Raw genomic sequence first — 288358 nt, forward strand, 5'->3', positions numbered from 1 at the left:
TCAAGGTATTTTTTTTTATAATAAAGAGATATTGATTATGCCAGGCAGTGCCACAGTCTGAAAAGGATCAAAACATGGAGTGGAGAAGTCACTTTTACATTTGTAGAAAGGCACCAGCCAGGAGTACAGGAAAAAAAAAAACATAAGGAAAAATACAATGAACTCCAGGGGCCTCATGTATAAACGGTGCGTACGTACAGAAATGTTGCGTACGAACCTTTCCACGCTCAAATCGCGATGTATAAAACCTAAACTTGGCGTAAAGCCACGCACATTTCCACGGTAACTCATACCTTGGCGTACGCAATTTCTCCCCTCGGTTTTGGAGACTGGCGGCACCCAGCGTCAAAGCAGTGCTACTGTTCCTGTGTGATCACCCTTTCTTTCTTAGATCCACATCCACGGCGGCGGCTTTATGAAATACACTGAAATTAACCGCATATAGTTCATAAATTTAATGCATCTGATTGTAATTAACCTGTAATAATATAATGGTTCACAGAATGGTCAAACTACTGTTCCTGTGTGCTCATCCTTTCTTTCTTAGCTCCACATTCCTGACGCGGCTTTATAAATACACTGAAATTAACTGTATATTGTTTATTAGTGTAATGCATCTGATTGTAATTAACCTGCAGCAATATAATGGGCCAGAGAATAGCCATAGTATTCCAAATATCATAACTACTTTAGCGTTGTTACTCTCACTGCATCTTGTTCTTCTTTTTGCTGTTCCCGTTAAGGGTTGCCACTGCGGATCATCTTTTTCCATATTACAGTACTCTCACTCGCGTTTCAGAAACAGTTTCATCCCAATAACTATAAACGCACTCAATCAGTCCATCAAGTGCTCCTTGTAGAACTGTTTGTACTTATAAGTACAATCACCTCACTGTAAACTTGCACTACAGTTATAATATTGCACAACCTGCGCTACTTTATAAAGCGTGTATGATGACAGTATCATTTTTAAGATGAAATGCAGCAAAATATGTTGCTTATAGTATACAGATAAAACTTTAACTTCATTTAAATAATCTGTATTGTTAATAATTAAACATGTGAGGACACGGTGCTGCAGCGTATAGCTAGTTCAAGGATAGCTCCTGCCTTGCACTGTATTCTTGCCGGTGCTGACGCGACACTGGAAGGATAGACGAATAGAATAATTAAACATGTACTACGAAGATATTTCAATGTTCCTTAAAAGTTTTGAAGAATCGGCGTTCTAAGCTTACAAATGGCTTAACGTCTATTACAGAGCTGATTGTGTGGCGATTGGAGAAAGAAAAGTAAGGACAGGAATTGGAGGTTAGTATGTTTGAAAGAGACAGTACTTCTGTAATAAATTATTTCATCGAAGGTCGCACATGGCACAGCAAGCCTCTTGCGTGAGATATGAACAATCACTGCGCCACCGTGTTCCCATGTTTAATAACATGCTTTCATTCCTATCATCATGAAAATGATATCACGTATACATCTCAGTATTTTAATTATTCAGAGAGCTGTAATATCTCGAATGTAATGCATTCTGTGTCCTGTCGGAGAAAGAGAAAGAACGGAAGCACGTAGTGATTCACACACATAGAAGATCAAATACAGAACAAAGACTTTAACATGCTACTTGAGAAACTAGTAAAATAAACGATTTTAAGATGAAGTTTATGATGTTCTACTTTAATGGCAAAATAAACTACGTGATTAAAGTGGAAATTTCAAGATTAAAGTTGACATTTTGTGCTTTTTTCCCACTGTGTGCCTATGTTTTTTGTTTGTACCCTAATAAGCTTTCATATGACACTCAGACGGTGGGCTACGACTCGCCTTTTCACAGCGACTTTGATATGTGATTTCTTTTTTATTTCGGGCACTGTGCGACTTTGTGATCTTGAGCTTTCGAGTTTCTCCGACACTATGTCACTCAATCAACTTTCTTTTGTTGATTATACCACTGTTTACACCAACAAATAGTACGTTTTTCCTTTGCCTCCACTTGGTATTCGCTGAAATTCTTATATTTTCCCCTGTGCTTTTCCCATTGTCTTTTCACAGAAGGCTATTTATATTGATTTGCATATTCAAAGAGGCGTAATTCTGGGAGGAGTTGGGGCGGGACAGAAGGCGCGTGCACGTGCGTTACTTTTCATGCGGATCGAAGTTTTTGGATCTTCGCCAGACTTAGTTAGGTCACAGATAATGATTTGTTTGGAGATGTGTAATAAGAAAATAAGTTTAATGTCACTGTGCTCTGTACAAAAATTATTTTATAAATCCACTCACATGTATAGGCCAGGCCAAAGTTAGCACACAGGGACACTCAGCATTTAGAACTGCTAGGCAAGCATTTGAAGAGAGAAGGTACAACTACGAAAATGGCCATTGTACTATTTCTGTATGTTGAGATGAAATTGAATCCTCTCCTTCCTTTGTTTGGAACCTAAGTAAGGGCCTACACGTGGAGGAACCAGTATATAAGACTTGGGCAGCAGCCAAAAACTTTGAAGCTGACGGACGGATGGGTGACAACATCATCCATCCTTAAAATCCTTCCATTGCAGCAATGAAAAATGGCAGACTGTACAGATCAAGATCCCACCTTGGTATTGTCTTGCTATGGCTTCCAGTCTGTAATGCTGCGTAAATCGTCATTAAAGAAAGCTAAGTTATTTTCTCTTATGTGATTTCTTACCGCCATATCACTATGGGAGAGGTATCGCCTTTTAATATCATATCTATATAGTTTTTGGTTACTTAAAACACTGCAATTACAAAAGAACTTATTCCAACTAGGGAACTACCGCCCCCTAAAGGAACAAGATGTGACCCAGAACTTCTAGAAATGAAGGGCTAAATGATTGAGGGACAGCTCATTTCTCGCTGCCAGGAAGGAAGTCGCTACTTCTAGGAGTGGTGAAAGGCGTGCTTGTGAACTTCTATAAATGTGCCAACCCTTTTAGCTGCGGCAAAGCCTCTTGAAAGCCAACCCTGACAATACCAGTCACAGCTCCTCTCTCTTGAATAAAGAAATTGAGGCTATGATTTAACTCTGCTTAAAGTTTTGCTGCATTTTCTTTATGAATAGACTTTATTAAACACAACCCATTTATTGGAGATGGAAACTTTACTTAAAGAACTTGTGTATTGGTTGGCTAAGCATCCCCAGTGGTCACACCAAGAAGGAAGTGGTGGTGAGGCATAACAGAATTGCAAAAGGGATCCTAATAAAAGCTGATGACACAATAAGAACTTTTGCCTCTTGAACAAGGAGAAAGAACACACCTCTCAATTTCAGCTTTTGTAAAAATTACACTTTTTCAAATCAACAGTGTAGCCTTCATTATTACTACTGTAGACAAGCTCAAGCCAAGCTGATATTCACGAGCCTCAGATTTTACCATGCTGCAAATAAGACACTGAGGAGTGAACATTTGTGGAAAGCTGAGTTTAGGACCAGCCGAAGATAGGAGCTGCAACAGAGTATCACAAAATCGACATGTAGCTGGCAGCAGGATTTTTTTTATCAGATGGGCAAGGTCAAGTGTGTACATCGGTATACAAAGCAGCATCCAAAAGTGAAAGAAACTAGGTGAACATTGGTGCCAGGAGATGTGGTCTTTGTTTTTTCATTTTAATAGCAGCAGAATTAATGAGGGAGAAAAGTACAAGGATGTAAGGATCATGCTGAGCATTGATGGTGAATAGATGTAGACATCTAGGCAGCAGCAACCCCTCTGTGGCTTTTAGGCTATTCATTTGCTTTTTTTTGGCAATTTTTATCTTTTGAATTTCAGTAGTGGCCACATCTTAAATACCCTACATGCAAAAAATCTGTAATCTCGAACAGTTTTAAAAGGAATGAAAAAGTAGAATGTTCAGGCTCAGCAAATGCTCTATGTTGCTTGAGGAAATTGGGGCAGCAATAGTGCGGATAGGGAAGCCATCCTAAGTGCCTAATGATTCACAGTCTCCAATGACTCTGGATGTAGCATCATTTAGTTCAGTGCTTTATGGAATTAAAAGATTAGCTGAGCACTTAATGGCCAATTTTCTCACCATTTCTGGCCTTTTATCCTAGTCAGCTCTATTTTCCTGGCTTTGTTTCATCCATTTATATCTTCTGATGGCTTAATTCTACCCGTTTCCTTTTCCCTTTCTGGTCTCTCCATTTCGTCTCTACTTTTTCTCACTTAGTATCAAACCTAATAGACGCAATCAGTAGAAATATATCTTTTTCTTTCATTTTTATACTTCCGAATTACAAAAAAAAGTTATATTTACCTAACTTAAAGCATAAATAATTGCTGAAAAATCTATTTCAATCACAAGTACTGCATGATGGGTTGGTGAGCATGAGCAATATATATAAATAAAACCCCACCACCATTTCAAAATAAGTCTTGCCTGAGAGAAAGATGCATTGGCATTCGCGCAGGTACACCTGTACACAGCTCTGTCCTCATCACACACTTCTCTGAATACCTAGCTCAGATTTTGCCTTTTTTATCGTGGGACTAACATAATAAGTTTATCCTACACCAAGCACAAACAGTTCAGGAAGTTTTTTTGGCTTTGAGACTATGCACTGCAGCTCACCTTCTCACTTTCTTATCTTGTTCAGATCAAAGGTCAAACACATGTTTTGAATGATTCATATACTGTAATTCATGGTTTGCAACACCCAGGCTTTAAATAGTGCAAGAACAAATAAAAAACACAGAACTCCACAAGTAAACAATGCTCAAATACATTGCATTAACAAACAAATATTATAGAAACATTTTATTTTATTAGAAAAAAAAGCACCAAAAGCAGTGTTAACTTAGCATTCAGGCATGTTAATCCATGGCCCCTGATCATCACTCTCACTGCTGGCCTATTGACAAAACATACCTGACGTCAAATAAAAAAAAAAAGTACTACATAATGAGACACTTCTAAGTGATGCAATTTTGGCTTCTTGTTTTTAACCTTGTAAAACAGATTGACAGACAATGGCCAAACAACAGTGCACACACAATTCATAGTAATTGCAACAGCCTCAGCATATTAAAGCCTTCCATCAAATCTCTCTTACTTTTGGCAACAATCCTTTGTCATCTGACATCTGTCCTCTTGTTTGAAGCTGCAGGCTTAATTCCAAACTAGATAAAGTGGATCGAACACGGAACAGTCATCAAATTACATATTTATATTGAACTTCTGCTTCCACACCAACAGCCTGAGAAGGTGCAGACATGAAACAATCTGGTAAGATTCACCAGGGCTATCATGCCGTAGGTTCAGCTCTCAGTCTTTAGGTTGTGAATTCGGTGTAAATCCTCTTGAAGTCACAGACAAAGGAGCACACCCATCCAAAAAGCTCCTGTGAATCCTGCTCTTGAGGTTCTCCAAATTTTAGCTAAAAGAACAAAGAAGAAAAAAATGATCAAAAATGTAACAGAATTGGCTTCTCAGTTAATAATTGCACTGAGCAGGAGTAATATTAAAAACTATTATGCTAAATCTAATTTGAAGCCCAAAATGATTTCACTAAATACTAACAATGAATTCTGCTCTTAAAACGAAACACCTAAATAATCAGCAGTCCCTTAATTGAGCTTTTAGTTTTATTGCATAACCTACAAGATTTTCCAGGCAGGTGCTCTGCAGGAATACATTTAGTAGAAAATGATCATTACATAAGCTTAATGAACTGCTTAGTGACTTCTAATCAACAATCCTTTAAGTTCCTTTAAGTTTATTAAAATTTACAAAACACGTCTGATAAGAATTACCACATGCAATTTAGCTTAGCAAGCAAGTCGCACCTGTTGGGATTTTAATGGCATTTCAATATATTTTGAAGAGATATTCAGCTTAAATACCTTTTAATCCACTGCTCACTTTGGCACAAAGTTTCACACTTACAACATGATATTTTTTCTTGTAATTGTTGTTTGCTCAACATGAACAGCAAGGAAGAGTGCGTTTTATTAACCTTATAGTGTTGCATTCTGTCTAGAGACCAGCGAATATGTGAAGAAATCAAGTCAAATGGTTTTATTGCCACACTATCCATGCACAGTATTCCAGCACAAAATGGCATGACAAAGTGTTCCCAAGGGCTGCGGTTAAAACATATATACAGACATAGTTGTGCAAAACAGGTAAAAAAACAATCAAAGAATTACTATACCATAAAGAAAGAAAGAAAGAAATAATACATAAGTGAATAGATAGCACCCAGTAAACAAACAGACATCGGGCTTGTGTAGGTCCAGTGTAGGCAAACATCTTTTCTCTAAGTGGGCAGCCAACAATGGCCCAATTGAGATTTGCACATCAGGGCAAAAGTGACCTCAAAACACTGGCCCAGAATGGGCAAACAGACGGGTAGCCCAGTCTGGTGAGCAAAAGGCACAGGCAGGAACAAACCCTGCACAGGACACCAGTCCATCGCAGAGTGAACACAGTCACATACACAGCGTAAGGTTAATATACCATCACCAGTCCACCAAACCTGCAGGATGTTGGATTGTGGGAGGAAAGTAAAATACCCAAAGGAAACCCACATGGACACAGGGAAATCATTCAAACTCCATTCAGGGATGCCCTGGGATGTGAGCCCTGGTGACCTTACTTTAAGGCAGCAGCACTAATACTGCACCCCCTTATTTGTCCTTTCCTTGAAACTCTTCTAAGTGTTTAATTGTTTATGTTATATACATATATACAGGGTGAGTCAAAATTATGTTAAAACTAATGGTACTGCTATGTATATACTTACATACAATTTTTGTGGACAATTTATGTGCCACATATGGTACATGTGTTAACCAGGATGGCAAACAGGTCCTGTAAATCATCTTGCACATATGAAATGTTTTCTGAATAAATGGTTTCCGCCATTCAAATGTTAACATACCATTAACGTACAGTACCAGCCACCGTACCCGACACAGACAGGCAGACACCAATGCTGTCCAGCACACACGTTTATTTTCTTTTCTGCAAGGGCAATGCTTTCCCCCGTTCCCCAGTAAATACAGCACCAATAAGCAAAAATAGTCCTTTCCACTCTCTTTCTCAGTCTGCTGCCCTCACTCCTCTCCCAGCAAGCTTCGTCAACCTCCACCCGACTCCAGCTCCTCGAATGGAGTAAGGCGTCCCCTTTCACAGGCCCCCCCGGAAGTGCTGCAACCCAGGGCTCAGAAACTTCTAAGCTCCAAAACCGTGGCCCCACTGTATGCCAGGTAGGTTGGTCTCTCGGGTTCCAGGGGTGTTATTGCCCTGAGTATGCCCTCTCTCCCGGTCCCTCCATCACAGGGGCATCCCGGCAGACCAAGGGCCCCGGCCATTCATCACTATCTTCTCATATAATACGCTACCATGGCTGTTCATTTGTCTGTCCAGGATTTTAAATCACCTTTAGCTCGCAAACCGTTTGACCTATTGACCTGAAATTTGGTACACATATACTATGTAACGTTTACTATCCACTTTCGGGTGATGATTGGCCTCCAAGGTTATTCCTCTTTTTATTTTTATTTTATTTTATTGTAGAATCAACTCTCGGCAACGGCCAGCAGGGCGGTGCATGCATACAGGTGGCATTCTCATCCCTATTACCTTCACCGTCACTTCCCCTACCTCTTCATATCTTAAATCATTCTTCAGGTAGATTGAAGACTTAAGTGCCAGCTTAAAGAAAGTGTTCTAAGTAATTGCAACACAAATACTGACTTAATCAGTTTTAACTTCAAAAGATGCCGACGAAAGAAGAGAAGAAGCAGGCCACTAGGGAGGAGAAAAGAAGAGCTGCTCAGGAAGCAGTAAGCACATCAACCTCTGAACAAACAAATGCTAAACGTACAGAGAAAGAGGATGAAAACTATGAATGGTCAAGTCAAGTGTATTCACAGCACGTTATCGTGCAATGCGCCATTACTGGTATATATACTGTTGTGATGGATGGCCGGCTAAATAATCCGGCCCACACCTCCATGCCACCAGGTGGAGCTCTCCCAACAGCATGGAGGTTATGGACCTTGTAGTTTGTATGCGCAGCCCTGCTGGATACCATGGGGGCCACCGGAAGCCGCTGTAGGGAGGCTTTCAGACTGCTATGTGCCCTTTAACCTGGAAGTACGTCCTGGTCACATGAACAGGAGAAACGACGTGCTTCCAGGTTGAAGAAAAGGACTTTTACTCTGACCCAGAAGTAATGAGGACTTGTGAATTGTTGGACAGGAACCACTTCTGGGTCAGGGGGTATAAAAGGACTGTAGGAAAGCCCAGACACTGAGCTGAGCTGGGAGGAAGGGTGGCTAAGTGTCTGGGAGAGGAGGATTGGTGATTATAGCGATTATTGTAGTGTATTGTATGAGTAGTGTGGAGTGGAGGGTGCTTAGTGCACAGTATTATTATAAAATAAATAATAATTGTACATTTACCTTGTGTTTGGCATGGTACCTGAGGGTTCGAGAGGTCGATAACTACCTCTACTGCTACACTGTATATACTGTATTTAATAATGAAGATTTACAATGTATTAATTAATAAGAAAAGAAATAAAAAATACATTGCTAATGTGGCTTTAAACCATTTATTTTTACATAATACAAAATGCGTTTGCTTTTGCTGGTGCTAGTCCAGCTTTTTTTGTGGTGTTACAATATAATAGATACAAATTTTGTAATTTTAGCCAATACAAAACTGATACTTTCTGGAATTGTTCAAATTATTATTTATACTTCTAAAATCAAAATCTAAAACCCACTGAAAATATTAATTCACTGTTGTTCCTTACTAAGCTACAACATCAAAAAGTCAGAAACTATGGGAGTAACGGTTACAATGACCAGTGTTACTAAATGGTCACTGGGCAAATTACTGAACTTGTACTGCCAGCAATTAACCCATTTTGGGCCAGTAGGGGAACTTTGTTAAGGGACCCCTTGCAGCATCCCTCACATTGGGCTAGTGAGGTATTTAATTAGGTTATCATTGCTCATGGTCTATCCACAGGGGCCACTGTGTGCATGTTTGCAGGGTATTAATTTGAAATACTGTACATAGTAATACAATAAATAAATAAGAACAGTAGTAATAAGTGTAATAAATCTATTGCATATAAATAAAGTACTAGGAACAAATCTGAGGACAGCACAAAACTCAAAGTCTGGATAGCCAAGGTGCAGAAGCTGTTGCAGAACAGGTTAGGATGCTACAGTCAGATTGAAGTGGAACAAAGAGACCATGGTAGCGGTCCTTTACAGTGCTATAGGTTTTGTGGATGCAACACTTTATAAAGATGTCTTTAATGGAGGACAGAGAAGCCCTAATGATCTTCTCTGCTGTGTGCACTATCCAATGTAGGACCTTATGGTCAGATACACTACAGTTCCCAAACTAGTGATGCAGCTGGTCAGAATGCTCTCAATGGTGTAGAATTGGCTGAGAATGGGAAGAGTTAGTCTTGCTTTCTTCAGCTGCTGAAGTAAGTGGAGATGCTGCTGTACCCCATTGACCATGGAAGTGATGTTAATTGACCAAGTAAAGTCGAATGCCAGGTACATAATCTTGAACAATACCACGACAAAGTACAGTGCAGTGGGAAATGTAGAGGATGGGCCTTCTGGACGTCAACAACCATCTCCTTCATCTTATTCACATTAAGAGTCTTTCACCAGTCAGCAGCTTATCAAAGACACTGCCTCCCCCAAGACGATAGATGGCAGCTTCCCTGGACTGCAGTGGTGCCCCCGGATGTCCACAGAGAACTATGGGACTTGGAATTCGGCAGCACAGCCCTGCTGGGTACCGCGGGTGCCGCCAGGGAAGTTGGTGGGAGAACAAATTCTCACCTAGCCCGGAAGTACTAATGGACTATGACAATGGAAGCCCCAAAGTACTTCCAGGCTGATTAAAACCTGAATTCTCCAGCTGACCCAGAAGTTCTGGCAAGTCACATGGGAGGACGAACAGAAGCACTTCCGGGTCAAGGACTATTTAAAAGACTAGTGGAAACCCAGCAAGAGAGCCAGAGTTGGGAGGTAGTAGGACAGAGCTTGCTGGGAGGTTGGAGGAGAAATTAGGAATTAATATTACTTTACTGTTGTGTTTATTGTGGTTGTAGTGCTATGGAGGACGATGATTTAAAGAAGAAAAAGATTAAATATCTTCTTAGTGCTTTTACCCTGTGTCAGCATGTCTGTTTGTTGGGGAAAAGGTGGGCAATAGTGCCACCAAGCGTTCATTTTATTTACTATATATATATACATGTGAATTTCCCATTGGGATTAATAAAGTATCTATCTATCTATCTATCTATCTATCTATCTATCTATCTATCTATCTATCTATCTATCTATCTATCTATCTATCTATCTATCTATCTATCTATCTATCTATCCATCCATTATCCAACCTGCTATATCCTAACTACAGGGTCATGGGGGTCTGCTGGAGCCAATCCCAGCTAACACAGGGCGCAAAGCAGGAAACAAAACCTGGGCAGGGTGCCAGCCCACCGCAGGGCACACACACACCCACACACCAAGCACACACGGGACAATTTAGGATTGCCAATGCACCTAACCCGCATGTCTTTGGACTGTGGGAGGAAACCGGAGTACCCGGAAGAAACCCATGCAAACATGGGGAGAACCCGGGAAGCGAACCTGGGTCTCCTAACTGCGAGGCAGCAGCGCTACCCACTGCAACACCGTGCCACCCTATATACTGTATATATATATCAGTGGTGGGCCCTCAGGGCCTGCAAGGCCTTCTCTGCTGGCCTAAAAAAATATCTGAATCACAAACTGATGTTAATTATATTTTGTCCATGAATACTTATTAAATAATTCCAAATAGTCTGTCCGCTTCCTTTCATAGCTTTTCCGATGGTTGTACTGCGCCTGCTTCCAGACATGTATTTTTGTATTAAAGCATTTAACCAATCACATTTCAGCCATCATTTGTTGCCAGGCAGGGTCAAAGTCAATGAAGTCTGCCCGGAAGCCTTCACAATCCGTTCTGCAGGCCCTCTAACACAAAATAAATGTCGATTAAACTGTTGCTTCAACCAATCAGATTTTGAGTTGGCGTTACTAGGGCCCTCTAGCAGGCATATGGCAACGTCACCGTATTCAGACCCGTTGATTGGATAGGATGGTGTAAGTATGCCATGGATGATTTTGCAGGAAAATCTCCCACTGATCTCCTTGACTTCCTTCATCAGAAAAATCTGAATGAGAGCATGGGGGCAGCTGTACACATTGGTATGTTTGGCGGTGACCATTCCCGTGTCCACTGCTTCTGTCGAGCGGACATTTTCAGCCCTAAAGCGAATTAAAACTTATGCCAGAAATACGACAGGGCAGGTTTGACTTTCAGCATTAGCTTCGATGGCAACAGAAAGGGACTTCGTGATGGAACTGAAGCGCATGGATAATCTGCTAGTAATTGAACTGTTTTTGAGGAAAGAGAGAAGGATGGATTTTGTTTACAAATAGTCCGAATTTTTGGTGAGTAAGTTTATGAGTTATTATTGATGTTTTTTATGTGTGTCGCGGCTGTAGTTACAGTAGAAAGGAACTTGTTCACCCCTGGTTTGTCTATTCAATAAAGGCATTTATTGTGGCTAAAGGAGTTATCTATCTGTGGCTCTTTATACTGTATTTCTGCATATTAAGATGTTTTTTATAACCATAGATTAGTTTTTGAGGGGCGGGTTGATTCAGACGGAGCACTACTGAAGGCCTAGTTGTGAAATGCACGGTCCGCCACTGATATATATATATATATATATATATATATATATATATATATATATATATATATATATATATATGTATATATATATGTATATAAATATATATATATGTTATCACTTTTTTATATATCTGCACTTAATTTTACACTCTGACTTGCATTGCCTGTTTAATTGTCGATTGGGGGAAAAGACTGTTTGCAAGGGGTATGGCTTGGTGTTGTCTTTAGTTTCCTTAGTTTTAGCCAGGACACAGGTCTTAGTTGTGTAGCTGCCGGTCTGGGTAAGGGGTCAGCTGTTATATGGTTATAAAAACAATACTGTCCTGTCCTCCTGTCTTTTTCACCCCAAACAGGGTCTCAAGGGGCCAGATTGTATCTGTGCCACTTTGGATGCAAGATGGGAATGAGCACTGGATGGAGGACCAGCTCATTACCAGGCACACTTACAACAATGACTCTGGGCCATTTCAGAACTGTCATTTACTTAAGCATGCATATCTTTGGGATGTGGAACAAAAATCTGAGCACCCTGAGAAAAATTCCCACTTTCAACAGGGTGAATGAATGTCCACACACAGGGTTCAGATCCCAGTCTCTGGCAATTGTATGGCAGCTACATTACAAGGGCAGTTTGAATCAGGCATGGAATGCAGTTTGTCTATACTAGTCTCCACTTTGAACTCTTAATGAAGACTCCACTCTGCTGGTGCTGTATCTTGTCAGTCTGCTGTTTGCATCAGATGTTGATACAAAATCCTGAATCCAGTGCACTCTGATACTCCTTGTGATGTTTTTAGACTCTAAAGAACTGCCATGTCTGACCTTCAAAAGTTCCTACCCTTTTGTCAAAAACCTTTCAAATTGAAGCAGGAAATAGAAGTTTGTATGCCACATTGCATAAACAGCCAAGACAGCATGGAATAAAAATACTCAAATTAAACAGAACTGAATATTTTTTCACTTTTAAAAAAGTGATTGCAACAGGATGACATTTTTACCACTTTCATGTCAAAAGTGTGAGAAAAACACATGTGCTTTGCTGGAATATTATCATCTTACAAAGTAGCAACAAGCAAACCTTTTTCTGTTAGTATCATGGTGTATGACAAATGGCACACAGTGACTTTTTAATCTGAGCCAGACCTGCTTGTTCTTTCTCCAGCACTCCCATGTTTTCTTTACCTGTTGTGGTTTCTTATTGCCAGAATATTTGAACACCTTATTTAGGCATGATGCACTTAAAACACCAAAACGTCAATACATATACTGTTTAAATTACTGTCTATTAAATTACTGTCTATTAAATTTACTGTCTATTTATCCTCATCATTTTTGCTAAACTTATTGTGAAAAGTGAAAATATGGACACACAAGCACATCTTATTCTGGTAGCCCACAGCAACTTCCTCCAGTTATCTGGCTTCTTCTTCCTGGGAAATTCCCAGAGGCTCATTGGCAAGTCAAAAGATATAATCCTTCAAGCCTTTCCTGGGTCTGAGCCTTGGTCTTCTCCCAGTTGGCGGTGCCTGATACACCTCCCATTAGAAGCATCCAAGCGACATTCCAGCTGCATGCCTATACCAGCTTAGCTGATATCCAAGATGGCAGCACTGAGTATGTTTGCTATTTTGTTGGCTTTGATCAGACTGTGTGTTTACTTTGTGTTATGTGTTATTTTATTCACTTCTTTTATACCCGATACTTTGGGTTTCATGAGTTATAACAGCCAGACACACTCGTTAACATAGGATTGTGGGTTAATGACTAGCACATCTGATTGCACATTTGCTGATTCAGTTTAGCTGAGTAAAATCCTTCGGAAAAACAGTGAGAACAACAGCAGATGCACCCAAAAGAAACACCAAGAGTGTGCAACAGACTGAGGCCTGAGCACACTAACAACCACTGCCTAGTGTACTACTACCCAATGTCCAGTCCCTGAAAAATAAGTTGAGCAACTTCAGAGCAAGAATGAAATTCCAGAGAGACATTCAGGGCTAAAACATCTTTTGTCTCACAGTACTGGATCATGCAGTTTGGCCTGCTCTGCCTCTCTCTGTTTACCGTATGGACAGAACAGATGAGTCTGGCAAAGCAAAGGGAGGAGGTGTATGTCTCATGGTTAATAACAACTGGCATGACAGCAGCAATAGTTCTGTTTTATCATGCTACTGCCTGTAGAATCTGGAACTCCTAATGATGAAATGTAGACTATGTTATCTTCCATGGGAGTTTATTCATGGCTGCAACTTAAGCTGAAACCGACACTGCCCAGAAGGAACCATATGAGACACTCAGTTGCTACCCACATAATAACCTGGATGCTGCCCTCATTGTAGCTGTCAATCTCATCAAGGCTAATCTCAAAAAGGTAATGCCAAACTTGTCTCGGCACATTACATGTTCTACGAGAGGGGACAGGACTCTGGATCACTGGTATACTCCTTATAAGATGCACTGTCACTTCATCCTTTGGGTAAATACAGCCATGCTGCCAAAAGAAGCTAAAGCAGGAAGCTCTTCTCACATGTGAGGTCATGTGTTGGACAGACCAATTATTGGCTATTCCCCAGGCTGTGTTGGGAACTGGGAAATGTTCAGACACAGCTCTGATTACGACATCAGTGTGTTTATAGACTGTGGTGGGCTGGCGCCCTGCCCAGGGTTTGTTTCCTGCCTTGCCCCCTGTGTTGGCTGAGATTGGCTCCAGCAGACCCCCGTGACCCTGTAGTTAGGATATAGCGGGTTGGATAATGGATGGATGGATGGATGGATATATTTATAGAAGCTGTAATATTCTTTATTGGATATCTCGTGAATGAAATAGTCTCAAAAGTCATCATCAGGGCATACCTAAATCAGAGACCATGGGTGAATAAAACCATTCAGGGCTTGCATCTGAGAATATGGACACTTACAAAGCCAACTGGTACAATCTAAGGGGAGTCATGAAAGCCACTAAGGAATAATATGGGGAGAAAGTGTAAAAGCAGTTTAAGCAGTTTGATCCTTGGCACAAACAAGACTGTAGTGTAACTACCTCCACCACAGTGAGCTCCAATACAAATGTGTTTAAAGATTTCCACACACACTTCAATGTGAATGTAGCTGACACCAGCTAGTGGTACAATACATCTATGGTGGAAGAACCACTCAGTGGGACACAGTCCAATTTGTCAGAACACAATGTAAGGAGATTTTTCAGGGAAGTGAACACCAGGAAGACAGCAGGTCCAGATGGCATTCCAGGATAAGTTTTTAAGGTCTAAGCTGATCAGCTTGTACCAGTGTTCATGGTAATATTTAATGCCTCCTTAACCCAGTCGATCATTCCAACATGTTTTAAAAGATCCATCATTAACCCAGTCCCTAAATAAATCAATTCCAACTTGTCTGAATGACTATCATCCTGTCACATTAACACCTATAGCAATAAAGTATATTGAGAAGCTAGTCAAAAATGACATATGCTCTTCTCTGTCAAAAGAACTGGATCTGTTACAGTTCGCAAATCACTCCTGTAGATCCACAAATGATGCCATAAACTTAATCCTACATAAAGTACTGCCCCACCCAGACAACAAGAGAGGGAATTATATGTGAATACTATTTAAAGACTGTAGCTCTGCATTTAACATAATAAATCCTTCTAAGCTCATCACCAATCTCAGAGACCTGAATCTGAGTACATCACTATGTAACAGGGTTTTTAACTTCTTGACAGGAAGACTGCAGATGCTTCAAATTCATCTCCACACCTCATCATCCCTCACTTTCAACACAGGCACTTGTGTTATAGCGGGTCTGCGGCTCAGAAAAACTGGCAGATTTTAATAAATAAATAATGAACATACTCATGGAGCAGGTGCGAGTGGCCTGCCAAGGCGGTCAGCCATCCATGCACTGCCTTGCTGGTACGTGCGGGCTGTCTGATTGCCTTATTATCAGCCCAGTGTGGCAATCAGGTGATCGTACCTGCAACAGCTCCCCAGCCTATAAATGGATAGCACACATTATAAAGGAAAAAAAAAAGAAACAAACCAACAGACGGTTAGAGCGGAGGGTAAAGAACAGGAGAAGCAGGAGAAAGAGGAAACAAGCTGGTGAACAGAATGGAAGTAGGTGGACGGGAGTAGAGCCCCAAGGAGGAGCAAGTGGCCATTGCTCAGGAGGAGGCTGTGGGTTGCTCCTGTTGAGCATCTTTGGGAGCAGGATCAACCATTATGCTCTGGAGGTTCTCTCGCTGGGAGGAGCCTTTGAGACGGCAGTGGTGGGAGTACAGGGTGCCTGTGCCGGGTGGAGTCTGGATTGGCAGCGGTTCGAGCAGAGCAGGGCTCAGTGGTTGCCCATGGACGCCGTAGGTTTGGCAGCGGGGTACACGGGCCAATTGAGATGGGTGTCTGCCCCTTCTGGTTGACATCTCTCCGGGTTGCGAGGTCCGAATAGTCTAAGCCAGAGAGGCGTCAGTTTTAAGGGAAGGCACCAGTGGTAATGGATTTTAAAATGAGTTTCCTGCACTAAATTGTTTTAACCTCATTTTTAATGGATTTTTCTATTTGTTGATTTTAACCTCCACCTTCACTTCATTTTATGGATTATTTATTCATTGACAGTTTGGAGTACAGCACTTTCTGGAACACTTTGATTTTGATTTATTTTAATAAAAGCATTTGCACTTTTCACCATCCCCTTGCTTGGTGTGTTTTGTCCTCATCTGCTATATTCATCCCGGTCATGACAATTTACAGTGTCGAGTTCAAGAGGCTCCCAAAAACGAAGAAGGAGCAAGGAGCCGATCTGCACAGTCACAGCACTTCACAGGGCCGTGTTAGGAGTCCTCTGTTGTACTCCTTCCATACATACTGCAACACTGGATTTCTGCATGTGACTCTAACATCATTGTCAAGTTTGCTGACGATACAGCTGTGGTAGGCCTGATATCTAACAACAATAAACAGTTTTACCTAGATGAAGTGGAGAGTCTGTCACAGTGGCTGAATGTGAACTTGCTCAGTATTAACATTCAGGTGGAGATGGTGGACAGTTTTAGATACATCATTGTCAACATTACAGAGGACCTGACCTGGTCTAATCACATCAACACCTTGGTGAGGAAAGCATGATAATGTATTTGTCACCTCAGAGGCCTCAGGGATTTCAGGCTGCCCTCCCAATTACTAAGGGACTTCTCTATATCCATCATCGCAAGTATTTGGATAGGAAGATTACTAACTGTTTTTGGAACAACACCCAGAAGGATCACAAGGCTCTGCAGAGAGTGATGTAGTAAGTGAAATGCATCATTGGATATGTATTCCTTAATACTGCAGACATCTACACTAAGCAATGTTGGACCAGGGCAAAGAAAATCCTCAAAGATACTGCTCACCCCAGCAACGGCATCTTTTCTGTGTCACAGTCTAGTAAATGCTACTGCTGCCTAAAGTCCAGTTTCAAAGAGACCGAGGAGGAGCTTTATTCAAAAGTTTCACCCAAATCTTGAATGGGGAAAATTCTGAAACTTACATGATACCCTATTGTTATCTCTCTTTATGTTATTTATTTAGTTATTATTTATTATTTACATATTTTATAATAATTTTTTTTTATTGATTTTGATAAAGTCATGCATTTTTGTTTTTGTCCTTTATATTCCTTTTAAGATAGATAGATAGATAGATAGATAGATAGATAGATAGATAGATAGATAGATAGATAGATAGATAGATAGATAGATAGATACTTTATTAATCCCAATGGGAAATTCACATTCTTCAGCAGCAGCATACTGATACAATAAATAATATTAAATTAAAGAATGATAATAATACAGGTGAAAAACAGACAATAACTATGTATAATGTTAGATGTTAACGTTTACCCCCCCCGGGTGGAATTAAAGAGTCGCATAGTTTGGGGGAGGAACGATCTCCTCAATCTGTCAGTGGAGCAGGACAGTGACAGCAGTCTGTCGCTGAAGCTGCTCTTCTGTCTGGAGATGATACTATTAAGTGGATGCAGTGGATTCTCCATAATTGATAGGAGCCTGCTGAGCGTCCTTCGCTCTGCCACAGATGTTAAACTGTCCAGCTCCATGCCAACAATAGAGCTTGCCTTCCTCACCAGTTTGTCCAGGCGTGAGGCGTCTTTCCTCTTAATGCTGCCTCCCCAGCACACCACTGCGTAGAAGAGGGCGCTCGCCACAACTGTCTGATAGAACATCTGCAGCATCTTATTGCAGATGTTGAAGGACGCCAGCCTTCTAAGGAAGTATAACCGGCTTTGTCCTTTCTTGCACAGCGCATCAGTATTGGCAGTCCAGTCTAATTTATCATCCAGCACTCCCAGATATTTATAGGTTTGCACCATCTGCACACAGTCACCTTTGATGATCACTGGGTCTATGAGGGGTCTGGGCCTCCTAAAATCCACCACCAGCTCCTTGGTTTTGCTGGTGTTCAGGTGTAGGTGGTTTGAGTCGCACCATTTAACAAAGTCATTGATTAGGTCCCTATACTCCTCCTCCAGCCCATTCCTGATGCAGCCCACGATAGCAATGTCATCAGCGAACTTTTGTTTTTTTAAGTGCACGGTCTTGGAGTTTAGCAGCTAAGCATTTCACTATGTATTGAATTGTGTGTATAATTTGTATGTGAGAAACAGACTTGACTTGACACCTCTTCAACCAGCAGTTCTACAGTATTCTGAGGTCCTCCCATATTAACAAGTCCCTCATCCTAGCATAGAGAACATGCCCAGCAAGCCTGTGTAGTAACCTAATTTTGTCCATTTGTACCCTTGTTTAGCATACAAGAATACAGGAATGTGGATTGACTGGTAAATTTAAGGCTTCACATGAAGGCATGGCACCAGCTTCACCACCAAGGTTGAGTATAATGTTGATTAAACAACTGCAACTGCACAATTTCAAGTTCAAGGTTTAGTGTATTATAACATTAAAATAATTTTAATGAGAACAAGCCATTTAGCCCAGAAAAGCTCACTAACCCTCCTCATCTAATTTCATCAAAGTAACACTGAGGCAAGTTTTGAAGTCCCTAAAGTCTTAACGTCTAGCACACTACTTGCTAACTTACTCTAGGTATTTATAGTTGTGTGTGCATGTGTGTGTGTGAAGAAAACCTTTCCTAAATTTTGCATCTCTGTCACATGTAAAACTTGAAATATCATCTGAGGAAAACAAGCTATTCTCTTCTGGGTGACGACTAATATCTTAAAGCTGGAAATGACTACAATTCTAATCCCAACAAAAACTCCGTACAAGCCATTCCAAATTGATGAGACCAAGAGTACATCAGCATCTATAAATGGTAAACACAAAACTCATGGGTTCCCACATTAGACTCTCTTCTAGTCCTGGCTGTGCTTTGATATGTTGTCCAGGAAAATAGTGAAGAGTAGAAGGGACAGACACACCAACAGTAAGGTCCAACATGAAGAATGAACAGAGTCTACACAATACCAAGTATGCATGCAAAACTCTGCCACTACAAATACAGGAAACAAATGGCCCCTGCTAGAAAACACCATTCCTCTATTAGCATCCTCCACAAGTTACCATAGGACACTTGGTCATAAGCTTTTTCAAAGTCTACAAAACACATTTTCACAGGATTGGAAAACTGTTGGAATCATTCAAGTATCTGCTAATGGGTAAAATGTTTTTGCACTGATGGATGGATGGAAAAGAATCCACATTGCTCCTCCTGGAGCAGATGCACAACTACTGAACAGAGTACATCAGAATTCCTGCAGAGGCTTTCCCAGAGAGGATGAGCGGTAACTAATTCAATTACATCCTTGTGTGCCACTTTCTTTATAAAAAAATTGGGACTACCAATCCAGTTTTGAGGTACTGTCCCTGCCTTTCATACCACTCCACAAGGCCATGTTAGTCAAAATGTCTCCACAATAGGCTTTTAGCATTTTCAGTCAGCTCTTCTCAAGCCCTGAGGTTTCCACTTATGGAAATTTTTAAATCACCAGAGTGACTTCAACCACAGAGATGGGCTCAACCTCTACCAATGCATATCAATTAGATTTATGAGGTCTACAAAGTGTTCTTGATAATGTTATGCCTACCAGTACAGGGTCATTGAGTGATTTGTCATAAACAAAAGATCATGTTTTTGGCTCACCAAACTCGTACCACACACAGATCTTCAGTTTAGCCACTACTGCAACTGCCACATTTTTAGCACGCAGGTTCATCTTAGTCAAACCTGGAGATCTTACTACTAACAACACATAGATGTCTGTTTTTTCAGTTTTAACAACTGGTGTACACCATTAAGTCCTAAGTCTGATGCCATGAAATGTATCAACAAATTCATGACCACTGCTTCTTGCAGCTGCCTTCATTACTGAAGTCCCAGACCTGTCACAAAAACACAGAAGAGGCGTTTCTCGACATGAGAGTTGAACTCATTTTGAAGAGATGCACAGCTAGTCATTCACCGCATATCATCACTACTCAATTGGGTTTTCCAGATCTGCCAAAAAGGTGCTAAATCCATCTGAGTTGACAACTAAGCATTCCTCTTTACCAGTGTGTCCAGGTCAGGCTGCCCCTGATCAGATGACACAACTACAGTCAATCACTGACCCATAGCCCAAGGAAGTCTGGTATATTTTTAATGTGGAAAAAATATGTAATATCAATTAGCATTTCAGACATACAGCTAAAAAAGGACATCAAATATCTATCTCACTAAAAACTATTAAGTGTTAAATGGGAAGACTAGATAAAAATGATCATTCATGGAACTTTATTAGGTTGAATGTCAAGGGGCTTAATTACTAACTGAAAGGAAAAAAAATGTATTATCACACATTAGTTAATTGATGTCAGATATTGCCTTGGCACGGGAGACACATTTACATATTAACACTAGAATTCCTGAAGCATACGAAAAAACTCATAACCCCGGCTCACCTTAAATCCTTTCACACCTCTCCATCAGTGTCTTTTGTTTTGTAAATGTGTTGATCAGCACAAGCAGCAAGCACTGAGAACCTTCTTTGTGAATTGAGACTATGCATATGGTGCCTAGCATCATATTAAATAACTACGTCCTACTCCTGTACTATTGACTAATTCCAGTAATTTTTGGGACCCCTCCATGTATATTATACACAATCTACTAACTTGGATGGTGTGGTATTAATAACTAAGCTTCTTTCTTTATTTCCCAACATGTATAATCAATTACAGTGGCTGGAGATTTTTAACTCTTGACTGAACAATACTTTCAATTGCTCATCTTTCACAAACCACCTTATTTAAAGCCACCTTAACAATTTTACTTTTTTATTATAAACTATTGGACTCACCAAGGTTCCTCGACTCATATTCAAGACAATAATTTTCCTTTTTAATCTATTATAGTTATACTTAAGCTTGCTTCTTTTTTCATAGTAATTTGATACTCTCTGTCAAATCTTTAAATTCTAATGCCACTCTTATTTCTGACCACTTAAGGTATACAATACAAAGCATCATTAATTCCAGCAGTAAATAGTGACTAAATAATTTAATGTTAGCTTTTGAGATCTTTGTTAAGTTTATCTCCACAGAAAACAGATATTTTTTTCCAGAGATACGTGTCTGCCAGAAGTCTCTATGAAATAATTTAAGCATACTTGAATGACCAAAAAGTCTTAAAGTTTACATAGAAATAAGTGCCAGAAGGGCAATAGCACTAACTAATCACAGCTCCAAAGTTTATGTTATTTAGCAAAGATTGCTTACTTGAAAAAAACAGACTAGTATTGCTAACAGAAATTAACTGACTGACCACAAGAACAGCAGAGCAATTATAACTTAATTCATACACCTTAATAAAAGGACAAGTGTCTGTGGGTGTGTGTGTCTGTCTGTCTGTGTATCTGTGTGTCAGTCCAGATGCTATGTTTCTCTTATATGCAATTTGGTATGGCATTCGTAAAAATGATGCACTACCTGTTGCAATGAAAAATGCAATGCATTTTATTACTATGTACAGTACATTTCAAAATATATTCCATAGATGGTGCACTGGAAATGTGAACACTAAATATGTCCAACACAGACTAAGTGCTGGAAGGAAAGAAATTAAAGCTTATCCGCTTTAATAGAGGGACAAGTTGCTTGAGTGTTTGTGTCCTTGTATGTGTGTATCCATCTGGTTGCCTGGGGAAAAAGACAATTTAAAAAACTGGCAAAACATGTAGAAGGGTCAACAAAATCCAAAACAATAATAAAAATGTGAAATAAGGGTCTAAGAATGAAAAAATCAGTTTTATTTGCTTATCCTGTTTTCTGACATTATATCCCAGCAACAGCATTGTGGTAGCGACTTTCTTGCTACTGCTCAAATCACGTGAATGGGGTTTATAGTGGTAATGCTGATGACTGACACTTTCACATGGTGTCCAATGGGAGAGTGAAAATAATATTAAATTGATGCATAGATTGGGAAGCCAACACCCCCAACATGACTATGTTAGAGTCGTTAAACCAGGTCAATGTGGTTACTGGCAAATGCCGCACTTTGACTATACGAGTGGTGAGTTCATTAAGTGGTACTGTGAGAGAGAGAGTTGAAAACGGGTGGTACAGCCCAAAAAAAAAAAGCCTCTGTAAGGGAAAGGGATCAGGGACATATTATTACATAAATTTGACCAAATGGACTAAATGCATCAAATAACAAACATGAGGTTTATGTTGATTACTTAGATTTCATTCCATCTTAGATGGGCAGTACAGCTAGTCTCTCTATTATATAAAAAAATCCTTTGATGCGACAAGACTTTTTGGAGACGAGATTTTTTGGAAGAGAAGTCCCATGAGACGAGACTATTGCCTAGAGATTTTTTCAAGTCCTGACCTCCTTTCAACCATTCACGGTTAATGGCCCACGCCCACGGTCCTCTCAACTCTCATTCCTGTAAATGCTTTTGTCAGACACACTTCCTGCTCTCTCAGCTCTTACTTCCTGCGCTCTCAGCTCTTATACATTTTAACGTTTTCCTCACTTTAAGTTCCCAATTAAAGAAGACGTATTATGTCCAAATCTTATTGAAGAATTTCATCACGAAGGGTTATCACCATAAAAAATGAGCACACGGGTAACCCTAGCAATGAGAAACGAGGAAGTCAAATGAATTAATGCCAAAAATGTTGATCGGTTATACATCAAATTGGTTAAATGCATCCAAAAATGTTGAACGGTTACACTGTAAATTGGTTAAATGCATATCAATAGACTATGCTAAAACAGTTGGTGGTGATCGTGAAGAAGATGAAAACAACAACTTACAATATCACAAAGAATATCTATAACCGTTAACACTAGAATTACAAAAGCCTACGAATAAACGTAAATCGCTTCGCAGATCTCTGTCAGCGTCTTTTGTCTTGTTAATGTGCCGATCAAGACAAGCAGCAAGCAGCCTACTATTCTATCCCCCCACCACCGCAGAATGGGCCCAAAGTTCTCCCAGTTCCTTCCTTGATTGAATGTCTGGGAGTGAAGTGCAGGAGTTTTAGAATGGAAATAATAGATCATTATTTGGAACACATGCATTTCATGTGTGTTCCGTTTCCACAATAATCTGTGTAAACACATCGTTAAAACAGAAACATTTTTCATATTTTAGTAATAAATGACAAAATGTAGACATTAACTATATAATATGTAAGACCTGAAGTCCAAAGATCAAAGAAACACTTTCACAAACGGTTCAAGGATGATGCAACAGCTTCTGTGGTGTAGTGGCAAGAACTACTGACTTGTAATTAGGAGTCCCCCGGTTCGATCCTAACTGTCTCATTTACCATTTTGAGTAGTGATCTGCTCTTATTGTTAATATTATACAATAAAAACAGCTGGTGTAAATTGATAATACTTGCAAAAGTTAGCGTTTTTTTTTTCACTTTTATTCTCTCAGTCACGATTATGATACATACTACGTTGTCCTATCTCCCACTTGGGGGGTCTGACGCTGTTAGTTTATATTTGAAACTGGGAATAACTGTAGGTGTGAGTGGTGTTTTGAGACAATGGAACTGGACATTCTCTGATCTGGATGGATACAAGCTGATACAAAAATGCTGGTGAATCTGCCTTCTTCCTATCTCATTGTCTCTTGATTTTTTTTTATTCAGTTTTATTAAGTGTTCCTGCTGAAGCTGAATTAGTATACACCTTATGGTCCATGATGTCAAAGCCGCACTGACAAAAAAAAACCAAAGACATAGGTATATATGATATTTGGAATAACTCATTTTATGACATGTATAGTACATTTCGGAAAACATGGAACTGATGTAACATTATTCATGTTAATCATATTCATTCGCATGCCAAATTGTTTCGTAGGCTCTGGTAATTGTAGTGTTAACAACATCTGGTCTTACAACACACGAATTACTGTAGAAAGAAGGATGTATCCATGAAAGGTAATGTAGTACATCTTCCGCGGATAACATTAGACAACAAAGGAGAACCATGATATGCCATTTGTATTAAAACTTTAACAGTTTCCAGTTAGAATAGCTTTTGCAAAGACAATTAACAAATCTCAGAGCCAAACATTCAAAAAAGTTGTTTTATTTAATAGAGAGCAAGAAATGAAATTAAATCACGGGCAGTTATATGTTGCGTTGATGCATATGTAACAATTCCCATGAAAATAAAAATCTGTTTAAATTGTACATCCGCATCCCCATATGTGAGCAGCAGAACAGCAAAGAGGCTAGCATATAGCGCAGGCCCGGGAGTTGGAGAGTGAACCAAGCAGAGGGTAAAGTCCCCTAATATACTATTATTATTAACATCCAGACAGGCCTATAAGATGCAAGGGCATTACAAACTAGTTTGGAACACTATCATAGAAAAGAACAATGGAGTCATAATTTACACACTGAACCTTATTAACAAGTGAGCGTCCATGAAAGCTTGCTACATTTTAATGCAAAACACCCATGATGGATTTAAATGGGTTTAGTGTTGCTACTATTTGCAAATGTTAGGTTTAGATTCAATGTTATCTACATGAATTAAACTATTATACTCTAGTCTACAAACTTCATTTAAGGTTAAGAAGATAAATTCTAATTTATTTTAATATACAGTGGAACCTCGGTTCACGACCATAATTCGTTCCAAAATTCTGGTCGTAAACCGATTTGGTCGTGAACCGAAGCAATTTCCCCCATAAGATTGTATGTAAATACAATTAATCCATTCCAGACCATACGAACTGTATGTAAATATATTTTTTTTAAGTTTTTAAGCACAAATATAGTTAATTAAACCATAGAATGCACAGTGTAATAGTAAACTAAATGTAAAAACATTGAATAACACTGAGAAAACCTTGAACAACAGAGAAAACTAACACTGCAATAGTTTGCGCTATAGCGCTACCAACCGCTGGCTAAAAACACTTTTTTTTTAAATGAGTTTTAAGCACAGGGAAAAAAATGAACATTTGAAAAAATCCGTAATTTAATAAACCACCAAGACAAGTAACATTGCAACAATGCACACTACGAACCGATCGCTGTAAACAGAAGTGAAAACAAAATCAGGCCCAGTGCATTCTTTAACTGCCTCCCTACCTTAGGCGTCCAACTCTCTCTCTCGCACTGCCTGTGTGTGTGCGCGTCTCTCTCTCTCTCTCGCGCTGCCTCTATGTGTGTGTGTGTGTGTGTCACGCTCTCTCGCTCTCTCTCTTGGTCGCTGCACAGGGAGAGACTGAACATGTACAAACCGAAAGGGAAACTGGCTTGTTCGTATACCGAGTGTGTGGTCGTGAACCGAAGCAAAATTTTGGCGAACTTTTTGGTCATAAACCGATTTGTACGTGTACCGAGACATTCGTGAACCGAGGTTCCACTGTATAGAACTGTACAAAGATGTCATCTGTCACTGATTTTAATTGCCATTGAAGCTTTCAATGTCTATTAACAAAAAAATCTACAAAAATCTAGAAGAAATAAGTAAGTAAGTAAGTTGCTAAAAGTGATTCACCTTCTTGTTTTTCTGGTGGGTACCACCATTTTGAGATTTTTTATTGCCAGTTGTTTTACTGTTGCAGGCTGGGGAACCTAAAATGTGTGTAGCATGATGTCGTCTCTGTGATGGTTTGGGAGCAGGCATAAGGCATTTCCAGGTGGTCCAGGATTTAGTAAGAAAAAAATCTTAGTGTCACTTCTTATGGTCAGCTTTGAATTTACTGGATACAACAAATTGTATGCTATCTGATTGTGAATTACATCTCCATTTTCTTTGTCAATGTTTAGGTGTACCTTTTTTGGATTACAACTTAACTGCTCTGTTCTTTGACCATGATTGTGGCTATACGCCCTAAACCTTGTTTATTTTATATTAGTCTTCAGTTTAACCAGGTTTCTTCAATTGTTTCAAAGCTGGTTACATACCAAGAAGTCTAAATTACTTGTGAATATAAAGTTGTGTTGAAATTAAACTTTATAAACCTGATAAAATACACTAAACAAAACCTTAATGAGTGACATGTCTTGTTCTCACATTAGCTGGGATAACTGATATTGTTAAAATGAATATGCTCTGAATTTTTTTAGTGCATCCCAATATTTAGTGCTGTGAAAAAGTATTTGCCTTCTTCCTGATATACTCCATTTTTGTGTGTTTTATACGGTTAATATAAATGAAGTGTTTTCGCATCCTTTAAACATGTTTCTTGTATATTGAGGGCCAGCTCTACCATTTAGACAAACTAGGCAGTCGACTACAGAGACAAAATTTGAGGGTGGTGGCATTTTTTAAACAGTATAGACTCTGACTTATGAACAGTCAGATCCAATACAAATGTCCAATTACCAATAATCTGATTATATTGCTTTATATTATTTTTGCCTACAAGCAATATTTGCTTTAAACATGTGAAAACCTGCACAAGCCTGTTACAGGTGGACTTCCAAATCCGAAGATGCACCATACTTGGCTTCTCAGATTTCTTGTATTTTTACTTTCTCTTCAAGTGCAGGTTTGCAGTTTTTGAACTTGTTTTCATGGATATTAATGGGAAGGGTGAAAATCATAGGCTACATCATCCTCTTTAATAAAACTCCTGTGTGCGTCCATTGTCTGTGTGTGTGTGTCTTCTGGTGAAGTGTGCATGTGCGGGGCACGGTGCAATGCTTCAAAGGCCGCCTGACTCATCACACAAGACAGAGAGGGCGGGACCTATAAAATATCGCACGGCAGATCCAATCGGATTTCGGTAAATGAGGTAAGACCTAAAACAGAAAACACGAAAAATCCAATCGGGTACTGAGACGCGGAGACCAGCTTCCCCATTGTTGTGCAAGTGTTCACTCTGAGGATGTCAGATTTGCGATTAAGAAGCTTGGCCCGGTAAAGTGTAAAGTACAAGTAGATTTATTTTCGCGCACATTACATCAGTTGCTGGGGAGAATCTGCTGATTGCCCACTGTTGTGACAGAAAATTAAACGCATATTACGGACAGCAAAGCCAGTATTACTGTCAGAGAAAATTACAGGCATTTTACGGAAAAAATTTAATGAGGTAAAAGGTCCCTTGCCATTTAATATGGACTGTTCCTACTAATGTTTATGGACTGCTGTTCTAGCGCCCGTTATTGAAACGGGCTTAATGTCTAGTAGTTAGTAATATCTAAATGTGTTAGTTAGTAATATTTAATGTCCAGTAATATCAAGAAGAACAACAATTACGATAATGATTGAATTCTGTTTGGTTAGGTTTTGCCTCATTTTGTTTCTGCTTTCTTTTTTTAAACTTTCTGATTGTTTATTTCGTCTTCTTTTTTTTGAGTTTGACTATGAAGTCATTTTTGTATATGTTTGGCTTAATTATATGCAATATTATTTTCTTCAAATAAAAAAATGATAATAATAATAATTATAATAATAATAATCCTCACACTGGCATAGTATATGACACACAAAAGCAGCAAAATACAATTAAGCTATCAAAAAGGCAACAGGACTGCAACTACTAAACAAATTGCTTTAGGCTTGTTTAATTTAAACTAGAATTATTTCCGAAACTGGCTTACATTAAAACGTGTTAAAACTTGATGATCATTGTTCTCCATTATGTGCAATTATCTATGACAGGGGTCCTCAATCATGGTCCTGGAGGGCTGCAGTGGCTACGGGTTTTCATTCCAGCCAGTGTCCTAATTAGAACTCAGTCCTTGCTGATAATGATAATAAGTTGGTGTTTAAGTCTATGCCTTGTAAGTCTCTTTATTCATCAAAGACAAATTTTAATTACTTTGTAGATCAGCGGTCCTCAATTACAGTCCTGGAGGTCTGCTATGGCTGCAGGTTTTCTCTTTAACCAATTTCTTAATTAGAACCCTTTTATTTACTACTAAAGCAATACGTTTTTTTGGGCTTAATTTTAGTTCTCTTGCCTGTCACCATTCAGAACCCTTAATTGCCTATTTTAGATTTTAGCAGCTGTATTTAAGTTTTAATTGTTGCCTGTTTTCTTAATCAGACATTAGTTAATAATGAACTGCAGATAACCAATAAACCAGCAGCTCTCCAGCTAACATGCTTACCTTGAAGTATCTGTGATGAAAATGTTTAGAAATGAATGAGAGGGGAATTGGAAGGACCATTAAGTTTAAATCTATTCTGGTCCAAAAAACACATGGATAATGTTCTCATAGAAGGAAACTCTACAGTGCAATTAAAATTGCTCTTGGATGAATGCAAGCATTAACAAGCCAAAGAGTTCAATACCAAGTTTCATTATCAGCATGGACTGTCTTCTAATTAGGAAATAGTTGGAATAAAACCTGCAGCCACTTCGGCCCTCCAGGACCATGATTGAAGACCCCTGATCTATGACATTCACTATTGGCATAATAAAAAGTTCTCCATACTCATTGGAAAAACTCTCTGAGGTTGTTCATTGATTGCATATATCAGCGAGGACAAAGTAAATAGGAATCATCGATATATGTTTAAAAAAAATTATTTTACTTCTATTATATTGAATTTTGTGATTATATTAAGCTTGCCAATTTATTTCAGTAACTTAAATGAAATGTATATGTTTATAGAGCTGCCTTGTTATGATTATAACTAGACTGTCACTGTCATTATAAACTACCTGTTCAGCTGGGAGTTTAAATACAGAACTACAGGACATAGCTATAGTTTAAAAGGTAATTTGATTATGTGATCAATTTTTTTTTGCTTCAGGGGAATATTACATGTAAAAGAAATAAAAAAAATAAAATAAAACCTGCTACTACAGCTCAATTACTATGTGATTTTTCAAATTGTATCCCTAAAGTGCATATCTTTCTGAGACAGTCTTTTAAACAGACATTGCTATAAGTAATCAAACACCCACCTCAGCATTCTCAAACTGTTAATTGTTTTGTATTAAATCCACCATATGTCACTGTCCCCAGTTCTGGCTCCGCACTTGTGTCTCCAGAATTCTACAGTATGTACAGGTCTGGTTCAGTGATGATTTCACTCAAAGGAAATGGGATGGTGGGGTGACATTTATTACTCTGCAACATTTACTGCTCAGCTCTGTAGGGCAGCAAACATTTTAGAGCTGGCCCTGTGTATTACATTCATTCTGACAAAACAGTCTATTGTGATAACTTACATCTGCCATGACATGATGGGGTCAAGAGTGTCCTGCTTAACTTAGAAGAAATTAATTCACTTTGTGAAGAGCAGTTTAAAAATTCTTTAGGCTCTGTCAGGTAATTATCAATGCTTAATGAATTGATGATCCATTGCTAATTTTTTGGATTTATATGTCAGAGTCTTTGACTTATTACTTTATAATAAATATTTTTCTTTCCTTTTTCCACTGACAGCAAGTTGAAGTATCTGATCAGACCAATTACCAAAACCAAAACTAAAAATAGGCACTTGCATTTCTGTAGGAGGGTACTTGCTAATATCAATTTTCAGTACAAAATCAAACTAACCTTAATTAAGTTACAAGAACTATTTTAATAAGGTATTGATGGTAAAATAATTTAAATAAACAGCTGCAGTGCTGCACTAGTCAATCAAGCACTAGATTGAAGAGATGGTATGTAATAAGAAGTCAGTGTCACTATGTGTAGAAATCTTACACTCCAGCTGACAAGCTAAAATTAGTAGAATCAGCCCTTCACTCAGAAGCCAGTCCATGTGGAGCTCCCTCAGTATTTGCTCAGTATAATCTGTTTAGAATTGTCTAATTCAACCAAAGGGTAAAAATCTTGGCATATTTGACTTCAGGTGCTTTCTTTGCAGCTTATACTGGGGTGCGACCCTTCTTTTTGCATCTTGTTAACTGCATAAATGTAGGGTTTTTTGCTACAATATCAGATTGTAAGGCAGAGTCATATATGAATAGTTAGGCATTAGCACTTAGGGTTAACTTTCAGGGATCTAATAAGAGAAGGATATACAGTGGAACCTCGGTTCACGAACGTCTCTGTACACGTACAAATCGGGTTACGACCAAAAAGTTTGCCAAACTTTTGCATCTGTTCACGACCACACACTTGGTATACGAACAAGCCAGTTTCCCTTTCGGTTTGTGTGTGCCGATAATTTCCGCACGTGTTCAGTCTCTTCCTGTGCATTCCCTGTGAGAGAGAGAGCACAAGCAAGCGAGCGAGCAAGAGAGAGCAGGAGAGAGACATACACGCACAAGAGAGACACACAAACACGCGCGAGAGAGAGACGCGCAAGAGAGATGTGGTGCGAGAGAGACACACATGTGAGAGAGACACACACGTGCGATATAGAGATAGACACACACACACACACGTGCGGGTGTGCGAACGAGAGAGAGAGAGGTCTGGCATAAGGCCAAGAAGGCAGTTAAAGAATGCACCAGGCTTGTTTTTAAAGAGACTGATTCGAGTATTGTTTTAACCTCGTTGTATTTAATGAAGACTTTTTCTATTGGATTTTAACCTCCACTTCACTTCTGTTTACAGCGATCGGTTCATAGCGTGCATTGTTGCAATGTTACTTTTCTTGGTTGTTTATTAAATTATGGATTTTTCAAATGTTCATTTTTTTCCCTGTGTTTAAAACTCATTAAAAAAAGTGTTTTTAGCGAGCGGTTTGTGGCACTATAGCTCTTGCAATGTTAGTTTTCTCTGTTGTTCAAGGTTTTCTCAGTGTTATTCAATGTTTTTACATTTAGTTTACTATTATGCTGTGCATTCTATGGTATAATTAACTATATTTGTGCTTAAAAATCTTACAAAAATATATTTATTTATATTTACATAAAGTTCGTACAGCTGGGGGGTTTGTATGGGGGGTTAAACAGTAACATTATACAAAGTTATTGACTGTTATACCTCTCCACCTCACACTCTCCACCTTGCACTTTTTAACTTGAACTGTGTTTTTATCACTCTTTAATTAATATTGTTTTTATCAGTATGTGGCTGCTGGAGTATGTGAGTTTTCCCTTGAGGATTAATAAAGTATCTATCTATCTATCTATCTATCTATCTATCTATCTATCTATCTATCTATCTATCTATCTATCTATCTATCTATCTATCTATCTATCTATCTATCTATCTATCTATCTATCTATCTATCTATCTATCTATCTATCTATCTATCTATCCTATTATTTTTTAAATACAAAAATGACTTTTTTCTCATAAACAAATCACTGATGAATGGGTGAAGGAGTCTGATAGGGTGGGCATAGCCCCCTGAGGTCACCTAGAAAGACGGGTGTGAATCTGATGTAATCTGAAAAATACGTAGTGCATCTGATTGGCAATTTATTAATTGTAATGAAACCCTTAAAGTCATTAACAGAAATTAAGCATGACCACAATCGTGACAAATTAAAAGACATGGATGTGGCTGTTTACATACTGTATGTGCATAAATCTTGCCTTTAAATAAGCTAAAATACCACTCTCAGCAGATGGCGAGCAACTTTTCATTCAGTTTACTACTGCAGGTTACTTAAATGCATAGTTTCAGTTCACTTTTTTTTTATAAAGAGCTTTTACTAACCACTAACTGAAAACAGTTATGCAGATTGACATTATGGTAACAGTAAGGTACATAAAATACAAAATGAACACACTTGAACACACTAAACACTAGGGGAACATTACAGCACCCCAAACACAACCTCAGAGACATAGTCCCAGGTTCAAAATATGAATGTTTGTTGAATAGACTGCCTTTAATGGGTTTCTTACAGCAGTGTAATTCTTTCGCTTTTCTCTCTTCTCTCCTCCAATTCTCCCCAGCAAGTGTTGTCCAGCTCCTCTCTCGACTCCAATTCCTCCAAGAGGTGAGATGTCCCCCTTTTCAGGCCGGACACGGGAGCACTTCCTGTACTACAATATTGCATTGTGGAAGCACTTTTGGGTCATGTAGAAGTCCTTCAAAGTGGGGCCAATTTTTCCCACCAGCTCCCCATGGCGGCACCCATGATACCCTGCAGGATTGTCCAATGAGACTACAATTCCCAACATAACCTACAGATGTCTGCATGGGTGTACCAGCCCAGGAGCACTACCACCTAGCATATAGGGAGAGTGTACAATCTATGACATTTCCCCTGACCCATCCATTTTATAGCTCCGTCCAGAAATAGGGACAACCTCCATCCTGGCCAGAACCTCAGTCCAGTGCCATCTCCTATTACAACACATATATTTGTTAAATAAAATACAAATAACATTTAAATATAGTTATAAGTTTCATCTAACAAAAGAAAAGGACAGTTAAGAGCAGACTACAGGTAAACAAAAACTCAAACATTTCTAGAACCAGTAAACTTTTGAGAACAAGCTGAGTTCTGCCGACCCAGAGAAACAACTGCTATGACACATACTGAAGTGCCCAATTGTATAATAATGCAGTAGTCTGGTACTGTAAAAGTGAGGTCTGCGATTCCCAGCCACTATGGCCATAAATAATTGCTTGGTCAAATTAGCAGTGGCACAGAAGTATTCTGAGAACTGAAGTAAAACACAGCCGATTCAGTAAGAGTTGGTCTTAAGAAGTTATTCTACTTACCCCCAGTCTACTAATGTTTGCCACAACACCCTTGTATGTTAACAGGTCTCTTAAAAATATGAATTCAAGATGCACTCTGCCAAGAAGTCATTTTAAAAAATAAGTTCAAAATACCCTCAAAATATATGAAGACGTATGTTTGGTTCAGAAATTGAATATTAAAATTGTTTGAGAGTTTTAAATTCCCAATTTTAAAATTTAGTTCTATTCTGTCTAACATTGTAACTAGCTTTCATGCTTGAGAAAAAATTTTTTGAAAAAAAAACAAAAAACAATAGCTGTCATCTAACATCTTTCCCATGTAATGAAAGGAGTCCTCATTATCAACTTCCAGACAGTGATCAGAAGCCATTAAGAGGGCTAAGAGAATGTTAGGTTATATAGCATCCTGATGTGTAGAGTACAAGTCCAAGGAAGCTTAATAATGCACTGGAGGCCTCATCTTGAGTGCGGTTTGCAGGTTTGGTCTCCGGGCTACAAAAAAACAACATAGTAGCACTAGAAAAGGTCCAGAAAAGAGTGACTAGGCTGATTCCAGGGCTATAGGGTCATATAATATATGACTGAAGCATTTAAAATTATGAATGGGATTAGTACAGTGGATTGAGGCTGTCATTTTAAAATGAGTTCATCAAGAACACGGGGACACAAGTTGGAAATATGTCAAGGGTAAATTTCTTAAAAACGTTAGAAAGGTTTTCTACATGCAGAGAACTATAGACACATGGAATACATTACCAAGTAGTATTTTGTAGGACATTGGGCACCTTGAAAACTCAATATTACTTTGGAGGAATTCGGAGGATAGGATTGGCAAGCTTTATTGGGCTGAAAGGCCTGTGCTCACAAAATTGTTCTAATATTCAAATTTTTCTAATGGTCTAATCTTAAAGTCCAAAGTTTATATTGTTGCTTGTAAACATGTTCAGACACAAAACATTAATAATTTATTTTGGTTAAGATACACTTTGAAGAATAAAATCTTTAAAGTCTTTTGAATGATGGCTAGTAAGCTTAATCTTAGTCTCATCTGACCATGAGAGCTTTTCCCAAACTTTAGCAGGTTCACTCCTGCCTTTCAGGTCCAAAGGGCACTAAGAAGATCCTTGTTGAATAACAGTTTTTCTTTTTATGCAAGCTAGTATTTTGCAGAGCTTGGGACACGGCTGACCTAGGTCACTTTACTCCAGAGTTGATCTGTGAATTCTGATGATCATTCTAGGATTTGCTGTAAAATTACTAGGCCGTGCTAAATACCTTCTCACTTATAAACTGGTTAGCACACAGACACAGCAAACAGCATGGTTGTTGCCTAGTACTTGAGCTGGGCCTGCCGTGATTGTCAAGTGTTCCTTTTCTTATAGTATTAATGTGCTGTTCCATTAAAGGAATGTGATTTACACACATACAGTAGGTTAAACACATCTATGAGGCTGACTGACAGTTGTAAATTGCTAAGTGTGGGGGCGACTGTGTGCTGCTCGTATAGACTTTGATATCATGTGACCTTGAAAAATAAAAGAAGTTGACTGTAAAGATAAATTTGCTAATTGATATGTTCTCATGTACTGTATTTCTACTTGCTTTATTAACACCTAAATCTATTTTTGTCTTTGTCAGATTTATTGTTTGGTATGGCATTTCCAAGATACCTACACTTACTTAATTTTTAAAACTGTTTCTAAAAATATTATATTGCTTAGATCTTCCTTTTATGATATCGCCTATAGTATTTCCAAAATTATTATGTGCCAATGCTAACTTATAAAGGTTGTTATTTAATATCATCTCACAATTAAAGTAAGCAGGGCACAGAAGAACTAATGCAGTCATGTCATTTTTTTAAACTGTTTAATCCAGACCAGGTCATGGGGTGGGCTGGACCCTAACGCAGCTAGCATAGGGCAAAAAGGCAGGAACAAACACCGGATAGGGTGCCACACAAACACAGGTAAATCAATGCACTACACGACCTTATGCTCAGCTAAATAATTTAAGTGAAAATTGACTTTGTAATGTTATAATGATTCCTTTTAATCTTGACACTTAATTCAAAAGTGGGAATAATCATGCAAAGAACTAAATAGTATGATTATATTATATGTAATCTGTTCATGAACAACCAAGGAAGACTTAAACCAGTCCTTCTTCTGAATTCTAAAATTACAAACTCTTTAGCCACCCTTTATCATGCTAAACATTTTACTTCCCATATACCATGCCACCAGACCACCCAGGCTTTCTTATAATTACTAACATAAATAAGATTTTCATAGGTGGTCCAACATTTACTTACATGGCCCTTGAATGTTGAAATGACTTCCAAAGCAAACTGGATGGATGTCAAATCAGCAATACTTTTTAATGCCTAGATGAAAATTCCTTATTTTAGAAAACATCTAATTGCTGCCTGAGCTGGTTCTGCGATCATGCAATTAACACTTTACTGATGCTTCATAAGTGTTATGAAGACCAAAAGAAGCCTTTGTTAAGGTCTTGTTGAATAAAGGAAAATGAGTAATAGATGCATCTTTGCGGTACCTAAACTCTGTTCTCTCTGATCAAACATTGTGGGTTTTTTTATTTTGTGTTCTTTCAAAGTTTGTATATGCTGAAGGTGTTTATTACATGGTAGGTGTATTTACGCTTCTGTGGCTGCATGATTTTCAGTCAGGAAGGGCATCTGGTGTAAAATTTTGCCAAATCAATATGTGGACAACAATTTTGGATGATCCGCTGTGGCAACCCCGAACGGGAGCAGCTGAAAGAAGAAGAAGAAGATTTGGTCATTAATCCAGTATCCTTGATAAATGGTAGACTGTAAACACTGCTGTTATGATGGATGCCATTCCATCATCCAATACCAGTCCAATCGACATAATATTTAGAACTAGGCATTAAAACTCTCCTTGGAACTAAAGGAAGCAACATGCTGGGTCACTAAAGGCATCAGCCCAGCACTTGTATCTTCTCCTATAAGGCTGTCCATTTGTCTGTCCAGGATTTTAAATCCATCCATCCATCCATCCATTTACCAACCCGCTGAATCCGAACACAGGGTCACGGGGGTCTGCTGGAGCCAATCCCAGCCAACACAGGGCAGGAACCAATCCCGGGCAGGGTGCCAACCCACCACAGGACACACACAAACACACCCACACACCAAGCACACACTAGGCCCAATTGAGAATCGCCAATCCACCTAACCTGCATGTCTTTGGACTGTGGGAGGAAACCGGAGCGCCCAGAGGAAACCCACGCAGACACGGGGAGAACATGCAAACTCCACGCAGGGAGGACCCGGGAAGCGAACCCAGGTCCCCAGATCACCCAACTGCGAGGCAGCAGCGCTACCCACTGCGCCACCGTGCCGCCCCGGATTTTAAATCACCTGTAACATTGCAAACCGTTTGACCTACTGACCTGAAATTTGGTACACATATACTAAGTGACGCCTACTATCCGCTTTGTAGAATCAACTCTCAGCAGCGGCTAGCAGGGCGGCTGTGCGGTGCATGCGTACAGGCGGAATTTCTCATTCCTTACCACATTCGCCGTCACATCCCCTACCTGTTCATATCATAAATTATTCTTGAGGCAGACTGAAGACTTAAGTGCCAGCTTAAGTGAAAAATTAAGGAAAACGTACTAAGTACAGTAATTGCAGCACAAACACTGACTTAATCAGTTTTAACACGAAAAGATGCAGACGAAAGAAGAGAAGAAGTGGGTCGCTAGGGTGGGGAAAAGAAGAGCTGCTCAGGAATCAGCAAGCGCATCAACCTGAGCAAATGTATGCTAAACGTACAGAGAAAGAAAGAGGATGAAAACTAGGAATGCTCAAGTCAAGTGTTTTCACTGTGCGCTGTTACTGATTGTGATTTAAAGGGTGCAGATGTGTAATTTTAAGTATACAAATTGATAAATGGAGACATTTCTCCCTAAAGAATAGCAGTCTTGAAGTTAAGGAATGGCTTACCAGTATATCAGCATACAGTTTCTTCATTTCATCACATTTCTTAGTCAGCTGTGAAAGGTCTGCCTCATACTTCTGGATTATGGTCTACAACAAAGACAATTGTTTAAACTTGTAAATAACAGAAAATGTGTGTTTGGTAAACTGTGACAGGATTAAAAACCAGCTATGAATTTGCAGCTGCTGCATAACAAGATTTAAAGCAAGCATGCATTTAGAATTACTGATTTACCTTTAAGTCTTTGTAAAACTGTGAGTCCTGGTTTGTTTTATTTTTAGATTTGAAAATCTTCTTACTCTGAATAATTTTCTGCAGTTCATTCTTCAAAACTGTGAGAGAGATGAAACACAAGGAGTCAGGAATTGGTTCTCACCAAATATACAGTACTGTAAATAAATATAAACTATGGCACTGTTAATTTCACTCCATTATTTGTCCAAGGCAAGTTGCTGAGTGCTAGTCTCAGAAATGCATTATATACAATTCATTTGATCAATGTACACTCTTGTGGCAGGTGAGGCAAAGAGAACTGGCCATGCTGGTGTAGCTCCATGTGGCCTGTACATGATGACGCTCTATGAAATGTTGAGGTGAAGGCACTCAGTTAAAGACTGACGCGTGCTTGAAGGTGTAATGAAAATTACAGATTGAGCTTCAATAATTTTTCCTGCATTATGGCAGCAGCTGTTTCAGCAGACCAGATGCACTACTAGCTGGAGGAATAACACATTGTTTCCTTTTCTTGAGTGTGAAAGTCCATGTAGAATATATCTTAAAATAATGAAGAGAATTTTCACATGGCAATTCTGACACCTTAGTGCATTCATTATCAGTATGTCAGCAACTGCTGCAATGGACTTCAGTGACATCTTTAATTATGCAAATATGACAGAAAAAAAAAAAGCTTGAACATACCATCCACCTCTGCAGTAAGGCCCTTAATTGAAGCTGGAGGAAATGGAAAAGAGAACAAGTTGAACAAAAGCAATGCTTTCAACACAATCTGTTCCACTGGCAACTGAAATGAAAATTTCATCAGCTTACCCCCCGGAACGGCTTCAATTTCTGTCAACTCTTGAAAAAAAAGCGCTAAGTTCGGTTGATGTAACATTATCTGCTCCACAAGGGCATGCAGCAAGGTGAACTTCCTTTCCTTTCCTCGCATCTGTGAGAGCTGCAGACAGAAAACAATGTTACAGAGAAAGTCATCTGGTGCAAAAACCTCAAAAGTCACCCCTCCAACAACTAGACCCAAAGAAAGTCCTGGGCTGAACACTGTAGAGCTTTTTTAGTAGGAATATTGCCTCGCTACAGGCATCTTTAAGTTTCATCTCAACTATTCAAGCCATTAAACACATGCAGAAAGGACTATGTCTGTCGGGAGCTCCCCCCAGTGTGTAAACAAATTTCTCCCCTTCCTCACCCCCCATGTGGAGCACTGCGGAGATATACACAAGAGTGATCCCAATCTGCATACATCCATAATAGTTAAACAAGTGTTAACTTTCTAAAACCAAGAAAGCAGAATACCCGGTAGAGAATATGAATGGCTCCAGGGCCTAGTTGTGCCTTATTTAACTGTCAGAGTCACAGCCACATTTCGCAACCATTTTAAAAATAATCACTAACAGAACTCTGAGAGAGTTATTAGTATTCCTGTCCCCAACTCACTTTCACATTAAAAATGTATTAATATGAGAAAGACTCTGTGTTAAAGGAAAGGGTTATAGTTCAGGGCTTTGAAATACAGATACAAGTCAGATAGGAGAATGCAGAGTCCTTTGGAGAAAAGGAAATAAATAATATTGGTAAGCATATGCATATGCTGCTGTCACTAGTGTTCAGTATTACAAATTCTGCCTTGTACAGTTGTTTATTTTCACAAGCCTGCATTTGTCCTTTTTAGTTATTCTATTACTGTAGCTTTATAATGTTAAATATATTTACCCCAGTTTGTCTGCTGATCTTCAATATGCTATTCTGTTCCTTCTGTAACCTTATAGTGCAGTATGTTGCATTACAAAAGGCACTGTGTGAAATGGGCTGTCTGTGATGTTCCAACGGTTGTGGTACAGCCAATCAGTATTTTTCTATTGACACTTTTTATAAGCAGTCCTGTCATTTAGATTCCAGTGCATATCCTTCCAATATATGCTGGACAACACACAACTCCATAACTGGTCACTTTCATACAGACATGTATTACAGAACAATTAAGGTTGTTAATCAACCAAAAACAAACATTTAGGCTACGTGAGTGAGAGTTGGAGTACCTTGAGGTAACTCATATGAAGACGATGAGTATAAGGAAAATCCTTATTGAAGAACTGAACCAGAGTGCACCATTACAGAAATGCAACACACAGCATTACATACACTATATGACCAAAATTATGTGTACACTCCATTAAATTATTGGGTTCAGGTGTTTCAGCTGCACCTCTTGCTATTAAGTACATAAAATCAAGTATATGCCCATGCAATCTCCATTGACAGACATTGTCAGTATAATGAGTCATATTGAAGAGTTCAGTAACTTTAAAGCTGTCACTGTCATAGGATGTCACCATTGGCATAAGTCGGTACCTGAAATTTTTGCTCTGCTAGATCTGCACCAGTTAACTGTAAGTGCTATTATTGTGAAGTGAAAAGGTAAAAAGCTTAGGGGTAACTGCTGACTGTAATCTGAATTTTAAATCGCATATTCATCAGACCACTAGGACAGCATTTTTTCACTTAAGAAACATAGCAAAAGTTAGACCTCTTATATCATTGACAGATGCTGAGAAATTAGTTCACGCATTTGTTTTCAGTCGACTAGATTACTGTAACACACTCCTCTCAGGACTACCCAAAAAAGACATAAATCATTTGCAACTAGTGCAGAATGCAGCTGCTAGAATCCTAACTAGGAAAAGAAAATCCGAGCACATTTCTCCAGTTTTGATGTCACTACACTGGTTACCTGTGTCATTCAGGACTGACTTTAAAATTCTGCTTATGGTTTATAAAGCCTTAAATAATCTCGCCCCATCTTATATATCGGAATGTCTGACATCTTATATTCCAAATCGTAACATCAGATCCCCAAATGAGTGTTTCCTTAGAATTCCAAGAGCAAAACTTAAAAGAAGTGGTGAGGCGGCCTTCTGCCGTTATGCACCTAAAATCTGGAATAGCCTGCCAATAGGAATTCGCCAGGCTAATACAGTGGAGCATTTTAAAAAATTGCTAAAAACACATTATTTTAACATGGCTTTCTCATAACTTCACTTTAATTTAATCCTGATACTCTGTATATCCAGTTCATTATAATAACTATTCATGGTGGCTCTAAAATCCGTACTAACCCCTACTCTCTCTTCTGTTTCTTTTTCCGGTTTCTTTGTGGTGGCGGCTTGCGCCACCACCATCTACTCAAAGCACCGTGATGTTCCAACATTGATGGATTAAAAGCCAGAAGTCTGCATGACCATCATCATCAAGTCCTTCCGTGAGAACCTTAAATACAAAGAGGACTGTTTCATTTTTGTTAGGTAGAATGCCCAGAGGGGACTGGGCGGTCTCGTGGCCTGGAACCCCTGCAGATTTAATTTTTTTCTCCAGCCGTCTGGAGTTTTTTTTTTGTTTTTTCTGTCCTCCCTGGCCATCAGACCTTACTCTTATTCTATGTTAACTAATGTTGTCTTATTTTAATTTCTTACTTTGTCTTTTATTTTTCTTTTCTTTATTATGTAAAGCACTTTGAGCTACTTTTTTGTATGAAAATGTGCTATATAAATAAATGTTGTTGTTGTTGTGAAAACATCTGGGAGCAACAATGGCTCAGCTATAGCTATGTAAACATTGCCTATCCTCTGTTGTATCACTCACAGCAGAGTTATAAGCTGTTTCTGCAAGCAACATCAGCACAAGACCTGTGTGTCAGGAGCATCATGAAATGGGTTTCCATAGCTGAGCAGCTGCACCCATTGCCAAGTATCAGCTAGAGTGGTGTAAAGCATGCTGCTATTGGACCCTGGAGCAGAGGAGTCATGTCCTCTGGAGTGATGAATAACATTTTACTACCTAGCAGTCTCATGGATGAATCTAGGTTTGGTGGATGCCAAGACAATGTTACCTTCCGGACTGCACTTTTTTGAAAAAAGGGATAATAATCTGAGCTGTTTTTTAGGAACTGAGCTAGGCCCTTTGGTTTCAGTAAAAGGAACTGTTAATAAAGCAACATACATAGACATTTTAAACAATTATACACTTTTAACTTTGTTGATACAGTTTGTGGAAGACCCTTTTCCCAGCATGACTGTGACCATGTGCATAAAGCTACTGTACATTAATAAAGACAAAGGAACTCGAGTGGACTGCACAGTGCTTAGACCTCAACCCTAATGAAACACCTTTGTGATGAATTGGAATGCTGATTACAAGCCAGATCTTCTTGTCCAACAGCAGTACCTGATTTCACACAGGCTCTGCTGACTGAATGAATAAAGACACACTCCAAAATCTTGAGAGAAGCCATCCCAGGTGTGTGGGAGCTTTTAAAGCTGAAACGAGGTCCATCCAGAAAATGTCCAGCCATTGTTAATATGAGAATGGTTTGTGCAGCATCACTGTAACCTGGCAGCCAAGGAGAGTGGACTGGAATGTGCATGTGTGAACAATGACAACTTCACTGGACTAGTCAGTGGGGGGGCTAGACACCGTTGAGTTAGCATGCGTACTGTGTGGTCATCGCATTCAAAATGATTGAGTGAATAGAGCAACAAATCTACATTAAATTTTGCGTTAAGCTTGAATATTTGTCCATGGAAACAATTCAGATGATTCAGAAGGCTTTCAGGGAAGTACAACCTCAATGTTCTTCGTCAGTTGAGAGATACAATATGACGAAAATAGCTGCAGCTTTGGGCAGCTGGTGATTGGCAGCTTCATCACAACAATGGCTCAGCCCCACTACATCCCAGATTTGGAACCCTGTGACTTCTGGCTTTTCCCAAAACTAAAATCACCTTTGAAAGGGAAGGTATTTCAGACTGTCAATAAGATTCAGGAAAATACGTATGATGAGGCAGCTGATGACGATTTCAACATAGAATTTTGCACAGTGTTTTAAACAGTGGAAGAGACGCCAACTTTGAAGGGGACTGAGGCATCATTGTTCTATGTACAATGTTTCTTATATCTTCTTCAATTAATGTATCTATTTTTCATATTACATGAATGGATATTTTCCGGACAGACTTCGTATGTCCAATATGCTGAAAAAGGAGTGACGTTAGGTGTGCACAAGTATCTGGCTAAATAGTGTACATCTTTATGTTAGAAGGGTTTCGAGGAGCCACTTGCGGTGGTCTGGGTCAGCTGCAGCTGCTCATTTCCTTGAACCCAAGACCGTCCATAGTCATAGTCATAACCATGTAATGAGGACACATGCTTATCTTAGTGGGTGATTTTAATCACGCCAACCTTAAAACTGTGCTCTCCAAATTTTATCAGTTTGTTGAATTCCCAACAAGAGGGCACATAATGCTGGATCACATATACTGCAATATACCGAATGCTTATACAGTGTCGCCCTTCCCCCACCTTGGCCAATTAGATCACATTTCTTTGTTCTTGACTCTTGTATACAAACCCCTTATTGCCTGGACAAAGCCTAATGTGCAAACAGTAAGAGTCTGGCCTGAAGGAGTCATAAATTAATTACAGAACTGCTCTGATGATACTGAATGGAAACTGTTAAAACAGGCAGCTACAAAGGGCAATCATGTGGACTTACATGCCTGTGCCTCCTCTGTCTTATCATACATAAACTTCTGTATGGACAATGTCACTGTAACTAAGACCATCTGTACTTCCCTAATAGGAAACCCTGGATGAACAGAGTGGTCCAAAACCTATTGAAGGCACATGGCATTGCTTTCTGTATGGGAGACCCAGAGGTCTACAAAACAGATAGGTCCATTTTGAGGAAAGACATTAAGAAGGCAAAGTTCTGCTAAAAAGCAAAAACAGAGGAGCATTTTAACAGCTCTGACTCCCAATGCATTAGGCCTATCACAGACTACAATGGTAACACCTGCTCAAACAACATTGGAAACTCATTTCTTTCTAATGACCTCAAACACTCCTTCACTCAGTTTGACAGGGACAGCAACCGACCTATCACCAAACTAACCCAGCAAGACACCCCATTATGCACTCTGGCACTGAATGCACAAGAGGTGAGAACGGCTCTATGCCACATTAACCCTAATAAGGTAGCTGGACCTGATTAGGTTCTGGGATGGATCCTGAAGCATTATGCGGAACAGCTGACAGCTTTGTTCACCAGCTTTTTTAATATCTCTTTATAACAGGCCAAGGTCCCCACTTGCCTCAAGTCGGTTACAATCATCCCTATTCCAAAACAGGAAGTGATGAGGTCCCTGAACAATTTCGCTCGGTGGCCCTGACCCTTGTTGTTATTGTAAGCCATTCCATGCTTTGACTGGCTTATCCTCAGACACATTAAGAGCAACATCCCCACCGCCATGGACCAATATCAGTTTGCTTACAGGGCAACAGGCCAACTGAGGACTCTGCCTCACTCGCCCTTCACACTGCCCTGTCACACCTGGACCAGAGTGTAAGTAATGTGCAGATATTGTTCATCAAAACATGCCTTCAAAACACTCCCTCCCCACTCCCCACCAAACAAACTGGCTATCAAACTAAACAACTTGGGTCTCAACTCACACCTGTGCAAGTGGATTTTAGATTTTCTTTCTAATAGACCACAAACTGTGTGCATGAGTAGGCGCTTCTCTTCATCAGTAACACTGAACACTGGGATACCACAGGGCTGTGGACTGAGCCCTCTCCTTTACACCCTCTTCACAAGCGACTGCAAACCTACCCATGATACTAACATGATAATACAATTTGCAGATGACACCACAGTAATAGGCCTGATCTCCAATAATGACAAATCAGCCTATACAGAAGAGGTTGGGAATCTGGAAAGTTTTTTTTGTTCTTTATTTCACCTTATACAATTTCTTGCATTACGAATTTGTTAGTTTTCGGATACCCCTTGGGGTCTGAGCGCAGGGTCAGCCATTGTACAGCGCCCCTGGAGCAATTACAGGTTAAGGGTCTTGCTCAAGGGCCCAGCAGAGTAGAATCTCTTTTAGCAGTGATGGGGATTCGAACCGGCAACCTTCTGGATACCAGCACAGATCCTTAGCCTCAGAGCCACCACTCCACCCAAGTTGGAGGCAGAGCAACAACCTTATACTCAATTCCAAGAAAACAAAGGAACTGATTCTGGGCTTCAGGCGAATGAACTACAGTGGTCACCATCCCTTAAGCATTAATGGCTAGAGGGTGGAGACAGTCCAGAGTTTCAGATTCTTGGGAGTCCATATCAGCCAGAACCTGTCACGACAACAAACACAACAGTAATGGCCAAGAAAGGCGTTCACAGGCTTCACTTTCTGAAGAAGGCACAACTGCCACAAAAGCTGCTGGTTAACTTCTACAGGTGCACCACAGAATCTGTCATCACGTATTGCATTACAGCATGGTACTCTGGCTGCACCTCTGAGAACAGGAAGACCCTCCAGCGAATCATCAAAAGTGCTCAGAGAATTACTGGCACTCAGCTACCATCACTGGAAGATTTCTTCACCGCCTGCTGCAGCAGAAAAGCAAAGAACATTTTGTAAAGATCCAACCCACCCTGTCCATAGCATTATTACTCTTCTGCTCTCTGGCAGGTGCTTCAGAGCCCTGAATGCCCACACTAACAGGCAGAAGAACAGCTCTTACCCAAAGCAATCAGCTTATGAAATGCATAACAATTTCTGCCCCTTCATATATCAGAAACCACCACTGACTGAACTCAACCTCTGCATCAACCACATTTAGTCACGCACTTATACATGACCCATGTGGAACACATGACCATTACATTAACTGTAATTTTTACTGTGACTTTATTTATTTGTGACTTCATTTATTATTTATCTATTTATGCTTACATATTTACCTTTACTCTGTCTATATTTGGAACTATTACTAGTAACTTTGCTTCTCATAGTATAATGTTTACTTAATTTATTATCTACTCTTATACACTTTTATCTATGGCATCTATAGGTTTACTCCAAATGATTTTCATTGTATTGTACACTGACAATAAAGGTATCTTGCATCTTACAATGCAGAGGCTGATACAAAAATGCATAGGGTTTTTAGCTACTCACTGCTCTGCAAAGAACAGATAAAGTGCAGCACATAATCCCTTAAAATAAGTCAATAAATGATTCTATAATAAAAACAGTGTTCCCGTGCAGGTTAACAACCATCCATACATAATTTAAAATCCAAATAGGGAACCAGGTTTTAGGAGGCAATCACGAGCCAGGTCAAAGTGTTTCTTTCATTCTGTCTCTTCAGCTCACCCAGGAGGGTCTTCCCAGCTGGCAGAGACACTGCCAGCTACAGTCACATTCTTCCGACTCCTGTCCTGTCTGTCTCCACATGCATCAGGCCTGACACACAAAGCTCCATCATCCCTCACGCTTCCTCAGGTCTTCATGGATCCCTCTACCACCATTGCTTAGTGGGAGCACTCTTCCGAAAGCTCTTAACATGTATCACCATATCACCCAGCAAATCCATCAGCGCAACATTACAAAATCACAAGGATACAGTCTATTCTGGAATCATCAAGTCCCAGGCAGAACCCAACCCTACTCAGAATATGGCCAAGAATTCACGCACCATCAATCACACTGGGTCAGTTCAGATTTGCCAGTCAAACTAATTTGTTTGTCTTTGGAATTTATGCAGAAGAAAAGCCATGTGTGTGCACCATGGTGTTGGAAAGGTGATGTCACATTTCAAGGGGATCCTGTAAGTTATATACATTATATACATAGCAAGTTGTGAAAATAATAAACAGAGACATCATGTAGAACACAGAAAACTTATTTAAACTACAGGACCAACTATGTTTGACTTCTTGAAAGACTAAGGAATCTGAGTCCAAATTGAATGTAGTCTAGTCATGTGTGGACTTTTGGCATGTGGCTGTGTTGCTGTGTAGGTGTGTGTAGGATTATGTCCCAAAATATTAATTATTTAGGAGGCAGGGACAGGAGGTCAAAATAAAAGAGAATTAAGTTGAATACAATAAGAACATACTCTGGAGAAGTTCAAAATATGATCTGTGGGCTGTATGTAGGGAAGAAATGGCTGAGATGTGTGTGTTTTGTCAAAAATATTTACAATGTACATGAATTTCTGATCAAATACAATTTAATATACAGCATTTCACATGAACTTATCAGTCTTTCTATGTTCACAGCATAAACCACTTGGCTCACAATTATAATGCTTTTGGAATGAATTGAGGGAAAACAAGTAGAAGTGCAATGCACACCTTTAAAAAACAAATGTAATAAAGTTAATCAAGTATTCATGCTTATCTACCTGGCATCACTGGCAAAGGCAAAACATAGTGTGCAAAGGCTGAGATTTAGATTAGCTAAATGACTTTTGAGATGAGCTACTATGTTTCAAGCACAAATTAAATGCAGAACACATTCCTCCATTAATTGTTAATGTACAGTAGTACCTTATACTTTAAATGATTCTAACTTTGAATCTTCCAGACTTTGAATGCTAAATTCGAGAGAAATTTGATCCGGAGTTTGAACGATGCGTCTACGTTCAAACTGCACGTGCAGTGAAAAAATGCAGCAATAGATGGAGCTTATGCAGAGAGCGCAAACAGATGCCGTTTACCTGCACCCAAGCAGACTGTTACTTTCTCTGTGAGAACATCTCTTGCGTTACACTCGTGTGTTTTCAGTGCTTTTTTCACTTTATTTTTGGTATGTTTGATTATATATACAGTATATAAACCCCTTTCTATTAACCATGGCATTCAAGAAGAGTGTGGAAGCAACAAAGCCTAAGAGGAAGGTTGTAGTATTGATGACTGAGGTGAAAAAGGAACTAATCATGAAAGTGGTACATGTGTGGCAGATCTGGCAGCCCTCAACCAGTAATGTTAAGAGGCAGAACGGAGAGAGAGAACACTAGAAGTAGTTATTTGGTAATTTATGGAAGGTGACTCTCCTTCCAAAACAGTAACCTTTCACTTTCTCTCCACCAGCTGCACCACTCCTCACTAAGGTATATTTTATTATACAGTGTTCATGTATTATATTTATTGTTTTCATGTTTTCATTTATTATGTAGGGAATTTAATTGTGTTACGTTTACCTCAAATTATGTGTATTTGCTGTTCAAGTTTACTGAAATGGATATTGTTTAGGGTCTGGAAATGGATTAATTCACTTTGCATTATTTCTAATGGGGAAAATTGATTTAGACTTCAAACAATTCAGAGTTCGAACGGCCTCCTAAAAAAATCAAATTTGAAATATGAGGTCCCACTATATTTTGTTAATTTGCCGGAAAACAACATACCACACTTTTCCCTATCAGTCCAGCAGCTTTTTTAATTTTTAAAATAAATCCCCCCACCCCCCCAAGCTGCGCTATTCACCATTGTGAAGAGGGGGGCTGAATGCACCCCAAGGAGACATGGTCGCTCCTCCAAAACCCCTCTTAAACGATGATACAATGGGAAACAAATACATTTTTTTAACCTCCTCTTTGCTCGATCAGCTGCTGGCTTACTGCTGCTGCTTCCGTGCCGCATGACCTGCATCTCGTGCAGCTCTTCGAACGTTTAAAAGCCTGTACAGCAGCTATCATTTTGTCTCACTGCCTTGTCTCTCTTTTCCCCCAGACATCCTCAAACACTATTCAATCTCTTTTCGCTGTTCCATTATTTCACCGAATAATATTTCCATTTGTTTGTGCTAATGCGATCTTTACTTTCATTTGTTTGTGACTTTCGAATTTTCCGACTTCCATTGTCTCTAACCTGCTCTAAATGTGTATCGCGCCAACGTTTTTGAATTCTTTACAACGTTCTACTTTGTCATATACTGTACTCTGTCTTTTATTTCTGGCTCTGGGGCTGGTTAAATCTCTTGGCAAAAAGTCTAGTCTCACGGGACTTGAATGTGTCTTTCTGAGAAAATCACGTCTTGTCTCTCTGAACAGGTCTTGTCTCATCCCATTTTTTTATATAATAGAGAGACTTACATTTACTTATTTTTCCACCAAGTGGAGCTCAGACACAGGTGAAGTGACTTATTCATGGTCACACAGTGTTAGTAGTGGGATTTAAAATCCCATGTCATAGCCTGAAGTCTAAAGCCTTAATCACTATGCTGCACTATTCTTAGTCACATTTGCTTTTAATTTCACTCACACTTTAGTATTGTTAAAACTTTACTATAAGTGAGAAAGCACCATCTGGTGACCCTATAAGTACTGTATATAACAGAGGCTTTTGTGCAAGTCTATTCTAGTTGTAAATTGGAGTGGGCCAGTGTGTGAGTTTCCTCCGGTTGCTCCGGTTTCCTCACACAATCCAAAGACATGCAGGTTAGGTGCATTGGCGTTCCTAAATTGTCCCTAGTGTGTGCTTGGTGTGTGTGTGCGCGTGTGTGTGTGTGTGCGTGTGCCCTGCGGTGGGCTGGCACCCTGCCCGGGGATTTGTTCCTGCCTTGCGCCCTGTGTTGGCTGGGATTGGCTCCAGCAGACCTCCGTGACCCTGTGTTAGTATATAGCAGGTTGGATAATGACTGACATGACAGTGAACAGACTTGAAGATCATAAAATTAGACATAACCCATTGCCAAGGAGGAATCTGTAACTCCATACTGATCTGTCAGATTTAGGCTAAACATTTCAGCCCAGTATTTGGCTAGACTGCTGCAAGACAACAATGCCAAATGATGCTCTCCTCTCCTAAAAATAGTAAATAGAGCCAAAAGCTGGATTTTTATAAGGTCAAAATGCTATTTACTTCAATTTTATGGCAGAGACGGTGCTTACTTTTGTCAATGAAGAAAGCCTGAAACCTTTAGTTGTTCCTTTTCCTGCATTCTCATTCAGGTAATTGCCAATGACAAGGAGGTGCTCCAGTACACAGACAAATGACTTGCTGTCCCGTAGTTGAGTGCACATTTTAATCTTCTGGCTTATGAGCTAAAAAAAAAGAAAGAAAGAGAAACACAGAGATATTTCCCAGTTGCATTTGTGTCATTCTTATTACAGCTAAATAAACCAAAAAAAATCATAGTAGGAAAGCACATTTGAATCTTGAAAAGGAGAAAAAATAAGTTATTGTGAAAGGACACACATTTCATAAGATGCACTAATTTAGACATAAAAACAACATATAAATTAAAAGTCTGCTCTGCTACTTAAAGTCCACCTGGCTCACGTCACTAAAATCAATTTACTGTTTTTCAGTCAACGGCACCCTGAAATAACAAAGAATATTTTGTAGTGATATTATATAAAAAAGCAAAAAAAAAAAACAAAAAAAAACTGTATAAACTCAGAGAATATAATAAGTGTCTTAATGAAAAGGCTTAATTCTGAACTTACTCCCAGGACTTCTGTTAATTCCAATTAGTAGAAAAAATATCTTAGTTCAGTTATCCAGTTAATTCTTCTTTTATAATAAGATGCTACAGGCTGTAGGCTAATTATATCAGTATTGAGGCTTTACTTTATATTTGGAAAATGAGTGAAAATTAGGCTGATATTATCAGCAAACACACAGGCACAGTTTATAGGAAAAGCTTGCTTAGTTAGAAAACATTTTACAAAACAGCATTTTGAGAAAAAGGTAAAAAGAAAACATACTGCCTGTGGGCCAGAATCTTTTCGTATTTACAGAGTTAGCTGGCTCATGTCACTTCCAATGACTTGGATGTTGTTTGATTTTGGCTTGGCTTTTGTGCCAGTTAGCAGCTGAAACCAGCGCCTAAGGCATAAACTAATGGGGCAGCTTCACCAGCCGCATAAATATCTCATTTTCTTTTCCACTTACAAGCACTTCTTTTAACAAATGGGCTTCCCCAGCAGTTAGGGCAATCCAGATTTAGGCTAAAATACGGCTACTACTGCATGTGGTTCTGCAATGGAAATGGAGATATTAGATGTGTACATTGTATAATACTTTAGGAATTAAGTGTTCAGTCTTCATTTGTTGAATATCTACTTTTGGCTCTTTGCAATTTCAACATTCAAAAGCATGCCTCTTCCTGCCTACTCTCTATAAAACTGCTATTTCTTTGTATACAACTCAGCTCAAGTATGGACTCAGTCTCGGAAGATTACTCATTTTGTTATATCAGTTGTCTAATTTTCAAGAATATGAGGTGGATCACCAAACCTTTTTCTTGTTTTTTTGTCATCTTACACCACTTTACTGTGTTTATTAAGTGGTATTATGCAATGCTGGATAACATAATTGTCTTAAGCAATACTGAATAAAAACAGGGCCAACTAGATGCATACTGTCAAATGCTGTACCAAACATTCGACCTAATGGACCCTACTTAATAAACAGTGTCACACAACTCTTATTCATATTTGGCTTTAGCTAATAAAATGTTTATATTGTAACACATTGTGCCTGCACTCTGTCCTGGCAGTATAGGCAGGGGTTGGTTTAAAGGGTTAAAAACATCTCCAAATCAGTCTTCACAGACTTGGGATGAAACATCAAATCCCTCCATCTAACTTTACTTCTAACAGATATCTACATTGCTCAGAAATTGCTCATAACTGCAACTGGAGTGAAAAAAAAATACACAAAGCTGTACATCAAGTAAAATTACAAAGTTGACCCCCAAGTCTACCTTACCTGACACAACCCAAACAAATGATAAATTGTATCTGTGATTCCACCCTAAGCCAACTCACGTTAATGAAGAATGAAAACCCGCAGAGTTTGCTTTGCAGTGAGTTTGGTGAAATCACAGAAATGTTAAGAAACTTTGCCACGCTTGGCAATGGGGTGGACAGTCAATGGGGAAGAAGAAACTGAACTAGTTTTAAGTGGATTATAATGATGTAATGGCCTTTAAAGTGTCCCTGGAGGGAAGCATCTGCTGACTATGCTGGACTGATAATTGTGGTCGAAAATGTGACTTAAGCTATGAGGCAGCAGTGCTAATCACCGCACCACCATACCTTAAGCCCAAATAATGCAGATGGAACAATAGCTACCAACAAAATAAAACAAATGGCTACAAACTAGCAATATATAAAAAACTAAGGGGCTTTGTCCCCTGCTCGCTTTACTCGGCAACCCCTGTCTCTACGCTACGTGCTAGCCTCTTTGCGGTTCTTTCGCTCGCGTATGGGGATGTGGTTGTACAATTTAAACAGATTTTTATTTTCATGGGAATTGTTGCATATGCATAATAGAACTGTTTTACATTACAGCGAGTAATTAACCATATTAAAAAAGAGTAAAACATAATAATTTGAAAGTAACTTATTTTTCATTTTGCGTTAAAGTTATTCGTTGCGTAATACGATTTCATTCTGTTTCGCTTTGAAATTAACACACAAATACTTTTTAAACTTATACTTCTACTGTAAAACTTCAGTAAGAACATTTTTTTAATTAAATTTTCGTCAATATCACATTGAATTTTGATTCTGTGTTTGGACTTTCATCATGACAACGCAACGTATAACTGCCCGTGATTGAATTTCGTTTCTTTCTCTCTATTAGATAAAACAAATTTTTAGAATGTTTGGCTCTAAGATTTGTTAATTGTCTTTGCAAAAGCTATTCTAACGGGAAACTGTTAATGTTTTAATACGAATGGCATATCAAGATCTCCCTTGTTGTGTAATGTTATTCGCAGAAGATGTACTACATTACGTTTCTTGGATACATCCTTTTTTCTACAGTAATTTATGCGGTGGAAGACTGAACGGTGTTAACTGTTGTAGATATTCTTCGGGATATTGTAAGTTGATGTTTTCATCTTCTGCATGATCACCACCAACTGTTTCAGTGTGGTCTATTGATACGTATTTTACCAATTTGATGTGTAACCGATCGTCATTTTTGGTGTTAATTCATTTGACTTCATCATTTCTTACTGCTAGGATTGCCCGTGTACTCAATTTTTCTGTTGATAACCTTTTGTGAGGAAAATGTTAAAATTTATAAGAGCTGAGAGAGCAAAAACTGTGTCTGTCAAAAGCATTCACACAAATGAGAGGTGAGAGGACCGTGTTTGTTGCAAATGATTAAGAGGAGGGCGTGACTTGAAAAAATCTCATTGCCAAGGTCTTAACTCACGGGACTTGAAAAAATCTTCCAAAAAGTCTTGTCTAGGTGGAGGATATATATATATATATATTTGGACAGAGACATCTTTTTTCTAATTTTGGTTCTGTACATTACCACAATGAATTTTAAATGAAACAACTCAGATGCAGTTGAAGTGCAGACTTTCAGCTTTAATTCAGTGGGGTGAACAAAACGATTGCATAAAAATGTGTGAGGCAACTAAAGCATTTTTTTAACACAATCCCTTCATTTCAGGACCTCAAAAGTAATTGGACAATTGACTCAAAGGCTATTTCATGGGCAGGTGTGGGCAAGTTCGTCATTATGTCATTATCAATTAAGCAGATAAAAGGCCTGGAGTTGATTTGAGGTGTAGTGCTTGCATGTGGAAGATTTTGCTGTGAACAGACAACATGCAGTCAGAGGAGCTCTCCATGCAGGTGAAAGAAGCCATCCTTAAGCTGCGAAAGCAGAAAAAACCCATCCGAGAAATTGCTACAATATTACGAGTGGCAAAATCTACAGTTTGGTACATCCTGAGAAAGAAAGCAAGCACTGGTGAACTCAGCAACGCAAAAAGACCTGGACATCCACGGAAGACAACAGTGGTGGATGATCGCAGAATCATTTCCAAGGTGAAGAGAAACCCCTTCACAGCAGCCAACCAAGTGAACAACACTCTCCAGGGGGTAGGCGTATCGATATCCAAGTCTACCATACAGAGAAGACTGCATGAAAGTAAATACAGAGGGTGCACTGCAAGGTGCAAGCCACTCATAAGCCTCAAAAATAGAAAGGCTAGATTGGAGTTTGCTAAAGAACATCTAAAAAAGCCAGCACAGTTCTGGAAAAAACATTCTTTGGACAGATGGAACCAAGATCAACCTCTACCAGAATGATGGCAAGAAAAAAGTATGGAGAAGGCGTGGAACAGCTCATTATCCAAAGCATACCACATCATCTGTAAACCACGGTGGAGGCAGTGTGATGGCTTGGGCGTGCATGGCTGCCAGTGGCACTGGGACACTAGTGTTTATTGATGATGTCACACAGGACAGAAGCAGCCGAATGAATTCGAAGGTGTTCAGAGACATACTGTCTGCTCAAATCCAGCTAAATGCAGTCAAACTGATTGGGCGGCGTTTCATGATACAGATGGACAATGACCCAAAACATACAGCCAAAGCAACTCAGGAGTTTATTAAAGCAAAGAAGTGGAAAATTCTTGAATGGCCAAGTCAGTCACCTGATCTTAACCCAATTGAGCAGGCATTTCACTTGTTGAAGACTAAACTTCAAACAGAAAGGCCCACAAACAAACAGCAACGGAAAGCCGCTGCAGTAAAGGCCTGGCAGAGCATTAAAAAGGAGGAAACCCAGCATCTGGTGACGTCCATGAGTTCAAGACTTCAGGCTGTCATTGCCAGCAAAGGGTTTTCAACCAAGTATTAGAAATGAACATTTTATTTCCAGTTATTTAATTTGTTCAATTACTTTTGAGCCCCTGAAATGAAGGGATTGTGTTAAAAAAATGCTTTAGTTGCCTCACATTTTTATGCAATCGTTTTGTTCACCCCACTGAATTAAAGCTGAAAGTCTGCACTTCAACTGAATCTGAGTTGTTTCATTTAAAATTCATTGTGGCAATGTACAGAACCAAATTAGAAAAAAAGTTGTCTCTGTCCAAATATTTATGGACCTTACTGTATATATATAGAAGAAGATAGAAATGCCCTGCAAATAGTAATACATTTGATTATTTTGTTATTATTTCCCAGAGTCTCGTGTTTTCTGACTCTGGGAACAGGAGGGCTCTTTTAAGATTTATTTTGACTCATCACTGGTCACATGGCTAATGATATATATATATTCAGCTGGAATACGAAATTACCTACGTGACACAGCAGGATCAGTATTATATATTCATAGCAGTACTCATAATATTCCTTTTTTGGTCAGCTAATGGAGTAGTACACAGGTAGTGACATACAGTAAAGCATGTCTGCAAATGGCTGCTACAACTCTATGATACAATGCTAGCCTCGTAAAGCATCATTGGTGCATGGAAAAAATGTTCAACTAAGCTGGTTAAACAGGAAAATATTCAGTGAACAAGTCATAGCATATTTGCTGAAAAAAGTGCTTTGGCAAATTTTGTTGATGAAAACTAATCAAAATCAAATGTAAATAAAATGACTGTTTTTTTAGTGTATGCCGCTTCAAAAATTATACAGTTCCATCGTAAAAAACATCTAGCATAATAAGCAAGTCAACAGAAATATAAATGAGCTCTGTAACACTTGTGATATTGGTGACCAAGTGGGCTACTGGGGGGATAAATGTATTACAACCTAATTTGAATTACTTTTACTAAGTAAGTATTAATAAAGTCCCATGAATAGCAAGGGAACATAACTAAGGCATTTGGGTTCAATTCTCTTTGATGTTCTTTCTCTGGTTAACTTGGTGTTTAATTCACTACTTAACTAAATGTTCTCCCATATCACAAATTATATATATATATATTATGTTATCTTAACTGGCTCCTCTTAACTGATCCAGTGTGGGTTTGCATTTGGGTGCGGCAGTGGACTGGTGCCCTATCCAAAGTGGTTTCCTGCCTTTCAGCCCAAGTTGCCAAGGCTAAGTCTATCACCATGAACCAGATTAGGCGGGTTTGAGAATGTTATATTATTTAGCTTAATGGCATGACTTAGTAACATGGCCTACAGAAGCATCTGCTAGAGCTTTAAAGCCAACTGCACTTCTGCAATTACTGTGTAAAAACTAAAGTGCCCTCCCTTAGTTAGTTCACCACTTCATTTAAAAGTGTTTTTCTTCTAAATTGTATTAAAGGAGACAACAGTGTCCGTTAAACTGGCAATCGCAACATTACTTTTAACTTCAGTTCCTCGGTTAATTTATTTCATTGCAGAGACAAGCAATACTTGCTTGAGAACAGCTTCATTTATCACACAGTTGCTTTGAGCACACTTACTCCAGTGCTGGCAATAGATGACAGAGCCTTTCTCTGTTCACTTCCAAACACCTGGAGCTTTGGACCAAGAAGTAGGGATATTAACAAAGCACAAATGCTTCATTGTATTTTCTACTGCAGTATCCTCAGAACAGGTACTTAAAATGAAGATACTACATAAATGTTCACTGTGACAATTAATTAAAACACAAACAAAACAGTTCACAAATGTGCTATAAATGTTCTCCTCTTGCTGTCTTCTACTTTTAACATCTGTAGTGCATACATTAACTGTGCTGTCCCCTAATACTAGTGTGAGGAAAATATGTATAATCCATCACATGAGGTTATTATTATTTCTTTGCCTCAGTTCTTACAGTAATCTTCACAAATGAGTATCTAACAAGTACTCCCAGGCTGTGACACTATCCTACAGCACAAATGTAAGACACTGAGTCACAGTTCATCAACATGCCACACAGCAAGGCATGGCAGTGAAGTAAGGTGAGTTTTTACTGATAAATAACAAAACCAGCTACAGAAAGAATTATTTTCCTGTTAAGATTGAAGGTGTCGATAATAATTCATGCATGGGGTATGTCACATGCATAATAAGGTTGCAGCTTATTTTTGGTCCACAAGTTGACATGTGTGGTTGCATTGGCATAGCTGGTGTGCAGTACACTGAACATCATCTCCAATATTTAAACTAAGCCCAAAATCCTCCAGGAAATTCAGTTCAATGGTTTCATCCAAGATCTATCTCACTTGACGTTATTTCAAAAATCTTCAATTTATGTCTTTGGTCTTAACAAAAACAGTAATAAATTCAGAGAACTCAAAACAGATGAAGTTGTCCTCAGACAGGCACAAGTAGTTCAGGTGACAAGACAGATTGGGCTGCTTGCAGATGGAGTGATTATGAAAAATAATTTATCAGTGAGCAGCAACAAGTACACCAATGAAACTGAGCAGCACAAGAGTTACTTGTCTCTGTAGGAGGGACACAAGCAATTGGAGTATAAGGGATGTCTGCATACATTGCTGCTTATTATAGCAGAAGAATTCAAGATTCAGCACCACAAATATCTGAAATCATGTATTTCTCTGCCTTTACAGGTGTTGGACGCCATGACCAATGGGGCAGGTATCATTTTATTAGGCATTCTCACTGTTCACCTTTTAAGTTGATTTTCTCACTACAACCCTTGAAAACTCTTCCCCCAGCTTATTTATTTTAACATGGTATAAAACTTATAAACATTCACTTTTATCTCAGCAACACATCTGAAATCTGTTTTATGTTACAAAGAGTATTTAAATTTGCCAAAGCACCCAGTTACTCACATTTATGGATATAAGGGTCAGTAATCTGGGAAGACGTATGTATTATTAGACTTGGGAGATGGACGCCTGTAATGTGCCTGTACATAAACATCATAGCAGCATTACCGATTGGCTCATCCTCCAATTCTGGTGTTATATATTCCACAAAGTAATTATTTCCAGAGTAAGAAACCAGCAAAACAATGGGAAGGCATATCTGTCTATATTAAACAAAGGCAGAGCTCATGTTTTCAAGTGAGCAAATATAGAACATAAATCTTTCAATGCTTTAAAAGAAATGACAGGGGAGAGAAGAAGGGAAAATTTTAATAGTATGTATCACAACAAAAGTCCCATGGCTTTGCTGTAGTAATATTAGAAAAATGATTGCTAAGCTTTATTGCTAAATGTATGCCATTCTGTCTCCATGTACTGTAACTGCTTAGGGAAAACAGGTTTATAGTAATTTAAAGAACATAAACACTCCTACCAAGGGATATGAAAAATCATATTATCGAAGGATTAAAACAAAGAAAATAATGTAATAAAGTCTTAATATTTTATCAATCATTCTCAATTCAAAATATCTAGGAGTTCAGTACTTTGAAATTAATAAACAAATGTCATCTGTAAGTGTCTTTGAACAGAAACATTGTAGGAGCTTATGTATAGTCAGGAAAATATCATGTTAATAAAGACAGAGAAAAATAAAAAGTATCAATGAGACACTGTGGCCAATGACAGAGAAAGAAATAAGAGAAAAACTAAAGAGAAGACAGAGCAAGAGGAATTGCTGTCTGCTGAGATATAATGCACTCCTTGGCCCGCATGCCTCGTGTTATAAATCAGTATTTCTTAAATGTTTTTCTCGTGACCTAATCTTGCCATTCTTAGTGTCTTTGGGACACACTCCATGATGACCATCCGATCTTTTCCCCCTTGATGAACCGCCATTGACAGTTATAGCGGACCAATGTCGATTTCTGCCATGGTGACCTATTGCCATATTGCATCCCTTTCCTGTTGAATACTATGTGAGTCACCGCTCTGCATGACCCAATAGTCAGCAACCCAATTTGGGTCATGACCCATAATTTAAGACACTATGTTCTAAATGCTTTGACTTTGACTAAAATATAGTGTCTTTGTATCTCATGCATTGACTGCACTAGATAGAAAAAGCTTTGAATGGAACTAGAATAAGGAGCTGTCGCCAAGTCAAAAATTTCAGTCCAATGGTCAAAACCAGAAAGATAAAAAATTAAGCAAATGACAACATGTATCAAGACTTGTAGTCAGGAAATGGTGTGGGAAGGTTCAATAACCAAAAATAACACATAACCAGAGTTAAACAACACCTGGCGTAATTTCCAAATTAAAAAAAAACTAAAATCTATCAGGGATTTGACCCTAATTGTGAACAGTGCCAGGTATTTCCAGCCTCCCTCAGAGATATGTTTAGCAGAAGTAAGTAAGTTGAAATAAACACTTTCTGAATGCGTTTATTAGTCTCTTACATTATTTTGAAGATATTCTAGCCAACAAAACTTAATTGAGGATTCAATGACTGCAAGGTATTCATGTCCTGTAAAACAATCATAAACCAGCAGCCCTTCACGACTACGTTTGGTACAAGGCAATGCTATGACAGAAACAACCCTGGACAGGGTGCCATGTGGATTAGCTAGAGAAATGCAAATATGTGCAAACTCCACACAAACAATGGCTGGTCATAGAATTCTAATCAAGACTGCAGGATTTGTGAAGTGGCAGCATTAAAGGATTTAGGAGGCCCAGGCCCCTCATGGACCCCGTGATCGTCAGAGGTGACTGTGTGATGAGGGTACAAACCTATAGATATACCTGGGAGTGCAGCTGGATGATAAATTGGACTGGACTGCCAATACTGATTCTTTGTGCAAGAGAGGACAGAGCCGGCTATACTTCCTTAGAAGACTGGCATTCTTCAACATCTGCAATTAAGATGCTGCAGATGGTCTATCAGACAGTTGTGGCGAGCGCCCTCTTCTATGCGGTGGTGTGCTGGGAAGGCAACATTAAGAAGAAGGACGCCTCGCGCTTGGACAAACTTGTGAGGAAGGCAGGCTCTATTGTTGGCATGGAGCTGGACAGTTTGACATCTGTGGTGGAGCAACGGGCGCTCAGCAGGCTCCTATCAATTATGGAGAGTCGACTGCATCCACTAAACAGTGTCATCTCCAGACAGAGGAGCAGCTTCAGCGACAGACTACTGTCACTGTCCTGCTCCACTGACAGACTGAGGAGATTGTTCCTCCCCCAAACTATGTGACTCTTCAATTCCACCCGTGGGGGTAAACGTTAACATTATTCAAAGTTATTGTCTGGTGTGGTGGATGGCCGACTAAATATTCCAGCCCTCACCCCCAGGCCGCCAGGTGGAGCTCTCCCGACAGCATGGATGTTCCCCGAATTCCAGCAGGGCCTCATGGACTTTGTAGTTTGTATGCACAGCCCTGCTGGATACCATGGGGGCCACCAGGAGTCGCTGTAGGGAGGCTGTCGGACTGTTATGTGCCCTATAACCTGGAAGTATGTCCTGGTCACATGAACAGGAGAAACAACGTGTTTCCAGGTTGAAGAGAAGGCCTTTCACTCTGAACCGGAAGTAATGAGGACTTGTGGATGATTGGACAGGAACCACTTCCGGGTCAGGGGGTATAAAAGGATGCTGGGAAAGCCCAGACACTGAGCTGAGCTGGGAGGAAGGGTGGCGAAGTGTCTGGGAGAGGAGGATTGGTATCTGTAGAGTGATTATTGATTATTATATGTGTAGTGTGGAGTGGAGGGTACTTTGTGCATGTTATTATTATAAAATAAAGAAGTCTTGGACTTTTACCTGGTGTTTGGTGTGGTACCTGAGGGTTCAAGAGGTCAATAAAAGCCTGTACTGCTACACTGGTTTTACCTGCATTTTTATTACTCTTTAATTTAATATTGTTTTTTGTATCAGTATGCTGCTGCTGGATTATGTGAATTTCCCCTTGGGATTAATAAAGTATCTATCTATCTATCTATCTATCTATCTATCTATCTATCTATCTATCTATCTATCTATCTATCTATCTATCTATCTATCTATCTATCTATCTATCTATCTATCTATCTATCTATAGACTCTGGCACACTGCCCTCCAGAATTAGGAGATGCTAAATTAAATTTTATGATGGAATGAAACCTTTAATTATTTAGTACACATTAAACTTTGGCTCAGTTTTAATGTACATGATGCAATGAACAATTACACTTTTTTTCATATTTTAGTACAACACAACTCCCTTTTCCATAAAAAATGCAAGTATTTTAGAAAATAAAAGGCACCCAGCAGAACAATTCTCCAACCACAATCTTCTCATCTGCATGATTATATTCACTGATGAGCCAAAACATTATGACTACCTAAAACAGCTCTGACCTGCCATTCCGTGGACTCTATAAGACCTCTAAAGGTGTCCTGAGGTATCTGGCACTCAGACATTAGCAGCAGATCCTCTAACACCCGTAAATTGTGAGGTGGAGCCACAGCGGATAGATCTTATTGTGCCAACACATTCTACATAAATGCTCGACTGGATTGAGATCTAGAGAATTTGGAGGTCAGGGCCAACACTTTGAACTTTTCATCATGTTCCTCAAACCAATTCCAAAGTATTTCTTTAGGGTTCTTTGTCCTGCTGAAAGTTGCCACTTCCATTGGGGAATAATATCATACCCATGAATTGACGTACCTGCTCTGCAACAATGTTTAGGTAAGTGGTATAAATCAAATGAATGTCCACACGAGTGCTGGGACTCATGTTTTCCCAGTAATAAATTAGCAAAAGTATCACGCTCCCCCATCAGCTTGTCTTATTACTACAGTGCATCCTAGTGCCATTATCATTTCCCTTGGTAAACAACACACATGTACCCAGTTGTACACATGGTGCAACAGAAAACAAGATGCATCTAACCCAGCAACCTAGAAATGTTGATCCAGTGTTCAGGTGTGGCACTTGTGTGTGAATTAAAGGCGCATTAGATTGGGGACAGAAGTTAGCATGAGCATTTGGACCGACTTGCTGTAGCAGGGTTTGATGCATTATTTGTTGTTAAACAATACTGCTTCAATCATCTTCAAAATTACCTGTGCCACAGTAGCCCTCCTAGTAGCTAGTTCAGTAGCTAGTTCATACTAGACAGGATAGGCTTCTTTGACCTCTCGCATTGATGAGAATTGGCAACCCAATTCCCTAATGGTGGTTCAGGATTTTTCACTCCTTAAATTACTGTTGGTAGGTGTTCATCACAATTCTTGTGATGTTCAAAAATTCTCTGACCTAGTTATCTGGCCATAATAATTTAGCCCTTACCAAAGTCAACCAGGTCTTTACACCTGCCCATATGTTCTGCATTCTACATTTATATTTACAAAAGTGGTAAACATAATCGAATTACATTAGGCTAGAGCGTATTTGTTTAGCAAGTGTAATAGGAAAGGTAAAAAAGTTGATTGCCACAAGTGAAAAGATGTAATAACTAATGAATTTACAATCATAAATTAACAATAGATAAAGCAATTACTTAATGTAACAACCAATTAACCAACAATATGAAAGAGTATGAGTACCTAATGTCACCTTACCAGCTAATATATTCCTGACCTTGATATGCACGGTTGTTACAAGACAGTAGACAACATTAATTGCATATGGTAGTGATCATAATATTTTGGCTCATCAGTAGAGGCAGAAATAATCATTGTGGGTGCTTCAAACTACATGGGAGCCAAAAAAGGAACAGACAGAATTTCACAAAGGGTTCTGGGAATCTTTGGGAAAAAAAGATCTTCTTTTGGCTGCTCCCGTTAGGGGTTGCTACAGCGGATCATCTTCTTCCATATCTTTCTGTCCTCTGCATCTTGTTCTGTTACACCCATCACCTGCATGTCTTCTCTTACCACATCCATAAACCTTCGCTTAGGCCTTCCTCTTTTCATCTTCCCTGTCAGCTCTATCCTTAGCATCCTTCTCCCAATATACTCAGCATTTTTCCTCTGCAACTGTCCAAACCAACGCAATCTCGCCTCTCTGCCTTTGTCTCAAAACCGTCCAACTTGAGCTGACCATCTAATGTACTCATTTCTAATCCTATTCATCCTCGTCACACAGTGCAAATATTAGCATCTTTAACTCTGCCACCTCCAGCTCTGTCTCCTGTTTCTGGTCAGTGCCACCCATATAACATAGCTGGTCTCACTACTGTCCTGTAGACCTTCCCTTTCACTCTTGTTGATACCCATCTGTCACAAATTACTCCTAACACTCTTCTCCACCCATTCCACCCTGCCTGCACTCTCTTTTTCACCTCTCTTCCACAATCCCCATTACTCTGTACTATTAATCCCAAGTATTTAAACTCATCCGCATTCGCCAACTCTACTCCCTGCATCCTCACCATTCCACTGACCTCCCTCTCATTTATACACATGTATTCTGTCTTGTTCCTACTGACCTTTATTCCTCTTCTCTCTAGAGCATATCTCCACCTCTCCAGGGTCTCCTCAGCCTTCTCCCTACTATCGCTACAGATCACAATGTCATCAGCAAACATCATAGTCCACGGGGACTCCTGTCTAATCTCATCTGTCAACCTGGCCATCACCATTACAAATAAGAAAGGGCTCAGAGCAGATCCCTGATGTAATCCCACCTCCACATTGAACGCATTCGTCACTCCTACCACAGACCTCACCACTGTCACACTTCCCTTGCACATATCCTGTACAATTCTTATGTACTTCTCTGCCACTCCCGACTTCCTCATACAATACCATAGCTCCTCTAGATGCACCCTATCATATGCCTTCTCCAGGTCCAGAAAGAAGCAATGCAACTCCTTCTGGCCTTCTCTAAACTTCTCCATCAACATCCTCAGAGCAAACATTGCATCTGTGGTGCACTTTCTTGGCATGAAACCATACTGCTGCTCGCTAATCATCACCTCACTTCTTAACCTAGCTTCCACTACTCTTTCCCATAACTTCATGCTGTGGCTCATCAATTTTATCCCCCTGTAGTTAGTACAGCTCTGCACCAGTACACTTCTTCTCCACTCCTCGGGCATCCTCTCACTTTCCAAGATTCCAATCTGGTTAAAAACTCCACTGCCAACTCTTCTAAACACCTCCATGCTTCCACAGGTATGTCATCTGGACCAACGACTTTTCCATTTTTCATCCTCTTCATAACTGTCCAAATTTCCTCCTTGCTAATTCGTTGCACTTTCAGATTCACTTTCTCCACATCATCCAACCTCTTCTCTCTCTCGTTCTCTTCATTCATCAACCTCTCAAAGTTCTGCTTCCATCTGCTCAATACACTCTCCTCGCTTGTGAGTACGTTTCCATCTTTATCCTTTATCACCCTAACCTGCTGCACATCTTTCCCAGCTCAGTCCCTCTGTCTAGCCAATCGATACAGGTCCTTTTCACCCTTCTTAGTGTCCAGCCTCTCATACAGCTCATCATACGTCTTTTCTTTAGCCTTCGCTACCTCTCTCTTCACCTTGCGCCTTATCTCCCTGTACTCTTGTCTACTTTCTGTCTCTCTCTGACTATCCAACTTCTTTGCCATCCTCTTCCTCTGTATACTATCCTGTACTTCCCCATTCCACCACCAGGTTTCCTTTTCCTCCTTCCTCTGTCCAGATGTCAAGCCAAGCACCCTTCTTGCTGTCACCCTTACTACATCTACTGTAGTTTCCCAACTGTTTGGTAACTTTTTACTACCACCCAGTGCCTGTCTCACCTCCTCCCTAAACTCAAACTTTTGGGAAAAAAAGATAGTGGATATATAATAGACAGCCTAGTGACAGTTAAAAAGTCATATTAGAACCTTACATTCATTTGCAAAGGGCATTTATTTTGTTAAAGGAATTAAAAAGCTTTGTTCTACTTTGATAGTTTACTTTTCCTAAGCTAACAAGATTGTGCTGAATTGGATGAATGGATAGTCGGTCAAGTTTAGACTTAAAACACATTTCTGGACCATTTTCAGGACATTTGCCAATCATAGACATGCACGACGGTGGACAAGAGTTAGCACAGGCACTCTGACCAACCTGCTGCATCAGGGTTTCGATTCATTATGTGTTGTCACAAATTACTACTTCAACCATCTTCAAAATTATCACAAACTGTGGTATGTACTATGCACAAAACCCTTATGTATTTTTCCCATGAAACCAATTTAATCCTATTACCAATACAGTGGAACTTCAGTTTGCGAGCATAATTCGTTTTGGAAACGTAATCCAAAGCACTCGTATATCATTGTGAATTTCCCCATAAGAAATAATGGAAACTCACATAATTCGTTTCACAACTCACAAATATTTATATAAAAATGATTGATACACTCTAACTAACGGAATCACTGCTATCTGTTGGCTCACTGGAATCTTTTTCTTTTTTTGCGACTTTAACAAGGAAACCTATCCAATGACAGTTGCTTTGCCTGAAGAGTCACTACACTTAGGACACAAAATAAAAAAAATGCTTTATGCACTGTAAGGTTTCTAAACTCTTTTGGGATTCCCCCACAATGGGACAACACACAAGCATCCTGAAGTAAGCAATCGTAGGCTCCCAGCGCTGTAGCAGTTTGCCATAAAAGAGAATCAGAAAAGATTACAGTCAAGCTATAAGCACCTGCTGTCAATGGGTGATGCAAGGAACATCATAAATGCAAGAGCACAGTATTACTTAGCCAATAACCTGGTCACGACCCTGCCTGATTGCTGTGTCTCTGTATAGGAGAGCGGTAGATCCCGCTAAAATAAATAACCGTGCTGTTCCTGTTTCACACTGAATAAAGCTGGTTTTGCTAAAGTGCTGAGACTCAGCCTTGTGTTTTTGGGTGCATGACAGGGACTCGCACGTTACAGCACACACACATATGGTCACCATGCTATAGTAAACAGTATACGCTCATATGGATGTTGACTATATGAGTGAGGCACGCTGACTGAGAACGAGCATGGGAGACGATTACTCACAATCCCCACATGACGCATGGCAGACAAAGCATATGCATACTACTTGTATTGCAAGACCTTGCTCGTTTATCAAGGTAAAATTTATTAAAAATTTTAGCTCGTCTTGCAAAACACTCACAAACCAAGTTACTCGCAATCCAAGGTTTCACTGTATATATTAACTTTCTATCTGTCCATTTACCTTTTTGAGAAAATTACCCAATTTTACTCTAAGAAGGACAGGAATGATGTAACTGCACAAAATACCTTTTTCTTGAAATGGAGGACTGAATGAGCAACTCTTGTCAAAACACAAAACATTTCCCTTCGTATGCACAAGCAATCCTTTTTCATCATTGTGGCTTCATTTTTTTCCCTTTTGCTAACGCATAGACAGGAGTAGCATATGTCACAATATGATAAACTATATAAAACCTATCATATTTCAAGACTGGTACTAAAGGATTGCCCCAGCTGCGACTACATAACAGCAAAAGGTAGATAGATGATAGATAGATAGATAGATAGATAGATAGATAGATAGATAGATAGATAGATGGATACTTTATTAATCCCAAGGGGAAATTCACTAATTTGATTCACTAATGAGACCCCTCAACCACCATGTTTTTTTAAACTACACAGAGCCAATCAAAACACTATACTAGAATCTCAAGTTTAACACAACTAAGCTACAGTGAACAAAACTACAGAAAAATCTCTGGCACGTTAAAGTTTGTAAAAATAATGTATTAACTATAGGCCTTGGCACTCCACAACACCAAACTGCATAAGAAGATAGTAAAGTGGTATATGGATGTAAAAAATACAGTACTGTTTACAAGAAGCTGGATGTCTTTAAATTTGTTCCATCATGAATGTGTACATGAACCACAATGAACACAATGACGCCGCCAGTGCATATTGATGCTCCACACACTCACAAGTACACTAGCACAAATACACACTGAGCAAATTATTAGACATACCTATACACCTGCACAACACATAAAATCATGCAGGTAGAAGTCAGGGCTTTCAGTTAATGTTCACATCTAACGCCACAATGGGGAAAAAATGTGAACTCAGTGATTTTGACTGTGGCAAACCAGACAGGCTGATCTGAATATTTCTGTAATGGTGTCTCTTCTGGGATTTTCATGCACACTAGTCTCTAGAGTTTACTCAGGATAAATAAAAAAACATCTAGTGTGTGGCACTTCTGTGCATGGAAATGTCCTGTTGATGAGAGAGGTCAGAGGTGAATGGGCAGACTAGTTCATGCTGACAGAAAGGCTACTGTAAGTCAGACAAACACTCTGTACAGCTGTGCTGAGTAAAAAAAACATCTGAGAATGCACAACACATCAAACCTTGAGACAGACGGGCCACAACAATAGAAGACCATGTCAGGTTCCACTTCTGTGAACTAAGAATAGAAAGCTGAGGCCATAGTAGACACAGGATCACTAAAACTGGACAGATGAAGATGGGAAAAATGTAACCTGGTCTGATGAATATTGATTTCTGTTGAGGGACACACCAGGGCCAGAATTTAATCCATGCAATATAACCTGACGTGTGCTAATAGTCCAGGCTTCAGGTAGTGGTGTAATGGTGTAGACAATGTTTTCTTGGCACAATTTAAGCCTGTTAATATCAAACAATCATCACTTGAAAGCCACTGCCTATTTTGTGTATATCGTTACTGACCATGTGGTTGCCTTCATGGCCACAATTAACTCACCTTCTGATGGCTGCTTTTTAGCATAATAATGCGCCATGTCACAAAGCAAAAGTCATCTCAAACTGGTCTCATGGACATGACAATGAGTTCAGTGTTCTTCACTGGCCTTCTCAATCAGCAGGATCTGAATCCAATAAAACACCTTTAGGATGTGGTAGAACTGCACCTGACAAACTGAGTGATGCAAACCTGTCAACATGGACCAGAATCTCAAAGGAATGTTTCCAACATTGTGTGGAGCACATGCCAGAGGGACGTGGGTCTGTTTTGAGAGCAAAAGGAGGCCCTAATCAGTATTAGTGTAGTGGTCCTAAGAATTTGCTCAGTGAGTGGATTTAGTCCCTTGTACACACAAAACTTGTGTTTAATGACCATGATGTTCAGTCTCTATAAAGGTTCAGCTGAAAGAATATTTTTTTTTGCTTGGGCTGTACCTCTAAATTGCTCCTGTGTCACAGCTTGCTTTTTCAGCAAGCCAAAAGTGTCGAGACCTAAACATGATGGATTTTCATGCTCTCTCCTCCTTAGACACTGAGCATTTCTATTTTGTGCTTTTATGTTTAGTATATTTGCTTCTAAAATACATTTTACCTGAATATAGGAAAACATTGTAAAATGAAAGGTATGTATATAAAATGGTATACTGAGACAAAATGTTAATTCTGTAAATAAATCGCAAGGGGACACAGTTAATTTTATTTGCTTGGTAGCCATGGAAACTCAAACTTTCACGGTCTATGAACGCATGCAAAATGACAGAGTGGCAGGTAAGTGCTTCAGGTCACTTCTCGCTTGTCTTAGAAAGCAACAAATGAAAGTAAACATGCAATTCCTGCCAGACAGTCTTGAAAACGAATGGACTGCATGCAGATATATCCATTCTCAGTGCCAGCATAATGTAGAACTTTAAATAAACCATACCATATATTAAATATAATAAAAAATCAACCAGCAAAACAAAGAAGGTGGCAACAGTCAAACAAAGCAGCTGAAAGCTTCCTACATCTGGCACAGTGCAACCAAACAAAAAAACACCACTTATTTTAGTTTGGAATTAAAAAAACAATTCAGAAGTGGATTCTGATTTAAGAAAAGCTCTTTCTGTATTTGCTTCTTTGCAATTTCAATCTTAGTAAAAGGTGACACATTTAAGATCAAGTGACTAGAAAGTGTTCTGCAAACATCCCTTTGTCTTCCAGTTAAATCTCAAAAGCTGGAGTCTGAGGCACACTTTAAGATTTGTAGAGTCACAAATTCTTTTTTTTAACAGCTCTAATCAAACTGAAACAATAACAGTTAAAAAATTACAATTTTACCTAAGTACCCATAATAATCCTTGGTAAAGGGTCTGATGAATCAGTTCTGGCAGTTGGATATGTTTATTGTCTTCACACATTACAATTGAGCAAACTTTGCTAAACCATGCAAGCTTTCACGGTAATGGACAGCAGTGTTGAGGTTAGGATTCTGAATGGGTCATTCTGTTTTCTATAACATTAGAAAGAATATAACGAGGACAGGCCATTCAGCCCAACAAGCTCGTCCATCCCATCCACCCAGATTGTCCAAAATAACTTAAAGTCAGGATTGAATATTTCTAAAAGTCCTGCTGCCTACCACACTACTTGATCATTTAGTCCTTGTATCTGTAGTTGTTTGCATGATGAAAAACTTTCTAACATTCAAACCTGCCCTTAACAAGTTTCTAATCATACAACTGGTATCTACTGTACTAAATCCTTCCATAATTTTAAATATATCAATCATGTTCTCTCTTAATTTTCATTTTCTTCAGCTGAAACTGCTCTTGTTGCTATATTAGTGAACCACAACTTTCCTCTCATTTGAGCTAGTGTTGAGTAATTGCTAATGTTCCTTAATAATTGCTTCCATTAAATTGTCTGTGATGCATGTTAAGCTTACTAGCCTATAGTTACTTGGATTAGCCCGATAACAGGATAAAATTTACTAGTCTCCACTCTTTAGGAATTTTCGCAATATGCAGAGATTTTCAAAAACTATGTGTTAAGGGTTTATATAGGTCCTCACTAACTGCCTTATAAGCGCTCGAGGATAGATATTATCTGGTTCCGGTGATTTGTTAGATTTCAGCCTATTTAATCCTAGCAGTACTTCTTCTCCACAATTTCTACGTCACTAAGTACTTCCTTTGTAGTCCATTTTACTTGTGGGAGGTTAGCAACTTCTTCACATGTATAAACTTCAAAAAAGTGCATTTTCACAGCTTTTGCTATTTCACTATCAGTATATTCTAACTCATTTTTACTGTTTCTATTACCTTCACCTTCACCTTCTCCTTGACTTTTCTTTTCTCTCTATTATAAAAAAAAATCTTAGAAGGTAGGAAGGAGATGACACGTAGTGGAATTTCTGACCACTCTTCTTTTGCAAACTGTTCAAGGTCTCTCAGATTTGAAGGGCGCCTTCTCCCAACAGCAATTTTAAGATCTCTCCATAAGTGTTCAATTGGAATTAGATCCAGTCTTATTGCTGGCCACTTCAGAACTCTCCAGCACTTTGTCTTCAACAGTTTCTGGGTGCTTTCAGAGGTATGTTTGGGGTCATTGTCCTGCTGGAACACCCATGACCTCTGACACAGACCCAGCTTTCTGACACTGGGCCCTACATTGCGCCCCAATATCTTTTGGTAGTCTTCAGATTTCATGATGCCTTGCACACAGTCAAGGCATCCAGTGCCAGAGGCAGCAAAACATCCCCAAAACATCTTAGAACCTCCACCATGTTTGATTGTAGGTACTGTGTTCTTTTCTTTGTAGGCCTCATTCTGTTTTCTGTAAACAGTAGAATGATGAGCTTTACCAAAAAGCTCTACCTTGGTCTCATCTGTCCACAAGACGTTCGCCCAGAAGGATTTTGACTTCCTCAAGTACATTTTGGCAAACTCTAGTCTGGCTTTTTTATGTTTCTGTGTCAGCAGTGGGGTCCTCCTGGCTCTAATACCATAGCGTTTCATTTTGTTCAGATGTCGTTGGATAGTTTGAGCTGACACTGTTGCACCCTGAGTCTGCAGAACAGATTGAATATGTTTTGAAGTTGATTGGGGCTGTTCATCCACCATTCGGACTATCCTTTGTTGCAGTCTTTTATCAATTTTTCTCTTCCATCCACGTCCAGGGAGATTAGCTACAGTGCCATGTGTTGTGAACTTCTTGATTATGTTGCGCACAGTGGACAAAGGAATATGAAGATCTCTGGAGATGGACTTGTAGCCTTGAGATTGTTGATATTTTTCCACAATTTTTGTTCTCAAGTGCTCAGACGATTCTCTGCTCTTCTTTCTGTTCTCCATGCTTAGTGAGGCACACTCAGACACACAACAGGAACGTTGAGTCAACTTTTCTCCATTTTAACTGGATTCAGGTGTGATTGCTATATTGCTAGCACCTGTTTCTTGCCACAGATGAGTTCAAACGAGCATCATACGCTTGAAATAAAACGATTTACCCAGAATTTTGAAACGGTGCCAATAATTTTGTCCGGCCCATTTTTTGAGTTCTGTGTGACATGATGTCAGATTTGGCTTTTTTTTCTCTGTTTTTTGTGTTGTTCCATTGCACATAAAGGAAATAAACATGTATATACCAAAACACTTGTAATTGCAACAATTTTCTGGGAGAAATGGTGCATTCTCTGGGAAAATTCCAGGGGTGCCGATAATTTCGGCCATGACTGTAGGTAATATGACAGAAGTGTGCTGCGTGAGATGCAGGGCCCCCCCGGTTGGCGAGTGAAGAAAGCAGGGGGTGAGGCCCCTTAGTACTAATAAAATACTGAAAGAATCTGTTCGGTCCTTCTTTTGCCTTTTCTGCAATATTTCTCTCCCAATGTCTTTTATCCTACCTAATATCCTATTTAACTGCTGCTCTGGAGTTACTAGCCTAATATGCCTTACACAGCTTTTTTTTTACCTTTGTCACTTTTTATAGCACCTTATTTATCCTCCTCATAGTTTTCTTTAATGTCTTACTGCTTGAACATTTTGGGGCAAACTTGTTCACTTTAAGCTACTTGCAGTGTTGCTTTCCTTGTGAATTCTGGTACTCTGTCCTGTTAAAACCCAAACACTCTCCATAGCTTCAAACCTCCTCCAAGCCACCCTCCCAGCTTTACAAAATTGAATTACAATAAGTGCAATACAAAAGAAATGAACAGTTAGTAATGCCATATTCTGCATAAAACTGAACTTAAACACCATCCCCAACCTTTCTGGAGTGTTGTGAAATCATATAACCCATAAGTAGTTGTCACACAGAGGTCAACAGATGCCCAGCATGCTTACTAAAGATGACCTTAATACATTTTTAACAAGCTTTGGGCTGTTCCTCAGAACAGAATAGGACCTTCTTTTCACACTGTATTATAGTAGGTGAGTTACGATTTTTTCCAGTTAAGCAAGACAAGGCAACAAGTGAGCAATTTAGCATGTAATACTCCATTACAAAAGATTTTTAGCTACACAATATTATCCCATCCAGTAAGCCTCCAAATACTGGTGAAAACAGATTGGGATTAATCAGAGCTCAGTGCTCTAACAGGTAGACAAATATTATTTCCCAGTATGGTCTGCATGTGGGAAAATCCCAAAACATATGAAAAAGTGAAGCAGGTACCTGCCATCGCTCATATGCATCATCTTGTCCTGGGTACATTTTTGATAACCTCTTGAGTTGAGATAAGTGTGGTATATAATACTTAGTTGAAATACACCATGTTTTGCATAGATTAATAAGGAATTTATCTTGCCGATGCCTAAGATCCATTCTTTATCTGAAATTTTGATTGAAAGGTCTTTTCTAGGCTGCCTCAAGTTATCAGAGGCGAATGGTCTGAAAGAGAATTGTAGATTGTAGAAATACTGCATATACCTTCAATCATCACCGACACTGAAGGAAGATTAGGAAAACCTGGCAGATTTTGTACCTTTTAATAAAATTTCCGACTTGCATATGATAAAAGAAATAGGTTGCTGGAAGATTAAATCTGAGATGTAAATGTTCCAAGCAGACAAAGAAATTGGCTACTGGAAGATTAAATCTGAGACATAAATGTTCCAAGGATGCAAACGTATTATTACTACAGAAATTCCTAAAGGACCACTACTGAGAAACTGCCACGATTTGAATGCTTTTAAACTTTAGAATAGTTAGAAAACATTGCAGTCCTCCTGCATGTGTGTAACTGAGAGACTTAAAGTGTCTTCCACCCTGGTGTCATATTATGTGGGAATGCTGAACGAATTGATTCCTTCTTAATTTAATGGAGTGTAATTAATAGTAGTAACCATACTAAGCAAAAGTGGTAACCAGCTAAGCCAACACAGATAACCAAGTTTCACTTTTTCTTTTGCCCCCTTCCAAAGTCTCAGAAACCCAGTTGTAGAAATGGAAGTTAGGTGGTGCCATGCCACCTTCTTTGCAGTATTGACTGAATTATAAATAAACATAGCCACAATTTCTTTTCACTTTTATAGGACTCATAAATAATTACAATAAAGCAATGTTCCTTTTTCAGAGTTGCATAGCTGTCCTGGCTCACTGGTGAGGAGAGTTTGATCTGTTTTAGGGCAAAACTTTTTACTTCAATCTAATCATTCCATACGATTTTCTGCTATATTGTATATATGTACTGCCTACTCAACGAAGGTTCTAGAAATTGTTCACAATTGGCAGTGACAGTGCCCTTGTTGTGTAGCAAATACATATTTCTTTCATAAGAAATTTTGAACAATGCACAATACCAGGGATGTTGAATATCTTTGAGATAATTTTGTTCACTTTCCCCAGACATGAGCTTCTTTGTAAAAAGATCTCAAAAAAAGTCCTCAAGCTTACTTTGAGTGATTCTTGTCTTCGTTTTGAAGCATGACAAAAAATGGAATACTGCTACACTGCTACAAGTACTTGGCGGTCCACAACAGTGATAGATTGGACTGGTCTTGTAAACATAGATGAACTATAAAAGAAAGGGCAGATCAGGCTCTTTTTTCTTTGGATACTGCACCCCTTTGAAGCTCAGGGTATCAGAAGAAACACAGATCATCACGGAGACAAATTAAGGATGATGAAACCATGAGGCAGCAGCACTACCCACTTTATGACATTTTCTTCAGAAATTCTCTATCATAGTGTGGGATGATGGGATCTCATAGACAGAAAGGGTATAAATCCTCACAGGTTAATATAAAGAAGATGATGCACTACTTCTACATATAGCACAAGCATTAATTGGGAAGGTTGTTAAGATAATTTAGTACATTTAGATAATTTAATCTACAGATCAAAACGGGGATGCATTTTTTTATTTAATGAATTCAATTTTTCATTTTGTCTAAGGATTTTCACAATTTCATTTTGATTTGATAAGGTGTGAAAAGTTTTATAGATCAATGAGTTCTCAAGCTAGGCTATTTCAAGTCCAAAGTCAGGAAAATCAAAATGTAAAAAAAAGTGTTAGGTGCTGAAACACTTTCAAGGCAGGGGATGTTTCAATTAATTAGAAAGTCTATTTGATGAGGGAGAGCAATGGTGGCTTTGTACAGATGCTTCTGTTTTTTTTTTTTGCTTGAGGTAGTCACTTACTTGCTTATAATGTGACCTGCTGCATGCAAGTCTAGAGAAATGTGTTGAAGAAAGGGAAATCAAAAACCCGAAGATTACTCATTTGGTGAGATGAGAAAAAGCCTGGATTTCAGGCAGCTTGGAGGTATGCCCTGAAAGCTCCAGAGTATCAGTCTGTACTCATTAATTTGGCAAAATCTAAAATTTACTGAAACTGACCCTTTGATTGATCTGGGGACCTGGGTTCGCTTCCCGGGTCCTCCCTGCATGGAGTTTGCATGTTCTCCCCGTGTCTGCGTGGGTTTCCTCTGGGTGCTCCGGTTTCCTCCCACAGTCCAAAGACGTGCAGGTTAGGTGGATTGGTGACTCTAAATTGGCCCTAGTGTGTGCTTGGTGTGTGGGTGTGTTTGTGTGTGTCCTGCGGTGGGTTGGCGCCCTGCCTGGGATTCGTTCCTGCCTTGTGCCCTGTGTTGGCTGGGATTGGCTCCGGCAGACCCCCGTGACCCTGTGTTCGGATTCAGCGGGTTGGAAAATGGATGGATGGATGGACCTTTTAATTTTTCCAATATCTCGATGTGTTTATATTAGTGAACTAGCTGCGCTACCTGTCTAAGAAGGGTTGAAATCTGAGTAATCAATGTAAACCTCAGTGTTAAAGTTTGGAATGTGCCATCTATTGGAATATATTTTATAATGCATGTAAGTAATAAAATACATTGCATTTGTCATTCCAACAGATTGTGCATCACAAATGCGGTAATAAAAATCATTATGTTTCTGATGCACCATCTGTTGGAATGAATAATGCATATGTGCCTATTATATGCCATTTGGTGTGTGATTTATAAAAGCAGTGTTAATATTTGTGATGAAGTTTGTGATATGCCATGTGTTGAAGTGACAACTTGACGGACACACAAATACAAAGACACATTGTTAAAGTGGTTGCTTATACAGATTTAGGGTAAGTACTCTCTCTAATCTAGTTGGTCAAGCCCTTTGCTGCCAATCTTTATTTTCTAATAAACAGTACTCGAAAGCCGAGGATAGACTGTGCAATTCTGGTACAAGTTTGAGCCGATTTGCAGTTGCTGACTTATTTTCTGGGTTAGCCTGAATTTTAGCATGAGTGGTTGTGATGTCCAATTGCATCTTATGATTGGACAGTCATACGATTGGAAGAATTTCTGTAACATCAGCAATTTGAAAAGCTAATTATCATATAGCACCACACATATAACTAAATGTCCAATGACAAAATATCTTAGGAAATTTTTACTAGAAGAACCTAAAATAAATACACAAATGAAAAATTACATGGATTAAGTACCACCAATTTTTTCTGTAAAAAAGACAGACCCATGCATTTGCAACAATGTCAAAATTACGTCTTTTTATTTTGTTTGTAGTTTTGGAGTAAGCAACATAGCAATTTTTTGGCAACATTTTGAGAAGCCTATGACCAAATTTCTTTTTTGAACTGGTAGAACATTATTACAAAATATCAATAGGTCAAACTGTCTATTGGCACCATGTACACATATAATCAGGCAGAATGTGCTCTTGCAGTTGAGCACATATACTGGCGTCTGTCTCTATTGTACAGTGTGATTAGTCACTTAACCAAGAATTCTAAAAATTACCTGGCATAACATGAATAAAATGTATGGCCACCAGTGGTCTGCCCTGAAGCCTGAACACCATACACAACTCAGCCCATCACAATTTCAGGTAAAATAAAATGATATTTAATACATAATAATTCTCTTACATGGTTAAATCAGTCCAGTAAAATAAAAACACACGATTGGTCACCAACTGTCTCCTTCCATCAATCCTTCAACTATTGCAGGGACCAAAAAATTGCACATCGGAAACTGGTAGAAGTTCCCCAAAATGGGGATGGTGTTCCCTTGCAACTCCCCCAGCGGCACCCAAGTACCCCAAAAGGGCTGCCTCTCAGGACTACAGCTTCCAACATGCCCTGCTAGTATACAAATGAGAGTTACACCAGAGGGATGCCTGTGTATAAGGGGAATACATGGCTCCGGGAAGCAGCCACCCGAACAGGAAAGGTTCCAGCAACCAACCTGGCCAGGATGCTTGTCCATTCACATCTTCCTGTTATGGCCTCCCAATGGGGTAGGGAATTAACTTTGATGCCCGTCAGGAAGCCAGTCCATCCACTTCAATACTTACAACTTATTTGGTGTTTTATCTCTGATATTAATTTGGTTAGCAAATCTGTTTCTTGTTTTACTAAGGTTATACTCCATAAACATTCTGTTTTGCCTGTTTTGTGTAGTCCAGGGCTTATTTTGTCCAATATTGTAATGTTACTAATGACTTTGCAAAGTGCATTTGTGCTGAAAAACAAAGACTGGCATTGCAAAGGGAAACACAGTGTTCTTTAGGTGTTGCACCTACCACTTGTGTGAGTCACAGATTCAGATCAGAAGGCACTGGTGAGTACTGAACAGAAGTTCCACTTCTTCAAACACTAGATCACACATTGGGCCTAAAGATATTTTCAACTCAGACCTGGCATCTCAAACCAAATCCCACAGATGCAATAAATATATAGCAGTATAAATTTCCTCACAAACCTTCACACACTCTGTTACCTTTGTGCAAAACTATCACTCACAAATATAAACGTTTGAGACTGAAAGCTCTGTTCTGCAATAATGTTAGTCTCTTAGCCAGTGGGACTTATTAGAAAAACAGACTCCAACCTCAGAGTGCAGCAAAGCACAGCACTGGAGTTTTCTGGCACTACAGGTAATCTATTAACCTGAAGAGACTTTTAATAGTACAGACAGTGTAAGCCACTTAAGCAGCTTCTACTAAATCATACTTTTCATCTCGCCAAAATGATGAGACGAGGCCTGTTTTGACAGAAACCTTTAGGGTTATACAAGGTCTTTCTAACTGGTCCAAGTGGTTTGTCAGTATTAACAGAGAAATAAGTGGATACAGATAATTCTTACTAAAGGTTTGAAATAAAATTGAAGGGAAACACTGAATTATTCAGTCGATGCTAAAAAAAAGGAAAGGCCTTTACTGCCCATGTAGAACCTGCCCCGTCTGAAACACTTCTCATAAAAGGAAAATCTCCGTTTAGGCGTAAAGATGGATTGGAAGGATTGAGGCTTTGAAGAGACGACCTGTTGACTTTCACTATTGCTGTAACACACAGTGTGTGCATCTGCCCAGGATGAAGAATGGCTGGAAACAAATTAACAAAGCATGGTTCACACAAAATTATAAGCTTTAACAACATGGTGTTAGAAACTGAAATAACCAGAAGACCAGGAATTAATCCTTTAGCAATCAATACTAACATGTCTCTACAGCACTTGTTTCTTTGGCAGGACCTAATTGCTCAGCCTAATAAACACTTTTCCTTTTCTGCTAAAATGGCATTTAAAAATGGAGTCTCCAATCAATTTACAGAATAACATTACACTGTAGCAATGTCACACTTTCTCAAGTCCTTTGAAAACACTGCCAAATTAACAAGCTGCCTTCTGGTCCTGTGGCATGGAGGGCACCTCATATTCTATGCTCTTTTCCAACTAAAGTAAATTTAGGCTGAAATGTTTCAGATAAATCACTTCAGCAAAAAAGGCTATTTCTCAAAAGGGTAGCTTTGGTCTACTCATATGAATTCCGTATGCTTTAGTGGCTAAAGACATGGAGCACAAAGCACCACAGACATATTGTGCAACCCTGGACAACTTCCTTAATCTAATGAAATGTGAAAAGTGTACCGGCATAGGACTCACTGTGAAATATTTGTCTTCTTGGTGTAAAAAAACAACAAGCTGATGATCTGATCAACTGGTGAGAAAGAAGACTGGTCATACTGTTTGAACACAGACAGTGATTCTCAAACTTAGTTCTGGGAACCCCATGTGGCTACAGGTTTTTGTTCCAAACAACTTCTTTATTGAAATAGAAGAAAGTGAAGTAACTGTAGAGTCCAGAATTGTAATAAACACCATGCTATTCTATTATTCTGTATGGGAACTTAAAATGTGTAGGCATTCTCGAAATCTCATTATATGTGCCCAGGTCCACAAGCACATTCCCTAAACCCTGTTATGATTCTCTTTGCCCCTTAGTGTAATTATTCCAAGCACTGATGTAAACATATTGTGGTAGAAATTTAACATCTTATTAAAGAAAGAAATGTCCTCTAACAGGACAAATCAATTATCAGGCAGGAGAAAAGCTGTTCATTGTATCTTTTAATTACTCCTCAGCAAAATGCCTTGGAGGGAGCATTCTTCAAAAGCAGCCTGTTACAGCCTGGTCAGAATGATCAGAGAAACAAAGGATAGAGGTTCATTTTATAAACTATTGAATTTACATACAGTGTCAATCAATGCATACATTTTACTCTGGTTGGTTCATTGGTTTACACCCAAATCCATCCATCCATCCATTTTCCAACCCGCTGAATCCGAACACAGGGTCACGGGGGTCTGCTGGAGCCAATCCCAGCCAACACAGGGCACAAGGCAGGGAACCAATCCTGAGCAGGGTGCCAACCCACCGCAGGACACACACAAACACACCCACACACCAAGCACACACTAGGGCCAATTTAGAATCGCCAATCCACCTAACCTGCATGTCTTTGGACTGTGGGAGGAAACCGGAGCGCCCGGAGGAAACCCACGCAGACACGGGGAGAACATGCAAACTCCACGCAGGGAGGACCCGGGAATCGAACCCAGGTCCCCAGGTGTCCCAACTGCGAGGCAGCAGCGCTACCCACTGCGCCACCCTACACCCAAATGTTTTATAGAAAATAAAAGTCTATTATATTATATTCTGGTTCTTCTTATACCTTTGAGTTGCGCCACCACCCTTGTCTTTGTCATCTCTCAGTCATCCTTCAGTACATTTTGTATATTACATCAACCTTTCTTCTTGTATATTCTCTATTTACTTGACCATCTCAATATTTTTCCTAAACAACATCTTATATCAGTGTACATTTTGTTGTTCACTTAATATTTATCAGATTTACAACCTTTATTAACCCTTAATGCTATTTCTTTAAGATAAATGCTATATTGACCTAAAATTATTCTTCCACAATATTAATAATTATGAATTAATGGTGTCTGATAATGTATTATAATGTTGTGTTGGAGCTCGCCAGCTCTGAGCGCCAATGGATATTTGTTGCATGCGTCACTACTGTAATGGCAGTGACAAGATGTGTCAGCCTGGGGATAAGTCACCTACAGAATGAGCTGGCATCTCATCATGCAAAACAGCAGCTTCAGTGCCCTCTGCAGGGAAGCCTAGAAAAGCGTTGCATAGTAATTTCAACTAGTGAAGCCGTGTAAGTGGTCCTTCAAAGGCCTGTATGCTACCTAAAAGAGTGATGGAAAGAGGGGGAAACCAGTGGCACCCAGCACAGGTGAGCACCAGTGTGGTGCAACAATATTCATAATGGTTGCTGTAATGGCAACAAATGACACCTTTAGGACTACACATTTAAATATTATTTTATTGTAAAAACTTGCCACAATACAATGTACCTTGCTAGCATGTACATTTATTGCAGCATTTTAATGACAGCGTGATTATCAAAAGATCAAAATGAATAGATGGAGCATTCTGAGGCTTTTAGTGCACCTGTCTGACTGAAACTATGCATCCAGCAAGGGTTTGGGTGTGTGCTTCCTACTCTGTGTTGAGCTCAGGGCTGTTATGATTTCTTTAAACCAACAGATGTCACTATTTTAGAAGCTCTAATCTTTTTATGGCACAATTAGGAAGAAGTCTCAGACGCTTCACAGGGCCTTGTTCACCTATCACTGTTAATTGGACTCCCAGCCTAATTAAACAAGCTGTTACTTTCCTGTTTCTGTTTTTAGGTCAGTGCAGAAATTACAAATTTAAGTTTGGTTCATTTTTATTAGAATGTACCAAGTATTTATGTATGGTACAAGGGGATAATTTAGTGTTTTTTGTTTACTTGGTTTTTAGGATTTTCAACATCATTATCATTATCATGATTTTCATTCTGCTTTTCTAGGTGTTCTGGTTATTTCATATATTATTTACTAATCTGCATATTAGCGGGTCTGACTGTGAAGCAATTGCATCCTTTCATCATTCAATGTTGTTTGCTGAGTGTCTGCCCTGCTCCTTGTTAAGCAAGCAAATTACATTAACATAGAGCAAATTAATAGGAAAACAACAAATCAGACTTGGAAATTTAAAGCTATAGCAAAATGCCAATATGTCTATATATCTGCTTAAATCTAAAAATCACACTGCTGTGCTTTTCTGAATATAGAATAAGAGAAGAGAGAAAAAAAGAGCAGCTAAAGAAATTAGAAATAAAATGACTCACTGATTGTGAATCTGGCTGAAACAGACACTTGCAGGGGGTCTCCAGGACTGAATGTGAGATCCACTGGTATAAGAGCATAAGTAGAGACAGTCAGTCAGTCATTATCCAACCCGCTATATCCTAACACAGGGTCACGGGGGTCTGCCAGAGCCAATCCCAGCCAGCACAGGGCACAAGGCAGGAACAAACCCCGGGGAGGGTGCCAACCCACCACAGGGCTCACACACACACCAAGCACACACTAGGGACAATTTAGGATCGCCAATGCACCTAACCTGCATATCTTTGGACTGTGGGAGGAAACCCACGCAGACACGGGGAGAACATGCAAACTCCATGCAGCGAGGACCCAGGAAGCGAACCCAGGTCTCCTAACTGCGAGGCAGCAGCACTACCACTGCGCCACTCCATAAGTAGAGACAGACATTTCAAAACCACTGTGCTCTTTATGGAAAAAAAAAAACTCAAGATAAACGCATGCATATTACTTAATGACATTATTATTAAAATGCCATATGGCATTAAAATGTATACAATAACACTATTAATAAACCAATACTCTTATTGGAAGAATGTATCACTTCATGTAATTTTTGCCTCAAAAAGCCTGTTCTTGCTTCTGTTCACATGCATCACTATTTCAAGCAATTGACCATACAGGAATCAATATTAATAGAGTAGCAGTCCTAATGTATTGTAAATATCCTCTCAATCACGAACTTCTTCATGGAGCAGAGATCATTAATCTGTAGGCGTTACGGACACATTTGTTTGCCAGTTTGCAAAGCACAGGAAAAGCCCCTACCAGTGTGGTAACATTAGGGTACAGGTTTAAATGGTGTGAAGAGAACTTAAAGTAACACACTATCTCAGGTATGTAAAAGTTGTTTTGATAATACGCTACTGTGGCTGTCCGTTTATCTGTCCAGGATTTCAAATCACCTGTAGCTCGCAAACCGTTTGAACTATTGACCTGACATTTGGTACACATATACTACGTGATGTCTACTATTCACTTTCATGGGTGATGATAGACCTCCAAGGTTATTCCTATTTTTATTTTTATTTTATTGTAAAATCAACTCTCAGCAGCGGCTAGCAGGGCAGCCATGCATCGCATGCGTACAGACGCCATCCTCATCCCTACCACCTTCGTCGTCACTTCACCTACCTCTTCATATCTTAAATCATTCTTGAGGCAGATTGAAGACTTAAGTGCCAGCTTAAGTGAAAAATTAAGGAAAACGTACTAAGTAATTGCCACACAAACACTGACTTAATCAGTTTCAACACGACAAGATGCAGACGAAAGAAGAGAAGAAGCGGGCCGAAAAGGTGGAGAAAAGAAGAGCTGCACAGGAAGCAGCAAGTGCATTAACCGCTGAGCAAATGAATGCTAAATGTACAGAGAAACAGGATGAAAACTAGGAATGCTCAAGTCAAGTGTATTCACTGCACATTATCGTGCAGTGCGCCGTTACTGGTACTGTATATTGCAAATTACAAATAATGTATATACTCGTGGATAAGTTCTCCCGCGGAAAAGTCGGGACTTGATTTTACAGTATAATTTCTGGTATTTTATAATGTCGGTCGTATAAGTTGAATGCGGAAAACTCACGTTGTTTGTACAAGGGATTATGATATGCTAACGCCCACCTGAGAAAGTAATCACGGAGCACATGCCATTTTTTTTCTATGTGGGTGCGGCAATGTGCTGTATCAGTGTGTGCTCCTAACCTCTCTCTCTATTGTGCCTACGTGACCACACGGTAATACCCAAACTATTCTGAAGCAACGTTTGCACTGATTTGTGTTTTTTGTATCTCACACCCTCATACACCTTTATTGTAAGAGCATCCCTTATCTACAATGGAGCGTTCAATCAGAGCTGGTTTTAAATTAAACGTCATTGAAGTAGCGAAAGAAAATGGTAACTGCACTGTTGCAACAAAATTTGATGCGTCTGAGAAACTGGTGTGAGATTGGAGGAGGAAAGAAGAGGTAAAAAAAAAATTAAGTGTCGCATTTCTGAACGGGCATATAAGTCGGGGTCTCATTTTATGATTGATTTTTCGGTTTCAAGACCCGACTTATACATGAGTATATGCTGTAAATGTTGAAAAGAGGAGCATGGATCCCAAACTTTCACACACTTTCATAACTGAAAATATTAGCTTGGATAAATGCATACTTTTTAGACAAGGAGGAATAATTACAGAAAACAGAAACAGAAAAAATTATTAGGATAATATAAAATAGTGTTTTATTCAAGCTATTGTTAACTGTAACACTTCCCTTCAATGTAGAGATTTACAAAAGCACAAATATTATTCAAAAAAGCAACACTTTTAATGTGTATATCTAAAAATACATGTAGAATGGCCTCCATATTCAATGAAACAGAAAAAAATCTGCTACTATACAGGATACAGTGCAGTATTTCAGTAATCTGGATTTGAGATGAAAAGCTGAGGAAAGCATACAGAATTTTGCTTTTCCTTTTTGGGTACAGTTGCATTATATGGGAGAATGATACGAGAATCAAACAAGCTTTAGCATTTTATCGCTCCAACACCAGTATGCTTCACCATTTTAAACAACTGGTTGCCATATGTTAGAGATCCCCGTGAATGTTTAGTGTTGAATTTTGCATTTTAACTTCCATTTGGCAACTATATTAAAAGTAATTAAGCTTAAAGCAACATGATGAACAGACAACTGTCTATCAAAGAAATGTCAGCAAGTTAGATACTCAATTCAATCCGAACCAATGTAAAGAAAAGTGGTCATATTTCAAATTGAAGATTTGCTATGTAAATCACTTCTTTGTGGATGACAAAACAAAGGTTAATTGAAGAAAATACTGGAAGCTACTAGAAAAATTGATCAGAAATGTGAAAACAAATCATCTCTGGAATCACCAACAACTCCCACAGTGCAGGGTTAGAAGAGTTCAAATGAACAATTACAAAGAGCCTCATCTGAAGACACAAACCTTCAGCAGCAGCAAAATTAGAAATCATGTACATCTTGACTGAAGAAGGGGCCTGAGTTGCCTCGAAAGCTTGCATATTGTAATCTTTTTCGTTAGCCAATACAAGGTGTAATTTTGTTTGACTTCTCGATACATTAATAACTGGGATGATTTTTGGGAAAAGCCTAGATGTTTCAAGAGAGATGGACTTCATCCTAACTGGAGAGGATAGCTTATATCCTCCATCTATCCAATCCGCTATATCCTAACTACAGGGTCACGGTGGTCTGCTGGAGTCAATCCCAGGGCACAAGGCAGGAAACAAACCCCGGGCAGGGCGCCAATGCACCTAACCTGCATGTCTTTGGACTATGGGAGGAAACCCAAGCAGATATGGGGAGAACATGCAAACTCCACGCAGGGAGGACCCAGGAAGTGAACCCAGGTCTCCTAAATGCGAGGCAGCAGCGCTACCACTGCGCCACCATGCCGCCCTAGCCTAAATTATTTTCTCCCAAACTAAGGCAGAAAAATTGCCAGGTTTACTAACCAGAGATCCATCCAGGACACAGCCTTGTGATCTTAAATTCTGTAGCTGCTACCCAGAATGCCTGTTGTGGGGCTACTTAGATATTTAACCCTGAAGGAAAATCTAAATCAATAAATAACCAGAGGATAAAGAGTATAAGTAGACCAAGAATTAAAATCAGGTCCTCCACTACATATACATGTGTTAGTAACTTAATTCAAATAAAAACAAAAAGTATGATACCTTTTCAAAAACATTTGTAATTTAAAATGAAGTTTGCTAAGCTTTTGTTGTCTGGGAAAAGTCAAGCAAAATGACACATTTTATTGGCAAACTAAGAAGGGGCCTGAGTTGCCTCGAAAGCTTGAATATTGTAATCTTTTTAGTCAGCCAATAAAAGGTGTCATTTTGCTTGACTTCTCACTCGTTCATAATGACTAACATGGTACAGCACCCTTGTCTGGGAAATAAAGCTAGGTTGTTGGCCATTTGATTGAGGTCTCCAGGACTTGGAGCATGCCTGACTTTGTCATTAACTGTCTATTATACTTGACTAAGGACCATTTAGAGCTTTATTTTCCCCAGGGGTGCTGCCAACTGGAGTTTTTGTTTTCCTCATATCCAATATCAACTAGCCATAATTCAACTATTAATTAACCTCCTTAGCATTATGTTTACCCCTGGGAAAGAAGAACAAAAAAACAATTGAATAGTTTTTAACAAGAAAAAATGTTATTATGTGCAACAAAAACATGCAAATACCAATATGTAAATATAAATACAGTAGGATAGGTAAATCTAGTCTACTGTTGTACTGATGCAGATTACACATTCTTTGTGTGACGTGTTTTGAAACAGTTATCAATGCACTGCCAAATATTGCAATAGGGATAGTAGAAGTGTATTTTATGTGCACTTTTCTCATATTTTTTCTGTTGCTAGTGCATAAGAGGATAGAATGTCAGTGCCTGACCTGCATGATTGTGTTATTTTAGGCTGCCATAGTGCAGGGCTTACAGACTCACAGAATTCTTGTGCATCTGAATTGGGAAACCACGTTTACCCAAAAGATATCCAAACTAAGGTTCTTCTGTTGTTCTTTAAGCACAACTGATTTGTAATTTTCTAAGACCTTTAGTGAAAAGTCAAGCAAAATGACACCTTTTATTGGCTAACTAAAAAGATTACAATATGCAAGCTTTCGAGGCAACTCAGGCCCCTTCTTCAGGCTGAGTTGCCTCGAAAGCTTGCATTTTGTAATCTTTTTAGTTAGCCAATAAAAGGTGTCATTTTGCTTGACTTTTCACTACATTCATAATGGCTAACACAGTACAACACCCTAGTACTAAGACCTTTAGTTTAAGAGATTCTTCATTCAAAGTTGGAAGCAAGCTTTTGACCTCAGCAGATGACTAGCCATACTGTATACCAAAATGGAGAATGACTGTAATAACAGGTTTTCACTTGAAAGGCCAAAGCTTTCAAACTGCTCTTTGAAATTCTCAAGAAGTCTTGTCAGGACTGTGCACATCAGGGAATACTTTTGCATTTTGTTTTTCTTGCAATGCAGATTTTCTTGCCTGTAGATCTTGTTCATAAAAGAGCAGCTTTATGTGAAAAGCTTCAGTGACTAAATATATTTTTGTAAGACTGTGGTTCTTGCCTTATAATTCTAAATGAAACTGATTCAAACATGACTTACCATTATTCAGAAAACTCAGAAAGGTGTGGACCTTTTGGCTGTGTAAGCTTATGAAAGAAGCACAAAATTCATCTTGCAGCTCGTATACTCTCACCAGCACTCTTTCTGTTATTGCTAAGACGGCATAGATTGTTCTCAATGGTCTGCTGACATTTCCTCCACCAATGCTGTGAAGAGGAGATGTGGTAGCCTGGGAACTTTCACAATATCATTTATAATCCTCCTTCCTGCATCCACTGTGAAGTTCATTTCCCACAGTATTTGAAACACAAGACTGTCCTTTGAATGATGCAGTAAGCTACCACTAGCAGAAGGCTAATTCCTGTTAGTCTACCTACTAGGCCTTTGTGTCACCTAGCCATGGACAGAGCTCTATTGATGACAGACACGATTTTGCCCTTGACCAAGGAGTTTTTGTTTGGCAAAGAACTGTCTCATTTTATTAAAAATGATTTTTTCAGTTGTGCATCGGAGTATGGGGACCCTACTTGGGAATCCATTCCCGGACATTTTTCATTCCCACATTCCCAGGAATGAAACTGCTGGAATTCCCGGGTGAACGGGAACGGCCAAGCTCACATATATAGCGTGTAAAAGTGTAAAAATCGATCAAGAAATAACAGAGTTATAGTTGAAAATAATTAAGGTGGCTCCATTGCTGCAGCTTGCACTTCAGCAGACAACAGCTTTGAACAGCAATTTGAAATTGCAATGCGTCAGTCTGTTACATTCGCATTATCTGTGCCAAGAAACTTGCCATCACAGAATGATGACAATAAACTGGATGCATCAATAAAAACTGAAATGGCAGTGTTTCAGAGCAACGGCAAGCGTGGGCATTGTTTAGAACAAGTATGTCAGTATCTGATGACTGTGCCGCCTACTTCAGTGGAGACAGAGCGTGCTTTCATACTTGGCACGAAGGTGCACTCTCTCCTGGATGACCGCACGCTGGACACATTGTGCTTTCTACGCTCTTACCGCAACTAACTAGATACATGTACTTATATGACAGCATGAACTGCTTGTAGTTAAGGTTAGTCTTTCATTTGTGTCAACATATTGCAGTAGTTTTATTAAAAATAAGTGTTGGTCGTTCTAAAACCATTCACATGTGAGATGCCCGTGCACTGTGTCATCCCCGGGAGCCCGGGATTCCCGGGAATGACATGCAGGATTCCAGAATTCCCAGGAATGGATAAACCCGTCCGGGAATGGATTCCCTAGACCCTACTATCCTTTTGGTTGAGTTAATTTGTCCTAACACCTACAACAGGAAATGGGCACTGATTTGGAAAGAGCAACAAATAAAAAGTGATATTCTCTACCTTTGTATCCTTATCACATTTTAATCTAAAATCAAAAAATAGAAACAAATGGTGATTCTGACTTTATTGATAACATTGTGTGTGTATTGTAAAGGGCTTTGCAAATGTATTCATTCAAATGTCCGAAAAAAGTGACAAGTCAGCATTTTTAAGAATGCATTCATTTATCAAAATTGCTGCAACTGTGCTGAATTAGTTATTGAAAAATAAAAGGAAGCCATTTTGTGGTTTTGTGACAGAGTTAAGTTTGGGACTTTGAATGAGTTACTGAAGTTATTGTTGACCCCTGAAGTTCTTTCTTAGTAGCAGCTAATCAGCAAGACACTGTGGGTTAGAATTAAAATTCATCTTGCAGCTGTTAGCTTCCATAAGCTTGTCCACAAACAATGTTCAGAAATGCAGCTACTTAGGCAGTATGATTGTTATATAGAAGTAGAAAATAAACAAAACAAAGTTAACTGAACTCTCAAGAACAGTTAATGTCTCAAAATGGTATGTTTGCCATTTTGCTATATTCAGACATATGAATTTTTTAAAAATACTCTCATCTTCATTTGAAAGTTTTTTTTTTTAAAATGTGTAGAATCTCACAGAGGATAATGATATTTATCCTCACAGACTGCCACATGATCCAATAATCTGCCCTTACAGGTACATGAAGCCTACCAATAATTTGTGCAAATTGTTCAGATAGTATTGTTATTTTCTAACCTGCTTAATCCAGACCATGGGGCCTATCCCAGGTAGCATAGGGGGCAAGGCAGGAACAAACCCTGGACAGGGCACCAATCTATCGCAGAATGACCCCCCCCACACACACACACACACTACACACTGGGCCCATGAGGAAGCCGATGCAGATACGGAGAGAACATGTAAAGTCCATGCATGGAGGACCTGGGACACGAATCTTGGTCTCCTCACTGCGAGGCAGCAGTGCTACAACAGCATCACCATTCCCCCCAGACAGTATTGTTCATTTTATTATTCCAGTTTCTAACAATCTTTCAAATTACTTTTATTAGAATGAACATGGTGTGTAAAGCTCACAGTGTCACTGAGGAAGAAAATCCTAAGGATTTCAAATTCTAGAATAGGAAATGTGAGTAATTTTAGTGAAAGATGGACTTTTTCAAGGCAATATTTTAAATAAAGCTATATGAAAAGGCGCATCAGGATTTTACAACTCATAAAAATGATGCAATAAATACATTTTACTACAAAATATCCAAAATGTAGAAGGTGGGGGGATGACTGAGGATAAACCAATTCCCCATATGAACATTTTAGTAAAACTTCTTTAGATGGTTGGTGCATTAGAGAATAGCAAAGCAAAGAGTGTAAGACCAATTTCCACTCAAGTTGTACTGTAAGTAATGCAATCGGTGATTAATCAGTTAAAATTAATTAAAAGTCATTAAACCAGCCAATGGATCACCTTAACTGAAGCTGTGATAAAAATGTAAACTAAATAAAGTAATTTAAATATCACATTAAACATATTGCACATTAGGCAAATGGGGCCTGTTGAATTCATAATGATAAATTTGAACATAAAAGTCAGCTTATCAAACTCTGTTTAACTAACTCTTTATTCTCTATCAAGTTCAGATTTGGAGATTTCCAAACTACACCGCATAGTGGTTTATCTATCAGTCTTTGCATGAAGTAGTACTTTTGACATTTATGCAAAATTTTCACCTAACCAGCTTCTATTTATGCTTCTGTCATCATATTTAAGAACTTATTTTAAGGTAACAGCATGCATTCACCATAATAACCTTTTTCATAATGTTACTTCCACAGTATCATGTTTTTTATCATTTCTACAGCATCATGTTAGAGTACACATAAGATGTGGAGAACTTTGTCTTATGATGTAGGAAAACCACCTGCAACTCGACATCAGGAAGACAAAAGTGCTGGTGGTGGACTTGTAGCATGCCAAGGAGCCTCTGAGACCTGTCACCCTTCAGAGGGAGGACATGGAAGTGGTTCAGAGTTACAAGTACCTGGGGGTTCACATAAACAGCAAACTGGATGGGTCTGTGGTTCTGTACAAGAAGGGCTAGAGCAGACTGCACTTCCTAAGGTGACTCTGGTCTTTGGATGTGTGAAGCAAGCTGCTGGAAATGTGCTATTAGTCCATAGTAGCCTGTGTGGTATTCTGTGCCGCAGTCCCAGGAGAAAGTAAATTGAGCTCAAAAGATGCACAGTGCCTGAACAAACTTGTCAGGAAAACCTGCTCCATCACAGGGAGAACCTTGGACACACTGGAAGCTGTTGTGGAAAAGAAGATGGTGGCAAAACAAGATGCCATCATGAAGAACCCCCTCCATCCCCTTCTAGGAGTTGTACTCTAGTAGCACTTTTGGCCACAGGCTCATTCCACCACGGTGTGCTAAGAAGTACTTCTGGGCGTCTTTACTGCCCACTGTCATAGAATTCAATGCTTCCTTCTGACATACTCTTTAAACTCTCTTTTGAAATTCCTGCACAATATATACTCATTTATTTACTTATTGGTTGATTGTTGGATTTATTGGAGGCATTATCTGTTCTGTGAGTCTGTATCCTTGTGTTTTACGTTTCTGCTGCTGTATGTATCTGAATTTCCCCTTGGGATTAATAAAGTTTATCTAATATAATCTAATCTAATGTCAACTCTTAATCTTCATTGCAAAGGCTGATACGGTTTAACTCCATCAAAAGTGCTAGGCAGTCTCAGAATCAGTGTAATGACTTGTTCCTTGTACTTTCACTAGAATCTGACATGTCTTTTTTATAACATGGAAACTGAAACTGAAGATAATTTTCCAGATGTGATGTCACAAATGTTTTTCATAATTTAAGTATAAGGTCTCTTGATGTGTACTTAACATGGTACAGTAGGTAACCTAAAATCCTGTTATCCTTTCTAATCTCATCAATACACTATCTGAATCAGGACAATGAAGAGTTCACTGTATCTTCCAAGTACTTTTCATAGGATAAACTTTCAAATTTCTTGTGTAATTATGTCGAGTGCTTCTTACTTAACACTCAGGAAACACAATATTTATTTACAATGAATTTTATCTGCCACAGATCAAGTCTGACTTTTATCAAGGTTCACCTGTAAGATGACCAAGTCTTATATTCAACTACCTTACAGTTCATCTCACCACTTAATGTTTGAGCATTTAATATCAGTATTTAAAATTATAACTGGTTGAATTAAAACTTTTAATTAAACTTTTCATGGCTGTATGCTAGACACAGTAACAGTGACCACGACTTTTCAAAAGGACTACATATATTGTCTATAGAGCTTATTCTAGTACGAGAAATTGCAGTTCTGTAAATTAAATATGACCTACACTGCAAAAAATGCATATACAAAAACTACACAAAAAAAAATTAAAATGGGAGTTGTTTTGCTTTTATGTAACAAAAATATCTGTCAGTGGGATGAGCAAAATTTACTTGACAAGATTTCTTAAAGTAAGCTAAAAAATCATAAGTGCAATTTTTTTGATAAGTCAATAATTCTTACAATAAGGAATACAAGATATAATGTCATGATATAAATACTTTTCACTTGTGTAGATTTCATTTTTTGCAGCATAGAATGGAGGACACTAGAAAAAAAAGTAAAACACAAATTGGATGATATCATTGTGAGCTATGTAATCAACACATGGAAGCCATCCAAAAATTTTTGATCACGCTGTTCATAAAGGCTATTATGCCATTATGACTCAAATTCAAAGCCAAGCTCCCTTATATTTTCCAAGTTAAGATAACTTAAATTTCAAAGTCTGCTTCATGTCCAAAACGGAAGTTCTACATGCTTACAAACTTGAGCTGAAACACTTAACAGAAGACAGGAGGCTTTGTCCAGGAGTTGAAATGTTTCCATTAATTCAGCAGAGCCCTGTATATAAGCCATGAGGTAACTGAAGAAAAGTTTTAGTGATATTAAATGGATGAAAGAACCAAATCTTGATGCCTTTGAGAAGCAGTCATAAGGGAATCAGAGAGGCTCCAATGAGACTTACTGTCAGGGTTACACTAGGTAAACAAGGCATGAAGGGTAAAAGCCCAATGGAATAAGAGCAATTCCAAAAGAGAAACACTGACTTGCGTACTGCAATGCATGAGGAAAGAATATTTACGACAGAGTTTTATGTCACTCTAAACATATTTCAGATGACAGCCTTGACTTTTTGACATTAAGTGGCCTGAACAGAATAATCACTATAAAATAACACATTAAACTAGGTTTAAGAACAGGTAGAAGTTGACGGGATTTTAGTTTTAATTATATTTCAAGAACCAGACCAAGTATATATAGATAGTCATTTATTAACAGCATCTGAACTAACATATAAATATTTACTGGACTTTTTAATTTTGTCTAAAATATTTAAACATGGAAGTGTTTTGGTATAGCCAGGGTCTTTTCCCTGACTGTAATGCCCTTTCTTTTTATGTTTTTATTTTATTATTCATTTCAGCATTCCTTTATTTTTATTTTTTTTAATTTTTTTTTGTTTGTCAAAAACATTTTTGTTTTTCCTATTTTGGTATTTTCCTATTCTTTATAAATGATTTTGTATACCTATGTTTACGTATACTGTGACCCTCACAAGGGACATGAGATGAGAGGATATATTTATGTATAGTATATTTTAGTATATACTGTATATATCCATTTAGTTAATATTATTTGTAATATTTATTGTCTTTTGGGCGTTGAGCCTAGAGGGGTGGAACCTTCTTATACTACAACTGTGGGAGTGTCCCCAGCCCTTCATAAGCAATGCTAGTGTAAAAATTAACCTCATTTTATATGTGTATTTAGGCTCACATTATAGTTTTCACTACGGGGAATTTGTTTTTGGAGCTTATCATTTTCATATAATCTATAAAGTCTGATTTTGTTACCATTTTGTTTTTTTTGTTTACACTATTTTGTGAGTGTCTCACGTGACTGCATTCAGCACATTAGTTATATCAGGGCTCCTGCTGGTATAAATATTATAATGCTCGTTTCACATGTTATCCTTTGGATAAAACTCTTGTGTTTGGATTTCTAATGCAGTTAGATTATAAAACTAGTAGGCTCTAGCATCAGGTTCTGTTTTTGGTTTTGAACCTATTTTTGCTTTATGCCCTCCCTCGCCATAACCTATAATCTATCTTTGGGGGAGGCTTTAGATTCGACAAAAATTATAATCTCTGGTTTTCATTAGTTCCCTGATACTGAAAACATCGTTATCTCAATAATGGGCGTGTGTGTGTCTGTTTGTGTGTGTATGTGTCTTTCTGTGTCACAGTGGACGTTCTAGAGCTAAAACGGCGGGAAGGAAAAATACCAAAAATTAAACTTAAACCTGTTATGAGATGACGATGTGCTAATTAGTTTTGGAGCCAAATCATGTAAGAGAAAGAGGCACTCTAGAGCAGGGGTGGGCAAAGTCACTCCTGGAGGGCCACAGGGGCTGCAGGTTTTTGTTCCAACCCAGTTGCTTAATAAGAAGCACTTATTGCTCAAGTAACACTTCTGCTTCATTTTAGTTGTCTCAGTCATTAAGATTTTGAGCACTTATTGCTTATTTTGGTCTTAAACAGCTGTTTTCTTGGTTTTTAATGGCTCCTTTTATTAGCAATAAGATGCAAAATGACAAAATAAACCAGCAGTTCTTCATTTAGCTTGTTACCATTTACACCTGTGTGTATTTATTGTGCACTATTTGGTTTAATTAAATACGTGGAAGGAAAGTGAAGAGAAAAAAGTGAAAGATTGAGTATTACTCTTCCATTTTAGACTTAGATGATATCCCTAGAAAGGAAAAAAAATCTAGGATATGAGAATGGCCTGACATGGCAGAGTTAATGCACTAACAAGCCATGAAATTGAATTGTTGGGAAGGATTGTTTTCTAATTAAGCAACTGGGTTGGAACAAAATCCTGCAGCCACTGTGGCCCTCCAGGACTGACTTTGCCCACCCCTGCTTTAGAGGAACCCTCAAATACTGTAATTATTCAATTAATTATAAATTCTCGTCAATTGCTATTGTAATTACCTATTTTATGATCAGAAAGATCAACATCAGAGAGGTAAATAATTACTGAAATGTTACAGAATAGGTAACCTGGTTCCTAGGGCACAAATCCTACTGATGCTCACGTCTGAATTTTTTGTCTTTGATTCGGATTCCCATTTTGGCCATATGTTTTGGTTGCCTTTTCATCTGTCTCTATGTCTCTGACCAAGTTTTCTCTTTTGACCACAAGTTCTTGCCATCTCCTGGTTATATTTGTGCTTGCAAGTATCTTTCAACACTTGAGTGTCAAAACAGCTGGCACCAAGTCACTGAGGTTCTCTCATGTTTGTTTAGCTCTACTTTGGACTTGCATTTGGGTTTTTGGAAATTCTCAGGTATTATTTTCTCTTATTCTCTGATTTTTACTTTGTTACAGTTGTTGAATTTTGATTATTAAATTGTGGACTTGATTTTTGCTAACTTTTGACTTTCTTTTTTGGCTAACCTTTTTGAGTCTTTTCAGTTGCGTGACTAGGGTTGGTGTCACCCAGTGTGGTAACCAAGGCTGCATTAAGACCCCCACAGGCCTTTAAATGACTTGATGAACAGAGATGCTTAACAGAGAGTTGATCACAATTTAAACAATTCAGAACACGAATACCTGGATGTTTAATGCAGCATGGTAATTGCCACTATTAATGGTGTGTGAACTTCGATTATTTCCATGAGCTTTCTCTTGGTGATCTCAGCCCGAAACACTGCACAAAAATTTTATAGACTGTTATTTAGGTGTCTCCCCATCTGATGGTGTTGTTGCAGTCCACCCCCCCCCCCCCCCCCACAGTGACGGCATGGTGTACTTTAATTCTTGTTTGCTTTTGACTATTTTTGATTAAAACCATTAAAAATATTAAGGAACATTTTTTTGGGGTGAGAGGTTTCAATTAGGTTCAATTAAGGCCTGTAATGGTCGTGAAGCCTGCTTATTTATTTTTGGGGTCAGGCTAATTCTTGTTTCTAGGTCTCACAAAATACTTCAAATCAAATTTTATTTGTCACACACAAATTATACATACAGCACAATAGGTAGTGAAATTCTTAGACGCTCAACTCCAATGACTGTGCCTTAAGAAGAATAACATGACTATAAATATTCAAAAATCATTAATATGATTAAAAATGTGATAAATAATTAATAATAACTAAACAAATAAATTAACACTAGAATCCCTGAAGCCTATGAAAAAACTTGTAATCCTGGGCCACCTTCAATTCCTTCGACTTCCTTTGACTCAAATCAAACGTATGTTTTTATTGTACAATAGTAACAAAAACAGCAGCTCTCTACTCAAAATGGCAATCCTGGAGAGCACCCAGATTCAATCCCATGACCTCTTGATTATGAGTCAGCAGTTCTTACCACTGCGCCACCAAAGAAGTCATATCAGTGTTGTACCCTTCGGTTATATTCTTGAATAAAAGCACACTTGTTTTGTTTTGTGTACCTTTTGTGAAAGTGTTTATTTGATATTTGGACTTCAGTCTTCACACATTATACTCTCCATGTCAAAATTTTGTCGTTAGAACTATAACATGAAAAAAGTTTCTATTTTAGGTATTTGTTCAACATTTCATGCGTTTCTTGCATTTCCTGTCATCCTACATTTGCACAGACACAGAACATAAATGAAATGCACGTGTTCCAAATAACGATATATCATTTACCCTATGCAGCTCCAGACACCTCACATGCAGATAAACAAGACTTGAGCTGGTAGAACTTTTTGCCCGAGTTGAGCTCCGTCGAGAAGGGGAGATGGGACAGCAGGCTGCTTTGTGCTTGTGCTGATCGACACATTTACAAAACAAAAGACTCTGATGGACAGGTGTGAAGGAATTTAAGGTGGCCCGGGATTACGAGTTTTTTTGTAGGCTTCAGGGATTCTAGTGTTAATTACAAATAATTTAATGTGGGAGAGTTTACAAGAGGATATCATGTATTTCTAGACACATTCCTTACTCAACATGCAGATGAATTGTGCGAAAAAGCTCCTCAGTCTGTCTGAAGTAGACTTCAGGCATTGGTAGTGTTTACCTGACCACAGCACAGAAAAAAGGCAATCTTTGGGATGCCTGGTTTCATGAATAATTTTCTTTGCCCTGGTCCGAATTTGCTTGATACAGATGTCCTGGAAGTTAGGGAGTGCACACCCAGTGACGTGTTCAGGCAAACCACACCACTGTTTGTGGAGCATTGCAGTCTTGCTGTGTGTTATTTCCAAATCAGGTGTTGACACTCCTGTCAGAGTATTTTTGGTGGTGGATGTGTAAAAATTCTTTAGTATCTGGGAGGGCAGCCTGAAATCCCTGAGGTGTCTGAGGTGGTAAAGACATTGCCAGTTTTTGTACTAAAGCCCATTATGAGTCTTGTGAGCCAGACAAATCAAAACATACTGTATGGCAGTTAGCATTCATTTGCATGCTGAATATTCATTTTCCAGATTGACCCTTATGTCCATGTTATTGAAGTAAACACACATGCAACATTACTGTACTTGCTAAGAACTGCACAGCTGCTAGAGTGCATATAGATTCAAAATACACAACTAAGGCATTTAATACAACTATCCAACGCATGATGTATGCAACTGCACCACTGCTTTTTTTGTCTGTTTGATACCTCATGAAGTTTAAAAAAAAATCTGTGATAATGACTTAACTGCAAAACACATGAAAAAAAACTTGAAACCTTTAACTAGGTGATAAATGCTTTACTTGAAATGTAAGCCGCTACTAAAATTCTTTGATGGAAAATATCATTAAGCGACATTCACACCACCAACAATCAACAGGAAGTGTGTTTTTGGACTCTAGAACATTGCTCAGAGATATATTTTGCACAAACATCTAAAGCGAGAAAAAGCAAAAAGCCTTCTCTTTAAAACTCACAATGGTTTCTACTGAATCTTTATTACTATTTCATCTACATCTAGTATAAAAAGAGGGGAAATAAAATAGTTAAAAAGCATGCTGAAAGAACCAGACTTTAGGTGCTGAACCTGAAATTAGGAAGAATCTTTGTATCCTCACCATTAAGAGGACATGGACATTGTTCCTCTCCACCTGAATCCAACCCCAGCAAAGATCATGTGAAAATAGCAAGTGACATCAAACAATAAGTCTCTACATTAGCTTATAGTTTATATTTATGACTGATTTCAAAATCCTGTTTTTATCATATCAATGGCTTCACTCCTCCAACCTTAACAAAATTTAGCAATGCATACATTCTAGAGCATACATTGTAAGCACAAGCAACTGGCCTTCTTCAAATTTCAGGGATAAAAACGATTGAGGTCTTGCTGACCCTGAATTATAATATATACGTCTGGAGAGAACAGAGAGTAAATTTTTGTTAGAACTGGGTGGGGACAATTAGATGGCTCACCATGTGTCACATTTCTAACCCATTCTAATGCCTAGTGAAGACAGCGCTCAAAGTATGAGTTATTTTGAACTGCAAAGAGCATAGGTGCTCTTGTTAACCCGGTCTGACATAAAGCAAGCATCTGATTTTAATGAACTACAGTCAATAAGAGCTCTATAAAAACCCTGTCTGTAACATAAGATTATACTTTGTGATTTAAAGACATCAATAAACTAGTGGTAAAAGTGGACAATACATTGTCACAGGTGCTGCTCTACGTTGTACAGTTACACCAATAGTGATGGATGCAAGGTTAAAAGAGTTGGAAGCTATGTTTGTGAAAATGTGAATTACAAAATATGCATCCAAAGTAAATAGTGTGTCACACTCTGTTAAAAGGAAGTGGAAAAAACTGCTGTTGAGAGAGTCGATAATGAAGAGCTGCAGGAGATGCAGATTGTAGTACTCAAAACACCGGAATCAGTAAAGTTTTTTTTTTTTTGTTCTTTATTTCACCTTATACAATTTCTTGTATTAGGAATTTGTTAGTTTTTGCATACCCCTTGGGGTCAGAACGCAGGGTCAGCCATTGTACAGCGCCCCTGGAGCAATTGCAGGTTAAGGGTCTTGCTCAAGGGCCCAGCCGAGTAGGATCTCTTTTGGCAGTGATGAGGATTCGAACTGGCAACCTTCTGGATACCAGTACAGATCCTTAGCCTCACAGCCTAAATGTACGTAACACCACCAGTAGAAGTACGGATGAAGCCGCACAGCATCCACCTTCTGATTGCATGTCTAAATGAATAACTAAAGGATGTTAACATAAATTAATTGGAAATGCAAACATGTCATGACAGAATAGAGCTGCAGCATTTTAAGTTGTAGTATATCCATACACCACAATGCTAGTATAAACTCTATTCGCTGTTGTTATGCCATATAATGATACAACAGCCAAAATGGCAGGAAGATATCAAAGCAGACAGAAGCATTTCTCAAACACAAGTTGCTGCAGTGGTCCTCACATCTGTCATATTAATCACTAATCTTCAGTTACTTTGTGGTACCGAGATCCTGAACTGATATCAAAAATCTCAGCTACAGTATATACTCGCATTTAAGTTCTCCCGCGGATAAGTCAGGGCTTAATTTTACTGTATAATTTCTGGTATTTTATAATGTCAGTCATATAAGTCGAATGCTATTGATCCAAGAGATTACGATATGCTAACACCCACCTGAGAGAGTAACCACGGAGCACACAGCCTTTTTTTCTATGTATTATGCCTACGTGACCACACAGTAATACCTGAACTATTCTGAAGCGATGTTTGCACTGATTTGTTTTTTTTGTATCTCACACCCTCATACATCTTTATTGTAAGAGCATCCCTTATCTACGATGGAGCATTCGATCAGAAGATATTATGAAGCTGGTTTTAAATTAAAAGTCATTGAAGTGGCGAAAAAAATTGGTAACTGCGCTGCTGCAACAGAATTTGATGAGTCTGAGAAACTGGTACGAGATTGGAGGAGGCAAGAAGATGTAAAAAAAAAAATGTAAGTGTTGTATTTTTGAACGGGCGTATAAGTCGGTGTCTGATTTTATGATCGATTTTTTGGGTTTCAAGACATGACTTACACGCGAGTACTGTATATACAGTATTTATTTAATCTCAGAGTCAAGTTATTTGTTCAATTCTTTTGCTCTCTCTCTCTTGAAATCTTGGCTATTTAAAATGCACAGACTGGAGGATTTGGTGGTGGGTGTTTTAGAACGAAGTCCCGTGGAATTGCCTTTTCAAAATTCCCAGTTAATCATTACAAACTTTATATCACGTCTGACCCTGTGAAACTAAGGAGGTAGTGCCCACAGATTCCCTTAAAAGGTCTGGCATAGCATCCACCACAGTTATTTCCTGCTCAGTGCTGCTGGGATAATAATGGCTCCTTTTGATCCTAACCTGTGTGCATTAAATTTACTTGCTCCATTTAAGAATAGATATATACTGGTCTGAACCTAACAAGCATTTATCACTGCAACAATCTGTTCAGCATCTTAACAATTTTGACCAGTGTGAAGCCCGGGGTGCGTACAGCTACCCTAATCAGACAAAGACAGGCAGGACACAAGTTTCATAGCTCAGCACACGTTTTATTTACAGTCGGGAAAGCATTTCTTCTTCACTTCCACAAAGTACAGCACAGTCCATAAAGCACCACAATCCCTTCCCTTTGCTAGTCTTTCTGCTTCCACTCCTCCTCATGAACTTCGTCCACTTCCTCCCGCCTCAGGCCATTAAGTGGTGGTGACTGGCTGCTTCTATAGGACCTGGAAGTGTTCCAGGTGGCTCATTAACATTACCTGGAATCACTCCTAGGTGTCCATTATAGGGCTCTGCAGCTCCCTCTGGCGGCCCCCACGGAACCCAGCAGGGCTGTACCAAACATCAGCTCTCAGCGTGCCCTGCGGAAATTTGTGGTGTCACAGCCACCCAGCAGGGCTGCCCTCTAGCATCCCGGGGGGGTATTACCTCTTCGATGTTCTCTTCCCTGGTTCTTCCATTCTGTTGGTGTCCCATCCAGGTAATGGCTGTGGCTGCCTGTCACAACAGATACTTCTGGAATACGGCCAGAGGTTTCACCACAGTAATTTGGTGCTGGTTTTAGCAATTAAGAAGGTACGAGTGAATCCACCTGACTGTGGAAGATTACCAGTTTTTGGATTGAATATTAGAAATGTTTGAGTCATTTCCTCTCAATTAACAAAATATGTCTGGTCCTTCATGCACTGTGCTGCATCCAACTCAGTAACAGAAACCTCTGCATAAACTACTGGTTTAGTTTTAATCCAGTTATTGGCTATTGTGAAACAGGGTGATCTGATGGTGCACAGCTCGTGTTTGGACCTCAAATCTTTGGTGGGCTGAGGTTTAATTCTTAGCCTTGTAATAGCTGGTAACAGAAACAGACTTGCAGGAGTGCATTATGAATATGACACAAATTCTTTGATATTTCTCTTATTAATACAGTTCAAGTTGTAGCCCTGCCACATGTTATGTGTTTTCTGCTGTCTTTCAGGTTTGCTCGAGCGGGTATCAGGATAGCCCATACAGCCTGTGATTAACAGCGGCGCCCAGGATGGCGTAACATCTGGTTTCTTATTTCTGATAGAATCTGCATAAATTGTGTTGTTTTTCAAAAGGAGAGGGGATGATAGCCATCGAGGAAAAAATAAAGAAAAGACCTAACTAGACAGATCAGTAAGGCTCAGACTGAATGTGAAATATTTTACAGTCTTGAGTCGGCTGGCATTCAACAATTCATTTACTTGTCTTTAACAGTTAACTTTGGACTTGGGTATGAACCTTGGAAGGGAGTTGGGGGTGTGGTTTTCCACTATACACATAGGGATATATAGAAAAGGAATTGTTGTTGTTTTTCAATCTTTTTGACTCTTTTTTTTGCACAATATATTTCTCCCTGTTTATTGTTGTTGTCTTGTTGTTGTTGTTTTTTTTGATATACTGTATATATTCATTCATTTGCTCGAGGGGTACTATGGTGAGGCACTTCGGGGAGTGAAATTGGCCTCTCCTTTTTATCAGCTGCCTTACTGGTAGGAAAGTGAGTGGTAATGAGAAGCCTGTTTCAGAGTGTCGGGTCCTATTCATTACAAAATAATGTCAATATGTGAAAGAAATAATCAAAGTAAGAATTTCCTGAAAAAAAAATAACTTCAACCTTTGGAAAATGGATGGATATATTATACTGTCAGCATCAGAAAATAAGGAGGAACAGGTTTTATGAGAAACCGCTCGAGAGAGGAAGCTCTGGTGAAGAGATTTTCATACACATGCGAATACAGAGGAAAGGCACTGAAGGTACACTTAGAACAAGAGATAAAAAATATTTTTTAATTATTTTATTGTCTGGCTTCAACAGATACAGTAGCTAGTACATATAAAATTACAAAACACCTCACGTCCATGCCTGGACATAATATCGTCCAGCGTCAACAAGATGGCTGGAATCTCCAATGAAGAAAGGCGACAAAAACCACAACGAAGGACAGATGTAAGAGCTAGAAAGTCTGAAGAATAAAAGGAACAAGATGCAGAAGCAAAGAGAGACAGAAGGGCTAAAATATCTGGTGAACAGACGTTCCTAAATGAACAATGTGATCAAAACAGGCAAACTTATCATTATACCATTGTGCCAGTTTTACTAAACAGGCATTTTGCTGTGTTTTAACATTATATTCTCCATGTGCATTAAATATATAGTCACAGTACATAACCAGAACTAAAGCTCAAATTTATTTTCACATATGTGTGAACATAACTGCAAGAATGAAAGACCAATAACCAACCGACGCAGTGTGGCATGTGCAGAGGTCAGAGCTATTATCTCACTCTTCCAGACACCCAACTTCTCAAATCCTTGCCCCTTCACCATTTGTGTGAAATCTGCATGTTCACCCTGTGTTTACATGACTTTTAATAGATTTACTCCACTGTCACATATATGTCAAAAGTACATATATAAACCCTTGGTGCATATTTTTAGGAAGTCACTGTGCACTGGGGAAATTCTAAATGGCAACTATTACATATACTGTTATATAAAGATAGTGATCAGACAGATCCAAGCAACTATAGGCCACTAAGTTTAACGTGCATCACAGGAAAATTATTGGAAGGAATTATTAAGGATACGACTGAGCAACACATGGAAAGTTTTACTGAACAGTCAGCATAGGATCAGAAGAAGGAGGTCATGTTTTACTAACATGCTAGAATTCTAAGAGGAAGCAAGAAGAATATAATCAAAGTGGAACACATGATATTATTTATCTTGACTTTCAGAAAGCATTGGATAAGGTGCTGCAAGAGAGGTTGGACATCAAACTAAAAGAAGCGGGAGGGAATTAATACAGTGGATTGATAAGAGTTCATCAAGAACACAGGGACATAGTTGGATATTTGTTAAGGGTAAATTTCACACAAACATTAGGATGTTTTCCTTTATGCAGAGAACTACAGAAACTTGGAATAAGCTAACAAGTAGTGAGGTAGACAGTAGGACTTTAGGGACTTTAAAAATAGATTTGATGTTATTTTAGAAGAATTGAGTTAAGAGGATGGGCGAGATTTGTTGGGCTGAATGGCCTGTTCTCATCCAGATTGTTCTAATGTTCTAAAAAATGCAGCGCATGCTGAGTGTCAAGGCTGAATTTGATACACAATCGATATACATGTGAGTGTGTTCCTGCTTGGAATAACAAAGTGGAGGGATATGCACCTTTGAAAAATGGGTTTATAAAATCAAATAATACATTTCCATGCACTAAAATGCTCTGCAGAAGAAAGCTAGCAATAGGAAATTACATTAAGACTGCTGGTTATCATTTTAAAGAATGTGCAAAATATGCAATGGTTAACAAAAGATATGAGAAAATAAAAAAAAGACTTTGTGATGTAATTACATATAAAAGCCTTAAGATACCATGTAACAGGAATTCTAAATGCATAACAGGCAGTGCATTCAGTAGGAAAAAGGATGGATGTAATTTACTTCACAGCATGTAAAGAACTAGACATATTTCGGTAATTGATAGGTATTACACACAGGTTTCCAGTATTCAGTCTTAAAACTGGTAATCTTTCACCGTTAAGTGTACTCATTGGTGAAAAATCAATCCATGAATACATGAGGAGATTGTGCAAACGCCATGCAGATCCCAACCATGGGAAGCAATCAAGCCTGCGCTCCTGGAATTGGGAAGCAGGAATGTTACCTTTGCACCTCTGCTCTGTCTACATTAAAACATCTGTACTAAACTTACTAAACTTTAGCCTGGATTAAAACTAAATTTATATTATGCCAATATCATCCAATCAGTTCTTGTAATTTGATTGCACACTATACATATGTTGAAATCTCTCTCTCACTAGCTGTTACTAGGTGACTAAAGCATGCGTATGTATGATCATACTAGCAGCAAGCAGGTAATTCCTTTGTGAAATAAAGCAATGCTTTAGCAAAACAACAGCATAAATATTGCAAAATAACACAATGCTTCAACATTTTTTTTTTGGCTGGCAGGAATGACCATTCGTACTAAAGAAGGCTGTACTAGAGACAGTTACTTGTGTACTTATTCACATTGAACATACAGAGGAACTAAATACCACGCAAACAATTATTTCTGGCACTTTCTGAGCTTTCATTGTCTTCTCAACACCTGTTTTACACTGTGCTAAATGCATGATACATATATACTGCATTTTATTATGAACTGTGTGGCTGACAGAGATCCTGACGGCAGGGATCCTTATCTGGCCAGGATGCCTCTACATTGGAAGGACCGGGGTAAGGAGTGTTTCCGAAGCATTGCCTCCCCCAAAGCACTAGAGGGCAGTCCCCCTAGAGTGCGGTGGTACCATGGGTTTGGAGCATGGAAGCTCAAGCCTGTTGGGGCCCATAGCCACCACCAGGGGGTGCCTGGAGAACTGTTGAGCCCTGTGATGGAGCACTGCTGTCACACCCGGAAGTAGGTCAACGAAAACCTGGAGAGCTTCCGAGTGTCTTATAAAAGGAGCCATCAGCCACTGTTCTGGGAGCCAGAGTCGGGTGGCAAAAGACGAAGCTCACCAGGAGGAGTGGACTCAAAGAAGAAAAGGAAAGAAGAAGAAGATGAAGAAGAATAAGAAGAAGTTTTGATGACCTGTGCTTGTGCTTAGGACTGTGCTGTACTGGCGGGAAACGGACGACGGCATTTCCCATGGGAAAGAAAGAAGAATAAGTTTGTGTGTGCTTGCACTTGTGTCTAACGCGTGTCTGTTTTGGGTTGAGTTGGGGGTATGCCCCCTGGTGGTCCACAACTGCTTTCTACACTACGTTGAACTTGTCAAACAAGTGTTTGCAGTTCATCTTAAGCCCAAGTACACTTAAGTATCAGCTTTCCAAAAAAAGTGTAATTTTACACAAAATAAAATAAATCAAAAGAAGTGTCTAAAATCTGCAGGTATAGATTTGTCTTTGGAAAGGGAAGACAAACTGATATTAATCAGTGACAGCAATGTCACCTAAGCTTTGATAAGGAGTTCCCAGGTAAGCTCAGGTTAAAAGAGGAAATGGCAAATGAAACCAGCTGAGCTTTCTTCACTTTGGTTTCTAGTAGTAGAAAAGTAGCAGAAACATTTCTCATGCCATTGATGAGCACAGTCTAGAGACAATTTAAACTAGAGCAAGAGTGCCCTCCAAAGGCACTGATCACCGTCAAGGCTAAGGCTAAGAAAATACAAAATGCTTTGTCCTCATTAAAAAACACCAATTAAAGGTGTCTTTTACGAATCACCTGAGGCAATTCTCCTTTAAGTTTTATTTACTGTTTTTTTTTATTAACTCCTTAAATTGAAAAATTTGGTCAGCAAAAGCCTCTTTCGAGTTAATGTTATATTGCTTTTGATTCAAGAAAGAAAAGGAACAATGTTTTTCAAATAAGGATTTTGCAGTCTTATTCAGAGATTTAAAGTCCTAATTCAGTTCATTCCATGATTAATAAGTATGATTTAGATCTTTAACAAGGTTATCAACAATAACAGTAAATGCATCAGCCACAAATATCTATTTGTGAGAAATATATATCTGACAATACTAAGATATCCTGTCATAAAGTATCTATCTATCTATCTATCTATCTATCTATCTATCTATCTATCTATCTATCTATCTATCTATCTATCTATCTATCTATCTATCTATCTATCTATCTATCTATCTATCTATCTATCTATCTATCTATCTATCTATCTTCTGAATTTGTTTTTAAAAAATTGACACTTAACATGCACTAGCGGAAGTACGCAGAATCACCAGGCTACATTTGTACAACAAGTTAAGGTAAGAAAACAAATATTTGAATTTTTTTGAAATTTTGACCTTTTTGTCATTGCTGACTGAACTGCAAGTGTCCATTCTGTTATCTACATTATTTCTCTATCAATTTCTCTGCTCTCATGAGTTGAGAATTTGTTCTTTTTGTGTAAAGACTGGATTTCATAATTGTGGTAACTACTTGCTGGGTTAGAATCATGAATGCCACTTTTTTGTATTTCCTAGTTTAGTGTGGTTTCATGTATAGGTTTTTAATCACACTTAATAAACTGGATGGATCATTGTGTAGTTGAACCCATGGACTATGGAAAATCGTATTTCATTCCGTTTCATTGTGTTTTAACTCTAGTAGTAACGATATTCAAGTATACAACAGCATTGGACTTTAAAAAATATAAGGTTTTGCCTTTTGGAAATTCAGCATGGCTGAAAGAACACAGGTGGCACGGTGGCGCAGTGGGTAGCGCTGCTGCCTCGCAGTTGGGAGATCTGGGGACCTGGGTTCGCTTCCTGGGTCCTCCCTGCGTGGAGTTTGCATGTTCTCCCTGTGTCAGCGTGGGTTTCCTCCGGGCGCTCCGGTTTCCTCCCACAGTCCAAAGACATGCAGGTTAGGTGGATTGGTGATTCTAAATTGTGCTTGGTGTGTTTGTGTGTGTGTCCTGCGGTGGGTTGGCACCCTGCCCGGGATTGGTTCATTCTAACACTATTTTTAATTAGTGACCAGTTTTTGTTTCTAATTAACTTCTTTTGAATTAATTTTATCTGACTTGCTCTTGAAGACTCAGACTTTCACTGCACAAACACCAGTCTCTATGTCTGGTCACTATTCAAGAAGTGGATGCAGAGGTGGTCCATTCCTACAAGTACTTGTGGTTTCACATCAATAACGGTTTGGACTGGCCTCAAAACAAAGAGGGACTATATAAGAAAGGGCAGAGCAGGCTCTTCTTTCATAGGAGACTGCATTCTTTTATTGTGGAAAGTGACATCCTTTTCACCTTCTATAATTCTGTAATGGCCAGTGCAATTTTCTATGCTGTATTGTGTTGAGCTTGGTAACATCACTTCAAGAGAAGCCCACCGAAATAACAAGATAAAAAATGGACAAGTTCAGTTATAGGACAAACTCTGGGACCCCTAGATGTCATAGCTAAGGAGAGAATGAAAACAAAAATGAGTGCCATTATGAACAATGCTGCACATCCTCTCTCTGATGTACTAACACTGCGGACTTTCAGCCAATCAATTATGCAGAAGATATACCAACAGCAATATGCCTGCATAATGCCACATTGCCAAATCAGAAGTTGTTTTTTACTTTATGGACTTTTTAGTCATTTTGTTGTGTATTAAGACCATAGTGTGTGTCTATATACACACATGTATATATCTATCTATATTTAATTATAGTCTATCTGTCTATCTATCTATCTATCTATCTATCTATCTATCTATCTATCTATCTATCTATCTATCTATCTATCTATCTATAGTCATATGAAAAAGTTTGGAAACCCCTCTTAATTCTTTGGATTTTTGTTTATCATTGGCTGAGCTTTCAAAGTAGCAACTTCCTTTTAATTTAGGACATGCCTTATGGAAACAGTAGTATTTCAGCAGTGACATTAAGTTTATTGGATTAGCAGAAAATATACAATATGCATCATAACAAAATTAGACAGGTGCAGAAATTTGGGCACCCCCAACAGAGATATTACATCAATACTTAGTTGAGCCTCCTTTTGCAAATATAACAGCCTCTAGATGCCTCCTATAGCCTTTGATGAGTGTCTGGATTCTGGATGGAGGTATTTTTGACCATTCTTCCATACAAAATCTCTCCAGTTCAGTTCAATTTGATAGCTGCCGAGCATGGACAGCCTGCTTCAAATCATCATCATAGATTTTCAAAGATATTCAAGTCAAGGGACTGTGATGGCCATTCCAGAATATTGTACTTCCCCCTCTGCATGAATGCCTTTGTAGATTTCGAACTGTGTTTTAGGTCATTGTCTTGTTGGAATATCCAACCCCTGCAAAACTTCAACTTTGTGACTGATGCTTGGACATTATCCTGAAGAATTTGTTGATATTGGGTTGAATTCATCTGACCCTCGACTTTAACTAGGGCCCCAGTCCCTGAACTAGCCACACAGCATGATAGAACCTCCACCATATTTGACAGCACGTAGCAGGTGTTTTTCTTGGAATGTGGTGTTCTTCTTCTGCCATGCAAAGCGCCTTTTGTTATGACCAATTAACTCAATTTTTTGTCTCATCAGTCCAAAGCACTTTGTTCCAAAATGAATCTGGCTTGTCTAAATGAGCATTTGCATACAACAAGCGACTCTGTTTGTGGTGTGAGTGCAGAAAGGGCTTCTTTTTTAATCCCTGCCATACAGTTGTTCTTTGTGCAAATTTTGCTGAATTGTAGAACGATGTACAGATACACCATCTGCAGCAAGATGTTCTTGCAGGTCTTTGGAGGTGATCTGAGGGTTGTCTAACCATTCTCACAATCCGGTGCATATGCCACTCCTGTATTTTTCTTGGCCTGTCAGACCTGCTGGTTTTAACAGCAGCTGTGCCTGTGGCCTTCGATTTCCTGATTCCATTCCTTACAGTTGAAACTGACAGTTTAAACCTCTGAGATAGCTTTTTGTAGCCTTCCCCTAAACCATGATACTGAACAATCCTTGTTTTCAGATCTTTTGAGAGTTGCTTTGAGGATCCCATGCTGTCACTCTTCAGAGGAGAGTCAAAAGGAAGCACAACTTGCAATTGACCACCTTAAATACCTTTTCTGATGATTGGACACACCTGTCTATGAAGTTCAAGGCTTAACGAGCTAATCCAACCAATTTGGTGTTGCAAGTTATCAGAATTGAGCAGTTACATGCATTCAAATCAGCAAATTTACTAGGGGACCCACATTTTTGCATAGCCATCTATCTATCTATCTATCTATCTATCTATCTATCTATCTATCTATCTATCTATCTATCTATCTATCTATCTATCTATCTATCTATTTTATATTTCCTGAACATTTTTTATTTCTGGAATGATCAAAAACTTGTTAGCTATAGCAATAATATTCAAAATTGTTAATTTTAAGGAAACTCCTACTAGAGTGACACCATCTGTCAGTTATTCAGGGTATTTCAAAAGATGGAGCTGGAAAATATGTTCTTCCACAACACCTAAGGACAGATCAGATTTCTGATCTCTGTGCTACTGTTTATTTAAAAAGAGAAAGTAATTGTACTTATGTATGTAAATGTTCCAGAGCAAAACATACTGCATTGTAAGTTGACTGTTGCTGTTATGCATTTGCAGATCTCTTAATGAGATGTCAGTCTTCCAGGACCCAATGCAAAGAAGCATTCCTTGGCATCATGTTGTCAACAATTAACTTCACAGTTGGGATTATGTTCTGAGGAGGATGCGCTTTGCTACTCCTAAAGGGTGGTTAAGGTCTCTTGGTGGTCTCCATGACTAGCTTTTTATATGATTCTCAGCTTTATACTAAAAACTCTCCTTCAAAATTTCATATATTTTCTCAATTTTATTTTAATAAGTGTTTCCAATATTCAGGCATCTTCAGAATCTCAGAAAATAAATAGAGTACTACTGGTTTGTGAGCAATGCACTGAAGCCATGAAAGCCTCCTGTCTGTAGCCCAGAGGCAGTGGCTGACATTGTAGATAGAAAAAAAAGTCCTCATAAATCAACACAGCGATGACCACTATAGATTGGAGTGTCACAAAAGTCAAGTCATTGTTTACTCCATGATTTGTAGGTTACTTTGTGTGCTACTGGGTACTTACCAAATGTGCGGGTTTTTAAAAAATAAGGGCATTTGACCAGTACACAAAGACAACACATTAACAGGTGAAACAAGAAATTGTAAAAGTCACTAACTCTAAAAGTCCAATGTTAAAATTTTATGCAACTAAACATCATTAAGATTGCAGAAAGAATTTTATATGATCCTTAATATACAAGCCAATTGCTTATTTTAGGAGCAGAGGCAATCAAATACGGTATTTTACGGTCTTCTTTCGTTTTCATCATTTATACATCTTGGAAGAACATGTCTAATCATTCTGGAAACAATTTTCATGTATTGCAGAGGGCTCAGTCCATCCTCAGTCAAGGAAGGTTATAGTTAGTGATGAGTGAAACAGGCAAGTTTCAAGTCAAATACAGCTTTGCGAAACTGACTCTGAAATCTGCAATTTTGCAATTGTGAACCATAAAACTCAGTAAAGAGTTTTTGAGGGTTTTAAAGATTTTTTTTTGTGGTGTGAAAGCAAGGAAAACTTCTGCTAAAGCCTTATTCACGCTTTTTTGTTAACCTGTGTTCTGTTCTGCAGCTGCATAAAGCATGTAATCCATATTGCATCAGTAAAATCAATTCTTTCTATACTTGTTGTTCACACCACTGTGGATTCTTTCTTTTTAAATGTGACATGCTGCATATTTTCCACAAGAAAACATACAAAAACACCATTGTGCATATCACTGTTTTTTCTTCACAGAAACTCTCAGCACATGGAAAGTTGCCACTGCCAAACCCCTCAACCCCCTTTCTGCCTAATTCAGTTCCTGTCTTATCTTAGTTGGTGATATGCCCACTTCATGTAATATTTTTTTTAGTTTCTTTTACACAAGAATATCTTTATTTAAATACTAAATGATAGGCAGTCGCATGCGGAATTAATGCAAGAAAACATTTTCAGACAGGAAGTAAATGTCTTTCTTATTGTGTGAATGGCACAAGTGTGAATTTGTGGAGTTGCTTAACTGCAAACAACTACCTGATTTAACACTAAATACTGTAAATGTTTCAGCAATACTTCTCAATTAAGACAAAATATTTAGTCCTGTGAAGTAAATTTAAATGCATCACCATCTCAAACTCCTAGGCATGAACATTGGCAGATGCATCACAAAATCACACATTTTCAAAATATCTGTATCAAATAACTGAATTAAAACTAAGCAGGTATTTTGGTAATAGGTTTCTGTTACTGGATTGCATGCAGCACCCTGTCTGCTGCTTGACTGTGTGTTTGTTCTTCTTCCCTTACACCCACTGCTGCTGGGATAATCACTGGCTCCCTGTGGCCCTAAACTCGGAGTAGGAGTAACTGCATATAAATGTAAAGTCTTTTCAGTTCATTTCTCTTGATTACATGCTATACATGTGCTTAAGCTGTTCTTCCTAGCTGTCTCTAGACAACCAGATCATACATTTGCATAATTTTGCATGTATAGGAACAGAGTGTTTTTTTTTTGTTTTTTTTTTTTCAAAGTGGTTTTTTTTTTGAGTGATGGGAATAATCTTCTGTAAATATCATAAAGATACTATCACATATCACTTGTTTATCAATACTTGTTTATAATCTTGGAATTGTGTAGAGTGCTGTTTGAATTCATAGAGAGTCCAGAATTGTCCTAGCACTAAAGTCATAGAAAACATTCTGAAGAAATAACAGTCACCTCACAACACCAGAATACCTCACAACTCTCAAAATGGTAAGAGGAAATGTCAATCATATTTTCTCTGAAAACACTTTTTTAAAGCACATGAAAAATATTTGAAACACACTGGAAATTTCCTAAAAACATCTGAAGAAAACAACATTAAAAATATTGAAAAACAGCAAATAACTGCTGGAAATTTACAACGTTCAAGTGTGAATTGGCCCATAGACTTTCTGGCCAGTCGATGAGAGTGCAAACTGATATCAATCACAACCCAATGAAATGCTTTTTAATACTCCGATTCAAAGAGACAGCTTCTAGACTGCACGGAATCAAGTTTAGTTCAGTCTATATTTACAATATATAACACCTTTCACATCTTAATAAGATGTTTTATACATGCACTTTAGTCACTGTATGGTTTTTACTTGAAGTTTCTATTTTTGAGGCATTCTAGATGTTTGGGTTTTATGTTAAGAAACTTTATTTGTATTCTCATCTTGTTCATTGCCTACAGGGCTCGTAGGATGTGTCAAGTAACCACAATTATGGGATCAATTCCACATTTGGATGTGGCAATATAAATGTGGAGGAAACTCAATGTTACTTTTTCCCTCGGTTGGATAAACAAAACTTTGATTTCTTTAGTGATAGTTAAAAACTACTGAATTGTCTTACCTTCATCTTTTGGTTACCTGTGTGTTTGTATTTTTTAGTTACAGTACGCTCCCAGCTATGTCTCACTATGAGTCTTGTCTCACAATAATTCTCAGACTCTGTCCATCATAACCACATCAGACTGGCTGGTAGGGCAGCATGGTTTGTCAAACACAAATCAGAAATTTGCAAAGAGAAAGAGTGGCAGGCTGCAGGAACTTTTGCCCAGTCGGGATGTCCAGAGTGTGGAAGGACTTGGGGAGGGGGAGAGTATTTTTGGGACAGTTTCTACCCTGGGCAGACAGAGGGCAGCCCACCTGGTTTCCAACAGGGCACATGGACCTTTCCAGGGCCTTATTTGGCCACACTTCCGCCACACCCAGAAGTGTAGCTGGAAGAAGCTCGTTAGGCACCTGGAGTCCTTCCGGGTGCTCTATAAAAAGGGGCCAGTCTCACCATTCGATGGCCAGAGTTGGGAGGAAGAGGACAAAGCCTGAGGAGGAGTGGAGGGAGAAGGACTGGTGGCAAGAAGGGACTGTTGTGTTGGTGATTTGTACATAGTGTGTTTTATTGTAAATAAACCGGGTGTTGTGTTGAACTTGTGTCCTGCCTGTGTGTGTCTGGGTTAGTACATGCCCTGGTGACTCACAAAATAAAAACCACACACTACATAAATTGTGTAATACATACATTGCATAGTTAATTACCATGTATATTGCAAAAATGTCAAAGGAAAAGGCAAAACACAAAATTTGTGAAGTCAGCTTATTGTGTTTGTTTACAAGAAGACCATTAACAACTGAGAACATTAAACATTCAATAGTCTGCCAGTCACACATCCAAGTGCTTTGCTACCAGAATCAATTCTAATTTAATTTACTTTCAAATCATTACGGATTCTCCATTTTCCCCCTTTTTTAATTTTAACTTTTCTTTTACTATTTCTAAAGTACCTTAAGGTACATGTTTATGTGAAAATGTGCTATATACACGTTGTTGTTGCTCTTTAGTGAGTAATGACATACGAAGACAAGAATTTGCTTGTCTTCAGTCAAAAAGATAAGCTGAGAAAAATAATGTTTGGGCCTGAGAGAAAAACTGTGTGATCAATAGCTCTTTACAAGCAAATACAATATGCCGAAAGACTTGCCAAAAGAAAAAAATGTGCCTTTAAAGGGATAAATTCTACTAGAGACTCGAAAGTTGTATCTATCACCCAGGAAATGTGCAGCAAAGACCTGTGGCAGCAAAAACCTTTGGTATTACCATAATCAGTTTAATTAAGTAGTGATAATTCTTGTGACTTGAGGCTTAGAATATAATAAATTGTTAACATTTTGTTTGTAAACGCTGTGAAATTTATTGAACTATCTTAGCAAGAGGATAAATCACTCTACTTGTTAATCCTGTAATCTTCTTAGTTGTGGCTTAACACAAGAGTTATTTAGCCAGAAGACAAAAGCTCCACACTAAAACACAATTTAAAATCACACATATTTAAAGTGTAAGTAAATCTAAGAAGAGCTGAAAGGCAGCAAGCTAAATTATAATTCTTTATGGAGAACTTGATATTTCTTTAAAATCATTCATATTTCATCCTGTAATATGACTGAGGTTCTGACTGAGTGAATTTGGAAAGTATAGTTTTCGAACCCCTTTATTTTCTGCACATTTTATGGTGCTGTAGATTTAATTTGAAATGGATAAATGTGCCATTTTTGTCCAACAATCTACACTCAATAACCCCTAATGACAAAGTGAAAACATGTTTTCAGAAAGGTTTGTAAATTCGTGAAAAATCAAAAACTGAAATCTCTCATTCATTGAAAAATTCAGTAGATGACTCTTTGGCAGAAATTACAGCTTTGACTCTTCTTTGGAAAGTCTATACAAGCTTTGTACACCTGGATTTGACCAGTTTATCCCATTCTTCACAGCAGATCCTCCCCAGCTCTGTTGAATTGGAAGGGAAGTATCTGTAAACTGACATCTTCAGGTCTCTCCACACATGTTCTATGCGGTTTATGTCTGTGCTTTGGCTGGGCCACTATAGGATAGTCATAGACTTGTCCCAAAGGCAATCCAGTGTTAACTTGGTGCTATGGTTTGAGTCACTGCCATGCTGAAAGATGAACCATCACCTCAGGCTGAGGTCACATGCACTCTGGAGCAGGTATTCTCTAAGAACCTCTCAGTATCTGGCTTCATTCATCCTTCCCCTCAACTCTGACTAGTTTCCTGTCCCTGTCACTAAGATCACCCTCATAACATGGCACTTCCATCACCATCCAAGATGAGAGATGTACACTATAAGAAGCATAGTTGCAAATTACTAATACATAGTTTTACATGGATCATGTATAAGTGTGTGACTATATGTGGTTGATGGAGAAGTTCAGTTCAATCAGTGGTGATTTCTATTATAGGAAGGGACAGTAATCGCTGTGCATTTAATAGGCTGACTGCTTTGGAGTAAACTACTGAGGGCAGAGGAGTGAAAATGTTAAGGCCAGGGCGGGTTGGATCTTTACAAATATTCTTTGCTTTTCTTCTGCAACAGGTAGTGAATATATCTTCCAGTTATGGTAGCTGAGTGCCATCAATTCTCTGAACCATTTTGATAATACACTGGAGGGTCTTCCTGTTCTTAGAGGTGCTGCCAGAGTACTACGCTATAATGCAGTACTTGATGACGGACTCTATGGTGAACCTGTAAAAGCTAACCAGCAGCTGCTGTGAGAGTTGTGCCTTCTTCAGGATCATCAGAAAGTGAAGCAGCTGAAGACCTTTCTTGGCCATTGTTGTCATGTTTGTTGTCCATGACAGGTCCTGGCTGATGTGGACTCCCAAGAATCTAAAACTCTGGACTGTCTCCACCCTCTCGTTGTTAATGCTTTTGGGATGATGACCATTGTAGTTCAGTCTCCTGATGTCCAGAATTAGTTCCTTTGTTTCCTTGGAATTGAGTGCAAGGTTGTTGTTCTGGCTCCAACTCTCCAATTTCTTAACTTCTCTATATGGTGCTTCGTCATTATTGGAGATCATGCCTATCGCAGTGATGTCATTTGCAAACTTAATTATGATGTTACTGTAGTATCATGGGTAGATTTGCAGTTGTTTGTGAAGAGAGAGTAAAGGAGAGGGCTCAGCACACAGCCCTGCGGTACCCCAGTATTCAATATTATGGATGATATACTTTGTGGTTTGCTATTGGGAAAATCCAAAATCCAGTTGCACAGGTGTGAGTTGAGACCCAAGTTGTTTAGTTTAATAGTTGTTGGGGGGATGCTGTTGAAGGCGGAGCTGTAGTCGATAGACAGCATCTGCACATAGCTGTCCCTCTGCTTTAGGTGTAACAGGACAGTGTGATGGGCAAGTGAGACAGTGTCTGTTTGCCCTGTAAGTGAACTGGTATTACTCCAGGGAGGAGGGGAAGTTGAGGACATGTTGCTCAAAACACTTCATAACAATATGGGTTCAAGGCCACCGGGCGATAATCGCTAAGGGACAGGCAATGGTGAGGATGATTGTAGCCCACTTGAGGCAAGTGGGGACAGGGGCCTATCCTGGATAGATATTAAACAGGCTGGTGAACACTGCTTTCAGCTGTTTCAGACAATGCTTTGGGACCCATCCAGGAACCCCATCAGGGCCAGCTGCCTTATTAGGATTGATGTGGCTTAGAGCCCGTCTCACCTGCATTCAGCACCAGAGTGCATAATGGGGCATCTTACTGGGTTAGTTTGGTGGTAGGTTGGTTGCCGTCCTTGTCAAACCATGCAAAGAAATGATTGAGGTTATCAGGAAGAAATGAGTTTACAATGTTTTTTGAACAGGTGTTACCCTTGTAGTCTGTGGTGGACCTAATGCCCTGCCTCATGCATCTGGAGTGAGCGCTCTTGAAATGCTCCTCTATGTTTGCTTTGTAGTAGTGCTTTTCCTCCTTAACGCCTTTCCTCAGATTGGACCTAGTTGTCTTTTATGCCTCTGGGTCTCCCATATGGAAAGCAATGCCACGTGCCTTCAATAGATCTTGGATCTCCTTGTTCATCCAGGTTTCCTATTAGGGAAAGTATGAATGTTCTTAGAAATGGTGACATTGTCCATACAGAAGTTAATGTAAGATGAAAGAGAGGAGGCATAGGCATTGTCTGTGTGATTGTCCTTTGTAGCTGCCTGTCTGAACAGTTCCCAATCCGTATCATCAAAATAGTCTTATAATTCAGTTATGGCTCCCTCAGGCCATATTCAGACTGTCTACACAATAGGTTTTGTCCTGGCAATAATGATATTAGGCAGGTGATGAGCAGTTCCTGGTCTTTGCCAGACATAATAATGGAGTTCTGCCAAAACAATTCAATTTTTGTCCCATCAGACCACAGAATTATTCTCCTCATACTCTCAGAAACCTTTAAAATGTCATATGCATTTTACTCAAGAGTGGCTTCAGACTAGCCTCTCTAACATCAATGCCTAATTGATGGAGTGCTGTTAAGATGGTAGTCTTTCCACAGGTTAACCCATATCATGCATAGGGCTTCTAAAGATCTGCTAGAGTATTCATTGTGTCCTTGGTTTTTTTCCCCGACCATGGCCCTTCTTGCCTGGTTACTCAGTTTGGCTGGATAGACAACTCTCGGTAGAGCCCTGGAGGTTCCAGTTCACAAATATTGACTCCACTGAGCTCATGGGAACACTTAAAGCTTTAGGTTTTATAGCATTGCCCTTATCTATGTCTCATCATAATTTCATCCCAAGAGTCTTCAGGGAGTTCCTTGGACTTCATGGCTTGTTTTTGACTGGATGTGTAGTGTGAGTTGTGGACCTTATATACACAGGTGTGTGTCTTTCCAATCTTTTCAATTTGTCACAAGAAGACTCCAGTCAAGCTCTAAACACATCTCAAGGAGAATTATAGCAAAAACGATGTACCTGATCACAATTTGCGGGGCCTCAGCAAAGGTTATGAATGAAAGATTTCAGTTTTTGATAGGTATTAAATTTGCTCACTTTTCTGTTTTTACTTTGCCATGATGAGTTGCTGATTGATGGGCAAAAAAAAAACAAATTTACGCATTTAAAATTAAATCTACTACACACTAAAGTGTGCAAAAACTATAGTTTGAATATGTTCTGAATCCAGTGTATACTTAAAACATAACTGCAATCAAGAAATAAAAGATATATTTTTTTTAGCCCATGCTCAGTTAGTGTTTTTGTTGTTAGTGATATTCATAGAAGTTAACATAGACATGTGTGGGAATGACATATTCATATATTTCAGTACTAAAGGTCTAGAACTTACCAAACATGTGAGTATAGTGGGACTTATGGAATCTGATTTTAGGGGTACAAGGCAAATGAATTAGGTGTGACACAGCCACCTATGTGTTTCTCTTCCACACTCAGTTCAGAAGCAAATTGGCCTGGAAGAAGAATGATGACCTTGTCAAGGACTTTTACTCTAGCTCTGCCTCTTCTGGTCAAATCATACAAAGCTTCAGCACACCTGGAAAATGGTGTCAGGAATATTCAAAGCACCAAAGAAAGTGTGCTGGTGTGGCCAAGCTCAATGATTTAAACTTTTTTGTTTTTGTTTCTAGGCCAAACGCAAGTACCCCAACCTTTCTCTGATGCATTGCTGTCATTTTACAACCTCTGGTGAAAATATTTGGTAAAGCCTGATTTGACTTATTAAGCTGCAACTCAGGTTTGCATAAAATGACATTCCATCTAAATTTGATAATTTTTCACTCTAACTTTGAATCTAAGTACCTTCCAACTGCTTGTTATTTACAGAAATTAAATTAGTACACAGCAGAACTGCAGATTAAACCTTTTCCTACTGTTTTCTGTTGCGGCGGTATGTACTATAAAAGTTTCTCCTCAACATTTTTTACAGCCAGAACTGCAAGAAGAGTTCTGGTGCCACATTCAATTATGGATATAATTGGAAAAATTGCCTTTGTTTGAAAAATATTAGGAGGCAGGGAGTCAAGCTATGAGAATCAGTGGATGAATATCTTTATGTGATCTCAAATGCAGAAATAATTGAAGTTATCATAAAAGGAACAGACATAGAATATTATTCAACAATAAGTGTTTAAACAACATCAGCGATTTAGGGAGATGTTTATTTGATCTGGACTAGCTTTGCCCCTTAATAGTTTTAACTGTTCGTGGTGAAAGAAAAATGTATGGAGCAAATAATTCACTACAAGAGGAGAAATGATACTGCAGTGATACAAAGTTTGCATAAGTGGTGGACTTACTGAAATTCAGTACAGATAATGAATATGATACACTGTAATTAACAGAACTGGTGGATTCAGTGTTATGCTTTGTATTATATTGTGACAGTGATTTAAGTTGGCAGCACCTTATGTTTTGATCCACCATTACCGTTTTATTTTGTCTCATATTAGGTCTTATACATTTGTTATGTCATTTTTTTTTGTTGAAAGGCCATCTTCAACAGGTTCTAGTGCTACAAAAAGAATTGTCAAAGACCAATTTAATTACAGGACACTGCAGGGGAAAAGAGTTTTGTATATTGCCATGTTCTGAATTTCAATATAAATGAATACACCTTCAGACCTCAAACTGCAAATAGAATATAAGCCCAGTAGTGGCTTTCAAACTAAATGGATGATGCATCCATTTTTAATTCAAGAGCACATTTGAACTGTCTCCTGAGCGCTTTGAGTAGTGAGAAAAGCGCTATATAAATGCAAAGAATTATTATTATTATACTCACTCATACCAGGGTAGTTTATAGTTCCCCAATTAATCTAATAAGAAAATATTTCATACATGGGTGGAAAGCCTGAAGTACCAGGAAGAAAAACCTACATGGATGGACAAGGGAAGAAGTTACACATTTCACTCACCAGGCCAAGATGGTGAAGCAACACCACCACTCCACCTCACCTCATCATGGAAAGGCTACAAGGGACAACCTTCTCAAAACATATACATTTTCTTACCCATACAGATTGTGTCTGATATAATTCTGTTTTGCTCCGACATTTAACAGCACTCGAGATATACACTTTCTTCTATACTGTACTACTGTCGCATTTCTTATTGATAGCCACCCTTACCCACTGACTAATACATATGGTCTCCAGTAGAGGAATGAATCCAATTCTCTTTTACTCTGACCTTCATCAGCACTAGAGGTATACAGCCCATACTTTATTTTAAATCATGGACTGTATCATTTCTCTACAATTTGCACTTTATTCTATAAGATATTACCATATCAATTTTAAATAGTCAGAATTTTATTCTCTATGTAATGCTATTGTTTAGAAATCTTTACACTCCTGACATCAGGAAGGGATAGTGAAGCATTTGTCAGAGATGGACAGGGTCCTTGTACGGACAGGTCACCTCTTTACTGAGGGGACCGGGAGAGCAAGCATGAACAGAACAGTATACTACATGGCAGCCCCCATGGGAGGCAGTGATGTCTCGGATTCCTGCAGGGATCCATGGGAGATGGAGTTCTCTACAACCCTGTTGGGATTCGGGGGTGTTCCTGAGCCATGTGGGCAGTTCTTCTGCCACAGCTGGAAGTACAGCTGGAAATAGGTCATCACACACCTGGAGCACTTCCAGGTGGGCTATAAAAGGAGCCAGCAGCCTCCACTCTGGATGCCGGAGTCGGGAAGAGAGGGATTAAGCTTGCCGGAGAGGAGTGGAGGAGAAAGAAGGGGAAAGTAAAGTATTGTCTACAGGTGATTTGTGCTTTGGCCTGTGTTGTGGGCTCATGGGGATGGGGAAGACATTCCACATGAGTGAAGAAAAATAAAAAGCATCTTTGTTTTTAGAGGTGTGCTTCCCGTGTCTGTCTGTGTCGGGTTAAGCGCTGGTATAGCGGCATTGTCACACCTGCTTTTGCATAACAAATGATTGCTGCCTGATACACCCTAAAATGACAATGATTCCATCGTGTGATTAGTTGTTTAAATTTCTGCACTGACTCAAACAGATATTAAGGTGTTTTTAGAAAGAGGGCCAGGAGAGAAAATCGTTAACCAGTAATCACAGCCTATTTTTTGTCAAACCAAGGAAAGATAGATAGATAGATAGATAGATAGATAGATAGATAGATAGATAGATAGATAGATAGATAGATAGATAGATAGATAGATAGATAGATAGATAGATAGATAGATAGATAGATAGAAAATCTCAATAAATACATAAATTTACATACACATACACACACTATAATATGAACGCACACCAGAATGACTAAAAAGCTTCTGACTTGTTAGTTACAGTCCCAGTGAGGTATTATAAAGACACATTGCAGCTGATTGCCAATAATACATACTTTTAAATTCAGTCTTGGATAGTGCAGACATCTCCACACTGACCTTTATACAGTTGTGTCAATGGCATCATGTGCCACAAAATCCTGTGGAATGCTGGGGAACATCACCATGGAAACGAGCAACACAAAAACTCATGAAAAATACCAAACTATCTCAGGACATCTTAAATCAAAAAGTTAATGTCAGAACTGAAATTTTTAATTGAAAAAAAAAAGAAAGATAAATACTAATTGTAGCAGTTTCTAACTCTCATAGTGACTTTCCACAGTCTATAAGATGATTAATTTCTCTCATCCATCCATCCACCCTCCAACCCGCTGAATCCGAACACAGGGTCACGGGGGTCTGCTGGAGCCAATCCAAGCCAACACAGGGCACAAGGCAGGAACCAATCCCGGGCAGGGTGCCAACCCACCGCAGGACACACACAAACACACCCACACAACAAGCACACACTAGGGCCAATTTAGAATCACCAATCCACCTAACCTGCATGTCTTTGGACTGTGGGAGGAAACCGGAGCGCCCGGAGGAAACCCACGCAGACACGGGGAGATCATGCAAACTCCATGCAGGGAGGACTCGGGAAGCGAACCCAGGTCCCCAGGTCTCCCAACTGCGAGGCAGCAGCGCTAATTTCTCTCATAGCAACATGAATTAACAACTGCAGAGTCTTCCTTTAAAATATTTGAGTATTGTTAGAAAACTCATATTGGGTACAAGAAGTATACAAAAACAGCAGTGCCAGAGTATTTGCATACAAAAATATTAGGTTTGGGACTGGGAGGTACATGACGACCCACTACACCCCATACCCACCAATCCTCCCAAAACACCCCAACCACTAAGCTCCCATTACAGGGTCTTTAAAGTGAAATCCAGTTTATAGATGGTACTCAGAATTGGTCAGAATCCTATCATGAAATTTGAAAACTAGTAGAAAATCAAATGAATACTGGTGAAATTGCATCTTGTAGTTTAAAAGTGATGAGTGTCCAGGATTATGAGATTATGAGACCTACAAAATTAACCTCTTCAAAGCCCTCATCCCAACACAATAAAAATAAAAATAAACAAAATAGCATAATTGCTTGTACAGCCAATGAAATCCCTATCTGTGTACAGTAGCTATTCCACCACCATCAGGTTTAAGATATGCATACAAAAAGGCAAACAGTTTATTAACATGATTAATTACAAGCGTGTTGTATAGAGGTTTTTGGTTTTATCTATCTTATATGACAATGCTGTGGCCATGACCTAAAAAGCCTAATTATGTCCACATTGCTTTCTACTTATTTACTGGAATGCCCTGTGAAGGAGAAAAAATTGAGGAGATGTTTCACTTACAGGATGAAGGTCATCCATACTAACTGGAAGTTCTCTGATAGTGAGCAATAAATCAAGTCGATGAGTTAAGTGTGGAATATTACACATCTAAAAGGAAGAGGAAAAAAACAGCTATTAGAAAATTCTTAGAAACTTTAGGGTTTGTACTGTTACAAAATATTTCATTAAGAATTATTAAAAGTGATTGCAAACATAATGCATATGAAAATAAAAATATCATCGAATGGAATGATAATTATCCTTCTAAGGTTGACATTAAGCATACTGTTGCAATTAACTGTGGTAAATCACCTTTGACATACATAGCTAATAACAAAATGAAATAACATCCTTTAAATGAGAATTTTACTGTAGTCCTGGGTCAGATTCTGAATTTTCTCCCCATGTCTGTTGGCTTTTCTTCACAAATCTTAAAGATGTCTATGTGACTGCCAAATCCAAAACTAACTAACCGCATGGGCCCTGCTGGCTCCTTACCCAGTGCAGTGCTGCTGGGTATGCTCTGACCCTCCATGACCTGAATTAAGTGGGTTTAAGAATGTTAACAACAAGTCAAACAAAATCTCAGTCAAATACGATAACTGTAGAACTAGAGTTATACCAGGTACAGAATAGGTTAGTGTGCTGCTGCATAAAAATCTGTTTACAACTAATATCTGTTACTTTACTAAAGTGTAGATTTTTCCTTCTGCATCAAACTAATAACATATATAAATATTTTATATGGCATATGAAAATTTTCTATAAGACTTGAAGAGTTTCTGCAGGTTATACTGTTGGTTATATTTTTTAAAACAGTTTTTCATTGCTTAAAAACTGACTGCTTAATCAACAGCATACTAGACATATTTAACTGCTCAACTGATTCTATTATTTTTCCAAATCCTTTAAACAGATGGTAGTCAAACCTCCAAGATAGATAATAACCTTAAATGGTCTTTGGAGGTACATTTTAGAGTCTAATCTACCTTTTTTAATACAATTCTTATTTTTTTTTAATTAATATTCTATTTTTGAAAAATACAAGTACGAGACCTGGTCATACTGTAGTAACTGTTTTGGTCAAAGTAGTTAAAGACTAATGGCTTGATGTGGGGGCAGATCACATATCAGGCACTGTTTACACTAATATGTTTTTATTTATAAAGGCAGACATTTGTCTCCATTTTTGCCTTTTGTCCAATGAAAACAAATATTTTTGAAATGCTGCCAGAACCGGAGACATTTGAAATGAAAATGCACACTCTACTGCACACAAGAAAAACGTATTTCAACAAAGCAAGCACTGAAAAGATTGCTTTTTCCACTGAGCTTGTTATGTTGCTTACATGTATGCATCTAACTTGCATTTTGTGTGATTGTTAGATATCATGGTCAAGTGACTACTCACACTGCATGAAAGAGTTACTAGTAATAGATTATATGTGCTCGGTGCTCGGACTATACACATATGATACACACTCACTGAGGTTACTGCTCAATGAATTTTGGGAAATTCAAAAGTGACATCAGAATATCCTCAAGACACTTCCTGTGACCTTCTGTAGTGTGTTTTCTTTGCAGTGTTTCAAATCCCCCACAGAAAAGTGAGAACACACTCTAAGGCATATGACTGCATGAGAAAATTCACTTTACAAAACAGCCGACTGAAATTTCTGACAAGACAGAAATTCTTCTGATTGTGTGGATGCCCAGTTCTGAGTGGCAACAGGGCACCACAACCCCTCTCACAATGATATAAAACCACAGTCGATGAAGTTTATGTTTTGAGCTTATTCGGAAAATCAGTCGACAACGGCAAATTGGAGTTAAAACCTTGCTGTAATCACAGTGTATTGCCCAGTACTGTATCTATTCTGCGCCCATGCTCAGTATAGGCACTATATTTTCAGTTGTTTTAGTATGGGTGAAAATGTCATAGTGTTGATGTTGCCTCAAAGATCTGAATACAATCAACACATTCTTTTCAAAATGTTGTACTATTTTTGACCTAAACACATTTTGCATATCTTGTCTCAATTGCTGATATATAATTGCATCTTTGGATATTCTGAGCTGTAAATGATAAGTCAAAATTGATTTCCTTATTTAAATAATTTGATTTCCAACAGAGAGGTATGAAGACTATCCTTTTCTTGAGGCTGAAAGTGCCAATAAAAAATGATTGCAGTCAGAAAAACCTATTCATTGTAAGCATAAATAAATTACTAGGAATACTAGCAACCTGCTTTCAATATACCCTTTTTTAAAATGGTTGCAGTCACCATTATATGAGGCATAAGTCAGGTGTATAGGGAACGCCATCAAAAAGAAAGAACTCCAGATGTCTTAAAGCGTGTTCTTCTCACTTTTCTGGAGAGGACATGAAATACTGCAATGAAGACACACCCTAGATGGTCACAGGAAGTGTCTGGAGGAGTGCCCATCCCAGTAAGGTCAAAGGACAACCTCTTACAGTCTTGAGAAGCAGAACTGAAATAACTAAGCCCTCAAGTAGCAAAGCTTCAGTTCAGTTCGGCTTGTGTCCAGTCCAGGAGTTATTTGGGAAGCCAACTTTGAAAGAGATTTAATTCTACAAAACATTTTGGAGTCTAGTTCAATTGCCTAAAATTTAAAATTAGAACGAATTAACAGTCTAGGACTCCTGGAAATCATGGAATGTGGTGCTATTTTGTTTCGAACTGTTCTTTTGTCAGTCTAAGGATGGAACATATCTTAACACATTCTGGTTGACTGAATGCCTCCATATAGGCACATAATATTTGAAAATTAGGGTACATGACTCTATATATGAAGCTAATGTCTCAGTGTGTTCTTAACATGTGGATGGACGGCTGGGGCCCTTGCCCAGCCGGAACACCTCGATGGTGGAAGGACCAGGAGAAAGATGATACCTCCCCCAGGACAGGAGAGAGCAGCCCCCCTGGGTTGCATCGGAGCCACAGGCTTAGAGATTGGAAGCTCAACCCTGCTGGGGGCCATGGCTACCACCTGGACAGTCTTGGAGGCCTGGACTGCAGCACTTCCGCCACACCCAGAAGTGCTGCCAGAAAAGAATCCGCTACACCTGGAGGACTTCCGGGTGCCTATGCAGCACTTCTGCCACACTTGGGAGTGCTGCTGGGAGTGCACCTGGGATAATTACGGGTGCAGTATAAAAGAGGCCGACTCACTCTGTTCAAGGAGCCTGAGTTGGGAGGAGGAGGACACAGCTTGCAGGAGAGGAGTGGAGGCAGAAGAAAAGAGAAAGAAAGAGAGAGGAAAAGGACTGAGCAATAATTGTGGCCATTTGGTGCAGTATAAAGACAAAAGGAAAGAAATAACAACATGCGTGCTTAGCACTTGTGTCACTATGCCTGTCGGTGTCTGGGCTGACTTCCACACGTCACATAAAAGATTTTTTGTTATTAAGGAGATTTATTGCAGAGAAAGTAGTTTCCATGAATTTGTTACTTTACCCACTTATTTAGGATGGCAGTGTTATCCATTTTTTAATTTATAAGTTGCTTAATGGAAACCTTACCTCTTTCATGTACTGGTCAACAACATGGAGCTCAGAATCTGAGCTCTTACAAGACCTGTACATTTCTATGTCATCAGGAGTAGGCAAATATCTGTAAAAAAAACAAAAGGGGAGATGGTTAAAATCTATGACATCCATTCATTCAGGTCATTCAACGGATTACAAGCTAAAGTTTCAATGAATCACATTCACAGTTCATGTTTTCTGTGCCCACTATAAGCACACTAGCAAAGTTGTTCCCATGCAAAATCATTCAGTACCACTTGATTCAACCCTTTGCTTCTGTGGAACACATGAGGACGATTTTCAGACGAGTCAACTGGCCCAAATTAGAGTGTGTGCTAAAAACACTGAAAGACTAAATAGCTAGCATTTTTATTGATGTTGTAATATCTCACTGAGAGAATCTAAGGTCCCTGCTTATAGCAAAAAGACATTATCTGTCCCTATGAAAAGGAAAATAAAAGTGGCCACTTTAAAATATTACCAACTGGCACACTCATTCACATTGTGAGTACGAATTACTAGTGTAGCACATATAAACATAATATTTTAGCTAGCATGGACCAATTCCACTACGCTTATTACCACAACTGGTCCACAGGACATACATTTCATACCATCCTGGCACACCTAGATAACAAAACTTTTATGCTACAGTACAGTTCATAGATTACATCTTAGCATTTATCTACAACTACTTTTTGGACTTTCCAATTTGCAGACCCAAGCATATGCAGACATCACATCCTCAATATTAACCCTCAAAACAGGGACAGCCAAGGTTAGTTTGCTGAACACTCTGATATACAGTACATCAAACTCACCTATGAACATGTGGGAAAGTGCAGCTCCAACTCCACTGGCAAATTTGTTTAAGACACCACCATTGTAGGCCTAATCACTAATGATGAGATGCTTACAAGGAACAGATCTACATATTGACAGTGTTTTTAGATCAACAACCTCTCTGTAGCCTGCTTAGCGTTATATTTACCCCCACAAAATCAAGTCAAAAATGCTGAATTTTTTTCAACAAGAAAAAACATTATTATGTGTAACAGAAAGATGTAAATATCAAAACTTCAACATAAACATTGGGAAATGTATGTGTAATGATCACTACTGTACTAAAGCAGTTTTAGTAGATAGATAGATAGATAGATAGATAGATAGATAGATAGATAGATAGATAGATAGATAGATAGATAGATAGATAGATAGATAGATAGATAGATAGATAGATACCTTATTAATTCCAAGAGGAAAATCACATACTCCAGCAGCATAAAAAACTGATGAAAAACAATATTAAATTAAAGAGTGATAAAAATGCAGGTAAAACAGACAATAATTTTGTATAATGTTAACGTTTACCCCAACCGGGTGGAATTGAAGAGTCGCATAGTGTGGGGGAGGAATGATCTCCTCAGTCTGTCAGTGGAGCAGGACAGTGACAGCAGTCTGTTGCTGAAGCTGCTCCTCTGTCTGGAGATGACACTGTTCAGTGGATGCAGTGGATTCTCCATGATTGACAGGAGCCTGCTCAGTGCCCGTCACTCTGCCACAGATGTTAAACTGTCCAGCTCCATGCCTACAATAGAGCCTGCCTTCCTCACCAGTTTGTCCAGGCGTGAGGTGTCCTACTTCTTTATGCTGCCTCCCCAGCACACCACTGCGTAGAAGAGGGCGCTCGCAACAACCGTCTGATAGAACATCTGCAGCATCTTATTGCAGATGTTGAAGGACGCCGCCTTCTAAGGAAGTATAGTCGGCTCTGTCCTCTCTTGCAAGTCCTTTATGTGATATATTTTTGAAACAGTCACCAATGCACAACCTGACATCACAATCGGGACAGAAAAGGTGTGTTTCTTTACACAAATTTCTTTTTTTTTTTTTGATGCTTGAGCATGAGGAGGTAGAATGTCAGTTCCTGATCTGCACAACTGACAAGCTCATTGTGTTAATGTAAGCTACTACAGCTCAAGGCTTATTGACTTCCACAGTTCCCCTCATATGAACATTGACAGTTGCTCTATCATGAACAGTGCTTAGCAGGCTAAATCTTTTTTGCACTTCCACTTGATTGCAGTTCTTTGGCCTTTTTGCTATGCACAATGGTGAACCTTCAGGTGGCCAAATTAACCAAGCACATCATGGTGGTACAGTTGTACAGTGCCATAGGCATATGTTTCACTCTACATGTAAACGCCTGATGACCAGTTCACATTGTCACCATTATCACTTGATTCAACTAATGGTTCAGTTTTAAAACTGGCTTTATAGCTTTTCATTTACATGCCATTGTGTATTGTTTGAAAGCTCTGCCCTACTCATATATATTGATGAGTTACCTTAGACTGGCAAAACATATAAAAATATTTCTAACCTTTTTTTGCAACATAATGTTATTTTATCAACTGGATGGCAGGAGAATACTGTTCCGAGAGTAATTCATGCTTTACACTGTAGAGGAGATCATTAAGCGTCACGTAGGACTTGGGCTTAACCATAATTACACAGAATTCCCAACCACCAAGGAGGTTAATGACCATAAAAAAAAAGTTGGTTATAGACTTTGGGAAACAGGAGGCGGACTACATTCATAGTCTACATTAGTGGGAATGCTGTAAGGAGAGTTAGTAAAATGAAACTTAGTTCAAAACTGATCACAGTGTCCTTGACAGCCTGCTTGCTGCAAACAAGCTAGGAATTCTTAATTCAGTTGTATTTATTTTTGCTCAGTTTTCAGTTAATTACTTCAGAATTCATAATTATAAAGATGTTTGCAGCATATGAGAAGAGAACATTACCAACGTAATAAATCCTTTCTGACCTTGGAGCTTTTCCTTGTATTTGTTTTTCCTGATTATTTCAGAATAACAATGTAAAAACGGCTGTAATGGCATTTGTATAGACATGAACACAGGCAGTCTGGACTGAGCAGACACTACGCAGCATGTACAAACAAATGCGTTTCTTTTTTTAATTTTACTCACAGATATCGCCATATCACCATTAACAAAACCAAAGTATTTGCCACTAGATAAAGTTACTTTATTTTCCTTAAAATAATACTTACAAATTATGGATGGTGCCTCAAATATTATAACACTTGAAACACTAGAAAAATTACAAATTCATTCTGGACGTTTGTTTCACATATAAAGATACAAATGACTTGCAATGAAATATCATTGTATTTCAACATATTTTATCATTTAAATGTTTTCACGGTTACAGTATAATTGTATTGTGCATTGGTGATCATTACAATGTAAGTACACCTGCAATAGACTCTCTAATATTAATTAAAGATTACAATGTTCCAAAAATTAAGCAAAGCACACTCTGAATTTTATGGAAAAATAAAACTATTACAAAAGACTGCAGTGTTCCAATTATAATAAACTAACCTTCGAAGAGACGTTATTTGTTCATCAGTTAGTCCTCCATCCTCTTCATTAATAATAAGGAGCTTGTCCTTTAGCTCACATGGTCGTACATGAAAGCTTTTGAGAAAAATGTCTAAGGAAAAGGACAAAAAGATGATATAGGTGTATACTTGGACAGGTAAGATTAAGACTTTTATTAAGATGTTACAATCGTCAGCCACTTTCTTAACAAAACTATAAAATAAAACCAAAACGGATAGCAGAACCAAGCTGTTGTTATTCAGACGTGAATAAATTTGTTGATACACTTAGAGCTCATTGAAAAAATGTTGTATACCTCCTGAAAAGTGATTAAATTAAAAGTAATTGTTCAATGTATACCTGTATGCCATTGATATGTCACAGAGTAACGCACAATAAGTGTGAAAAGAGATAAATTACTGTATATTCCACAAAGATCTTCTAAAATGGCCTGGACACATTTGTTAGTACCCCTAGAAAAGATCATAAATAAGTGGATTAGAGTGCTTTTTTAAACTAGCTGCTTTGTTCATTTTGTATCTAACAAGTCTCCAATCATGAAATCAATTATTCAGCCTTTTTAAACGCCGTTACTGTTTGGTATCATCATTTTTCTCACACTGAACATGGACCAAAGAAAGCAGAGAGTTGTCTGAGGAGATCAGAAAGAAAATTATAGACAAGCATGTTAAAGGCAAAGGCTAGAAGACCATCTCTAAGCAGCTTGATGTTCCTGTGACAACAGCTGCAAATTAGAAGTTTAATGTCCATGGGACTGTAGTCAACCTCCCAGGACGTGGCCACAAGAGGAAAATTGACCCCAGAATGGGCAGGAGGCTAGTGAGAATGGTAGACAAAAAGCCAAGGACAACTTCCAAAGAGATACAAGCTGAACTCCAATGTCAAAGGCCAGCAGTGTCTGATTGCACTATCTCTCACTTTTTCAGTGACAGTGGGTTCAATGGAAGAAAACCTGGGAGGACTCCACTGTTGAAATAAAAACATAAAAAAGCAAGACTGGAATTTGCTAAAATGCATATTGACAAGCGCCAAGAGAGATGACGCAAAACTGGAGCTTTAATGCAAGTGACATCAACTGTATGTCAACAACTGAAAAATGAAACATTCAAAGAAAAGAACACCATACCTACTGTAAAACATGGAGGAGACTCAGTTATGTTTTGTGGCTGCTTTGCTGCATCTAGCACGGGTTGCCTTGTGTCTGCACAGGGCACAATGAAATTTCAAGACATTCTGACATACTGCCCAGAGTCAGAAAGCTCTTTCTCAATAATGGGTCATAGATCTTCCAACAGGTTAATAATTCAAAACACACAGCTAAAATAAGGTGACCAGAATTTTTTGGGCCAATCCGGGGACATGGGGGGGGAGGGGGGGTGGCTAGAATGTACAGATCACAGGTAGGGACTCTAAACACTACAGAGTACAAAGCGAAAGCTTATCACGTGATTTCTCACCAAAGTTGCAGGATGTGGTAAAGCATAACCTCGTTATAACCACCATCAATTATCGTGGTGATGAGATAGATTCAAAAAAGTGAACCAGCTGAAAAAGGGGACGAAATCTTAAACTGGGGACAAAACGGGGACATGTTTCTGAGTGGGGACAGTTGTCCGAAAAAGGGAACTGTCCCCGGAAAACGGGGACAGATGGTCACCTTAGCTAAAAGCACCCAAGAATGGCTAAAAACAAAACACTGGACTGTTGTGAAGTGACCTTCCATGAGCTCTGATGTGAATCCTATCAGACATCTAAGACAAGAACTGAAACATGCAGTCTGGAGAAGGTAATCTTCAAAGCTGACAGAGATGGAGCAGTTTGCTCAGGAAGAGTGGGCCAAACTACCTGTGGACAGGTGCAAAAGTCTCATGGAGAGCTACAGGAATCGCTTGTTTGCAGTGATTGCCTGTAAAGGTTGTGCAACAAAATATTAGGTTAATGGTTCCAACATCTTTCCCCCTGTCGTTTCCATTTGTATTACTATTTGAAATATTCTGTTGAATCAAAACTCTAAAACAAAGTTTAGCTTTTTTTAAATTCGGACTATACAGTAATGGGTGCCAGTTACTTTTGTCGATTTCAAGTTATTTCAGAGACAATTGTGGGTTCTTCTGTTTTTCGTGTCCAGCAGGATGCCTGTAATTGCCTCCTCTGCTGGGCTTGTCTTGACAGGACTACCAGTTTTTTAGTTCCTTGTATCATGTGGGCATTTATCACACAGCGACTAATAAGTAGGTCAGGCTTGAAGATCTGATCTCTCTGAAGCAATTGATGTAACTGAACAGACCTAATTTTGTGCAGACGAACAACAACTCGTCCAGCTGTTGAGTTGAAAGAAACCCTGCAGGTGTAATTGTTACTTTACACTTTTCACACAGTAACAGCAAAACATCAGCTGCCTGCCAATATATCTTCCAATATGGACCCCTCTGGTTTTTGTCAAGCAACATTATTACAGGTTTTATAAGGAATAGTTTTCAAGTACATTAGTTTAGAAACATGAATGAACTTGCTCTGGATTCACTTTAGCACAGTGATATAGGAACACCTTTATATGAAGCTTGTCCAGTGACTCTCTTTTGATTCATTAGGTGGGAAATAACCCAAATGAAAAAAAAAAAACACGTGGGAAAGTCAATACATTCTTACAAGGCATCTGTTAGTTGTTTATGCCAACATAAGAGCTAGGAAAAAAAAAACTAGTTACAGTAAAAACGAGTAGTAACAGAGTGTCTTTACATGTGCTACAACTTAGCCTGATCACAATGTTTCATTCACAGTGTCATATTGCAGTATAGAACAATGCTGAGCTTTTCTCCCTGTATATTTTATACACAACAAAACTACTTCCACCCACTTTGCAATGCATTTTTTCCTTTCATCTCTGTATCTTTTGTTACTGTAAAAGGAACAATAAACAGGTAGTGATCAATTCCCAATTCTGAAATAAGTCTTGTTTTGCATTTTGGTATTATGTGGCTGTCAAACCCCATACTACATTTTCACTTTTCATTTTACATCTTAGTAAATATTTCCAAATATTTCCCTCTAAACTTCATAAATCAGACATCTGTCATGGAATGTAAAGTTGAACAGGAAAAATTTAAATCCCACTCAGTTTAATTCACCTAACTCAGCTGTTTAATTTTACTCTCTAACAGAATACAGTTATGAAGTGCAGTGGAGTGGTGGCTCTCTGGCTAAAGGATCTGTGCTAGGAACAGGAAGGATTGATGGTCTGTTGGGCCCTTAACTTGCAATTGCTCTGGAGTGCTGTACAAACAGCTGATTCCAAGCTCCTCTCTGCGTGTCTCTGGAGAGTAAGTTGGGTTATGTAAAAAAATGACAAATTCCTAATGCAAGACATTTTATATGGCAAATAAAGTGAATTGTCATTATCTGCATGTTAGCCGAGTTCAGTATTCTCTTTACATTGTAGCAACAGTGCAAAAACACAATAAATACTTTCAAATTACTTATGATATATTTAAGTGATCTACTGATAACCAGACATGTATGAATAAATTTCAAAAACTAGCAAGATTCCAACTCAATGATTTACTGTGGATATTTTTTTACTTAAAAATTAACTTTATTGAATCCATCAGGAAATGCAGAGAGGAATTAACAAAGTACTAAAGTGTTGTTATTGTTAAATATAAACCATCAATTATAAAAAAGCAATGGAGGGGATGTAAACTAAGGAATTTTATTACAACAACTTGCTTTTACTTAAACAAGCTGTTTTGGCATACACACAACAAATGTAGGACACTTCACTGGCTCCATTCGCAAGTACAATAACCTGAAAAAGTGCTCAAAATGAACTGTCAGTACTGTTAGTGTGTCACGAATGCTGTTATGGTGGCTCTCAATCTACTTGTTGTTGTGTGCACAGCTACAATCGTGATCTGGCCTGGAACTCTACTCCAGCCATATGCATTAAAGTTGACGTTCCTCCACTAAACCAGTATAAAGGTGAGACTGTTTTCATTTGCTCTAAAACACCAACCAGGCATATGGACCATAAATTTCTACATCATTTCTTTTCTAGTTGCATTTTAAAATATTATACATGCATTGTGTCACATTGAAACCTTTCTGTTACTTAAGGGATGAAGATGGATTGAACACTCAAAGGAATGGTTGCCCTTTATTGTATGACTGGAGTCAGGTACACATAACTTATATACAGAATTTTTAGAATTTTTATTCAGACCCCCTCAAGAATTACACATTTTTTTTATGTTTCAGTGTTGTGCTAAAATCATTTTAATTCATCTATCAACATTCATTACCCACAGAATCACAAAGGAAAAACAAGATTTTAGAAATATTTGCAAAAACAAAAAACAAAACTGAAATGTTTCATTGATTAAAGCATTCTGACCCTTCTCTTAGTACTTTGTTAAAGCACCTTTGACCTGGAGATTTCTTGGGTATGATAATGCAAGCCTCACAAACCTGGGTTTGGGGATTTTCTGCCAAACTTCTCTGTAGTTTCTCTTATGCTCTGTCAGTTTGGATGGAGATCTTCAGTGAACAATTATATTGAAGTTGATGTTTCATTGGGGTCAAGTCTGGCTCTTGTTTTGCCACTCAACGACATTCACAGAGTTGTTCCTAAGCCATTTCTGGGTTGCTATTACTTTGTGCTTAGTATTGTTGCCCTGCTTGAAGGTGAACCTTCAGCTTAACCCGAGGTCAAGAGAACACTGGAGAAAGGATATCTCTGTACTTTGCACCCTTCAGCTTTTCCTCAACCCTGTCTAGTCTCCCAGTCCTTGCCATGATACTGCCACCATGATGCTTCAGTACTGGAATGGTATTGTGCTGATGTTGCAGTGCCTGGTTTCCTCCAGATTAAGGCCAGACAGTCGAATTCTGGTTTCAGCAGACCAGATAATCTTGTTTCCATTAGGTGCCTTTTTTTGCAAATTCCATACAGGCTTTTAACTCTGCCATAAAGCCCAGATTAGTGGAGTGTTGCAGTGGTGATTGTCCTTCTGGAAGTTTTTCCCATCTCCCAGATCATTGGGTTCTATGCCTTAATAAAATGCAGTCTCTAATTTCTTCACGTGTTCCTTTTGATCTCATTACTTGTTTTTTGCACACTGTGACCTACTATAGGTCGATGTGTGCTATTTCTAATCATGTCCTATTACTTGAATTGACCACAGATGGACTCCTAACCAGGCATAGAAGCATCTCAGTGGTGATCAACAGAATAAGCTGCAACTGAGCCAGATTTCAAGTGTAATAGCAAAGGGCTTGAACATTTGTGTCAATGTGATATTTTAGCTTTTTATTTTGAATAAATTTACAAAACATTCTAAAACCCTCTTTTTGCCTTGTCATTGTGTGGTATTGAGTGTTGCTTGATGACTCAAAAAAAACAAAGTAAACTGTTTTAGCACATCATAACAAAATGAGAAAAAGGTGAAGGGGTCGGACAGAACTTCAATATTACAGATGACAAACTACACCAGTCACTACTAAAGGGACCAGCATTGGTAAATAAAGAATCTTAGAAAGGTACATTTAGACAAACTGCACATTAGTTAAAATCAATCAAAACATCTCCCAGTCTGCTGCCTTTTATATGTCTTTTGAAGTCTTGTCTCTTGTAACTTGCTCAGGTTTATAACCATTTTGGTCTGCTTCAAATTCATAAAAGCCTCTCACAATGATGTAATTTTAATGTGCCGTGCATATTAACAGGTTGCTCTATTGCATTTTATTCCTTGTACTAATTGCAATACTATACTGTTTATAATCCACCAAAGACTGCTATTTGACTGTGTAGGCTGACACCAGAATGGTACAGGACAGAGTCACACTGGCTCCCTCCCCTCAGTAAGGCAAAACATTACATGACAGTGCAGAAAGATGAGCACCACCAGGGAATGTTAAGTTCTGTAACTATAGTGGGTGCTCCAAAAGTAATTTACATGGGAGATCCATAAACAGGATGAAACAGGGAGAAAAATATGACAGAACTCAGGACACCTTCAGGCCAAGAGGTGACAGGGCATCATTTCTAGATGGAAAAGGTGCAACCATATTGTCTTTAGGATAATAAGGCTCAGGAGGACTGCCAGTAGGCCAGTCATTACCCACCAAACCATTAAGATGTAGCATGCTGTACCTGCTTTGAGGCAAGCACTTCCAAAAGATTATCATAGAAAGGGATATATATGGGTCAAAACTATGATGGGGAAGATCTTGTCTGGTGTAGATGGGTCAATAATGTCACAAATACATACTTACAGTGAAATGTGCTAATCAATATGCAAAATGTCACCACTATCTGGTGCTATGAAAATGAGTATTACTACTTTAGCTCAAGACATATGTAATCCTTACCTCAATGTATATTATATACTGTGTATTATATACAATATATATACACACACACAAATATAAAGAGTGATGGACAATGTCAAAACACGATCAATAGCAGGCCTGCAGAAAAAATTCATTGCTTCCTACAAAACCCTGAACTTATTTTTATAACTACATAAGAATAAATATCTTCTAGGAGATTGACCTCTTATGTCATTTAAGCCTAAGACAACCAAATTTTATAGTAGTATATACAAATAAGCCTTAAAATGCATACGTTTAACTGTCTTGACCATAAAGTCTTGTGCACTACGTTGATGTGTAAGTTTTTGTTAAATATTCTATTTGTGGGTTGTTGGGGAATTAATCAGAGGACACTGAGAATGATTACAGATATCCTTACTGTATACTGCATGCACTCTGCATATGGTTAGAGTTTACTTTTGGTGTGGGCTTTAATAAAACAAACATTGCGTAGCTGGACATATTTTGACTATAACATGTATGAAATACATACAAAACATTCAAAAACCAGGGGAGAAAAATTACTAGACAAAGACTAAAATTGTAACAAAGGTCTGAAAATACAATTAAACAGAAACTAGAATAGAGCAAACAATACTAGAGATTCAAGTAATGACTTAAATAAAGAGGTACACTAAATAAATCTAATTGGAGATGTAGAGAAACAAAAAGTAGATGTGGCTTGAGACAAACTGCACCTGAGGAGAATGGCCTAAAGGGTGTGAATGGGCAGATCTGAGGGTATTATATGACAGCCCTGTGTCCCATGGATTAAATCTATCCAAAATAATTAATCCATTCATTTTCTAAACCCACTTATCCAGACAGAGATACAGGGAAGCTGGAACCTGTCCCAGCAAACATCAGATGCACGGTAAGAACAACAGAAAGAGTATCATAACTTTATATTAGAGATCCAGACAAATAAGCCTGACAAAAAAATAATAATAGTAATAATAATATGCACCAAGCTAAATTGACCAAATCCCCCCCCCCCCCCAAAAAAAAATCACTAGCTAAAAGTCTATGAATAAAAGTGAATTTAGTTACTTAAGATTGCCTATAGATATGGTGACCCTTGAGTTCATGATGAATGACACACTACATTAACAATAATAATAACCTTTTAACTTGTTGGGTCTGCTAGGCTACAATACTTCCCTATGAAACTGGACTTCCAGACTGATAGACTGCAGACAATCCAGGTCAGAAACACTATCTGCAGTACGATCATGCTGAGCACTGGTGAACCCAAGGGCTGTCTATGCAGCCAACTTCTGTTCACTTTGCTGACTCTTAATTGTACAGCTGCATACATCTATAAAACCATCATTAAATCTGCAGATGACCCTATAGTGGTGGATCTTATGAGCAATAGGGATGCGTCAGCTTACAGAAAGTATATACGACAATTGGTAGACTGGACTAATTAAAACCACCTCCATAACCAAGAAAGCACAGCATTAACCCCACTTCCTTTGCTTGGCTGAAAAATAAAGCCTACTTCCCTCTTCTCACCACATTCTACAGGGACACCATCAAGAATCTGCCCTCCTCTAAAGACATCTTTTTTAGGCATTGCATCCACAAAGCCTGTAGCATTGTGAAGGAACACTCCCACCCCTCTCACAGTCTATTTGTCCTACTTCTATTAGAAGGTACTGTAGCATCCAAACCAGTTCTGCAACAGCACCTACCAGTTGTTGGTCTGGACTCTGAACCCTGTGCTGTCCACCTGCCCTCAGATTTGCTCCTAGTAGCTTATTTGTATGTAGTACATTTGTACAACTTGTTACTACTCTTGTTTTTATTATGATTTATTCATCACTATTTATTTCAGTTTATTATTATCTATTACTCATTTATTTTTTATTTATTTTATAGTATACTTCATTACTTGTCTTGCACTTGTCTTGTGCTTATGTATATGTTGCATCAAGGTCCTAGGGAATGTGAGGGAAATTAAATTAACAAAAACAAATCAAGACTCTGTTGACTTCTAGGACTGTCTACAGATTGCATTTATTAACTGCCAGTAAATCATTTCTCCAACTTACTGTACATCCTGAATTTTGGGCGCTTTTTGTACCATGGGATGAATTCACTTCCAGGTATCTACAGTTTTACTTGCAAGGTCAGCCACTACACCATAAGTCTTGCATTAAACAGGTCACAACACCCTTAGGAAGCACCTGTTTCCCATAGACCTCTTGCTTGCAACACAGTCATTAAAGGTGAAAGACTCAAGGCTAATTTTGTTATGTAGAGAGTTCCAGTCACTACCTCTAGGAGCTCCCAAGTGCACTCATTTGAGGTAACATTTTTCAACAGTGGTTAAGCATCCAGCTGCATTACAACGGACCCTCAGCTTTTGGCAGCAGTTTCTGGTTCCCACTTGTCAACAGAGATGTTCTCGACTGGTAAGTCATACAGAATAGTAGTCTGCCTCGTTTTTAATTTTAGACTCAGAAATTTTACATTCACTTAGAAAGCTCCTGTCAACAGACAGACCTAATGCAATAGGTTAATTTTTAAATCTAGTACTCTATATATATAATTCAGTAAGTCCATGACAAGCAAGACGCACACAAGACAGAGCCCCGCCCACCAACAATTCACTAAGCAGCCAACCATGGCACACAAGACAGAGACCATGGGATACGCACGACAGAGACACGCCCGCCAACTCACAGAGCCCCGCCCACCAACAATTCACTAAGCAGCCAACCATGGCACACAAGACAGAGACCATGGGATACGCACGACAGAGACACGCCCGCCAACTCAAAGAGACCCGCCCACCATCTCTAAGACCATGGGATACGCACGACAGAGCCCCCCCCACCAACTCTAACCCTCCTCCCAAGTCCACCCTCGCTCTCGAGGCACGCAGCACCTCACCAAACACCGCCTCAGTCGCTTTCGTCTCTGCTACAGTCCACATGCACCTGTGAGCCACGTTGACTTTTCATTGTTCTTTTCGGTTCCGGCTGCTTTGTCTATATATAATCCACCAAGTTGCCCAACCATGGGATACGCACACACGCAAGACAGAGCCCCACCCGCCAACTCTAACCCTCCTTCTGCGTCATGGGGTACACACGCCAGAGCCCCGCCCGCCAACTCTAACCCTCCTCCAGCGTCATGGGATATGCACGACAGAGCCGCATGTGCCAGCATGCAATACCTCATCAAACACCGCCTCAGTCGCTTTCATCTCTACTACAGTCCACATGCACCTCTGAGCCACGTTGACTTTTCATTGTTCTTTTCGGTACCGGCTGCTTTTCTATATATAATCCACCAAGTCGCCCGACCATGGGATACGCAAGCACGCAAGACAGAGCCCCGCCCGCCAACTCTAACCCTCCTTCCGCGTCATGGGGTACGCACGACAGAGCCCTGCCCGCCAACTCTAGCACTTACTGTCACCGGTTGCATTAACAAGCAACCTTTGTGGCGTCACATGCATGTACTTACACTGACGACAAATATGACAGCTCTTCCTCACGAACAAGATTTCGCAAGACGGGAAAAACGGAACACCTGCAACATTACCTTCACATTGTTTTCCTTTTATTTCTGATCCCGTTCAACAATTATGTGGCAACATCAACTTCTCAACTGTGACTCCGGAACAACTCAGTACGCGAGCTATATTAAGCATCACCAACGAAGACTCGCTACACCTTAATGAACAGATACTGAAACTTATCCCTACCGACGAAGTAACTTTCACCAGCGTTGACTCCATCGTCACAGACGATCCCGCACATCAACTTCCATTTCCCGAAGAATTTCTTAGCAGTCTAACTCCCACTGGCATGCCTCCGCATAAACTCAAACTTAAAATTGGTTCAGTCGTCATGCTTCTCAGAAACCTCATGCCAGCAAGAAGTCTCTGTAAAGGCACTAGACTAACTGTTACCAGCATTCACCGCAATGTACTGGAGTGTAAAACTATCGCAGCTGCTACCTCACAATCTGTCCATATTCCCCGGATTTCCCTGACCCCATCAGATTCAAATTTGCCTTTTATGTTTACACGCAGACAATTTCCTGTTAGATTGGCCTTTGCAATGACAATTAATAAGGCGCAGGGACAAACTTTCAAAAAGATATGCCTGTAATTGCCAAAACCAGTTTTCAGTCACGGACGATTGTGTGTTGCTCTCTCAGAGTTCCATCTTTTGATTCACTCACAGTCGTATCTTCAAACCCACCCCATTTGGACAACTGTGTCTTTCAGGAAGTATTCACCCATCAATAAATTATTATGTGGCGTATGCTACACCGTGGGTTGGCTAGTTTTATAATATTAAATAGAAACCACAAGTCAGCCTACACAATGTACTCCTTACCCCTGTTACCATGCTGCCATGTCCTGAAGCCTTATGGAAAAACCCTTAAGAAAAATTCCAGCAGAGTTAGCACCCCTTACTCCTGTTTCTAAGTTGCAATGTTGTGTACTACAGTATATCGCAACTGAATGTGTTTTCAGTTTATTTTACTGTATTTAAATAATTATGCCATTAAAAATTAACAACTACTAGAATTTATTTCAAACATTCTCAATGTCCAAGATAAAGTTAAGGAGATGCTTTTTATGTACCTCGTGAAATGTAAAGACAGGTACTCTTCTTTTCTTGAGATCCCTCAAAGTCAATTATTACAGAGGTATTAATCCATGTAAGACATCTGAACTTGTTTTTTTTATAATACCGACTCTGACATTCAGGTTTCCAGTCACATAAGTTTACAACAAAGGGAAACCATTTGGAATTTGAAAGGAATGAACAGAAGCTACAATATGAAAATATTTCTTATCTCTACTGAAAAGTGACAGCATTTTGGTGCAGATGAGCACAAGGAACAGAAAATATCCAATGGTGTTGAAAACCCAGCCTGGACATCCCCTTTACCAGTTAATGAAAAAAAGAATGGATTATGGATATTGATTCATGTATTCCACTTGTATAGGCCCATGATTAATGTCAGACAAATATCGGATAAAAGCAGACAAGCAGGAAGGCGTATGAAGTTGGTCCCAACAAAAGTTCATAAATGATATATCTTTAGAATCACATGGAACAATCTGGGGTGATAAGACCTGCTGAAAAATAACTTCTGGAAAACAGCATGATCTTCTGTCTATCTCATTAGATGTGTTGCTACACCAGTAGGGTCTGCAAACCTCTTTAGTGAATGAAAATTACTAGAATTTATTAGAGATTCAAAAGTGGCATAAATTATTTACAGAAATGGCTAAAATGAGACCACTCAAGGGCTTTGTTTCTTAGTAACCAGAGAGCCTAATAGCACAAAAATAAAAATTGTGGTTCATCACCTTAGGTAAGGTAACTCTGATGCCACACTCATTTTAGATGCTTCTTGCTGCCATCCACTGGATGAGTCACTTGCAGGATACATAACAAATAACTTAATGATGATACAGAATGCCTTGTTAAAAGCTCTCTAATTAATACACCTCATATTAGTCATTTTCAACAACTACCAATTTTAAGGTCTTGCCTTTTTAAAAAGTGAGAAATATACAGGCAAATGAAAAGGACACAAGAAAAAGATCAATAAACTCCACATAATTAGGAGCATCTCTGATTTTTACAATTACAGTACTTTGCTTTGAATGATTCTTTAAAACTGTATATGTAGTCAAAAAGTACGAGGAGGATCACCAGCAGATAACTTGAGGGATGCAAAGGATAAGGCGATGCCCCAGTCTTCTGCTGTAAGTAACCCTCTAATGCTAAAACCTGGAGTTTAAAATAGTAAGCACTCCCACCAGGATACACCTCCACCCAGCACAATGTGGCATTTGTATGCAGAGCAAATAAACTTGATAGAATTCTTTTTAATTTATTTGAAGAAAATAAAATAACAGTCTAACTTATACAGGTAGCTTTTAATTTGTACAAGGAACTCAAAATGGAAAATTCAGGCTGTGATCAAAATCTGACTTTATCCTGGAGTGCCACCTTCTGGATTTTGGTGAGAATGCAGCATATAGTCTTAATGCAAAGACAGATTTGCTGAGCAACCTAGAAATTTAAAAGGCTTTCAGTTTATGTGAGAATTTCACAGCTGCTACATTTCATCCATCCATCTTCATAACCTGCTTGTCCAGGGCAGGGCTGTGGGGATTGTACATTTCATTAATTTAGAGTGTAAATGTTCCTTTGAGGTTTAATTAGCTTAAAAATGAATCTACAGTAAGTATTATTATGATGGCTATGAACTATGGTCACATAACTCAAATCTTTTGAGTTTTTATGTTAGCATGTGGCAAAGTTTTTCTTTTTTTATAAAGGCAGTCGTTGGATTCATGCCTATTTATCTTGAATAGGTCATTATTGTCAGCAGTCCATAGGAATAAAGGTGGTCAACAAGGTGTAGGAAAAAGATACACCCGGAATCAATTGCCTGCTTTACATCAGAACTGGCATACAAAACAGTAGAGTAACTTAAAGAGCAAGAAAATAGAAGCAGTTTAGTGGATTAGAATGAGGTTACATTGGAGCAAGAGATATTTATTATGCCGGTATCTTTCATTAAATATTCTGGTGTAGTTTTTAGCTTTGGTTTCATTTAAGAGTAAACTAGATCAGGAAGGAGTAAAGGATGAAACCTCTTTGTGTAGAGAAAACCTGAGCTGTGCGGTTTCTTGTGAATGCTGATCAGTGAACCCAAACACACAGAGATCAGAATATTCCTGCTTCACAAACAACTGATGTTTTGTGCCAGGGGTGGGCAGTTTAACTATAAACTTAGGTTAATAAAATCTTCTGAAGTATCCATTGTATGCTACGCTCAAAAGGTATTCTGACAAGTAATACCTTTTACATTTTTTTCAATCAAGTATGTGCTTAAGGTAAGATATTTTCATGTATGTGAAATCCACGGATTAAAGATGACTTTCTCCAGGGACTGAATTCTCTCATAATCTCATGCCTGGCAAGTAAAGGACAGTAAATGTTCTGTGCATGTATTAGTCCTTTCTCATGCTAACACAGGAGATCACACACTTAATCAGTAGTGTATTTGTATGTACTTTGGGGGCAACTTAATTATAAAAAGAGTTAAACAACAGTTATTTGTGAAGCAGCAATATTCTGATCATTCCGCATCCCTGATCACTGATTGGCATTTAGAAGAAACTGTGCAACTCCAGTGTTTCCATCCATAAAAAGGATCGTCCTTTTAGCAAACGGGACTCTTAACCTGGGCGGCACGGTGGCGCAGTGGGTAGCGCTGCTGCCTCGCAGTTGGGAGACCTGGGGACCCGGGTTCGCTTCCCGGGTCCTTCCTGCGTGGAGTTTGCATGTTCTCCCCGTGTCTGCGTGGGTTTCCTCCGGGCACTCCGGTTTCCTCCCACAGTCCAAAGACATGCAGGTTAGGTGGATTGGTGATTCTAAATTGTCCCTAGTGTGTGCTTGGTGTGTGGGTGTGTTTGTGTGTGTCCTGCGGTGGGTTGGCACCCTGCCCGGGATTGGTTCCTGCCTTGTGCCCTGTGTTGGCTGGGATTGGCTCCAGCAGACCCCCGTGACCCTGTGTTCGGATTCAGCGGGTTGGAAAATGGATGGATGGATGGACTCTTAACCTTTCAGACACAGATTGTACTTAAATGAAACCAAGAATACCATAAATCACCATGCTGCTTTCAGTCAATGATAAACTAACGTTTCATGGGGTGAAAAAAACGGGACATTAAGCAGCTCAAATCAAAGCTTTCTAATAACTCGACTTTTGAGAAGAATGTATCATGGCGGGGACAGAAGGTGAGGGAGAGGTGGGTGAGCCTAAGCGGGATGAGGAGGCGAGTGTTTTAAATAATGAAAGAAAAAAAGTGCTTTGGAATCGAGAAACCCCAACCTAGATGGCTTGCAAAACAAAAGGTGCCCAAAAGGCATTTGCTTCTTGTATAAAATATGTACAATAATGACAACAATGTTGAAGCAATGATGAAGTCGAACAGATATTCTAAACTTGTATGACTGTGCTGTGCCTGCCTGTAAATCCCAACCATTCTTTTCAAACCAATGTATATATTGTAATTGACGGCTGGGACTATTACCCAGCATGAAGGAGCTTGCATGGGGCAGTACCTCCTCCGGGACAACAGTGAGCAATCACCCTGCCTTGCTACGGTGCCATGGGTTTGGAGCATGGAAGCTCAACCTTGCTGGAACCTATGGCCACCACCAGGGAGTGCATGGTGAATGGGTGAGCCCTCCTCTGCAGGGCTGCCCCCACACCCGGAAGTACACCTGGGTGCAATATAACAGGAGCTGCCTCTCTCCAATTGGACAGCCAGAATCGGGAGGGAGTGGACAATGCTTGCGAGAGGAGTGGTGGTGGAAGAGGGAGAGAGAAGAGAAGAGATATATATATTGTGACATGTGACGTGTGAGTCTCTGTCTTGCACCCCAAAACACGAGGCTGAGTCTCAGTACTTTAGCAAAACTAGCGTTATTCACCTTGAAACAGGAACAGCACTTTTTTATTGTAGCGGGATCTACCACTCTCCTATATACAGACACAGCAATCAGGCAGGGTTTAGGCCAGGTTAGTGGCCAAGTAATACTGTTATTTAAATTTATAATGTTCCTTGCATCACCCATTGACGACAGTGTTTATAGCGTGAACACAGTTGGCTCGGATTTGCTTTTGCGGCAAGCCGCTGCAGTGCTGGGAGCCTGTGGTTGCCCTGGCAACAGATAAGCTCGCTAGTGCTTTGGGGCACTCTTTGGCATGTCTTCCTGTTGGGGGGAGTCCAAAAAAAGGTTAGAAACCTTACATCTCCCCACTCAGCTTTGTCCATACCGGTGTGCGCAAAGCGACCGTCCAAGCCGGGCTCAGCCAGGCGGGGAGAGAATGTCAGCATTGGTGTGTGCAGGATGGTGGTGAACATCAAAAGCAAAAGCCTGCAAACTGATAAACCACCGAGTGAGCTGGGCGTTCGTACCTGAACTGCCTGTAATACCCTGCGAGCCTGAGGAAGGCACAAACCTGCCTCTGTGTTTCAGGACAGGGATATGCAAGCACCTGCCCTACCTTGTCCATTTTAGGCTTCAGTAGTACCCTTCCCTATGGAATATCCCAGATAGTGGGTTTCCGACATACCTAGCTTGCACTTCTTAGGTTTGGCCGTCAACCCTACCAGCCATAAACTGTCAAGCACCACCTGAAGGTGGAAAAGATGAGACTCCCAGTCATTACTAAAAACAACCACATCATAAAGATACGCACCCACATACATGGAATGGGGACGCAGGATCTGGTCCATCATTCGCTGAAACTTCAGCGGTGAACCATGGAGACCAAAACGGAGAGCCATAAATTGCCGTAAAACCTGTCCGGAATGGCGAACGCAGTCTTCTCACAACTAGACTCCTCCAAGAGAACCTGTCCAATAACCCTTCTTGAGGTCAAGGGTGGAGATATATGAAGTCTGCCCAAGCTTTTCCAACAGCTCATCCACACGTGGCATCAGGTATGCATTAAAGTTGGATACCTTATTCAAACGCCTAAACTCAATACAGAACCGAACAGTTGGACTTTGAGACAAGTACAATAGACTTGCTATTCACTTTTGCTTGGCTGAATAACGCCTAATTGGAGTATCTATTGGACTTCCACTTGTATCACTTTCCTTGTTGCCTCTGGTAGGCAATACAGGGGGACCTGTATAGTAACACCGGGTGGAGTGACAATCTTGTGTTCAGTAATCGTGATCCAGCCAGATGTTGAGTTCCCCTCAATCAGTAATAGCAATTCCGCTTTCTGGGTGTCAGTTACAGTAAATCATCCCTAATAGCAACCTTAGTCTGGGGGATCGCTACAGCTGTGACCAGGACTTTGCGACGGTCGTGCCACTCCTTTAAAAGATTAACATGCAAAATCTCTATGGGTTTTCACTGGGGACATACACTGTTCTATCACTGCAGGCCCTTGCCATTTGGCCTGAACTTTATATGGATCGGATGGGATCAACTCCACCATGAGATCCCCCTTCTTAAACTCGCAGAGTTTACTTGTCTTGTCATAATTACGTTTTTGTGTCTCCTGCTTGTGCTGCTGATGTTCCACAGCAATAGAGGGCAATCTGCTCTTGCAGCGAAATGACTTGGTCGACAAACCTCTCCCCAGGGGGTGTCTCACAAGTCCTGAAAAATGTTCAACGCCCCACACAGTCGTCGGCCAAATAATAGTTTGAAAGGGCTCATCCCAATGGATGCTTGTGGGGCTTCCCGGACAGCAAACAGGAGGAAAGGTACAACTGTATCCTAGGAAGCTGGATCATCATGGGCTATCCGCCGAATCATCTGTTTTAGGGTTTTATTAAATCGTTCAGTCAGGCCATTCGTCTGCAGATAATAATAATAATAATAATAATAATAATAATAATACATTTTATTTATATAGCGCCTTTTCCATGCTCAAAGTGCTGACGAACTGTGGAGTGTAACTGCTTAATTCCAAAACTTTCGCATAGTTGCATAGATGCAAGATGTAAAGGGTGTGCCCTGATCAGTGAGAATCTCACAAGAGATACCAATAAGTATGAACATATCCGAGAGTGCTTTTGCAGTCCGCCCGTTGCAACACCGGTACCTCTGGGTATCTTGTGGCATAATCAATTAACATGAGCATATACTGAAAGCCACTTTTACTCCTGGGAAGTAGGCCAACAATATCGAATCCCACCCTCTCACAGGGGAAAGTTAAAATAGGCATCAGTACATGTGTGCCCTGGTGGGTCTGTGTGCAGAAACTATTTGACAGTCGGGACAGGATTTACAAAATCACTCCACATCTCAGCCCATATTCACCCAATAAAAGCATTTGAAAATGCGTTCCTTTGTCTTTTCCATGCCGAGGTGACCCACCAAAATGTGACTGTGAGAAATTTTTAAAACCTTCTCCCTACGCTCACTTGGTACTACCAACTGCTAGATACATCCATCATCCATGCAATCAGAAATCACCCGATACAGAACACCATCCTTAAGTAAAAAATGTGGTGTTTTAAAATTCGGATCCTCTCTCTCCAGATAGTAAGAGTGATTTGTGATGTGGGCTTGTCTGAATGCAAAATCCAAGTTTTTATCGGCTCATTGTAGGCGAGCAAACTCCACCTGGATGGCAGTCTCTGCTTCCTCCGTATTCGATGCAGCATTACACTCACCTCTCACTGCTACTTCGTTTTCGTCTAGGTCCATATTGAGTGTCCGGTCTGTGGATGCTGTTGGTGTATGCGATGGAGTGGAAAAGTTTGCCAGGTGTCCTGGGTCTTCACTTAAGGATTCATCCCCCAGCTCGCTGGATAACTCCGGTTCAATTTCAAACACGTTTCTTTGACTGACATTGACTGCGGTGAGCCCCTGTCTATCCATTATGGTGGTAGGAGCTCTGCAGGTGGCCAAGTAGAGGGCACTACTTTTTCCTATTAAGAGGGGCCAAAATGAGGTGACTGATATAGCAGTCCAAACCTTAAAGTTCTTCCCTTTAAATTTCAGAGGGAGTACTATAGTCTCGTATGTTTTAATGTCCCAATGGACGCAGCGGATGTTTACTTTGTCTGTGGTCTTATAAGAGGTCAGTCACGGCAGACTACACAGAGGTCGCTACCAGAGTCCAACAGTGCCAAGAATTCCCGTCCAGCCAACAGAATAGAGACCTTAAAATTGTCCTCATTAACATCTTGGGGGAAACTTGTGAGCCGCATATCTGGTCATTGTTTGCGCATGTGGGATGTGACGCTCCTGAGCCAGATGTTCCAGTTGATCACTGTGAAAGCAGCTGCGTTTAGTCCACAATATAGCGTACACACTCTGGCGTCTTCTGCCCGTGGTGTTGGCAACCCTGAAGGTCTGTGCCAGTTGGATCGAAATTGGGGTCAAGCCTGGATAGCCCCATTGTTTCCAGGTGGCTTGTGCACCCTCTAGTGTGCGGATTAGATCCAGCAGCGAGTGGATGTCGTTCCGTGGCATTTCATCACAAAGGCTCTCGTCTATCTCGGACAGGACTGTATCAATAGTGAGCTTCTTCACAATGTGCTTGAAAGGATCTCTGTGGATCCAGCTTTGAATCAGGTCTGCTAAGCCCTGGATCAATCCTCGTACAGGGCGATCCGGATCAATATGCCACAGCCAAAACTGGTGCCCCTTGACCAGCGAGCTAACAGTCGTGTGGAGGAGGATCTGTTACTTCAGGCAGTCATAATCATCAAGCCTTTTGGGAGGGAGATTCCGATATATATATATATATATATATATATATATATTGTGGCACCTGGCTGGGGTTCATGCCCGGCCGGGATGCCCAGGAGGACCGACTGCCCTGGTTGCTTTGGGGGCCACGGGTACAGAGCTTGGAAGCTCTACCCTGTAGGGGCCCGTGGCCACAGCCAGGGGGCGCCCCAATGCTTTGGGGACCCTGGACCTCAACGCTTCCGCCACACCGGAAGTGCTGGGGGGAAGAAAAGAGGGGACACCCGGAATGCTTCCAGGTATGCAGCTGGCACTTCCGCCACACTGGGGTGTGCCGGTGGAAGACTGCCAGGGAGCACCTGGAGCACATCCGGGTGTGTATAAAAGGGGCCGCCTCCCTTCAGACGGAGACAAGAGTCGGGTGGAAGTTGGATGATGTCGGGAGGAAGGCAAGGAGGCGGCCTGAAGAGAGAAAAGGCATTGTTGTGTGGCCAGGACTTTGGGGTCTGTGGGGTTTGTGAGCATAATAACTTTGTAAATATATATAATAAACGTGTGTTGGGTGACATGAGCATGTCTGCCTGTCTGTGTCCGGGCCTGTCTCCACAATATATATATATTTACTGTGGCGAACTTCCTCTTCTATATATGGTTCTGAAGAACAAGTATGGACTGAACAGTACCTCCCCCGGGACGCTAGATAGCAGAGTGGTGCCTCGGATTCCCGCAGGGCTCCATGGGAGATGGAGTTCTCTACAACCCTGTTGGGCTCAGAGGGTGCCGCCAGAAGGCGCTGCAGTGGTTCCTAAGCCCATGTGGGTGGTTCTTCTGCCATACCTCGAAGTGCAGCCGGAAATAGGTCATCAAACACCTGGAGCACTTCCGGTAGGATTATAAAAGGAGCCAGCAGCCACCATTCTGGGAGGAGGGAGACAAAGCTTGCCAGAGAGGAGTGGAGGAGAAGAAGAGAAAATTTATTATAAGTAGTGTGTGCTATTGTGCTTATTGGGACTGTGTTGTACCTGTGGGAATGGGGAAGGCGTTGCCCACAGGCGAAGAAAAGAATAAAAAACTTGTGTTTTTATAAGCGTGCCTCTAGTATCTGTCTGTGTCGGGTTGGGTGGCTGGCACACCCCCTAGTGGTCTTGTTACAACACAAACACACATGTTATATATATACTAGGGGGCTTACCCTCTGCTCGCTTCGCTCGCCAACCCCCCTTGCCTGCACTACGCACTTCGTGTCTCTGCTGCTCATGTTGTGAAGAATGGGGCTGAACGCACCCCAATGAGATGTGGTCGCTCCTCCAAAACCCCCTCTTGCCATTTTAATAAACAGTCAACAAACTTAATTCAGATGGACAGTGCTTTCTTCCTCTGATTTTATGGAAAATTTAGTTAATGTTTAATCTTTTACAATGTATTACTAGCATATACTTAAATGAAGTTGTAGCATTGAATTAATAAAACATATGAAAGGACAATCTGATTTATTAATTCACTTAGTATTATAGATAATTTAGTGTAAGACTAGAAAAGTACCTTCACATGGTACTTTAAACAGATGAGTGAAAAAAAAAGAAATGCCTTTTGGATTGATTAAATCACCAACCCTCCCTTCAATTCCTTGAATTTCTTAATACTGTACTTGCAGTGAAAATTTTCCAGCAACCTTTGAGCTTTGAACCCTCTGGCATATCATGTTTAGCCACTAAGAACTCAGAGTTCACAGAGTCGGGTATTTGCTTCACTTGCATTTCTCCTGTCAGCCAGAAAATGTAATCGATGCAAGTTTCAGTTCAAGCTAATAAGAAAAATGAAATTCATGACAGTGGCAAAGCGGTAATCACTGCTTCCTAAAATGTTTACCACAAGGGATCTGCATTATTTTCAAGTCTTCTAGAGGAATGTTTAGTAGACAGATGAGACAATAAAAAATAAAATAAATTATTTAATGCTTCATGAACCCCTGTAATGTCTAGTACAAAAAAAAAAAAAAAACAACAACAATAAAAAAAAACACAATATTCTATTCTTGTTGCAACTTTTAAGGATAGTAGTGTTAAGATTTGGGAATGCTTTGCTGTTATCACCTAAAGAAACAACTTCAGGTTTTTATTACAGAATACAAAACTAATTGCCCATCAGTTGAAGCTCATGCACAATTGTAGATAAAAGAGCAAGCATGTAACATGATAGCTCAAAAAGACATTCAAAGGTTTGGATGAAAAAGTCAAAGACTACACCGAAATCTGTAGAAAACATATGAAAGATGTCAATGTTGTTAACATTCACACATATAACAGTGTTAAAACTCAGCAGAACATAACAATCAATAAAATCAACAGAATAAAACTAACATGCAAAAAGCATAAAATTCAATTGTTAACGTGTGGAGTGGAAGGCCAATCTAATTTAATGTACATCTTTGTGGTATTAGAATCCAGCATTTCCCTAATAACAGAGCTGCCACACGGATCATGCATACTATATTTGTGCCTCTGTTCGGGTTTGTGAATGTTATGTTATTTTCCTAACAAGCGCATGTGGCTGGTTATATAATGTATTATCTTTAGATGAATGAAGTATAGAATTAGGCTTTACTTTTACCGTGTAATAGAATGAAATAATGGTGTCTGCAGGACTCATACTTGCCTATTAGCAGGACTTGTGTAATAATCTTAAATGTTAAATGACATTTTCTTAACTCCACAGAAGTTTGAAGGGTACTTACTGAAGTTATGTGCAATCTTGGGGTTAAGCAAAATGTTTATATTTGCCGCTGATTCCATTCCAACGTTGACTCCTGTATCTTGAATACAGAACTGCTCATATACTTTGGACTCATTTATTTTTATTTTAGAGGTGTCACTTTGTGTCCAAAATGTTTTAACAAGCTGCAAAGGGAATTAGAAAAATTGCTTTAGCTAAAATTAATAATTTTTGTTATTTTTTTTATTTTAATACGTTTATTTATTAATGAAATGAAAAGGTATACAATCTCTTTCAATTACTGAGTTATGTTACCATGTTATAATCTGAAATAGATCATTTCTATATGCTCAAATGATTTTCACTCAAGGAAAAGGCTTGGAAACAACTATGTACCAGGAGACCTGCAGATAGGCACAATATGGCCAAAGGTACTATATGTGGACACCCCTTCACATTACTAAATTCAACAGTTTCAGCCTCACCCATTGTTAACATGTACATAAAATCAAGCACATAGCCATACCATCTAATTGGAAAAAAACTGACTGTAGACTGACTGAAGACTTCAACAACTTTGTAGTACACTACTTTTTCCACAAGTCAATATGCAAAACTTCTGTACTGCAAGATCTGCCCTGGTCAACTGTAAGTGCTGTTTTTGTGAAGTGGAAGTGCTGAGGAGCAGCAACATCTCAGCCATGAAATGGTGGACCACATACACTCAGAGAGCAGGGCCGGTGAGTGCTGAAGCCTATAGCCTATTAAATTCACCTATTCTCTGTGAAGTCACTGACAACAAAGTTCCGAACTGCCTCTGGAAGAAACATCAGCACAAGAACTGTTCATCAGGAGCTTTATGAAATGGGCTTACGTGCCTGAGCTACTGTACACATGTCTAAGATCACTATTCAGAAGCATTAGCTGGAGTGGTACAGAGTAGTGTTTCTCAACCATCTTGGTGTCATAACCCACTTTTTCCCATTTAAGTGGCTTTGAAACCCACTGAGGGGAAGGGTCTCAATTGATCAATCAGGCATGATCATCAGAGCAGAGACCCACTGCACAATCTACTTGCAACCCACTTCCATTATATGAACAACAGCAACTCGCACCCCACCAACACCAGCCCACTCCACTCAGTGATTAATAAACACTGGTGTAGACTATGCCGCCATTGGAAACTAGAGCAGTGGAAGTGATTTCTCTGGAGTGATGAATCACACGTCACTATATGATTGCTTGATGGATGAAACTGGGTTTGGTGGATGCAGGGAGAATGCTGCCTACTGTACTGCATAGTGCTAGCTGTAAAATTTGGTTGAGGATGGATAATGGTCTGAGGGTGTTTGTAATGTTTAGGCTAGGCCCCCTAGTTCCAGTGAAGGGTGTGATTAATGGTATAGCATACAAAGACATTTTAGACAATTGTGCGCTTCTAACTTTGTTGCAACAATTTTGGGAAGTTTCTTTCCCGTGCTAGTATGACCATGCCCCCGTGCATAAAGCCAGGTCCATAAAGACATGAAGGAACTCAAGTGCCCTGCACAGAGCCCTGACCGCAACCCTACTGAACACCTTTGGGATTATCTGGAGTACAGATTGCGAGCCTGGTCTTCTTGTCTAACATCAGTACTTGACTCCACAAATGCTCTTTATGCTTCTTGAGCACAACTTCCCACAGACTTGCTTCAATGTCTTGTGGAAAGCCTTCCCAGAAGAGTGGAGGATGTTATACCTGCAAAGGAGGTGCCATCTCCATATTAATGCCCATGCTTTTGGAAAAGAATGTACAACAAGATCATATACAGTAGGTGTGATGGCCAGGTGTTCACAAACATTTGGCCATGTAGTTTACAAACAGGCATTAACTCAACATTTGCTTCAATAGTTAAAACTCCATTGTCACTAAAGAAGCAAAGATTTAACCGAGAATGTGAGGATCACTCCACAATGTGTCGTAATAATGACAAAATTCATTGTAATTTTTAACTACTTAAATAATGTCTGATATTACAATTAAATCCAACCTAAACAATAACTATTAGTTTTTACTCAGCTACAGCTTACTGCAAGAAAATTCATTCATGATATGCATGTTCCCTTCAAATACTGAGCTGTGGATTTCTGCCTTGGTTTCATTATTTGGCTTGATAGGATTTCACTTGCATTGGAATAGTACCGAGAGTGATCAGTGTGCACTGTGAATGGCTCTCAGTATAAAATGAGAGAATAACAAAAGTCATAATATTCTAAATGTATTTGTTACTCATGTACACAAACAGAGAGTAGAAAACAAGAGATTGATAAATGCACAGTGTGACAGGTAATGCCATTCTAGATAAAACTCAAAAAGAACCTCCTCTGTGGCATAGCCATTCCAGTGTGTAAGCAATAACCATTTTATATTTTATTTTGCCTATAATACTTAGTCTTAGTTCACGTTAACATGAATAAATCTGAAAATCCTGCTTTTTTTAAGTTTTCTGCTGTTACTACTGTAGCTATTTTCAGATAATTTTCTAAAATTTTATCATCAGCATTAAATTAGATTGAAATGTCAAAAACATACAAAATCTTTCTTATTGGCCAATACATGTTTCATCAGCCAAAAGCACCATATGTTTTTAGGGCAAAACCGAAGTAAATCAAATTGAAAAAACAAATTGAAATAAAGGACTTCATTGTGGCAGGGAAAGTGTAATTAGGCAATATAGAATGGTGGTCTGTAGGATGAAGTTGGAGATCAAGAAGAGGAGGAGAGTGAGGGCAGAGACAAGGATCAAATGGTGGAAGTTGAAAAAGGAAGACTGCAAGGTTGAGCTCAGAGAGATGGTGAGACAGGCACTGGGTGGCAGTGAAGAGTTACTAGACAGCTGGGCAACTACAGAAGAAGTAGCAAGGATGACAGCAAGAAGGGTGCTTGGCATATGGACATATGGACAGAGGAAAGAGGAAAAGGAAACTTAGTGGTGGAATGGGGAAATACAGGAGAGTATACAGAGGAAGAGGATGGCGAAGAAGAAGTGGGATAGTCAGAGAGATGCAGAAAGTAGACAAGAGTACAAGGAGATAAAGCGCAAGGTGAAGAGAGAGGTGGCGAAGGCTAACGAAGAGCGTATGATGAGTTGTATGAGTGGTTGGACACTAAGCAGGGAGAAAAGGACCTGTACCAATTGGCTAGAAAGAGGGACCAAGCTGGGAAAGATGTGCAGCCAGTTAGGGTGATAAAGGATAAAGATAGACTCGCAAGCGAGGAGAGTGTGTTGAGCAAAAGGAAAGAGTACTTTGAAAGGCTGATGAATGAAGAGAATCAGAGAGACAGAAGGTTGGATGATGTGGAGATAGTGAATCAGGAAGTGCAATGGATTAGCAAGGAGGAAGTAAGGACAGCTATGAAGAGGATGAAGAATGGAAAGGCTGTTCGTCCAGATGACATACCTGTGGAAGAATGGAGATGTTTAGGAGAGATGGCAGTGAAGTTTTTAACCAGATTGTTTAATTGAATCTTGGAATGTGAGAGGATGCCTGAGGAGTGGAGAAGAAGTGTACTGGTACAGATTTTTAAGAATAAGGGGGAAGCTGTAGTAACTACAGGGGGATATAATTGATGAGCCACAGCACAAAGTTATGGGAAAGAGTAGTGTAATCTAGATTAAGAAGGGAGGTGATGATTAGTGAGCAGCAGTATGGTTTTATGCCAGGTAAGAGCACCACAGATTCGATGTTTACTCTGAGGGTGTTGATGGAGAAGTATAGAGAAAGCCAGAAGGAATTGCATTGCGTCTTTGTGGACCTAGAGAAGCATATGACAGGGTGCCTCCAGAGGAGCTGTGGTATTGTATGAGGAAGTCGGGAGTGACAGAGAAGTACGTAAGAGTTGTACAGGATATGTACGAGAGAAGTGTGAACGTGGTGAGGTCTGCGGCAGGAGTGATGGTTGCATTTAATGTGGAGATGGGATTGCATCAGGGATTAGCTCTGAGCCCTTTCTTATTTGCAATGGTGGTGGACAGGTTGACAGATGAGATTAGATAGGAGTCCCCATGGTATTTGCTGATGCCATTGTGATATATAGTGAGAGTAGAAAGCAAGTCAAGTAGACCCTGAACAGGTGAAAATGTGCTCTAGAGAGGAGAGGAATGAAGGCCAGTAGGAACAAGACAGAATACATGTGTGTGAATGAGAGGGAGATCAGTGGAATGGTGAGGATGAAAGGAGTAGAGTTGGCGAAGGTGGATGAGTTTAAATACTTGGGATCAACAGTACAGAGTAATGGGGATTGTGGAAGAGAATTTTAAAAAGAGAGTGCAGGCAGGGTGGAATAGGTTGTGAGTGTCAGGAGTAATTTGTGACAAGACGGTTATCAGCAAGAGTGAAAGGGAAGATCTATAGGACGGTAGTGTGACCAGCAATGAGATGGAGGTGGCAGAGTTAAAGATGATAAGATTTGGACTGAGTGTGATGAGGATGGACAGGATTAGAAATGAATACATTAGAAAGTCAACTCAGGTTGGATGTTAGAGAGACAAAGTCAGAGAGGCGAGATTGCATTGGTTTGGACATGTGCAAATGAGAGATGCAGGGTACATTGGGAGAAGGATGTTAAGGATAGAGCTGCCAGGCAAGAGGAAAAGAGGAAGGCTTAAGAGAAGGTTTATGGATGTGGCGAGATAGGACATGCAGGTGATGGGTGTAACAGAGCAAGATGTAGAGTACAGGAAGATATGGAAGAAGATGATCCGCTGTGGTAACCCCTAACAGGAGCAGCCGAAAGAGGAAGAAAAAGAAGAAGAATTGTGTAGACTGATGGTAAAGTGCAAATGCGTTCAAAGTTACAAAAGACTATAGGCCTGACAAAGTTTAAGAAAATGATTATAATAATTGCATTTATGTAACGCTTTTCTAGCTATTTGATGTGCTTTACATAGACAGTGGGAAGCCACTTGAACCACCACTAATGTACAACATCCACCTGGACGATGTGACAGCTGCCATTATTGTGCCAGTACATTCACCACACATTAGCTAAAGTGTGAGAGAGATAGCCCATTAGAGAAAGGGGTGATTAGGGGGCCGGAATGGACATGGCTGTGATGGGCTACTTAGCCAGGACATCTTTTTGAAAGATGCCCAGTTATCTTTTATGCCCACAGAGTGTCAGGACCTCAGTTTTACACCTCATTCAAAGGACTGATAAAGTGGATAAATTAAATAAAGAGAAGTATTTGAGAGCACAGAAGCTGTCAGCTGAGGCAGGGAAGTTAGGAAAAGATCTATGCATACAGTAAAGAAGAAATCACAAAGGAAAAACTGACAAGTCAGTGTCTGATCAAATGACAATCATGTCTGCCTTTTCAAAAAGCTTCATTCTTACCAGCCACATTGCTGATATCAAATTTATACACTTCTGTGAACATTTTCATTGCTAATAATAAAAAAAATAAAATGCTCTTTAAATGTGGATGGAAGGCAAAAAGGAAAAAGAATGCATTTTCAATGTTATCCATGTTAGTTTGGGCTAGGACTGAGTAGGCCCATTTTCATACCTTTGCTTATTTAACAGCCCAACACTGGGCCATTGCATAGTAAATTATTTGTAGTATTTTAAGAAGTCCTGATGCCTTATGTTGCTGTTTTGCGGTGGCATCCATAAGCAGCTTTTGCAGCCTTCATTCTGTTTTTCAAGTTTATATGCTTTTCTCCAATGGGTCTGTGTGAAGAATTATGCAAGATGCTATAATGTTTATAAAACTGTGCTATAACAAATCATCAAGACTACAAAGTTCCTGCTTTCTACGCAAAGTACTTGCACAGACTCGGCATGAAAACTTCACTTCAAATCCCAAGTAGCCTACTTATCTTAATGGTTAAATGTGCTTTACTCCAGAAGACTGACCACACCAAGTAAGATCATCTTCAGTTTTGAGGCACTTTACATTAACATGTACGGTAACCTGGTCAGTTGCCGTGGTTCTAGGGGCTTAATTTGAAGACTTCTTGGCGCATGTGTTTAAAACACCATATGATGTCAGAGCTGCTTTGTGTGAGGACGTAACAAAAACCTCTTTGGGAACTATGAGTAATTTGGTAACCAGGTAAGTGCTTAAATACAGTAAAGCAAGAGTACACCCTGCACACAGACAGCAAGTTTTGTACTTGAAAAGATGTCCATGTCCTCCATTCAAAATGTAATTCTCAAAGTGGAACAAGTTAGACTATGTTAACTGATATGAAAGGTGGACTATTTCACATTTTTTTATTTACTTCGTCTAAGAGTCAGTTATTACATTTTTGTTCATTAAATAGTTTTATAACAATGAGTCATATTCAAAAGTAATAGCGATAACAGAACGCAATTCCATATGTTAATAGACTACATTAAATGCGTGCTTTTTAACAGTACTTTACAACGGAGCACAAATAGGTTTGTGCTGGCTCAATGCCTTTCATACACAGCAGACTGCAATTCAAATGATGTGAAAATGCCATCAATTGATGTGTTAGCAGACGCGGGTCTGTGATTAACTGTGGTCAAATTTCTTAAATATAACATTTCTTGGAAGTATATCTAATAGAGTAGAATCCATTAATTAGTAATTGAAAAATATCAAATATAACACGACCAATGCTAGCATAAAATCAGCATCAATGTTACCCTAGGAAAGGAGAAAAGGAACTGAAATATGTTCCTCATCTAGCGGTTAATATTAAACACAATAATTTGTTAAAATTGCAGAAATAAGTAAAAACTTGGAAAGGAACTGATTTTTTGCATAATGGAATTTGAAAGGTACACACTGGGAAAGACAATCAGGGGCTTGCTGCAATAGTTCATGTATATTTGGAACTGAACGATCAAGGCAAGGGTTGGGCATCAGAGATCAGGGTCTTAAGCAACTGAAGTCTCCCATCTCTCAACACCACTGTTCATTCTTAAACCACTCCTATGTTAATATCAATTAGAACAGCTCCATGTTTCCTGTGTTATTAATTGATTCAAACACCATTTAGCTGCAGGTTGATAATGTGGGTTCTTTAGAATAATAACCTACAGACAATATTGTTCAATGCCATCTGTTTTGTTCCTACATAATTGCTACCCCTTTCATTTATTTCTAGAGATGTGACTTTTTTGTGCTCTATTAATTAATTTACCTAAAGCAGCAGGAGAAGGGTGCTGCTGTGTAAACTGTTTTCACATGCACTCTCTTCCCAGAGTTTGATTCACTTGCATTTAGCATCTGAGCAGCTGTCAGATGAGTAGAAGAGGAAGATGTACAAAATATACAAATACAAGCAACTGCAATTGAAGCAGTAAATTCCTATTTCAATCACACACAATGTTTCTCCATTTTAAGATGGACGAGTTCACAAATTTGCCATGCTTTTCAATGTGAAATTTTGAAATTGTAAAACTTCGCACAGGGCAATCTGTTTGAGATATCTAAGTGAAAACTGAACTGTCTCAACCAAGTTATTTGAAGAATATGTGCACCACATCTAAACAAAATTAGTCCTCATTTGGCAGTGTTGTTTAATGTAGACAGACGTGGGCTTTTGCAATAGTTGCATCATGCATTATATGCTAACACACCTAAAAAATAACTGTGAGCTGCTCTTAGAGACTATCCAAAGATGCCAGTAAAATATTCCATAGCAATGTCTGAATCAAACCATGTGAAGACAGTATGACATAAGTGAAAGTATTTTACAAAATAGGCATTAGGCAGATGCATTGAGAAACAGGAGAGAACACAGGTATGTTGAATTAGCTCACCTTGTCTTGTGACAGAAGGTCCCAGTGAAATGGCTTTGTTCTTTTTGATACTGGCTGGAAGGCCCTTTTCCCTGGAGGAGGAGGAGGAGGAGGTGGTGCTGCTGTAGTAACGGACAGAGGTACTGGTTTCATAGCCTCTGAAGAGTTACTCCCACTTACAATAAAACATTGAGAGGGTAACGGAAAAAGTATTGAAGATACTTGGTTAGGGAGAGACTGTGAATTGCGTAAAGCCTGGGTGTGCTTTGTGGGATGCCCTGAGGGAGACACTGGAGGTGATACTTCAGAATTTATGTCCTTTGAGAAGATCATCTTCTTTCGTTCCACCTGATTCTCACGCCTATTTTCCAGTGATGGTGCGTTCTCTATGGTAGAATACACAGCCTTACATTCAGATGTCAACTGATCCTGGGACTTGAGCTTCCAGTGAAGGCACTGCTTGTCAATGACTGCCACCCATTGATCCCTGTCCTTTTTGATGTCTTCAGTACTTTTGAATGCATTGGTAACTGGCACTCGAAACCTGAGACAGGAAAACTTGAGTTTAGGAAAACAACACTGCGAGTGGGGTAGAGCTAGGAAGTGGCTCATGTGCTGTGCTGTAGTCTACATGGACAAACTGAGTCTATATTATTGATATGTAAGGCTGCCTGAGCAACACATTTAAGTTGCCACTGTTACAAATGAAAGGTTGCATTTATTTAACAAAGTACCAGTAAAATTAAAGTCAATGTACCAAACACAACAGAAACAGGATTAAACATTGACTAACTAACCTCAAAACTGTTAATACCACCTATGTGGATTAACTACCTCCTGAAAAAAAAATCTTTACTGTTTCTAATAATAGTTCCAATAATGCCACCATTGCTTTTCATTTTTCTTCATGCAGGGGCACACAGCATGTTATTGATTGCCACTTACATGAAATACTATCAAGCTTTCATGCTGTCATGTTTAAATTTTGCTCAACACTGAAATAACTCACTCTTTTTTTTTTTAGACAGAACTTCAGCAAATTGGTAACATTTTCAAAGATAAGAACCATTCCAGAGCTCACCGATACTCATTCTTTTTTGTGTGCACAGAAAAAGTGTCACATCCATGTAACTTTTCAGCACTAGCATTTCCATCAGAGAAGTGGATCACAGTAGATATATATCTCTGATTACAGTCATTATCCTTGGAGAGCTGGTCAGTCTGACACAAAACAAGTTCTCCTTCATGCAACTCAGCACGATACCTGGAGCAAGAGACAAATAACAAAGAATTAGTCGCATGGTACAAGAAAGGAGGAATGATACAAAAGAACAGACAGCCTAATGAAAAGTGCTATTGTATGACTACCTAGTGTCACTGCCTGTTTTGTATCACAGCTCCTCTGTTACCTTTAATCCAGGTCTCTTCTTTGGTGACCTTATACAATTTGGTCAATGAATGAAAAAAATGAATATATTTGTAGGGGAGTTTGTATGGATAGGATTTCCATATTTATAAAGGTGTGTGTGCAAAGATGATGAAGACAATGATGTTTATATGCCATGCATATACTTCACTGTGCATAAATAAAGAATCAGGTATAGAAGTCTGCATTAATGTGTATGCATAAACTGTTTTACAACATGAATGATGGAGCTGTGAATAAATGTGTGTGCACAACCAGTATGCAGGATTTCACAGCCTCATTGCTAAAGCAGGGAAATGTATTTGTAAACAACTTGTTTTCCAGAGGCAGACTGTATTAACTTTATTATAGTTGGATGTCTGTTTTGAAATTCATGAGACTGACATTACTATGTACAACAAATGAATCTTTCTTACATATTTGGTGTGGGTCCCTCCACCTTTGGAGGCATTCTTGTAAATTGTTCTTGCTCTGAGGCTAAGGATCTATGCTGGTATCCCGAAGGTTGCTGGTTCGAATCCCCATCACTGCCAAAAGAGATCCTACTCTGCTAGGCCCTTGAGCAAGGCCCTTAACCTTCAATTGCTCCAGGGGCACTGTACAATGGCTGACCCTGTGCTCTGACCCCAAGGGGTATGTGAAAACTAACAAAATCCTAATACAAGAAAATGTATAAGGTGAAATAAAGAACAAAAAAATAATGTCTTCTGTGAGGTCCTTCAGTATGTCAGTTACAAGTCTTTAGAAATTTTTAATCAGTCACAATAATTTCAGTGAGTTTTATTAATTTCATGTCTGACCTTGTATGGTGCTTTACAGTATATGTTCTCAAAGTGCTTTCATGGGTATTCCTCTGCAAATTTCTTCCATTTTTAAAAGACATGCTTTCTGATTCACTGGTCACAAGGAATCCTGCCTTGCCCCTCTGGTAAATGCCTTGGTTGATGTGCTGTATATCAGTTTAGCACCTGGCTTACAACCAATATTAGCAAAGCAGGATTTGGCTCTCACACAACAGAGCATGGTGCCTGCTGGCACCAAAATTCTGTTCTCAATCCTGTCATCTTTCCTTGGTTCTCTCCTCTAGGCCTACAGGTGGAACACACTCCTCCTCATGGCTTTCTAAAACTCTATGTAGTCTATGCTTGGGACAGATAAAATTAAATCTACAAAGTCAAATGCTCGGGCTGACCTAGATAAGTATTCATCTCTTCTATCTTCCTTCTTTTCTGCTACTATCAACACTAAGATAAGTTTACTCCATCCTCCATGACTGTTGATGACTTTGCAACCTATTTGTCCTACCTCTTGGGCAGATCCTACCTTGTGTCCTGGGGAGGAAAGAAGTCAAGTGTGCACCGGGCAAGCACAGGGGTGGCTCAAGGAGCAGTGCTGGTTCCTCTCATCTTCTGTCTATACACCTGGTCACTAGGCCCCATCATCTAGTCCCAAAGTTCCTCTTTTCAGTGCTATGGTGATAATATGCAGCTGTACTCATCAATCACTTCATTCACAGTGTATCAGCTAGAATTTCTGCATGTCTCACTGATATTGTAACCTACATGAAGGCACATCATCTCCAGCTCAACCTGGCAATGATAGACTTTCTTGTTATCCCAATTCAACCATCTATTCAGCATCCCATTTCTGTTCAGCTCGGCAAACTATTGTTGACACCAACGAAATCTATATGCAAAATTAATGTGGTAATTGACAACCAATAGTCCTTCACTGACCATAATGCAACTGACTGACTCTACGGATTCACTCCGTACAATATGTGCAAGATCAAACCATAGCAGATGGAGAACGCAGCACAACATCTGGTCCAGGCTTTGGTCTCGTCATGTCTGGACTATTGCAACTCTCTGCTGGCAAGAGTGCTGGCATGTGTTAGCAAGCTGCTATAGATGATTCAAAATGCATGGGCATGTCGGGTGTGCAACCAACCAAGGTGGACACATGTCACTCCTCTTTTCAGGTCATTACATTAGCTACCTATGGAAGCATGCATTAATTTCAGATCCTTGATGCTTGCCTACAGTGTAGTCAGTGGGTCAGCATCTATGTATATGGAGACACTTCACATCCAATAAAGTCTGGTGATGAATGGCATCTGGTGGTGGCACTTCTGCATGGAATCAAATCTCAATCCAGACTCACCACATGTAGCTTCTAGCTGATGGAATTAGCTGCCCAGAATATCTGACCCAGTATATATGCTTAAGAAACATTTAAGGACTATCTTGTTCAGTAACTTTCTTTGTAAATGATAATGACTTTGTTAGGTTTTTGTAACCAAGAAGGTGTACCTAACTTGTATTTTTGTTCTGAGCTGTTCACATGTTGTGGTCAATTTTTTAAACTTGTCCTGTACCACATGTTCCTAGATAGTCTCCCCACTGATGTTTACTCAGTTATGTTGATCTCTTTTGTAATTTACTTTGGATAAAAGTATCTACCAAGTAAGTAAATGAAAATGTAAACAATGCCAAGGTGATGCATTACTTCAACACATACTTATACTATATAAAAATAAAAGAAACTGAAGAATCCCATACCTCGCCCATCTGATAGATGCCAGTCCACCTTTTTCTAGATCAAGCAGTCCATCACATATAAATCCTGTTCTGGTTGGCACCTCATAAATGGGCTCATTTTCTTTCTCAGGCATGGAGTATATATTATCAAATATGATTTTATTTATGAGTTCTATGATCTAAATAAATAAGAAATAAAATAAAGAAATTGAGATGCATCATATTTCAATGCAACAATTCCAAAACTAAGCACACTGAGGTTTTATAGTTACACCAAAAAATCTGTGGATCAAGTAAGTACAGCTTACATAGGCAGCAATGTTATAGATCTTCATAGCAGGCACAACTGAACAGTTAGTGGAACAAGTGCAATTCACAAAAATTTCAGCAAAGTACAATACAGGGATTAGCAGCTCAGTGGTTCAGTGTGAACAGGCTGCTCTGCCTCAAAGCTTTAGAAGTCTGGCCAGTCCCATCGCTGTCAGTAAATAATAACAATAATGTTTTATTTATGTAGTGCCTTTCATACACTCAAGGACACTTTACAATTCAATAAACACATTAACAAGACAATAGAAATTACATACAAATAAATTAATAATACTCATTGAAGAGATGTGTTTTTAACAGGATTTTGAAATGAGTAATAGATTTTTCCTCATGAATGTTGAGAGGACAAGCATTCCAAATTTTAGCGTCTATCACACTGAAAGCTCTGCCATCCATAGTTACTAACCTGTACTTAGGTACAGTGAGTAAGTTAGCGTCCAATGATCTTAATGCATGGGCAGGAGTGTAAGGAAGCAGAAGCTCAGACAGATAATGAGGGGCTAAACCATGAAGGGCTTTAAAGGTGAGAAGAATAATTTTATATTTGATTCTTGAAAAGACTGGTAACCAATGCAAATCATAAAGGACAGGAGTGATGTGAGCAGATTTTTTAGTGTGTATAAGTAAATGAGCAACAGAATTCTGAACATATTGTAATCTATTGATACTAGGGGGCTCCGCCCCCTGCTCGCTTCGCTCGCCAACCCCTGGTGTTGGGAATGACAAAGAGCGTGATGTATGAATGAGATATAGAATAGTGTGAAGGTGTAGATGATGCAAATAGAAAGCAAACAATAAAGTGTGTGGCACAGTGTAAAGGTTTATTGTAAAATTTCTTTGTACACGCCGTTTAAGTGTAAAAGGTAATTCCAGGTCAGAACTTGTAATGTCAATGAAGATGGTTATTGTTGTGATCAGAGTCAAGTTTGTCAGAGCTTAGAAAGAGTTGTGTCTCTCCAGGAAGTAATGGAATGACTTGGGTATTTATGTTTTCCACATTAATATTTTTTGGATATAATATAGTGCGTTGTGTTAAAAGGGGCATTTGGTCTAATGAGATTGCTGTTCCAAATCTGTCTGTAACTAAGTCGTCGCAGATAAAGGCTTGAGGAATTGTAATAATATGTGGGTGAAGTCCATCTGTATTGGTGAGTGTACCATCTCCCAGTTGTAATAAGCAATTGTTATGATCTGGTTCTGGACATCGTATGTTTTGTACTAACTGTATCTTTTGAAAGCAATGCCAATTGTCTGCGTATTTTAAGGTGCACTGAACAATAGCTGAGCGCATGGCATGTGGAAGAATAGCTAAGCACTGTCTAAAATCTCCTCCTAATAAAAGTACCTTTCCTCCAAAGCGAATATTATTATTCATAAACGTTTGTAGAAGTTTATGAATGGTGTTGAGTAAGTGACTGGATGCCATTGTACATTCATCAATAATTAACATTTTTGCAAGACGGATGTCACGTGCAGTGCCACCGTTAATGTTCATAGTGGATACCGATTTGTAGGATCTAATGCAGTTGATAAAGATTTCACTTTCAGGTACATCGTTAGTTAGAAGCTTCTGTAGATATTCAGGATATGAATGTAAAGGAGGCAGTCTAATTTGACCCTTTTGACAACAACGTGTAAATGTATTACTTGTATTGCCAGTTGTTTCTTCAGGGAAGTGAACTGAATGACAATGATTGCAAATGACATTCATTAATCCGAATGAATATTCCTGGTGTATGTTTTGCTTGTGCCGTTTGAGAGGCGCGTTGTTGCATGTGTAGTATTTGGGACGTGTTGTTTTGGAGCTGTAATCGATTTGCCTGTGCTGTGTGAGAAGCCCGTTGTAGCCTTCCTTGCCGTTAACGTATGTCTGAGACGGGAGGTGTTTCGTTTTGAATCCGTGCCTGTTGCGATGCAGCACTTTGATTGATAGATTGCGTCATGTGGATCTAGGATGTAGATTTGTGCATATTTGCGTTGTTGATTTGTTTCAGGGTGCACTGTTCCAATGCGATGCAGTATTTGTGCACATATGCGAAAGCAGTATGGGCCATTGCCTTTTGGTGGCCTGATATTTACTCCGGTAGATGCAAAAGCAAATGAACTATTGTAGGATCTAATGCAGTTCATAAAGTTTTTACTTTTAGGTACATCATTAGTTAGAAGCTTTAGTTGAGCTTTGCGTTTTTGGAGCCGAGACATTTTTTCTTCTAGAAATATGGATAAGTAATAAGGAGTATTGCACTCACTGTTAATATGGAGCCTTTTCTGCGGTTGAACGGTTAATAGTGCCTTATTGTAATGAGATCCACCTATGCTGCATAGTGTGAATTGTGTTTGGTCCCGTTATCCGAGCGGTATCGTTTTGTACCTGTGATCGTGAATTCATGACTTGTTTGTTCTTGAGCGTGAGAAATATGGATAAGTAATAAGGAGGATCGCACTCACTGTTAATATGGAGCCTTTTCTGCGGTTGAACGGTTAATAGTGCCTCATTGTAATGAGATCTACCTATGCTGCATATTGTGAACGTGTTGAGATGACGTATGTTTAACACGGACGGTTCATTTAGAAATGGGGCTTTGTGTGTCATTTGTTATTTATGTTACTGTGGTCGTGGGTCTGAATCGTCGTTTTTGTGTACGTTTCGTGTGCTATGTCCGTAGTCTGTCCCGTTTCGTGTCCAATGGGCTTTGTGTGGTGCTCGCGGCTTCTTTTTTTTTGTGTGCTTGTGGCTTGTTGAATCCTCCTCTTTGTGTGCGTCCCGTTTCGTGTGCAATGGGATTCAATCCTCCTCTTTGTGTGTGTCCCGTCCGTTGCTTGTGTGTGTGTGTGTGGGGCGGGGGGGGGTTTGCGTGCTCTTTTTTTTTGTGTGCCAGGGGCTTGTTGAATCGTCCTCTTTGTGTGTGTCCCGTCAGTTGCTTGTGTGTGTGTGTGTGTGGGGGGGGGGGGGGGGGGGGGGGGTGGTGGGTGTTGCTCGTGCGGCGCTGTGTGCGTCGCCTGCGTTTGACTCCTTTTTTCTGTGCTCACTCCTTTTTTCTGTGGTCTTGGCCGCCTCTCGTGGCGCCTCATTTCTTGGGGCGCCTGCGCAGTACGTCTTTTTGCGGCTACGGCCCATGGCCGGATGTCCCTGCGTCCATCCGGTTTAGCATTCTCGGTTAGTAATATGGATACTTAGTTGGTAGGCCATAAAACAATGGATTGCAATAGTCCAGATGAGCAGTGATGTAAGCATGAATGATTGTTTCAGTATTGTTCACACTGAGGTAAAAATGCAGATGAGCAATGTTGCAAAGATGAAAAAAGCTGTCTGTACTATTGAGATAATGTGTGGTTGAGAAGTAAGAAGCTAATCAAGGATGACACGCAAATTATGGCCTGGTGCTGAGGGTTCATCCAGGATCCCATCGACGTCAATTTTTAGTCCACGAAGGGTAGAAGGACAGATTTGATAGAAACTAATAAGACTTCTGTTTTATCAGAACTGAGTTGTAAAAAATTATCTGTCATCCAATGATTGATTTCCTGAATGCAGTCAGTCAGTTGAAGATGTTGCAGTTGCATCAACACTTACATAAAGTTGTGTGTCATTGGCATAGCAGTGGAAGCTTAAACCATATCGACGAATAATCTCACCTAATGGGAGCATATAGATGTTAAAGAGGATTGGACCCTGAACTGACCCTTGAGGGATACCTTGTGTGAGTGAGTAGTGGCAGATTTGTATTCCATAATGAAGACGTAATACTGGCGATCACTGAGGTATGGTGTGAACCAAGAAAGAGCAGCACCAGAGATACCAATAGCTGAAAGTCGGGACAGTAAAATGTCATGGTTATGTGCATCAAATGCTGGACTTAAGTCAAGCAGAACTAGAATAGTGGCCATCCCAGAATCTGTGGTTATAAGTAAGTCATTGCTTACCTTAAGTAAAGCAGTTTCAGTGCTATGTACTGTAGGGCTCTGAATCCAGATTGAAAAGGCTCAAGGCAGTAAGAAATTAAAGTTTTCCCTAGGTCTGCATGGACTGATCTCAGGGCACTCCTGTTTTCTTAAACCAATATAAAGACATTCAGGTTAGGCATATTGCCATCTCTAACCTGGCCTTGTGAGAGTGAATGCAGTTGTGCAGCCAGTGATGGAACAGTGTTCCATCCATGATCGATTTACATCATTTAGTTAATTTGGCTGAAACAAGTTTTGGCCCCCTGCAACCTTGTAAATTGTCACAGGTAAAGAAAATGGATTAATAGAATTAAAGGGATCTTTGAATGCCTAATTAGCTTTCCCTTCAATACTCTGCGAAAGCATGTTGCTTTTCATTTTAACCATATGTCTCAATCAGGGATGAAAATAATTGATGCTAGCTGAACCAACAGATGGAAAGGAAGCAAAAACACATCTGCTGGTGCCAGGCTCATGTAAAAATATAAATATTCAGATTTTCTGTAGCATGCATACCAGGTCTTTAAGAATCTGCTACAATCACAAAGAAGAAAAATGGTGGGATATGTCTGCTTCTAACTGAGATGAAAACCTAGGTTCATATGATACAATTTACTTTGCAAATTAAAAATCCAAAGCTAGGTGGATCATTTGAAATTTCAAACACATCTGATGTTTAATGTGTCCAAAGATTATACAATGCAATGTCCTTTTCAAATTAAGTCTAAGTTAAATTAAACACTTTTGCTTTGCTTTCTAGGTTGGCCTTGGGTCAGATGTACTCAGTCATTGAAGCTAATTTAATTTTTTTTTTATTTTAAATATCAAACCCTACAGAGACATGCTGCTTTATATTATTTTCTTTATACATCTTTTCCTAGGATGCTGATCTAGGAAATAAAGAGCCATGATTATTTGGTAGAATAAATAATGACTAAGGGAATCCGTTATATGTTGTTGCCCAACCAAGGTTAGATTTATCTAAACTTAAGACATGACGAAGACAAAGTAACTATTCACATGACCATACATCCAAACATTTAAAGTTCAATATCTAGTCCTTCAAATAGGTGCTATTACATGAACTTGAACAAACGTTGTTATCATTTAATTTCTGCTCACAGGGGAGCGCACGTCTGCATGTCTAGCATGCATTAACCCGAAATTTGTTTGTGAAGCTTAATGACTAAAACAACTGGCTATGATGTAATGTTCTCTCCTGCTTCACACTCCGCATTATCATTGTCTGTCTAGCTGTGTACTTCCTAGTCACTTTTCTTAATAAACACTCTATGTATTACTTAGTATATCATCACACTGCAGATAATGTCTTCCAAATGGCATTAGATGTGCTTTTCTAAAACAATGAATCAAGTATGTGGTTCGAATATTTACATTAAAGCAATTCAACCAGTTATCCGTCTGTGTCATAAAATGCTAATGTCTGTGTGTGTGTGCATGTGTGTCCAGTCCCTAACAGCAATCTAATTGGTCTGTTTCACTGTGGTTACTCAGTCAAATGTGATCCATATAGGAAGTGCCAGAGAAGGAAAGACACAGGTGGATCATTTAGCCTTCAAACACGGGAAGTATTTGCAAAAATACAAATGATGTTTTCACAGATAGATAATCAGGGCCTGTCCACTATTAGTGGCAGTCAAAAAGCAGACAGGAAGCAAGCAAGTAGCAAGACATTTTAAGATACATGAGGATACCAAAGAAAGGTGTAGGGTGAACTCAGAGGGTACACATGTAAGGCAAGAGATATCAAATGTCAGATATTTTTAAATGTATTCTATTATCCGTCTTTTACAGTTAACATAGCTACAGTGGTGTGAAAAACTATTTGCCCCCTTCCTGATTTCTTATTCTTTTGCATGTTTGTCACACAAAATGTTTCTGATCATCAAACACATTTAACCATTAGTCAAATATAACACAAGTAAACACAAAATGCAGTTTTTAAATGATGGTTTTTATTATTTAGGGAGAAAAAAAATCCAAACCTACATGGCCATGTGTGAAAAAGTAATTGCCCCCTTGTTAAAAAATAACCTAACTGTGGTGTATCACACCTGAGTTCAATTTCCGTAGCCACCCCCAGGCCTGATTACTGCCACACCTGTTTCAATCAAGAAATCACTTAAATAGGAGCTGCCTGACACAGAGAAGTAGACCAAAAGCACCTCAAAAGCTAGACATCATGCCAAGATCCAAAGAAATTCAGGAACAAATGAGAACAGAAGTAATTGAGATCTATCAGTCTGGTAAAGGTTATAAAGCCATTTCTAAAGCTTTGGGACTCCAGCGAACCACAGTGAGAGCCATTATCCACAAATGGCAAAAACATGGAACAGCGGTGAACCTTCCCAGGAGTGGCCGGCCGACCAAAATTACCCCAAGAGCGCAGAGACGACTCATCCGAGAGGTCACAAAAGACCCCAGGACAACGTCTAAAGAACTGCAGGCCTCACTTGCCTCAATTAAGGTCAGTGTTCACGACTCCACCATAAGAAAGAGACTGGGCAAAAATGGCCTGCATGGCAGATTTCCAAGACGCAAACCACTGTTAAGCAAAAAGAACATTAGGGCTTGTCTCAATTTTGCTAAGAAACATCTCAATGATTGCCAAGACTTTTGGGAAAATACCTTGTGGACTGATGAGACAAAAGTTGAACTTTTTGGAAGGCAAATGTCCCATTACATCTGGCGTAAAAGGAACACAGCATTTCAGAAAAAGAACATCATACCAACAGTAAAATATGGTGGTGGTAGTGTGATGGTCTGGGGTTGTTTTGCTGCTTCAGGACCTGGAAGGCTTGCTGTGATAGATGGAACCATGAATTCTACTGTCTACCAAAAAATCCTGAAGGAGAATGTCTGGCCATCTGTTCGTCAACTCAAGCTGAAGCGATCTTGGGTGCTGCAACAGGACAATGACCCAAAACACACCAGCAAATCCACCTCTGAATGGCTGAAGAAAAACAAAATGAAGACTTTGGAGTGGCCTAGTCAAAGTCCTGACCTGAATCCAATTGAGATGCTATGGCATGACCTTAAAAAGGCAGTTCATGCTAGAAAACCCTCAAATAAAGCTGAATTACAACAATTTTGCAAAGATGAGTGGGCCAAAATTCCTCCAGAATGCTGTATAAGACTCATTACAAGTTATCGCAAACGCTTGATTGCAGTTATTGCTGCTAAAGGTGGCCCAACCAGTTATTAGGTTCAGGGGGCAATTACTTTTTCACACAGGGCCATGTAGGTTTGGATTTTTTTTTCTCCCTAAATAATAAAAACCACCATTTACAAACTGCATTTTGTGTTTACTTGTGTTATATTTGACTAATGGTTAAATGTGTTTGATGATCAGAAACATTTTGTGTGACAAACATGCAAAAGAATAAGAAATCAGGAAGGGGGCAAATAGTTTTTCACACCACTGTAGTTACTTCATAATTAACCACAGATCGCCACAACAAGTTGCTCTGCACAGCACTCAAGAATACTGGTCAATGCAACACAGATAACAAGGTGTCATATAGCATAATTCAGTTTTACTTTCAAAGTCTTGATGTGAGAGGAGGACACTTCAAGTATATCTTTTGAGAGTGATGTGTGCCACTGTGAAAGTCAAACTTAAAAAAAAATCAAGGCACTACTAACATTATTTTTTGCAAACTGCTGATTATATTTTGGGAAGTATGGTGGCGCAATTTTTTAAATTCAGTCTTTTTTGAACCATGAATGAAATTGCTAATTTTTTGAAGAAGACCAGTCATGTCCACATGGCATTACTACATCTCTATTCCTGCAGTTAATAGATGCTGTCAAACATGAGTATCCCCAGACAAGCTCAACTGAGGCAAGCAATAGCATTCTGGCATGAGGTGGGCTACTGTCACTAATGGTATCCTGTCCTTTGTCTACAGCCCAGAGAAGATACCCATTGGGGACACTCCCCCCATCTGTTCGTTAAAAGCCAGAGAAGCCTAATAGAGAGACAGAGCAGAGAGTGTGAAAGCCGTCAAGACTGACCTTTTTAGTTGTGCACTTAATCCCCTGTTTTTGCATGTTTAGTTTAGTATATGTAAAACTTGGTTAGCGGGATGATACCCCAACATTTCTCCCTGCTCCTGACTGCTTCCTCGCCTCTGGTCACATTATTTATGAGATGTTTATTTCTTCTGTCAAATGAGCACTGATATCAGTGTTGTTATTTAGAAAATCTGCACTATGGCGCTTAGAAGTGCTGCCCACAAGAATAATCACAGAACATGGAGAACATTGTGCAGCTCCCTGGGCCAGAGATTTATGGATTTACAGTAGATTAAGAAAGTATTTACTTTATGTACTTTCTGTGTTGTGTTGTAGATTTAATTTTAAATGGATAAATTTGACATTTTTGCCCATCAAGCTTCCCTCAATAACCTGTAATGACCAAGTGAAAACATGTTTTCAGAAAGGTTTGCAAATTTAGTGCACTGTAAATGCATTAATATATAATTAATTGTGTTAATACTATTATCAACTAGATTTATCATGGGAAAATGGGCTATTAGAAAGCATATCAATGATCCAATTGAACAAAATTCAAACAATGAAATGTTTGGCAGAAATAGAAACAGCACTCCAAAAATAAAGCAAATGTGGAGCTCTGAGAGACCATAACAGTAAGAACGTGATTGGAGGACTATTGTCAGATTTTATCATGGTTGGTTGATCTGTTGATGAATTATTCAAGACAGTCACACATAAACACACAGTGAGCCAAACATCATGTTGGAAATGTTCAAATAAAATTCTGAGGTACTTAAAATGCATAATTTCTTTGAAAACTCAAAGCAGAATTTTCCACCCAAAACTTCATAATGAGAAAGAAAAAAAGCATCTGGTGTTTTTTGGCAGATACTGTTATGATGTTTCCAGAAAAGAAAACATCAAAAAGAGATTAGGGCTGAGCAACATGAACACATTTATAGATTCTATGTCATTCGATATGTATAATAATTATTATTATATTCATTCCTGATGTTCAGTTTTAAGTATGAATGCTATAGTATTTTGAACCAAGGAGAAATCAAAACGGCTTATTATTGTGCTGAAATATACATTGTCAAATAACATTATCAGAATTGAATATTACTAAGTATAAATAAGTAAATGGTGGCGCAGTGGTAGTGCTGCTGCCTTGCAGTTAGGAGACCCAGGTTCACTTCCCAGGTCCTCCCTGCGTGGAGTTTGCATGTTCTCCCCGTGTCTGCGTGGGTTTCCTCCGGGTGCTCCAGTTTCCTCCCACAGTCCAAAGACATGCAGGTTAGGTGGATTGGCGATTCCAAATTGGCCCTAGTGTGTGGTTTGTGTGTGTCCTGCGGTGGGTTGGCACCCTGCCCAGGATTGGTTCCTGCCTTGTGCCCTGTGTTGGATGGGATTGGCTCCAGCAGATCCCCGTGACCCTGTGTTTGGATTCAGCGGGTTGGACAATGGATGGATAAATAAAAAGTTAGATTTTTGAAGACCTTTTGGCAATTGCTGTAACATCCAGCATTTGAATAAATGCAAATATGTTACAACGCATGAATCAAACTTCAAGGCAACACTTCCTTTCTCATCTTAAACAGGAATAAAACAAAATCATTTAAATTATGTCTCTTTTCAAAAGTTTAAACGTGCTCCTCCATGACAATTCAGAGATGACAGTTTGAGAGAGGGATAAGGAGAAGCAAGAAATCAGTTTATCAACCGAGAGAAGCCCGTGCAGGCTTTTTGAGAAGGCGGAGCACCGCGCAAGAGGCAGATTATGCGACAGAGCCGGCCAGAAGGGAAAGGAGAAATGTTGTGAAGGTAGTCTGTCTATGTTTCCTAGGGGTTTTCCCAGGGGTGTCTGTATCTTTTGGGGGTACGATTAGCTTCGCAGCTCACAATATAAATTATAATAGAGCATGTTAGCCTCATACTTTATAGTGAACAGCAAAGTTATTTTTCATTGACAGGTTTTTAGCTAGAGTGATGTAGTACTGTGCAAGACATCAGCATTACACTCTGCATTACAGTGCTCAGAAGCAGTATCTGCATGGCTAAGGCCAGGCACCTCCATTGGCTCAGGCTGATAAGATACAGCTTCTTAGAGCCGCTGTCTTCCAGACATTGCAGGTTCGTGCCTGGCCATTGCTAGTTACCACAGTGCAAATCTGTGAACTGAAATGGCTTATTGTGTGAATCTATGGCAATATACTTGGCATAGTCTATAGCCTTTGGACTGTGGTGGGAGTGGAGAGTGGTGCAGTGCTGTGCTGCACAGTGGGGGCTGAGTAGATAGCTCCAAAAATGTCACCAGAAAGTGCTCAGCTCACAGTGTTCAGAAACAGTAACTACCTGGCCAAGACTGGGAGTCTTCTTTAGCTCAGGCTGACAAGAAACTGCTTCTGAGAGCTGTTGTAATCCAGACGTTGTGGGGATACCAGCTGGCTACCAACAATTACTACAGCACAAATCTGTGAGCTGAGATGGCTTGTTGTGTGAGTCCACAGCATTTCACTTGGCGTAGTCGGCAGCCTTTGCACTGTGGTGGGGATGGAGTGTGTTGCTGTGCTGCGCTGGACAGTGAGAGCGGAGTATACAGCTCAGCTGATGTCACCAGAAGTGCTCTGCTCAGTTTTTAGAAAAAGTGGTGCTCGGCCAAGGCTGGGAGTCTCCTTTAGCTCAGGCTGATAAGAAACGGTTTCTGAGAGCTATTGTAATCCAGACATTGTGGGGTTGAGGGCTGGCTACCTCCATTAACAACACAAATCTGAAAACTGAGATGGTTTCTGGTGTGAATCTAGGAAATGCACTTGACATAGTTGGCAGCCTTTGCACTCAAGGTGCGAGTCTACAGCAATACAGCTAGAAATCCTAGCCTGCCTACTGTCTCTGGCTTTGTAATGCTCTGTGCCAGGATACAGTGCTGCCACCTGCTTTGAAATAATGATCTGTGGGATCCAGTAGCAGGGAGGAACAGGCACTGTTTGCCCAGAAAGATCATCTGTAAATCTTACACTGGGTTTGGCAATATAGACAAAAATAGTTTACATGAGAAAAATAAATATTTTTTGGAAGATAGTCGTATTTATCTCAATATATAATAAACAAAAGGCTGAAGTAGTCTACAATAGAAAAATGAGTTTTCAATTAAAACAAACCAAAAATTAATGCACAAAGAATCAAAAGAATTCACAAAGCAAAAAAAATGAAAATGACTGAATAAAAAATTAACATGATATTCATGTGCTTTCTTATTTAGCCATAATATTTACACTTACCTAAAATTGCCTGTAAACAAATTGATTTCAATGTAGTGAAACATTTTTTTAAAAATGCATTACCAAAATATATAATATATACTACTAGATGTGTAAGCCCGTGCTGTAAAAAGCCTGGGCTCCTAGAAACTTGAAATTCGTTTTGCGAATGTGCTCACCGCCCTTGTCTATCAGCAGCTAAGCGAGTGTCTCTCTCCTCAATGGTTTTGTTTGGCTGATATGCTTGCCTCACTTCTTTATTAGCTGCTAAGTGAGTTTGTCCTTCATCGGCGGTTTCACTTTGGTAACCTTCTTTTTGTCACTTTCTTTCAGCTTCATGCTGTAGCCTCGCACTTCCGGGCCGGACAGACAGACACACACATTTCCACGTGTAGATGTTTTATATAAGATTTTCAACGCTGTACTGTTTTTTTCACTGTTCCTCATGACAAAAACCCAGAACGTGAATTTGCATGGCAATTACTTACCTGATACACTAAATCACTTACATTATCCTTAGGTGAAAGAGACTAAATGTTTTCAAAAGGGGGACACCTTGTGCAACACAGTATAACTTTGCAGTGCTATGGGATATGACATCTAAACCCGGCAAAAAAGAAACTTGATTCCAGGGTTGTGCATTTTAAAATGTCTTGGTTAAGTAGTGTAAAATTGAGTATTTTGGAGAAAAATCCCTAAAGCATCAAAGTATTTTTTTGTGTTTTATTAGTTGACATTTCTGTAAACAAATATTTTTTTTTATCAATAAAACACTTTCTTTTAAAAATGTGAAGTGTTGTATGTACTACTGTTCAGCCATTTGCAGCTACTTTATTACAATAAAGGTGTAATAACCATTTAGATTTGGTTATGTCATTTAGGCACAATAATGGCAAAAACGTCTTAGTGCAGGGGTGGGCAAATTCATTCCTGGAGGGCCGCAGTGGCTGCGGGTTTTTGTTCCAACCCAGTTGCTTAATTAGAAAACAATCCTTGCCAATAATTACATTTCATGGCTTGTTAGTGCTTTAACTCTGCTATGTCAAGTCATTCTCATATTCTAGATTTTTTTTTCCATTCTAAGGATATCATCCAAATACTTTGAAGTGTAAAACGGATGGGTAATTCTCAGTCCTTCACTTTTTTCTCTTCTCTTTCCTTCCAAGTATTTAATTAAACCAAATAGTGCACGATAAATACACACAGGTGTAAAGGGTAACAAGCAAAATGGATAACTGCTGGTTTCTTTTGTCATTTGCATCTTATTGCTAATAAGGAGCAATTAAAAACCGAGAATGCAGCTGTTTAAGACTTAAATAAGCAATAAGGGTTCATAATCTTAATGAGGGAGATAACTAAAATGAAGCAGAAGTGTTTCTAGAGCAATAAGTGCTTCTTATTAAGCAATTGGGTTGGAACAAAAACCTGCAGCCACTGAGGCCCTCCAGGAATGAATTTGCCCACCCCTGTCTTAGTGCATAAAGGGTTAAGAGGACACCGCTGTAAAAGTACAAACTAAAATGACATTTACGATTAATTCACCCGTCAATTTTTTAACATAATAAACGAAAAATGTATGGATTTAATGTCAGGATATGTGATCACATGACATTTTTCTGAATTTCCGCAGCTCCTGATTGACATTTAAATGCATCATAGAGTGAGACACGAAGACAGTACTCAAGTGGTCTAGCAGGCAGGATGAATTTCTCCCAACACAAGCAGAAGTGGGTTTAAAAAAGCTTTACTTGCATGCAGCTCTTGCTGTCAATGAGTTGTACAGTATTTGGTAATTATCATTATCATATTATCACACTTCACTGTGCTAAAGTATGTTGATATCAGAAAGCATGTATTCTCTACTTTCTTATAATATCATTAAAGGAATGAAAAGGAATATATTTCCCCCCATATGCTGGATCTGTTATATATTTTAAATAATTTTTGTATTTAATTTTTATATTTTTGTGCCAAATATACAGCAGCTTTCAGCTTCTTTTCCCTCTGTAATTATTTTAAATGTGGCCCAAGGACGAACACTTTAACATTCTGGAATGCAGACAACCAGGTTTATAACAGGGTGGACTGAGTTCATCTCAGTACTTTCACATTTCAGAACATCAAAACAAGAGCAATTTGCATTCATCTCAGATGTGAAATTATTAAACTCTAGAAAAAACAAATTCACCACAGTATCACATGTGAATCTAAAAGATACAGGATGATTTGATTACTTATCCTTTGCTTTTTTTATTCCCATCATTTTCCTATCAACTAAGGCAATAATCAGCTTGCATCTTAAATAAAATAAAGACCACCACACACAGTCTGTCAATTTTAAGTAAATGTTCATTATTCTTAATCAAGAATTAAAAAGATAAAAAAGTGGATTAGACAGAATAAAACAAAGCAATAACACATAAATAGAAGTGTCCTCCATGCCAGTGCTAACTATTCAAAAAATATTGTCTAGTGCCAAGCCACAAATCATTTACTTAATCCTCATCACTGTACCAATCTAAAGAGCAGAATTTGGAAATAAAAAGGCCAGCTCACTGCAGCCATAAAAGAGACACCCCAGATGGACTAGTATTTCAGAGTCTAGCTCATTTGTGAGGGTAGGGTGATCTTGAATCTTTAACAGAAGTTATAGGAAGTTATTGGAAGCAAAGGCCTCACACAATGGTTTACAATAAACCTACATTAATCTGTACCTCTGCCCTCAGCTTAGTCACAAGCTGTATTTCTTGCATTTACCTTTTAATTGGTGTCTAATGTTTGAAATTCATTTGTATTCGCCGTTGTTTATTTGATCATCTGGGTTTTTCCTTCTATTGTACTCTTTTGAATATCTCAGTAGTGCTTTGAACATGGGAAACATGCTATTTAAACAAGGTGGATTATTAACAATAAACTCTGGGTAATGGCTAAGAAAGCTGGTACAAGTGACAGAAGAGAGAACTCTGTACAAGTTGTTGATCTCCCTGGCCACATTAGAGCAAATAGGCTGATGATCTAGGAGGATCTCAAACCATCTTCTTCAGAGAGTAGTCAGTTAAGGAATCACTGAATGCCTCCCACAAGAAGGGTACCTGGCACATTTAATTAGGAGGGGACTCACATCACTGATGTCTTAGTTTTTCAAGGGCGCCTAAGAATACACCAGGCGAATGCTATTGCCTGGAAGATACTCTGTCATCCTAGGTAAGGACAAGAAAATGAAGAATGGGAAAGGTCAACAAAAGCATTTTTTAAGTCAAGCTTACCTTTGCTTTGTCTTCCAACGAAGAAGCTTCCAGCTCGTAATCTTGACGGCCTTGGAAACAAATGGTAAACTTTGTTCCGTGCCCATCCTCTGCAGATTTGATCTGAGAGAAGGGTAACTGTCTCTTTACAGTTCCCTTCTCAATGCTGCAAACCACTTTCTGTTTAAAATCAATCTAAAAGAGAAGCCATTATTTTAGAGAGGGAAAAGAGAACATTATCGATAAATGGAATCAGGAAAGGCTTCTGTTGCACAGCCTCTCGGACTCCACCTGTTATTTGCTTATAAATTGTAGAGATGCTATACAAGAAATGTTAGGCACTTGTCAACAACGATACAAAGAGATATGGTTCAGAGAACCATATCTTGGCCATGAATTAATGCAGAGGTCATTTTCAATATCCACATACTTCTAGATGATCACTGAACTAAAAAGCCTGAGGAGGCAGTACAACAACAGCACTCTTACATGGATTGGCATCTCTGTTTTCAACTGTAAGATGTCCGCTGGAAATTGTAATTATAACATGGGGGAAAAACGTACAGCGGCCCTGAATGGCAAAATGCAAAAAAAAGTTAAATCAGTGTATAGAGTTAAAACAAAGACAATTTGGTAGAGCCAGTTTTTGAAGTTTCATCCACTACTTTTTTGAATGATCATTTCATGCACCCACATTTTGATGTTTATTTTATGCAGTCATTTTTTTGATAATATAATGCAGTCACATTTTACATGTTGATTTCAGGTGCAACTTTTTTTTTATTTTAAATACTTTTGATGTTCCACATCCTCACTATTTGGCATTAGTCTTAGGTAGAATGATGTACAGCACAAAAAGCTGCAGCATTTTAGGCACTAGTCAAGTCAATAAACAAAGCAAATAAAATAACTTTTAATTAAATGAATAGACATAGAGCATATAGTATGTTTCATTGTTAAAGGTGCCTCAAGGAATGTATACTAAAGGAAGCCAATAAATTTAATTTAGTGGAGATCTGGGCAAGTGAAGTGATTTATTGACAGACTAGGATCTGATCCTGCATTCATTCTTGGGCCTTGAATTAACCCGGCCACACTACTTGCCAATAGCAATTAAACTACTGTAAACTACTAAGTTTATTGCTTTTCTAAACTATCTATTTTTAGAAAGGCACGACAATAGAGCATATATAGATCTTTTTTTGTAAATCTAACAGAGCCTAGAGTCTTCTTTCAGTGCACATGTATGAATATTTTCTCTACAGTGTCATCAACACACATTTAACTTACCTGCAATATGCGTTTCTGCCATATGTATCTGTTGTACTTGTAGATGCTGAAATTATACTGAGACACGTTCCCACCCTGCAATGGAAATAAAATTAGACAAAGTTATAGAATAGATGGCATATATAAGAGGGCCGTCTGCTCAATCAGATCCAAATGGCATCCTCTACCGCTCAACTTGCCAGGATGTACTGAGGAGACTGAAGTTTGAATTATAGTGTACATAAAGTCTTGCACATTAAAAAGAGTCTATAAGATTCAAGATACAATTCACAAACAAAAACACAAACATTTTACTCTGAGATACACATGCACTAACATGGATTCTACAATAAAATAAAGGGAAAGCCAGAAAAACAAAATAAACACCACACAAGCAATAAAAATGCAAAGGACCAGTAGAAATCCACTCAAGTTAACTGTGCAGAAAATGATTAATTATGTGTTGTGGCATGAACTCTACAGAGATGAGAATTCAACAGAAGTATTAACATTCTTCCACAAAAAGGATCAGTTCAAACCTCACTGATGGAGACAGACAATGCTATCACAGATGTCATTTCAGATCCTGCCATAAATCTTCATATTGGTTCAATTATTGAGCCTTAGACATGTCATTCGGTTAAGTTCTCTGTCATGTTCATCCAGCTACTGGCATCAGATCATTGTGACACCCTCTGACATCATTATCATCTGACAAAAGGCAGCACTATTCATTTATTCATTTATTTTCCACTTCTGGCAGTAATATTAATTTAAATGTTAGGTAAACTGAGAGCCTTGAAACAACCCACTACCAAGAAGACATATATTGGCCGTGCACAGCCTAAACTGAAATAGCAACATTTCATTTTTTATAACAAAACACCTTTGAGATGAAAGAGAGCAAGCAGTGTTACAGAAAGAACATCCAGACTACACACACTGAAAGACTTGAACACAATATTTTGAGTCTGTCCACTTTATTGTTAGATTTTGCTGGCTAGCCAACAACAGAAAAACTATTTTTGACATACCAGCTCCTCACACCAAGATACTGTGCTTTGAAACAGGGGCTTCTATCCCACAAAGTAGAACGTGCACAGGTAATGATTCCTTTTTTACATTTAGCAGTGTCAGACGCTAACTGTTGGGTGAAGATAAAACTGACAAGCAGTCCTGTTCTGATCAGCACAGTGTTTTGTGTTCAGAGCAGTTCTGGTATTGATCTGCCTTCTTTTTTTCAAAGTTACTGTGGTTACCTTTAAGGGAGCAAATAGTACAGGATTCTCCATATATCTTTGCAGACTTGCACTACACAGCGTTGACTGGGAAAAGCACAAGCCAGAACTGCAAACATGCAATAAAAAATAAAAAATGGCAGCCCTCATTTGATTTACAAGATAAAGGGGTTTAGCCTTCAGCTGGAAAGCTCAGGTTCAACACATGCACACATACCCAAGGTTAAACCTAAACCACTGCAGAACTAATACTGCTAGACTCATTCAGCTGGCAATTGGCATGCTGCTCCCAGAGTAAAGGCACTTTCACATACTACACAAAATTATTTTCCCTCTATAAGAAAAAATGGAAAACAATGCTAATTCATTAAATGAACTACTAATTTACTAAAGTAAAGCTTATTAGTTATTTTGATCAGCATCTGTGGAGCTGTGTTCAACACTTTAAACATATAAAAAAGCTTTGAATTAAAATCTATCAAATCAAGAACTGGCAAGAGGGAGGCCTAATTCGTGCAGTTGAAAGATTTACCACATCAAGTGGGAGAAAGACATGCTTTAGGATGGTTTAGGGTTGACATATTTTGACAACAAAATAAAATCAGGGGAGGGTGGTGTGTACTATCTGCAGTGGTACTGGATCAAATAAAAATGGCATCAATTTTTCAATAATGGATTGCAGGCACCAACATGTAACTTTGCCAGGTGGCTTGGTATCAGAATTGATTTGGAAAATCAGGCAATAGTCTATACAATAAGATAGTTGCCTCCCCTCTTTTATAATAAGTGCTATCATGACCAAATTAATTGAGACATTCACTTTTCTAGGAGACAGAGCAGCATTTAACATCTAAAACAGGGATTGAGACAAATATAGGATAATTCTTAGAGGGAGACGAGCAGTGCCCATTTACCTTCCCATGCCTACAGAATTAATTTAAAGCCTACTTAAATTTGGCAACTGAAAATGGGGACTACACTGTCTAGAATGTCTAGAAAAGAAACACAAGCAGGAGGAGAAGTATTAGTCAGTCAGTCAGTCATTCTCTAACCCACTACATCCTAACACAGGGGTATGCTGGAGCCAATCATAGCCAGCACAGGGCACAAGGCAGGAACAAACCCCAGACAGGGTACCAGCTCACCACAGGACACACACACACACCCACCAAGCACAATTTAAGATTGCCAATGCACCTAACCTGCAGCACTACCATGGACCCACCGTACCACCCAAGAAGTATTAATATTTTAGAAAATATTTCAGAATAAAATTTTAAAAAAAGCAAGATGCATGGAAAAGAGCATGCAACATATTTTGTGCACACAATTTGTTCAACTGCCACCCATTTACACTGATAACTCATTTTTGTTGCACAAATTACAATAGAAGCAGGTGTTTGAAAGCAAAGTCAAACTATAAACTAATTAACAATTGTGACAGATAGGGGGCGCTATCGCTCCCTTGAACCCTCGGACCAGACGCCAGACACCAGATAAAAGTCCAAAATGAATTTATCATAATAATAAATGTGTACAAAGCACCCGCCACCTCCACTATACTTAATAAACAATCAACAATCAATAATACAATCCTCCAATCCTCCCAGCAGCTCAGTCACCCTTCCTGCCAACTCGGCTCGATCTGCTGGGGTTACCCATAGTCCTTTTATACTTCTTGACCCAGAAGTGTTTCTGTCCCTCAGTCCATGTGACTTTATAACACTTCCGGGTCGGGTAAAAACTCCTTTTCTTCAGCCCGGAAGCACGCCATTGTCTCTGTCCCCTCAACTGGGAAGTACTTCCAGGATCCCCTGGTGGCCCCCATGGTATCCACCAGGGCTGTGCATTAAAACTCCAATGTCCATGAGGCCCTGCTGGAATTCGGGGCATCTCCATGTTGCAGGGAGGGCTCCATCTGGCGGCCTGGGGGTATTGGCCGGGATAAACTGCCGGCCATATATCACACAATGTCTTTTGTTTACTCATAACTTGCAACTTGTTAGCGCTGCCATTGAGGATTTGTTGGAACCAAATTTCTCAGCAAAAAGAAGTAAAAGTCAAAACAGGACAACCCCTTTCAAATTCAAAAAGAGGGCTGCAAAACTTGTTCAAAACTGATATGCCACATAAGCCCATTAAACAAATTAATTCTGGTAGACATGTATGTATATAACTTATATAAGTATGAAAAAGTCATGAAATTTGCACCATGAACCACTACGTGAAAACCTATTATGAATAAGTTTCAAGGAGACTTTAGGGGTGAATAGAAATAGGACCAACTGAAATGCTAATATAGTAATCCCTCGCTACTTCGCGGTTCACTTTTCGCAGATTCACGACTTCGCGGATTTTATATATAAGCATATCTAAATATATAACGCGGATTTTTCGCTGCTTCGCGGGCTTCTGAGGACAATGGGTCTTTTTACTTCTGGTACTTGCTTCCTCAGTTGGTTTGCCCAGTTGATTTCATACAAGAGATGTTATTGGCGGATGGCTGAGAAGCTACCCAATCAGAGCACGCAGTTAAGTTCCTGTGTGCTGCTGATTGGCTCAGCGACGGAGTGCTGCATTAACCAGGAAGTCTCATCTCACTCATTCAGCATTAACGTGCTACTGCTTCAGGGGCCGTGTCCAAGCGCCAACAGAAGATGCAAATGATTGCAGAAAAGGTAAAAGTTTTGGATATGTTGAAGGAAGGGAACAGCTACACCGCTGCAGGACACCATTACAGCATCAATGAGTCCATGATTCTTTTTATTTAAAAAGGAGGAAAAGCATATAAGATCTACAACCGCAGTGTCCTTTAACCAGGGCGCAAAACGAGTTGCAAGTGGACGTGATAAGGCAGTAGTCTGGATGGAATCTGCTTTAGGAATCTTTGCAATAAGGTCAACGACGTCATTACTGCCTACAAGCTGCTACGTGTACTTCGCTATACAGTAAGTGTAAACTTATCTACCGATTTCATATTGCTTAGCAGTTGTCCCTGTTATTAATAGAGTAAAGGGTGGGTTGTAAACAATACAGGGAGGGTTTAAAAACGTCCAAATACACGTTAAATAATTAAATAAATATGGTGTCCCTACTTCGCGGAAATTCAGTTATCGCGGTCGGCCTTGGAACCTATCTCCCGCGATAAGTGAGGGATTACTGTATGTCACACAATCATCGGGGAGAAATAAGATCACTATTAAAAGAAGGAAAGAAAGTTAAAAAAAAAGTGACATTATCAGACAAAAAGACTCACTGATTTCAGCCTTCTTGCAATAAAATTATATTTGTCAGTGTCGTCAGTAAAGGAGAGCCATAGTTATATTGCTTAATTTGTTCAAATTCCAGAAAACTGGAGAAGCTAAAATTGGATATTGGAAATTGTTGAATGCATAAACATGGTATGGAAACAGAACATTTTAATAATTCATTAAGGTTACTATTCCATACTCTTGATATCTAAAGAAAATATTGATATCTTTGCCTTTTCGCCATATTAGGCTTATAGGGATTCTTAAACTGATGATGTGCAGCAATGAAGCTAACATACAGAAATTAAAGAGTTTACCTAGACAACAACCTAGACTAAAGCAAAATGGTAAGATTCACATTTGACAAATGCTTCTATTACACTACAAAAATGCAGTGTTGTGGCTGCCATCCTGTGTCAATCTATTTCACATTTCGTTAAGCAGCATCAAGCATAGATTAACATTTCTTTAATGAAAAACACTGAAAATCTAGTACAAACATTTTATACAAATTGCAGTAGTTCTTCTTTTAAGAAGTCTAATTCTCTTGAAATTTGACCAGTTCGCAGAATGTGAGCCTGTTTCATTCCAAACATTGAAAGAAGTAACATGACTTTTCAGACATTTTTCAGTAAAAGCTTTTAAGTGGAACTATGCCTTTTTGACTCAGCACTGAAGGGAACAAGCTGAAGATGACAATGATCCTATTCTCAAATGTGGTATAAACTGAACAAACCAGAATATCATGTTCCTAATGCTATTATGAATATATGTATTAAAAGAATTGACAGAGCTGTGTTGATTTCTTCTGTGAAGTGCATCAATCACAGTCAAATGTTTCCAATTCACTAAAGCCAAAATAACGAAACTCCAATCAAAGTGAAATTATTTATTTTTCAACAGAACTGCAAGAAATAATGTCATCATTTCAATGCCCCACTATTAATTTTGCAGAAAAAGGACAAGATCACTGTAACAGCTGGTTTCCTGAGGATGATTAGAAAAGGTGGTCTTTTTTGAACAGACACCAGGACTACTTCAGAAAATGTACATTTACAAAACTTCTCATTTGGCAAACACAACTAGAAATATTGCCAGTAAACAAATAACACCTTCAACATGCAAGTGTCACACCACAGCATTATTCTTAGTGAATATGCCTGAAATGTAGTCATTCATTGCACAACTGGTAAGCGTTTGGTGATTAGACATTCAATGTGCAGCACTTGAACTCATAGTAAGGGGCTTTGGAAAAGTTTTGTTCACCTTTGTTGCCAAGTTTCGGTCAGAAAGAAAATTCAACAGTCAGCTAAAGACCACTTGAAATCCTCATCTATCAGTTCATCATAAGCATTAGGCGGGACAAGGGTGGTAATATATTCAATACAGAAGAACCAGACGTATTTGCCAGGTTAATCAACACTGCACCAGATAATTTGAAGCCCTATGTGTTTCAGTGATTTGTGCTCACTTATGGGTCTAAGTGCACATTACACGGTAAGATAGTCTGAGTGACTCAATGCCTTAATTACGACAGATGGCTTAATGACTACAGTCTGGTTGTCTTGACAACACAAAATGGATGTCTTCACAACAGGAACTACAGTAGCCATCCTAATCTGTGACTTTTGCATGCTTAAGTTAAAAAAAATCATAAAAATATAAGCAAACTATAGCATCCTGGAAACAAACTTGGCCCAAGATGCAATTTTGTTGTTCTGTTTGCCAAGAAGCCATCTTACATCTATTTTTGAATAAAAGACAATAGCTGTAGACACTCCTCTTCTTGTCTGAGCACACTCTATGGCTGCTGCAGGCAGTTTTATTCATTAGACGTTTAGTAAATTGGTTTACTTTGTCTGCAATCAAGTGGTCATCAGCAGGCGCAGTGGCCTTCACCTTGCAATCATTGATTAACTGAAGGCCTTTTCCAACACTGCAGCTTCTTATCTTGTATCATTTTGCTTCAACAGTCATATATGGCTCTTATTACTGCATATTGGAATTCAGACTTTAGCTGCAGCTCTCTTCACACAGGACAGCCATAATACCCACCAGACACTTTGAACTGCTGTGTCACTTGTAAAAAGTATCATAAACTATACCCTTGCATCTGGTCCCTTTGGTAAATTCAATTTTAAACAATAAGCCTCTTGCCAGTCTAAAAATCATGTTTACTGCTTTTGTAGGAAATGTCCAGCCACCTATGGTATGTAGGTGAAGCAGGGAGTTGGCTAGCAGACCATTTCAGGGAACATGCTTGCACCATTTTAAATCAAAGATCTTACAAAGCCTATTGTAGAACACTTGATCAAAGCCAGACTTGTCTCTCTGTGTTCTTTCACAGGGCTTCACAGACACTACTGAAAGAAAAACAGAAGTAGTAAAGCTCAATTCTCCGCCTGGGATCACATATTTCTCTAGGTCTCAATAACCAACTAACCTTTAAATCTCTCCTTTCACCTTCTCTAATGGCAGCTTTTCTTACCTACTCTCACCTTTTCTCCTCTCTTCTCCCCTGCTTTGTTCCCTCTGTCCCTCCTATGTATGTTACCTCCTCTTCCCTTTTCAGTTGCAAATCTGATGAAAGCTATACAGCCAAAATGTTATGTTTTTTACTTTCATTTCTTTCCAGTGTGAAAATAACCTTTAACATTTTTTTTAATTAGCTGAATCTGTTTCTTTTGATGTATATCTTTTCTTCACCCCCACACCATTCATTTTGTTGAACCAGAACTTGCTGTTTTATATAAGAACTCATTTTGGTGGGATACACATTCTTTTACAAACATTAATATAAAAAGTCATCAATAAGGTCACAGTTGGTATCTTCATCAGGTGTCACACATCAAGCCAGCAGGGATCAATCCACTTGTGATTTACAGCTTAGCAACTCAACCACATTACTTGCTTAATATTCTGTCTGCCCATAATTATTTAATAAAAAAGCATGAAATTCATTTCCCAGCTTAATTCTATTCTTAGGAACATAATATATTTAACAACTCATTGAGCAATCTTTTATGACATTACCTACCACTTTGAACTGACTGAAGGTTGAAATGGTTAATATTTTACACATAAAGAGGAACTTTGGTAATGGACAAAACTGACTTCTTGTCAGCATGACATGTTTCTACCACACAAATGAAAACAAGTTTAAATTTCATTTCCTCATTGCATGTCACAATGCTTTGTGTTAGTAATTGTTTATGAAAATGCACACAAATGTCAGTTATGATTTTTTTTAATGACTGCACTGTAGTACCACCCCAAAATACTGCAGCTGTGAAGTCAAAATGGCTGTAATTGCCATACGGATCTACATTTTATCCAACCTGACTAATCCAGTGCAGAGTCACAGTGGCTAGAGCCCATTCTCGAACCACTGAGTACAAGATGGGAACTAACCTTGTATGGGGTGCACAGCCATTACAGGTCACCAATTAATCTAAAGTGCATATTTGAGATGTGGGGGGACATGTGGAGTATCCTGAGCAAAACCTCATGCAGACATAGGGTGAACACATAAACTTTACAGAGTTACAAGCCGGGACTCCAGAGCTGTGAAGGAGGCAGCAATATTAATCGATGTGCCACCATGCCCATTGTGAAAGGTGGTCCTTAGAGCTTAAGCTTAGGCAAATTGTAACATGACATGGAAAACAAAATGAGCATGGCAAAGAGTTACATTTTTTTATTTCTGTGTATATACTGTACATTTTAATCTTTTAGAGAAATAAAACTTTTTCTTCCATAAGATAATTTCATACTTCACACAGTGACTATGAAAAGAGTTCACCCCCTTGGAAGTTTTCACATTTTACTTTTATAGAACACTGAACCCCAGTGCATTTCATTTGGCTTCTTTTACACTCCACAACAGAAAAAGACTCACTAACATCACAGTGAAAACAATATCTTTGCAAGTTGCCTAAATGAATTGCACATATAAAATACAAACTAACTGTGTGGGTATTAACTCCTTCTAGTCAGTATTTAGTAGATGCAACTTTGGTAGCCATGACAGGTTTCTGTCAGCTTTACAAATCTGGACACTGACATTTTTTTCCCTTTCTTCCATGCAAAACTGCTCAGGCTTTATCAGACTGCATGGGAATCAAGTTCAAGTCCACAAACTCTCAACTGAATTGAGATCTGAACTGTGACTTGGCCACTCCAGGACGCTAACCTTGGCATTTTGAATCTATTCCCTTGTAGCTTTGGCTTTATGCTTTGGATTGTTGTCCTGCTGGAAAACACATTTTCTCCCAAGGCGCAGGTTTGTTGCAAGCTGTATCTGGTTTTTCCCCCAGGATTTCCCCATTTTTTGGTGCCTTCATTTACCTCTTTACCCTCGCTAGACTTTCAGGGCCTGCTACAGAGAAACATCTCCACAGCATGCTGCTGCCACAACCATGCCTCACTGTGGGGATGGTGTTCAGAGTTCAAACAGGGTGTTTAGTCTTATGGATAAAATGCTCAATTCGGGTCTCCTGAAACCAGTGCACCTTCTTCCTCCTGACTTCTCCCACATGCCTTCTAGCACTTTTTGTTTAAACAGTGACTTCCTCTTTGAGAATTTCCCATAAAATTGTGACTGGTGAAGCAGCTGGGTAGCAGTTGTTCTTGGCACAATCTCAACTCAGAGTCCTCCTAGGTCTCTTGGTGACCTCGCTTCTTGCACAATCACCCAGTTTTTGTGGCTGGGGTGTCATACAGCTGTGCCATACTCTTTCCATTTCTTAATGACTGATTTAACTGATTCCAATAGACGGTCAGCCACTTGATTCATTCCTGCTTCATCCCCTGACATGTGCTTTTTAATCACATTTTCACACAGCTGCTTTGAGTGTTCCTTTCTCTTCATTGTGTAGGTTAGAACAGCAGTTCTCAAACTTGGTCCTGAGGACCCACAGTGGCTGCAGGTTTTTGGTCCAACCAATCTGTCATAATAATTGATGCTAACATTTTTCTCTTCTTTAATTCTGCATTTAGGACAACACATTAACATGATTTCTCCATTTATAAGACAATTAGAAATATTTCAGTTTTAGTTATAGCTTCTCAAGTGTTTAACTCTTTTTCATACTATTTTCCCCTTTTATTATGTCATTTTCTCCCTTCATTGTATTCTAATAATGACAATTAACAAGCAGAGCAGATGCCAAGCCAAACCACACTGAATGATGAAAGGCAGCAAAGACTTCAGCGCTAAACTCACTCATTAGTATGTGTGGCACCCGGCTGGGGTTCATGCCCGGCTGGGATGCCCAGGAGGACTGGAGGAGGGCTTGTGCCTCCTCCAGAACACGAGGGGGCACCCGCCCTGGTTGCTTTGGGGCGCCCCGATGCCTTGGGAGCCCTGGACCTCAGCACTTCTGCCACACCCAGAAGTGCTGGGTGGAAGAGGATTGGGGACACCCGGAGGACTTCCAGATACACCGCCAGAGCTTCCGCCACACAGGGGTGTGGCTACAGAAGCTCCTCAGGATGCACCTGGAGTCCATCCGGGGTGTATAAAAGGGGCCGCCTCCCTCCATTCATTGGCAAGAGTCGGGTGGAAGAAGGACGGAGCTCAGAGGAGAGGAGTGGAGGCGGACCAGAGACTAGAAGGCATTGTGTTGTGTGGCCAAGGACTTAACGGGTGATTGGTGCTGCGGCACTGGGTTTGTGCACTGTAAATATGAATAATAAACGTGTGTGTGGTGAAACGAACATGTCTACCTGTCTGTGTCCGGGCTGTTCCTCACATATGTAATGGATTAAACAGCCAGAAAAGCAGAATGAAAATCAGGATCCTCATATAACTGCTTAGCACATTATAGTAAAAATGTATTATGCTTAGTACATTTTAATAAAAAATTACCATACATAGTTTTTTAATTGGGCGGCACGGTGGCACAGTGGTAGCGCTGCTGCCTCGCAGTAAGGAGATGTGGGTTCGCTTCCCAGGTCCTCCCTGCGTGGGTTTCCTCCGGTTGCTCTGGTTTTCTCCCACAGTCTAAGGACATGCAGGTTAGGTGGATTGGCGATTCTAAATTGTCCCTAGTGTGTGTGTGTGTGTGTGTGCCCTGCGGTGGGCTGGCACCCTGCCTGGGATTGCTTCCTGCCTTGTGCCCTTTGTTGGCTGGGATTGGCTCCAGCATACCCCCATGACCCTGTGTTTGGATTCAGTGGGTTGGAAAATGGATGGATGGAGTTTTTTAATTTCTACATTGACCCCAAAACACAGAAACTGGGAAATAAAAGCTCACTTCATTAGGCTAGGAATCCAAATTAAAAAAGAATTTGGTTGGGACAAAAACCTGCAGCTACAATGGGTCCGCAGGACTGAGTTTTGGAATCACTGGGCTAGACCATGATACAGCCTGGACCTTCTTGACAGCATTCATTTAAAAGGCAAATTAAATTCACTGTGATTCAATGGTGTATATAAAGCAAATGTGAAAACTTCCTAGGGGTGAATATTTTTTGGCAGATACCATATTCAAATGTTAAATGAGACCACTGCATTTTACTTTATACAGATAATATTCATCTACCAAATGTAGTTAATTCAAGATGCTACTGCCCCATTGGGAGATACTTGAACCTGTGATTTTATGATTTCAGAATTCTTACTGCTGGGCTTTTGGAGTTATCTGAGAAACGTTAGACACTGAATGGCTATAGGTGTGGGGGCGTTAGCGTAGGTGCAGAATAAAGGCATAATGCTGTGAACACCTGAACCTATAATCAATAAAAAAGAAAAGAGAAAACACTATTGCAAGCTGCACTTCTGGTCATTAGTAATAGTGTGGGAGCAAAACATGACAAACACATCAAATAAACCTTTTAGCAAAATAAATAATTTATTTATTATAGTGTTTAAAAAATGCTTCTTTAGTATAAAAAACACTTTGATTATTATGTTTACCTTAGAAAAACATTTGAATAAAAACCTACATGCAAGCTGAAGAAGAGGGAAGCTCAGGGACAAAGACACATACGAGTTTGCTTCACCATCAAACCCGTTCCCATGACCATTCAAGTGCTGGTCCTCACCTTGCTGCGATCTGCGAGGTCACATTGGCTTTTCTTTGCAAACTCTAGAGCCTCCTGGATGGACAACTCTCCCCTCTTTACTTTCTTAAGAATAGAGAGCTGTTCTTCATTGCTTAACTAAAAAGAAAAAAAAAGTATTAGGCACTAAAGGGTTCAGAGCACCAAACAGTTTTGTGTTATTAAGCCCTACACCAGAAAAGGACCTATAATCAAATAGATCTCTGGAAACAACATTTGGGAACAGGACAAAGCAGAAACAATGCCCAAATGAAGCCATATGCATGTGTCCTTAGCTGAAAGGTGACTGTCCTTTGCACGGAAATGGTTTTGTTTAAGTTCTGGAAGGAAATGTAAATCCACTCAGAGCAAGATAAGCCTTTAGTGCCTAATAAGTAAACTCTTCACAAAAAAAATCATTTGATTCATTCTGCTTATTTTCTTCCTTTATGCTCTTACCTGTACAAGATGGCCTATGATAATTTGTACGGTTTAATTAACTTCAGCAAAAGAGGCAGTTTTCAGTCTTTCTTGAATGTGCTTATTAAGGGACCGTCATGTAAAAATACTTTCTATGACTATTACACTCTAAACACCAATCATTGTCCATTAGTCACTTTCCTGTTTTTTTTTTCAAAACTAAATAGAAGCAGACTCTAATCAAGAGAACAAATCATTAAAAAAAGAGCCCGTTTCTAGGAAATTCAACATGTGCCATGAATATTTAGACCTACAAATATGATAGAAAACTCAGACTCTTAAATGAGAAAGAAATTCTGATTAAAAGCATAACTACCAATGCGAGTGTGGTTCAAATGAATAAACCAGCTTTCTGGACATTCATACTGTTGGCCGTATAGCAAGCAAGCTTAAAAAGGTATAGATTTGTGTCGTTTTCCTCAATTAGAAGGCTAGCACATTGGCAGAAAACAATGAAAAAAATGTTAGTGGAGTAGAATTTATACATTTACAAGGCAGACACTTTTATGCAAAGTGGCTTACAAAAAAGGTCAACATAATTCAGTAGACATCATTCTTCGGGACTGTTTGGGAACAAGTGCTACAGGACATGGTTACAAAACTGATCAATTAATGAAGGGTACAGAACAAAAACACAAGCGAAAATATATGTCTCCTTAGTTACAAGAGCCTGTCAAAGCTATTATCATGACAGTGTGGCTTTATAAAACAAAAAGCAGGTATGCTGTGACAGACACAACTCTTTTGAGTAGATGTCAGGTTGAACAGCCTTAGTATTCTCAGAGATTATTAAAGTACACGCTTACAAATAAAGGTGCCAGAGTGATTATGAAGAGCGATGCCATAGTGGAACCATTTTTGGTTTTCAAAAGACCCATCCACATGAAGGTTCCAGAAAGAATCTTTATTTATATAGATTCATACAGTGGCATAGCTAGGGGCGGGCAGAGGGGGCGGTCTGCAACAGGTGGCACATTTTTAGGGGCGGCATTATTAGCCAAAAGGTTCAGTATAATTCGTGTGTAAGCAGCTGGGTTCGGAAAGATATCACTCATGAATGAAAAAAGTAAAATTCTCAGATTTTTATCCACAAATGCTTCAAAAATCATTTTCAGACTGTCCTTCTGTGACGGCATCAGGCACAGCAGTTGAAATTTATGAGGCAATAACAAAAATAAACAAACATTACATTGATAATAATTTCTAGGAAGATAAACAACTAATTTACAATTTATAATTTCATTTCGTTATCAATCCGAATGCGTTCTTGCTCTGCGCAGAAAAAATCCCCACCTACCACTTGTACACTTCACTGCTTCTAAACTAATAATTAGAACACGGCTTATCAGTGCATCTATACTACTGTATATTCTTGTCTAGTTGATGCTTATAAATAATTATATGTGAAAAATTATTGCTGTTTCTCTATATATGAATAAATCTATTTAAAATGTATCTTAATTTTTCTCTATACGTCATTTTAATTTTATATTTAAATAGGTTAACATATTCAAATATGTTGGAGGCTGGCTAATTAAAGCACCGATCTGCCCTGATCACTGGATCCACAACAGGCTCCACATAGTAAATACTCATGAACAGATGGTAACAGATTTATGAAATACCAGTAAGTCATGATTTTAAAAGGATTCTTGTTGCATACAATAACACAGTCCAAGTCCAAGTTTTCTAAGTAGCCTACCGTTCATCAAAGCACAAAGAACCAACTTCATATCCCAAGAGCCCTTCCCAAGATGAAATGGTGCTTTGTCAAGCAATAGTTCTACAAGGAACCATATAACCCAGAAAAGAACCGTAAAATGACATTAAAGAACAGTTATGTTTAACAGCGTAAAATAGGCAATTGGAATATATTTCATTCAAATTATTAGCAAAACAATCAGACACCATGGCTGTTTCAGTTTTTAATAAACTAATATCTCTGAAGGCTTCGGAATACAACACTGCTGAATTTTAATAAAAGAGAAAAACCAAAACCTCTCTAGGTGAATTGCAACACATATCAACCAACCAATCTATAGAAATCTATCTATCTATCTATCTATCTATCTATCTATCTATCTATCTATCTATCTATCTATCTATCTATCTATCTATCTATCTATCTATCTATCTATCTATCTATCTATCTATCTGACAAAATCATTCTTTCAATTCTTTTCATTATAGACTCTATTAAGCTCTGGGTACAAGACAGAGACAACCTTTGGATAGGATGCCAATCTATCAGTGGGCACATTCATTCATACATATGGCGCAGTTTAACTAGTTTCTGTAACTAGGCCCAAACATACAGTAGATGTGTTAACGGTGTGAGAGGAGACCTAGGTACCCATATAAATGTAGTTACTAATTATTAATTCTCATGCATAAATCTAACTTAGAAACTTGAATACTCATCTCAGAAACTGTGACACAGCTGCACTAAGTACTGAAAGGTCCCATGGCAAAACAGCTACATTTAAAAGCCACTCTCTTCTTAACAAGCAATACAAAAGAGACAGGAACTGCAATAATCAGACAAGCAAACCTATTATTTAAATGCTTGCTATCTGTTAGTCAAGGACAAACATGTACTGAATGGAAAACATAAAAAATATCAACACACACCGACTTTGCTACAAAATTTGACATCTTAACACTTGCTTGACTATTTCTAAAGGAGATGATCTCTTGTTGGCTTTGGCCTCACCTTAGACTGAAGGGCTACACTGGGGCATTCAGACTTGCCCTTTTGCGCACACCACAATGCATCCTGGACAGTTAGCTCTCCACGTTTCACCTTGTTCAGAATAGAGAGTTGCTCTTCATTGGTCAGCTAAGGATAAAATTGCAAATTTATGAGACATGGGGTACTTCATACTTTAGAATATAATACTACTTATTGTTCCTGGAACAAAGAATCATTTTCCAATGCAGAAAAAAACAAAATAAACAAAAATAAGGCAGGTTTTGTGCAAACCAAACCAAATTTATTTGTCACATACAAATATACATACAGTACAAAATGTAGCAAAATGTTTAGCTGCTAAACTCTAAATCTGTGCATTAGAAGAAGAATATAAAAGGAAAATAAAAAATAATCAAATGATTTTATAAATGTCAATAAAAGTCATTATATTAAATGACAGCAAAAGTATGTGTTATAATAAAATTATGAAGATATGTGAAATATAAGTAAACAATACATACAGCACATACATACATACATACATACATACAAACATACATACATAAATATTTATAGCTAGGGATCCACAAAGGGAGAAAATGTGTCACATAGCTTAAAAGAGTTTTTTTATTCCTAAGCTTTCAACAACCTACCAGGTGTCATCATCAGAGGAAAATGATTAAACATTCAGGAATCAAAGGCAATATATAGCAGTTGAAGGGTAAGGGTGGGGGGGGCGGTTGTAAGGGGGTTACAGGTGGATTAGTAAGTTGGGGTTCGGAAGGTGTTGGTCATAAAGTCTTTTTTATTATTTAGATGTTCTTCTTTTTAAGCTTGCATATGCTGAGTTCAAGTCCAAAGATCTATTACTGTAATGGCATTTTCATTAGAGAGCCAAGACTCAGCCAGCTCTCCAGCACTCTTGCCATTGGCCCAGAATTTTACTTTCACAGTGTCCCAGTTAAACAGGTGTCCGGTGAAACTTGTATGTGCATAAATTGGAGACTGTGAGTCTTTAGTTCTGAGAACATTGCCATGTTCCTGTATATGAGTTGTGAGTCTTTTAGACGTTTGTCCCATGCATACCACTGGGCATGCACTGCACGGAATGCTGTAAACTGCATTTCTTGTCTCTGTGGTCGATTTTTTGGTTTTGGCATTGAAAAGAACAGTCATTTTCTCCCTTTGTGGATCTCTAGCTACAAAAATGCAAACTGTATCACAGACCTTTGCTTCCATACATAAATAATTAAATAAATAGTGTAATAACTCAAATAATTTAATATGAGAGAATTAACAATAGGGTATCATTTGTAGAGCCCTCATTTAGGATGTGAATGAACTGTGGAAAGAAACTCCTCCTCGGTCTCTCTGACCAGGGGCCTCATGTATAACGCCGTGCGTAGAACTCACACTATAACATGGCGTAAGCACAAAAGCGGGATTGTGCGTACGCACAGAAAAATCCAGATGCAGGAATCTGTGCGCACGCATACTTTCACGTTCTTCTACTACATAAATCCCGATTTGCGTGAAAAGTAACGCACGTGCACGCGCCTTCTGTCCCGCCCCAACTCCTCCCAGAATTACGCCTCTTTGAATATGCAAATCAATATAAATAGCCTTCTGTGAAAAGACAATGGGAAAAGCACGGAAGAAAATATAAGAATTTCAGCAAATACCAAGTGGAGGCAAAGGAAAAAACGTACTATTTGTTGGTTTAAACAGTGGTATAATCAACAAAAGGAAGCTGATCGAGTGACAGAGTGTCGGAGAAACTCGAAGGCTCAACTTCACAAAGTCGCACAGTGCCCGAAATAAAAAAGAAATCACATATCAAAGTCGCCGTGAAAAGGCAAGTCGTAGCCCACCGTCTGAATGTCATATGAAAGCTTATTAGGGTACAGACAAAAAAAAGGCACACAGTGGGGAAAAAAGCACGAAATGTCAACTTTAATCTCGAAATTTCCACTTTAATCACGTAGTTTATTTTGCCATTAAAGTAGAACATCATAAACTTCATCTTAAAATCGTTTAATTTACTAGTTTCTCAAATCCCATTGTAACTAAAGTGGCATGTTAAATGCTTTGTTCTGTATTTGATCTTCTATGTGCTCTATGTGTATGAATCACTACCTGCTTTTTTAAACGGGCTTTCTCTTTCTCCGACAGGACACATAATCCATTACATTCGTGATATTACAGCTCTCTGAATAATTAAAATACTGAGATGTATACGTGATATCTTTTTCATGATGATAGGAATGAAAGCATGTTATTAAACATGGGAACACGGTGGCGCAGTGCTTGTTCATGTCTCACGCAAGAGGCTTGCTGCGCCATGCGCAACCTTCAATGAAATAATTTATCACAGCAGTACTGTCTCTTTCAAACGCACTAACCTCCAATTCCTGTCCTTACTTTTCTTTCTCCCAAAAACTCAATCGCCACACAATAAGCTATGTAATAGACGTGAAGCCATCTGTAAGCTTAGAACTTCGATTCTTCAAAACTTTTAAGGAACATTGAAATATCTTAGTAGTACGTGTTTAATTATTATATCCGTCTATCTTTCCAGTGTCGCGTCAGCACCAGCAAGAATACAGCGCAAGGCAGGAACAATCCCTGAACTAGCTAGTGCTGCGGCACCGTGTCCTCACATGTTTAATTATTAACAATACAGATTATTTAAATGAAGTTAAAGTTTTTATCTGTATAATATAATCAACATGTTTTGCTGCATTTCGTCTTAGAAATGAATACCGTCATCACATGTAAATACGCGCTTTATAAAGTGGCGCAGGTTGTGCAATATTATAACTGTAGTGCAAGTTTACAGTGGGGTAATTGTACTTATAAGTACAAACAGTTCTACAAGGAGCACTTGATGGACTGATTTAGTGCCTTTAGAGTTCTTGGGATGAAACTGTTTCTAAACCGCGAAGTCCGTACAGGGACTAAAGCGTTTGCTGTGGCTCAGACAGCATCTGCTTCATGCTGTGTACCGATAATTCTCTTTCCAATCAGCTGCTGCTGTGATTTCCCACTCAGATACAGTGATATAAATACTCCGAGTGGTGCAGTGAGAGTAATATGGAAAAAGATGATCTGCTGTGGCAACCCTTAACGGGATCAGCTGAAAGAAGATGCAGTGAGAGTTACAACGCTAAAGCAGTTATGGTATTTGGAATACTATGGCTATTCCCTGGACCATTATATTGCTACAGGTTAATTACAATCAGATGCATTACACTAATAAACAATATGCAGTTAATTTCAGTGTATTTATAAAGCCGCGCCAGGAATGTGGATTTAAGAAAGAAAGGGTGACCACACAGGAACAGTAGCACTGCTTTGACACTGGGTGCCGCCAGTCTGCAAAACCGGGCGGATAAATTGCGTACGCCAAGGAATGAGTTACCGTGGAAATGTGCGTGGCTTTACGCCAAGTTTAGGTTTTATACATCGTGATTTGAGCGTGGAAAGGTTCGTACGCAACATTTCTGTGCGTACGCACCATTTATACATGAGGCCCCTGGTCTTCAGGCAGCATTGCCATTTCTCTGACCACAGTACAAAGAAGAGGTCATTGCTGGGATGGCTGGTGTCATGCAGAATTTTCTTTGTCCTGGTCTGACATTGCTTGGTATAGATGTCCTAGAAGTTTGGGAGTGCACACCCAGTGACGTTTTCAGCTGACTGTACTACTCTTTGCAGAGTCTTGTGGTCCTGCTGTGTTCTGTTTACAAACCAGGCAGTCACACTTTTCATCAAGATACTTTGCTGGTGGAGGTGTAGAAGTTCTTTTCTAACTGGGAAAGCAGCTTAAAATCCCTGAGGCATCTGATGCGATTAAGATGTTGTCATGTCTTCTTCACCTAGGTGTCGATGTGTGTTTGGGCTAGGTCAGGTCCTCTGTGATGTTGACACTGAGGTACCAAAAACTGCCCATCCTCTACACCTGAGTGTTGTTAATACAGTGGGGTTGATAGTGCATCTGCTGTTTTCTCCCAAAGTCCACAGTCAGCACCTCTGTCTTGCTGACATTCAGGTTAGATTGTTGTTCTGACATCAGTGTGATGGACTCCCAATTTATCCTGCTCACTGCTGTTAGAGATCAGGGCTACCACAACTGTGTCATCATCAGACTTGACCATGATGTTAGAGTCATCTGCAGCCATACAGTCATATGTGTAGAGGGAATACAGTTGAGGCCTCATAACCCAGCATTTTGGAGCCGTTCTGTTGAGGGTAAGGGATGATGAAGTGCGGCCACCCACTCAAACCATCTGAGATCTGCTTGTCAAAAAGTTAAAAACAAATGTGCATATTAAAGTGACTAGGTGCCGATCCCTGGGCTTGGTGATGAGGTTAGAGAAGTTTATTGTGTTCAATGCTGAAGTATAATCAATAAACCGCATTTGTACATTATTCCCCCTTCTTTTTTCCAGGTGGGCCAGTACTGTATGAAAGATCAAGGTGACGACATCCACTGTGGAGCTACTGTAGCGATATGTAAACTGTAATGGATCCAGGTCTTTTGGCAGTGAAGAGCACATGTAATTCTTGGCTAGCCTCTCGAAACACTTCATTGCTATAGGTGTTAGCACAATGGGATGGTAGTCTTTCAGGCAGGTTGAATTTGACTTTTTAGGTATTAATACCAATGTACACAACAAAATAATTTACTTTTCTGCCTTTAATTAAATTCTATGATACACATATTTTAAACAAAAACATATCCCCCTCCATTAATGAAGTTGCTTGATCTAGTGCAGAGGATTAAGGTATTCAAGAAAAAAAAAATTGTAGGAGGATTAAAGAAGCATGGAGAGCAAATGCAACACTCAGGACACCAATAACACTGCACAACAATTTTTTTGAAAAGTCTTGCTGAAAAGATTTTGCTGTTTGTGACAGGTACCTATTGGTTATGCACAAATATATTGGGTTTACTGCATCACGTAGGAACTCTGAGAAACAGACATTTATATGTTTACTGACAATAACGTATTTAGTCACGTTAATGTTTCGCATAAGCTATTAAATTCAACAGAATTACAATTTCCTGATTTTCTTTTGTATTCAATGTCTAGTGCATCACGTTGCAGTGTCCAACAGTAGTCAGCAAGCATTGACGGATTCCAGTTGTCCTGAAATCGTTTCTCCATTGTAGTAATGTCCTGGTGAAACCTTTCACCGTGTTCGTCACTGACAGCACCAAGTTTTGTGGGGAAGAAGTCCAAGTGTGAGTTGAGGAAATGAATCTTGAGTAACATGTTGCACTTCATTGTCTTGTATGCTTTGAGAAGTTTGTCTACCAGCTGAATGTAGTTTGGGGTTTTGTAAGTGCCCATAAAAATTATCAACACCGTCTTTGAAGGCTTTCCAGGCAATTTTTTCCAGCCCAACTAACAGATCTTCAAACTGCTTGTCACTCATAACATGTCTGATCTGAAGGCCAACAAAAATGCCCTCTTTGATCTTGGTGTCAGTTATTCTTGGGAACATCTGTCTTAAATAACGAAAACCTTCGCCTTCCTTGTTCAGTGCTTTCACAAAATTCTTCATGAGTCCTAGTTTTATATGAAGAGCAGGCAAAAATATCTTTGCCGGGTTGACAAGCGATTCATGTGCCACATTTTTCTGTCCTGGAACTAACTTTTTACGGAGTGGCCAGTTCTGTCGAGAATAGTGCGACTATTGGCACGGCTGTCCCATTCACAGATGAAACAACAGTACTTTGTATAGCCGAGCTGCAGTCCTAGTAACAGAGCAACAACTTTAAGATCTCCACAGATATTCCAGTTGTACCTGCTATACTGGACGTGCTTCAGCAACAGTTCTGTATTCTCATACGTTTCTTTCATGTGTGCTGCATAGCCAACAGGTACTGAAGGAAAAATATTGCCATTGTGTAGCAGAACAGCTTTCATGCTTAACATTGACGAATCAATGAAGAAACGCCACCCTTCCGGGTTGTGATCACAACCCAAGGCCGTTTCTTCATTGATTCGTCAATGCTTAACATTGACGAATCAATGAAGAAACGCCACCCTTCCGGGTTGTGATCACAACCCAAGGCCGAGAACAATCCTTCAATGTTGCAACAGAAACAGAGACTGACGACTTGTGCAAAAAATGTGGTTATATCATGATGTCGGCCTTGAAACACAGAAATTTTCGTGACAGCAAACACCATTCCTGCAGTCTCAAACCCAGCAGCTCGGCTTTTGCTTTTGAGTGATCCAAATCTCTGACCAAATCGTTCAATTAGGACTGTGTTATGAGATGTGGATCGCCTGATGAGCACTGTTCAAAATCCAGGTCAAAGTCACTGTCAGTACCCTGCATTGCAGTTTCTTCATCTGGTTCGTCTAAGGTCCAATCCTCTAGTGGTTTTGGAATTGGAAGACTGTTGTCATGTGGCACGGGTCTCATTGCTGAAGGCAGATTAGGACATTCAATTGACTTCTTGTTTTTGGCAGAGAAACCAGACACATTAGTCAAACAGAAGTAACAGTCCATCACATGGTCTTTCTGTTCTCGCCATATCATCGGAACAGCAAACGGCATCGTCTTTCGAGTGCCTCTGAGCCAGGCTCTCAGACTGACAGCACATGTTGCACAGCAAATGTGAGGCGCCCATTCCTTGTCTTGATCACCAATTTTGTAGCTGAAATACAGATGATAAGGTTTCTTCACAAGAGCAGTCATCCAACGTCTCTGAGGTGCAAGTGTATATTCGCCACAGATATAGCAGAATGTATTGCGGCTGTTACGACATTGACGAGAGATATCACCCAAAACTAAAAAATCTATAGCATCAAGCTTACTTACTGTTATATTGCTACAGATACTATACTTTACTATACTGATACTATACATACACACTGACTATCTACAGTACATTAACCAAATGAGCAGGATTGGTGTATGAAAGCCACCTTTATAGCATGCTGAGACAGCGCCTAGCTCATTCAGACCCGCCCAGGCATGCCCAGGATGTCAACTTCCACAGAACAGTTTCCAACCGGGCCTGATCCCATGCCTAGACATGCCCAGGCTGCACAAACCATTGTTGATAAGTCACTTACGGGAGCGAAAAGGTTTGGATACAAATATAAGAAAAGATCATGACAAAACTGAAACAGTACGTGATGGGTAAATCTTGATGTGATATTCGTGATCAGCACCCAAAAATCTATAAGAAGCACCCAACAGTGTTCAAGAAGCAAAAACTATGAAGCTGGATCAAGACAACATGCCACCCACAGAATCACTATAGTGGATTCCTCTTTCGTAGTCAGCTAAATAAAGAACTTAAGTAACATGGAAAAAACATCAATTGAATGATATTTATATTTTCAATTACCCAAATTTTCCCATACTTGTTTAGTGTGAAAATGAGCTGGAACTTATTTGGACATTAAGGCAAAGCCTTATCCTGAAGGAATATCAATGTATCTCAATGTGAAAACTCTGACAAGTGTGGACGATGGCTTGCTCAGAAGATGATTGTGCCAAACCAGCTAAAGTAAACTAACACACACTAAGGCATGAATGTGACACTAATCACCAAGAACATGTGGACATAGTTGGAAACTTGTTGATTTTGCACTAATGTTAGAAAGCTTTTCTTCATGATAAGACACATGGACTAAGTAACCAAGTAGTGTGGTAGAGTGTAGGTTGCTGAGAACCTTCAAACCTAAACTTGATGTTATTTTGGATAATCTAAAGGAAAAGGATGGATGAGCTTATTGGGCTGAATGGCCTGTTCTCTTCACAATTTTTCTAATGTTCTAATGTTCTAACCACCTCCAGAGCTGGAATCGCTTGTCATTATCCTGACAAGAAAAAAATAGTAAGACAAAAGCACTATTGTGGACATGAAATAGCAGTAACTGTAGATGATGGACCCACAGAGATGTTCAGGACAAGGAATAACTGTGAGTAAAATTAGCAACTAACAGAGCAAGTGTCAGTAGAAATTGTAGTGTACAAATGAAGGCAACAGAAACGTGCAAAATGAAGGCAAAGAATCATAGTTTAGAGTTTGATGAACTAGAAATTTGGAGTTTGAACTACTGTCAAGAGATGACATAAATGCAAGGGCTATTTAAAAAAAAACGAGCCATTGACAACAGATGAATAATAAACTGAAAGTTTCAAAAGTAGCTTAGAAACAAGGAAACAAAATAAAATGATGCTTTTACTTCAGCAATATATTAATTTAAGAAAATCTTTGTAACATCATGGCCTAGGCCTTGACCTGAAAATTTCAGGGATAGTGCTTTGATCAAACACAGCTTGATTAAATCAGTTAACAAGAGTTCTAATTATAGAAATATACAAAAAAAATGATACAATGTATGTGTGATTAGTAATTAGCTTTAGATAAAAATGTCAGCAAAATGTTTTAAGTTTAACTAATAAATAACAACAAAAATAACCATTAGAAATAATTGCTGTAATTTGTACAGGTCAAAAATCCTAGACACCATAGTTAATTGCCATTAATTAGGTTGCTGTTTCATCTCACTAATAACTACTAAAGATAGTACCAAATCCAGCATCATCAATTAGTGTACAAGTATTCTTTGGCCCCAAACCAAATGTGCATATTGTGCAGCCTTTAACAGGTGAAGAGAAAATAAAACCAAAGACAAACCATAATTAAATTGCCAACATAGTTGTCCCCTTCATATTTTACATGTTTATGTCTGATATAACCAAGGTGTGTTTGCAATGGAAAAACTCTTGAACCTAAGCTATCAGCATGGTGTTGGTTCTGCTGCTGGTGAAAAAGAGGCATTGTCAACCTATAAGCATGAGTATAGCAGGCAGTGCTTGATTATTACATACAAAGCCACCTTGTTTTTGCCAGGTGCTTCATGGGATTTCTACTCCCACTTCTGGCCCAGACAGAACACTGACACAAGCTAATTGATGCCCATACGATATACTGATGACAGACCCTTTAAAATGACATCTCTCCAGATACAAAAAGCAAAGATATTTAAAGGCTAATATCAGCAGCACCATATTTTCTGAAGTTGACTGGACTGAATCCATAATTAAGTTTTTGGCTAAAGTCTTACAGCTGGATGCCCTTCCTGACACTCAAGTCAGGTCAGGTTTAGGAGCATTCATACAGCACATTGCTGCATCCACCCACCCTAGGCAGACACACGGCCCAGTCCTACTGTCCGGAAATGACTATCTATCTACTGCAGCCAGGTGTTACGTGGGTGTCCCCTTGGCCTGGTCCTGCTGCTCGGGTTCTCAATAAAGATAATCCTGTGAGTCAGATCACCCTCATTTGTGATTCCATGAGGAACTGCTCATTTGACACAAAGTCAAACCAGTGGTACCCAAGGATTCTCCAAAGAAACACAGTACCGAAGGAGTCTAGTTTTCATCTCGGGTCACAGCATAGCATCCAGGACTTGCAACCATATAGCAAAGCAGGAAGCACTAGGACTCTAAAGACTTGGACCTTTGTCCTTTTGAAAAGATATTGGGAGTGCCACACACCCTTTCCAGCAACCTCATGACCCCCAATGCTCTTCCAATCCATCTAGTGACTTCATAGGAAGTGTCACCTGAGAGATGAATGTCGCTGCCGAGGTAAGTAAATCTCTCAACGAGGTCGACACTTTTTCCTCAGACAGACACACTGCCTATGGTTGTGTTCAAGATGTCATTAAAGGCTAGGATGTTGTTTTTTATCCAGGACACTCAAAACACAAACACTGAGTCTCTTCACTCAGTCTCTCAAGAACCCCTATCAGAGCCTCCATTGACTCAGTGAAGATCAGAGCATCGTTGGCAAAGTCAAGATCATTGAATCTTTCTTCACTAACAGATGCCCCAAAGCCACTAGTCCCCACGACTCTCCCCAACACTCAGTCCATGCAAGCATTGAACAGAGTAGGAGCAAGAACACACCCCCAGTGAACTCCAAATCAACTGGGAAAAATCTAAAATTCTGCCTCCACTCTGCACAACATTCACTGTATCAGTGTACAGGCTGTCCATAACATCCAGCAACTTCAGGGAGATCCCGTGAAGTCTCAGGATGTCCCACAGGACAGCTCAATCAAATGAGTCTAATGCCTTACAAAAATCAACAAATGCTGCAATGAAATTCTGCCAATATTTGTGTTTGTGCTGAACAAGAACCTTCAGTGCCAGGATGCAGTCAACAGTAGACTTCTTAGCCGTAAAACCAGACTGGTACAGTTGCTGATAGGTGAGCAAATGATCATGGATCATACTGAGGATGACCCTAGCAAGGACCTTACCTATAACTGGGAGCAGTGTTATCCCCCTGTAGTCACAGTAATCCAAGTGATCACCCTTCCATTTCCAGATAGGGATGACAAGTCCCAGTCAGTTGGGATGAGGCTCATCTCCTAAATGGAAGAAGATTGCTTACCACCATCCTGAAGAAGTTCACCCCAGATAGCACAGATCCCTGCAGCCTTCCCTATCCTCAGCTAGTTCACACTGGTGCAATCTCAGTGAGATTGGGTGGTTAACAGCTAACTAGAGCATCAGCCACAAGAACCATGGACCAAGAGAGGTCCAGCGTCGTAGCTGGAGGATCAGCTTTAAACAGCTGCTCAAAGTGTATCACAGCTGCAGTATCATCTGTAAGGACCGTTCCATCATCCACCCTTACTTCAACTCTCCAAGGAACAGATTCGGATGTACGTAATACTTTGATTCCTCTATAAGCGGGACGTGGGTCAATAGACCATAGATGGTGTGACACTTGCTCACAGATTCCTCTAACAAACGCCAATTTATCTGACCTCAGAGCCCTCGCAGCTGTCCTTCTCAGTTCCCGGTATAGACTGGAGTTGCCATCAAGCTGTGTACCCTGCAAGAGAAATATCTCCTTCTGGGAAAATTGGCAGTACCATCACAACCCTCAGCAACCTTCAGGGTCTTGCCATGGAAGGTCTCCCACATGACATTAGGATCAGTAGTTGCACCCAGGTTTGCAAGGTCCTCACACAAACTATGTACAAACTCATTAGAAACAGACTGATCCTGGAGTCTGGCCAAGTCCAGCCTCATTCTCCCAGTAAGTGGTAGCCTATTGGACCTAAGCTGGATCTTCAGAGTAGCAACAACAAGTTACCCATGACCAAAGGAGTGTCACCTCCTGGACAACCATCAATCACTAAAGTTGCAAATACAATGTCTCCCGCACCGAGACATCACTCACTGTGGTTGAAGCATATGTACACTGAGACAACAGACAAGGCACATAGAAAGGGCCTTAACACTAGAATCCCTGAAGCCTATGAAAAAACTTGTAATCCGGGCCACCTTAAATTCCTTCGCACCTCTCCATTAATGTCTTTTGTTTTGCAAATGTGTCGATCAGCACAAGCAGCAAGCAAGCAAGCAGTAGGCAAAAGAGTGATGGGAATGGAAATACAGGGGAAGAGAAAGCAAGGGAGGCCAACGCAGAGGTGAATAGACAAAGCAAAAGAAAATCTGATGGAAAAGGGTTTGAGTGGCATGGAGGTACAGGACCAAGCTATATGGAGAAGGTTGATCAAACACATCGACCCCACATAGAAGTGGGAAAAGATGAAAAGGAAAAAGAAAATGATCTCAGCAGCTTCATATTTCAATAAGTGGAGAGGACTGTACCTACAAAATACTGCTTTTTTCTAAGCCTTGTGCTTCACAGAAAATATCAAATATTTCCCAAGGAAAAGGATATCACCTTAATCTCTCTAATTTATAAGTGTTTTTTGGTAAGATTATTTCTAAGAGTAATCTACTTTTAGGTTGTCTGATTGTTGCATGTAAATTATTCTGAAAATATTTCTTATAATCCAATTTCAGTCATAGTTGTTAAGTACATAGCAGTTTGATAATCCCAGTGCAGCAAGCTAGGACTGACACTCAGTAATATTCTAAAAGTAACCAATTTCAAAAACATTACTGCATGTTAGCATCCCCAGATTGCACCGTTGATTATGGTGCAGCATGAGACACAAACTACTTCTGCCTGGATGTAAATGTCTATATATATAAAAAAAAATCATTGCAGAGATACAATAACCTCTTCTGTGAAACAAATTACAAAAGTAACAGACAGTTCTGCATTCTGGAAGCATTTCAAATAATGAGGATGATAACCAAGACACATTCTATCAGCCTTTATTCAGTATTTCTTTTAGGAAGAACACAATCCAAAAGCAATTCACTTGCTACAACTCATCACAGTATGCAGTGTCTTTTAGTATTAGGTGAGGTGACTGGAGCAGAGTTATATACAAGGAGTTATATAGGAGGAGAGGGGAAGGTTAACCCATCACACCCACTGCCATAACACATTTTACCTTTTTTATTCAAATTCTTTTTTCTGGGTGTCATCTTTTATCTTATCAAAGACTTCATTGAGAACACCTTTCACAATTAAGGCCTCCTTTACTAAGTAAAGAGCCAACAAAGTATGTTAATATATGACCAAGTTCAGTCTTCTGTGGTATTCATCTGCAATCTCTGTCAGAGTACGCTTCTTTCAGTTGAGATATGATAGTTTTATTTTTTGCAGTTATGTATCATTATGAGACGTAAATGCTAAGTTCTGGAACTATTAAGCCATTCCAAAGTCAACATAATGTGAAATAACTGCAGATACAAGGTTAAATGTGTATGTGTTGTACAGTAGCCAAGCACATCAACTTGTAAATGTGAGGCTATCATTATGCCTGTGCATATTTTATCTTTGTTATAATTGAACGGAGATTTCTTTAGTATAGCCTATTAAATAAAAGTTAACAAGAGAAACAGAAAGACCTATGCCTATGAACTGAAAAACTAATTTCACTTCAAGGTCATCTGCTTGGAAGGTTACTGTAGGAAAACGCATTGCAGATCCATCATTACTGTAATAAACTGGTAGCTTCCAGTAAATCAAACTAGAATACATTATACTGTATGCTTACTAGTCTGGCAATGCTAAATATATTTGCTACGTAAGTGCACTGCATTTAAGCATAGAGCATTATATACAGTAAGTTGTCATGCTTGCACACTAGAGGAACACCTTCCTGACTCACTTAAGGCATTCAGTACCACCCTGGGAGGAGTGGGGGCACAGTTGCTAACAGTCTTGTCTCCTTTTTCCCCTGCAGCCTCAAGAAACCACCCCTTGAGGGTAATGGAGCCAAAGAAGCCCTGCCCCTTTCCAGTTTGTCTGATATAAAAGGGAGACGCTCCAAGAAGGTGACGCCTCATTTGGACCTGACCTTGTTGAAGTGAGAGTCTCTGTGAACACCAATTTAAAAGGCAACTGCTTTTGTCAGTATAGCTCCATCGTGTGTGTGCTTTATTTGAAGTTTTTCCTTTTGTTTCAATTAAACTGGGTTTTGCCTGGTTGGTTCAGCCCACAACATGGGAAGTCAAACTATTAAGCTTAAGTCTCCATCTTTCTTTAATCAGCTCTTACTCAGTCATTGTGCACAAGCAGGTGTTAATTTTTCATATAAGAAACAAAACAAGAAAAGGAAAGTATTTTATCAATACAGTAACAGCAAGTGTGAAATTTATATTTGCTATGCACATTAACTCTATTTAAAAGCAGCACAGAAAAAGTAATGGCACACTATACAATACACTACAAAAAAATGTATTTATTTGAAAACATTTAAAGAATTCACTTTTCCCATTTCAATGTCATAGGAAACTGGAGTCTATCCCAGCAGCACCAGGCACAAAGCAAGGCAGGCAGGCAGGCACGACACATACATTAACCACTGGGAAAATACAAAACTGACAATTAATCCATCTGGTACTTTTCTGGAAAATGTGAAGAAATGCATGTTACGTGAGGAAATCCCATGGGCAGAGAGAATATTTAAACTTCAAATGGACCATCAGTGTGCCAGCAATCAAATCCTGATCTATAAAGCTAATTTCTTTTAAAATTTTAGTGCGATGGCATGGAATCATAATTCTTCATCAACATTTATTCTCTGGTAACTAATCAAATGTGAAATCTTCTTATATAATATGCTACCGTGGCTGTCAGTTTGTCTGTCCAGGATTTTAAATCACCTGTAGCTCGCAAACCGTTTGAACTATTGACCTGAAATACACATATACTACGTGATGTCTACTATCTGCTTTCAGGGTGATGATTGACCTCCAAGGTTACTTCTCTTTTTATTTTAGTGTAGAATTAGCTCTCTGCAGCGGCCAGCAGGGTGGCTGTGCGGCGCATGTGCACGGGTGCTCTTTTCATCCCTACCACCTACGCCATCACTTCCCCTACCTCTTCATATTTTAAATCATTCTTGAGGAAAACTGAAGACTTAAATGCCAGCTTAAGTGAAAAATTAAGGAAAACGTACTAAGTAATTGCAACACAAACACTTACTTAATCAGTTTTAACGCGAAAAGATGCTGACGAAAGAAGAGAAGAAGCGGGCTGCTAGGGTGGAGAAAAGAAGAGCTGCTCAGGAAGCATTAAACGCATCAACCTCTGAGCAAATGAATGGTAAATGTACAGAGAAAGAGGATGAAAACTAGGAATGCTCAAGTCAAGTGTATTCACTGCACTTTATCGTGTAGTGCGGCGTTACTGGTAAATGAATAATTTTTTAAAAATTTTTGAAAAGGCTGGAGTACCTAATAGTAGAGTCCTATGCCCAACTATTGACTTTGTAACATTAAGCCTCGCATGAGACAATTTACTCAACATACTTCATTGCTTATGAGTACATCTTGTGAAATTAGTATTTAAGTATTCATTATTTGATGAACAAAATTTCCCAATAACATTTAAATTCCAATTAGACAATCAGTGCTCCAGCAATCAAACCTTGGTCTTTGTAATCAAACCATGCTAATCAATCAGCAAATTCAGAGTGAAATAAAAAGTGTAATTCAGACAGTGGTAATCGCTATGTTACCCTATACTGAATACATTATTTTAAGAAAGTGAAATAATTTTCAAAACACTTGTATGGTTAAACAATTTTCAAAAGACTTCTCCCAATAGGCAATATGTTTATGTGTAAAAATTAAAAAGGCAAATGTTACACTGTAATTGTGAACAGGGCTATCGACTTGGTACACAAAACCTTCAACTCCAGCTCCTCAATTTATGGCACCACTGACTCCAACTCAGACTCTTCAATTTATGGTACCACCAACTCTGAATTAGACTCCTCAATTTATGGTAGCACTGATTACAAATCAGATTCCTTAATTTATTTTACCTCCAACTACAACTCTGACTCCTCAATTTATAGTACCACCAGTGATTATGACTCCAACTCAAACTCTTCAATTTATTGCACCACCGATTACAACCCCGACTTCTCAATTTATAGTGCCACTGACTATGACTCAGCTTTTCAATTTATGGTACCACCAACTCCAGCCTGCCTTGACTCCTCAATTTATGGTACCACCAGCTACGACTCTGACTCCTTAATCTATAGTACCACTGACTGTAATTAGACAAATGCATTTACTATGTTGACTGAAAGCACACAACATACAAGGTACAAGTCATGTCATCACTGCCAAGTACATCTTTTAAGTGTTTTGCATGAAAACCCTGCAAGTGGTAGGTGCATCGTTTTCGGAACAAGTTCAGCTCCTGATTTTTGCATCACATTCCTTTTCACCATCATCTTCTACAACACACTGACACAGACAACATTTCCCATCTGTTGTGACTGTAAAGTGCTCAAAAACAGATGATTTTGTTAAAACTCTTTTTGCCTTTGTGAATTTCAGTATAGGAATAAACTACGTTAAATATGTAATATTTTGAAATTTGCAAAAAACTAAAAATCAGTCTTCCATGTAAATTAAACTGTATCCTGGAAAGAAAAAATGTTTAGTTTATGTGAAAATTTAAAACATTACATTATAATGAAGTCGATCTATTTTTTTTATCAACTTCAACTCCAACTCCAGTAACTCAATCATTACTTCCAAATCCAACTACACAACTCCGGCTGCACAGCCCTGATTGTGAAGCACCTTTAATATACTGTCACACAGCCATAAATTGGGGGCATTCATCTGTACCACAGGTTATTTAAAGAGCAGAAGTCCCAGACGTCAGCATTCAGTAGTGATCAACCTACACAGGAAGAAAAAGCATTGGACAAGCAATGTCTGCAATTACTTTTTGTTAATGGGCCATTTTATTTTTATATACTCTGCCATATTAAATAGAGTTATATACTCTGCCATATTAAATAGAGTACCAGCAGGCCCACAACCCTTTATCATTTACCCCTTTTTTCTTATTATTACAATACAAACGTCAAACATTTACTGTACTACAGACTATTTTTAGAGTTTACCACAGTTCAAACCGGCATTTCTTTACTTTTAAACACAGTACAAGTTGTAACTACATTTAAATTTTTTGCGGCAAGATAACATTTGCACTTCTATAGGTAATTAGTTATGCTATTCTTTTACACTTACTGAATGCCCAAAGTAGCCAGGTTATCACATAAAAGGAAGGAACAAATTTCTGTAATTTGCACCATCAAATGTCTTGAAATACTAATTGTACAATTCTTTTTTGCTGTATAGTTCAAATTGTATTAGACAGGTTTCCATAGCAGCCTAGAGGTTTCCAAGCCCGATTATCAACACACTATGTGCGTCCCCTTCACAACACGGGGCCACCGTTCAGATTAGATTGTTAACACAATGATCCTGTTTGACAGGCTAATGATCCATACTGTGCTTCAAAAGGTCCCTCTTGAATGAGCAGTATATTTAAACTAATTTGTGAAAATGAGCTATTCAAAGTCTTTCACCCTATTTTAATAACTCTTTAATTTAAAGAAAAAGTGACGATGGAATATAGAAATCTGCACATGGCCCTTCTTTATTTAAATATGGTGCAGTGAAAAATCAGTTAATTGAATCAGATATAGACACTTTAGGGGCAAACAGTTACTTATCACAGACATGAACCACTCTCATCTGTTTCTCTGTCATTTTACTCAGTAATACACACCCCTGGCATTTTTGAACAAAGGAAACTGTTACTGAAAAGTTGCAGAGGAAGACATTGAAAACTAATATGAAAATATTAAGATAACAAACACTATTCAGTTAAATTCGATTTAGCTTATTTTTGTGTAGTGCTATTCACAGAGTGTTGTAAGATGTTCACAGGTGAAATACAATCACAAATTTTACAAATTACTAACTACATAATGTAGGCATATGAAGGTACAGATACAGTTAAAATATTTAGTAAAACTTAGCAATTTAAAACTGATTAGCTTAAAGAGATCCTATCAATATTTTTCCATCTATAATATCGTTGATCAGTTGATAATGGAAAACAAAAAAACACTCCAGTAAGCAGCATCACTACAGAAAACAAATCTCTGGGAGGGCCACAGTTAGTTATAACAGTGTAAGTCAAAGATGAAGTCAGAGACAATCACAGTGGTCCAGATGAAGAAATTATATGTGACAAAAATGATGCAAAGCAGCAATATGGGGGAAAAAGTAAAAAGACAGTCTGAGCAGTTCAATCCCAGGCAGATTTGGAAAAGTGACTGCCCCCCCAACAGTGAGTGCTGACACCTCTCTGGCAGATGAGCAAAATAATCTCTAGGTGTATTTTGATGTGATTGCCGCTGATGCCAGTCAGGAGTAGAACACATACAAGCCAGGAGAACTGCCCAGCAAGGAAAGAGCGCTCACTTCCTCAGAATATGATACAAGGGGAGCTTTCAGGAAAGTGAACATCAAGAAGACAGCAGGCCCACACAGCATTCCAGGACATGATTTTTAAGATCTGTGTTGATTGACTTGCACAAGTGCTTGTGGTAATGTTTAATATCTCCTTAACCCAGGGTGTTTTAACAATATGCTTTAAAAGATCCACCATTGTCCCCGTACCAAAGAAATCCAATCTAACCGGTCTGAAAGACGACTGTCCCAACGCCTAAAGAAATGAAGTGCTTTGAGAAGTTAGCAAGGAAAACATATGAACTTCACCATCAAAACAACTTGATCCATTACAGTTTGCACATGGCTCCCATAGATCCACAACAGCTGAAAGAAGGTTCTTTAGTCTAATGGACTCAAAAGTGAACTTTTTGGCCATAGCAATTAACACAATGCTTGAACAATGCACATTATTAAAAGCACACCATCCCCACCGTGACAGTAGTGGTGGTGGCAGTGTCATGCTGTGGAAATGTGGCTGGATATGAAAAAGGCTATTCAGCCATAATCCCCATGCAAACTAACGGGGTTTTTCTAGAGAAGAATGGGGAGACATTACATTGCCTAGATGTGCAAAGATAATAAAAACCTGTGCACACAGACTCAAGGCTATCAAATGTAACTACCAAAGGTGCACCCACAACTGGAATATTTGTAATTTATGTTGACCACGTTGCAGCACTCTGTTTTCATTTTGACATTAAACAGTGTTTTCCTGTTGATCAATTTCAAAAAAGCCAAATTAAATCCACTGAGATTCAATGTTGTGTAAAATAAAATGTTAAAACGTCTAAAGGGTGAATGTTTTTTAGAGGCATTGTACACAGTGATCCATTTGCTTTTTAATTAAATATTGTCAGTTATATGTATCAGGATGGGTTTTATGCCACATCTAACCTTTAATTTTCCAAGCATTTTGCCCAATGTTTGGAGGGGCAAGGGAAATGACGGATTTCGCCTGACTGAAGTGCTTTACTGTAATATAACGCATTTTCTTATTTAAAGTCTTTACATGTAGCAGCCAAACTTGAGAAGTGTTTGACATTTAGCATTTTCTTAAGATTTTATTTCTGTGTTTCTGGATACATTTGCCTCTGCCTTTACACGTGCTTGTGTTCTGCTTGTCTTTGGATTTACCTATGTTTTGATTTTTCATGAACTTTAACAACATTGTTCATTTTTACTTCATATCTCTGCCTTATGTCTGCGCCATTTCTTATTTTTCCAGATCTTCACCCCAACTTGGATTGGCTTTACCAACCACATTTAATAAGATGACATGTTGTATTGCAGTCCGACAGCTTGTTATTCAAAAGCCAGTGCTAAATGGCAACACAGAGGGTTTTTCCTCCTCTGTGAATGTTGCGAGCCACAGCGTGACTCACACACCGTCTTTTTAAAGGTCAAAAAGGACCACCATAATTTGTCCTGATTTCAGCCTTTACATCCAACAAAAGCTGAAATTTCACTAAGGATTTTAAGGCTACTGCATGAATACCACTTCTCTTTAAAGGGAAAGGTCGATTTAAAAGTAATTACTGGATAGAGCCTTGTGTAGTTACCTGCAGGTTGTTAACTTTTAAATTTGTTTTCCATTGTTGAAATAAGTACAATGCATTAAAAAATATATGCATGAATTACTTTTGTGATTTCTGTTTCAAATATCCATTTAGATCTGCTTAAACTCACAAACCTAAATGAATGAACATCATTCTTAGACACATATAATACAGAATATTTATTTTGTCTCAATAGTTAAACCTATAAAATACGAATTTTACATCAAAGTCTCTGTAAATATTGTAACGCAACAAACAGATGAGCAGACATAATAAAATTTACAATCAATTCATGCAGCGTGGGGTTGTGGGACCTGAGAATATCCCAGAAGCATTGGCACAAGATAGGACGCAACTCTGGGTGGGCTGACATTCCATGCCAGAGTATCCCCACAAATACACCTTGACTCCTCACTCACTCCTTGTGGTCCAGGTTCAGAGGTGAAAGTTTTTCAAAAGCTCAGTGTCCCTCAATGCATCTCTAAACACCTCAAGGCTCACATAAATCACATTGCATATATAATCTAATATACAGTATATAATATATTATATAACACTAATATATATAACACTGATCACTTTTATTTCTTTAATGTGTTTTCCAAGCCAAATTCCAAAATGTGAATCTAGAATTACAAATGGGTAGCCATCCCAGGAATGGACAGATCTGACTTAATATGGCAAAGGTTCCAAAATGTCATCTTGTTTTCTTATTTGTGCTTTAATCCCTACTCCCCTCCATTTTCTCACTTTCTTTCCTTGTTACACTTTTTCAAAAAGGTGAGCATTGGGGTTAATGAATGCATTTTATGGCTATGTATAACTTTTGCTTTGATAACCAGCAACACCACTGGTTATTAACTGTTAACATTTATAATTGAAGGTCACTATTTGACTGCATGCGCCGATCCACTATTTGCTTATTATAATTAAAAGACAAAATCTATCACATACTTCAAAAAGCACTCTGAATATAGGAGATGCAACACACTCGGAGCAAGGTTACAGCATGTAATTTCTCTACATTATGACAAACGCATGCATACAGAATAAAACTAACTGCTAAAAACATGCACCTAACAATCATGTTTATGAACTTGCATGGCCGCAGGCAGCATAAGGTGCAAACTGGGCACAATGGTCACAAGCCAGACCTTTCCTAGGCTGCTAAGTGGAGATGTGCATTTTATTAATAAAATTATTTGAATTTTAAACCCAGATTTATTCAAACTGAAACCAGTTACAATAGCTAATTAAGTAAACTCATGTGTCTCATTTAAATTGTAAGAAGAAACACAAACACTTGGAGAAAACCCATGTGGACAAATTCAGTGACAAATCCAATGTTCAATGCTAGGCACTGTGTCTGTGAGGTAGCAGAAGTACTATGTCATGTTACCACTAGGGTACCTCCAATGGCTGGGGTTCAAAGTCTTGTTTCATGTCCTTTTTGCTCATTGTTGTGTCATTTACTTATGTTAATGTTGCTTTTGTTTGAGCACGTGCAATATTCCTTGTATTTGATCTTGAATATATGCTGCCTCAGTTATGTTCCATGTGTTTTGTGGGTAATCCCCTAGGAGGTGGGGCCACCTGCCAATCACCACCAGAAACTGCCCTATTCCACCCTACATATTTGGAGGGTCTTCCACAGTTCCTCGCAGTTTATCTCATTTTGAATTCACTCTGAGAGTTTTTGAATTATTATGATGTTAGAACCTTTGTGCTCTGTTTTTATGCTTCATTTCTGGATTATTCTTTGGGACTCTGTTTGCCTGGATTGCCTTGTGTTTTTAGGCAATTCCATTTTGACTATTGTGCTCCATGGAGCTTTCGTTTCTCTAAGAGCATTTTGTGAAAATAAACTTCTTATTCTATAAAGATTCTTCAAAGCACTTTTTGTTACAAGCCAAGGTTGTTGATGGTGTCCCCATTCTCCCAAGTGGGCATTACTGGAAGAAGTTTTTTGGAATATTTTTTGAGACTTATGTGCTTTGGCACTGCTGTTTCATTACCGTATACACTCGCGTTTAAATTCTCCTGTGGATAGGTTGTGGCTTGATTTTACCGTATTATTTCTGGTATTTTATAATGTCAGTCGTATAAGTCAAATGCAGAAAACTCACGCTATTGGTACAAGGGATTATGACATTCTAATGTCCACCTGAGAGAGTAACCACGGAGCACACTGCCTTTTTCTCCTATGTATTGTGCCTACGTGACCACAAATTAATACCCGAACTATTCTGAAGCGACGTTTGCACTGTTTTGTGTTTTTTTGTATCTCACACACTCATACACACTTATCAAAAGAGCATCCCTTATCTACGATGGAGCATTCGATCAGAAGAAAATTTGACACTGGTTTTAAATTAAACGTCGTTGAAGTGGCGAAAGAAACTGGTAATTGCACTTGTGCAACAAAATTTAAAGTGTCTGAGAAACTGGTGCGAGATTGGAGGAGGCAAGAAGATGTACAAAAAATGTATTTTTGGACGGGCGTATTGGTCGGGGTCTGATTTTATGATCTGTTTTTCAGGTTTTAAGACCTGACTTATACGCAAGTATACACGGTGCATACTCACTGTGACACACTATTTAAATGTCTAAATGAATTATATAGTGTGCCCAGTCGAGACGCCCTGTGGATGGAAGGACCAAGGGAGAACACATCTTCACAGCAATACCTCCCCAGGAACACGAGAGGGCAACCCCCCTGGATTGCATCGGGACCACAGGCTTGGAGCTTGGAAGCTCAACCCTACTGGGACCCGTGGTCACTGCCAGGGGGTACCTGGACAGTCCCGGAGCCCTGGACTGTAGCACTTCTGCCACACCCGGAAGTGCTGCCAGAAAAGGATCCGGGTGCATCTGGGATACTTCCAGATGCAGTATAAAAGAGGCCGCCTCACTCCGTTCAGGAGCCAGAGTCAGGAGGAGGTGGACAAAGCTTGCGGAGTGAAGTAGAGGTGGCAGGAGAAAGAGAGAAGAAAAAGGACTGAGCAGTAATTGTGGTTGATTATGTACAGTGCTGTAGAGGCAACTTAAAGTAAAGAGTGTGTTGCTTAAGAACTTGTGACTCTGTGTCATCCTGTGTTCAGGTTATATGCAGTAATAGTTAAATCAAATTAATTTAGGAACATCTGAGGCATCAACTTGGAGGACTGTGTACAGTTTTGGTTTCCATTTTACAAAAAAGACGTAGAACAGCTAGAGAAAGTCCAGAGAAGAGGGACTAGACTGATTCCGGGACTAAAGAGATTGAATGAGATGAAGCCTTCAGTGTGAGCAAAAGAGGATTAAAAGATGACATAACTGAAGTGTTTAAAATTATGAAGGGAATTAGTAGAGTGGATCCCTGCTCATATTTTAAAATAAATTCTTCCACAAGAATACAGAACCACGGTTGGAAACTTTTCACACAAATGATAGAATATTTTTGTTCACATAGAGAACTACAGAAACATGGAATAAATGAAAAAGTTGTGCGGCAGAGAGTAAGACTTTAGGGATCTTCAGTTTCAACTTGATATTATTTTCAAGAATAAAGAATGAATAGAATGGGACAAGCATTTTGGGCAGAATGGCCCATTTTTGTTACAATTGTTCTAATTCTTTTGTATAAATTAAATACAGTGAGGGAGTAAGAGAATTATATGTGTTGCCTTACTCCTTCTATTTGGAAGTTGCATGTTGTACTGCTTTAATTCTGGGGACGTGAACTTCCTTCAGTAATAAATTAAACAATATCACTTTTATGGCAACAGTAAATTAATGGCCAGAGTGTGCCAAAACCTATCACTGCACCAGAATCCTGTTTGGGGTATAATTCTACCTCATATTCACTGTCCCCTGAAATGAGATCAAAACATATACAGTAATTTCTAAACTGTAAAATCAAAGTAAATATACTGTAGGTCAAAGTACAAACAATGTTGATTTCATGTGCATTATACGCCACTCTTAAAGCAGTACTCCAAGAAAATAAAAAAAAATCATATTCACATTGCTGTATGCTGCTATGGTAAAGTGAGGTCTGTGGTTGATTGGTATCTTTCTCTGCACTTTCGTCTTTGTGTGGGGTGTATGGTAGCATGGCGACAGGGGTTCCCGTGTGCAATGTTAGGAGTGGACAGCCCTTCACTTAGTGCACAGGTGCAGGAACGCCCGCGACCCTAATTGGCACCAGGACCTGCTGATTGCCACAGTTAAGAAGTGAAGCACGAGTGCGAGATTAAAAAAAAAGGAAAGACCAAAAAAAGAAAAGAAAAGGAGAATGGAGATTAAAGGAAAGAAGAAGAGAAATAGGAGCGTGAAAGAGTGAGCAGGTGTAATGAGAGGAAACAGGCGGATGGGAGTGGAGCCCCAGGAAGGAGCGTGGGCCAGCACTCAGAAGAGGGCTCAGGAGTCGTTCATAGCAGGAGCAACCATTAGGCTCAGAAGTGTGCGCTCGCCACGAGGAGACAACAGATCAGCGGCGGTGAGAGGACAGAGCATTCTTTTGCCCAGTGAAGCCTGGAAAGGCAGCGGTGGGCGCGGAGCACATCACGGCAACTCCCTGCAGACTCTGTAGAATTGGCAATGGGGACACAGGCCAGGAGAAGAAGATTGACTGCTCTTGCTGGGGGAGTTCTCCTTGGGCTGCAACATCCAAAAACAGCAAGCCAGAGAGCAGTCAGATTAGTAGTCAGATTTTTAAAGGGACACCAAAGGTCACTGGATTTAAAGACAGTTTCCTGCCTGAGTTTTAACCTCATTTTAATGGATTTATTTATTTGCATTCTTAACCTCCAATTGCACTTGTTTTTATGGATTTATTTATTTATGGAACATTTTAAGCACTGCACGTTTTGAACACTATTTTGATTTGCTTCTTTTAATAAAAGCATGGAGCTTGGTGGGTTTGTCCTTATCTGCTCAGCTCATCCAGGTCATGACTATCGAAACTGTCAGGTTCAAGAGGCTCCCAAAATGGAAGGGAGAGCATGGAGCCAACCCACATCATCACAGTAACGTAAATTGGTTAGCGAATCTAACCTGTATATCCTTCAGATAGAAGAAGAAAACTGGAGTACCCAGGAAAAAACATACACAGACACACAAATTCCACATAAATAGTGACCAGGTGTAGGATTCAAAACCAGGCTATATAAGTAAGGTACCAGCACCAGCAGGTGCTACAAATATATTATATGCAATCTTTACAAGCTTATTTGAGGTTAAACTAGACTAAGACAGAGCAAATCTGATGTTAGAGTATAATGAAAGCTGAAGGTTGAGACATATATGTTGTCAATAATCCTCTTCGATGATCTGTTCATTTTCATTATTATCTTTTGTACATGGTTCTTAGTGTAACAGTATTTTTCTTGGCTGCTCAACTTGTCTCTATTGCGTTAAGATATCCTTAGAGGCTTCCTTCACTAGCCTTGGACTGGTCAGAATGTGCAGGAACAATTTAGCCTTTCACCCTGAATTGTGAAAAATACTCTCTATTAGTGTATCTTGTATTGTTGCTACTATTTTCCACGTTATAAACACATTTATCTCTCTCTATATATTTTTCTTTCCATTCTCTGCTCCTCTGGGACATACTATGACTCACACTTCTGAATTAAAGATCTCCATGGACTCATGGTTTTCGTTCACAGCTATGTTCTGATTTAGACTATTGAGATTCTGGTATTAATCATAGTCTTGCACTTATTAAATTCAAGTAACAAAAACTGCTTCAACTGCTTGACCTTCTAAAAGTCTCCTCTGTCACATTCATTGTTTACCTCCTTGTACAATATTGAAATTTTGCTCCTTCGGACATCCATGTTTATTTGGATCTAAAACCAGACATACATACTAAAGCAGCAAATGATAGAAACTTGAAAATTGAATATTTTAGTATATAAAAGCTAATCGTTGTCCTCTTACAAAACTGTGCAATACTCATTTAGGTTCAAGTTCAAAATTTTTGATCATCCGTCTTTTAGTTTATTCTATTACACACACACTCGCACATTGACTACATGCTTTCTCACTCAGAATTTTAAATCCACTCCAACCAGCAAGTAGTCAATTTATAATTTACATAGCACATTATCACTTGGCCCTTTATTGAATAATTCAAGGTAAATAACTAGATAAATCTTTATATTAAACTTATAAGCCTCATAATTATGCTAAAATGAAAGTTATGACCAATGTATTCTGAGACTTTTTTAAGGTAATGAAGACAGATGTTCTAAGTTAAGGTAGTTATATTCAACTTACTGGTGATATCTTGCCAGTTAATTAGCACAAGAATTTCACTGTACTTTGTACATGCAACAATAAGAACCCCAATAATCAACTGTATATATATATATATATATATATATATATATATATATATATAGTATAGTATTATATAGTATATAGTATAGTATATAGTATAGTATACAGTTTAAGTGTCGTTACACAGCTACCCATGTCCTTTAGAGCTAACTTTCTAAATACTTCTAATGGTATATAAAGTGTGATAATAGGTGCTATATTGCGCCCGACCCGGCACAGATTCACACTGAGGCACGTATATAAAGACTCTGTTTGCCTGGATTGCCTTGTGTTTTTAGGCAATTCCATTTTGAGTATTGTGCTCCATGGAGCTTTCGTTTCTCTAAGAGCATTTTGTGAAAATTAACTTTTTATTCTATAAAGATTCTTCAAAGCACTTTTTGTTACAAGCCAAGGATGTTGATGGTGTCCTCATTCTCCCAAGTGGGCATTACTGGAAGAGGTTTTTTGGAACATTTTTTGAGACGTATGTGCTTTGGCACTGCTGTTTCATTACTATATATACTCGCATTTAAATTCTCCCGTGGATAAGTCGTGGCTTGATTTTACAGTATAATTTCCGGTATTTTATAATGTTTAATAATAAGTCAAATGCGGAAAACTCACACTATTGGTACAAGGGATTTGATAAAATACTTTATTTTTCTTCAGCTGGAGGGCATGTCTTCCCTGTGAACCCCCCAGCCACAACACAGTCCCAAAAGCACTTAAAGTAAATCACAAAATCCTTTATTCTGGCACCATCACTCCTCCCTGGTAACCTCGTCCTCTTCCTCCCAATTCTGGTTCCAGAGTGGTGGTTGCTGGCCCTTTTTATAGCCCACCCGGAAGTGCTCCAGGTGCTTGATCACCTGTTTCTGATTGCACTTCCGGGCAGGGCTGTAGAGTTGTCCAGGCCGGCTCAGGGACCCATGCAACACCCCCTGGCGGCCACCCCAGATCCCAACAGGGCTCTGGAGAACTCCATCTCCCATGGAGCCCTGCGGGAAACTGAGACACCATCATCAGCCAGGGAGGTTGCCACCAAGCGTCCCGGTGGAGGTACTGAGACGCCCATGGTTGCTCCCCCGGAACATATGTAGAAGGGGCATCCCGGCCGAGCATGGAACCCGGCCTCCTGCCACAAAAGTTTTAAATAATTTAAAAACCTTTCTGTATTTTGGAATGCCTGTCCCCCATACTCCAATTCATAATCTTAGATCCTCTAATGGTTGTTTGCTTACTATTTCAAGAACTAAGCTCACAAGAAGTGATGAGGCAGCCTTTTGCTGCTATGTATCAATAATGCGGAATACTTTACCAACAGAGATATGCCAGGTTGATACTGTGGAACATTTTCAAAACTCCTAAAATCTTACTTTTTAAATTTGGCTTTTTCATACCTACAGTACATTTTAGTACTCTTTAAAGACATGCATAGAATTATCACATTCTTCTGAGGTGTGCAATTATTACTAATCTTTACTTTTCTCTGATTTCTTTTCTGTTTTTACTTTACTTTACTTTTACTATAGGGGAAGTATTGTAATCGTACAAAAATTCAATGTCGAGATTTTGATGAATCTCAACGTTTAGACCCCCCTGACATTCTCATATACAGTGATCCCTCGCTATATCGCGCTTCGCCTTTCGCAGCTTCACTCCATCGCGGATTTTATATGTAAGCATATTTAAATATATATCGCGGATTTTTCGCTGCTTCGCGGGTTTCTGCAGACAATGGGTCTTTTAATTTCTGGTACATGCTTCCTCAGTTGGTTTGCCCAGTTGATTTCATACAAGGGACGCTATTGGCAGATGGCTGAGAAGCTACCCAGCTTACTTTCTCTCTCTCTCTCTCTCTCTTGCGCTGACGTAGGGGGGTGTGAGCAGGGGGGCTGTGTGCAGCTGCTTCCTGAAGGACATGCTGTACGGTGCTTCGCATACTTAAAAGCTCAAAGGGCACGTATTGATTTTTGACTTTGGCTTTTAAGTATGCGAAGCACCGCCGGTACAAAGCTGTTGAAGGCGGCAGCTCACACCCCCTCTGTCAGGAGCAGGAAGAGAGAGAGAGAGAGCCACAGAAAAACAAAAAGCCCTATTGATTTTTTTTTTTTGACTGCTTGCTTTGCACTCCTTTGAAAAGGAAGATATGTTTGCATTCTTTTAATTGTGAGACTGAACTGTCATCTCTGCCTTGTCATGGAGCACAGTTTAAACTTTTGAAAAAGAGACAAATGTTTGTTTGCAGTGTTTGAATAACGTTCCTGTCTCTCTACAACCTCCTGTGTTTCTGCGCAAATCTGTGACCCAAGCATGACATTCTAAAAATAACCATATAAACATATGGTTTCTACTTCGCGGATTTTCCTATTTCGCGGGTGGCTCTGGAACGCAACCCCCGCGATGGAGGAGGGATTACTGTACTTAGTTTAGGGAAAATATTGGAATCCTCCAAAAATTCCATTTCGAGATTTTGATGAATCTTTACGTTTTAGACCTCCCAGAGTCCATAAATACCATTTTTGGAATTATATCTGTTTGTGTTTGTGTGTGTGTGTGTGTGTGTGTGTGCGTGTGTGTGTCTGTGCGTGCATGTGTGTGTGTGTATGTACAGTAAACATGATAACTTCAGAACACTTTCACTTAGGTCAACCAAATATTGCATAAAAAAATTAGGTACAAAACATAGATTTCTATCAACTTTTGGGCAATTTCTGCTAACCAGAAGTGGTACTTTACCTTTTATTCATGCAACTGCAGAGTATGATTTATTCAAATTTACTTTTATAATAATTGCTCAATATATTATTAATTTTATTTGATTTGTTGTTGACGGTTCTTTAATGTACACAATATAAAAATAAAATCATTGTCTTGCGGTTCACTCCTCAAATATCCATCTCCATATCTGAGTATACAAGAAAGTCTAGGGGAGACCACTCCTGATTTTTCTGGGGTTGTGTCTTGTGCCACCACCATCTGATCGAGGCAGTGTGCAGCCATCTGTGATGCTCGATTGAAGGAAAGTCACCAGCTGTTCATGAGACCCACTGTGTTGAATTTTCTGGGATGAAGCCTAGTCAAAATGAGGAACGACTTAAGAACATTTACGAATGTAGAATGCTCAGTTGGGGGCTGGGTGGTCTTTTGGCCTTGAAACCCCTGCAGATTTTGCTTTTTTCTCCTGCCTAACTGGAGTGTTTTTCTTTTTTTCTTTTTTGTTTTCCCAGCTGCCTGACCTTATCACCGGACACATCTTTAGAAGCTTAGAACACAATATATAAGGATTCTAATTTTCTACTGATTATATGTCTATTTTATATAAGGCCATATGGATTTATTTCTTGTTACTTCATTATCATTCTTTCCTAATTTAACTTGGCTTTTGTTTCTTGTAACTATTTCTTTGACATTTCATAAAGCACTTTGAGCTACATTCTATGTATGCAAATGTGCTATAGAAATAAATATTGTTGTTCACAGACATACAAGAGCAAAGAAATCTGTTTATATTTCTCAGCAGTCATCATTTGATCGATTTTAACCAAATGTCCTACAGTCATGGCTGAAAAGCAAACCCAGACACTGACAGCAATGCATTTTTCAACAACTTTTCCAGTAACATACTGCATCTTTATGAACCAAAATTTCACGTTTGGGCTCATTAGTCCATAAGGCCTTTTTAGCCACTGGCTGTCATTCCATGTTTTATGATCTTTCACATGCTGCAGACTCTCTTGCTTGGTGCCTTTCCTCAAGAATTCTTAGCTGCTACACATCCTAGAAGCCCATGTCTTTTAAGAATTCCTCAGATGGACACAGCATGTACTTACGTGACAGCTGACAGTGCTTGACGCTGAGCAAGAACTTTGCTGGAGCTGGATTTAACTCCCTGATGTTTCAAGTACTCAACATCAGATGAACACTGTTATTATGTCTTTGGCTTGGCCAGTTTCTTCAAATGTCTTTATGAACAATTAAATACCACATCCTGAAAATTCACTTTGGTGTTCTGTTGCTCATGAACTATAACCTTGTAGATACAAAACGATGACTTTATGTCTGTCAAAGTGTGCTAGTGTAGTCATTTCCAAATTTCTTCTTGGAATGATTAGAGTTCCATGCAGAGAGGTCTGGGAATGTAACTTGTGCTGTTCTACCCATCTCACAAGCTATCAAGACGTTTTTGAAAAAATACAAATTCTTGCAACTCTTCATCGTTTCAATGTTTATGTATATGCTGTATATTCAATCATTATATAGTGTTCACAAACCAATACATGCATTCCGCCAAGATAACTAGCAACCGATTCCTTTTTTTGTGGCCTAAGACTTTTGCCCAGTTCTGTATTTTTTTTTTTCAAAATATAAATCTCCTCCCTGAACACTTTCTGTCAATGGAAGGAAAGACTGTCTTGTCATTACAACAACAACAACAACTTTGACTCACCTATGGATCAAACTCTGCTTCTACTGAAACTCCCTGACAGTCCAATATCACATACTTTCCACTAGCAGGACTGTTGTGATGTAAGATTTTGCATATAACTTGATATTTTGTATGTCTTTATTTGTAATTTAGGCAAAGCAATGTAATTCAGTATTACATTAGTGAGTGTTTACCCCCCCCCCCCCCCACTTTAGGAATGGGTTTCTTTGAATTTTATGACAGAGTTGGGGGAGGATGTGCTTTAAACCAGTTTGGTGAGTGTTTCTCTGCTAAAGTCTTTCAACCCCGGCAAGGAAGCCAAGCTGCCATATGGTTTTGGGGGTTGGCAGGTGTTAAGATTGTCTTTGCCCCATTGGTCTGAAGCATGGCTGTTTGGAATTGGCTTCTATCAGAAGCTTTTAAGTACGATGATGTCCTATTGGCTGTAGGGGTTGGACAGAGAATCTATAAATCTGCTTGTTCAATCACATTCTCTCTCTCTTACTAACCTCTGATCATGAAGAAGTATATCTCTCTTACCAAACTGATGAAGACCATCACACCATGAACTGAAGGAGACAACACAATGGAGAGCACAACTCAGCAGCCTTATTGAGGCAGGCAATGCAGCCTGTTCTGAAGAAAGCTGAATGATGCTTTAACTAGAGACATTTTTAAATAACTACAAGTTTGTGTACCGCCTGAAACTACACATCACCATTTAATCAGGTTGTATGGTTGCCAATATTCAAATGTACTTTGCATATTGTTGTTATTTATGAATATTATCAATAATACATTATTTTATGTGTAACTTAACTCCTGCTTGTCTGTTTACTACACCTAATTGCCTGAGGTTATAGATATAGAAGGGAAGGTGGGGATAAGTTATCTATATGTATAAAATCCCTATGTGCGTCCAGGTGTCCGTGTGTGGGTGTCTTCTGATGAAGTGCGCATGCGTGGGGCACGGTGTGATGCGCGATATTACTGTCAGAGAAAGTTAGAGGCGTTTTACGGAAATACAAACCAGTATTACTGCGAGAGGAAATTAAAGGTACACAATACAGTGACGCATATTACAGCCACATACAAGCCAGTATTACTGTCAGAGGAGATTAAAGGCATATTACCGACGCGCACGCCTGTATTACCGCCAGAGAAAATTAAAGGTATATTACGGACGTACAAGCCAGCGGACGTACAAGACGGTATCCTTCAATAAGGGCACGCACAAAAAGGCGAGCCTCAAAAGGGCGACCTCAATTGGGCGCAGTTGTGGCGTAGCTACAATGGGGCAAGGGGTGCAATGCACCCGGGCCCCGGGCCTCGGGAGGGCCCATCAGGCCTCTTTTTTTTTTTTTGCGAGCGCACGAAGCGCGCAGGTTTGGGGGCCCATTCAATGATGATTGCACCCGGGCCCCTGTGAACCTTGCTACGCCGTTGGGGCGCAGCGAATATAGGCACGCGTAAATAAAGATCTGCACCATTGTTGCTCTTCACATATTCCAGAGCCATTTGAACTAAATTATCTACGATCGCCTTTATTTGCCGCGCTCAATTGAGGTCGCCCTTTTGAAGCTCGCCTTTTTTTACGAGCCCTTATTGAATAGAGCCATACAAGACAGTATTACTGTCACAGAAAATTAAAGACACACAATACACGGTGGCAGCCCACGAAGAACGGTCAGCTCAGCAAGTAAACAACAACAAAAGAAAGGCTGAAAGAAAGAAAAATACGACCAACAAAAAAAATGAGGTCAAAGTCCCTTGCTATTTAATAATATAGACTATTCCTACTAATGTTTATGCACTACTGTTCTAGCGCCCGTTATTGTAACGGGCTAAATGACTAGTATACTATAATACCTTATAAACAGTGGTAAGTCTGTGAGATTAGGCATTCTGACAAAGGCTACTTATTAATAATACAACAGGGGAAAGCAGAGCAACATATTACTCTACTAAGATAAAACACAGGACTAAATACTGCAATTGCTTATTTTGAACACCATTAAATCAAAGTGACAGCAGAACTGAAAAAGAGGACATGGGATGTGGTTAAAAACTCTCTGTACCCACAGCTCCCAGAAACAGACAGCTGAATGGTTACATTTCTCCAAAACTCAATAAGTAACTTAACTAAATTCTACTAGAATTTTGCTACAAAAAAAGATCATTTAAACAGCTTCTTTTAGCAAAATGATATTTTGTGAATAGCTGTGATGATGGTAATGTGCTGCTCATTTTAACAACAGTCCATGTAAGTGAGAAATAAACACACAAGGGACACAAATTACATTGAAAGCAGGTCTGTACAGATGTGGTCCTTGAGATAATTAAGCTCTAAATATCCCATCATGCTGTACACATATTCAAGTAACCCCAGTTGCTAATCACCATTGGTTCCATTGCTCGAACTACAGATCTCATTTTGACAAAGTGCTGTAATTTACTGCACATTGGCAGGAGCTTCAGTGACAAGGACCTGTCAGCTTTCTGATATTTCTAAAGGAACAGTGCATAGAGAGATGCTGGCATGAATGTCTGACAGAGAAATGTCATTATCTAGCTACAAGAACAGATGCTTGAACATTGATTTCAAAGAAAAATGGAACAGCAACTCAGTTGCTTCTACAAACATCTGTGTCAGAAACTCAGAGTGAACAATCCACTAAGAAACTCCCACAGAGGCATACAATGGCCAGTCTGTGGTACATATACCTTGTATTACAGTAATCCCTCGCTCTATCGCGCTTCGACTTTCGCGGCTTCACTCTATCGTGGATTTTATATGTAAGCATATTTAAATATATATGGCAGATTTTTTGCTGGTTCGCGGATTTCTGCGGACAATGGGTCTTTTAATTTCTGGTATATGCTTCCTCAGTTGGTTTGCCCAGTTGATTTCATACAAGGGACGCTATTGGCAGATGGCTGAGAAGCTACCCAACCAGAGCGCGTATTACGTATTAAATAAAACTCCTCAAATATATTGTGAGCATGGGGGCTGTTTGCACCCATAGAGGATACAGCCGCTCCTCAAAAAACGCTGAAACATTACCTTCATATTGCTCTCTTCCTTGCTGGGCTTATATATGGCTGATTTGTCAAGCGATATGCTTCCCGCACTGTGCTTCGCATACTTAAAAGATCAAACAGCACATATTGATTTTTGATTGTTTGCTTTTCTCTCTCTCTCTCTCTCTTGCTCTGACATTCTCTGCTCCTGACGGAGGGGATGTGAGCAGAGGGGCTGTTCGCACCCCTAGACGATACGGACGCTCATCTAACAATGCTGAAAGATTACCTTCACGTTGCTCTCTTCTGTGCAGCTGCTTTGTCAAGCGACATGCTTCCCGCACGGTGCTTCGCATACTTAAAAGCTCGAACGGCACGTATTGATTTTTGATTGTTTGTTTTTCTCTGTCTCTCTCACTCTCTCTCTCTGACATTCTCTGCTCCTGATGGAGGGGGTGTGAGCAGAGGGGCTGTTTGCACACTGGCCTAGAGGATACGGACGCTCCTCTAAAAAATGCTGAAAGACTACCTTCACATTGCTGCCTTCCTTGCAGCTGCTTTGTCCGGCGGTGCTTCGCATACTTAAAAGCCAATCAGCCGTATTGATTTGTTTGCTTTTCTCTCTCTCTCTGACATTCTCTGCTCCTGACGCGCACTCCTTTGAAGAGGAAGACATGTTTGCATTCTTTTAATTGTGAGACGGAACTGTCATCTCTGTATTGTCATGGAGCACAGTTTAAACTTTTGAAAAAGAGACAAATGTTTGTTTGCAGTGTTTGAATAAAATTCCTGTCTCTCTACAACCTCCTGAGTTTCTGTGCAAATCTGTGACCCAAGCATGACAATATAAAAATAACCATATAAACATATGGTTTCTACTTCGCGGATTTTCACCTTTCACGTGGGGTTCTAGAACGCAACCCCCGCGATCGAGGAGGGATTACTGTACACCTAAAAATGCACTTTTGTGTGTAAACTACTTATGAAGGACAGGGAGAACGTTTCTGATCAGAGAAGACTTTGTTCACCTGTTTCTGAATAAAACACTGGAGATTTTGAGGCAGAAGCCTTGACATCTTCCAGTTTTAAAAAATGATCCACACAAGATCTTGGGTAAACTTATCTGCCATGTAACCTAATGATACAAATGGACTGAGTTGTAACCTCTCATTTATATAATTCTTTAAGTTTGTCCTTAGGTGTGGAGCTCGTAAAAGGACATCTATTAAAACAAATATAAGTGGTTTGGGGTACATTCTTTGAACATGGATTCGATTCACTGATCTTCTAAAGAAGTACAATAAAAGACTAACCAAAAAATTGAACCTTTCAAACGATAACTTTCATTGTATGATGGAGCATTTTTGTTTCAATAATAGTGCAACCTTCCTGGATAACAACTTCTCCAATCCCAGAGTCACATGGATGGTAGCCCTCCTAGTCATCAGATCTTAAATCAACTGAGCACTTACTACATATCCTAGTGGTTAAAGTGGTTAAAATGACACAAAATATCATTGGAACAGCATACCCTGCACTAGAGGACATCTATAACATCAGAGTTCTCAGGAGGGCTCATAACATTATTAAGGACACAACCTACCCACAACATGAACTATTCATACTGCTACTGTCAAGGAGACACTATAAGAGAACAGCAGCTAGAACATCAAGGCTAAAAGACAGTTTTTTTCCATTATGCCATCAGGCTTGTAAATAAAATCCATCACTGTCCCTACCCTCTGCACTGCAGGCCCGCTCGTATATGGAGGATGAAAGGCCTTCCTTCTGGAGACCACATACCTGCAGACATTACACTGAATCATTTATTTATTTATTCAAACATACACTCTTACTTCTGTTTGCTTTTGCATTTCTTTTTCGTTTATTGCTGTGTATTCTTGTTTAATGCTAGAGGACTCATAGAATAAGATTTTCATTGTACTGAGCACATATGACAATAAAGGTGAAATTGATAGACTGCACTGGATACAAATATCCAAATGGAATCACTCATGGGCAAATGGTGTCACATCCCTTCGGTACAGTTGCAGACACCCTAGATTCTAAGAATTCACTTAAGTTAATCTGGGGCTTGTGGTGACCCAGTGCCCAGTGTGAGTATGCATTTCCATTATCTGTAGCTTGAGTCTGTCATTGTCATTTACTTCACAGCACATCAACATGGGCATTAAATAGATTTTCAATCAAATGTTCAATTATAAAAGAATGTTTAGAAAACTTTTTTGGCCTTCCTTTTCGGAAAATGTGACAAGCACTTTTTCATGGAAAATGCCTAACTCTTTGATTCTTAGCTGGAGTGCCATTTGTGTGGAGGTAGAATACACTGCAACTGCTGAGCTGCCAGGAATGTATGAATCTTCACATATTAACACAGCATAATAACATATTGCTATACAATTCTTCTGAGACATGAAAAGCAGGGAATAAGTGTGGTGTGGAGACATGTCCTCATTGAAACTTGCAGCTGAAACCAGCACAACGACGTATTGAAACAGCACAGTTATTGTAACAGGGAAAAGCTGAGAACGAAGGCATTTAAATAAGAGGACTTATCATCAGTTGTTAGCGCAAGAAGGGAGGGGGTTACTGTAGCTCCTTATTCTCCAGCTGTCTCCTTGTAAATAAAGACACATGCGCCAGTCCACATATCATTTTAAACATGGCGCTTTTGTTGGGTGCATGCACTGTGCTCAGGAATCTGGAAAAAGACAGCCAGGAAGGGAAAGGTCTTTTAAAGTTATTGAGTTTATGTTTATGTCCTCACAGGTGGCGCAATGGTAGTGCTGCTGCTTTGCAGTAAGGAGACTGTGGAATATTGTGGGTTCAATTCCCGGTTCCTCCCTGTGTGGATAGCGCTTTGAGTACTGAGAAAAGTGCTATATAAATGTAATGAATTATTATTATGTTGGCTTAATGATTTTTTTTTAGTTTGCTATTACTGAGATCGCAGACGTACAAAGCTGATATTGATTTTGGTGTTATTGTTTCGATTGGGTGGGGTTAGGTCTAGTTTGGTTGTGAGCCGTGTAGATCATTTTCCCTTTAAATGAGTACAGTTAGTTTTGTCCAGCGGCAGTGTAGTCTGAGAGAGAAATGACATTAGCTTTATAAGGTGTGGGGCATTGTCCACTAGGGGGTCAGTTAATTGACTTAGGATTAGAGAGGTGTTCATGAGCCATCAGTAACGCGTGAGTGGCTCTGTGTCTGGCTGCTTCCATGGACAGTAACAGTCTCCTATTAGTCAGTTAAGGCTCCTGCTAGTTCTGCAGTTTGAGGAGCTAAAGTATTTAAGACTGCTTCAGAGTCTTATTTCTAAAGTTTTTTTTCAGAGTGGGAAAACTGCTTTTGAGAATAAAGCCATATTTGTGTTTTTATTTTCTCTTTATTTTTCTTTGAACAACGTGTGTCCTTGCAGAAGTGTATGGATATTTCTTTTTCCTTTCTAAAAATTTTGGTGTGTGAGTGTGTGCACTGTATATATTCCTGCACCACTGATGCAATAAACATCTATTTTACTTTTATCCTTTCATCCTGCTGTAATGTTTTATTTGTCTCTGCCAGCAACAACTTCTGTGTCCTGGTTGGTCCTGAACTACTAGCAGACTACCTACTCCCATAGGCAGCGGGTGACAACAAGAAATATTAAAGGCTCTTAAAATTAAATAGCAAAAAATGTATTGGGATCTGGGCAGCACATTGGCATAGCGGTAGCACTGCTGCCTTGCAGTAGGGAGACAAGGTTTTCTCCCACTGTCTAAAGGCATACAGGTTAGGTGAACTGGTGACAATAAATTGGCCCTGGTGTATGTTTGGTGTATGAATGTGTATGCGTTCACCCTAAGATGGACTGGTGCATTATGCTAGCTGGGACAGGCTCCAGCATCCCTCATCTGGATTAAGCAGGTTTGAAAATGATATGATATGCTGGGATCAACTGGTAGTCGAGTGCAAGCAAATGGCAAGGCCAAATGACTTTTTATTGTAATTAAACTTTACATATATCTGCTAATAAGGAGACCCGGGTTCGCTTTCCAGGTCCTCCCTGTGTGGAGTTTGCATGTTCTCCCCATGTCTGCGTGGGTTTCCTCCGGGTGCTCCGGTTTCCTCCCACAGTCCAAAGACATGCAGGTTAGGTGCGTTGGTGATCCTAAATTGTCCGGGTGTTTGTGTGCGTGTGTGTGTGTGTGTGTGTGTCCTGCTCAGGATTTGTTCATGCCTTGCGCCCTGTGCTGGCTGGGATTGGCTCCAGCAGGCCCCCGTGACCCTGTGTTAGGATATAGTGGGTTGGACAATGACTAACTGACTGACTATATCTGCTAGCTATAAAGCATGAATGATGTCTATTGATTTAATTCCTATTACATCATATTTTAAATAAAATCTACACGTTTTTCACTAGACTCATGACTATAAGACTCATCACTATATTCTTTAGCTATTTTTCATTACGTTTTCAAAATATGTTTCATGTTTGCTATCATTTATATACATTTGATCATCATCCTTGACAATGTAGTAGCTCTGAGAAGGTGCATTAGCCTGAAGTTGAGTCATCAAGACATTGAGCTGGAATTCCAAAATGCAAACGAGCTGCTTCAGAGCTAGCTGCAGGGGAACCTATAAAAACAGAAAGGTTGCAAAGTCGCAAACAAAATTCTAACTGCAGTAATAGCTTTTCATCCTTTTAAGGATAGTAAGCCACTTACAAGAGCTATGTAAAGAGCAAAGAATCGATTTGGCACTCAGCACTGGTGCTACATTACATTGAGGTTTCCTGTTATTTCAATGAAGAACTGCTCTGCTTAAATTAAGAACTTGAAACCCCCATGTTATTTCTGTACTAACTGAGTAAATAGTGGCATGAAGAAAAAAGAGACTTAGTGCTGGCTTGTCACAGCCCCAGGAACCTGGATTTAATTCCAGGTCTGGTCATTGCTAGAGAGGAGTCTGCATACTTCTCACATACAGCATCTTCATAGGTCTTCTCCAGTTTCCTCCCACATTTGGACAGGTAGTTGTTTAGTGAGTAGCACATTGCTGTTTTTTGGAGAATGCATGTGCATAAATTGAGTATATTGAATTAATTAGTTTATGAGTAAGCATCACAGTGTACCTGTTCTTGTCGTACACCAGATGTTAAAAGAATGGCTTTTGGCTTCTTATGGACTTCTGGAGGAAGAAATATTTTCCATAAAAGGAAGGTTGTGCTCAGTCTGTTTGTTTCATATTATTAGGTAATTAACCAGACATCATCAGAAGACCTGATCTTCATTATTAACATTTAGTCTGCATGGGCAAGAGAGTGGCATTACATTTAATTTTTGAGGGGCATGGGATTAATGGATTATAATAAACATTTAATTTATTTCTTTTCAATGTTTCATTATTTGAAAAAGACGTTTTGTTTAATTTTGCTTCAAAGCTGTAAAACAGTATCATTTTGAATATTTTGAAGTTTTAACAATCCTAATATAATTAACTTATCAAGCCTAAATATACTGAGGATATTGACTAAGCTGATGGTCAGGACAAAGTTACTTTATATCAGTACCAGTCAAAGCTCTACGCAGGATGGATGGACATCGCCTCTCGTTGCCCATAGAGTTGGTTGAGACGTGTCACTCAGTTTCTGGAACGTGTGCCCCTTCAGTAGCACAGTGTTCCTTTGTGTTCATACCACAAATTTTAAGGAGCCTGTAACTCTAACAGTGCCCAAGCGGGTAATAGTGCCCAATCATTATCATCAGAGTTTGAGGACCGGCATTCCCATTTGTTGTCTGGAGTGTGTACCCCTTAACATTCATAAATGGTGCCCCTCAGATGACAATGCTCTAGGCAGCCTATAGGATTGACCAGCTCTGCTTATACGGCTCTTTAAAAAGTGAGCCATATATGTTTTGTATAATTCCACACCAGAATAACAGAACAAAAGGGAAGACTCCCCAAAATGATTAGAACTGCTTCTGAGCAGGTGTTCAAGTGTGCTCAGAAATGGCCCAAAGTTAGAATCTGCTCACTATCACCAGTAAATGGTGGGGCATTCTGTTATCTTGACATTTCACAAAATGGATGAATAGAAAGGCTTTAGAATAGCCCCAAGGAGCACACAAAAATAACTGATATCGACAGTGCAACTACAGTACATGGAATGTAAATAAAAGAAAATAATAACTTCCATCATTGCCAATTACATCGAGAAACATCTTTACCTTTAAGTACATTTATCTGTAAGTGATCCTTCTGCAAAATAACAGAGGAGAGTATAAACAAAATAAATAAGATGTATGTGATATCCATCCCAGATAGCAGCCGCAAGTGGGCCACATCTGGTTTAAAACTGGCACCTCTGGTTCACTTCTGGCAGCGGCATGATGGATATGGGCCACATGTGGCGCACAGTTGATGAATCCGCCAAATCAGCTTCCGGTACGGCATATGTGGGCCAGTACTGGGCCATTAGCATAGTTCTGCGATTGGATGCATGACTCAGAATAGGGCAGTGACGGGTCAAGGTGAGGTGTCTTTAAAATAAAATGCAATATTTACAGTTAGCATATGTCAATATATTTTTTTTTTCATTTCAAAATCGAAGATGGTGTGGTTAAGAGCCGGCTACAAAATGCGTGTAAATATCAGACTGACCACGGAGTTTTTTTATTTATTTATTTGAGAAATCTCGTTTCTTTGTGACAAGTACAAACAAAAACACATCTCAAGGATGAAATATCGTGAACTTTACAAACTTTCTCCAAATTTTAAACACTATAAACGGCGGACAGAATTTTCGACAAGTATCCAGCATCTGCCATGACTGCTTTCAGCCTTTTTGGGGATTCGAATTTTCTCAATCTGTGCTTAAAAAAAAAAAAGGTAATTTCTTTGATTGACATTGTGGCCAGCCATTGAGATAACTATCGGACTGCCTTCTGACGTTCACGTTAGCCAATGAGGGAACACCTTGAGTGACGAACAGTTGCCCGTTCAGTCAGACACTAAAGTTTGTAGTTGACTGATGGTGAAGCGGTAAGTTAATATTCGATTATTTAATATATTATGTGTTGGTTATTATCGTTCATGTTAAAATGTTTATATTATAAAAAACGTAACCAATTAATTGCATAGTATGCAAGGTGCTGTAACGTGCTTAAACTGTTATATAAGCCATTTTAAATTATTCGGTGGGCTTTTTTTTTTACTTAAATACTTATGATATTCAGATATTAAATATAATAAGCGGTGACGAAGGCAAGCAAGTAACGTTAAAATTCGGTATTTATTTTAGCACGTGATATATTAAGTTTTTAACCGCTTAGAAACACCGAGATTTTTCGCTGTTAGTGCGTTTAGTTAGCATGAGCGGAAGTGCAAACGTAAAAACCCGCGAATTTGAGTTTATTTTTACAGAGTAAAAGACGCACAATGTTGGAGGTGGCATCAGACTTAAACTTTGTTAAGGTATGTCTTGACAAATAATGAGTGCTCAATTGGAGCTTTTTACAATGTTCCAATCAGAACGGAGGCAACGTTTATCTCATAATGTAGTTTGTCACTGTATAAGCCTTGAATCGTAGCACTATGTATACGTTATATAAATAATATTTTCTTGTCCCTTTCTTTTCTTTTGCAGCATTGAACAGTAGTTGGGCATTGACAGGTATATTTTGGTATTTCATGGTAATATGGACAGGGCAAGATGGAATGTAAAACGCATTAATCTGAGAAAAAGGGCTATAAAGAGCGTGAATAAGTTGATAGATTCATTGGAGAATGAAAGGCAGGTTAGTGGTGGGATTGAAATCACTCACAGTGAAATACATGTGGATGAGATTCAAACTTCTCAGTTTGGTTGTTCTTGTGATGATTTGGAATCCAGTCAGTCAGAGAGTGACAGTGATGATAACTTTGATTGTGGGCAGAACGATTACCAGGACACCCTCCAGGCAAGTTTGAGAAATTGGGCTGTTCAGTTCAGTATCCCTTTAATTGCCTTATCTGCATTACTAACTATACTCAGAATTAATCATGCTTTTTTGCCAAAAGATGCAAGGTCCTTACTGAAAACTAAGACTGCTTACACAGTTGAAATGCTTGGTGGTGGTTCATTTCATTACTTTGGCATTAAACCTTCTCTGAGAGCTTTCTTTGAAAAGGTATGGTCAACTGTTCCAAGTGGACACACTTTTAATTTGCAACTTAATTTTGATGGGCTTCCTATTTTTAAGAGTTCTTCACTTCAGTTTTGGCCAGTTCTTGGAATTGTTAAGAATTATATCAAGATTCCAGTTTTGATTGCATTGTTCTGTGGATGTTCAAAACCAAACTCACTTTCTGAATACTTGAGTGCTCTAGTTAATGAGTTAAAAACAATTGGAAAAGGATTTCCTGTGAAAGGAAAAACATTTTTCATCACTTTATCTTCAGTTGTTTGCGATGCACCTGCTAGAGCCTTTATTAAGGGCATAAAATCACACACTGGATATCACAGTTGTGATAAGTGTGTACAAAAAGGAGTATATGTAAACCACCGTATGACATTTCCAGAAACCACTGCAAGTCTTCGAACAGGTGAATCATTTAAAACATTAGATGATGATGCACACCATGTAGAATCTTCACCTCTCTCAGAAATCATAGATATGATTAAGGGATTCCCGCATGATTACATGCACCTTGTATGCTTAGGAGTAATGAGGCGTCTCTTGGATTTGTGGATAGGAAGCAATGGCCCACTACAGTGCCGTGTTTCAGCCAGTCAAGTGTCGTTAATTTCTGATAAGTTGGTAGCATTACGTGGTTTCATGCCTAACGAGTTTGCAAGGAAGCCCCGTTCACTTTTTGAAAGACTACGGTGGAAAGCAACTGAGTTGAGACAATTCTTATTGTACACGGGTCCAGTTGTTTTGAGAGAGATATTGCACTCTGAGGTGTATCAAAATTTCATGCTGCTCTCTGTGGGTATATACATTTTAGCAAGTCCTGAGTACTGTTCAACTATGAATGATTTTGCTAACTCTCTGCTAGTGGCATTTGTCAAGCATTTTAGTGAGTTATATGGTCCTGAGTTTGTCAGCTATAATGTGCATGGGCTAACTCATTTAAGTCAAGATGTTAAAAAGTCCATGGTAGTTTGGATGTTATATCAGGTTTTCCATTTGAAAATTATCTAAGAAAGCTAAAGAAAATGGTTAGACGACCTCACTGTCCTTTAACACAGGTTATACGTAGGATTTCAGAGCTTGACTTCTTGCATTTAAATTCTGATTTTAGCATACACCCTCAAAAGAGGTTTAAAATGCAACATTCAGATGGTCCAGTTCCATTACACTTTGAGGTAGTACTCCAGTTTAAAGAGGTGGAGTTTAATGGATTTGTCATCAAAGTTTCTACAGGGGATTCCTGTATTAAAATTGACAATAAAATTGTCATAGTTCAAAATATAATTGTGCATGAAGACAGGGAATATGTTGTCTGTCAGGAATACCAACACAAGGCCATATTTTTTGAATATCCAATTGATTCTTCATGCCTGGGGATTTTTGTTGTGTCCAAGCTTTCCCCAAATCTTCAGTGTTTACCTATTGGTTCTGGCATGCTGAAATATGTCCGTTTGCCACTAGATGACAAATATCTTGTAATCCCCCTACTTCATATACAGTAAATACAGATTAATTGGTAGAGTATTTTTTTTTTGTTTGTTTGTTTCTTCCTTTCTGTTGTGTTACAGAGTTCATAAGTGCTTTTTTCTAATTAGTTTTTTAAACTCTCATCACCCCACCACTTGCATTCTTTATATTCTGGACTGATTTATGGTGGTGTGTGAAGTTGCTAGGTAAGCAAATTTGATTATTTCAACTGTACAAATGAAATCATGTTTAACTAATATAATTTACTGTATATATTAATCATATGTATTATTATTGTTACTTATATTTGATTAGTAATTGTAAGCATGCATGCATGTTGTAAGTGCATTTATCAAGGACTTTTATAAATGTTTTAAAAAAATCTTTGTTTTTAGTAATTTTTGTAGGCTATGTATCACATTGTGAATTTTTCGGAATGCAATGAAGTTGAGTTGGTGCCATCCAATTGGGTATCCAATGGAGTGTGTGCTTGGCCACCATATAAAACTGGAGATATCCATAAGGATATAATAAATAAAGAGCAGCGGAAAGAAAACTGGAAATCATTTAAGGTTGAAGTTATGTACACGACAGGTTTGTATTTATAATATTTGGTATAATTGTCATATCATGTCATCTTCCAGCCCACTATATCCAGAAAAGGGTCACGGGGGTCTGCTGGAGCCCATCCCAGCAGGGTGCAAGGCAGGAACAAACACTAGACAGGGTTCCAGTCCATCGCAGGGTGCACACGCATACACACACTAAGGCCAATTTAGGATCTCCAAATCACCTAACCTGCATGTCTTTGGGAGGAAACCGGAGCACCCGGAGGAAACCCATGCAGACACGGGGAGAACATGCAAACTCCACACAGGGAAGACCCAGGACAGGAACCCAGGTCTCCTTACTGTGAGGCAGCAGTGCTACCACTGTGCCACCCTGGTATAATTGTATTCCTGAGTACTGTATATCCATATTATAGAGTAAATGCTCTTACATCTGGAATTTAACAGATAATTACAGAACTGCAAGACTGAAGCCTCCAGTTGCCGAAAGACACTCAGATTTGCAGACAGCAGAAGATGAAGAAGACGATGAAATTCCAAAAAGGACAAAAAGAAGGAAAATGTAAGCCTGAAATAGTTAATATGCTTGAACTGTAGCATCACCTGCCGACTGTTGCTTGTGTTAATACAGTGAATTTTCAAGCTGTAATACTTGATCTTTTAAAGAGAAAACACTAAGTTTAATGATCCAGTTATCTCATTTTATTTATATACTGTAATTTAATTTAGCATAACTACCACAAGGCTAATTCATGAAAATTTGTCTAAATTGGTAAAGCATTTTTTCTCATAATTGTACAGTTGTATGTTGTATAACTGTGTATTTTGTCAATAATTTCTTAATCTTTTCCCAAAGAGCAAACACAAGATTTGATAGTGATAGCGACGGTGATGTCTGTAGCAAACCCAAAAGCCATCTACCTCCACCACCCAAGATAACCCCTCCTCAAAAATTTTCAAAATCAACCACCAAGATATCTGCTGACCTTGGAGAACTTGGACGAAATGCAAAATCAATGTGCAGGATGCATCAACCTGACAGTGTTCAGCTACATTCTGAATGTAGGTCCACTGAATGTGGAAGATGCACTCAAGAAATGAAAAGCCTGAGAAATTATTACAAAAATCAAAGTGCATCTACAGTGGAAGAGCACCTAACCCCAGAGTGTGTGGAAATTACAAATACTGCATTTAGACACTGGTCTACCTCACAACAAAATGATGGACCAAATCAAGACATTTATGGCCGTAAGTGTTTTATCTCAGTTTCTCTTTAATATAGCTGCCTCTGTGTTTGTCACTTTAAATAAAGCCCTGATAACCAGACTCAACTGTGAAGCACGAAAATAATTACCCTAAATGTTTTACATTTTGAGTAAAAGAATTATGAATCTGTGCAACTTTGTGTGTGTATTTAATGTTTCTCACAGGACCCACTTTTCATTACCTTTATTCATTAATACAGCTAAATTGATTTTACCTTCTCTTTTCATTCCACGTCCCAAGAGCCAGCTTCTGTAGCCGAGGATCGGACCGCCAAGGTCCCCGCCTTCAGCCACCACCCAACTCACACTGCACCCGACCTCCTTGGCCCCTCCCATGGGAAGGGGGACTCACGTTGCCTCTTTGGGCTGTGCCCGGCCGAGCCCCATGGGTGCAGGCCTGGCCACCAGGTGCTCGCCTTCGAGCCCCACCTCCAGGCCTGGCTCCAGAGGGGGGCCCCGGTGACCCACGTCCAGGCAAGAGAAAATGCTGTCCCAAGTTTTCATTCATCATAGAAGGTTTTCAGAGTAGAGCCGCTGCTCCTCCACATCGAGAGGAGCCAGATGAGGTGGCTCGGGCATCTGATCAGGATGCCTCCTGGACACCTCCCTGGTGAGGTGTTCCGGGCACATCTAACCGGGAGGAAGCCCAGGGTAAGACCCAGGACACGCTGTAGGGACTATGTCTCTCGGCTGGCCTGGGAACGCCTTGGGATTCCCCCGGAAGAGCTAGAAGAAGTGGCCGGGGAAAGGGAAGTCTAGGCATATCTGCTCAAGCTGCTGCCCCCGTGACCCGACCTCAGATAAGCGGAAGAGAATGGATGGATGGATGGATTCTCTTTTCATCTGTTTCCTTTATTTTTCCACTTTTCATCATGCCAATTTTTAGTTTACATTTCATCCCCTTTGGTAAATGTCTGTGATAATTATGATCTTATTTTGTTTGATATTAATTTTGTGGTGTTTGTACATTGTTTTAGCCATTCTTCGAAACATTCTGGTTAAGCAGGAAATGATGATGGAGCAAGTCAAAGTGATTTTAAAAACCGTACAAGACCTACATGAGAAATGCTGTAGTGACAGTGGTTCAGATCCAGTGCTGGAAAAAGACATTCTTCCACTTCAAGATCTCACATCCATGCAACAGCTTGAAAGTGACCTAGCGGTTGGTGGAGATTTAAAAAAAAAACTAGTAAGGAAGAACTTTTTTAATAACAACTGAAACATATACCTTCAAACAACGACAGGCTTCAAGTTGTATTGTCTTAAATGCCCAAATGGCGCTCATCAGATATGCACAAGCTGTGATGTGTAGTCAAAATCGTAGGCATAGTTAAAAAATAAATATATTGTTAATTATTTAAGTCAGAAAAGCTTTTAACAGTCTACAACATTACATTTTTTAAAGGACTGAAAAAATTCCTATCCGAGCATGGTTGTCAGTTTTTGGGAGTATTGAAGACTGCTACTGTAGTCAAATCTTTGTTGAAAATTAAATGAAGTGCTCATAACTTGACATGTCTGACCACAGAGAACATCTGTAAAGGCCGTCAGTATTGGGCATGACAATATGCTAAAGGACTGTCAAAAGCTTTTTTTTATTTGACATTGCTGGCATATCATATCAAATGGTGCTTGGAGTCCCATGTCCAAGTTTACCCCAAAGATTCAGCATGTACATTTTATTATATAGCTCCACCTATATTAGCTTCATTGGAAAGTTACCTAAAAACATAGGTGCTTGAACTTCTAGTATATTTTACTTTGTTGCTTGTTCCTATTCCTCCTAATGTTTCTATTGCATCAAGCATCTTAAGAAGTTATGAACTCCAGTGAATTATTTTTTTTCTTTCTGTAAACCTTTGGCAGATTACATTGCTTGGGATTCAAGGAGGCATTGATGTGAGAGACACGGTGTGGAGAATCATGAGGCAAACTTTCACCAATTCATTGGCCAAACAACTTAACTGAAGGGGAATAAATGGAAAATCATGTTTTCATAGCCTTCACATTAAGGATATTGTGATTGGTGAGTATTTATAATGATTTCAATATGCATACACTGCCATTTAAAATGAAGTAACCTGTGACTGAAAATTTCTGTGAAATGAGTATCTTTTTGTTGTTTGTTTACAATAAATCAAGCTATTAAAGGTAAACTATATGCATTATGACCAGATAAAAAGTGTACATGTTCTCTGCATTAACCATCTTAGGTTTCACATTGACATGGACAATAGTTCCTTATTAAATGTCACTTTCCTTGTCAGAAACTACTGTTTGAAAAAACCTTAACACAGGAACACTTTTTTAATAGCCAGGTCAAGATGTAAAAACAAACTAAGTGGCTGCTCAGGGCCCTCTGGCCACCAAGGAAACCCCAGTTGAATGGGGGGAAAAAAGATCTAATGTTTAACATTCAACATTAAATGAAATGTATCAGGCAAAATACTAAATGGTGTTAAAGAATAAAGGGAAATTATAGCCATGTATGATAACTACTTTACTTTATTTTCCATATACAAGTTCTTACATTAGGAATTTGTCATTTTTACATACCCCAGCTTGTTCTCCAGAGACACAGAGAGAGGGAAAGAAGCTTTTGCATCAGAGTGCAATCTATTTGTACAGAATAAAATTCTACTTTGGGTCTTAAAGTCTTCAGCCAGCAGTGATGCTAACCTGTAATCGGGTTAAACATTAGTGATAAGCAATTGGTCATGTTTGTGAACTAACTACAGGGAAGTATTTAAAGCCAGTCATTTAGGCAGTAACGAATGCAAATACTGTATTGTACAAATATCTCTAGTTGTAAATATTGTTTCTTGTCAGAATACAACTACATTTTATATAGTCGCTTTGTTTACTGAAAATAAACAACAAAGGCATAGCCTACACTTGCAGCCTGTTTCTTTACCATTATGGTTGGATGCAGTCAATGCTCATGTCTGACAAATAACCAAGTATCAACTGCTGATTGACTCAGACTGTATAATGACTGTTCTTTAGATACAGTACGAAGAAACTCTGTAACATCAAGAGCCACAACTCAGGAAATAGAAATGTGGATTAAGAGATGGCTTCATCTGGCTGCAGATAGGGATGGAGGGAGACGAGCAAGAATGGAGCGTCAGAGGAAGAACAGCTATCAAGAATCAGGTGAGCACTATCAACCCTCAAACACGTCTAGTAAGAAGTTAATTAGGAAATTGTATAATTTCAAGTAACTGATCAACTGTTGATTTCTTGGCTGCAGGTGAAATGCATGTTCTTTCAAGTCATCATTAAGACCAGCCTTCTAAACCTTTGCTGAGGACAAGCTGGACAAATGTGATAACTTGATCTGCCACAACCTTCCCAAAGAGATTAGTGCTCATTCAATGCTTTCTGAGTTCTAACATCAGGCACCATCTGGAACTGTGTGTAATAGTGGGTATCCAATCATGGACTTTATAAAATTAATGTTTGTACATTTTGTTGACTGAAATTTTTACCATCACTGTTTGATACATTCTTGTTTTGTGCTTGTTTTAAAGACTTACATTTAGGAAACCTTTCCTTGTTTGTTTATTTAAATAATTCATTGTGCAAGACAACAGTTAAAATTAAGTTCAATATGTAAAGTAAAAATCTATTTTATAATATGTGTATCTCACCTATGTGATGTTTTTTAGGCACATACAGGCTTATTTGTTATTTTTCCATGTGTATGCTCACATGATTCATAAGAAAATGGTAATGTAAAACTGTATAAATTGTAAATGTATTATAGACTATTTTGTCATGGTGGTTTATTTATTTGGATATGTCAGAAACGCAAGGAACTTTGTTTTGTTTGTTTTCTATATAAATAAAACATTTACTTTTATTATTGTCACATCTACAAACTTTAGTATTAGTAATTTTGTTACTGATTATGTAATGCAGATTCAGGATTGTTCTGTTTGTTGAAATGCATTACACTGTATATGACAATAAAATGTAATAAGTTTAAATATGCGTATTTGGGTTTGTTTGTTCATATTAAAGATATGCAGTAGATAATAGTCGGATAGCATATATGGAAAGTAAGAGTAAATAATTGATATTTAAATAAGTAATAGTGTAACTTAAAATACTATATACTATTATACTATGTAATACTATAGTCATATAGAATATAGAATAGTATAGAACTATATAGTATAGTATAGTATATAGTTATAATATTATTTACTACTACTTATAATTATATTACTAGGGTGTATAATTATATTTAAATTATAAATTATATATTTATAATTTATAAATTATATACAATTATATTAATTATATATTTAAATTATATTTAAATGAGCAAAGTGAAAATCTGACCTGTGGCCCACATGAGGCCCAGTTAATTTTCATCTGGTTCAGTGCTGGGCAGACTTCGGCAGGTTTGGCTGAGTTTTGGCTGAGTTTTAATTTTGTTTTGGCTGGGATGCGGCATCCGGATGTGGTCCACTCTCTTGCCATCAACCCATGTGGTAAGTGGGCCAGAAAGTCCTAGCAGAAGTGGACCAGATTTGGGCCAGATGAAATTTGCTATCTGGGATTGCTCAATCCGCTATTTCTAGTCGGTTTGTAAAATTACCGGGCGATTTATTGGAGTTAAAACTTGTAACTGCTAAAGCCGACTAGAAAAATTACCATCACTTCGTTACACGTTATTTGCAATTATTGTTTTACAGTACAAAAGTAAAGACAAAGAGGGCACCGGGGTCACCGTTTCTATACTTTTAGGTACTTTCCGTTTTGGAAGGGATCTTAAAGAAAGCTGGTGACAAAACTTTCAACAAGATTCAACAGGAACCTCCCCATGGGCCACTATATCCGGTCTCTTTTTTTCTTTTGGTATAATACAGCACTTACATAAAAGACGTAGATTTAAAACCGTGTCCAAATAATCTTTAATCTTGGTAAAAAGCACAGATCCGCGCCGGTTCAAATCTTAGTTTCTTTAGTGTCGGTGTAAACGTCTTCAAAATCCAGCGTCCAATACAGGTATAATTAAAAAAAAATCTTTAGTGCGACTTATTGTTCCCATGGATACGTAAACTATTAACCAGGAAATGTATTTGTATAACAGTTCAAAAAGACTTCAAGATTAAAACGCTACACCCCTACCCCATCCGCGCGCTCCCGCCCCCTCTAGAGCGGCGCCTTACTTGAGGTACGGAGACGGGTGAGTCCATGACTTTCGGCTCTCTGTTCAGTTGTTCTAAAGCTTGGCCGAACGTCAGCTTCCCGCTCCTGACGGCTGTCAGCAGCCACTCTTGTCGGTCAGCCGACAGGAATGCGGTTCCAGAGAGCTGCCTATCCAAAGCCATAACCGCTCGAACCGCGTTATCTCCAAGCACCTTGGAAACCGCCCGCTGGACTTCCTCTTGGCAGGTAGAGCTGGAGTTGTGGGTGGGAGCCCAGATCGAGTTTCATTTCCCCTGCGCACGGAGGAGTCCGAGTTGCAGGTGATATTTTAAAGCTGTGTTAATTTACATTATTCCTGTTTTACTGCTGCCAAAACTCCTTATTTCTCTATGAGTCTATGCAATTGCTATTCAAAGATCTCCTAACCCCTTAGGCTTTATTTTACTTTTTCAGCAGATGGGCTAGTATTATGTAAGAATAAAACATTTTATGCCGGAATCAGTTCCTTAATAAAAACAATATAAATCATATGAAACGTTTTACATTATTCTTTATTTTTTATTTCAGTTCCCTGTATTCTGCAGGATGGATTTAAAAGGCAGTGGACACACACTCACACATGACATTATAGAGTGCCCAGTCAACCAAATGTGAACATCTTGGGGTTAAGTCTTAAGAGGAAAAAAAATGACCACAAAAAATGCACATGGGCATTGTCAGAGCACATATTTCAACCAAGAGGGCAACCACATATTAAATGTTAACTTTTACCTGGCCATAAAGAGGGTTCAAAATGTTTCATTTTAAAAGTTGTGTAAAAGCATTCAGAAAAGGCACCAACATAAAATAACCCTGAATTGAATTAAGCAGATTTCAGAATGTTACCTCAATGGTGAAGTGTTTAGGAGAGCTCCATGGATTTGGGATTGATTCCTAGCCTACTAGTCCGTAATCTGTGTGAAGATTTTTACAATCAGCCTGTGTTCATATTGGTTTTCTCTAGAAATCCCAGTTTCCTCCTATTTTGTAAAGGCATACATGCTAAGCTAAGTGACAGTTACATGTCTGTCCACTATAAGTTGGCAAATTTCAATCCTGTCCACAGCATTGTATGAGTTCTGGTTTCTTTTAACCATATACAGGTAATGCCAGAAAATATTCACATTGTGGATGGATGAATTCTATTTCAAGATTTTTATGTAATTTTCTGTTACCTTAAAATGTCATTATTTTATCAGTAGTTAATCAGTCTAAGTTCACTGTTACCTTGAACTGTGAATTTGTTAATGGATTGATAGAGACAGGCCTATATAACTGACTGACCAGAGAAACGTCAGTATAGTTAAATGGATGGACCTGTACATAAACAGCTGTTCATCTAAATAGCAGATACTGGGATCCTGATGTTTTCTGACACAACTAACCAGTATGGCAATCTGTTTTTCTACTCACTTATCCAGCCTCTTTGCAATCCAATGCAATTATTCTTTATCATTCTATAGTACAGAAGAGCAACAAAAATATACATATTGAAAGGGAATTTTTAGGACTTTGGAGCCCAGACTTTCCTTATTCATTATTTCATTTTTTTTCTGAACAGTAACCCACTCTACATACAAGGATACTTTGGGCAACATCCTGCCCTTCCTCTAATCCAGTGGTTCCTAAACTCAGTCCTGGGGACCCACTGTGGCTGCAGGTTTTTGTCCCAACCAATTTCTGTGTTTAATTGGACTGCTAGATAGTGGCAGGCCTACATTTTTGGGCCCTTTCACAACTAGTAATGAAGATTGGGCAACCACTGTTATTTTTTTAATGGTGTTGTTCTGTGACAGATCACCACACATTTTTTTTTTATTTAACCAGTACATCTCAGATTCATTTCCCCTTTATTATTTACCTTACTGTCCTAAATATAATATTTATTTTTGAGTAGAAGTAATAAAAAATTATATCCTTATCAATATTTTGTTGAAAAAAATTAAGATCTAAATCACTATCATGTTGAAAAGACAATTACAGTTTCAGTGTGATTCACGTTAGCATTTTGATTGCCTTTTCAACAGTTCCTCTTTTTTGTTACAACACGTCGTATACAGTTTTTATATACCATAGAAGATTTTCTATGCTGGAAATAATATTGATCAGTCTTGAGGACTCAGACATAATTTCCATAATATATAAAACAATTTTACATTCCCCTCCCTTTCAAAGATCCAAGAGTATAGTGGGGAAAGGATCTCTCACTCAGCATCTCAGAAAAGAAGTGGAAGGTAGCAATGCACAATTCACTCGCCTTTCATATGTGCAAAGCATACAATTATTCAACTGAAAATGATATGTCGAGCGCATCTCTCTCGTTTAAAATTGTCCAAAATGTTTCCAGGGCAAGATCCAACCTGCAAACGTTGCAATCGAGCTCTAGCCTCACTGGGTCACATGTTTTGGGCCTGTACCAAATTAACATCATTCTGGACCAAAATCTTTAAATGCCTATCAGACAGCCTTGGTGTCACAATCTCTACTAATGCACTATCAGCTGTGTTTGGAGGGCTCATAGAGGGGCTTACAGTGGAGAAGGACAAACAAACTGTGATTGCCTTTGCTAGACTAGTGGCACATAGACTTATCTTACTCAACTGGAAGAATCCTAACTCACCTATTCTAAATCAGTGCGTAACTGATGTTATATACTGTTCGAAACTGGAAAAAATCAAATTTGTACTTAGAGGATCTGTACAAAACTTTTTCAAAACCTGGCAGGATCTCATCAATAACATTTTAGAATAAGCATTTAAATGGAGGAAGCACTTTCTCTCCCCTCTTTGTCTCCATTTATCTTTATTAATTTATCTATTTACTTATTTTTACTAGGGGTGGGGGTTGATTTGTTTCAAACCTTTTTTTGTAAAACTTTAGTTATTTGTGTGGAATATTATTTGATTTTAATAAAATCAATAAAATGAAAAAAATACTATTATATGTTTAGTATATTTTAAGGTTTTATAAGATTATTTCTCTAAACAAAAACTTTCCAAAATGTTGCAATTTACAATGACCACAAGCAACAAAAAATGCTTTCATTTTATAATAAAAAATTAATTTCTGTCATTAATATTAATAGTGCTTTAAATGATTTATAATTATAAACATTCTTAATTTGAATGTTTTTTCACTTACAGCTAGCCTACATGATACTTTAATAAGCGGAGTGGTGGCTCTGAGGCTAGGGATCTGTGCCAGCAATTGGAAGGTTGCAGTTCAAATGCCACAAATGCCAGAAGTGACTCTACTCCGTTGGGCCCTTGAGCAAGACCATAAACCTGCAATTGCTTCAACCAGGATATGACATTAATCTGCATCCAGCCCAACAAGCAGATCCTCTAACTTGCAGAGAAATCTTGGAGGTTAGTGGCAGGATTGGCACTCCAGCCCCACTTACCTTTCCTGTCAAAAGTTCTTGAGCGTGTTGTAGCTTCCCAACTCACCAATTACCTAACCTCTAATAATTTGATGGAACCCTTTCAGTCTGGTTTCAGGGCGCAGCACAGCTGTGAAACTGCTCTGCTACGGGTAACCAATGATTTGCTTATGGCAGCAGACTCTGGACAAACTAGCATATTAATTCTGTTAGACCTCAGTGCAGCATTTGACACTGTTAGACATGACATCCTACTGTCCAGAAAGGAGAACATGCTGGGTATCTCTGGCACTGCCCTCCAGTGGTTCAAGTCCTATCTGACTGATAGGCAAGAGTTTGTTAGTCTTGGCAACAGCAGATCCAGCTCAGCGCCAGTCACACAAGGAGTCCCTCAGGGCTCTGTCCTCGGTCCTCTGCTTTTCTGTATTTATATGCTTCCCCTTGGCCATATTATCCGTAGCTATGGACTGGGTCATCATTTTTATGCAGATGATACTCAGCTCTACTTCAATGTTAAAAGTGGAACTTCATCAGAGCTTTCTCAGCTCACAACCTGCCTTAGTGAAATTAAAACCTGGATGGAGCAGAACTCTTTAAAATTAAATTGCAATAAAACTGAACTCCTGCAAATTGGGACTAAAATGCAACTTAATAAAATGAGCTCCTTCCCAGTCCATCTTGGCAGTGATCTCATCAGACCTGCCTCTACTGTAAAAAATCTTGGTGTCATTTTTGATTCCTCCCTCACTTATTCCGCCCACATAAATCACATTAAGAAACTTTCTTACTTTCACCTCCATAACATATCCCGTGTTCGCTCCTTCCTCTCCTTCTCTAATGCTGAGAAACTTGTCCATGCTTTTATCACATTCCGCATCGATTATTGTAATTCCCTACTGGCAGGTGCCCCTTCTAATCTTATATCACAGCTCCAGCTTATTCAAAACTCAGCTGCAATAGTCCTTACTCGAACCAGCAGCAGCGAGCACATCACACCCATCCTGCTCCGCCTTCACTGGCTCCCTGTGTCCTACAGAATCGAATATAAAATCCTACTAATAACCTACAAAGCTTTAAATAACCTCGCACCAAACTACATCAGTGACCTTCTCCATCACTATGTGCCTGCCCGCCCACTAAGGTCCTCTGATTCTGGTAATCTTGTTGTGTCCCTCACTAATCTACACTCCATGGGTGACAGGGCCTTCAGCTTTATAGCGCCCAGACTCTGGAATGACCTACCAAAATTAATCAGGTCAGCTGACTCCATGAATTCTTTTAAAAAACAACTCAAAACTCATCTGTTCAGGAAGGCTTTTAGCTCTACTTGACTTTATTACCTTTCTCTCAGTTTACTTCTCTGTCAAGATGCTCATGTAACCTGTATGTGTGTGCGAGACCATCAATTATGTTGTCTGTTTTTTTTTTTTTTCAGAATTTACTGTCTTAATCTTCTTTGTTTATTTATCTGGTTTGTACAATGCTATATACTGTATATTCTGCCGTTCTTTATTTATTCTGTAAGTGCCTTGAGCATGGGAAAGGCGCTATATAAATAAAATGTATTATTATTATTATTATAAAAACATATTATGCTGATGTGTCACCTGTTTCACAGCTATACTTGGGTCCCAATCCGGGTGGTCCATCATAAGGTGGTTGCGGCAATGCACTGTATCTACGAATGCTTCCAACCGCTCTATATGATACTATAATAAGCTTTTCATTTTTATTTTAACTCATATTTTGTATTGAATTACACTATATCTCTCTATTATAAAAAAAATCTTAGAAGGCTTGGAAGGAGATGAGATGTGATTTTCTTGGAGACACTTTAATGTCCCGCGAGACAAGGCAGTAAGACAAAAGGACAGCTGCTGTATAGACTATTAAATGTTCGAAGCACTGCAGGACATGCAGATCACGCAGCTCGGCAGCAGCAGCAGCAATCCAGCAGCTGATCGAGCAAAGAGGAGGTAAAAAAAATGTATTTGTTTCCCATTGTATCACCATTTAACAGAGGGTTTTGGAGGAGCAACCACATCTCCTTAATATGCATTCAGCCCACCTCTTCACAATGTGAGTGGCAGTGATGTGAAGTGGCTGGTGCATAGCGCGCCCAGGAGGTGGGGGGTTTTAGGGGGTTGGCAACCAAAGCAAGCAGGGGGAAAGTCCCAGAGTTATTAATATTATTAAAAATCCCTTTCATACAGGAGACAACCAAACGTTTTAAGCTATATGGACTAAAGTTGCTTCTGGAGCCCCTCTGGAATTAGGGGGCCTGAAGCTTCATAGTGTATCTTCCCCTACTCCTAGCCTAGTTAAGTGAGCTGTTATTTCTCAGTTTCTGTGTTTTGAGATTGATGTAGAAATGACAAAACTAATTTTGGTAATTTTTTATTAAAATGTACTAAGCAGTTATATGTGGATAACTTTTTTTAACAATATTTTCATCCTGATTTTCTTTCTTTTTGTTAACTAATGAGTGGGTCTGATGCTGAAGTAGTTGCTGCCTTTCATCATTCAGTGTTGTTTGCCATGACGTCTTCTCTGCTTGTTTTTAATTGTCATTATTATTAGGACACAATGATGAAAAAGGACAGAAAAACAACAAAAGAGAGTTAAGCATTTCAAGCTATAGTAAAAATAGAAATATTTGTAAATGTCTCTTAAATGTAAAAATCATACTGTTGCGTTTTCCTTAATGCAGAATAAGAGAAGAGAAAAAATACCAGTTAATTAAATGAGATCAGTAATTATCAGTGATTGTGAATCTGGCTGGATCAAAAACCTGCAGCTACAGTGGGTCCCCAGGACCAAGTTTGGGGACCACCGGTTTAACCTACTCACTGAAGACAAAAGAACACTCCAAGCAATGCTGTGAAAAGGAGGTTAAAAAAAAGCACAACTCAGGGGGTGAAGCAGAAATGAATTAGTCGATGAATATCTCTTAGACTCAATAACATAAGTCATTAAGTGATGGAAAGAGCCTAGCACAGCTGTAAATCTGCTAGAGCATGCCATCCACAAAAACTGGGTGATTGTGCAAGAAGAAGGCTAGTGAGGAAGGCCACCAAGAGACCAATGAGTACCTCTGAGCTGAGACTGAATAGACTGTGCAGAAAACAATTACTGCCCTGGTGCTTTAACACTGATAATCTTATGGGAGAGTCTGAAAGAAGAATTAACTGTTGTGATATATGGCCGGCCATTCATCCCGGCCAATACCCCCAGGCTGCCAGATGGAGCCCTTCCTACAGCATGGAGGTGCCCCGAATTCCAGCAGGGCATCATGGACATTGGAGTTTTCCTGTACAGCCCTGCTGGATAACGTCGGGGCCGCCAGGGGACGCTGCAGGGAGGCCCAGAGACTTATATTTTCACTACAGCCCGGAAGTACATCCCGGTCACATGAACAGAGGAAATGACGTGCTTCCGGGTTGAAGAAGAGGAGTTTTTACCTGACCCGGAAGTGCTGGATAATCACATGGACTGAGGGCTCAGAAGCACTTTCAGGTCATGGACTATAAAGGACTCTGGGAAACTCCAGGCGGACAAGCTGAGTCAGGAGGAAGGGTGGCAACACATCTGGGAGTGGAGGATTGATTATTGGATAGTGCTTTGAGTACTGAGAAAAGCGCTATATAGATGTAATGAATTATTATTATTATTGTTATTGTTTACTGTATTGATTTATGAGTATTGTGAAGTGGAGGGTGCTTGGTGCACATTATTATTATAAAATAAATAATAATTGGACTTTTATCTGGTGTCTGGCGTCTGGTCTGAGGGTTCAAGGGAGCGATAGTGCCCCCAAACTGTCACACTGTTTAAAAAATAAAACACATAAGATATCTCCAGTACAGTTTGCTAGAAAGCTCACTGGTTTACACATTATCAAACCCACACTATTCCCACCATGAAACATGGTGATAGGCATCATGCTCTGGGGATGTTTCTCTGCAGCAGACTCTGGAGATCTTGTGGGGGTAAAGAGGGAAATAAATGCAGCAAAATGCAGGGAAATCATGGAGAAAAACCTAATGCAGTCTACAAGAAGCCTGCCTTTGGGAGAAAATTTGCTTTTCAGCAAGACAACAAACCAAAGCATAAGGCCAAGGTTACATGGGCATAGCTTAAAAACAACAATGTTACTGTCTTGGGGTCTCACTTATTAAAGTTTATGTGAGTCTAAGTCTGAAAATGTGTGTATGGCAAAAAAAAAATCAGATTTAAAAAACCTGATGTACACACCTTTCCACAGAATTTACCTTTAATAAATCACAATTATCTTGTATGTTCATGAATGTGCCATGCTAATCAGCTTCATATATATGCAATTAAGATTCTGCAGACCCTTATTGGCTGGTAGAGCACCCCTCCCACAAAACTCATGGAGTAGTGCAGAAGATAAATACTCGTCTCTAAGCTAGAGGCTCACAAAGAACCTTTATTTGGTGGCCAAAGTGCGGGTGTTGTTGAGAATTTCTTCTAAGAATAAACGTGCTTTATTATTAGTTCTAGTGCTATTAGCTATGTAAATCTTAGGCCTGAGGCAGCTTAAAAAGTCACCATTTATTTTAGCATAATGGCCGCTAGCCTGCCTCTGATGGTACTTGCATTGTTTTGAATTTCTGTGAGTCAAGGACATTGTGTTCTCTGAAGGAGCTGAACGAGCAAGCAGGCAGATTTTGTTTTGGGAACACAGGTGCTAAGCCTTCTGACTCACAAAAGACTAAGCAGGCTTCCATAAGCATTGCAAGGCCTTTAATTTTGAGAACACTAGGCAAGCTCCCATGTTAGCACATAAATATATAAGCATTTAAATGAAAATTAAATTTATATAAAAGGCTCATCAATACCTTAGGCAGTCAAGCAAACAATCAAAATGCATTGTGTTAGCTAGCTGGAGCTATATAGGAGTTTAACAGTTGATTATGAAGGCTAGGGTGATTGTCATGAGAAAAGGTACTGAATGAGATCATTATCATGAGAAACCCTGTAAAACATATGATGGAAAACGGCATGAAGCGGGGATATTCTGAGATACGAATTGTAGTAAATTTGAGGCGCACCTTCAGCAAGATGCTCATTTCAATTGAACTGAGACAGCTTTATGTGCTCTGCAATGGTTTCCTATGTTCTGCAATAAAGTCAAATTCTGACTGCCTATCTGAAGACTCTGCTTGTTTTTTTTTAAAGAAGTTTTTTCCTGCTGTACAATGCCTGAAAATAAACAAGTGAAAGTCTGATTTCTGGCGATGAAATAGATCGCTAGTCAACGTCAGAGTGTGTGTGTAACAGGAGGAAGAAAAAAACACATCTACCCTCTCTGATTTTGATCTGAGAAAGGCATCTGTAGCTGGAGATGCGTTTTTTTCGTATGCGGCATTATGCCAGAACAGTCCTGATGATTGTCAGTCTCATCTTTCCATCACAGATGACATGTATGTTAACAGAATTGCAATATGAGTGCATTAAAGTGTTCTGATTACGTTAGGGAAATTGGACACTGCTGTAAATTGCCATTTATGTTGGCTGGATGTTATGTTATATGTACATGCATCCATGCCATTCAAAAACTGGATGTAGCATTTTGTAGTCGGTCAGTTAAAGATTCCAGCACAGTGGCTATGATGGAGTGAAGCTTGGTGGAGATATTCCTGACTTTCCAGCTAGTTCCCTGAGAAGTGACAACAGTAGTCTAAACTGATGGGAAGTACTCAGCATTGGTCCTTTTACAAGGAAACTAAAATACAATCTGTGCATCATATTCATCATATTTGATCTCATTTTGTGTTGGTCACATCAACATACATTATGATAAAAGCTCAGTTGAATTAATTATTATGTGTGCAAGTCATCATTTAGCTGGTTGTCCTGCATTTCCTTACTTGATCAAGGGTGTTATCATTTCACAGTTTCTCTGAAATGTCACATCAGCGTTACCAAAAATATACACACATTCCCCTGTCAAGTTTTCTTTTATAAATCCTGATGTTTGTATGAGAAGTTGTATATGTACATTTCAGACTTCATTTTGTGTGTTTGCAAGCTTTATAAATGTGGCCTCTGGAGTGGCCGATCTCACTCCAGTTAAGAGTTTGTTGCTGGACTTTTTTATAAAAAAGAATGGGAAGAAATGACTGTGCTTTCTGAATACTGAATAAGAAAAGAGACAAATGACCAGCTAATTAAATGAGATCAATTATTATCAGTGATTGTGAATCTGGTTGGAACAAAAACCTGCAGTCCCAGTGGGTCCCCAGGACTGAGTTTAGGAACCACTGGACTATTCTTAAATCTGGTGGAGCAGGGGCTTACTAGGGGCATGCTGGAAGATATGTATACCATGCAGGTAAATGAAAAATATATAATAACTCCAATAATTCTAAAAATACAATGCAGACCCTGTCACATTTAATTGGATATTTTTTCTAAAGCTTGCATTTAAATAAAAGAAATATACTTTATGTTGTTTAGGCTAAGGACAAATCCAGTTAGAAATTAGGTAGTTTATGGTTCTATACTTTTCAATTACAGCAAAAGTTGCTTGCTCAGTTCTCCCCATTTACTCATTTAGTGATACTGGATAAATTATACATCCCAACAGGGCAGCAAATGAAAAGGAGAGGAGTGAAGGACTAACAGAATATAAGGGGAGAAAGTTGAACTGAATGTGAATTGAATTGCACTGCAGTGCTTTGTGTGAAGGAGAAGAAGCATTTTTGAAGGTACTATGGGGTAAATAAAAGAGTCTTTTTGAACCCAGGACTTGTATTATTTTAGATGTGTCTGGGGGTTTGTTGTGTGCTGCTGTATTTTTTATCTTATAGTTGTATTGCTCAATAAATCCTATTGTGATATTTTGTTATGATGTTTTCATTTCAAATACAGTAGCTGAAAATAAAAAAAAAACCCTTTTGTGTTCATTTGACACTGTTTTATGTTAGAAAAAAAATATTTGGAATCATGATAAGCACACAATTTCTTTATGGCATTGTGTCATGTTTCCTTTTGTTGGGTTAATAGCAGCCCATTCCCTTTCTAGCTACAGATTAGTAGCAGCAGGATGATGTGCTGTGCTAATATATGTGATCAGACTCAGGAAACATACTTTAAAGGGGATCTTTGAGAAAATTAATGGTTATCAAGGTCCATATGTAAATATCTGGGCTATGAGCTTCGAGTTTGACACCTCTGTTTCAGACAGAATTGCTCCTGGTTGTTCAGAATAGTTGGATGACGCCTGTGCATTACAATGTCAAAATAGCACCTCAGATTCTCAATCACATTAAGCCTGATGGAGAGAATTGTCCATATTTGGGCCATCTGTCTTCAAAACATCAATGTCAAGAACAGTGACGTCTTCAGTTTCTCAGAGGATTAGACTGTTGTTGCAAAACTGCTGGCTCTGACTGTACTAGTCCACATGCATTAAAGGCATGTGCCATTGAACTTACACTACCTTAAATCTGGCTGCTCTGTTTTGTCTCTTGAATATGATCAATTGGGTGGAAACATACAAGATCATCAGACATGTCTGTGATGCTCACATATCTCATCATGAATACAGTATATCTTCTAAAGTTGTATGCAGGTTGAGTAGATCAGTCCAGCTCTCATCAGTGTTAACCCTCAGACATCACCATTCTGGTGGAGGCCACATCAGATCTGTATCTGCTATAGGAAGATAGTACTTAGGCTCCTCAGAGAGAGACGAGTGTTCTCTTCTTCCACTCAAATGTTCCACCGAGTGAGCCGGGCATTCGTATCCTTCTGTTTGTAAAGCCATTGAAGTGGGATGTGGTCAATCACCAGGGTAAACCGCTGTCCCCAGAGGTAGTAAAGAAGGACAGCTTTCTTCTGAGAAATGTGATGAGGTGTTCTTCCCCCTCAAAACATTGTGAGAGCACCGCTCCTAAACCAAAAGCACTTGCATCCATGTGCACAATAAATTCCTTCGAAAAGTCTGCATTGCACAGAGCTGGGAATGAAGGTAAAGCGGGTTTTAGGTCTGAGAAGGCTTTCTCACAGGTGTCAGTCCAGACAACACTATGATTTTTTCTGCCCTTTGTCAGTGAAGGGGGATGGCCCTATGTGCAAAGTTGGGAATGAACTGCCTGTAGTACCCCTCGAGCCCAAGGAAGGCATGAATCTGCCTCTGTGTTTTGGGACGTGGATATGCAAGCACCTCCCCCACCTTGTCCATTTGAGGCTTGAGCAAACCCTTCCCCACGGAATATCCCAGATAATGGGTTTCCAACATGCCCAGCCTGCAATTCTTAGGGTTAGCTGTCAACCCCGCCAGCCATAAACTATCCCGAAGACAGTACGCAGAATGGAAGTACAAGATCTGGTCCATCATCCATTGAAAGGTCTATGGTACACCATGGAGACCAAAAGGGAATGCCGTAAATTCAAATAGCCCATCGGAAATGGTGAACACTGTCTTTTTGCAGCTGGACTCCTCCAAAGGTACTTGCCAATATCTGTTTGTGAGGTCTAGGATGGAAATGTATGAGGCCTGCCCAGGATTCTCCAACAGCTCGTCCACACACTGCATTGGGCATGCATCCAACTTGGAAATCATATTCAAATGCCTAAGATCAATACAGAACCAAACTGAACCATCGGGCTTTGAGACAAGTACGATTCGGCTCGGCCACTTGCTTTTGCTTGAATAAATAATTCCTGAAGCATCTACCGTACTTCTGCACATATCACCTTCCTTGTTGCCTCTGGCAGGCAATACAAGATGGAGTTCCTCTTGATCACCAATAGCAATTCCGCTTTCTGAGTGTCAGTTAAATTCTCGCCTATAGTGACTTCCGTTTGAGAGACTGCTGCTGATGTGACCATGACCTCGCACAGTTCATGTCACTCCTTCAGCAGGTTAATATGCAAAACCTGTATGGGCTTCTGCTGCCCTGGAATCCTAACTTTATAATTCATGGGGGATATGCGCCTTTCCGACAGCGTGCCCTTCTCTATCCACTATGGGGGAAGGCACTCTGCAGGAGGCCAAGTCTCGTGGGGAGAGGACATTCCTTTTTCCTCTTAGAAGTGGCCAGGGTGAGGTGTCTGATATGGAAGTCCAAACTTTGAAGTTATTCCCATTAAATTTCAGAGGGAGTAATATAGTCTTGTATGTTTTAATGTCCCCATGGATGCAGTGGATGTTTACTTTGTCAGTGGTCTTATAAGGGGTCTGCCAGAACAAGTCACAGTGGACTATAGAGAGGTCACTACCAGAGTCCAACAGTGCAGAGAATTCCCTTCTGGCCAACATAATAGAGAACTTAAAATTGTCCTCCTTTAACATCTTGGGAGAAACTTGCGAGCCGTATACCTGGACCGTTGTTTACGCAGGTGGGAGGTGGCACTCCCGAGCCAGATGTCCCAGTTGAGCAAAAGCAGCTTCATTCTTTCTGCACTATGGTGTTCCCACTACTACGTCTTCCACCCGTGGCACTGGTGACCCTGGAGATCATTGGTGGCTGGATCAAAATCGGGGTCAAGCCTAGGTAGCCCTGTTATTTCCATGTGGTTTGTGCACCCTCTAGTCTCTGGGTCAGATCCAACAGTGAGTGGACACCGTTTCGTAACATTTCATCACAAAGGCTTTCATCTGTCCCTGACAGGACTGCATCAATAGCAAGCTTCTCCACAATGCGCTCGAAAGTGTCTCCAAGGATCCAGCTTTTAATTAGGTCCACTAAGCCCTGGATTTGTCCTAGTATAGGGAGGTCCAGATCAATATGCCACAGACGAAATTGACACCCTTTGAGCACCGGCCTCAAAGTTGTGCGGAGGAGGATCTGTTGCTTCAGGAAGTCATAATCATCTAGTCTTTCAGGATGGAGGTTTTGCACGACATGTAGGGCCTCCGAGTTAAAAACGGGGCCATGATATCTGGCCTGGTTCCCCTGTCCCAGTGCATCAATATGGTTGCCTCGGCAACAGACAAGCAGTCCTCTACAGTGCAGCAGTTGCGCTGTGGCATGTCATCCCATTGGGGAGGTCCTAAAAGAGTTCAGAAACCTCACAATATGCATACCTGTTAAGCTTCTCTGGATGGTGTTTACTATCCCACAAAGGGATTATATAAAATAAAATATGTAGTTTCAACAGCCACTGTAGCAGTATAATGTGGGGTTGTCAAAATTATTGTGGTTTGGTTTTATGACCAAACAGCTGGTTTTCTTTTTGACTAACATCCTAACATTTTGAGGTTTGCATTTTCAGGAACACTGTTTGGCTTTCTTTTATCAACAAGGTGCTTACTGGATATGTGACAAGTTATTTATCCACATTATTACAGTTTGTAACTGGTTGGCAGCTATAGTATGTGGTTTGAAATTGTTTTCCTGTGTTGGAGGTAACCAATTGTTGGTTCAGATTACAAAACCTTTCATAACTGACAGTCTTAATCTGGTTAAAATGGTCACTCCTGGCAGCCAGTCTTATACTTTGTTGTACATTTCATTTAGCTTATGTTTAAATCTGATAGCCTTCTACTAAACAACATTTTTTAGTACTTGTCCAGCATAATTCTGTAAATCATCTCAACTAATTACTCAAAATAATAATAAAGAATTTTACTCTAAAGAACTCTGGGTTTTTCTGACTATATGAAGCATTTTGAATCATTCCAAGTGATGAGCTGCTATTGAAAACAGCAGATGCTGTCCACTACAGAAAAGATTGGCATGATAATTAGCAATTATCTTTCAGGTAGTCTCACATTCTTAATTTTTTTGTCTGCTTAGATTACTATAAGTGTTAAAAAAGTACTCCACAAATGTTATTGCAGTTATTAGCTAGTGGAGCCTCATTGTTCATATCTGAGGTCTGCTTGTTACCAGAAGAGAAGAAATTAGTAACCTGTGTTCAATTAAGGACACTTCTTCTTGACTCTGTCTGTGAAGATGGACAACAACAACAACGACAATTTATTTCTTTTAAAATCCCAAAATCACACAAGGAATGCCTTAATGGGCTTTAACGCGCCTTTATTTTTTTAATGACCACCCAGCTTTGACTCTGTAAGAAAACAAGAAAAAAAATACCAAAAAATAACCTTGTAGGGAAAAAAATGGAAGAAATCTTGGGAAGGACAATTCAGAGAGAGACACTTCTTTTTTACCCGAAAAAAACAGGGTAGATACAACACTCAAAACACAACACAAGTAATCCTCAACAGAGAACTAGATGGCTAATCTATCACTGCCACCTTAGAAATACAGTACTGTAGTACAAACTACTTTGTTCCTGAATAGCACTCCTCAGCAAGTGCAGGCACAGAGTGTCGCAACAAATCTCAAGGCAAAATGTAAGAATAGATGCTACCACTCACTAAATACAGAACTATCACATATAAGGATACAGATTTGTACAAATATACATCAAAAACACAGTAAAAACTAACATAAACAAAAAACAACAATGTCTGTCCATCAGTTAATTGTAGAACTACTGCCAAATTGCAGCAAAGGAGTCAGACAAGCCAGACGTAATCAGAGTCCTGGAAACTTTGGCCAACAAGCTACCTCCCCCTACTGGCCATTCTACAGTTGAGTCAGTGCTTGGCTGGCCAATCTGATAAAAGGGCCCTTCTACCTGATGATTTCAGTGCTCTTTTATCTGAGATGGCTTTCCCATAGGCAGGCAAACAACTTGACAGTAAAGCAATGGCACAAAGTGCCTGATGAGATACCGAGAAGAGAAACAGAATAGGGAAGGATTTGTAACAGTTTATAAATACTGTATGACTTACTTTATATTTTAGCACTAATGACTCAAAACAGAGATGCAGTATGCACAGCTAAGGGTATGTTAAACTGAAGTAGCGAGTCCTCTGCCAGGATTTACAAGCTGTGACTGAAGAGGCCCCTCTTATAGTAGCAGGCAGACCTTTGCATGACTTTGGGGCCCAGTAACTACGAAAAACTCAAACTTTTTTTGTTAATCCTTGGAACCATTATCAGACCAGCATCTTGAAATCTTAATGTGTGCTTTGGTTTGTGAGTGATGATAAGTTCAGATATAAGACCTTGGCCATTTACAGCTTTATATGTTAAAAGGAGGATTTTGAAATCTATCCTAAACATAATGAGGAGCCAGTGTCAGGATTTAAGAACTGGAGTTATGTGTTTGTATTTTCTTGTTCTTGTAATAATTCTTGCTGCAGCATTTTGAATTAACTGGAAGCTGTATAAAGAATGATTTGAGCAGCCAGTGAGCATTGCAGTAGTCAGTCCAACTAGAAATAAATGCATTATGAATTATTTTCTCAGTATCCTGCTATTTAGAAAATGCCTAATTTTCCAACATTTTTAAGATGGAAAAAAACATGTTTTTGTATAGTTTTGTCATGTGCGCTTTAGGCAACATGCTACTGTCAAAAATAATGCCTAGATTACATGCTGATTCTGTAAAACTAATGGTGATTCCAACTGACTTAAATAATGAAACAAATATTGTTACAGTCAGCATCATTCCCACCAATAAATTACATTTCTGTGTTCAAAGACAAGTAGGTCTCATTCATTCACTCCTTTATCTCTCTAACACATTTAATTAAGATGAATTGGATGCTTACTCAAAGTCACCTCTCTACGAGAGGCTGCTAATCAGCAAACAATGCACAATTTAATTATATGGATTTCTCGCAAGCGACAATTTAATATGAGTTTTTTTGCAAAAAAATGATCTGTTACTTAACCTTTTGCTGCTTTATTTGTAGTACTGTAATTTATAGTACAGAGTGGGTAGTTAGCTCAATTTGAGGTTACCATGTTTATTTGCTTGTTGTGTGGCCAATGTGAAATTAAATATCACAAATATAAACCTTGTGCTGTCATACAGAGTTTAAACATGACTAGTTATAAATGCACAGATGTTGTTCAAGGGGGTAAGATTATTCAGAAAATTAATACATCAGTGGATGTATATTCTGTATTACAGGTGAAAAAAATATTAATATGATTCATTATGATTGATCTTATTAATTTTTGCGTTTTACTCATGACTTTGTAAAACGTTTTGCAGTATTTTACGTGTATAGGTCTTTTAATCCTGTAGGTGGTGCTAGTTCACCTCCCATGAGTAACCTTTATTGACCAGCTAGGCTTAAGCAAACTTAATAAAATAAGCCATTGTGCCTAACAGCAGAAGAGGATCCCAACCAGTGTCAACTTGAGACTGCATTTGCTTGCAAACTTCCGCATAATTCGCTTCATGCTAGAAAAAATATGGAATCCATTGTGATTTTTATGTGCAAATATTCGACCACTCAGCTGCTTCCAAAACTCGATTATTGTTCTGTTACCATGTTACATTGTACCTTCACCAGTTCCAAACCAACATCGAGACCTGAAGAAAAGTGTTGCTGCTTCAATCAAGAAACCAGACAGACTGGCCTTAGCATGTGACAGATGGACTTTCAGACTAACATGCCACTCATCACCTCATAATGTTCACCCATATTGCACATTTTGCAGACTACAGCAATGTACTCAAGCCACACAGGGAGTGACATACCAGCATTGTTGACAGAGGTGTTAAATGAGTGGAAGTTTAAAGAGAATGACCCAGCCACCACAATGGACGTTGAAATGGTTTCTGCCGTCACTTTAATGGAGCTCGGCTGCTTAACAGGGTCACTCTTTAGACTTAACTAGTGCTTTTATGTCAGCTTCTGTCAGAGGGCAAATACCTTTCTAGTTTCAGTGCACAAGGTGACAGACGAACAGCAAAGTTGATGCTCAAAAATTCTTTCCAGCATTTCAAGCACACTGCTCTATTGGGTGTCTAAGTCAATTGTCAGTGAATTCTGAGGTGTATAGAGAATCTGCTCAGGTTTCACAAAGTGCCTTCAAACTCATTGGATAGTGCTTCATCCTACAACAAGATAATGATCAGGCAACACACGAGTTTTTCAAAGCTATATAAAAATTGAACATTCTAGAATGGCCAAGTCAGTCACCTGATTTGAATCCAATTTAACATGCCTTCCACATGCTGAAGAGAAAACTTAATAGGACAAGCCCCGAAACAAGCAGGAGCTGAAGATGGCTGCATTAGGGGCTTGACAGAGCATCACGAGTGAAGATACTTAGCACCTAGTGATGTCTAGGAATCACAGACTTCAAGCAGTCATTGCATGCAAAGCATATGCAACAAAGTACTAAATATGACTGCTTTAATATACCAACCATTACTACGTTCCAAACATTATGGTGCCCTAAAATGGGGGGATCGTGTAGAAAACATGCTGTCTACATGTTGTGACCAAAATGTATGCAAATACCCTTAAATAAAAGCCTGCAATGTGCACTTTAATCACGTCTGAATTGTTTGATTTGTAATTTTACATTGTGTAGCAGAGGGGTAAATCAAGTAAAAAATGAGTCTTTGTCTCAAACATTATGTAGTACTAGGGTGTTGTGCCGTGTTAGCCATTATGGATGTAGAGAAAAAAAAATTGCTTGGCTTTTCTCAAACATTATGGAAGGCATGTGTGGAGTAGGCTATTACCTACTATTAACATTTAAAGATGTTATGTTTTTTACATTGTAATAGACATTATCTGGTAACTACAGTTAACTGTTTTGTTTATTAGTTAAATAAAAAAGAAATTAAACTTTTAATATTGTGTCCCAGATGGATGGGGACCCTACCCAGCCGGGACGCCTGGATGGTCCCCGTGAAGGACAATACCTTCCCTGGGCCATGAGGGGGCAGCCGCCCGGGTCTGCTTATGGGCCACTGGACCGGAGCTGGGACGCTTATCCCTACCAGAGGACGTGGCCACTGCCAGCGGGTGCGCAGACGGTTGTGAAGTCCTGGATGGCAGCACCTCCGCCACACCAGGAAGTGTTGCCGGAGGAATTCCCAGGGGCACCCGGAGTGCTTCCAGGGGCTCTCTTGACACTTCACACACCAGTAAGTGTCGTCAGGCGGAGCACGTGGAGCTCATCCTGGTCAGCATAAAAGGGATCGCCTCCCTCCAGAAGCTGAGCCAGAGTTGGGAGGAAGGAGACAAAGCTTGTGAGGAGGGGAGTGGAGGTCAAAGGAAAAGAAGAAGAGAAAGAGAAAGAGAGAAAGAAGAGAGTGTTGGAGGAAGGCATTGTGGTGCTTTGGAGAAATAAAGAAGTGTTTTGGACATTCTGGTGTCTGTCTGTCTGTGTCCGGGGGTATGCTTTCCACAAATGGTAGTTGTTAATGTTTAACATTAGTCTACTTAGACCATTGTTTTAAAAATAAGTATTGCAAAATTAAATCGAACTGAAATTGAATCGAATCAGGCTCTTGTGAATTAAAATCAAATTGGGAGGTCAGAGTGGATTTCCAGACCTACTCTCTGTATGTAGGCTTACAACTACAGTACAGTGACAAGTGTTGCCATCTTTTAACATATGTGGACCTACTGTATATAAATATGAATCTTATTTCAGTACTACCATATCTAACAAATAAAACTAAAAAGCTATGCTTTGTAATTATATATTCTTAAAACCAAAAACAGAAATGTCAGTTTCTACAATAAACCACTACACCCATAATTTACAGTATGTGTTGTGTTTCTTGATAATTCAAATACAAGTTTTGTTCTTAATGAGAACTGAAAATAAACAGCACAAAACAAGTTATTCTGCTAATAAATGATCAAATTCTTCTACTTTCACAGTAAAAAGTTATAAAATGCATTCATTGTTTTAAAAAAAATGCTTTTAAATGAATAATGCTTTGCTTCCCTCAGAAAACTTAAGGAGATTCAAATTTGAAAGAAAATCATATAAACAAATCTGGAATTAAACTGTGTTTCTTTAATATAACCAAGTCTGGAGGAATGTTTTTGTACTGCCTGCTCCATCACATTGTTGAAAAGAAGCAACTAATAACATTGCCACACGGGTTAAACCTGTCATCATTTATTATGACAGAAGTGAAAGAACTTAGTCATCAAAAGAGACAGGAATTTCAAAACTGTTGCAAAAATGATAGGGTGATCAGGTAGAGAACACAACCAAGTATCTGTAGCTTCCTAAAAATCATTGGCATTTTGTTTGGAGCTATGTGCTCTGGTCAAATGAGACTTAACTTTAACGATTGTATGCAATTGTGTAATTTTTCCACAATCACATCATTGGTTTGTTTAACATCCATACAGATATGTACAAAAAAAAAAAAGAAATCCCATACCCAGTGCTACATAAGGCAGTAAATCACTGATGTTTACAGGCCTGTTTTATTGTCAGTGGCACCGGGACTTTTACTAAGATCAGTACCATCATGCATTGTATTAAGAATATCCCAACCAAAAACCTGGCTGCAAGTTTCAGAAACTCAGATTAAACCAGGAGTATGACACTGCCATTAAACATAGCTCAGCATCAACATACTGTAAAAATGCTCAACTAAAAAGAAATTAAATTACTTGAAATTGCCATCGTGGTCTCTTCTTAAAACTGAAAAACAATTATAGTGAAAAAATTGTCATTACGCAAGAAGAGATCCAAAAACATCAAGCATGTGGAAAACGTCTGCAAAAGAAATTATTCTAGAGCCCTACCAATCATTTTTTTAATAGTACAAATTTTTTAAGTGAAAGGTGTAGCATAGTAATGCAAGGCAGAAGATGTTGCAGCAAATTGCTAATCATAATACCAGTGTTGAACACTTTTTACGAATATTGGAGTATTAGAGATTGGAGCTTGGCTTTTGCTGATGTACACAGCGTGTACTGCAAGCTGACATCATCCCAGCTTGTGGACTGTAATGAGTGGTGCTGCATTTCGTATGTATGTAAATTGATTAAAATAAGTGTGTGTGCTCCAAAATTTTAGTTTTTGGCCCACTCAGAAATATTGAGTAAATATTATCCAGCTTTCCCCTTCTGAAAGGTTTTTGCTGTTTTTTCAGCTACCCAGGAGCAAAGGTAAGTACAAGAGTGTTTGGGGTCTTAATGATCCCTCAGTGCATGCAGATGGTAAACTTTAGCAACATAAAATAATTGATTAGCTTGCTTTATAACTGTGGAAAGCAATTAACAAAGTGGGTTTCCCAGTAAAGAAGGGCATAAAAAAGCTGGTGAACAATGGTGAAAGAAGTTGGGGTAAAGAAAACATTTAAAAAGGACGTTTTAACAATCATAGCATTTATGGTTGTGCTGGGTTGAACAAAGAAAGCAGCAAACAGTTTCACAGGGAAATAGGCAGTCATAAAGCAAAATCTAGTAAGAAATAAAAAACACTTTCAGCGCATGCTCCCAACCTCACCTCACCTCACTAAGAGGCAGCTTAAAGTGAAACAGTAGAAGAAGGCAGAAAACATTTGGCAATGAGAGCACCTTAAACCAGGGGTGTTGAACTCCAGGCCTAGAGGGCTGCAGTGTCTGCAGGTTTTCATTCGAACCCTTTTCCTAATCAGTGAGCAGTTTTCACTGCTAATTAATTCCTTTTCCCATCATTTCAATGGCCCTGTTTTTAAGGATTCAGTCCTCTGAATTGATTTGGCTGCCATTTAATGAAGAAACAAACAGAAATGAGACGTGAAATGAGCCAACAGATGACCAACTAAACTGGGATTTCAAACTCCAACCAATTTCACACCAAACAGTCTCTTAATGAGAAGCTGATTCTGTCTGTTAATTAAGCCCGTTATTTAATTCAATGGCTTGTTGCTGCTCTCATTCTACCACAGCAGATATTTCCAAATTTTTCCTTTTCTAAGAACACCGTCAAAATGTTTTGGTAACCTGAGAGACCAACCTTACTGAGACCTTCACCTTTCTTTATTTTCAGATATTGTGTAATGGGCACAGGTGAGCTGGTCATATGGTGGCTTGTTTGTCTCATTATTGTTTGGCTACTAATTAAGGAAAAAGAGACAACTAAGGGGCCTGGGTCAAGTTAATTAAAACTAAAGCAAAAGAAGTCAATTAGCATTAAAAATGGCTCACTAATGAAGAAGATGGTTAGAATGAAAACATGCAGCCACTGCGGCCCTCTAGGACTGGAGTTCGACACCTGTGCCTTAAACAGTTAAAACAGGGGCTTAGAGAAGGTCAGTAAGTATTAAAACACATCCGGTAATTTGTTAAATTTATAATTAAGTTCATAATTTTAAAAGGGCTTAACTATCACCGAAACAAATTTTAATCAGGAGGTCAGTACAATGCAGGTCCTGTATGATGTTGGACTTTTTGGAAGCTTGCTTCAAATCCAGCACCTTGAGCTCAGGACCTCTGAGCTGGAGGAGGAGAAGGTGGCTAGCTAGCCTGTGTTGTAGTAAAGAATTGGTACATCTAGCCCAGATGTCCCTTCAGCAGGTATTGTGTGGCCCCAAAAGTAGCAAAGGAGGAGACTCAATATCAGAGCAGTAAAAATAAGCGGGTCATGGTCAGATGTAAGCACAAGGCAAGTATTGCACAGTGTCCAGAGGCAAAAACCCCAGAGTCTGAGGTGTCCAGCTCTTTTTAGAACATTGTGGAGCAGCACTGTAGTTCTGATAACTGAAATGATAGGTGGGGATGTGAAGCCCCAAAAGGTCATCTCAAAACCAGCCCCTAGGTAAAGTAAAAAAGTGAAAGAGGAGTCAAACATTAGGAGAACTGCGATGCAGATACAGAAACTCTTGCACAGTGTGTTTCCTTCCATGTGTACAGGTAGGAGAAGATGGATATGCTTTTGGCTGGAGTGGGGGTGGACATAGCTGTCATTGTACATGTTGGAACAAATGACATACATAAGAGCTGACTGTCAATTGTGCAATCTGAATTTAAAGAGTTAGGCACCAAAGTCAGGAGCAGAAATGACAGAAATGGTGGTCTTCTCTGAAATTCTGCCAGTGCTTCTTGGGTAAATCTTGTTGAGGTCCATGGTAGATAGCAGGTGCAAATAATTTTAAAAAATAGTGCAGCTCAGACCTCATGAGTGTAGGTTTGTGGGATGAAAGCTGTGAGCCTGCAAAGAACTAAATGGCAGAATTGGCTAAGGGCTTGTTTATGTGCAGTCAGCCCGGCCATCCCTCCTTGGATCATCTAGTGAACTTACACTTGCAAACATATAAAAGGGTCTGAGTAGGAAAGAAATAAGAGAGGAAGAAATCAATGGGACAGTGAAAGAAAGCAGAGTTAAAGCCAGTGGGGCTTAAAGGAGGCGAGTGGTCAGGGAAGCCCCATGGAGGTTTTTATACAGAGGTGTTCCAGGGGCGGATCAACCCAGGATGATTTTGATGCGCAGGGATGATTAAATACTCCAGGAGTCCTGCTGAACCGAAGGAAGGTGTCAGGATGAAAGACTCAGGGTACAAGCATCCCAGTGGGTACCAACCACCAGTGGACCACCAGTGTCTCAAGCTGAGCATAAATGTCAGGTGAGAAGGGTGAAATAGGAGAGAGAGAAAGTAAGCACTGGAGAATGCAATATCCTTGATTTTAAATATTTATTGGATTTATTTATTTATTGATTTGATTTTAATTTCCTCACATTGCCCTGTTTGAGTGGATTATTTTTTGAAGATTTCTGCACTGCACTTTGGACACTGATGGAATTGTTTTAATAAACACACATTCCACTTTTTGTACCATACTTGTTTTCTGAGTCATTACTTGCTCTAGTCTGTCTCGGTTATGACCATCAATGTCCCAGGAAAAGGAAGAGGCCCTTGGCACCCGAGGCATGACAGCCACACACTGGTCCAGGTGAGACTGAGGAGACTAGAAGGCTTAATCTTAGTGTAGAATAGTGGGCAACCACTTGCCTTAAATGATAAGCATTTTCAAGTCTAAGTCATTTCTTTACAATCATTTTATATATTAATTTGCCACATGAAATTGTACCAGGGCCCTAATGTGGAAATAAAGCATTTAAACATACTGAATACATCCACTTTAAAGCAGCAAATGTTTCAATTAAAGAAGATGTGTACATGACCACCCCTCCAAATTACCAAGTTCAGGTGTTTCAGCTGCAACCCATGTTAAAAGATTCATACAATCAAGCACATAGTCATACAGTCTCCATTGACAAACACTGGCAGGAGAATAGGTCATACTGAACAGCTCAACTACTTTAAATGTGGCATTGTCATAGGATGCTACTGTACCTTTGCCACAAGTCAGCACGTGAAATTTCTGCTCTGATAGATCAGCTCTGATCAAGTGTAAGAGCTGTTATTGTGAAGATGAAGTGTCTAGGAGTGCTGAAGCTCATAGCATGTAAAAATCACCTATCACTCACAGAGTTCCAAACTGTCTCTCTAAACAGCATCAGCTGTACATCTGGAGCTTCATGAAGTAGGTTTCCATGGCCAAGCAGCTGTATCCAAGACTAAGACCACTATACGCCATGCTGGATGTCAACCTAAGTGATGTAAAGTGTGCCACCAGTGGACTCTAGAGCAGTGGAAATGTTTTTCTCTGGAGTTATGAATCACACTTAACTGTCTGTTGGTCTGATGGGCAAATCAGAGTTTGGCAAATATCAGGACAACACTTCTTTTTGATCTGCATAGTGCCTATTGTAATGGTTTTTGGAAGAGGGATAATAAGGGTTAATGATCTGAGGCTGTTTTACAGGGTTAGAGCTTGACCGCTTGGGTCCAGTGAAGGGTAATGTCAATGCTACAGCATTCAAAACCATTTTAGACAATTGCGCAATTTCAGTTTTGTGGAAACCATAAAGCCACAGTTTGACAAGTGTCATGCACATGCGAGTAGGAGGACGTTATGTGGACCAAGTGAAGGTAATTTCACACTAGGTCGGGGGTGGCGGAGTGCACTAAATCTTCTCTTGCTAGCTCTACAGACCAGCCGCGGGAAAACCTGTCTGACTCAGCATTGAAGACGCCACTTCTGGTTCCGGTACCTAAGATGACGTCACTTCTGGTTCCAGTGCCTCGACTGACATCAGAAGCAGGTCACTTCCGGTTCCCCTATGTCCCTTCCAGTCTGACTACTTAAAACCGCCATCTTTACAAACCTTCATCAGTTCGTGTCTGGACTCCAAACAAGACACTTCTTGTAACAAATCAAACCTTTGCTGCCAGGGATAATATACAAGTGGCTGCCCCAAACCTTTTGAAGTGTGTCGAGTCTGATCTTTTCACACAAGTTTGATGTGGATGAACTCAAATGGCTTGCACAAAGTCCTGACCTCAACCCCATATCAATGCCCATGGTTTTTGAATGGGATGCCCAACAAGCTCATATACATCTGATGGGTAAAACTATCACCTGCTTATAAATCTGCATGGCTTTCACACTCCAAACAAGCCACTTCACCCGCTCACTTGAGGTCTGAGGCAATACCATCTGTACTCAGTTTTTCCAACTTGGAGAGCAAAGCCCATCCAAGCCAGGAAGAAGAATTTTGAACAATTACATAGAACAGGCAAGCTTTGTACAGTTGAATGGCCTGTTCTCGTCTAGATTGTTCTAATGCTGTAATGCAAATGGATTGAACTTGAGGAAAAGGTCTCACAGTTGCTGCCGTTCAAATGCTCGATCATCTCTCTATTTCAGTCAGACATGAGTACCCTCTTTTCCCCCGGTCCAAAAGGCCCCAACTGGATTTTTATTCCAAAAATACCACTGCTTGTTACCTACTACAAATACTGTGACCTTCATTCAAAACATTAATGCCCTCCTTACTGCATCCACATAAAACAAGACACACATTTTCATTTTCATTAATAATAATTCCAGTGAGACTAATGATAAAAAGAAAGTGGGGAAAATCTACAAGAAGGATTTGGGTGTTAGTGTGAGGAAGGTGTCTTTTTAGGCATATTTGCATGGAATTTGAAAAGCACCTCTAGTTGTTTGCATATTTTCAAGACTGTCAATTTTTATAGTGTGAGACTTCTGAACTCTCAGCGACCCCCCTAACGGGACAACACGCAGAAGCACAACCGCCGCATTTGTTGAGGGTTGCTTGTCCATCATTGAGACAACCGCAGACTCGCAGCACCACAGAAACAACTACAAGCTGACCACTGCAATGTGCAAAGCACCATGGGTGATGCAGGGAACGTTATAACTTGGCCACTGACCTGGCCACAACCCTGGCTGATTGCTGTGTCTGTGTATAGAAGAGTGGTAGATCACGCTACAATAAATAACCTTGCTGTTTCTGTTTCAAGCTAAATAAAGCTGGTTTTGCTAAAGTGCCGAGACTTGGCCTCGTCTTTGGGGTGCAAGACACCGACTCACGTGTCATAATAGAAAGAAATATTCTGTGCAACTTCAGTTACATATTAGTTTACTGTCAAATATACCTTGTGAGAGGTCACTTCAACTTGCATATCTGGTACATTTATCTTCTTTACTAGTTCAATAGCCAATGCTGCAATCACATACTAATTTAGTTAAACTCGGGAGAGTCGTGTGTTGTGCAGGAACAGATTGTGCCTGTTGCTGGCTGTACAAGCATGGCAGTGGCTTGAGTGAACCTCTATTGTACCAGCTCAATTCTCCTGCCACCTGAGGTAATTAACTGTACGAAAACAAAAAAGTCAGTTATCTACAAATGAATGGAAGAGGAATGCAGTTATGTAGGTGTCATTTTTTAAGTACAGAGTGAATAAACATGTAATTTACATTACAATAAAAGCAAACCCACAGCTACATCATCTGTACATTATAATTATATCAATATTTCTCTGATATAATTTATCTGGAATGTACCACAATGACTATATGTATCATGGTTGATTGCAGACAGAAATGGAAGTTTCAGCATGGCATTTAATTATCCATTAGGCACCTTTTTGACCTGTTGATGTTTATAGAATATGAACAACATTTAGCGATAAACCATTATACTGTGATGCAAAAATGCAATTTTGATATCACTTGACTTGGAACTCAGTGTCTGTGGAAGCTATCTCTGCCCCCACAGGCATGCTTGGTTTCCATTTTTTTTGTTTTTCAAAATATATTTTCTAGTAATACATATATTTGTATTCTATTAACACTGTATTTTGTGGTATAAAATATTTAATAAACAAAAATGTGATATACTGTAGGTCAATATGATGAGGTAAATTAACAAAACCTAAATATGTCCCAACATTCAAAAGAATTAAATAAATCTATGAAAGCACCTGAATGTTATGCCATGCATACACTTACTGACATGATTTATATTACAATATATTGCAGCTGTAATAACAGTCATGATTCATTACATATTTTCAGGGTCCGTGTTTCAGAAACAACTATTGTACTTATGGTCCACCAGGCTGGCACTGCCAGCTAAACTCGACACAGACATGCGTGGGACACAAATTCAATGTACACTAGGTTTATTTTCTCTTTTTCCCTTGTGGGAAACGCCATCCCCGTTCCCCACAAGTATGACACAGTCCAAGCACAGCACAACTCCCTTCTTTTTCTCTTTTCCTTGTCTCCTCCTTCACTCCTCTGGTCAGGCTTCGCCGCTCCTCCTCCCGACTCTGGCTCCCCAAGTAGTGGCTGCTGGCTCCTTTTATAATGCACCCAGGTGGCGGAAGAACTGCCCATAAGGGCTCAGCAGCTCCTGCTGCAGCACCCCCTGGTGGTGCCTGCGGATCCCAACAGGGCTGCACCACACTCCAACTCCCATGCAGCCCTGCGGGATTCTGAGGCACTGCTGCAACTCGGGGGTTTCCATCTAGTGTCCCGGGGGAGGTAACGCTCTGGCCACACTTGCTCACCCGGTCTTTTCAGCGTGGAGGCATCCCAGCTGGGCAAATTCAAGCTTTGAACAAGCCCTTTTAAACCACAAGAAGCTTCGTGAAACCCCATTTTTGGATTCTGTAAGCATTTTGAAACTCTCTCCACTGATGATAACATTGGATACCAAAAGTTTAATAAAGCTATAAAGGGGAACTATTGAATACAGTTCAGAAGTGATAATAAGTGACTTTCCCTGCGCAGGGCCCAGTCAGGCCCGTTGCAAGCTCTTCTAGCACTTAGAAGTCATAGTGCTTCACTGAGAATATGCTATAATAATATAAATCTGTTCATATTAAATGAAAATTATTTTTGAAACAGGGCTCTCCAAGAGAGCAACACTCTTTGGATTGGATGCTTAGGGCTGTTGCCTCCTCGGCCGCCCCCCCTCTGCACGCCACTGTCGAGTAAATGTGTATAAGGTATCGGAAAGGAGTTAGGGGAGGGTTTGTCCTTAGACCAGGGCCAAAGTGATCTGGAATGTTAGACTTCAAGGAATCGTCAGACTTGGTGGAGCTGGCGTTAAGACAGTTGGAGGCAGTGCGTGGCTTGTGAATTAAAAAGCGATACATAGTGAATGCTCACCTAACACACAAAACAGCTAAACAACTTTATTCAATAAAAACAGAGTGCTGCTGCATATCCATGTGACAATGCAGGTTCTACTCCATGCTCCCATCTTCCTTCTGGGAGCCCTTGAACCCTACACCGTCGGTAATGTCACAGATGACCTAGGCAGTGAGGCACAATAATGAACTAAGGGGATGGTGCAAAAAGTGCAAAATGCTTTTATTAAAAACAACAAAGTCAAAAGCACTGTCCAAATAAATAGTACAGTGTCTGAAAATCTTTAAATAAATAAGCCAATAAGAACAGGTGAACTGTGGAGGTTAACATAATAAATAAATCCTTTAAAAATGAGGTTAAAATAATGGCTGGAAGCCGTCCTTTTAAAAACAAAGTCCAGTGCCTTCTTTCTACTGGTGACTCCCCTGCTTCTCCCATCCAGGCTATGCACCAGGGGAGTCACCCTACCTACAGCTGACCTTCTTTCTGTTGCCTTTTTCTGGTCTGTTCACCTCGCCGATCCCTGGCTCCAGTGGGCTTCACCATACCAGCAACCAGGGCGCTCACGCTAGGGGGTTCATTTCCCAAATCCCGACTCCCGCTACCTTCTCGGCCCTATGCGGCGAGCCATCCTCCTTCCGGTCACTCCTACTCCTAACTAATGCTCAGTGGGAGCGACCACAGGGTGCTGGCCAAACACCCAGGCTCACTGCTCAGCTGCATTTGTTCTCTACAATGAGCACCTTCGCTCATGCACGTACCGGCTTTCTCCTCCCTGCTTCCTAGCTTCTCTCCTTCTTAACCTTCGTTCATCTTTTCTTTCTCTCTCCTAGCTGCCTCGCACTTACATTATTTACTAGCAAAATACCCTCGCTTCGCAGCGGCGAAGTACTGCTTTAAAATGTTTATTAAGAAGAAAAGTAAACCTTTTTAAATTGAGGGAAAATATACCAATAATTATTTGTTAAGGATCTCCTTGTATACCACATTGTCAGTTCGGCCCTCCGGTTGTAATATGACCAAGTTGTGCACTAAGCTTACTCTTGAGCATGCAACGTATAGTTGGCCATGTGAAAAGCAATCTTGCCTCAAATCAATGCCAACCTTTTGTAGGGTCTGTCCCTGAGACTTATTAATTGTCATTGCGAAGCAGAGCCTTACTGGAAATTGGAGGCGTTTGAACTGAAATGGGTTTCATCGATAACTTTGCATCCAGCTTTTGAGAGTTTAAACATTCATAAACATCAAAGTGTCCACTACTCATATCGTCACTTGTGAATCTAAGATGTTTAAGAGGCATTGGCGGTTGTCCAAAGGTGTAAAATATTTGGCCATTTCGGTACACTTGAAAGTGACAACCGAACAATTCAGCGGCAGCCATCAACTCACATGCAGAACCATAGGTGAGGGCTTAAGCATTTCACTCTTATAGTGCTCCTGTATAGTATAATTATCTCCTGTACCGTCATCAGTCCACACCTTGAACCTGTCCCAGTCATTCAATACATAAGACACAATGTTCCTCCGGATATCAAGAGTGAGCCTGATATGGCCGTGCAATATGTAACACAGAAAATGGAAAAGGCAGTCGCCATCTCCGGGCATGGAAACCACTCGGTAAGTGACAGTTCTTTGATCGATGGTGATCACCTCGATAGACATGTTAATGGGGGTACGGTTGGAACGATAAAGGAAATGGGTACCTGAATAATGTAAACTAAGTCTAAAATACCTACACAATAACTATAATCGTAATAAACGAACAATAAAACAGCGGAGAAGCCGTGGATTAAATAAAAAGGCTGCAGTTATCAACAGGGAGACGAGAATACCGTGGCGAAGCAAGGAAGGGAATGAAGAGACCGCAGCGATGGACGGCCTTATATAGGCAGGCAGCCAACTACGTGGGAGGCGTGGGGATGAGGGACCCAACGCCGCCTCACACGGTGACCGAGTTGCAGGCTATGGACGTATATATGTACGTAAGTAGGATTCAGTTAGCATTAGGAACCTGCGTACCAAATTTCTTGAACATGGGCCCATAAGTAACAAAGACCGTTGGAAAGTTCAATATGGCGGCTGACAGTGGCGTCATACCATCGAAATAAGTACATACATCAGTTTCGGTTAGCGCAGGGAAGCCGCCTACCCAATTTCGTGAAGATGGGGCCATAAATAAGAAAGCTTAACCCTTTAACCGCCAACTCCCTAAATATTCCCCACGCCAGACGAAATCTGAACAATTTTCGTTTTTTTACTTTTTTACATTTTTTTTACATTTTTTACATTTATTCAAGCAGTATTGACCACTAAATGTTGTGCAAGTTCTAGAAATGGGCAAACACATAATAAAGCACAAAATGTACCTTTTCTCAGGCTTCTGGATTTATTGTCAACTACAAAAACGGAACAGTCAAAAGTAATTCAAAAGTCAAAAGTAGTTCAGTCAATCATAGTTTCATTCCCAGTATTTGAGTTTGCTGTGCCACAGGCCAAAGCAGGGAACTGCACAAAGTCCTGGATTGCTGGGACACTTTGAGCAGAAGGTCTTGACGTCTCTACGCTGACCCTTCTTTGAACAGACATGACAGCGTTTTTCTGAAAGTCCAAAGTCCTTACATTCATCTGGCAACACTGCTGAAATACTACTCATAGGATCCTCTTTGCCAGTGTATACACGAAATCTATAAATGTAACCTGAATTCTCAGCTAAGCAAAACATCTTGATACCAAACCGTGCCCTTTTCAATGGTAGATACTGTCGAAACTGTAAGCGGCCCTTCCACGACAATAAACTTTCATCAACTGCAACTGACGGTCCTGGCATGTAGGGCAACTGAAATGCTTCAAATAAATGATCAATCAAAGGACGTAGCTTGAACAAGCGGTCGCGGTTTGGATCTTTCTTATCTGGCTCATTTCTGTTGTCATTCAAATGAAAGAATTTCAGCAGCAAAGAGAATCGGTTACGTGTCATGACAGCTGCAAAAATAGGTGTTGCATACATAGGATCTGTAGACCAGTACATCTCAATATCTGGTTTTCTGATTATTCCCATCAACATCAAAATCCCAATGAATTTTTTCATTTCGTTTTCATCAGTGTCAAACCAAGCACGAACACGGGAATGTGGAGGTAAATTGGGATTTTTCTCAATAAACTGTGCTGCATACAGATTTGTCTGATGAACAAAATGTCTGATCAAATCAGGTGACACAAACAGCTCATAAAACTGCTCAGCAGTGTAATTGTTTACATCAACAGTAAAGCCACACGTTCCCTCAAATGAATGCAGAAAAGGTAGTTCACCACGGGCAGCAGCCCAGCTGAGATGCTGGGGATACACCCACTCAGCGCCGTCATCCGATGCGTCTTCATTCACAGTATCATGCAGCGCACGTTGCTGCTCATCACTGTCACTAAAATCTTCTTCAGAACTGCTACAATCATGATCAGAACTGTCCAAAATCGCCTGCAAAGCCTCACTTGAAGTCAGTTTACGTTTCGCCATATTCACAGCTGTTACATGCGAATCACGTCACATGACCGGCCAAAACAACCACAGACTTGTCGAAATACAACGTAGTAATAATACCCACGCCAAACCGTCAGTTATACTACTTGCCAGGCATTCATATAACCACAGGCAAATGTGCCGGATAATTCCGGCAGTATGGCGTTAGCAATAAAACAACGGTGCCGGATATATCCGGCAGAGGGCGGTTAAGGGGTTAACATGGTGAACGTTGTCGACCGTTATGACCGTTACGCGTAGAATTTCGAAATGAAATCTGCATAACTTTTGTAAGTAAGCTGTAAGGAATGAGCCTGCCAAATTTCAGCCTCTACCTACACGGGAAGTTGGAGAATTAGTGAAGAGTGAGTCAGTGAGGGCTTTGCCTTTTATTAGTATAGATCACAGGGACGTGGATCAGGTGTGGCAATTAGCAGCTCCCGGCATCCATTACGGATGCGGATGACTCCTCACCTGTGCACTTAAGCGAGGACCGCCTGCATCACAAATTCACCCGGGAACCTGCTCCGGCCATGCTACCACGTCCCCTCTCTAAGCCGCGAGTGTGGTGACTATTTATTTAAAAAGTGGCCTTTTTGTCTTGAGCTGTGCACCCGCTACACCACAATCCACCACAGGAAGACAGAAAATATACAATATCGCAATAAATGCTGAATATATAACCATGCCTTAGTAAGTAGCTATGCTTTTGATTTTTGTGTTTAAATTCAAAACTGTGCTCGCAAATAGTCACAAAAACTAGCAAGCAACTCACTTTAATTGTATCAAGTGATCGTCCAAACATATCGCTTCAAAATGACAGACAGAGTAGTGAACCTCTGCTGCCTCGATGGGTAGCTCTCTGTTGTCTGATCTGCCAATTAGAGGGCAGTGGAAAGATTGACATGACAGCGAATCTTTGTGTCTCTGACTTTTGCATTGCCTTTAGGCAATCAGATGTTTGGACAAACTGTTTGGAGGGCAGGTGTATTTTTGTAGAGGTACATATGTAGCTTTGGCAAGGGTTGGGTTTGTGGGGGCACATCAAGTTCCTAAGGAGGCCTATCCCACCCAGCACCGCTCAGAATCCAGGCTTAGTGTCGAATGCTTTGAAACCCTAAAACCATTTACAGTACAGTTGTTTGAATGTTTTGGCACTTCACAAAGGTCTGTTCATTTCGAAGCCCCTCTTTAACACAGTGCAGGTTCCACTTGTCTTACTATCTAAACTCCAAATAAAATCACAAAGTTCTTAGACAGTAAACACAGTGTTCATAAAATGTAGCTTATTTTCTATTTTAAGTCACCTCTTTGACGCTGGGCACCCCTCTCTGAGCACATAGCTCACCAGACGAGTATCTAAATAAGTCACAATACTGTGCACTTATTAAAAATGGTGTAAAGTATTTCTGATGCTGAAACACTCCCTTTTCAAAATTACCTGTCATTTGTTTTATTTGACTCTAACTGGATGTGGCTGTGTGAATTACTACAAGCAGGCCAGTGCAAACAAAAATGCAGCAGAGCTCCTCCAAGAAAGGCATCATTAGTGAACCCCAAATTTGTTGTTATTATCATTAGTAATAGTATATTTTAAACACAGATGATATTGAAGCTGATAGTTCATCTGAAATAGAAGAGGTAAACATCAGAAACCTGTTGGCTAAATACACAAATATACATACTAACAATAACAAGCGAGACCCCAGGGCTCACTGAAATAAACTCTCATCTCCAACTGTTTTTCAGTCATTATCTGGGAATTACTCCATGTAAATTTAACTGTAGAACTACATTAAGTTAATTGGTCTCAAGAAGGCATTAATGAGCTTGTCACTGAAGATGCGGAGTAAACTGACATTCTGAAAAATTAGTGTAATTGTTTTATACTTATAAAGACTGAAAACGAGTCTTTACTCTTTTCCTGCAAGCACATACAAAGCAGACAATTGACGTGTTTTTAACTTGTTAAACTGTAATTAAAAAAGGCTCCAATAGTAACAAGATTCAAGTGTTTTCTGAAAACAAACCCGTTATTATTGAAAAGCTGTATCAAAAACAAACATATTAAGCATTTCTCCATTTACCTTTTTATCATTTTTATTATACAGTATTATAATTCTGTACTACATCATGCAGGAGTGATGTCTCTCTATTATAAAAAAAAAACTTGCGATGAGACGTGATCTTTTAAAGAGAGACAGAGAGACACCACAAGACAGGCAAGTCATGTCATACTTACAACCTTTGGAACCAAATCCTGTGATACACATATAGAACAGGTTAGAGATAATGGAAGGAGGAAAATTTGAAAGTCTCAAAAAAATGAGAGTAAAGATCACATTAGCGCAAACAAACAGAAAATATTACTCGGTGAAATAACAGAACAGCGAAAAGAGATTGAATAGTGTTTGTGGATGTCTGGGGGAGAAGAGAGACAAGGCAATGACTTTTAAACATTTGCTGCAGATCACGCAGCACGAGAGCAGCAGCAAGCCAGCAGCTGATCGAGCAAAGAGGAGGTAAAAAAAAAAACAACTGTTATTTGATTCCCATTGTATCACCGTGTAAGAGGGGTTTCGGAAGAGCGAACGTGTCTCCTTGGGGTGCGTTCACAACGGCGTGTAACACTGGTGGAGGAGGGGGGAAGTGACGTGATGAAGCGAAGTGCAGATCACGCGGCATGGAAGCAGCAGCAAGCCAGCAGCTGATCGAGCAAAGAGGAGGTAAAAAAAAAGGAATTTTTTTCCCATTGTATCACCATTTAAGAGGGGTTTTGGAGGAGCGGCCTCGCCTCCTTGGGGTGCGTTCAGTCCCCCTCTTCACAACGGAGCATAGTGCTTGGCGGGGGGGAGGGGTTGACAAGCAAAGCGAGCAGGGGGCAAAGCCCCCTAGTCTTTATTATTATTATTATTTTTATTATTTAGCAGATGCCTTTATCCAAGATGATGTACAAAGCAAGTTATAATACACACAAGAAAGGTGCAAATATCAAAGCAACACGGAACAAAAAAGCAAGCACAAGACATTAGAACTACTGTACAACACAATTTCTATATCAACTAAACTAAGACAACAATCTGTGACCTAAACTCTTTGCCGGTACAACAGCAGCTAACCTGTAGGACAGAAGCGAAGTAGATTCAAAATATTTAATGATATGACGTATTTTCAATAAAGTAAATTGGGTGAATGGATAAAGGGATATATTATCCCATAGCTTTGGTGCAACAATGGTGCAGTGTTGTCTTGGCACATCTGGCAAGAGGTGGGGTGGTCAGTAGACAGGCAGTGGCAGAACAAAGAGTTCTTGAAGGAGACCAAAGACTGGAGTTATTGAGAAGCAAAACTGATCAGAGAAATGTAAGTCAAGACAAGATTTTTTAAATGAATCCTTGCAGCAACAGGAAGCCAGTAGAGAGACTGAAATGAGAAACAGATAAAAATATTCTGGTGGAGCTGGAGAGCTCTGATAGCAGCTGAAGGAAGTCCCAGCAGGAAACTGTTGCAATAGTCCAACTAAGAGAGTAAAGCAGAGCTTGAAACCAGGAGATGGCATAATTTGCAAAGAAGGGTTGAATCCTCTACATATTATGAAGATAGAAACAACATGACTGGGCCATTAATGATACAGTATACTGTATGTTCGATGAATGAATAGGATGAGTCTTGAGTCACACCAAGATTCCTGACAGTGACTGATTGTGAAAGGGTGACATCTTCAGGGGTGATGCTTAATAACATATTGGAGGAAGGAGAATCAGATATCTAACTTTGAATTAAGGTGATGATCATTCATTCATGATGAGATGGCAGATGACAGCTGGAGATCTGGGCTGAAATATGTAGTTGTAAGATTAGCATAGAGGTGGTAGAGATTCAGCAAGAAGAAATAACAATGCCTAAAGAATGAATGTAGTGAGAAAATAGAGGTGGATCAAAAACACTGATCCTTTTGGCACACCTGTAGAAAGTTTCTGTGGAGAAGACAAGGAGTTAGACCAAGAGACACAGAAGGATCGGTCAGCCATATTTATTGTATTTAATATTATTCTTGCTTTTATATCTAACAGTTAAACTATAACATGTGTGGTACTTCAGTCTCGACGCAGACAGACACGCAGACTCACAAGCCCCAAAAGCACATTTTTATTTCTTTTCATTGCCTTTTCATAGCACTGTGTACCATTCACCAACAACACTATTGCTGGGTCCCTTCTTTCTCTCTTCCTCTCTGTTCTTCTGTCCTTCACTCCTCAACTCACAAACTCTGTCCTCCATCTCCCAACTCTGGGTCTCCGAATGGGGCCGGAAGTGCTTCAGGTGCTCATTGACGATCAACTTCCAGGTGTAACGGAAGTGCTGCCTGGACACCAAGAAGCACTCATAGTGTCCCTGGATCTTCTTCTGGCAGTACTTTCAAGTGTTGCTGAATTGTTGCTGTCCAGGTGGTCTCTCGCGGTGGCCACAGGCCCCAACAGGGTTGAACTTCCAGGTTCCAATCCCGTGGCCCTGATGCAAACCAGGGGGGCCGCCAATTTGTGTCCCGGGGGAGGGGTTGTCTCTCTCTCCAGCCGTCCCAGCTGGGCAACAGCCCCCACTGTCCGACCACACATGATACTGTATAGACCATAGATTCCCAACCTTTTTTGGGTCAGAGCCCACTTTTTCAAAGAGTGATTCGATAGCGCCCCCCTTGGGTGATCTATAGTACACTATGTATTGAAAAACAAGGACATATTTTTAAAATTATTTTATTAGAAGATATTAACAATATTGGTATATTTCTCAAAGTATGATTAAAAAATATATATTATTAAAAAAATGAATATAATATTATTAGTGAGCGGGCTGAGCTTGGTGTGATGACACTAATTTTTCGATGTTTGGTGCCATTTTTGTCATCAGCAATCTTAAATTGCCACATTCTGCTATTGACAATTTCTTTCTTTTCTTTGTTAATAGATTGTTGACCATGCTAATTCCTCTTTCAGCTAAATATGATGATGAAAGACTTGTAGATCGTCTAATTCGTGTTGCCATCAGGAAAAAGTAGTGTTTCTTCCCAATGAAGAGGAGTATCCACAAGATTTGTTGTTTGGTGAAAGTGAAATCCCCATATCCGAGCGGCAGAGACGCGAAGTGGCTGGCGTGTAGCACAGGCTGGGGGGTTGGCAAGCAAAGCGAGCAGGGGGCAAAGCCCCCTAGTTTTTAATAAGTAGGTCCACGTAAGTTTTCCTTTGAATGTGATCTGTAGTTGCCACACTGTAATTTTAGGTTTACACTTGCTCTGAAGGAATTCCAAAATAAGCTGGTATTGATAAAAAAACTTCTCACATATTTATAGTGAAGTTCAATGAACCTGTCAAAACATGCATAGATTCGGTCCTCTGCATGTGCGTTAATCTTGTAAGGACTTGCATGATCTGAGAATGTATAACTTGTGCAAACTTCTAAATATAACGTACCAATACCTACTATTTAATACGGACGGGTGTTTCTTAATGGACATTTAGAATAATTGGTTGAAACATGCGTTCGATGATTTTTAGTATTAATCAAACTTTTCAGCGCGTTCTTGCAAATACTGCCCAAGGGGGCAGCAGCTGGTCCTCAACACCCCCTTAATATGTCTTGGACAAGAAAAGCCCCCTTAGATTTCTTCAGCGCCCACCGGTGGACAGTCCTGCCCCCGTTGGGAACCTTAGGTATAGGTAATGTATTCCCAAACTGTTTTAAGCTAATTATGAAAAAATTATAAATACAACAGACATACTAAAACATGTCAAAAAGGAAAAAGAATAAAAAATAAAAAAGATAATGTACATCAAAAGAGCAAAATAAATCCAGCACTTGTTGTTTATGCCACCCTAATTACCACCAAGCAGGAGTTACGAACTGAAATGTTTCATCCTTCCAACATCTGCACACAAGCGCATTACTTAATTGTGATGTGTGTTATCTCGAGGACTTATCTTATACATCATAGACTTAATATTAAATGTCTTCGTGCTTACAACATGCCTAATCCCTAGATACTGCAGTATTGGCTTTTTCACTCACACCTGTTTATTGATTCAGAACATTATGGTCTACAATACTTAAAGGTAGGGAGGCATATTTTCTGGTTTTTCATTGTACTTATAAAAAATGTAATTTTCCAGTCCCAACGGTGCAAGTGCATGGCACAGCTCTCACATTACAATACATTTCTGAAGACTAAAATACTTTGTCATTATTCTAGCACTTGACAATAATGTGACAGGCTTCCTATGAGCAAAAACCTGCATTCATAATTTGCAGCAGATTACTGATTGTGAGTATTGTGTTATACAAACTCTTAACATTTTACCAGAAAGTAATAAATGATATTGCAGCATGGATACAGTGCCGTGCTTAGTGCTGCTGTATGTCCAGAGCCTAACACACTGTCTGTTTTGTGTTTTCATATTCTCCCAGAGGCTCTCCAGGTACTTCAGTGTTCTCCACATCACAAACACATGCATGTTGGGTAAACTGTCCACCCTAAACATGCCCAGTTTGAGTGACAGAGTGGTGGGGTGTGTAAGAGTTTTCTGTGATGGACTGCTGCCTCATCATGTTACCCTGACTCCCTGTGCCCCTGAACTGAATAAGTGGATAACAAAATATATTGATGGATGAAATAATAAGATATATTTACCATTAAAAAAGAAAAAAGTTTATAGGGCTAGTAAAAAAAAAAAATCTGAAAATATCCAGTATTAGCGGTTAATGTATTGACTTGTATATCAAATTAAAGGTTGCTATAGCACATCCTGGGTGTTGCTTGCATCTTTAATAACATTAAATCTGCAATGCAACAGTGCAGAATAAAAATATAGGCTATGAAAAAGCCAGATCTCTAGGTTTACAGATCGGTACAGATTTTCTTTAACTTTTTTAGGGCTAATTATTTTTTTTTCTTTTTGTCCTGGAGCTGAATATTTTTCCAAAAAGAGTCACAAAGCAATGGTTTCACACATAGGTCAACTCATTTATGACAAATGTCACTCTGTTTTATGTTCCATGAGTCTCTACAATATAAATTAACATACTTACTTCACTCATAAGCTGAAAGGCACTTTTCGTAGTTCCAACTAGCCCAATTGCCAGCTTACCTCCCACGGATCTCACGTCAGCTGCACAAGTGTGTTCAGCACTACGATTAGCTGGGAACAGATCGGCTGGGGATCGATCAGCTGATGCAGGTACCTGTCTTTCCTTTTCAATTTCCAGATCGTTTGCATCAAAATTAGAATTTGATAAGTGTTTTCTTAGTTCTGCCAGGTGAACATTACCATAGGTGTGTCAGCTACATGATCAGCTTGGGGCTGATCAGCTGATGCAGGTACCTGACTTTCGTTTTCGATCTCCAGATCACTTGCATCAAAATCAGAGTGTGAAAAGTGGGAGTATGATTCAGCAATTATATGCAAAAAAATAAATAAATAAATAATACATATGGAGTATTTTGCTTTGCACATTCGCTTCGCTCACTCGCCCAATGTCTATATCATTCTAGACGTTCTGTACTCTACACTATTGAAGCACACACAGGGATTCAACATCAAGTTAACAAGTCTAACAGTCCTGCTAGTAAAGAGGGTCTACCTATAATGTAATGGTGTGTTTTATCAATGTTTATAGACTCTTTTTTGCCCTCTGCCCCTGGTTGACATCTGTCCTCAACCTCTTGTGTCGACAAAAGTCGACAACCACCCTAAAAGAGTTAAGTGTCTGATTATTTCCATAAAAGACCCCTCTCAAATACACAGTCTTTCACTTTAACATTTATATTGGACATCCTATAGCAGACCAAGAGAGAATTTGCTCCAGAAACAATCATCATTACAGCTTTGTATGCTTTATGTGTATCTGAATTACATAAAAACCAGCATTTGAAAATTAGGTAAAGCCATGCCACCTTCTGCCTGAGGTCTTTGAAGGGTGGCTCTTCGGATACGTGGGTGTTTTGAGTTCCAAATGAATGAGGTTATTGTTGAATCTAACTGTTTAAAAAATGATTTATTGATATATATTGGAATGTTTTGAAATAAAAAAAGAAGTTTAGGAAGGATATTCATCTTAACAATGTTAATTCTTCCGGCTAGAGTGAGATGATGGGTTGGCCATCTATGCAAGTCTTGTTTAATTTTTTCCATACAGACGGAAAAATGTTGTTGATACAGAGCTTTATGTTTACTTGTGATATTTACCCCTAGGTATTTAAACTGATCTGCTATGATAAAAGGTAGGGTGTCCAATCTTCAGTTTTATTACTGGGCAGGAAACATACAAGCCATAAAAACCTGGACACAAATAAATGAACATACACAGGCTTGGTCCGCAATAGAAGTAAAATCCTGTAGTACTTCTTTATACTCCCTGCTCTGCTCTCCAATAAATGCAAGTTATCGCAAATATACTAATAACCCAATTGTGCTTTACTCACTCAGAATATGGAACCATCTTAGAAAGCATTTTAAGATGGAAAATCTTTTATCTGTGGCACCTCTGCAAGAGAACCACCTCTTTCAACCCTCACAAACATATCCAGTTTTTAATACCTGGAAAAGTTTTGGGATTAAAACGCTCAGAGATCTTTATATAGACAACATATTTGCATCTTTTGAACAATTACGCTCAAAATTCAACCTCCCAGCTACACATTTCTTTTACTATCTTCAAATTAGAAATTTTGTTAAACAGAAATTGCCCGATTTCCCCCACCTCTCACTCTACAATGCTGGAAAAAATACTGCTCAATTTCGAGGAATTAAACACTATTTCCGCATTATATAAAATCCTATTAGAGTCCCTACCTTTCAAAGATCCAAGAGGACATTGGGAAGAAGATCTCTTAATCAATATATCAGAAAAGGAGTGGAAGGTAGCAATGCAGAGTATTCACTCGAGCTCCATATGCACAAAGCATAGAGTTATTCAACTAAAAACTATATATCGAGCCCATCTGTCTCGCTTAAAACTGTCCAAAATGTTTCCAGGGCAGGATCCAACCTGCGAACGCTGCAACCAAGCTCCTGCCTCACTGGGTCACATGTTCTGGGTCTGCACCAAACTAACATCTTTTTGGACCAAAATTTTTAAGTGCCTTTCAGACAGCCTTGGTATTCACAATTGTGTTTGGTGTTCTCCCAGATGAACTTGAAGTGGAGAAGGACAAGCAAATGGTGATTGCATTTACTACACTTTTGGCACGCAGACTTATTCTGTTAAATTGGAAGAATCCTAACTCTCCTCTGATAAGTCAGTGGGAAACCGATGTTTTATATTATTTGAAATTGGAAAAAATCAAATTCACAGTTAGAGGATCTGTACAAAATTTTTTCAAAACCTGGCAGGATCTAATCAATATTATTTTAGAATAAGAGAAATAACTATTACTGCATTTAATTCCCTTCTCCATCTCTTATTTACCTATATATTTATTTCTCCTTTTCTTTTATTTATTTTTGCCTTATTAAAAAGCCCAAAGCTATTCTCCTATGGCTTAGCTCTCCTTCTCAGGGGTGGGGTTTGATTTGTCTTCAATTTTGTTTGGTTATAAATTGATCTATTTGTATGGAATGATTACAATAAAAATTAATAAACAGAAAAAAGAAAAAAAAACAGCATTTGAAGTGCACAAAAGAGTTACTCTATGGAACCTACTTGAGCCCATTAAATGCAGCCCATTAGCTCTAACATTCCACATCTATTGCATCAATAGCATTTCACTCTGAAAACATCTTTGTAAAAAGGTATATAATATTCGCTCAAGGAGATCATTTTTTTTTCTGTTATGACATTAACAACACTTCCTAGTTCTAATTCTAGGGGCTGCTCTTGTTGGTTTTAAACACAAACTCACATTCACAGGTTAATGTCTACCTACAATTAAATCATTTAATTCAAATACTCATTTCCCTATTACTTCCTTGAATAACTCACATCAAAAATACCCAAGAGTGAGTTTTCATTTTTACAAAAGAAGCATAAATGTAAGCAGTCTCTGAATTAGCAGGCATTTATTAAAGTAGTTATTTCATTACAATACACAGGGTGCTCACTGCTATGGAATTGACTACTATGAGCAGTCATGTCATGTTATGATTTATTTGAAAACGTATATTTACATTTTAATTTAAAAAAATAATATATGCATGCTGCGGTGGGTTGGCACCCTGCCCAGGATTGTTTCCTGTCTTGTGCCCTGTGTTGGCTGGGATTGGCTCCAGCAGACCCCCGTGACCCTGTGTTCGGATTCAGCGGGTTGGAAAATGGATGGATGGAATATATGCATGGTTGAAACAGAACCACAATATACCATTAGAAAATAGAAGTTTTGAGAAAGAAAAATATTGAGCCCATTAATCTTAACACTTTAATTTCTACAAACCTGTTAGAATGCAGCCAGATTTTATTCCCTGGTTCACATTCATTTCCTGTCTTATTGCTATTTTTGTTATGGTTGACTTATTATTTTTCACACTTTAATTTATTATCAGTGAGCTTTGTATAGAATTTGTTAATGATGTGCTGTATTTTTGTGTTATCATCTATGGGGGAGGAGCGAAAGCTTTAGATTTGTCAAAAAGTCATATGTCCAGTTTTCGTTAGATCTCGATGTTTTAGGGTCCCCTGATACAAAAAAACATCAATATCTCGATGATGGGTGTGTGTCTGTCTGTGTGTGTATATGTCACAATTTCTTGAGGACGGCCTAGAGCTAAAATGTTATAGAATAGTTCGGGTAACTTGGTTCCTAGGGCTCAAAGCCTACTGAAACTCACGTCTGAAATTTTTAAATATGCTGCCATTCCGTGAACTTTGTGTGTAGAACCCTAAGACGTGGGTTGGCCCCAATGTCACTACTGTCGGGTCCTCTTTCTGGCTTTATAAGTCAGCCTGAGGGAGAACTCAGTAGTGGATTATTGGAGTTTTTCGCAAAATTGCGTTTCCATGATGTTCCTGGATATTAAATTTATTTCTTCACTCTATGGTTTCTGAATTCTGGGATTTGATTGCATTTTTGAAGTTTTAATGAAAGCTCTTCATCTTTAGGCCTAAGAAGACTGTAGCCTACAGGTAACATTTAGGGTATTTGCTGCCTTGGGGTGAGCCTCTTCTGAGCAGAGCTGTGAGGTTCTGGCCTACTTTTGTGTTCTATTTTGGAGGTCTCACACCCTGTTGCCTTGTCTGGAACTCTGACTTAAAACATCATCAAATGTTTTAAAATATCACCGACCCCAGATCTGACAGAAATACATTTCATAATAATTTTTATTTTGTTAATAAGTCCCCACACATTGCATTTCCAGCTTGAACATCTTTGGTTTATTTATTATGAAACCTTTATATCGACTCAGACTGCACTAACAATCATAGAGAGGAGTTGAGTTCCAACACAGCAGAGTTGCTGTGGCGACAGAAAGCTATGAATGTTAAGTCACCACTGTTGTGGAAAATCTCTCTATTATAAAAAGAAATCATGTCCTGGAAAGCAAGTGCAAGGCTACGATACGTGATCATCTTGGAAGACATTTTAAAGACCCACGAGACCAAGGAGACTTGCCATGGTATGTCTCACAGGGACCATAAACATGAGACTTGGTTAAGAGATTGTCCCTGGGCCGTAGCAAAAAGGACAGTGGCTGAACAGGCTTTAAAAAGATCGAAGGGCAGTGCAACAGCAGCTAACGACCACCCCCCCACCCCTGAACGTGAGCAGCTTTATACATCCTGCAAGAAAGAAATAAAAGACAGGTATTGCTTTTACAATGTCACGCAAGACCAGGCAGTGAGCCATCATTTAAAACAAGTTAACAGACCTCTAAGTTAGCAGTTGTTGGATTGCTTTTGGCAGGCAAGCATCATGTGCTACCAGCTCTTAAAACAACGACATGCGACAGGCAGAAGAGGCAGCTAGCAAACAGCAAAAAGACAGCAAATGATCCAAACACAACATGAGCAGCATTATACGTCTGGCAAGAAAGAGATGTAACCCCGCGCGAGGCAGGAAATAAAGAAACAAGTATTGTTTTTACAAAAGTTTTTAAAGTAAAAGTGAAAATAATGCATATGTAACAATTCCCAAGAAAATAATCTCTTTAAATTGTAGATTGCCTGCTTAAGGTAAAGTCATCCCTGATGAAGGGGGACGTGGGAATGAGGGGTCCTTTCATCAGATTAGCGCTATTTCAGATGTGGAATGGCAAAATGGGGGAGGCAGCTTGATGAATGAGGTCTCCAGGACTTAAAACAAATCCAAATCATATTATGTGATATCATCTAATGTGAAATTCTACTCCTTACTTCTAGAATTTTTATTTTTATACTGGATTGAGGATTTATTCTGTTCTATGTATTGTACTGTATTGTATTGATCCCCTTCTTTTTGACACCCATTGCACGCCCAACCTCCCTGGAAAGGGGTCTCTCTTTGAACTGCCTTTCCCAAGGTTTCTTCCATTTTTTCCCTACAAGGGTTTTTTTTTGGGAGTTTTTTTCTGGTCTTCTTAGAGGGTCAAAGCTGGGGGGCTGTCAAGAGGCAGGGCCTGTTAAAGCCCATTGTAGCACTTCTTGTGTGATTTTGGGCTATACAAAAAACAAAATTGTATTGCATTGTATATTCGGTAATCCAAACACGGGGGTTGGTGAGCGAAGCAGTAAAAGTCTCCATTGTCAAATGCCTCTCAGATTTACATCCTTTATTTCGTCAAGCCTGATGGAGCCTGCCATATGTACTGTGGCAAGACTGCCTAATATAACAAGCAGCAGGATTTTGACCCTACTTGCATGCACTTATACCCTTGAATAGACATCAAAAGGAACTGAGGTATGGTGTATGGAGAGGTAAGAATCCTGAGTGCCGTTGATAGAGGCAGATCAAATGTGAGAGTTTTGGACAGAGAATGCAGAAGTATTATAAAAGAAGCAAAAGGACAGGGATGGACAAGGCAAAAATAGTGAATAGGAAGGAAATGAAGACATGGCAAGGTACATACAGTCAAAAACGTGGATCTACAAACAACTCTGGCATAGTTATGGGAGCAACTGTGCAAAGCACAAGGAAATAATACAAAACACTGGAGTAGGAAATGCAACTTCATAACCTATGTGGTGTGTAAAAGAAAGTAGAACACTTTTGTAAAACCAGTGTTGGATAAGAGGTATAACACTTTCTTTTTTGAAGATGATCAGCTTATAACTTGAAACTTGAGAAGGTGTTGCCTGCCTGTCTTCATATATGAGTCTCACCACAACACTGTACAGTGGAACCTCGGTTCACGAACATCTCGATACACGTACAAATCGGTTTACGACCAAAAAGTTTGCCAAATTTTTGCCACGACCACACACTCGGTATACGAACAAGTCAGTTTTCCTTTCGGTTTGTACATGTTCAGTCACTCCCTGTGCATTTCCTGTGCAGCGAGCAAGAGAGAGAGCGAGAGAGCGCGACACACACACACACACACAGAGGCAGCAAGAGAGAGAGAGAGAGAGAGCCGCGCACACACACACACAGACAGCGAGAGAGAGCCGCGCACACACACAAGCAGCGCGAGAGAGAGAGTTGGACGCATACGGTAGGAAGGCAGTTAAAGAATGCACTGGGCTTGATTTTGTTTTCACTTCTGTTTACAGCGATCGGTTCATAGCGTGTATTGTTGTAATGTTACTTTTCTTGGTGGTTTATTAAATTATGGATTTTTTCAAATGTTCATTTTTATCCCTGTGCTTAAAACTCATTTAAAAAAAGTGTTTTTAGCCAGCGGTTGGTAGCGCTATAGCGCGAACTATTGCAATGTTAGTTTTCTCTGTTGTTCAAGGTTTTCTCAGTGTTATTCAATGTTTTTACATTTACTTCACTATTACGCTGTACATTCTATGGTTTAATTAACTATATTTGTGCTTAAAAACTTAAAAAAAAATATTTACATACAGTTTGTATGGTCTGGAACGGATTAATTGTATTTACATACAATCCTATGGGGGAAATTGCTTCGGTTCACGACCAAATGTTTACGACCAGAGTTTTGGAAACGAATTATGGTCGTGAACCGAGGTTCCACTGTACTGTCAAATGCTCCATCAAAGGATGCTACTCTTGAGTTTAAAGATTTAGATGTATGCAAATCACAAGTATCTTATGTTTAACTGAATTGCATCCTATTTGCATAAACCATCTTGGCACACCCAGAAAAAAGTTCTTGTAAGAGCATTACAACTACTGTAGAACTTTGATTAATTTTAAATGGAAAATGTTCTTTTTTTGTCAATTAAGATGCATGAAATCCTGTACAGTTAAACACCTGAAAGCAGAACAGAAGCCCTTTAGTCAAAAACATGTTCAGAAACATGCAAGTCTGCCAGGATGTACTTCAAGAAAAGGGGTGATGAGATCTGGTGCAAATCATTCAACACTTTGTGGAAATGGAAAAGTAAAATAACTATAATGCTATTACCTCTTACAAAACAAACATTAGATTTGCAAGGTTAAATTGCAGCACTTACTTTGTCAGCAGTATTATCAAGGAAAATGAGATGAGCAGCCGTCAGAGGAAATCACAGTGTTTACAAGAATAGTTTAGTTTTATCGACTAATTTGTAATACTGTTCCAGGGCATAGCACCGTCACTAACATTATATTTTATAGAAAATATTTAACAGCTAAAAACCTACAGTAGTTAGCCAGAGACAGAAGCTGATTGATGCCATATAGACATGGGAGCTTGCTGGCAAAATAGCTGTGCATGTTTGTGATGACACATGAAAAACTGTAGTCTGTAATTAACCCAGCCCTGAGAACAGAGATTTGGTGGTCCGTTTCAGTCATATACAACAACTCACAGTCAATGCTGGATTTAATATGTGACAAGGGGTTACCTGAGCAGCCCCAGAGCATGAGTACCTTGGGCAGCAGCTGTTCTCAGCTTCAGGTCTGCCAGTAAACTGATAGGGCACTTATCTGACACCGAGGCATGTCAATATGCTTTTGTTTCTAAATAAAAATGTATCAAATGCTTTTCAGAAATGGAATGAAAACCATTTGTGGCACATTTTTATTTTATGTTAAGAGAAATTTTTATACATATGATGCATAAATAAAACTTAAAAAAAAAAGTGCCTTATGTTACATCCAGTGTTATTGTTGTGGGGTACAAAATCTAAATTTTGTTTTATATTTTCGCTATATTTTCCTCAAAACAACAACAGATGAACTACATTCAGGACAAATCAAAGCATATCCTCTTCCTAGCTGTACCTCACTTTTAAAACAGCTGTTCTGACAAAGAAAGGAAGACATGCTGGTGCCTAAGGCTATTGATTAGTTTATAACCTAGGCATCTGGGACAAAAGTAGCTAAATTATTTTACAACCTGGGAAAGGAAGACATGTTGATACCTCAGGCAACAACAAAAAAGTTTTATTATTTGGGAAAATGGACAGTGAATTCATTCATCATATTGACAGCCACCCAATCAGAATATCTAACAATCACATCTTGCAAAACCCCCCAGTAGAATTTTATAATAAATATGCCTCTTCTGAAGAGCGACATAGGAGGGAGGAAGAAGAAGGGATGAAGACGTCAGGAGAAGGGAACAGAGAGACGTCAGAAGAGGGCACCAGCAACGTGCGGCTGTTTCCATCTGATCATCAGAAAAGCATCTCACGAGTGCTAGATCACAAGCCGCTTGCGACATTCATCCTTGTCATCTTTAACTTTTTGTAACCTTTTTCTAAAGACTATATATATATATATATATATATATATATATATATATATATATATATATATATATATATATATATATATATATCCAGACTTCATTATTAGTCCTATTTTCTATTACTCTTTGTTCTACTGGTATTATTATTCCTGTAATAAATGCCATGCTGCTTTTAAATTTCTATGCTTTGTTTTAATGTCTAGAGTGATTGAGTTAATGAAGTAGATTTCTTTGAGCACCCAGTGCCGACGAAGACCTGCCATTACCTCTGTGCTGCAAGGTTTATTAAGGGCTGAGGGTGAGAGCTCCACCCAATAGTAGGGAATAGTACGTAAAGTAAGGCATTCTTGGCTGATAAATAGCCCATAGTCATAGATGCTGAGCCTTTGTATGTTTAAATGTATTTTTGGAGACCTAAAGTAATATTTAGGTCTGAAATATCTTTAAAACCTTGTATGTTGTTCATGCCGATAATAAATAAGTCTCTTCAAGTGCTGAGAGAGTGACAGGCTGTGTTATTCCTAAGGCACTTGTGTGGTTTAAAGTGCTAGAGGTTAACCAGCTGAGCGTGTGTCATTCATGGGGCACTGTTGTGGTTAGGGTCTGTGTGTATGTAAGTTTCAGGAAGTCCTAGGAGAGTGACAAGTTGTGTTATTCATAAGGCACTTGTGTGATTTAAAGTGCTAGTGATTAACCAGCTGTGTGTTTGTCATTCATAGGGCACTGTTGAGTTTCTGTGTGTATGTATATAGCTATATATCCATCCATTTTCCAACCCGCTGAATCCGAACACAGGGTCACGGGGGTCTGCCGGATCCAATCCCAGCCAACACAGGGCACAAGGCAGGAACCAATCCTGGGCAGGGTGCCAACCCACCGCAGTATAGCTATATATGCATGTGTTAATCTTAAGGTGCAACAGTAGATCAACCTGGTAACGAATCTGATGAGTACACTTACCCCTAAGTAAAGGGAAAGTAGAGGGAGATATCATGATAATACAGTTATTAAGCAGAATGTGTCTTCTACACATTTAATGGGCATTAGTCAATCAAACTGAATCATCTACTGATTCTGAAATGTGGTCTAACTTTGCAGACCTTCTTGATACTAATATGTACATGCTTCCTTGCAAACAGACTAACACCTTCAGAAGACAAATATATAAACAGCATAGACTTTCCTGTTTATGTTCCTGAAAGCTATTTCTCCCATTCTATTGTAAACAAAAATGGTTAGTCAATAGCTTGGGCACATCTGCCTGGAAGATCCACATATGACTTTAAAAAATTGATCTAACTAACAAGAGTATAAATACTGTAGGCTAATTTAACAGTAACATGATGACATTTTTATGTTAATGGTGAAAAATATGTTCAAAACAAACAAGATTCATTCAATGATGTATTGTGTCATTTTGAAAAATATACTGAGGAATAAAGGGTATGTTGATGATAATTTCTTATAGTGCCCTTTAAAGAGAGTGACATTTTGCTGATAGGTGTGGGCTCAATGTCCTGGTCATATATAAAATTACCCTGTAACTTTTGGTGACCTACAATCACAACTGAAATGTTATGTTTGCCTTAAATCTCACTCTCACACAAACCACAGAAAAACAATTTTCTTTTACCTGATTGTTGGTCTATTGTCTAAACTTTAGACAATGGTCCAAGTTATTCACTAATACTATTATGTACTACTATTGGTCCAATATCATCTCCTAGGTAATCACACTTGGTATTGCTCCTTTTTCTTCTTGTTTTTTGAGTACTAATTGAATACTGGACTCCAAGTGGCAGAAAATTTTAACTGACACTGGGCATAAAATACAAAAGGTTGGTTGGAAGTAAGTGACTGGAATCTTCATCTCATACAAGAGACTGAAAAAGTATGTAGGAGTGAGAGTGTTTTTGCCAGAGAAACAAGGAAAATTATTAATCTCATGGCATTGACATACCAATCAAATTCCTTTGTGTGT

General features: G+C 39.2%; 1 protein-coding gene across 2 annotated transcripts; it reads right to left on the minus strand.

The window, feature by feature from the left end:
• Nucleotides 1–4767: 4767 nt before the first annotated feature.
• LOC114659434 (formin-H) lies at nt 4768–239817 on the minus strand. 2 transcript variants are annotated; one of them, XM_028811923.2, is made up of 18 exons: nt 239410–239817; nt 189686–189811; nt 186496–186612; nt 174981–175055; nt 173712–173885; nt 158912–159069; nt 156006–156188; nt 154946–155468; nt 147188–147350; nt 125834–125945; nt 122418–122508; nt 118895–118981; nt 48791–48943; nt 37862–37991; nt 37733–37765; nt 37049–37146; nt 36820–36903; nt 4768–5401 (listed from the first exon to the last, which is right to left on the minus strand). In XM_028811923.2, the coding sequence occupies exons 1-18, from the start codon at nt 239569–239571 to the stop codon at nt 5297–5299; spliced, it is 2574 nt and encodes an 857-aa protein (XP_028667756.2). In that variant the 5' UTR covers nt 239572–239817; the 3' UTR covers nt 4768–5296. The 2 variants fall into 2 exon arrangements, with proteins under 2 accessions (XP_028667756.2, XP_051789065.1); XM_051933105.1 differs by lacking the exon at nt 189686–189811 and having other exon boundaries at nt 239410–239816.
• Between the last annotated feature and the right edge of the window lie 48541 nt (nt 239818–288358).

The sequence above is a fragment of the Erpetoichthys calabaricus genome, chromosome 10 (assembly GCF_900747795.2).
Source record: "Erpetoichthys calabaricus chromosome 10, fErpCal1.3, whole genome shotgun sequence".
In the NCBI taxonomy this organism is placed as follows: domain Eukaryota; kingdom Metazoa; phylum Chordata; class Cladistia; order Polypteriformes; family Polypteridae; genus Erpetoichthys; species Erpetoichthys calabaricus.

Bases quoted from the DNA above. Each gene is read 5' to 3' on its own strand.
- LOC114659434 (XM_028811923.2), bottom strand. From the start codon at position 239,571: ATGGCTTTGGATAGGCAGCTCTCTGGAACCGCATTCCTGTCGGCTGAC. The intron at 173,886-174,980 runs GTAAGTTAAATG...CTTCTCTTTTAG, and splicing joins GGCAGAAACGCATATTGCAG to ATTGATTTTAAACAGAAAGT. The intron at 118,982-122,417 runs GTAAGGTTTCCA...TCTTCCTTTTAG, and splicing joins TTGACCAGTACATGAAAGAG to ATGTGTAATATTCCACACTT.